A 288,358-nucleotide genomic window follows, 5' to 3' on the forward strand; every position below is an offset into this window, starting at 1 on the left:
CCTAAATCAGACAAATGCTACTTTTTGAGCCAAAAAGTTTTAGAATCAGGACCAGACTATTGTTCTAGAAAATATAAATTTTATATAAATATAAATTTTCTTTTGCTGTCATGTTTCTGTTGATGGTTCACGTTTCATATTCACATAGTGTGTGTGTGTGTGTGTGTATGTGTGCATGCGTGCATGTGTGTGCGGGTTTGTGCACATGAGAATGTGCAAGAATACTACTATAGGTAAACCTGTGTCCTACAGTTGTTGCCTCCTTGATTCTTTGACGTGAGTTCCCAGACCAAGCCTTCTGGTTATGACTCTTTCACAGCCATCCCTCTCTAGCTCTTCACTTTCAAAGAAGGACCCCAAGGCTTACTTGTGATGTAATTAACGTTTACTCTTTAAAAGGACTAACATTTATAGAGCATCAACAATGCATTATTTCATTTAACTCTAAAAATCAACAAGATAGATATTATTGTTAATTTTACAAATGAAGAAACTTGTAAGAAAATTAATTTGTTTATGATCTCACAACTATTAAATGACAGAAACAATATCTGAAAATAAGGGAGTGTGTTCTCAATACCGCTGTTTTTCCTACAACTTCTTACGTTAGTGATAAAATGCAGAATTCTTTTTGAATTATGGGGAGGGGATAAATTGTGCCTTACAAATAATCCAGAAAATACAGGGGTCAGTAAAACACAACCTATCCAATTTCAGGACAAATAACTTTCTCCAGCACCACTTTGCTTATACATGGTAAGAAGAAAACAGAAAATCAATCAATCAATCAATTAATTAATTAATTTAGGAATGTATTCAGTCAAGGGCACCTTTAACAATGATGGCTCAGTCAGTTAAGCTTCTGGCTCTTGATTTTGTCTCAGGTCATGATCTTAGGATTGTGAAATCAAGCCCCACTTTGGACTCTACACTCAATGCAGAGTCTGCTTGAGATCTTCTCCCTCTACCTCTCACCCCACTTGCATGCTCTTTCTGTCTCCTTTTCTTTCTCTCAAATAAACAGATAAAATAAATCTTAAAAAAAATGTATTCATGTAAAATCAAATTCACCCTTATCCATTTTTAGAACGTGGTGAAGTCTGGAGGGAAAGGGGAGCTAATGTTTCATGAATATGGAGTGCTCAGATAGAGGAAAATTAATTAAAATGTTGAGTTGTTACACCTATATTTTAGCAACCACAATTTCAAAAGCACATCAATAGAGAAATGTGATACTCTAGACATTAACTATCTTAGAAATAAACAAAATCAAAGAATCAGAATTTTAAAGTTTGTATATACCTTTAGAAACAATCATAGCTAATAATTTTCAAACCTATGGAATCCTTAGGATTCTATGGAAATTGAAAACCTTGGGAGGGGTGAGAGGGAAAAAGTAGTGTCAGAGGAAATCAGTAAAAATGAGTGGACTCCCAAAGATTTCAAAAACAGTTTAGCTATAAAAGTCTTTTCTCATTACTAACAGAATTCTAATCTTATTTGAGATGGTTAGGTACCCTGCTCGAAAGACTACATTTCCCAGTCTCCCTCATAGAGATGAGGATCTGGCCAATGAAATGTCAGCAGATATATTACATGAGATTTCCAGAAGAGTCCTTGAAAGGTAAGATCACCCTTTGTTCTCCTGTCCTCTGCTCTGGCCTGGAAAGTGCAGGTGATGGTTGGAATTCCAGCCCTCAATTTGAACTCTGGGGAGATCTTAAAGATAGAAGCCATGCATTGAGGATGAAGGAACTCAGAGTGAGGAGCTTCAGCAGGGAATGATAGTATGAAGCCAACCATACAGTATCAGTCCCAGACTGCTTGTCTCCAGACCTATTTTAAGAGTGAAAAAAAAAAAAAAAATCCTGTTCTGCTCAAGCCAGTATTCATTTCTGTCATTTACAAACAAATGCAGTTCCCAGTGATAAACCACATTTAATATGTAAAGAATCAGATGTCCTAAAAATTGCCACTGAGGAGTCAGTTCTGAAGAAGTTAAACATTTATTCACTGTTCTTTTTGAAATCCCAATTTGAGTAACTTCCTAGCCATCTGGGTGTTCTTAATGAAGAAGCTGTGTATAAAACACGTGCTCATAATTCCAAGGGAACTTTAGAGCAAGAACAGGAAATTTTTATAAACATTTTTGTGGAATTAAGTCAAGCAATATAAAGTTATTCTCAGAAACAAGTAAAATAAGTGCACTATGAAAATAAAAAGCACACAAATTGAATAATTTAGAGATGGTAGTAAAAAATACTGTTACATTAAATCAATGTATTTTTATTTTTGGACAAAGCTTTACAAAATCTTTACAAGAAGGAACAGGTATAAACTGCCCATTAAAATTAGCTATGAAGTTAAAAAGCAGTGGGAAAATATACAATGTTGGTAAAGTTAAAAAAGGGAGTACCCAAACAATACATTACTATCATATGGCTTTCTACTAAGGATATTTAAAGAAGTTTTGAATTTGGTCTTGAAGTGGGGATGATGAAAGAGAGAGTCCATTAAGTATATCTGGCTACATATCGTGGTGAAACCTATTATCTGGACTCCACAACCTATGTCTATAAATTCCCCTTTATTTGTGAAATACATGAGAATTGTATGTAAAATAGATGAGAAATAAAATCAAAGCTCCCCTTCTGTACATCCTCTCCACCCCACCAAAATAACTGAGCCTCAAGCCTTTCTGCTTTGTTTTGTTTTTGCTCCAAGAGATTGTTTGAAGGAATATTTATATCTCTACATCGAAATTTCTCAACCTCAGCACTGTTGACATTTGGACCAGATGATTTCTTATTGTGGATGCTATCCTGTGCTTTGCAGAATGTTTAGCAGCATCCTTGGCCTCTACCCACTGATGCCACTAGCAACATTCCCCCACACAATCATGATAATCAAAAGTGTTTCCAGACATTGTCAATGTCTCATGGGGGTGGAGTGATGGGGAGCCACTCTACCGAGGACAACTACTTAGGCTGTGTTCTACTTCCATAGAAGGTTACAGAATGCCTGCTGCTAAGCAAGATGGAAGCCGGAAAAGAATGAGAAAAGATTCCAAGCACTCCTCCAGCCAATTTTGTGAAACCTCTTTTAGAGGACAGGAACAGCAGAGATGACAGAGAGGACCTCCAGCTAGACGTGCTTCGCATGCAAAAATGTGTTTCTATGCTCAGACTCTGAGAGTTTATTTAGCACTACTGACTGAGGACCAAGTTGTCCCAGGCATGGTTAGAGCAAGGGAAACCTTCTTTCTGATGGTAACTGGTCTCTTTTTCCTTTTCCTTTGGCCTTGAGGGCACTTTCTTGCAGGGAAAGAAATAAGGTGTAGACATCCTTTAGTGGAAACACTGAAGTCTTTCTCTTGGCCAAGTTGGTTCTGGCTTTAATGAAATTACTTGGAGTTAGAGCAAAAAGACTTCAACCTTCTCAAAGTGTCCATTGACTATGTTGGACAGTCAGTAGCTTCCCTTTCCAGGGCTGCTGCAGAATGAACATTTGCTAAAATTACACAGACTCTGATTCAAGATGGAAATTATATATTTACTTACCTCTTCCTCTAGATTCCCAACTAAGAATGCAGGGCAAGTATAACTATATTGGAATTGTGAACTAGAGAAGTATGGCATCCAAGTGCCAGAAATGTTAACAGATGTCTACAAGAAACAAGAAGCTGGATTGAAGGAAGGGCCAATTCATGTTCAAGTCACCATATGAAGAGGAAAAAGCCCGCCTGGAGAGTACATGGAAAGGGTCTTCTAGGTCTCCATGTGCAGTAGGTGGGGAAATTTTAAAGTTTCTCAGTAATGCATCAGTCAATCAAGGATTACAGAGTGGAGATTTTGCTAAGACGCTAGCTCCCACTTACATTTGACATTGAAGAATGTTAAGAGAAGTGGACACTGTTATTACCCATCAACTAATTCTCTCTCTCTTTCCCTATGTCCCTGCCCCCATCTTTTTCTTCTTTCTCTCCTTACTAACTCACATAGTTTCATTTTTTCTCCCCCCCCCCTTTTTTTTTAAATATCAGCAGATAGTCATTGAAAGCTTGTTTCCAGGCATTGTTATGAGCATTGGAGATATAACAGCACGCAAGATAGCCTATTGTCTGACTTCCAAAAGCTTATAACCAGTTTTGCTAAATAGAGAACAGAACTATCACCTGAATGAATTTTAGTTGTAGAGAAGGGATAGGATAGAAAACAGAATGGCTGCAAGTCTTCTTCATTTGGGTTGCATCAGATCATAGTGAAACCAAGAGGAGTATTAGAGTAGCAGGGGAGAGAGAAAGGTTTCCTCTTCAATGCCCACACCACTCAGACTAGGAAAGATGCCTCGGTGTCAGGGAAAAGAGTAAGGGGGAAGCACAAGAGGGAGAGGTCCTTGAGTTCCAGAGCAAGGAGTCCTTCATTCCTGTGAGATCCCAAGAAACAGCCAGACCTAGAGAGGTAGAGTCTGTGGAGTGTGTCATAGACACACAGGGCATCCCTGGCAAGAGATTATAGGAGCATAGATGATAGCTGGGTAGACTCACCTAAAATTTAGATACTGCCTTGAGGAAAGGAAAAATGTTCTGAATTAACTGAGCTTAAATTTCTACCAATCTGGAGACACAAGACATTATGTCTTATGTTCAGTTTAAGAAAAATTCAGAAGTTATACATCCTGCACACTAAATTTGTAAACTCAGACTCATACCACTATATTCATAAGTCTCTCCTATCTGAAGTAAATTAATAAGACACAAAAAACCCTTCCTTTAATCCTATGTCTCTCTACTCTCATTCATTCACTTTTCCTGTTTACAGAAAAACTTGTTAAACATGTTCTATACTGTTGCAATTTCGTTCCTCCCTACTCACTCACCCCTTAACCAACTCCAGTGTGGTTTCTATTGTCATTATTCTACCAACAAAGCATTTACTAAAGTTCTTAGTGACTTTTAGGCTCCTAAATGCACTGGGTATTTTCCAGCTTATTTCAATTCATTTTATTTGATCTTTAAACAGCACTTGTCACTGTTTTTGGCTCTCCTTTTTGAAACACTTGCTTTCTTTGCTTCCATGACATCACACTCTCTGGGCTTTCCTATTGGCTCAATCTTCTGAGTTACATGTGTAGGCTGATCCCCTCCTTGACCATTAAATATATATACATATACACACATACATACATACATATATATATGTGTGTGTGTGTGTGTGTGTGTGTGTATGTGTGTATGTGTATATATGTGTATATACATATATACACACACATATATATATACACATAAATATGTATTTGTATATTTATATATACAATCTCAATGACTCTTAATTTATATCTCTTGACCAGTCCTATCCTCTACACATTGGATCCTTATACCCAACCATTAATTTGGACTTCTCTAGACTATCTCAAACTTAACACGTCCAAGATCAAGCTCTTGATCTTCCATCCTGCCCAACCCTACTCATCTCCTATGGTCTCTTTATCATTGAATGGCACCTATTTCTCCACCTCATCCGATCAGCATTCTTACTCCTTGGCTTTGGGTCTTCTGGCCTCTTTGTCTTCAAATGGACCAGTACTCAACTCCAAAAGGGTATATGCTGTTCTCTCTGTCTGGAATTTTGCTGCCTTCCCCTCAATGTGGGCTCATCTATCTAACTTTCTTTTCTTTCCTTCCTTCTTTTTTTCCTTCCTCCCTTCCTTCCTCCCTCCCTTCCTTCCATCCATCCTTCCTTCCTTCCTTCCTTCTTCCTTTCTTTTTAAGGGTTTTTATTTATTTGACAGAGAGATACAGAGAGAGCACAAGCAGGGAGAGCAGCAGACAGTGCGAGAGGGAGAAGCAGATTCCCTGCCAAGCAGGGACCCCGATGTAGGGCTTAATCCCAGGACCCTGGGATCATGACCTGAGCTGAAGGCAGACACTGAACCAACTGAGCCATCCAGGCCCCCTGAACTCTTCTTTTTGAAATCCACTGGAATGTTCCTCTGCAGGAAGTCATTCCTGTCATCTCATTTGGTGTCAGGCCTTTTTAGGCACATCCGCTACCTACTCTCATAGAACCTTGCCCCTTTTGTTTCCTATAGTTGCACATTCATCAGTCAGGATCTGCCTCCTTCTCTGGGTTATAAACTTCATGAAGGCAGGGGCAGCATCTGTCTCAAATCTCCATGTGACCCGGGTGCCAATATTTTTGGAATGAATAAATGAATTATCAATAAAAAGAGAGAATTGCTTTCTTAAACTGAGTTGTTTGCCTTTCCTTTTTATTTGTAGTGTTTTCATACGCAGACTTTTTAAATTTTATTTTTATGCAATCTAATGTATCCATCTTTCCTACTTTAAGGCCATTTTTAGAATGGCCTTTGCCACCCCAAGATGACATAAATATTCACCAAAATTTTCTTCCAGTACTTTTATGGTTTCATTTGCAAGATTTAATTCTTAAATCCATCTGGAATTTATTTCTGAAAGAAATGAAACAGTGCCAGCTATTTTGTTTCAGAGCCAGTACCTCCTAAATTGAAAACTTCAGCTATATCCAGTAGTGTGATGTCATTAAAGATAATAGGATTTAGAATCAGAAGGCCTGGATTTAAGTTCAGTTCCACCACTTGCTCACTGTGCAAATTTCAGCGAGCCCTTTAATCTCTCTGTGACTTATCAGAAATGTTTATAGCAAGAAGACTCAGTGAAGAGACAGTTCAGGAATCCTCATGAGCAAAATGGCCATCAAAGAGGCAAGAGAGAGTGGAAGAGTAGCATATTGGTTAAGAGTGTGGGCTTGAGTCAGACTATCTGAGTGTTAACCATTTTATCGTCTACAAAATGGCATAAAAGCTATAACTGTCTTTATGGCTTATGGTGGAACTTAAATAAATTTGTGAATGTAAAGCACGTACACTCGTGTCTGGATCATGGACAATAAGCAATAAGCAGTGGCTCTTGTAGAAAAGGATGTCAATGATTCAGTAAGAATTATGGAGACAGGGTGCTCTCTTGAAGGGACTAGGAAAGCATATTGTTAAGGCATACCCAACAATGAACTAGATAGGAACATAAAGAAAAGGAAGTAGAGACATTGGTTTCCTGGCAATATGACTAAAGTGATTCTCTCCCACCTCTGATTTCCTTTGGTTCTGACAGATCTGTTGTCTACGGTCCTGTCTTAGCATGTGCAGAGTATCCCTCATGTTTTGCAGTTTTAAGGAAGTAAGCTTATTAAATTCAGTAAATTACTGCCTCAAAGTTTATTAAAAAAAAAAAACCATTCCTTTGATATCGACAGGTTTTAATAATATAGCTGGATATGAATATCTCTCAAAAAGAAGTAATAAATGTGTCACATAGTATAAAAAAGCAAGTGGGGTGGAGAAGAGATACCTCGAATGCCCATTGATAATGAATCTCTTCATTATCATTTTGATCCCCCCCAAATGCAGAAGAACTGGGGAGGTGGTATGTTTGAACTACAGAATATCACAGAATAATGAACACTGAGTCTTCACCGTCACCTGCCTTTTCTTGTCTGAGTATTTCTCTGGGTTGCAGACCTTGACGTGGCCTAGCCTCATATCACGACAGGCAGGGCCAGCCCAAGATCCACGGTGTCCACAGACTGATTGAAATGATTAATGGAAGTGTATATTTCCTTCACTGAGTTCAACCTAAGGGATTTATTACTTGCACTGAATTTAACACTATAACTTATTTGGAATTGTTTATCATTTTATGGTTTGTCACATAACTAGATAGCATCAGTCACTCAACCATGGATAAAATAAATCCGTTTTATTGCTTTCTTTTGAGTGTTTTGTTTTGTTTGTTTTGTTTTTGCTTTCATGCTGGAAAAAATGTGTTTTTTTAATTTTCTGACACGGTTCACTTTTATAACAGAAAACATCTTCAACTGACAAATTCCCACAGAGAATTCAGATGCTTATTTGACATCGATGATCATAAATACAGTTTGGTAATTTTAAGTTTATTAACTACAAGACAAGTTTATGAACAGAATTTCCATTAGCAAGTCTCTATTATGTCTTGAATCTGGGAAGCAGCACTTGTTGGAAACTTGAAAATAAAATGACTTTTCCCCAACATTTTCCTCTCCCTCTCCTCCATCACTGGTTCAGTTAGTGAAATCAGAGGTGGGAGTGGGAGGCAGGCATGAGCTAGGTGTATTCTCTACTACCCTGTTAAAAACCAAACCAAACCCAGGTTCCGTCTTCTCTAGCTCCTCTCATGTTCAGTCACTAGCCCCCCATACTCACAGATCTCTTGGGATATGCAGACCTGGTTCCCACCTCACAGACTGCCCCAGCCAGGTGTCTCATCCTTCTGTTCCAGCCTCTAGGCAGACACTTGGCCTAGAGGCACTCTGCACTTTGGTGGGGACCAATTACGTTACATTCGGAAGCAGGAGTAAAATGGCGCATTTGCTCTCAAGTTCAAGCCATATCTTTCAGTCTAGAATTGGCAATAGCAAAACTGATGCTTTGATACCCCTCCCAACCCCCACAAACACCCAACCATTTACCATGCTGTGTTTCTTCTGTTCATATCACCAGCCATAGAGAGAAAGTCATCATTACCTGGGATTCATGCTCTCATGACATAATATGATCAGAATTTTCTCCATCCCAGGCACCAGGCAGAATCCCTGCTATTAATGTCAGTGGCAGTCAAATGCCAGTTCACTATATGAGCTGTCATTTCACTGAAAAAAAAAAAAATACTAATGCAATCAATTTCAGTTATTGTATCTTGTTAATTATCTGAAACAGCAAAAAATAAAATATTATTCTAATCTCTACTCAAAACTGAGACAGGAATCAGATCCCACACATGGAATGTTTACCCAAAACAGGAGGAACAAGAACATAATCACGGATTTACTTCCACGGGGTGGGGGGCGGGGATGACAACAACAGAACATTCCTTTTTCTTTTGCAATTGTTCTCTCTTGAGACTTCTTTCTCAGTTTCCTGAAAAAAAAAAAAAAAGTTCTCAGATAGGATACTAGTGCTCTTTAATTTTAGATAAGAAAATGAGCCATTCCCTTTTGGAAAACAGCTCCAGGCCATGCACTATTTCATTTCAGAATTTTGGATGGCTCTGCTGCTATCTTCAGGGGACTCTCGACCCGCTGGTTAAGGATTAGTGCCTGGCCCTATTTTGCACCCTGTACGTTGCCACGTGCGTGTTGCAAACATACTCAACACTGGCAACACTGGCAAGATTTATTATTTACTTGAGGGCACTGTTCATTTTATTGGGAGCAGGAACTATTTACATTTTGTCTGTTCCATTAGTTTCCAAGTGCTGCCATAACAAATCACCACAAATGTGGTGACTTAAAACAACCAAAATTTATTCTCTCACAGTTTATGAGGCCGGACATCCAAAATCAGGGTGCCCGGAAGGCCATACTCTTTCTGAAGGCTCTAGGGAAGACTCCTTCCCTGTGTCTTGCTATTCCAGGGGTTCCAGGCATTCCTTGGTTTATGGCCCCCAAAGTCCAGTCACTGCTCTGTCTTCACGTGGTCTTCTCCTCTGAGTGTTCTTTGTTTCCTTCCTTCCTTCCTCCCTCCTTTCGTTCTCCCTCCCTTCCTTCCTTCCTTCCTTTCTTTGTCTTTGTTTCTTTGCTTCTTTGTTTGTTTGTTTGTTGTTTGTTTCTTTCTTTCTTTCCTTCCTTCTCTTTCCTTCCTTCCTTCCTTCCTTCCTTGCTTGCTTTCTTCCTTCTTCTTTCTCTTGTTTTATAAAGTCACTTGTCATTGGATTGATGGTCCACTGTTAGCCAAGTTGATATCATCTTGAGATCCTTAATTACATCTGTACATGCCCTTTTTCAAAACAAGTTCCCATTTACAGGTTCCAGTGGGACATACCTTGGTGGGCCACCATTCAATATACCAGTGTCCGCTATATAAGGAGAGGATGTGGAAACGTGAGTTAGTCGGTCCTCTATTTCTGATGTATTTAATGATGTTGAGCCCCTGAGAGACCATGCTGATCTTCTGAAGCTTCCCAGTTGGACCCATCCCAAATGTGGCTCTTAACTAGGCAAATCTTGCACTGATTTAAGAAAGAGACACTTGAAGAAGAGGTCCTGCAATGGTATTCTATACATTCCCACCTCCAAACCCCACTGGCAAATGTTCATTAAATGTCTCATGAAACTAAATTGACCAATATGAGAACATCATCCTCCCCATGCAAAACCACCCTGCTATTTAAACTCAACACTAACCTTCCCATGCCCATTGTACTGACTGACCTTGTACTGAATTCATGCCAGCGGTAAACTGACATAGAACACTGACCAGCAATCTTACCCCATTTTCTTAGCAAGCATGCTTTCCACCCGCTAAGACAAGTATCACATACCATGTCCTCTGCCTGCAGGAATCCTTCCCCCAACACTCTTAGTGGATGAACTTGCTTCTCACTTTATCAATAAAATTGGAACAGTCTTTTCATTCTCAGATTTATAATGAGCTGGCACCTTTGTCCATAATCTCTGTCTTCCCTCTTGTCACAAGTGTACCCCTTCGGGACACCTGGGTGGTTCAGTCCATTAAGCGTCTGCCTTTGGCTCAGGTCATGATCCCAGGGTCCTGGGATTGAGCCCTGCATTGGGCTCCCTGCATTGGGAAGCCTACTTCTCCCTCTCCCTCTGCCTACTGCTCCCCCTGCTTGTGCACGCACTCTCTCTCTTTGATAAATAAATAAATAAAATCTTTAAAAAAAAATGTACCACCTCTTATCTTACCAGACAGTACTTTTGGATAGCTTCTATAATCCCTTCTGAAGGACCCCACTCCGGCAATTAGCTCTTCTTTCAATCAGCTCTCCCTCCGTGGATCCTTCCAACCTCCAGGAATCAATCCCACTAGTATCCAAGTATATTCTAGTTGCTGTAGTACCTTATGAATAAACTATCTCTCGGCCCCCAAACTCCCCATTATTTGCTATCTTTTTCTCCCCTCCTTTTTTCAGAAATTCTTATTTATGAGCAATTTCCCTGTCTTTTTCAGATTTCTGCACACTCATTAAAGGTTTCATTTTCTTTATGGTATCAGTAACTTCCCCTTCTTTGCTACATTTAGTTTATGCAGAGATAAAATCCTACAGCCAATGTAACCTACCTCAGTTTTCCACTTGGGGGACCTGATGAAAGAAACTTCGTGGACTGCTAAATTATGCATATATCCATCTCACCAACAGCATGGAAATATTCCTCTGTAGTATAAAATCTACATATCATGGAGAACGATCACAGGTTCTAAAACCTGTCAGGTGATGAATGATGATCTTAAAAATTGGCAGGACCTTTGTTTCCTGCAGAAGTGATTGAAGCATGACCTTTTGTACAAATTAGATTGTTAAATTATTTCTTTGGAGGAAAGAGGGTCTAAATATATCTCTAATGGCGCACATTTATGTGGCCCTGTATGGTTTTCAAGGAAATTTCATATCCATTACTTTATTTGATCCCTACAATAGCCCTGTAAGATACTGGTATTTATCTAATTTTCACATACAGGAAAAATAAGGCTCCCAGGGTCTGTATGACTCACCATCCAGCTAGTGCTCAACTTAAACCCGTGGCCATTACCTCAGTGGCTCAACCTTGAGTGTACAGTAGAATCACCTGGGAGCTTTTGAAAATCTCAGCACCCAGGCTGCACTCAACACTAATCAAATCCAAATCTCTGGGGGTGAGATCAAGGCATTATTATCTTTGAAGAAAACTCTCCAGGTAATTTTAGCGTGCAACTAAGTTTGAGGACCAGGGCTTTAGCCCCTCATTTCTGCAGCACTACTGTCTCTCCAATTCAACTCCTTCTTGCTGTCACCTTTAAGAAGGATTTTTTTTTTTTTAACTGCAGTTTGAAAGGTAGGTTGACTTTCTTGGGATCAGGTTTCTTGTAACACAGATATCAACCTTTTATAAGGGGAAAAAAGAAAATAAAGGAACAGCCTCAGTCACTTAAGATACATAATTCTCTCCCGAGTCTCTGATGGAAATGTCTACATCCAGATTGACTGGAAGATAAAAGATGTCAAAAAGGAGTGTAGTGTGATTTGTGGGAAGTAACAGAACATTTGAACCTATCTGATAGGTCTGCACACATCATATGGATATTCAAGTTCAAATTTAAGGATATCATCATCTTCTTACCATTTGTTTTTAAGATTTTATTTACTTAGAGAGAGAGAGAGAGCATGCACATGAACGAGGGGGAGGGGCAGAGGGAGAAGCGGACTCCCTGCTGAGCAGGGAGCCTGACATGGGGCTCCATCCCGGGACCCCGAGATCATGACCTGAGCTAAAAGCAGATGCTTAACCAACTGAGCCACCCAGGTGCCCCTCTTCTTACCATTCCTAAAGGAATTATAAATGTGGCTCTGCTAATATGGCTTCTCTGCTTCCCTTTAATAGCTGGGGATAATCTGGGAATGAGCTTAAGCATCTTAATACTTGTCCTAGAAATGTACCCTACATATGTAAGGTCTGAGAACTGTTGATTATAAAATTATTTTTACATTTCTCTCCTCTGAATTGGAAAGTGGCAATTATTCAGCTGTGACAATGAAATGGCTCTGTTCCTAATCATGCACTGGGGAGAAACAATGTTGGTCAAATGGTAAGCAGCCACACACTGCAGTTTTCAATTATTCCAAAAACATTTCCCTTGCAAAGTTAGGCTCTGCATAAAAGGGAAATAAAAGAGACATATCCCCCAACTACAAGCCTATTTCTACACTGATCACAATATTATTGAAAGGAGAATATGAAAACATAATTAAAAATGATGATCCCTACATCAGTTCTTGAGAATATCAGGTTACATGGTTACATGATATTCTGAAACTATTGCCTCAGTTTGCCACTTGTAAAAATGGGAATACACTTTTGAAATTCATGTAAAGCCTGGAGAACTTGCTTCTTAATATTTTCGGCCCACCAAGAGCAGAATGAAATCAATTTTTTGTTATTATTGAATAGTTTCCATTTCTATACTTTAAGTGAAATACATTTAGTTATGATTGTTTAGGTGACTGGTTATAAGGAAGCCATTGGAGACTCATGCTTTGACCAGTCGTTCGTCTCTCAGTATTACAATAACCAAATGGACAACTTTTTCTGGACTGCCATTTTCACCAGATGAATGCCCAGCTTCTGCAGAATGTGGCTTCCTGTTGTTATTGCGTGAAGTCTAAATTCTTCAGTCGTGTTTCTAAGGTGCCCTATCCCTGCAATTTGTGTCTTCCGGTTTTCCAGCATGCATTCTGTTCCCATCAGGCTGCTTTCTCTGTGTCACACCACCCACTTCCTCAGGCTAATCCCAGACCTGTGTCTTTGTTCATGCTGCTTTCTCAAATAGATAACCTTCTCTCCTCACCACTTGAGGAAAAGCAGCCTTTTTCAAGACACCGCTCAATCTGTGTCACTTCTGTGAACTTGTCCAGCTGCTCCGGACCTCACCAGTTTTCTCAACCTTCATTATCTACTCAAAGTACAACAGTGGCAGCATATTCTCCTTGTCCTTGTGAGTTAAGAATTTTCTAGTACAGGGGCGCCTACATGGCTCAGTGGGTTAAAGCCTCTGCCTTTGGCTCAGGTCATGATCCCAGGGTCCTGGGATTGAACCCCGCATCAGGCTCTCTGCTCAGTGGGGAGCCTGCTTCCTCCTCTCTCTCTCTGCCTGCCTCTCTGCCTACTTGTGATCTCTGTCAAATAAATAAATAAAATCTTTAAAAAAAAAAAAGAATTTTTTAGTACATATAGAAGAATTGATCCAGATGCTCCACACTGAGAGGTCAAAGCCTGTAGAGCATACAACTGACACTATGTTTTCTGTGGAAGGACAGGCTCCAGGGAAACAAGGGACCATATAACTTGTGTCCAGGAAATTTTACAGTTACCATCTCAAAATGGACGGAGGGTTTTGGTTTTTTTTTTTTTCTTTCGTTTTTTATTTTGTTTTGTTTTTAGAGATTTACTTATTTATTTTGGAGGGAGAGAGAACACAAGCTGGAGGAGCAGAAGGAGAGAGAGAGAGAATCCCAAGCCGACTCAGCACTGACCATAGAGCCTGACTCATGGCCTCATCTCATGACCCTGAGATCATGACCTGGGCTGAAACCAAGAGTCGGAGGCCCACCTAATTGCACCAGCCAGGCGCCCCTCAAAATAGAACGAGTCCCTTAAGCAGATTTTTAAATGTTGGTGTCATCAGCTGACCTTTTGGTGCCCCTGTCTAGTCACTGGAGAATATGTTAGATTAACACTCCTTAAGGAATAACCGATCATTAAAATTCTGTGACTGATTATCTTTTTACTCAACAGATGGACTTTTGTCCATTGATTTAGCACCATGTTGACATTATTAAATTCAATTAAACAAACATTTTGGTCCACAGTTCCCTTTTTGTCTCACTGTGCACTTCCCCACATATAAATGGCATGTCAATATCTCAACTGAGATGTGAATTATGACCTATCGTGGACTAGTAGCAAATAGTCAGGCTATTCCGATCTCAATCCATACCTTTTATGTGATTTAGTAATTCACCAGTGAAGAACCACTGCTGCTTGGCCCTGATTTCTCCCCAGATCTGAGGGGACACTGAGCAGATTGAACCTTGTCCTCCTGCCCATAACAGCAAGGTGTCAAAGCTACCCTGTTTCTGCAAGGGAGGGAGGATCACAGGCTCCACCTCCACTGGGAAATCCAATCAAGGAGAATCCGTGCCCAAATCAACCTGGTTTCTCAAGGGTACAGTTCAGAGATTCTTAAGCTCTAAGTTTGTCCCTGTTTCCAGCCCACCCTGCCCTAAATCTCTGTCCTCCAGGAATGGGTTACAATAGATAGATTAGAGGTTCTCGATTCTAGTTCAATATTAGAATCACTTTGGAAAGTTTTGGTTGTTTGTTTGTTTTGTAGCAGCTTTATTGAGATGTAATTTAATAGTATACAATTCACTCATTTAAAGATTAGAATTCAGTGGCCTTTAGTATATTCACAGAGCCACATAATCATCACCACAATTTTAGAACGTTTTCATCATTTCAAAAAGAAACTCCATACCCTCAAGGCATCACCCCTCTGATCCCTGTGTCCCCATCCTCCTCAGCCCTAAACAGCCACTAATCCACTCATGTCTCTACAGATTTGCTTCTTTTGGATATTTTATATAAATGGAAACATATATTATGTAGTCCTTTGTGACAGACTTCCTTTCATCAGGATGTTTTCAAGCTTCATCCATGTTACATGTATTAGGACTTCATTTCTCTTCATAACCAAATAACATGCCATTGCATGGCTGTGCCACATCACGTCTATCCATCCATCGGCTGATGGACCTTTGGGTTGTTTCCACCTTCTAGCTATTACAGGTCATGCTGCTATGAGCATTTGTGTACAAGCTTTTATGTGAAAATAAGTTTGTTAACTCTCTTGCCTATATATCTCAGAGTAGAATTTCTGGGCCAAATGTTTATGTTTAACCTTTTGAGGAATTTCCAGACTGTCTTCAGAGAGACTGAACAATCTTACATCTCTAGCAAGATATAAGAGCTCTGATTTCCCCACAACCTTACCAACATCTGTTGTCTGACTTTTTGAATCTAGCTGTCCTATTGGGTGTGAAGTTTCCCACTTTGATTTTGATTTGCTACTTGATGGCTAATGATGTTGAGCATCTTTTCATGTACTTGTTGACTGTTTGCTTATCTTCTTTGGAGAAATGCCTATTCAAGTCCTTTGCCCAGTTTCAACTGTGTGGGTTTTTTTACTTATATATATGATTTGCAAGTATTTTCTTCCATTCCATGAGTTGCAGAGTTTTTAAATAATATTAAAGCCTGGGCTTCCTCCTGTAGATGCAGACGTATTTGATCTGCTGCCTACACTCACTCATATTTTTCAGTGTGCGGGGTAAAGAACTACTGACCGCATTAAGACCTCTGCCACCTTGGAGTCCCAGAACCAATCTCTTCCGCTTCCAGAGCAAAGACCAGCCCACTGGTTACCACTATTTCCAGGCCCAAAGTAATCTTATTTGGGGCTTTTTTGCCCTTGGCTGCCCCAGAATGCTAACCATCAGAGTCACCAAAGTTTTCCCAAACAGATTGATCTAACTTTGAACCTAACCGGAAGTTAGGAGAATCTCATTCCTTTTCCTCCCTCTGAGCACCTCTTGCAAAATCTTTGGTGACACCCCCACTGCCACCCAGACTTCTGCATCTCAAGCAGTTTGGGGAAGGACAGAATTTACCAAATCATAGAGAAAGGCAAAAGCAGAGGATTTTTTTTAATATACAGATTTTATTTATTTACTTGAAGGGGGATCACAAGTAGGCAGAGAGGCAGGCGGGGGCAGGGAAGTAAGCTCCCCAACGAGCAGAGAGCCAGATGTGGGGCTCGGTCCCAGGACCCTGAGATCATGACCCGAGCCGAAGGCAGAGGCTTAACCCACTGAGCCACCCAGATGCCCCAAAAGCAGAGGATCTTATAACACCCTTCTTCAGATGGTAAAACATCCTTGCCCTGTATTTTGTAAACCTATGGAAGAACAAACCGGTTGATATTTACCATACTAACAATGGAATACGCCCCAAATGACCTGCCATCATTTCCCATAGATATATGGGTATTTGCAAAAATTTAATTAGCAGTGTCTGTGACTTAAAACATTGATAGATGATAGATAGATAGATAGATAGATAGAGTTCTATACCCTTTTACACAGGCTATGGTTTCCAGCACCACATCTCTATTTTTCAAGAGAGTATTAATTGATACTTAGATAGTCAATTCCTCATCTTTTACTTTCTAGTTGGGTCTAGCATCCTTCTTTCCTTCCCCTTCATTTTAAACAACAATAGCCCCTCCCCCCCCAGTCATTTTGGCAACCTAAAATGTTCCCATGCTGTTCCAAAGTATGTTTTTAAAACAGTGATTCCCAAATCCCCAAATACTATTTTTTTCACTGAGGACGAATGAATCCCCTAAAGCCCTCAACTAAATTTCTAACCTCCTGTGCCACTGAACCAGTCCACAAACAAATCCCACAGGCGACTAGAACTCATCACGTCCCCTCTTCCCCTCTGGTTTCCTTGTCCAAGACACGCTTCACTGTGCCTTCAACCACCTTAGGCCCTTAATCTCTCCTCCTGTACTCCTCCAAATTAATCACCATATTCTGTTAACTCCACCTCCTAAAAAATTTCTTCACTTCATTCTTTCAAATCCCTAGTCACTAACCTTTCTTTACCTGAGGGACTGTTCCAATAGCTCCCAATTGTTTTCTGCTTCAGTGACTTCATTGTCTAATCCAGAGTGAGTTTTCTAAAAGGAAAGTCTGATGAAGTATATTTCTTGCTTAAATCTCTTCACTGGCTCTGCCCAGCTGGTGGTTAGAGAGCACTTAGGGATTTAACGGAGAGGTTCCAAAAGGGTCATGTCACTCACAACAATGACACCCATTCCTTTCGAGTTTTATCAATCAGTTAATAGAATAGGAAAATTTTTTCAAAACCAATAAATAAATAAATCAATGATTTTAAATATTTTCCCTTTAAAAGGGAAACTTATCACTTTATTTTTTAAAATATTTTATTTATTTGACAGAGAAAGAGAGCACAAGCAGGGAGAGGAGCAGACAAAGGGAGAGGGAGAAGTAGGCTCCCCACCGAGTAAGGAGCCCAGTGTGGGGCTCAATCCCAGGACCCTGGGATAATGACCAAAGGCAGACTCTTAACTGACTGAGCCACCCAGGCGCCCCAACTTCTCACTTTAAACAGGTGGGCTGTGGCCAATGAATTTCAAAGTGAACAAATTCATGTCTCACCTACTTTGTCACTCAGCTGAATCCCACTAGCCATGATGGCTTGAAATGCTTTTAATTGTAGTCTTAGAGCTTTCCCTTTATATCCATAATGGACCATTTGTTGGAGAAAACACAAAAATATAACATCAAATTTCAAATTATAAGGATAAAAATGATAATTATTCTGCAATTTTATCTCAAATTGATCTTCACCAGATCTGTGCCTTGTATAAATTATAATTTGCAACAGATCAATATATATGAACTCCTTTTTTCTAAAAAACAAAAAGAAGAAATATAGCAATAAACATATTTAAATTGACCATTTATCAGATAAGAATAATACACTATGTTATTTAAGAAAATAAGTTAGACACAGCAACCTAAAATCTTCTCTGCTCTCATCACGTAGAAACAAAAAATAAAACAGTTGTTTCTTTAATCCATGGTCAAGAAGACAGTTTCTGTTGATTTTTAATGCAGTAATTACATTTTAATATATATGTTGATGTACAACCCATTCCCAAACCAAACAACTTAGTCCTTTCTAATTTTTTCAACAGATTATACTTTCCTTACACAATTAATATAAAGTAAATAAAATAGGGTTACCCAGGTGGCTCAGATGGTTAAATGTCTGCATTTGGCTCAGGTCATTATCTTGGGGTTCTGGGTTTGAGTCCCACATAGGGCTCCCTGTTCAGTGGGGAGTTGCTTCTCCCTCTGTGTTTGTCTCTACCCTGCCCCACCCCCCCACCCACTTATATGCACTCTCTCTCTCTCAAATAAATAAAATCTTTTAAAACATATGTAAAGTAAATAAAATCATACAAACCATTGGTAATGGGAAAAAGACGGATTTTTGTCTTCAACCTGGAACCCTGTCCCCCATACCTGCTTGGCTAGCTCACATTCTCCACATACCTGCACAAAGCTCTACCCTCACCATCTTATAACAAATAACAGCCCTCCAACCTTCCACCTGGCTAGCACATCTGCTGCCTTACCCTGTTTTATTCTTCTCCATAACACCTATGACCATCTGACATACCATATGTTTGTCTGTTGTCCTTTTATCCATGCATGTCTCCAAGGATACAAGCTTCATCAGAGCAGGGCCATCTCCAGCACTTACAATAGCACCTGAAACAAAACAGTTGAAAAAAAGAAAGTGTAGACTGACTGAATAAAAGGCTGAATATGAGGTATTCTGGAGGAAGACTGAGGGCATTTCATCTGATAGTCTGGTGACAGAAAGTCTTCCTGGACATAGTGATATCCAAGGACAAAGGAATAATGACTGTCGCGGGGAGGAAGCATACGTGATGATAAGCCAGTGACCCAACTAGACAGTCTGGAACATGTCTGATGTTAGTATAAACCATAAAACCCTGGCGGGTCAAGCTTGTAATTTTCTCATGCAAGTCCCTCGGATGAGATCATTAAGACACAAAATGTTATATAACTTGCTAAATTCATATAACAACTAGGGGAAACGGGGTTTTCTGAGTGCTGGTCCAAATCTCTCCACATGTACCCATACCCCAAGTCTACCCATTATGAACCCAATTGTGTTCCCCCCAAAATGCATATGTTGAAACCCTCACCCCCAATGTGGTTGTATCTGGAGACAGGGCCTATAAGGAGGTAATTAAGTTTAAGTGAGGTCCCAAGTTGGGGGGAGGGCTGTTCTGATAGGATTTGTGCCCTTATAAGAAGAGGCATCAGAGATCTTGCTGTCATCCTCTCTCCCCACACATACGCCAAGGGAAGGCCACGTGAGGATGGGTAAAGCAACTGTCAGTAGCCAGGAAGCGAGTCTTCACCAAGCACTGAACTCTGTTAATTCCTTGATCTTGAATTTTCCAGCCTCCAGAATGGAGAAAATTCATTTTTGTTCTTTAGGACACCCAGTCTAGAATATTTTGTTATGGCAGCCTGAACTGATGAAACCACTGCCCTCCCTCCTCTGCCCCTGCCTCTTGGTAAAGCAGGAGTCAAACCACTAATCTGTATGATCAAGTAATGGTGTCAGTCACTAAGGGGGGTAAGGAATAAAACCGAGAAGTGGGCTACAGACGATATCCTTCCCATGCCGAGCCATCTTTAGTCAGCTCACCCTCTCAGACACAGCCTTCACAGGTGACTCACTCAACTAATTCAGTGGCTTGGTTTTGACGTTTATAACAGGTAGCAGAACTATATCCACTGAACATTTCAAGAGAGATTTAAACAGTGTTGTCCTGTTGTCTTGATCTCTGCGTACAAGCTGAATATGAAGGTAGGAGCAGGAGCAGTCAGGAAAAAAAACAAGCTGCTGTTTTCATTTTCAGTCTATCGGCTTCCCTGGGTAATTCACCCAGTTCAAAAGCAATGAAGCATGGATTTCACTTGTAATGACAGAGGCCCAGGCATATTAATGCAATTATTTTATTAGATAACTTATTTATTTAGTAACTAACTAAAAGAAAATTTCTCTTATCTGGTGCTGTAATGTCACTTTTTAAATTCCGGACACCAAAAAAGAACACTAGAGGCTCCATTCTTATTTTTGGAAGAATCCCTGACAGCAGAAATATTGATATTTAAAGCCTGGGTTTGGAGGTAGGGAAGTGGGGGAGATTGCATTAGAATTCAATCCAATTCATCCAGTGTTTATAAAATATAAATGATATGCAAAGCACTGATTACTCTGTGGAAAATGAAAGAAAACCTAAGCCTGGCTCTTTGCCATCGAGTTAGAGATATGTATAAGGCAAGGTGTTGTATACAAACATCTAGTTGTTCCTTCTCCATTCCTACTGAAGGGTACAAATATTATGAGTAGATATCAGTGCCTCAGTTCAAGGAAAGATTATATATATGCCAGAAACAATGGAAGAAATCATGTAGATATAGCAAGATGGGACTGGGGGAAAAGAAACAACACATCTACCGCTGTGTTGTGTGTCCAGAAAATGAGAGGAAGAGAATAACAAAACTGCATTAAAATCCTAGAAAGCAAAGGAAGGAAGATTGGTACTGATGTGCTGTGGGGGAAGACAGAGGTGTATGACCTCCAACATTCGGTGTGAAGTGTAATATCGAGGAGCTTCGTGGAACTCTTCCACTCCTCCAGCATCCGTGGGACGTCCTCCAGGGCTGCAGCTGCACAGAAGGCATGGAACAGGGACAAGCTTGAGAGGAAATGGTCCACTGGGGATCCGGCATGGAGAGGCTCCACGCTGAGATGCCTTCCAGCCCTGGCTCAGGCTTCCAGGTGCTCCACAGTGACTGGCATTGAGCAGGGCTGAGAGTGTGGCAGTAAGAAATTGCAGTGAAAAAAAAGAAAAGAAAAGAAAAGAAAAACCAAAATAGAGAAAAGCTCAGCTGTCCTGTCTCCTTTCCATTATGCCTAAAAGATTGAGAGTGAAAGAGATAGAACTCTTCATTCTGAAACAAAACCATGAAATCCTAACTGGATAAGCCAATCTTGGGTAAACCTCAACCTCCCTCTTAAAGGGAGAATAAACAGAAGCCCTTGACACCATCATTATTTATAACAAAAGGGATGAACACCATCTTCTGAAATCCACAGTTATTATTAGAGACAGAGGTGTTTTAAAGAAATCGTGTGATCTTTGTTCCCCATTTTAAAAGGCACTGTAAATAGGAAGGAAAGTATTTGAAATCAGGAAAGAGGAAGGTGATGAAAATTACAATTTCTGAATTCAGAGATTCAATGTAATACTGAGTAGCTGAGTAGCTACCACAGAAGTCCAAATCAGTGAAATAGAAGACGAGCTTGAGAAATTCTCTAACAACACAGAAGAAATGAGAGAAAATGAATATCATGTAAAATACGAGACCTGAAAAACAAGGTTATACAAAATATACTTAATAGTAGTCCAAAAGAAAAGAACAGAGTAGAAAGATAATAATTTAAAACAAAACAAAACAAAAACTACAAAGAAAATGTTCCTAACCAAAGTAGACCTGAGTCTTCAGGTGAAAAGAGCCTATGCCTATAAGGTCAAGATCAAGGACCTTCTAACAATTAAAAAGAAAAAAATTAAAGTCAAATATTATCTCCAGGGGCACCTGGATGGCTCAGTGGGTTAAAGCCTCTGCCTTCGGCTCAGGTCATGATCCCAGGGTTGTGGGGTCAAGCCCCACATCAGGCTCTCTGCACGGCAGGGAGCCTGCTTCCTCCTGTCTCTCTGCCTGCCTCTCTGCCTACTTGTGATCTCTGTCTGTCAAATAAATAAATAAAATCTTAGAAAAAAAATAATATTTGAGAAGTAGAATGAAGAATACTAGAGGTAGTGATGACAAAAATAAAATATGAAGATTTCTCATCTCATAGTGTATGGGAGTCAACTAATACTATTTCAAGTTTTCTTCGATTTTAGGGAAAATAGATTTTAAATATGATTATTTTTAAAAATGTAAAGGTAACCAATGGTAGAGTAAGATATTATACATATATATATAAATTCTTAATCATTACAGAAAAAATAAAAAGCAAAAATAACTCATATAAATAAACATGATATGATAGGTAAAAGACAAAAACAATGTCTATAAAATATCATAAAAAATGAAAAATACTCAAAACCATTGATATTGGCAAGTGTAAACTAAGACGGCAATCATAAACCCAAACATATGAGAAATGATAACAAGTGTAAATAGGTACATTTTTCTACCAAATGACAAAAACATAAAATTATGTCATAAAATAAAGGTCAATTATATACTGTTTATAAGGGAAAAATATAGGGACCCCTGGGTGGCTCAGTGGGTTAAAGCCTCTACCTTTGGTTCAGGTCATGATCCCAGGGTCCTGGGATCGAGTCCTGCATCGGGCTCCCTGCTCAGCAGGGAGCCTGCCTCTCTCTCCTCCTCTGCTTGCCTCTCTGCCAGCTTGTTTGCTTTCTCTCTCTCTCTTTCTGACAAATAAATAAATAAATAAAATCTTTTTTTAAAAAAAGAGAAAAATACAAAAGAGATACAAAAAAGTCAAAAAATTTAAAATGACAAAGACATATCAAGCAAATACAAACAATGGAAATTTCAATATAGAATGGAAGGAAACCCTAATTGTAAGACTATATAGGAAAAAGTTATCTTACAATGCCAAAATATTTAATCTATAATTTAAATATAGCTATCACAAACTTTTCTCTGCCACATAATATTGTACCAAAATACATAAAGTGAAAACTATAAGAACTAACAAATGAACTGGCAATGGGGTAACTTCAAACATACATCATCAGTCTGTGACTGATCAATATGCAAAATAGAGATAATTTGAGTAATATCCTTAATAAGACTGATTAAGTAGATATAATAATACTTTATGACTTAAACATAAAAATACTTTCTTTTTCAAGCATGCAAAAAGTCTTTTATAGGATCATAACAAAAACCAAAATAAAAACAGAGGAAGAGAAATTTCACAGACTATAATCTGTGACTATAATGAAATAAAATTAAATTTAATAACAACAAAAAAATCACACAAATGGAAATATTCTCAAACTCCTGGACATCAAAAGGCAATTTTTTAAATAACTCTGAAGTCAGTCAAAGAGTTTAATACCACCATTAGGGACTATTTAGATTATAATGGTAATGAAAATACTTCATATATCAACACTTATAAATGTTGCTTATACTCAAATGTGTTCTTCCAAAATTTCAAAGAAATTTTATGATATAAACAGTTTAGGACACAACAAAGGATGGAAAGCTTCCCAATTTGTTATATACAACTAACATACTCTGATTTTCAATTCTGAACATAATAGCACTGGAAAGAAAACTATAGTAAATTTAAGCAAATAAAATTTAGCAATTATTCCAAAGAGTAACAGACCATACTCAAGGAAGACTTCACTAAAGAAAGCAAGGCTAACTTAATGTTAGGAAATCTGTTGATATAAATCATACCAATAAAGCAAAAAAAAAAAAAAAATCCAGGAGTACCTGGGTGGCTCAGTTGGTTAAGCATCTGACTCTTGGTTTCAGCTCAGGTCATGATCTCAGGGTCGAGGAAGAGAGCCCCATACGGGGCTCCATGCTCAGCAGAGCCTGCTTGAGATCCACTCACTCCCTCTCTATCTGCCCCCTCACCAACCCCCTCTTGTTCTCTCTCTCTCTCAAATAAAAAAAAAGAAAGAAAGAAAAAGAAAAAGAAAGAAAATCCATAAGGTGGTCTTGTTAGAGGCCAAAACAAAAAAAAGCTAATATGCCACATTTATCCTTAATACAAACTTTAAATAAAGCATAGAAATATTTTATATTAACATAACAAAAATATGTAACTCAAGCTAACGGCCAGTATCATACTGACATAAATTTATCAAGAATTGCTTAGATTTTTTAAAAAAGAAAGAAAATCTTGAAAGAAGTTGCTGTGGCTGATATTGAAGACGTTACTGCCTATGTTCTCCTCTAGGATTCTGATGGATTTCTGTCTCACATTGAGGTCTTTTATCCATTTCGAGTTCATCTTTGTGTACGGTGTAAGAGAATGGTCGAGTTTCATTCTTCTACATATAGCTGTCCAGTTTTCCCAGCACCATTTATTGAAGAGACTGTCTTTTTTCCACTGGATATTTTTTCCTGCTTTGTCGAAGATTATTTGACCATAGAGTTGAGGGTCCATATCTGGGCTCTCTACTCTGTTCCACTGGTCTATGTGTCTGTTTTTATGCCAGTACCATGCTGTCTTGGTGATCACAGCTTTGTGGTAAAGCTTGAAATCAGGTAACGTGATGCCGCCAGTTTTATTTTTGTTTTTCAACATTTCCTTAGCAATTCGGGGTCTCTTCTGATTCCATACAAATTTTAGGATTATTTGCTCCAGCTCTTTGAAAAATACTGGTGGAATTTTGATTGGAATGGCATTAAAAGTATAGATTGCTCTAGGCAGTATAGACATTTTAACAATGTTTATTCTTCTGATCCAAGAGCATGGAATGGTCTTCCATCTTTTTGTGTCTTCTTCGATTTCTTTCATGAGTGCTCTGTAGTTCCTCGAGTACAGGTCCTTTACCTCTTTGGTTAGGTTTATTCCCAGGTATCTTATGGTTCTTGGTGCTATAGTAAATGGAATCGATTCTCTAACTTCCCTTTCTGTATTTTCATTGTTAGTGTATAATAAAGCCACTGATTTCTGTATGTTGACTTTGTATCCTGCCACGTTACTGAATTGCTGTATGAGTTCTAGAAGTTTGGGGGTGGAGTCTTTTGGGTTTTCCATATAAAGAATCATGTCATCTGCAAAGAGAGAGAGTTTGACTTCTTCATTGCCAATTTGGATACCTTTTATTTCTCTTTGTTGTCTGATTGCTGTTGCTAGGACTTCTAATACTATGTTGAACAAGAGTGGTGAGAGTGGGCATCCTTGTCATGTTCCTGATCTCAACGGGAAGGCTATCAGCCACAGCAACTTCTTTCAAGATATGTCTCCAAAGGCAAGGGAAACAAAAGTGAAAATGAACTTTTGGGACTTCATCAAGATCAAAAGCTCCTGCACAGCAAAGGAAACAGTCAACAAAACAAAGAGGCAACCCACGGAATGGGAGAAGATATTTGCAAATGATAGTACAGACAAAAGGTTGATATCCAGGATCTATAAAGAACTCCTCAAACTCAACACACACAAAACAGACAATCATATTAAAAAATGGGCAGAAGATATGAACAGACACTTCTCCAATGAAGACATACAAATGGCTATCAGACACATGAAAAAATGTTCATCATCACTAGCCATCAGGGAGATTCAAATTAAAACCACATTGAGATACCACCTCACACCAGTTAGAATGGCCAAAATTAGCAAGACAGGAAACAACGTGTGTTGGAGAGGATGTGGAGAAAGGGGAACCCTCTTATACTGTTGGTGGGAATGCAAGTTGGTGCAGCCACTTTGGAGAACAGTGTGGAGATTCCTCAAGAAATTAAAAATAGAGCTTCCCTAGGACCCTGCAATTGCACTACTGGCTATTTACCCCAAAGATACAGATGTAGTGAAAAGAAGGGCCATCTCTACCCCAATGTTTATAGCAGCAATGGCCACGGTCGCCAAACTGTGGAAAGAACCAAGATGCCCTTCAACGGACAAATGGATAAGGAAGATGTGGTCCATATACACTATGGAGTATTATGCCTCCATCAGAAAGGACGAATACCCAATTTTTGTAGCAACATGGATGGGACTGGAGGAGATTATGCTGAGTGAAATAAGTCAAGCAGAGAGAGTCAAGTATCGTATGGTTTTACTTATTTGTGGAGCATAACAAATAATATGGAGGATAAGGGGAGATGGAGAGGAGAAGGGAGTTGAGGGAAATTGGAAGGGGAGGTGAACCATGAGAGACTATGGACTCTGAAAAACAACCTGAGGGTTTTGAAGGGGTGCGGGGTGGGAGGTCGGAGGAACCAGGTGGTGGGTATTGGGGAGGGCACGGATTGCATGGAACACTGGGTGTGGTGAAAAAACAATGAATACTGTTACGCTGAAAATAAATAAAAAATAAAAAAGAAAGAAAGAAAGACAATAACATAAATAGTGTAGTTTATAGTACCATAAAATTACATTTTATGTATTTTTACACATTATGTATCAATGCACACACTATGTGTTACTGTATGCCTGATTTAAAAGTCACATACTATGCAAACATTTTATGGGCACTTCAAGAAATTCTCAAGGCTTAATTTTGCTTAGTTTTCATTTGTGTCTTTTATGTCCAACTTTAGCACCTAATGCTCCCACCCCCATCCTGGCTGATTCCTCTTGAATTTGTGCTTCCTCTCTGTAATCCACGTGTTCATCTTTCACTGATTTCCCAGGAACCTTTCCACAGTGGCTCAGCTCTTGGTAGAAGTAGTAACTACATTCACATCAAAACAATAGAAACCACTAACTGAAACATTTCATCAAAGAACCTCCTGGCCTTCTCTATTTCTATCTCAAAGATGTAGAACCCAGAGGATCCCTTTCAACAACGATTATGAATAGAATCGATCCCGTTCTTAACAGCTTACTGTTTGCATTCTGAAAAGCAGTTAAATATTCTTGTTAGCATTGAACTTAACACACTGAAATGGATGATGATAATTTTTGTGAGACTCTGCACTAATCTGCTGAAGATCCATACTCTCCCTTTTGGTTAGCATCATGTCTGAAATCAAGCGACAGAACAGATTACTGAACTACCAAACCAAGTTGGAGACTCAAATTCACTGGAATCTCCAAGTCAGCAGAGGACCTTCAGAACCATTTTTAAGTAAGTCAGTACTCCCCTAGACAGTCAGCAAGTGGTGACTGATAAAAGTAATTGTATATCCATTCCCTGGGTGGAGCCAGCTGAGAGCTGTGGCAGGTGGGCACCCAGTCCATCTGCAGAACATGAAAGATGAGAATTGGCCAGGAGCTACTCCAGGAAGAAAAGAGAATTTGGTGGGGTCAGTAGTCAACAAGGGTGTGACTGGTAATAAACAATGGACACATAAGTCTATGCTCTGTATGATTTCAACTCTGCAGTGTTTTGGGAAGGGCAAACCTATGGAGATAGTAAAAGGATCAGTGGTTGTAAGGGATTTTAGGGGAGGGAGGAATAGATGGGGAACAGGAGATTCTTAAGGCAGTGAAACTATTGGTGGACACCTGTCATTATACACTTGTCAAAATCCATAGAATGCACAACACCAAGAGTGAACACTAATGTAGTCTGTGGACTATGGACATTAGTTAATAATAACATGCCTACCTCAATGTTCATAGCAGCAATGTCCACAATAGCCAAACTGTGGAAAGAGCCAAGATACCCTTCAACAGACAAATGGATAAAGAAGATGTGGTCCATACGTGCAATGGAATATTACACAGCCATCAAAAAGGATGAATATCCAACTTCTGCATCAACATGGATGGGACTGGAGATTACACTGAGTGAAATAAGTCAAGCAGAGAACATCAATTATCATATGGTTTCAAATACTTGTGGAACATAAGGAATAGCATGGAGGACATTAGAAGGAAAGGGAAAATGAAGGGGGAGAAACTGGAGGAGGAGATGAACCATGAGAGACTGTGGACTCCAAGAAACAAACTGAGGGTTTTAGAGGGGAGGAGTGTGGAGGGATGGGTTGGCCCAGTGACGGGTATTAAGGAGGACACATGTTACATGGAGCACCTGGTGTTATACGCAAACAGTGAACACTACATCAAAAACAACTGATGGGGGCGCCTGGGTGGCTCAGTGGGTTAAAGGCTCTGCCTTCACTCAGGTCATGATCCCAGGGTCCTGGGATCAAGCCCCGCATCGGGCTCTCTGCTCAGCAGGGAGCCTGCTTCCTCCTCTCTCTCTGCCTGCCTCTCTGCCTACTTGTGATCTCTGTCTGTCCAATATATAAATAAAATCTTCAAAAACAACTGATGTACTGTATGGTAACTAACATAACAGAATAAAAAAATAAATAAAAGGAAAAAACACATATAAATATAAACAATAATAATAATAACATGCCCATGTTGGTTCATCAGTCATAACAAACACACTAATGCAAGATCTTAATAATGGAACTGGGGAGTGGGTACTGAGGGGGTATATGGGAACACTGTGCTCAATTTTTCTGTAAACCTAAAAGTACTCTAAAAAGTGAAATCTCTCTTCTTAAAAAAAAAAAAAAAAAAAGAAGGATGAGTACAGGGAAGTTTCCATAAGGATAGTGGGAGAAACTGAAATAAGAATGGAGCAGGCTAGTGGGTGAGGTGAGCTCGGACACAGGTGGTAGGTTTAGGAATGTCAAGCAGCGAATGAAGAATGAAAGAGGTGGGAGTTGAAGAGCCTGATCTTCCCAGAAAGGCAAATTGAGCCTCCCCCAGAGCACAAAGAGGCTCCTTGTACCAGTAGCATCCTTCTACTTAAGGTTCTTCATTATACAGAAGCTGAAATAGCCAGCCAGCCATGTAATCGGTTTAGAGGCTTGTGTAATTCACTTAAATATATTTGAAAAGTTAACTTTATTTAGTTGCAGTGTGAATGTAAAACCTGTGTGTCACCCTAGTTTCTTAAAAAACACGAAGGATTTTGCTCATCTGACAGAGCCATATAAAGATCCTCACTGACAAATAGCGATCCCAGTTTTGATTTCACTGGCCAAGGAATTGATACAAGTGTAGTTTTTAAAGTTCTAAAATCTTGGGCGCCTGGGTGGCTCATTTATTGGGGGTCTGCCTTCAGCTCAAGTCACGATCCCAGAATCCTGGGATCGAGGCCCACATCAGGCTCCATGCTCGGCAGGAAGCCTGCTTCTGCCTCCCCCACTCCCCCTTCTTGTGTTCCCCCTCTCTCTGTCAAATAAATAAATAAAATCTTCAAAAAAAAATAAAGTTCTAAAACCTTAGAAGTTGAAAAAAAGAAAAGGAGGGGGGTTCTATTCGAACCTGGGAAAAACTAGAATTCAATGAAATACATTGAAAATGGTAAGAATTAGTAGAACATTTTTTGTACCTATGCATGTGTGTTACTGAATGTGTGCTGTCTTGTTTGGATTACATTTTAAAATAGTGTTTATTAGCCCATTGTTCTTTTCAAGGACTTTTATTCTACCTTTGGAAAACTATGGGAAAAGTTACCTAAGAGTTTATAATGGGCTCTGTGCCCATAACAGCCTTCTCCCAGCCCACGGGTGAAGCCATGAGTGATATCGCATGATGGTTTGGCATATACATTTTGGAATTGGCAAGCTTGGGATTCAAATCCCAGATTCTTTTATTTATAATGTGACTTTGAGCAAGTTTCTCAACTTTTTGAGTTGTGGTTCTTGTATTGATTGGAGTTCTCCAGAAAAAAACCCAATATTATATAAAATGAAGAATTGGCTTACACAGTTGTGAAGGCTGAGAAGTCCCATGATCTGCTGTCTGCTGACTGAAGACCAAAGAAAGCCAGTGGTGTAATTCTAGTCTGAGTCTGAAGACCTGAGAACCAGGGATGCTGAGGGTGTAAATCCTAGTTCCAGGGCAAGAGAAGACCAGTGTCCCAGCTCAGGTAGGGAAGCAAGAAATGGACCAATCCTTCTTTTCTCTTTTTGCTCTTTCCAGTCACTCAATGGATTGGGTGATGTGTACCGACGCTGGAGAGGACAATCTGCTTTACTCAGTCTACTGATTCAAATGCCAATCTTATCCAGATACCCCGATAGACACACCTAGAAGTAATGTTTAACCTGAGCACACCACGCCAACTTAATCCAGTCAAGGTGACACATAATATTAACTATCACAGTTTCTTATCTCTATACAGTAGATGAGGACTCTGTGGAGATAAATGAGTAATTCATGCATGGTTCCTAGTGCAACGTCTGCTAGGGACTGAATGTTTGTGTCTCCCTAAATCCATATCTTAAAGCCTGAATCTCCAGTGTGATCATATTTGGAGTGAAGGCTTTTGGACATTGGTAGGGTTAGATGAGATCATGAGGGTGGGGCTGTTATGACGAAATTCATGCTCTTATAAAAAGAGGAAGAGACACAAGACCTCGCTCTCTGCCATGTGAGGAGACAGCAAGACTGCCATCTGCAAATCAGGAAGAGGACCTCACCAGATTCCAGATCCGCCAACACTTCCATCTTGGAATTCCCAGCCTCCAGAACTGTGAGAAATAAATGCCCAGTGTGTGCTATTTGTTACAGCAGCCTCAACTGGCTAAGACATCTAACACACACAGTAAGCGCTAAATAAATACTAGCAGCTCCTCTGGTGTAATTCCCTGACTCTATAGCCAGCAACTTTCCAGAGACTGTCTCCAGAGTGCATTGCCTCTCTCCTGTGCTGGCTTGGTTTGTCCCACCAACTCCATGGTAGCTCCATTGCCACGGGTCTAGACTGACCACTTCTCAATGTTTTTATGGAATGAAGCTCGCCTGGGCAGCCCACGTAATTCTCGAATCTTCTAGCTTCTGGCAGCAGCCTGCTCACTCCATGGCAGGAGGCTGCAAGACTGGCGCTATCCTCCTCTTACTTTGATCCCCAGCTCCTGAAATCTCATCCTTCTGCAGATCCTGCCTTCCAGGGAGTAGTTCAGGCAAAAGATTTTGTACAAACTATTTGTTATCACATGCATCTAATAACGAACAAGACATTCAAAAAATATTGCTGTCCATCAATGTGGGGAATGCATAAACAGATCATGGAGCATCAGTATGGTCAAATATTATGCAGCCTGTGCAAATATGTTTAAAGAGTTTTAAACAAAATGGAAAAAAATGTTTTGCTACAGTCAGGGTATGTTAAGAGTAAATTTGGCGGATGGGATGGGGGCAGTGGTTCTAAAGACCTATGTGTGATTCTAGCTCCACTGCTCATTCCCTGTGTGATGTTCAGCAGGCTGCCTAACCTCTCTGAGTCTCTATCTGTCCTCATCTGCTAAATGGGAATGGTAATGACTATGTCCTAGGATCACTCTGATGATTAAATTAGCTAACATATGTCAAAGCTTTAGCAGTTAGGATATTCTAGTAAGAAACAACCCCAAACTCCCATTGGCTTAAAACAGAAAAGGCCTATTTCTTTCTCACATTTTGAGTCCAACAAAGGTTGCATGATCTCATCCCTGGTTGGGTAGTCAGGCTGATAGAGCCTCTGCTGTCTGGATCATCCCTGCCACATGGGATGGCAGAGGGTAGGAACTTAGCAAGAAATGAATCTGATTGAAGTTTTTGTCTGAAATGGCTCATGTCTAGACCTGACTTCAAGGGACGGAGAACTGCAATTCTACCCCGTGTGAAAGGAGGACACCCAGAAATGTAAGTAAATGGTGTAAAGGGAGAGAAACATCACAAGTACCTATTACAGTGCCAGCACCTAGAAGTTTTCAATAATAAAGGTATGCATATAACACTATACACTTTTCTACGTATATATTTGAAATGTATAAAAATGAGAACAAGTATTACCATTGTAACAGGAACAACTTCAGATGATCAGATTATCTATGGTTCTTTTCTGCTTCTGTACTTGTTCAGTAATAATTATTTTTACAAGATGTGTTTACAGTACTTTTTTAATGAGGACAAATGGACAAGACTCATGTTTATTGCCATTTACACTTAGCTATTTCCATCAAGTTTTTAAAAATACAATTGAATTTAAATATCATTAACCACAACTCTGGGAGGTCAGCTGTTTGGAGGACAAAATTATAACCCAGATACCACTACTGAAAAAAAACAAGGAAAGGCAAATTGTAGCCAGAAAGTCCAAAGAACAAAAAAGAAAGTAAGCAGACTATATATAGCGAGCATTAAAGATTCAAATGTTCAATTGATAGCTAATGCTAAATATGGGATTTACAAACTGTTCTGCAAGTAAATACCACTAATGCAATTCTTGTATAATGAGCAGCCTTGTTCCAAATTTTTTTATCAAGTGTAAAGTCCCCCCAAAATCTCATCTTACCTGTGTTCAATAAAATTAAAAACATTATAGTTTTTGGTTAAAATATTCTTAAGAAGCATTTTAAAAATTATAGCTTCTGTAATGGAAAAAGGTAGTTGAATGTTTTTAAGAATTCCCGTAGGACTGAAGAAACTCTAAGCTTGAATCTAATAAAATAGAAAGTCTCATATATATTGCAGATTTAATGTCCTCCATTAAATTTATCCCCATTCAGCAAGGAAAACATTTTCTTTCTGTCTCCTTTTGCAGTTATCAGCCACTGACCTTAAACCCCAGTCTGACTCCCTGAAGAATTGTGACCCAGAGTCTGGGGACAAGAGCTGGTTGATTTGAGTCACAGCTGTCTGAGCCAAAGATGTCAGTTTTGTTCTGTTTTGTTTCTTACTGAGAGCAGGGTTATTGGAGAGAAGACTTTGAGTTAAATGGTGCTTATAAACCCAATCCAAGACAGCAAAACATTGCACCACTACTAATAAAGAGGATGCAGGCTAATAGCTTATTTGCCATCAAAATTTTTATTTTCTTTGACAAGCTAATGTCATGAAAAAAGCTGGAGGAGATTGGTTTGTATAAAAAAGAGAATTTTAAAGCATAACAATCCAATGAAAGGTGTGGACCTTAATTGGTTCAAGTAAACCAAAGGAAGAAAATATCTTGGGAACAATAGGGGAAATTTGATTGGAGACTCGTTTGTAGGCAATGTCAAAGAATTGTTATTGATTTTATTAATTTTTAAAATTGTTATTTATTTTAGGGGCATCTGTGTGGCTCAGTGGGTTAAATCCTCTGCCTTCGGCTCGGGTCATGATCTCAGGGTCCTGGGATGGAGCCCTGCATTGGGTCCTCTGCTCAGCGGGGAGCCTACTTCCCCCTCTCTTTCTCTGCCTGATTCTCTGCCTATATGTGACCTCTGACTGTCAAATAAATAAATAAAATCTTTTTTTTAAATTTTTTAAAGATTTTATTTATTTATTTGACAGAGAGAAATCACAAGTAGGCAGAGAGGCAGGCAGAGAGAGAGAGAGGAGGAAGCAGGCTCCCTGCTGAGCAGAGAGCCCGATGTGGGGCTCGATCCCAGGACCCTGGAATCATAACCCGAGCCGAAGGCAGAGGCTTTAACCCACTGAGCCACCCAGGCCCCCCAATAAATAAAATCTTTAAAAAAATAAAATTGCTATTGATTTTATTAGTTGTGATGATAGTTTAGTTATATTAGTTTATTAGTTATGATGATGTGGTTATATAGGCAATGTCTCTATTATTTAGAGGTGAATAGCAAGACATCCATAATTTAAACATTTTTTAAAAGATTTTATTTATTTATTTAACAGAGAGAGAGAGATCACAAGTAGGCAGAGAGGCAGACAGAGAGATGGGGGGAAGCAGACTCCCTGCTGAGCAGAGAGCCCAATGCGGGGCTCGATCCCAGGACCCTGAGATCATGACCTGAGCGTAAGGCAGAGGCTTAACCTGCTGAGCCACCCAGGCGCCCCAAGACATCCATAATTTAAAAAAAATTAAGCATAAATAAATAAAACAAATGCAGCAAAATGTTAATAGTTATTGAATGTTGGTGAAGAGTATTTAGAGAAATATTATAACTTTTTTCCTACATTTCACTCTGCTTAAAATGTCTTTCATTATAAAAATTTAAGATTTCCCAGAGGAAGAAACAATATAAGAAAACTTTAGAGCTGGGAAAAAGTATTAGAGAACATTTATTCCAACACCCTCAATTCAAAGATGTGGAAATTGGTGCTTTGAGTGATTGACAAGTTCCCCAAGGCTACATAACTGGCGGGTGACAGAACCCAGAGAAGAAACCAGGTCTCTTCACTCCCGAATATCATTCTGCAAGTACATTCCGATTCCTGGAGTCTGTCCTGCCCACACATGCCTCATACATGGCTGCCATTCCAGAGCCACTGACTCCATTTCTTTCAGGCCATCTGCTGTGGCCTCAGACACAATCACTACAGTTGTCCCTGAGGCTGCTATAAGATTGTAGATGCTTCAGTAATTAACACCATCTCTATGCCCAACCCCACCTCTGATGCTGTCCCCCACCAGCAATTCAGCAATGAGAATCTCTTCTTTCCAACACTCAAGGGTTCTGCCCCACCACTCACTGCTTAGGTTTTTCCAGAGTGAAGAGAAGGTTCAGTGTCCTTGTCAGTAGAGCAGATTTTCTCTAAAAATTGCTTTACTCTCAGGAGATGCACTAACTGAGCTATATTTGCATTTTTGTAATATAATGATTCTGGTTTTTTTTTTTTTTTAGATATTAATCTTTGAAATATGTTCGCAATGAATAGAAGTGACGTGAAATAAATGTGTTGTTTCCTTAGCAGGAAGGCCCTGCAAACATTTAGGCCAGCTATAAAATTATAAAATACCTAAAATTATAACTAGAAAGTTGCTTACAAAGTTCATATCCGTAGAGTTTAAAATTATAAATTTAATTCTAATTTCTCATTCCAGATTTGCAATATTTTCTTCTTTCCTTTCTTAATGCATTTATTTTTATAGTGAGAGTTACATAAGGCAAAATAGTTGAAAAATTACCCAAAATATAGCCCTTAGAAAAAATAATACTAAAATGCTACTTCTATTATGATTTTTCTTTACCACAAAACTTAATCAGCCTATTGATATTGTTTGGCAAGGGATTTTAGCTTTCTTTTCTCAGTTAGGGATTATATTCAGCTGTGCGATTTTTTCCTACTTTCTAGTTTCATTTAGTGCCTGTCTCCAGACCTATGACACCCAACAGAAAGCATATAATATAAAGAGTAAATCACCCTTAGGTTCAGAGTTCATCAGTAATCCTCAGGAGTTCTGCTCTGGATGGCTTTCTGAGATGATGGATATGAGCCCCATTTTCCTGCTTTTTCCTGCTTTTGCTGGCCTCTCGTGACTTCCTTTCTCAAATGTCAGAACTTTCACCAGCTTCCAAACTCCATTCCATCTTCAGAAATTTGTCTGAACTGAAAACCTCCTGAACAGCTCTATTCCAATGCTCTTTAGAGTCAAACACAGCAAAAACACTTCATGGTTGAAAACAGATTTTCAAATCTGTTACAAAATTCTAGAACTGAAACATACACTCAAACTTAAGAATTTAATTAATCTGAAATTTATACACTGCTCTACTATTATTTTAATGGTTACCTTAGAAATTCACTAATTTAAATAGATATATAATTCAGATTACACACAATTGAAGAGTAAGTAGCATATAGGTCAGAACACTCTATCAAGCAAAAGGATAGAGTGGCCAAAGGATGAAATCAAAGAAGAGTGCATATGGGAAATTCAGTAACAAGGTCTAAGATAGAGTTGATTGAAGTCCCAGAAGGAGAGAAACAGAACAATGGAAGTACAATTAAAAAGATGATGACTGAGAATTTTTCAAAACCAATGAAACAAATCAATCTATGGATTTAAGAAGTCCAGAAGCTCCAAGAAGGATAAATAAAAAGAAACCCAAATGAAGGTGTATTACAGTAAAATTGTAGAAAACCAAAGATAAAGAGTAAATCTTAAAAGCAGTCAGAGATAAAAGACAAACTACTCTCAAAGGAAAGATGGAATATAGTCCACCTCTTGGTAGCAATGTCAGAAACCAGAACACTTTCAAAATACTGAAGGAAAATAATTGCCAACCTAGAATTCTATGTTGACTGAAAATTTCTTCAAGGATAAAGTTGCTCTACAGACATTTTCAGATACACAAAAAAATAAGGGTATTTGCCCCCAGGAAATTACACTAAAAGAAATCCTAAAGGATATTCTCCAGGCAGATAAAAAGCAATCTCAAACAGAAGGTTGGAGATGCAGAGAGAAAAAAAGAACAACAAAAGCAATAAACATAAGGGTAAGCTTAAATGAGCATAGATGGGACAAAAAAACAATAAAGTCTTATTTGGATATCTCATATATATGCATATTTGAAATAAATGGGAACAGTAACATAAAACTCAAGAGGGGATTAAAAGAAAGCAAAGTGTTCTAAGTTCTTTTTATTGTTTCAGAGGTGGGTAAAATGATTACTTAATATTAGACTTTGATAGGTCAAGTATACATGCCAAATTTCTAGGGTAACCACTAGGTAATTCTAGGGTAACCATTAGCAAAACAGGGCATAAATTCCAACCTAACAGAGGAAATAAAAGGAATAGTAAAATAAATCCAAAAGAAAATTTTAAAAAATGTGGAAGCAGTAGCATAAACTAAAGCATACACAGATCTTTTGAAGGATTACCAACCCAAAGTGCTCTTCTAAGCTCTTGAATTTCAGTGTTAGAAAACTTTTTATGCCTGATTTTGAGTTGCCATTCCCTGAAATTACTTGTAGGAGGGAAAGAACCAAAACTACCCAGACTTTTCAGGGTTTGAACTGAGGCAATCCTGTGTGTTAGACCCAGGTGGCCTCAACCAGATCCCAGTGACAGGGAAAGATAGCAAAAAATACGATGTGGGGTGCCTCGGTGGCTCAGTTGGTTAAGCAACTGCCTTCGGCTCAGGTCATGATCCCAGAGTCCTGGGATCAAGCCCCGCATCAGATTCCCTCCTCAGGGAGGAGCCTGCTTCTCCCTCTCCCTCTGCTGCTACCCCTGCTTGTGCTCTCTCACTCTCTCTGTCAAATAAATTTTAAAAACTTAAAATATATATATATATAGTGTGACTGAGGAAAGTGGGAGTCCAAGCTGAAGAGGAGAATTCAAGATAAGGACCTAAGTTTCCATATAAAAAGATTGATTTCTTCCATGAGGCTGATGCGGGGAGCATCTCTAAACCAAAGCTCTTGTTATAGTGCTTGGAACCTGTGATAACAGACAAGCATGAGAATGATAACTGGCCAGAGGCCCAACCAGGAACAACCTGGAAGGTGTCTGGCACTCCCCTGCCCTCAGAAGACTTAGACAGCCTATGTATTAGGCTATTTCTCTTTTTTAAAAGAACTCATTCATTCATTCATTCATTCATTCACAGAGTATGAGCAGAGGGAGGGGCAGAGGGAGAGAGGATCTCAAGCAGACTCCCCACTGAGCACGGAGCCTGACATGGGGCTCTATCCCATGACCCTGAGATCCTGACCTGAACTGAAATTAAGAGTTGCACCCTTAACAGACTGGCCACCCAGACACCCCAGTTACCTATTTCTGCTTAACAAATTAACCCTAAATTTAATGACTGAAAGCAGCAAACACTTATCATTTCTTGGTATATGTGGGTCAGGAATCTGGATGTAGCTCAGCTGGGTAACTCTGGATCACGGTCTCTCGTGAGGTTGCAGTCAAGATGTTGGCAGGGCTGTGGTCTCATGTGAAAGCTCCACTAACAGTTTGAGGGAACGGCTTCCAAGCTTATTCACATGGATCTTAGTAGACCTCAGTTACTTGTTGGCTGTTGACTAAAAATCTAGCTCAGTTCCTTGCTTTATGGGCCTCTTCACAACATGGTACCTCAAAATTAAAGCCAGAGTTGTTTTATAATTTAACTTTCTCAGAAGTGCCATGCCATCACTTATCATATTCCTGTCATTAGAAGTGAGTCACTAGGTCCATTCCACACTCAAGGTTTGGGGGTTACACAAGGGGATGAATACCAGAAGGCAGGAATCAGTGTGGGTCTTCCTAGAGGCTTCCCTCCACAGGGCTACACCAACAAGACCTCACTGAAGAGCAGACAGCAGCCCCTGACTGTTGAAAATAAGACTCTCAACAGTGATGTCATGTGACACCATGACACTGTGTGGCAGGGAGAAGCAAAGGAGATGATAATAAGAAGAACCACTATTTCTTGAACATTCAGTCCATGTAAACACTGATCTAATCAATTTACAACTTGTTATGGACTGAATGTGTGCTCCCCAAAATTCATATGTTGAAGCCTTAATCTCCAATGAGATGGTATTAGAAAGTGGGGCTTTGGGGAGTAATTAGATTTAGATGAGATCAGGAAGGAGGAGTCCCCATGATAGGACTAGTATCCTTATAAAAAGAGTACGAGTGACCAGCTCTCTCTCTCTACCATGTGAGGACCCAGCAAGTAAGAGACTGTCTGCAAGCCAAGAAGAGGATTCTTACCAGACACCAGATCTCCCAGCACCTTGATCTTGGATTTGCCAGCCTCTAGACCTGTGAGATCAAAATGTCTGTGGTATTTTGTTTTAACACCCCAGGAAGACAAATATATGTATATTAACTCATTTAAGCTTCACAATGATCCAATGAACATGTGTTATTATTATCTATATTTCACCGTTGAGGAGAACAAGCACAGAGAGGTTAAATAACTTGTCCAAAGTCATATAGCTGGCAAATGGCGAAGTAGGCTCTAAACCCAGGAAGTCTGGTCATAGATGCCATGCTTTCATCCACTGAGTGGACATCAGTGTGAACAGACTGAGTGGGGGCTAATGTCCTTCCTTGAGGCTGTGTAATGCCTTGTGATTCTGGAAAATTTGGAGCGGGAAAGGAGACAAAGTTATCTGGTTTTCTTCTAATATAGCAGGTGGGGACTTAAGCAAGAGTTAACCTGGAAAATAGAGATATAACTGCATCTGTACTGGTAAAGAGCTTTGAAGTTATTTGCTCATGTTCACAGGCTGACTTTGGGGATATCTGTGTTCTTCGGACTGACTTCAGATCCCTCTGCTACCGGGTAACTGTGGTAAACCTCGGCGAGCAAAGTGGCTGAAAATCCCAGGAAAGGCATCCATGGTTCTGACAAAGATGAGCCTGAAGAAAGTCCTCAGAAGACAGACCACTTTCCTCAGTGGCTTTGGGGGCCAGCTCTTCCCTTTCCCATACTCCTTCTGAAAGTATGTAATAGACATGCCTTGCCTTACATTCACAGCCTGCCAAAAAAATCAGTTGGAACAAACTGAGTTGAGTCAGATATAATCTGAAAACAAAGGAAATTTTTCACCCAGCACCACTGAACTTCTCCCTCTTCAAAGAACATTCTGTTCCAGGTGCCCCACACCTGAGATCATGGCTGTCTGTTGGCAACGAGCACTGCATCTCCCCATAGCACAAGCCATTTTTGCAGCATAGTTTGCTGACAAACAGGGATCCTATTTGTTCTTCTTCCTACAATATCAAAATTCCAAAATATCTTGGGTTCATTTTGCTTTTGCCTTTGAAAGAGAGTCTACTTGCTTTTCCAGCTTCTTTAGTTTGGTGTCTCTTGCAGAGAAGGAGATTCTCAGCACATGTTGCATCCAGGATATACCCCCAGGAAACACTTGTTGGGTGATATGGCCAAGGAAGAGTCTTCCTCTGAATGCTTCACATAAGCTTATGTTTTCATTGGCCCAAGAGCAGAATGACTCTTTCCATTTGAACTTGGCCTGGCATCAACACTTTCTGCTTCTCTGGTTTTGATACCACGGCTCCTCCTGCCAGTTTCTCACAATTCATCGAGAACCCTGGGACAACGCAGAGTGCCCTGGTAGCCAAAGAAACTCCAGAGTGTGAGCGAGTGAGCACCCATCGGCAACATCCAGGGGCTTGAGGCCAGTTCAGATGGAAGCAGATGTTCCCTTTGGAACCTCTGAGTATAGTGGGAAATAAATTGCAGTGAGTAGATTTGTTTCTGGTGTCAATGACTATTTTACTCCAGTGTAAAATAGAAGCAGTGACATCTGAAAGTGAGTAGGCAAATCTGGCAAGTGAAAAAGCAGAGCCCGTCTGTGATAGCAGCAGATAAAGGTTACATTTGCATGTGATTCAGAACACTAAGGACAGAGCCACCCCAAGGAGCTGTCACGTAACAGATGCATCCGTGTGCCGGTGCCCCAGCCACTTCCCCCTGCCAGACCCTCCCATCTCTCAAACGTTGCTTTGGTTGCTACACATGGATTATCACTGGGCTTCTTAGAACTTTCTCAGGCTGACACAGAACACATTTGATTGTGGCCAGTGCCTGAGCTGCCCTTAAGCAATGGTGGGATTCCTGCCTCAACACTTAATTGCAGGCTTAAGTGGTTTTTGGTGTTGGTGCTCCTTGCCATCTTCCTGTAGAAATTTCTTAGGTGGGAGTGAAAAGTCCTGCCTGTTATAGACTATGTTCCTAGTAAATAGTGATAGAATTTTCTGGACCTGCACTGGCCAGCCATTGAGAAAGGGCTATCTCTAAAATGCATTTTAGCAATAAAAGTCTATAGATGTTGCCAAGATCCAAGCATACTCTATGCCAAAAACATATTTATGTATTTCCATTAAATTTCTCTTTAATACCTATTGTAATGTGTTAGTGCAATTATTTACATGACTACTTCCTTCACCAGTCCGTGAATTCTGGAGGGCAAGTGTAGTGTGCTGTTGATCTCTGCATTCCTAGCTTTTGATACAGTGTCTTTCACATAGTAAATATTCAGTATGAGTACATGATGGAAAAGCCATCCTTAACAACTACATCTTTCGATTATGAGTCCCATATAAATCTTTTAAATGATGGATAAGTAAATATTTTAAATAGAAGGAAACCTACTCAAGTCCTTGTTCCCCTGTGCATTCCCTCACACAACTGCTCTGAATGAGAATATGAGAATGGGAAAGCCAGACTGTTTTGGTACTCATTATTGAAAAGTACTCCATAAGCAACCATACTGATACAGGTTCTAAGCCCGACATTCCAGAACATTACTGGGGAAGTTTAAAGTGCAGAATGTTTCCAAAATTGCTCCCCTACATACAGCACAAGGCACTTGGTAGAGGCAGAAGCCTGGTGGATGTAGGCCTAAATGAATTAACCTTTTCCACTGGAGTTCGGTTTGCTAGCCTCAGAAACTATATGGGTCAGTTCCTAGGGACTTTCTGGAAGTTATGGGCTAGAGGTACCTTGAAATTGCTAAGATGACCCTCCTGCAAATTCATCAGCTTGTGGGAGCATTTTGCCAGCAAAGCAGGTGCCTACAGGTGTGCCTAGTATCAGCAATGCCATAAAACAGAGATCAGCAAAATTTGTCTCTAAAGGACAAAATCATAGGTATTTTAGGTTTTGCAGATCACGTACATACCAGTTTTATATTCTTCATTGTGTTTTTTTTTTATTGTTATAAACTTCAAGAACACAAGCAGCATTCTTAGCTGGAGGACATGGACAAAAAATTAGACAAAGGATGACAGATCTGACCCACGGAGTATAGTTTACCAATCCCTGCAAAAGGTCAGATTGATGTAGAGACATGCGCACTATTCTTTCTTTTTGATGATACCTCCGAATCAACAGTAAGTTCATTTTATCTTGGACCTTTCCTTATTGAAAAGAATGAAGGATTTAAATTTAGAAACCTAGGTTCCTACCTCTAAGTCACTGTGTGATCAGGTCAGCTGGTTGCACTTCTTCAAGCTCCAATTGCCTCATCTAAACATATGGGTAAAAGGGTGCCTGGTTGGTTCAGTCAGTTAAAGCATCTGCTTTGGGCTCAGGTCATGATCCCAGGGTCCTAGAATTGAATCCTGTATCAGGGCTCCTTGCTCAGTGGGGAGCCTGCTTCTCCCTCTGTCTGCCACACCCCCTGCTAGTGCTCTCATGCTCTCTCTCTCTCTGACAAATAAATAAATAAAGTCTTTTAAAAAATAAATAAAAATATGGGTAATGAATGAGTATCTTATAGGTTGTTCAAAGACTCCAGTGAGATAACACATGTGAAAGTTCTTTGTAAATTATAAATACTAAGTGTTAGCTATTACCACTCTTAATGTTATTGAAGTCATAGGAAAAAGAATTACTCTGATGACATTATGTTTTAGTTTGTATACATACAGTGGTAATAATAGAATGTGGGAAAATCCCAAAGAAATATTTGGCTCAAACCATAAATTATTAGAAAGCTTCGAACTTTTCTTAGAAGCTATTATTTTGCTTATGTAGGAAATTACTTGTATGGGGGGAAAAGAAAACCCTTGTGGTTTCTTAAGCCTCTGCATTTGAAGAAGAAAACCACAAAAGAAAAAAATATATTTCTTAAAAAATATTTGTGGAAATCCATTTTCAAATACCAAAGTTTCTGTCCTTCTGAAATTAAAATGAGTAAAGACTCGTTTCTTTAGAAAAAAGGGATATTGAGATTTTGCTGGAAGTTAATATAACATACTTTGGTAAGGAGAAAAGGCACATTCAATTAAATTGTGTTGGCTGGTTGGGAGCCCAATGCTACCATGTCAAATACATTTAGGAATTGAACAGCAATTAAATGTCACCAAACTGTGGCAACAAACAAGACAAAAAGAGAAATCATATTCTTTCCATGAGCCTTTTAAGGTATTTCTCCTCCCAAAATTTATCTAAGGGCATCAACAAATTATGGTAAATAGTGATAAACAAGTAGTGTGTGGTTTTACAAAATGTGTACAACAAATTATTTCTAATTTCTTAGTCTTTTCCCCTTTTTAATCCTCAGCATTAGGGGCATCTGGGTGGTTCTGTCGGTTAAGCATCTGCCTTTGTCTGGGGTCATGATCTTAGGGTCCTGGGATGGAGCCCCACCCACACTGGGCTCCCGGCTCAGAGGGGAGCCTGCTTCTCCCTCTCCCTCCACCTGCTGCTTGTGCTCTCCTCTCTCTATCTCTCTCCTTATCCAATAAATAAAATCTCTAAGAAAAAATAATAATCCTTAACATTTGACATCAGATCACACTTTTTTTTCTTCATAGCCTGACATTTTTGACATTTAACCCTCCAGTCCTTTATTCTCTGGATCCTCTTCTTTATCCTGCTCTCAAAACATGAGTATTTCCAAATTTTTTAAAAATATTTTATTTATTTATTTGACAGAGAGAGATCGCAAGTAGGCAGAGAGGCAGGCAGAGAGAGGAGAGGAGGAAGCAGGCTACCTGCTGAGCAGAGAGCCTGATGTGGGGCTCGATCCCAGGACCCTGTGATCAAGACCTGAGCCAAAGGCAGAAGCTTTAACCCACTGAGCCACCCAGGAGCCCCCCAAATATTTTTTTTAAAGATTTTATTTATTTATTTGTCAGACAGAGTGAGCACAGGCAGACAGAGAGGCAGGCTGAAGCAGAGGGAGAAGCAGGTTACCTGCAGAGCAAGGAGCCCGATGTGGGACTCGATCCCAGGACCCTGGAATCATGACCCGAGCCGAAGGCAGCCGCTCAACCAACTGAGCCACCCAGGCGTCCCAGCCCCCCAAATATTTTTTGATTGACCCCCACTCTCTCCTCAGTTTCATCCTTCAGGCAACAAATCATACTTATAAGCAGTTGTCTTATGCAACTATTCCCATTATATTTTAGGCTCCATTAGAAGAGGAGCTTTACTTTGTTTCCTGCTAAATCCTTATGTAAGAAATCTGGAACCTGGCTTCAGTTTCCCAGTGATCCCAGTGCTGCTTTAATTCCCCTACTTGTAACTCCCTGTGCTTTAATCAATGCTCTATATCCAACATTCTCTGTAAAATTCTGGATTCCACTACCTCAAACTCAACATAGTCAAGCCACACTTAACACTCTTATTAAACACTCCATAGATCCCCTGCTCCTGCCTACCCTCCGTGAAAGTCACAAACTATCTTTGCAATCATTTGGAAGTATCTCCCCTCATCAACCATCAATTCAATTGCTTGGTTGTTGTTGTTGTTGTTATTATTATTATTTTGAACTTCAAATATGGGTAGGATGGCCAAATAAGATCACATATAAACCAGGACAGTGTTGAAAGTAGGAGTGCTGACTAGCTTGGTCATCAGGACAGTAACCTAAACCTAGGCTGCCTCACATGGGCCAAGAACTATGCTAGAAATCATACATAATGCAAAGTTATGTATAATGTATAGTTCCTGTCTCACAGGATTTAAGCCTTATTACAAAAGAGAAAATAAACACAAATAACTATGAAGTTAAGTAAAATATCAACAAATAATATAGATAAACTTTTGGAAATTTAAGAGAGAGATTCATTTTGGGTGAATATATTTGGGAAAATATCCTGGAAGGTGTAACATTTGAATGAGTTTTGAAAAAATAGGTATGATTTGCACACGAAGACATGGAAGAAAATCAGGCTGAATGAATAGTGAGAACAAAGCTTTGTGAATGGCAAATAATTCAAAAGAGCTGGCTTAAAAGGAACAATAGTGAGAAACAGGTTTGGGAAAGTATTTGGGGAATTTCTTGTCAGACTGGCACTGTATTTCAGCTTTTATCTTACTTTGCTCTCTCCCACTCTTATAAATTATAACGTATACAAAGCATTTAACCATTTTAAAAGTCTAAAAATATGAAGACATACTCTAGAATAAGATAAATATCTCTATGGATCTAAACAACAGGTAAAGTCAAAGCAGTGGGTAAGCTTGAAACAGGTTTGCTGGGCTTGGATTATAGAGATAGAAAACGACAAATCTTTTGCGACTCTGAAAAACGAGAAATAAAATTCAGCAAAGCCAAGTTCACCACTTGATTTTTTTTCCCAGAAATTAACAAGGATTCTATCATATATATGTAGGAGTGAAGGAGCTAAATATAGCTAACAATATATTGAAGAACAAGATTGTAGGACTTTCACTATCGGATATTAAAGTTATCGGAAAGACAGCAGAATTAAATAGTTTGGTGTTGGTGCAGTGACAGATAAGTAGATCAGCAGAACAGAATAAGGCCAGAAACCAACCCCATATACTCAATTCGTTTAAGAGCAAAATGACACTGCACAGTAGTGGAGAGAAAGATGATCTTTTAAATAAATGATTCTGTGTCCTTGAATAATAAAAAGTAATTTGGATCACATGAAAAATAATTCACATTGATCCCTACCTCACATAGCACACAAAACCCATTGTAAGTAGGATTGAAGAACAAATTTGAAAGGTAAAGCAACAGAGCTTCAAAAGATAACATAGGGTATTATCTTCATGACCTTAGGGTATAAAACACATTAAACATGCAGGAAGAGATGAATACATCTGTTACATGAAAATAGACATTTCTGTACATCAAAGAACACCATTAAAAGAGTGAAAAGACAAGCCATGGTGATTAGGAGAAGAGAGCTGCAATACTTTTAATTACCAAAGCACAAGTATTCAGAATATATGAAGAACTCCTACAAATCAATAAGAAAATAAATGAAGAACTCCTACAAATCTATTAGAAAAATGGATAAAATACTTCAAAAAGTAGGACACTCCAAACAACTAACAAACTTTTTAAAAGATGTCCAACCTCATTTTCCACTGGTTAAATGCAAATTAAAATTGCTGTGAGATAAAATACCCATCTACTAGAATGGCTAAAATGAAAAAGATGTTTGAAAAGGTGGCGGACATATTTTTCTATGTCCATATATTACAAATATATGGACATAGAAAAATAAATTGGTATAATCTTTTTTTGAAAACCATTTGGCATTTATCTGTTAACGGTTAATATACATGTATGCTAGGATTCAGCAATTCCATTCCTAGGTGTACATTCAACAAAATGTATACATACGTGTGCTAAGAACCTTGCACATGGTTGTTGATGCAGCTTTATTCATTAAACTAATTCTTACATCCATTCACAGTAAATCTGATAGATAGTTTATGGCGTATTCATACATGGATTATTCTAGAGGTGTGATGTCTAACATAGTAACCACTAGCCACATGTGGCTATTTAAATTTAAATCATTTGAGATTAAATAAAAGAAAATTTTCTGTTACTCAGCCACACTAACCACATTTCGAGTGCTCAGTGGCCATATGTGGCTAGTGTCTACCATACTGGATAGTGCAGAATATAAAAAATTTCTATCATTACAGAAGTTTATTGGAAAGTGCTACTCTAGATGTCAGGGTCCTGGATCGAGCACTGCATTGGGTTCCCTGCTCAGCAGGAGGCCTGCTTCTCCCTCTCCCACTCCCCCTGCTTGTGTTCCCTCTTTCTTTCTGTCAAATAAATAAATAAAAACTTTACAAAAATAAAATAAAATAAAAATTTAAAAAGCAGCTAACCAAGGAAATGTTGAAAAAGAAAAACAAAACTAGGGGCATCATGTTGCCTGACTTCGAGTTATACTACAAAGCTGTGATCACCAAGACAGCATGGTACTGGCACAAAAACAGACACATATAAAGACAATTTCTTCAATAAATGGTGCTGGGGAAATTGGACAGCTATATACAGAAGAATGAAACTCAACCACTCTCTTACACCATACACAAAGATAAAATCTAATGGATGAAAGACCTGAATGTGAGATAGGAATCCATCAAAATCCTAGAGAACATAGTCAGTAACCTCTTCAACATTGGCCACAGCAACTTCTTTCAAGAGACATCTCCAAAGGCAAAGGAAACAAAGGCAAAAATGAACTTTTGGGACTTCATCAAGATCAAAAGCTTCTGCACAGCAAAGATAACAGTCAACAAAACAAAGAGGCAACCCACGGAATGGGAGAAGACATTTGCAAATGACACTAAAGACAAAGGGCTGATATCCAAGGTCTATAAAGAACTTTTCAAACTCAATACCCCCCCCACAAAAAAAACAAATAATCACAGCAAAAAACGGGCAGAAGACACGAACAGACACTTTTCCAAAGAAGACATACAAATGGCTAACAGATACATGAAAAAAATGTTCATCATCATTATGGGAGGTTCAAATCAAAACATCGCGATACCACCTTACACTAGTTAGAATGGCCAAAACTGACAAGGCAAGAAACAACAAATGTTGGAGAGGTTGTGGAGAAAAAACAACCTTCTCCCATTGGTGGTGGGAATACAAGACGGTACAGCCACTTTGGAAAACAGTGTTGAGGTTCCTCAAAAAGTTGAAAATAGAGCTACTCTATGACCCAGCAATCAAACTACTGGGTATTTACCCTAAAGATACAAATGTAGTGATCTGAAGGGGCACATGCATCCGAATGTTTATAGCAGCAATGTCCACAATAGCCAAACTATGGAAAGAACCTAGATGTCCAACAACAGATGAATGGATAAAGAAGATGTGGTGTATATATATACAGTGGAATACTATGCAGCCATCAAAACCCCCAAATCTTGGCATTTGCAATGACATGGATGGAACTAGAGGGTATTATGTTGAGCGAAATATGTCAATCAGAGAAAGACAATTATCATATGATCTCTCTGATATGAGGAATTTGAGAGGCAGGGGAGGGGATCATGGGTGGAAGGGAGGATAAAAATGAAACAAGATGGGACCAGCGAGGGAGACAAACCATAAGAGTCTCTTAATTTCAGGAAACAAACTGAGCATTGTTGGGGGGTCGGGGGAGGGATAGGGTGGTTGGGTATGGACATTGGGGAAGGTACGTGCTATGGTGAGTGCTGTGAAGTGTGTAACACTGATGATTCATAGACCTGTGCTCCTGAAGTAAATAATACATTCTATGTTAATTTTAAAAAATTGAGTCTTAGGTTTAAAAAAAGAGAGAAAGAGAAAGACAATTATCTTATGGTTTCACTTATTTTTGGAACAGAAGGAATAGCATGGAGGACATTAGGAGAAGGAAGGGGAAAATGAAGGGCAGGGGGAGTTGGAAGGGGAGAAAAACCATGACAGACTACGGACTCCAGGAAACAAACTGAGGATTTTGGGGTGGGGAATGCATTAGCCCAGTGATGGGTATTAAGGAGGGCATATGTTGCATGGAGCACTGGGTGTTATACACAAACAATGAATCATGAAATGTTACATCAGAAACTAATGATATACTGTATGGTGACCAACATAACATAATAAAAAATAAATAAATAAAATTTAAAAATAAAATGGGATGTTTACTCTTACACTGAAAAAGAAAACAGTTAACCTATGGTCTTAGAAGTCATATAGTCAGTATTTTGGGGGAGGAAGAAGATATTAATAATTGGAAGTGTGCATAAAAGTTCCTACAGGATTCTAGTAGGATTGTATTTCTTAATGGGGGAGTTTACTTTGTGAAAATCTAATTAGCTGTACATATACAAGTCTATTGTTGGTGTTGTCATTGTTGTTGTTTTACACAGGTTACCCTTTCATAAAAAGTTTATTTAAAAATAAAACTAAATCAGAAAAGAAATAGATACCTCAATAGAAATTTCAGAAAGAGACCTGAATGAAGGCTTCACGAAAAAAATAGTTAAAAGACCAATAAACATATAAAAACTGGCTCAACGTCATTACTAATCAGAAAATGCAAACTAAAATACAATAAGCTATTTCTACACACACACACACACACCAAGATAGCTAAAATTAAAAAAGCTGACAATGGATACTCTTGTACCTTTGATGAGTGTAATTGGTACAGCAAATTTGGAAAAATATGTGTCAATATTTTTTTTTTTAATTTAATTTTTTTTATTTTAATAAACATATAATGTATTTTTATCCCCAGGGGTACAGGTCTGTGAATCGTCTGGTTTACACATTTCACAGCACTCATCATAGCACATACCCTCCCCAATGTCCATTTCCCCACCACCCTCTCCCATCCCCCTTCCCCCCCGCAACCCTCAGTCTGTTTCTTGAGATTGAGTCTTTTATGGTTTGTCTCCCTCCCAATCCCATCTTTTCATTTTTTCTTTTCCTACCTCCCCCCAAACCCCCCCACCTTGCATCTCCACTTCCTCATATCAAAGAGATCATATGATAGTTATATTTCTCCGATTGACTTATTTCGCTAAGCATGATACCCTCTAGTTCCATCCACGTCGTCGCAAATGGCAAGATTTCATGTCTTTTGATGGCTGCATAGTATTCCATTGTGTATATATACCACATCTTCTTTATCCATTCATCTGTTGATGGACATCTAGGCGCTTTCCACAGTTTGGCTATTGTGGACATTGCTGCTATAAACATTCGGGTGCACGTGCCCCTTCGGAGCACCACGTTTGTATCTTTAGGATATATACCCAGGAGTGCAATTGCTGGGTCGTAGGGTAGCTCTATTTTCAGTTTTTTGAGGAACCTCCACACTGTTTTCCAGAGTGGTTGCACCAGCTTGCATTCCCACCAACAGTGTAGGAGGGTTCCCCTCTCTCCGCATCCTCGCCAGCATCTGTCATTTCTTGACTTGTTAATTTTAGCCATTCTGACTGGTGTGAGGTGGTATCTCATTGTGGTTTTGATTTGTATTTCCCTGATGCCGAGTGATGTGGAGCATTTTTTCATGTGTCTGTTGGCCATCTGGATGTCTTCCTTGCAGAAATGTCTGTTCATGTCCTCTGCCCATTTCTTGACTGGATTATTTGTTCTTTGGGTATTGAGTTTGATAAGCTCTTTATAGATTTTGGATACGAGCCCTTTATCTGATATGTCGTTTGCAAATATCTTCTCCCATTCTGTCAGTTGTCTTTTGGTGTTGTTAACTGTTTCCTTTGCTGTGCAAAAGCTTTTGATCTTGATGAAATCCCAATAGTTCATTTTTGCCCTTGCTTCTGTTGCCTTTGGCGATGTTCCTAGGAAGAAGTTGCTGCGGTGGAGGTCAAAGAGGTTGCTGCCTGCATTGTCCTCAAGGATTTTGATAGATTCCTTTCGCACATTGAGGTCCTTCATCCACTTTGAGTCTATTTTCGTGTGTGGTGTAAGGAAATAGTCCAATTTCATTTTTCTGCATGTGGCTGTCCAATTTTCCCAGCACCATTTGTTGAAGAGGCTGTCTTTTTTCCATTGGATATTCTTTCCTGCTTTGTCGAAGATTAGTTGACCATAGAGTTGAGGGTCTATTTCTGGGCTCTCTATTCTGTTCCATTGGTCTATATGTCTGTTTTTGTGCCAGTACCATACTGTCTTGATGATGACAGCTTTGTAATAGAGCTTGAAGTCTGGAATTGTGATACCACCGACTTTGGCTTTCTTTTTCAATATTCCTTTGGCTATTCGAGGTCTTTTCTGGTTCCATATAAATTTTAGGATTATTTGTTCTATTTCTTTAAAAAAAATGGATGGGATTTTGATAGGGATTGCATTAAATGTGTAGATTGCTTTAGGTAAAATAGACATTTTCACAATATTTGTTCTTCCAATCCATGAGCATGGAATATTTTTCCATTTCTTTGTGTCTTCCTCAATTTCTTTCATGAGTACTTTATAGTTTTCTGAGTATAGATTCTTTACCTCTTTGGTTAGATTTATTCCTAGGTATCTTATGGTTTTGGGTACGATTGTAAATGGGACTGACTCCTCAATTTCTCTTTCTTCTGTCTTGTTGTTAGTGTAAAGAAATGCGACTGATTTCTGTGCATTGACTTTATATCCTGACACTTTACTGAATTCCTGTATAAGTTCTAGCAGTTTTGGAGTGGAGCCTTTTGGGTTTTCCACATATAGTATCATATCATCTGCAAAGAGTGATAGTTTGACTTCTTCTTTGCCGATTTGGATGCCTTTAATTTCTTTTTGTTGTCTGATTGCTGAGGCTAGGACTTCTAGTACTATATTGAACAGCAGTGGTGATAACGGACATCCCTGCCGTGTTCCTGACCTTAGCGGAAAAGCTTTCAGTTTTTCTCCATTGAGAATGATATTTGCGGTGGGTTTTTCATAGATGGCTTTGATAATGTTGAGGTATGTGCCTTCTATCCCTACACTTTGAAGAGTTTTAATCAGGAAGGGATGCTGCACTTTGTCAAACGCTTTTTCAGCATCTATTGAGAGTATCATATGGTTCTTACTCTTTCTTTTATTAATGTATTGTATCACATTGATGGATTTGCGGATGTTGAACCAACCTTGCAGCCCTGGAATAAATCCCACTTGGTCGTGGTGAATAATCCTTTTAATGTACTGTTGGATCCTATTGGCCAGTATTTTGGTGAGAATTTTCGCATCTGTGTTCATCAAGGATATTGGTCTGTAATTCTCTTTTTTGGTGGGATCCTTGTCTGGTTTTGGGATCAAGGTGATGCTGGCCTCATAGAATGAGTTTGGAAGTTTTCCTTCCATTTCTATTTTTTGGAACAGTTTCAGGAGAATAGGAATTAATTCTTCTTTAAATGTTTGGTAGAATTCCCCTGGGAAGCCGTCTGGTCCTGGACTTTTGTTTGTTTGGAGATTTTTGATGACTGTTTCAATCTCCTTACTGGTTATGGGTCTGTTCAGGTTATCTATTTCTTCCTGGTTCAGTTGTGGTAGTTTATACATCTCTAGAAATGTATCCATTTCTTCCAGGTTGTCAAATTTGTTGCCATAGAGTTGCTCGTAGTATGTTCTTATAATTGTTTGTATTTCTTTGGTGTTGGTTGTGATCTCTCCTCTTTCATTCATGATTTTATTTATTTGCGTCCTTTCTCTTTTCTTTTTGATAAGTCTGGCCAGGGGCTTATCAATCTTATTAATTCTTTCAAAGAACCAGCTCCTAGTTTTGTTGATTTGTTCTATTGTTTTTTTAGTTTCTATTTCATTGATTTCTGCTCTGATCTTTATGATTTCTCTTCTCCTGCTGGGTTTAGGCTTTCTTTGTTGTTCTCTCTCCAGCTCCTTTAGGTGTAGGGTTAGGTTGTGTATTTGAGACCTTTCTTGTTTCTTGAGAAAGGCTTGCACTGCTATATATTTTCCTCTCAGGACTGCCTTTGTTGTGTCCCACAGATTTTGAACTGTTGTGTTTTCATTATCATTTGTTTCCATGAATTTTTTCAATTCTTCTTTAATTTCCTGGTTGACCCATTCATTTTTTAGAAGGATGCTGTTTAGTCTCCATGTATTTGCGTTCTTTCCAAATTTCCTCTTGTGATTGAGTTCGAGCTTCAGAGCATTGTGGTCTGAAAATATGCAGGGAATGATCTCGATCTTTTGGTACCGATTGAGACCTGATTTATGACCCAGGATGTGGTCTATTCTGGAGAATGTTCCATGTGCACTAGAGAAGAATGTATATTCTGTTGCTTTGGGATGGAATGTTCTGAATATATCTGTGATGTCCATCTGGTCCAGTGTGTCATTTAAGGCCTTTATTTCCTTGTTGATCTTTTGCTTAGATGATCTGTCCATTTCAGTGAGGGGAGTGTTAAAGTCCCCTGCTATTATTGTATTACTGTCGATGTATTTCTTTGATTTTGTTATTAATTGGTTTATATAGTTGGCTGCTCCCATGTTAGGGGCATAGATATTTAAGATTGTTAGATCTTCTTGTTGGACAGACCCTTTGAGTATGATATAGTGTCCTTCCTCATCTCTTATTATAGTCTTTGGCTTAAAATCTAATTGATCTGATATAAGGATTGCCACCCCAGCTTTCTTCTGATGTCCATTAGCATGGTACATTGTTTTCCACCCCCTCACTTTAAATCTGGAGGTGTCTTCGGGTCTAAAATGAGTTTCTTGTAGGCAGCATATGGATGGGTTTTGTTTTTTTATCCATTCTGATACCCTGTGTCTTTTGATTGGGGCATTTAGCCCATTAACATTCAGGGTAACTATTGAGAGATATGAATTGAGTGCCATTGTATTGCCTGTAAGATGATTGTTACTGTATATTGTTTCTGTTTCTTTCTGATCTACTACTTTTAGGGTCTCTCTTTGCTTAGAGGACCCCTTTCAATATTTCCTGTAGAGCTGGTTTGGTGTTTGCAAATTCTTTCAGCTTTTGTTTGTCCTGGAAGCTCTTTATCTCTCCTTCTATTTTCAATGATAGCCTAGCCGGATATAGTATTCTTGGCTGCATGTTTTTCTCGTTTAGTGCTCTGAATATATCATGCCAGTTCTTTCTGGCCTGCCAGGTCTCTGTGGATAGGTCCGCTGCCAATCTAATGTTTTTACCCTTGTATGTTACAGACTTCTTTTCCCGGGCTGCTTTCAGGATTTTCTCTTTGTCGCTAAGACTTGTAAATTTTACTATCAGGTGACGAGGTGTGGACCTATTTTTATTGATTTTGAGGGGCGTTCTTAGCATCTCCTGGATTTTGATGTTTGTTCCCTTTGCCATATTAGGGAAATTCTCTCCAATAATTGTCTCCAATATACCTTCTGCTCCCCTCTCTCTTTCTTCTTCTTCTGGAATCCCAATTATTCTAATGTTGTGTCGTCTTATGGTGTCACTTATCTCTCGAATCCTCTCCTCGTGTTCCAGTAGTTGTTTGTCTCTCTTTTGCTCAGCTTCTTTATTCTCTGTCATTTGGTCTTCTATGTCACTAATTCTTTCTTCTGCCTCATTTATCCTGGCAGTGAGAGCTTCCATTTTTGATTGCACCTCATGAATAGCTTTTTTGATTTCAACCTGGTTAGATTTTAGTTCTTTTATTTCTCCAGAAAGGGCTTTTATCTCTCCGGAGAGGGTTTCTCTAATATCTTCTATGCCTTTTTCGAGCCCGGCTAGAACCTTGAGAATTGTCATTCTGAACTCTAGATCTGTCATGCTACCTATGTCTGTATTGATTAGGTCTCCAGCCTTCGGTACGGCCTCTTGTTCTTTTTTTTGAGGTGAGTTTTTCCGCCTTGTCATTTTGTCCAGGTAGGATTTGCTTTCTCCTGCTGTGGAATTCCGCTGTTCTTGGTGACTGAAGTTGGTTTTGGATGGTTTCTTGTTGATCTTCTGGGGGAGGGGCCTGTTGTAGTGATTCTCAAGTGTCTTTGCCGCAGGCGGAATTGCACCGCCCTTGCCAGGGGCCGGGCTAAGTAATCCGCTCGGGTTCGCTTTCGGGAGCTTTTGTTCCCTGAGCGCTTTCCGTAGAGTTCCGGAGGACGGGAATGAAGATGGCGGCCTCCCAATCTCTCGGCCCGGAGGAGCCGAGAGCTTGGGGTTCCGCTCCTCAGTGCGCTCTCAGAGCAAAGCGCCCAATAGCCCCGCCTCCCTGGCTTGCGGTCGCGCCTCGAGGAAAGCAGTCAATTGTTGGAGCTGGAGAAAAGCGCCGGGTCGCTTTTGTCTCCGTGGCCTCTGGCCGCGCTCCGAGCCCACCCAGCCTGCGACCGGCACAAGGTAACCCCGGGCTTAGAGCTCACTCCTCGGCTTTGTCGCTATAGCCGGCTTCCCCGCTCTAATACCTGCGAGCTCTGCGGCACTCAGACACCCCCAGTCCTTCTGTGACCCCGCGGGTCCTGGGGTTATGCTGACCCCGCCTGGGTTTCCCCCCAGTTTAGCCTCTGGAGCGATGTCTCCCAGTGGAGCCGACTTTTAAAAGTCCCGGTTTTGTGCTCCGTCGCTCCGCCGCTTGCCGGGTGCCGGCCCCTCCCCCCGGGGTCTATCTTCCCGTCGCTTTGGATTCACTTCTCCGCAGGTCCTACCTTTCAGAAAGTGATCGATTTTCTGTTTCTGGGATTGTTGCTCTTCTTCTCTTCGATTTCCCGTTGGATTTATAGGTGTTCACAATGGTTAGATAAGCTATCTAGCTGATCTCCTGCTACCCGATGTCGTCTCAGCCTGCTACTTCTCCGCCATCTTGACTCCTCCCTCAATATGTGTCAATATTTACTGAAGTAGAGCATTTAGAATTTACAATTTGCCTTATAAACCAAGAAGTTTATTTCTGGGAAATACACCCAATTGAAATTCTGCATATGTACACCAAGAACCTTTTACACAATGGATAGTGACATTATCTATAACAGCTAAACACTTGACAAAGAAGAGATAAATGAATAATGTCTTATTCAACCCTGAAATACTATAAAGCAATGCCAATAAATGATCTATATAATTTGTATGGAACAGGATTATTGAATCTCACAAATATAATCTTGAACTCAAGAAGCCAGAGATGATGGAATATTTATCATAGGACATATCTAAAGTTCAAAAATAGACATAAGTAAATAATTAGATATCAATTAGATAATATCAAAACCTAGGCAGTTGTGATAATCCAACAAACTGTACATTCAAAACTGGTACATTTTTCTGCATATGTGTTTTATTTAATTTTAAGAGTTTAAACAAAGAATTATAGATGAGAATTGTTAAGAAATAAAAAGTTACATGAATCTTCGCTTGAAAGGACATAATCCCCAACAGAATAAAAACAAATTCACATTTAATGAAACTGCAGAACATAAAAGATAAAAATAAAAGCTACTGAGGAGATAAAAGATTACTTACAAACGAATGTCAATTAGAATGATAGCAAAATTATCATCAGCAAAAATAAATACAACAGAAAAAGGAGTAATCTAAATAGGAAAGAGAAAGTAAACGTTAACTTGTTTTTCTTTAATAAAAAACATTTTCATTAAGAAGGAATATTCCCAATAGAACAAAGATTATGTCAAGCTCCAACATGAACTATCTCATTATCTGGGATAGGGACCCCTTTTATGACTCAAGAGTAAGAAACCATAAAGAAAATAAATGGTAAACGTTAACTTTTATCACCAACGTTAATTTTATCACTGACAGAACTATCTTGTAAGAGTAAATAGGAAATAAAGATGTTTTCAGATATACACAGATTAAGAAAGTTTTATATGACATACAAAATGTATATAAAAGAATCATTAAAGATTATGTTTTAACAAGAATTTAAAAATTCATAAAAGAAGAGCTTTTTGTCTCCTTTGCTCATCAACATATTTCAACTGCCTAAAACTGTGTCTAGCACAAGAGGAAGTTCTTAATAATTTACTGAATGAAGAAGGAAAGTGAAATCAGGGAAAGAATAGGTAGATACAAGCAAAATGAGGAAAAATTAGAAAATACTCCAGTTGGTTTAATTGTAACTATTAATTGTAAAATTTTTGTTTTTAATCAATGGATAATTAGCAGTAAGGAGAAAATTGGAAGTGTGTTTCAATGGGTCATTAGAGTCTGTTAAAATGATTAGTTTTAGGAGAGGAAAGAGAAACCGAAGGTTAAGTCTAGTTTTTGTTTGAAAAACATATTTAAGTACAAATAACAAAAATTTGTTAGTTACTTCTTGCAGAATAGGAAATAATTAATATATACCAATTTCCAAACAAAACTTAGGTGAGGGGAAGAATACAAAATAACTTTATCAATACAGTAGAAAGGAGGGAAGTAAGAGGACAAGCAGAGAAAAATGATGATTATAAGAAAGCAAAATATGATTAAAATAAATCCACTTTTGAAAACATACAAATAAACCCTAACAATCTGTAATCATAATGCATGAGGACAGATAAAACTGACCTATTAAAATACCGAACTGTCAGATTATACTTAGAAAACAAAAAGATGAAGTTTTGTAGTATCTATACAGAACAGTCCTATTACAAAATGACCATAAAAGTTGAAAATAAAGGGCTAGAAAGTCATAAACCAAAAATATGCTGCCTAAAACAAAACTGGTGTTGCAATATTAGTATCAGACTGAATACAATTCCCGGTAAAGAACCTTAATAGAAAAAATGAAGGGACATTACATTATGATGTGGCAGGGATCCTTTCTTGGTCTACTCCTCAACACTATGAATACTGTCTAATAAATAATCATACATTGGAATGAACTTGGCTATAATATTAACAGATGTAGTACAATAACTGTCAGAATTATAAGGAGAAAATGTTATATCCATAATGGCAGTACAAGACATTAAGTCACTTACATCAGAAACTAGTAGAGCAAACATCAGACCTAACATTAGTAAGGAGAGGTAAAATTTTCATAATAAAATTGTATTTGATGTAATGAGTGTATAGGGACCCCTGTGCCTATAAATAAAGAATATGCATTTTTGTTTTGTTTTGTTTTTTAAGATTTTATTTATTTATTTATTTGACAGAGACACAGCGAGAGAGGGAACACAAGCAGGGAGAGTGGGAGAGGGAGAAGCAGACTCCCCGCTGAGCAGAGATCCCAATGTTTGACTCATCCCAGGGATCATGATCTGAGTTGAAGACAGATGCTTAATCACTGAGCCACCCAGGCACCTCAAGAATATGCATGTTTTTTAAGCAGATATGAAACATTTAAAAATGACCATATACTAAATTATAAAGTCTGAAGAATTCCAAAGAGTCAGAATTGTATAGATGATTTTCCTAGACTTCCATGTAATCAGATTCATTTCAATATTAAAACAATACCTTAAAATTTTGATTCTAAAAAAATCACACTCCTAATTAATTAATGGATGAAGAAGAAAATCATTGGAATGTGCGAAATATTTGGATCTGCATAACTATGAAAGCACTACATAACAAATCAAAATTTATGGGTATGTTTAGTGGAATTTGGAGGTAAATTATTACCATAATTGCCTTTGTTTTGAAAATAAATGAAAAAGATCTTCAATGTGTATGTTTCTAACATGCCAGAATAATAACATCAGGCTAAAACTGAATAAAGTAGAAAAAAAGGGAAAACTAAAGGAAAGATCAGAAATTAATGGAAGAGAAAGCATAATAAAATGTGTCATGATCCCAAAACAATTTAACTTGAAATCAACAATAAAAGCATGGATTTCTTTAAAAAGACAAAACCAATGTTAATAGAAACTAAAAAGCACAATGTTGAAAAGCTAATGAGTTGAAACTATAAAACTTAAGGGGAAAATCAGGAAAATAACTCTGAGGTAAGCAGAGTTCTTAAACTTGATGCCGAAAGCACAATCCATAATGGGAAAAAATGATAAATCGGATTTGACCAATGAGAAGAATTTTGCTCTTAGTAAAGGCACAAAAACAAAAGCTAAAAATTGGGAGAAATTAGAAAAGGATCAAAGACTTAAACTTAAGACCTGAAACCATAAAACTCCTAGAAGAAAACATAGGGAAGAATCTCCCCGACATTTGTCTTGGCAATGAGTTTAGGAGTATGACACCAAAAGAGCAACCACAACCAAATCAATAAGTGGGATTCCATCAAGCTTAAAAGCTTTTGCACTGCAAAAGAGACAATGAACGGAGTGAAAAAGCAACCTATGGAATAGGAGAAAATACTTGCAAACCAAAGAACTCATGCAACTCGATAACAAGAAAACCAAACTATCTGATTAAACAATGGGCAGACGACCTAAGTGAACATTTTCCCAAAGAACACAACGAAATAGCCAACAGGTACATTAAAAGGTGCTCAACATTACTACTCATCAAGGAAACACAAATTAAAACCACAGATACCACTTTACGCCCCTGAGAATAGTTAACATGAAGAAGACAATAAGAGACAACAAGTGTTGGTAGGAGGATGTGGAGCCAAGGGGTCCCTTGTGCCCTGCTCATGGGATTGTAAACGGGTTCAGCCACTATTGAAGAACAGTATGGAAATTCCTCAAAAAATTATTATGAACTACCAGAGAATCTAGCAATCTCATTTCTGTGTATATATAGACAATGGAAATAAAAACAGATGATCAAAAATGTATCGACACTCCCATGTTTATTGCAGCAGTATTCACAATACAGAAGATATGAAAACAACCTAAGTGTCTATCAGTGGATGAGGGAGTAAAGAAAATTGGGTATATATCTGAAATACTATCCAGCCATGAGAAAGAAGGAAATCCTGCCATTTGCAGCAACACAGATGGACTTTGAGGACATTATGTTAAGTAAAATAAGTCAGACAGAGAAAAGCAAGTACTGTATGATATTGCTTATATGTGGAATCTAGAAAAAAAGATTTAGAAAATACAGAGTGGAATGGTTGGGGGGGATGGGGAAATGGGAGAAATGTTTAAGGTTACATACTTGAAACTGGTAGATAAATAAGTCCTGGAAGTCTAATACACAGTGCAGTGATTATAGACAACAAAAGTGTATTATAAATATTAAACTTGCTAAGAGGCTAGATCTTAGCTGTTCCCACAACTACAAGAAATGATAATTATGTGATGTGACAGAGACATTAACTAATGCTACTAGGGCATTCGTTTGCATTATAAATGTACCAAATTATTAAAAAATGGGAAAAATCATTTGCAAACCACACATCCAACAGAGAAATAGTATCTGTATCTATCTACCTATCGTCTATCTATCTATGTTCATATCTCAAAACTCAATAGTAAAAAAAAAAGACAACCACAATCCAATCCAAATAGAAAATGGGCAAAAGAGAAGAAGAGATATTCAGTAAAATCATTAAAGAAGGTATGCAGATGGCACATGAGCACACAAAAAAGATGTTTAACATCACTAACCATTAAGGAAATGCAAAATAAAACCACGATGAGGTATCACTACACAGGGCATCTAAAATAAAAAAAAAAAAAAAAGAAGTGACAATATCAAGTGCTGGTTGAAAATGGTGAAATATAGAGAAACTGGAACATTCATGCATTAGCTGATGGTAATGTAAAATGGTACTGCCACTCTGGAAAATAGGTTGACTTTTTTTTTTTAAATAAACTTGAGTGTATACTAGAGGAGAACACATGCAGCAATCTCTTTGACCCTGGCCGCAGCAACTTCATGCTAGACACATCTCCAAAGGCAAGGGAAACGAAGGCAAAATGAACTATTGGGACTTCATCAAGATCAAAATTTCTGCACAGCAAAGGAAACAGTCCACAAAACCAAAAGACAGCTGACAGAATGGGAGAAGATATTTGCAAATGACAAATCAGATAAAGGGCTAGTATCCAAAATCTATAAAGAACTTATCAAACTCAACACCCAAAGAACAAATAATCCAATCAAGAAATGGGCATAAGACACAAACAGACTTATCTCCAAAGAAGACATACAAATGGCCAATTCAACATCACCTGGTGTCAGGGAAATATAATCAAAAGCACAATGAGATACCACCCCACACCAGTCAGAATGGCTAAAATTAACAAGTCAGGAAATGACAGATGTTGACGAGGATGCAGAGAAAAGGGAACCCTCCTAGGCTGTTGGTGGGAATGCAAGCTAATACAGCCACTCTAGAAAACAGCATGGATGTTCCTCAAAAAGTTGAAAACAGAGCTACCTAAGAGCCTGGGTGGCTCAGTGGGTTGGGTCCTCTGCCTTCAGCTCAGGTCATGATCCTAGGGTCTTGGGATCGAGCCCCACATCAGGCTCTCTGCTCAGTGGGGAGCCTGCTTCCTTCTCACTCTATCTGCCTGCCTCTCTGCCTACGTGTGATCTCCGTCAAATAAATAAATAAAATTAAAAAAAAAAAAAGAAAAGAAAAGAAAATAGAGCTACCTTACAAACCAGCAATTGCACTACTAGGAATTTACCCCAAAGATACAAATGTAGTGACCCAAGGGGTCACCTGCACCCCAATGTTTATAGCAGCAATGTCCACAACAGCCAAAGTATGGAAAGAGCCCAGATGTCCATCAACAGATGAATGGATAAAGAAGATGTGGTATGTATATACAATGGAATATTACTCAGCCATCACAAAAATGAAATCTTGCCATTGGCAACAATGTGGATGGAACTAGAGAGTATTATGTTAAGTGAAATAAGTCAATTAGAGACTGACAATTATATGATTTCACTTAGGTGTGGAATTAAAGAAACAAAACAGAGGAGCATAGGGGAATAGAGAAGGAAACAGAGAAGGAAACAGAGAAGGAACAGAGAAGGAAAAATAAAACAAGACAAAATCCGAGAGGGAGTCAAACCATTAGAGACTCTTAATCATAGGAAACAAACTGAGTGTTGCTGGAGGGTAAGGGGGCAGGAAGGATAGGATAAGTGGGTGATGGGCATTAAGGATGTAATGTGGTAGGTGTTACATAGGACTGATGAATCACTGAACTCTATTTCTCAAACTAATAATACATTACATCTTAATTAATTGAATTTAAATAAATGAAAAAGAGAAAAACCTAAATGTCTACTTACCATACAAACCAGCAATTGCACTCTTCAGCATTTATCTCAGAAATGGGAAAACTCACACTCTAAAAACCTATAACAAACGGTTATAGCATTTTTATTTGTAATGGCCCCAAATGAAAAACAACCTATATGTCCTTAAAAAGGTAAATGGTTAAACTAATTGTAGGACATCCATATCATGGAATACCTTTCAGCAATAAAGAGTAATGAATTCTTGTTACATGCAACCACTTCAATAAATACCTAAGGTATTATGTTCAGTCACAAAGTCAACCTAGAAAGGTCCATACTACATACATCCTTTAATAATATTTTGAAATAACAAATTTTTAGAAATGGAAAAGAGTGAGTTGTCAGGAAAATGGTGGGCTGGATAAGAGAATGTGAATGGCTATAAAAGAGCAACATGAGGGATCCTTAGTGGCATGTAACTTTCCGTATCTTGATTCTGTTGATATCAACATCCTAGTTGTAATATTGTACCGTGGTTTTGCAAGACATTATTAATGTCTAAATTGGGTAAAGGATACATGGGATCTCTCCATATTATTTCTTACAACTGTATGTGATCTACAACTACTGAAACATAAAAAGGGTAATTAGAAAAACTAATTAAAGAAAAATCCTCATGAAATTAAAGTGTATCTACAACTGAATAAAGGACAGATATCAAACTTCTATAATATACCTAAAAGTGACACTTAGAAACCTATTTTAAAATATAAAGATTGAAATTAGTTATTCAACACCAGAAAGCTTAAATATTACTGGCAGGGTAAACACAAAGGTGGTAGAAAGAAGAAAAGAAAGAAAAAGGTAATAGCAGAAATTAATATAGTAGATACAAATAAACAAAAAACAAACAAACAAACAACCACAAAGAGGTAACCAACAAAATCACAACCAGTGTTTTGGGGGGAAAAAAAAGTACCCCTCTTACAGGACTAATTAAGAAATAGAGAAAGGGCATTTAAGTGATAGTAGGAATAAAATAAGACATGTAAATAGAGTATATATTTTAGAAGTTGTAAGACAATATCATGAAAATGTATATGCCAATAACTATCAAAAGTTATATTAAAATACAACAAAAAATTAATGCCAGAATAAACTATAACTATTAAAGAAATAAAACTGATAGACCACACTTTCCCCTGTAAAGACATTTTATACTTTTACAACTTCTAAGTAACAGAGGTTGCTACTTATTTATTTATTCTTAAGTTCCAGTTTATTTAAACTGTTGTAGAAAATACAAAAACAGGTAGAACGAGATTTTTTTTATCTAGCTCAATTATAATTTCAAAGTAGAACAAAAGCAATGTAAGAAAAGGAAACCACAGTCCAATATTACTAGTAAAATCACTAGAAAAAATTCTAACTACAAGAAAAAGTGAAACAAAAAGTAAAAGAAAATATTATATTAAGACCAATTCTCATTTATATCAAGAGTAGAGAGATTATTTAATATATGAAAATCGACTCACGTGATTCACCATATTAATGAATTAATGGTAAAATGAAGCATATGATTATCTTAAGAGCTACAGGAATAAAGAAGACTTCCAGCAAAGTAGAAATAGTTGGAACCCATTTAAATGATTAAATTATTATCAAAATATATACAAACATCATGCCATATATTAGAAGTCTAGAAGAATTTCCAAGGAAGTAAGGATTGAGGCAAGAATGCCTATAGTTATCTCTAAAATTCAACAACATACTGGGGCTAATAAAATACAAAAAAGAACAAGAAATAAGAGGTGTAAGCATTTGAAAGAAAGATATAAAATTGTTATTAAATATAGATAAATGTCTTTGTAAGAAATCTATGATAATTCAAAATTTAAAATCAATATATTAATTTTTTAAAGAAAATAATAGAAGCAATTCAGCAGATAAGATTAGTATACAAAATTAATACCATTTCTATATGTCAACAAAGGAAATTTTTAAAATTCAAGAGGGAAAAGACATCGATTATAATAGTAAAAAGAAATATAAGTATCTAAAATAACCAAACTCATGCAAGATGCTTATGGAAAATTGTTTAAATATTATTGAAGAATATATTATAAATTAAAGGAAAAATATATCATTGTAGGTGATAGGACTATCATAAGATGGTAATTCTCCACAGATTAATTCTTGTTCCACTTAAATGTTGATTGGAATCCAACAAAGTCATTAAAATTTGAATGACATTTCTAGCTTCTGGAAATGATAGAGCATTTTTGTCATAGTAATCTTTCTGCACGTAACAATTATAAATCCTAGGTTACATGTGTGTGTGGATGTATGTATGTGTGATACAGACACCCATAGTTTTTTCTCAATTGTGGTAGTTATATTCTACAAAGTCACCACAAACACTGAATTACTGAGTACAGAACCATTGTTTTTATGGACAATACAGGATTAGGTTCTCTGGTCACAACATTTCCATCAATTGATCAATACATAATTTTGTTATACGTGTATTTCTGTTTATAGATGGCTTATTTTATTTATATATATATAAATATGTATATGTATAATAGATATTATATAATGTGTGTGTGTGTGTGTAATACTTGAGCAAAGCTAATCTAACACATGCTTTTGTCCATAAGGCACATCACAACTTTATCATACTCAGGAACACTAGAGCATGTTGGCACTACACTTGGGGGTCATTTTAAACAATGTAATCACCACCAAAAAGCACAAAAATGTGGAAATGTGGCCCTAAGTGGACCACAACAGGAGCACTTATTTATAGTATGGAGCTGAAACAAGATAGTAGGGCATCACCCTGTTTGAACTCAACTGGTGACTCAGATTTTTTTGCTGTTCTGTACAAGTCTGTAAATGACTGCAAAAACATAACGGTTACTAATAAATTTAAGGGTTACTAATAAATTTTAGTAAGTAATTGAATTTGTAAATGTGAAATTTGCAAGTAATGAGGATTGACTATATGTCTACAAATTATATGAAGATACTATATAGAAAGGGACCCCAACAGGGCAGAAAATGGAGGAAAATCCATGTTTTAAAGTAATTGCTCAGGAGAGATTGTTTATCTTTGCTGTTGTCTTAATGCATTTCCCAGTCCTTGGTGTAGAGAGTGATGGAAGTCTCCAGTTTTCCTTGCTTGATGTGTTAGAATACAGAATTCAAAGCTGGTGGAGCAGTTGAAAAATTAAGAGGGGAAATCCCCAAAAGGAGGACGGTATGAAGGACATGAGCCACAAAATCTACATATAAAATCCCCTTAAATCCTTGGCTGAATGCTGACCTATTGCTGTACAGGGAAGACTCCATGGAACTCTGAAAACTAAGATGAATCTAAAATAAATGAGACAGAATTTTAGCTGCTGCCTTCCACAAGGAAGACAGAGTTTAGAGTTGTAATCCTAGCAAATTAATTGCCTGATGAAACAAAAATCAGCACTCTTCAGAATAACATAGCTAAATCCAGTCCCTAAAAGGTATTTATACAATGTCCAGTATAGACATTTGAAGAAATATGAAAATTTGATCTGTGTCCAAGGGGGGGGGAGATAGGAAATAAAAACTAATTCCATAATGACTCAAATGTTGAAATTAGCAGAAAAAGATTTATAACAGCTATTGTAAATATATTAAAATACTTAAAGGAAAATATAATTACAGTGAATGAACATGTGAAGAATCTTTTTTTTTTTTTTTTTTAAGTAGGTTCCATGCTGGGCGGGGCTCCAACCTGGGGCTTGAACTCACCACCCTGAGATCATGACTTGAGCTGAAATCAACAGTCAGTCACTTAATTGACTGAGCCACCCAGTGCCCTAACACATGAGGAATCTTAACAGAGAAATTAAGACTATAAAAAATATACAGATGGAAATTCTAAAAATAAAAAAGTATACTAACAAATTTTAAATTGCTGGATGGCCTAACAGTATATTGGAAATGGCAAAAAAGAAGAGTTGGTTAACTTGAATATAGATCAATAGAAAATTTCCAATCTGAAAAACAGGGAGAAAAATATTGAGGAAAATAAACATAACCTTGGGGACTAGTGAGACAACGCCAAGTGGTCTGACCTACATGTGATAGAAATCCCAGAAAAGAAGAAAGAGAAAATGAGGCAGAAAAATATCTTTGAAGAAATTTTCTGAAGGATTGGGAAAAAACTATATTTACAGATCCAAAGAAAGAGAATCTCAAGAAGACTCCACACTGAGGAAAGAGCTTGACTTGGGGCTTGATCTCACAACCCCGAGATCATGCATAACCTGAGACAAAATCAAATCAGACGCTCAACAAACTGCATCACACAGGCCCACTCATTTTACTTTTTCTGACATAGACTATTGGTCATTACATGATTTCTATCTATGGGAACTGAAAAATTCCAATCTGGTTGGAAGAAAAGGCTGGGGTTTTGCCTTGAAGTTGAGTTTATATAGCAAGTGCATTTTTTAATTTAGGGTTTTTTTTTTTTTTTTCAGGGAGCCATGAAGAGAAGGCTAAGGGACACCAAATTCTCTACACCATTCTAAATTGATATTGTTTGCTTCATTAAAAATTTACTTTCTCATATTTGGAAACTCACTTGTCACTGAAAACATCAAATAGATGCTCAGGATCCTTGGCTTGCTAGGTATTTTTCCCCCCCCAAATGTCTCTGTGTTGGGAACTTAACTCTTCTTTCCAAGAATTTCCCATTTACAGCTGGTGTTTCTGATAACATCAAGTTGGCCTGACTTCTGATTTTTTTTTTTTCCCTTATGGCTTGTTTTAGCTTTCTTAACTGGGTTCATTTGATTACAATAAGGAAGTAAACAAAAATGATGATATTGGTTTCAGAAAGTGAAGAAAAGAACAGTATAACTTGTTTTGTTTTGCTTTTTCTGATGCTGAACAGAGGAATACAATCATGTTGTTAATTTATGTGGCATGACTTATAGAAGGTAAAAACAAAACAAAAAACAAAAACAAATCTTCATTAAAGCAGTTAAATTAAAAAGACTAGATAAAAAGGCTCTGATTACTTATCCATAACTTAATCTTATCCTTCCATAAAAGGGAAGAGACACTCCTTTTCAGACGAGAATTGTCATGTATTTTCTGTTCAACTTCAGCCAGAGGAAATTAAGGGCACTCTCCTCCTCAATGCTTATCACATGCAAAATTTTCATTTTAGAATAATTTTTAAAATTAGTGCAAACTCACATATGCTTCATATGGGTTAAATTCAGTCTTGTCAGAAATCCTAAGTATGGAAGGAAAATTCCTTGAGTCGATAGGAATAAGGAAGCTCCTTTAGGTCCTTTCATGAGGTCAACCACTCTGACCATGAAGAAAAATCATTGATCAGTAAACTCCCATAAAATATGTACAAAATACTGGGCAGATTACATTCATAGGTTGCCAACATATAAATATGTCACTTTCTGTTGATCATGAGAAAACTTACATGGACAGCCTCTCTCTTTATAGAAATTTATAAAGGCTTTTACCTTAAATATATGTGACAGGAAGAAATGACAACAAATATCCCAAGGACTGAAATCTTTAATGTGTATTTTAGGTCCTTCAAAAAACAGATGCCATGATTAATTATACAAAAGATTTATTGGAGGAAAGTCCTGTGAAGGAAAAAGGAGGAGTTGAAGAAGGAGATCCTTTGGAATACAATCCAAGTCAGAATCCTATAAAGTAGAGGGGAGGAGAGGAGGACGGGGAAAGAAAAGTGTTAGATTGTTGCCCAGTTATAAGAAAGTTGTGGCTGACTGATGGAAAGTCCCTGAGACAGCCTCCCATTTGACAAATCCCGTGTCTAGTGATAATGGGCCTGTGTTAGAACCCTTGTCATGCCCAGGCACTGGTTGGGAGCAGCCTGTAGAGAAGCATGGCATGAGCACAGGGTTGGATCCAGAAGGACAAAATCTGAGAATGTCATTCAGTTCTGCCCAGTTATGCAGCAGGAGATCTGAGAGTACATTATTACGGCCACCATGATATATAAAGAGTTTTTACAAACGTGTAAGATAAAAGGGGAAAATACCAATACAATAATGGGCAATGGACATTATACTGAATTGTCCACTCAGACCCATTTCCCCCTTCTATGCTCTTCTCTGCATTTCAGTGGCTGGAAGCATCTCTGTCAGGAGGATTCTGGTTACAATCCACCAAAGAGAGGAATTCCTACCAGGTTTTGAAAGTAAAAGTGAAGCAGAAGCCACTGTTTGTCCCGTGACAGTGTTGTCTGGGAAGGAAGGCTTCAGCCAACAGCTCCTGGGAGGTTTTGCCTGGAGCTTCTGGGTATCCAGCACGTTCTTGATGCTTCAGGCAGCTGAGCTCATCATTGTGGTTTCCTGATACTCCTGTCCTTCCAGATTTCCTGAAAGCAAATATCAGTTTTCCCTGGTGTGCTTCTTAATCTTTTCTAACTGTCTTATAAGCCTCTAATTCCTTGTGTTAAATCACTGCCTGCCTGAAATATCTACATCAGTTTCTGACTAAATCCTAACCGATAGAAACATGGACAAGCAGATCACAAAATAAATGGAAATGTCAAATAAATGTATGAATATATGCTCACAATTAAAGAATAAGAACTTTTAGTATTTTTTTTAAGATTTTATTTATCTATTTGACAGGCGGAGATCACAAGTAGGCAGAGAGGCAGGCAGAGAGAGGGGAGGAAGCAGGCTCCCCGTCGAGCAGAGAGCCCGATGTGGGGCTCGATTCCAAGGACCCTGGGACCATGACCTGAGCCAAAGGCAGAGGCTTTAACCGACTGAACCACCCAGGCACCCCAAGAATAAGAACATTTTTTTTTAGGTTTTTTTTTAATTTTAATTTTAATTTTTTTTATAAACATATAATGTATTTTTATCCCCAGGGGTACAGGTCTGTGAATCGCCAGGTTTACACACTTCACAGCACTCACTATAGCACATACCCTCCCCAATGTCCATAACCTCACCCCCCTCTCCCTCCCCCCCTCCCCCCAGCAACCCTCAGTTTGTTTTGTGAGATTAAGAGTCGAACTTTTAAATGAGATATTTCTTACTTGTCCAATTGGCTAAGGTTTATTTCATTTATATATTTATGTACTTGTCTATTATATTATAAATACTCAAGATTGGCCGGAAGTAAAAAGAAAAAAAAAAACAACACAGAAAACACTTTCTGTCATACACCACTGCTGTGAGTTTACATTTTGTATTTACATCTGTAAAACCTTTCTAGAAGGTGATAGATTATAATCTCTTAAATGTTCATAAATTTTGATCCTCTAATTTCACTTATGAGAGTTAATCTGAAGAAAAATTAGAGTAAAACATTATATAGGAGTATTTATCACAGTACAAGTTTTAAATAAGACATTTTTGGGAAACCTAAATATCCAAATAGTTAAATTTATCATGACATATATACTAATGGAATTGCTATGCAGTTACTATAAATCATATTCTTGAAAAAATTTAATAATATGAGTTTGTGTTCATAAAATAACATTAAATGAAAAAGCAGGATATATAATGGTAGATACAATATGATCACAGTTTGGTATATAACACAAATATATACACATTATATATACATCATAAATATATGTATGTAATCAATTTCATATATGTATTATATTATGCACACACATGGAAAAATGGGAAAATACCAAATATTGAACAGTAACTATTTCTTCAGTGGCAGAACTACAGATAAGTTTTATTTTAATCATTTACGAAATGTGTTCTTATCAGCATGTATTTTATAATGAAATACAGGTCAGTAAGCATGTTAATGTGCCTACAGAAGTTCACCAAAGGGTGGAGAAATGAGATGAAGCATTTCTACATTTGGTACAAATATTGATTTTGGTGTTTCACCTCCCTTTTAGAGGATATTTGACAAATTTGATTGATAACTCATATTTTGCTGTGCAAGAGCAAAGATTTATCATTTTAAAGAAATAATTTACCCAGACCAGCTACAGACTGACTTGACCCCCTCTTCCCACTGTAATCTACCATGTAGGGATGGGATCCAAGACTCATATGAGGCTTGGAACAAGTCGTTTTCCCAGGGACTACAGTGAGCAGGATGATGACAAGTGCAGAATTATGATCCCATCCAAGGCTTCCCCCAGTAGTGTCTGTGCCCTGTGCAGTTTTCTCAGCTCGATAAAGGATTAGAACACAATGCTTGTTTAGAGAATTGTGATTTGATACTGCATCAATATCATTCTGAACAATGTTTTTCATTTTCCTCCCACTCTAACTTTTTAAGCCTTAAGAGAATTAGTTGAAAAGCCAGGTCTTTTGGGTAGATATTAACATTAAGCCCTCTACTTTGTCACTTGGAATTATAAGCCCAGGAAACCAGCTCATAATTCCATGATGCCTTGTCTTCTAAGATAAGGATTGACAGATTTTTTTTTTTTCTTCTTAAAGTCTGCTATACTTGCTGAGTTTCTCACGAGTCACTAACAGAGTTCTGCCTACCAAAGGTATGGGGTGTATATTGATTGCAAGCTCTTCTTCTCCAGTTAGACCCCAGTGTCTCTGAATGCACACACACAAGCACACACATGCACAAGTGTGCACACCCACACCCACACCCACATACCCACACACACACACACAGTCTGTTGTACAGCTGTTGTTGACTTGCCTTCCTCACTGCCTATCAATCTGACTCCTGCTTATCCTGCAAGCCCTACATCAAGCCGTATCCTCCCATGAGCCTTCCTGAACCTCCTGCAGTGAATTTCTCAGCTTCCACTAAACCCGAAGTCTAGAGAGTAGCACCCTTAGGTCAAGGCAAGTGGACCCTTAACTTGGGTTTGAGGCTTTAGAGATCCCAGAATCCATAAGACTACAGGACAAAGGTTATATCTCTGAATGGAGCCTATACACTTCTTTCTAGATTATGCTCTGGGACCCAGAATCCTCTGCTCCAAATGGCCACACAACCACTCTCAGGGCCTTAGGCCTTTTTTCCTGGACCCATTTTCCCAAAAGACAGGTCATGGGACAGACCATGGCCAAAGGCCAAGGGACAGCTGTAGTATTTGCACACATTTTCATGGCCCTTCAAGATGTGGGACAAGGTGGAGTGGGAAGAAAGGGGGAGTAGCCCTGGAGGCCCCGTTGTTGGGCCACTTTGCTTATAGTGGTGGGCTTGGGCGTAATTCTCAGGTCATGGCACAGATTTCTCCAGCTGAGTGAATCGTGCTCATGCTAAATGTGAGATTGGGACCACTCTGGTTTAGAAGTATGTTTCAGTGTAAAGTAGCACACAAAATGAACAGAAAAGGTAAGGGTTAATAAGATTACTAACAAGAGGGTGGATAAACTCCATGAGATATAATTTCAGTCGGTCCTCATAACAACCTTGGGGGGTTTGATTGTGTCCCTTTAAAAATTAGTAATCTAGGTTCCGAAAAGCTGGGTTTTGCCCCTGGTCTTATAGGAGTGCAGGGACAGCATCTTTATGACTCTAGAGCCTACTCTATCTTCACCCTACATCCCCATGGATCTAACTCAACACCTTCTGGGACATGCACCTCAATTAGTTTTTAAAGAGTAACCCACAGGGGCACCTGGGTGGCTCAGTTGGCTAAGCCACTGCTTTTGGCTCAGGTCATGAGCCCAGCTCCGCGGGAAGTCTGGTTCTCCCTTAGACCTTCTCCCCTGTTATTCTCTCTCTCTCTCTCTGTCTCTCTCTCTCTCTCAAATAAATAAATAAATAAAATCTTAAAACACACACACACACACACACACACAAAAACCCATAGATGGATAGTTCCCTGCTTGTGGGTGTATGGTTAGCCAGGAAGAATTGGTTCTGGAGAGTTAGTGTCACAAACACTGATGTCACTGGCTGAGAGGCAGATTTGAAAGACTTACCAGGCAATGTGTAAGGACCAAACTACCCAGAAAAAAAAGAAAGAAAGAAAGAAAAAAGAGGCAGCTCTTCTTAGCCTTGGCTCCAGCTGGCGGGGGGAAAGGAGGGTTTGCATGCTTGTTTATAGGGGGCTGGAGGACTGGGAGTTCCAAAGACCTTTGTTACATTCTAACTTTGCAGAGCTGAGCAATTTGGGGTTGCTTTTCTTGCTGATAACCCTACTTCCCTTATCTACCATAGAACAGATCTTAATAGAAAGCTCACCTTCAATGGTATAAGGTTAATGAATATGAAATCAAACAATAACAATCTCTCTCTGGTGGATGGGATTCCTAAGGAACATACGTTATATACATCTTTGAGGATGAGATGCAAGGGTTACAGGGAATTATAGTCCAGTTCTCCCTACCTGAGGGGACTGAATCCCAAAGAGACTTAGTTACTTTAATTAGAGTGAAGCCAGATTTCCTGTATCCTTATCCACTATTCTTCTACAACCTAAAATTCAGTTTATGGATGAGCAAGCCATGTTTGTATATATTTTTAAAATAATATTAGAGTCCAATCAAATGATATTTAAGTCTAATCAAATGTGATAGCTGTAGGTACTAGCCCTAGAGATGGGGGAGGTGGGTGGCATTTTGTGTAAAAGAAAAGGAAGTTCTGAAGAGGCGGAGGGTGGGAGGTTGGGGGAACCAGGTGGTGGGTATTAGGGAGGGCACGGATTGAATGGAGCACTGGGTGTGGTGCAAAAACAATGAGTACTGTTACGCTGAAAAGAAATAAAAAAATTAAAAAAAAAAAAGAAAAGGAAGTCTAAATATTAGGTTTTTAATGAAGTAGTGCTCCCCGATCTTTCCATGGGCATTCCTCCAAGGCATTAGAGGTATTTTGCTATAAAAGGGCCTCCCAAACATCCCCCTGGAAAAAACAGTATCAATTAACTTTTGTTCAAGGGAGAGAATTCCAATGCATACCACGGGTCAAAGTTCTCTCTTTGTTACTACGTTTAGGGGTACCTAGTAAATATTCTAAGAACGGTGTATTTTGTCTAAATCAATAAAGATGAAAGCAGATGATGTAGGAGGTGGGAATCAGAGTAGAGAAAATTTTAGTATTTTCCCAATATTCCAAAAACACATATGGCTTTATTCAGTTGCAAGGTAAACAGAACATGGAATTTACCAGAAAAAAAGGCAAATAAAACTGGTGATGTCAGCTTGTCATATGCCAACTATTTAATGAATCGACAAGAATTAAAAGAGAAGTAACAGAAGTAACATTCCTTTAAAAAATACATTTTCTTATAAGAACTGCAAGAGAATTTGTGGCACTTTACCAACACCAAACCGTGTAAGAAACTACAGCGGCACTACAATGCTTTTTAAATTCATTTGTCTAAAGAAATAAGAGATGGATCATATTTCATAAAGTTTAGATATGCTCACTTTATCTTCTCGGAATCACAATTTTATCACAATCAGATTTATTAAATGTTATCTGATTTTACTCTCATCTTAAAACATCTGCAAATAATATAATTTACCTGCGTATTTGGCATAACAACATGCTTTTCTTGATTTTAACATAAACTAGTCCAAGTGTTAATTGAATAAAGCTGTTCAAATGTAACTTTTGGGTCATTTCTTTGAACACACCATACATGCAATAATATCTGTCTGGCAAGTGTCAATTTTTCTTTTATTTTAAAAATCCCATCATTTAAAGAAGTTACTTACTATAAATAAAAGTCACGCCCACACTCACACCCACAGCCACCCACCCACACAAACCTTTTTAAAGTAAAGCGAAAACTTAATACACTCGGGACAGGAGGGAGGGAAAAAAAATACGGCTGTGCGCATTCTGCCTGTTGCCGCAGAGTATTACGGTAAACAGCCGATTACGGTACTCGCCGGGGCTACTGCCTGTGTGACGTCAGCAAGAGCTAGCTGCAAAGTTGCTTGCCATTCTTTGCTGATGTCGGGGAGCTGAATATTTAAAGGGTGAATGTGGAGTTATCGCTTGGCTATTTTTTTTTCTATTTTCACTTTTTATTTTAAATTCTGCAGGTAAAGCGATAGTGAGCTGGGAGCTTAAAGACCTCTGTGGTGGAGGGGTGAGTCAGCGGGTGCAGAAGAACTAAGAATTGGTTCCTTGGTGAGACGGTCGCCTCTTCCCCCAGAGAGGCAGGGCTGCTCGTGGGACCGAACCCCCGGTCCGCACCCCGCTCCAGGTGAGTGCGCGGCGGCGCAGGACACGGGCGTCCAGGAGGGCCGGGTGGGTGAGGGCCCAGCTCCCTCGTTTCCCGGTGAGCCAGAACCCGCACTTTACTTAAGCGCCCCCATCCCGCTTTTTTCACCCGCTTGGACACCACCATTCCCACCCCACCCTGATTCCCTTACATATTTTAGAAAGTTACCTCCTGGTTAACAAGTGTGGTTTTCAGCCCGTATTTATCGCCCCGAGGTAGAGGCAAGAGGCTTTCTGCAGTTTGCTTTTAGTACCACCTGTGAGCTCCTGAACTTGTGATTTTTCTCAATAGCCTTTGCCCCTGGGGTCCCGCCTCAGGGCCCGACCCCAGCCAGAGTCCTTCGAAGGCAAGATGGGTCCCCCCCACCCCTCGCATTCCTGCCTGAGTCCCTGGGGTCGGCTCGCAGCCGTGGAAACCTAAGTTTCTCACACAGACCGTGGCCCCAGCCCAGAAAACCGAAGCGCCCACTTTTCCGCCTGATTTTGAAGCCTACCCAGTCCGCAGTGACCGCCACTTGCAAAGCCCCTTCTGCAGAGGAGCGCCTGCCCTCCCCACCACTTCGCCTGCACCCGCGCGGCCGGTCCGGGTGTGGCTCGAGTCCTCCCGCCCGGCCGATCCTGCGGCTTGAAACGGGCTCCTGGACCGACCCGGGTCGCGTTCAGCCCTCGGGCCCGCTAGGCTGTGCTCGGGACCTGGCTCTCGAGCCGGCGGGGCTGCTCCACAGACCCGCGCGCACCTCACACCCAAGTGCGAATAACTCAGGCGTGAACGTGCGCGCGGCTCTGGCTGGCCTGTGGTGCCCGGGCCGCTGCGGTTCCCTCTCCCAGGCCGCCCCCTCCAGGTGGCTGCAAAGCAACCTGTTTAAACGGCAACCGCCAGTTTTCACCGACTCGGCTCCACGCTACACACAGTCGTGCGCGCACACACACACACACACCAGCCGCAGTCCCGCCTCGCGAGCTTCGCGGGGTTCTAATTTCGCTGTGCGGCCGCTCATCACTGGCCGCGGCGGTTTGGGGTTTGTTCGCTTCGGATCTCGGAGGCCGCGGGCCGCGCGCCAGGGCAGGTTCCCAGCGGCGGGGGCACAGCGCGCGGTCCTCTCGCGCGCCGCCTGCGCTGCAGCAGGGCACGCCGCTCCGGGACCGCAGAGCCGGCGGGGCTTCCAGCCGCCGCCCACGGTCGGTCGAGCCCGGGTTTTGTCTCGCTCCCCGGGGCGCCTGGTACACACGCCGCCCTTCTCTTTGCGCTCTTTCAGGAGAACGCGAGCAAACAAAACCCGCAGCCGCCTCGCTCTTGGCCAACATCTCAAATCCACTTCCCCCGGCCTGCGCGCGGAGAAGCTGCATCTGTAGCCCGAGTCCACCGCGGGCCAGTCACCCTGTGGGTAACTGCGGGCCGGCAGAAGCGCCCAGATGCTGGCGATCCCCGCCTTTGAGAGTCGACGGCAAACCGGTTCTTGATTGTGGTTTGCGGGGAGACTGGCGCTGGACTATTGAATTCTAAATAACGTGCAAAATGCTCAATCTTCTAACCAGGACGGATCAGACAGCACGCAAAAGCGGGCCCCTGTAATTCTGCGACTGCGTTTTGCAACGTGCCTCCTCGAGCTTCGCGCCAAGCCTCGGGTAGGAAGGGAGCTGGGGCCGGAGGCCAGCACCCGGGGAGGACAGAGTCCGCGGGTAGCCCCGTGCGCCCCCGGCCATGTCGCCTTTAACGTCCTGCCCCTTTGCGTGGCCTTCTGAGGGTTTGCGCGGCAGGCCGGGGTTGCTTCCCACCCGAGCGCGCTCTCTCACCCGCAGCTAACCCCAGCGGGCAGGGCTCCCCTGAGCCAAGACCTTTTGACTCTGCTCCCCCGCTTCCGCCTCCGCCCTCGCCCGGGGGTGGCTCTTGAGAGCCGGACCTCGCCGGCCCCGGCTGGGACCATGGTGTTTCTCTCTGGAAATGCCTCCGACAGTTCTAACTGCACCCACCCGTCGGCACCGGTGAACATATCCAAGGCCATTCTGCTCGGAGTGATCTTGGGGGGCCTCATCATTTTCGGTGTGCTGGGCAACATCCTCGTGATCCTCTCCGTGGCCTGCCACCGGCATCTGCACTCGGTCACTCACTACTACATCGTCAACCTGGCGGTGGCCGACCTCCTGCTCACCTCCACCGTGCTGCCCTTCTCAGCTATCTTCGAGATTCTCGGCTACTGGGCCTTTGGCAGGGTTTTCTGCAATATCTGGGCGGCGGTGGACGTCCTGTGCTGCACCGCGTCCATCATGGGACTCTGCATCATCTCCATCGACCGCTACATAGGTGTGAGCTACCCGCTGCGCTACCCCACCATCGTCACCCAGAAGAGGGGTCTCATGGCTCTGCTCTGTGTTTGGGCGCTCTCCCTCGTCATCTCCATCGGGCCGCTCTTCGGCTGGAGGCAGCCTGCCCCGGAGGACGAGACCATCTGCCAGATCACCGAGGAGCCCGGCTACGTGCTCTTCTCGGCGCTCGGCTCTTTCTACGTGCCGCTGACCATCATCCTGGTCATGTATTGTCGGGTGTACGTGGTGGCCAAGAGGGAAAGCAGGGGCCTCAAGTCTGGCCTCAAGACAGACAAGTCGGACTCGGAGCAGGTGACGCTCCGCATCCATCGGAAAAATGTCCCAGTAGGAGGCACTGGGGTGTCCAGCGCCAAGAGCAAGACGCACTTCTCAGTGAGGCTCCTCAAGTTTTCCCGGGAGAAGAAAGCGGCCAAAACACTGGGCATCGTGGTGGGCTGCTTCGTCCTCTGCTGGCTGCCTTTTTTCCTAGTGATGCCCATTGGTAAGTCTTTAAACACCCTGTTAAATTGCTCCCCTCTGCCACCCCAGACTCACAGTAAAGGGCGGGGGGCGGGAGGGAAAGAAGAATAATCTGCATTTCAAACAGCAAAGCCCTGGGTGGGTGGGGGGGCAGTTTGGAAAATGCTCCCTTGTAGAAAAGTGAATTTTAGTTCCCTTTCTTCTCCCAGTCTCATTTATATGATTATGTCCTAGAGCACTTTTTCAACTAGTGTAAAGTGGCTTCCAGCAGATTAATTGGTCTCCTTAATAAGAACGTCAACTTTTCTTAATGCCTTTAAGCATTGGTTTAATTTAAATAGATCCCTCTTCTTTGGAGTCTCAGAGTCTCGGGCACACACTTAGGCAGGGGCTGTGGAATGCCACTTTCACCTCTGCTGCTTGGACTGCAAATTCTCTTGGCCTAAAAATAAGCACCATACTTATTCTGAACAAATGTGTAATTTTATTATTAGATTAGATTACTCCTAAGGGTTAGTCATAATGGTCTGCTTATGTTCTGTATCTGTGTTAATTTTATTTTCTGGACTCAGTATGGAAGAAAGTGTGGCCAGCCACTGGCAAGGGGAAAAAAAGATGATTTTGTGTCCAAACGAATTTAAGCTTTAAAGAATTCAGCATAATGTTTCCAATAAGTGAATACTTTCCCCTTTATTTTAGTAGTATTAAAACGAACAGTAGTCTTATCCAAGATCATTCTGAAAGTTGCAGATGACACTGTTTGAAAATAATACAGTAATGTTACAAATCCAATTTTTGCAAATGCCATATTAGCTATTGTCAAAACTAATTAGCACATTGTAATTATCAGCAAGCTGATCCACTTGGACTAGTCATCTATCTCTGAGAGGCCTTTGTGAGATCCCAAAATGGTTGTTTGCTATTTTTGGTTTGTGAGCTCAAATATAGACCCACGCATTGCTTGTCCACTAACTCTAGCAAAAAAAAAAAAAAAAAAAAAAGATAAAAATTAGTAAAAGTTCATTTCTGGCACTCTAGAGCCAAATTTAAGTGGCATGCATTCAAAGTACTTTAACTTGCAACTCTGTGTTGTAATAGCAGCTATTCGTTTCTGAGGCCAACTCAAAACTTCATTTGTCCAGGCTCTTTATTTCATTCTCCCTCTCCGGTTATTATTCTGAAATCCCAAGTCGGGGGAAGCGATTCTTCAAGTTCTAGAGCTTTGCTAATACCATAGCCACCAGCTGCATGTGGCTGTTTAATACGAATTAAAATTAGGGATAATTACTATTCAGTCCCTCATTCTCACTAGCCAAAGTTCAAGTGCTCAATAGCCACACATGGCCAGTGGCTCCTGTTGGGGACAGCAGAGATATTGAACATTTTGATCGTTGCAGAAATTTCTCTTTAGAGGGGCTGCTTAAGAGGCCCTCCTCAGTCCACTCACTGGCTTTCCATGGTGCCTGCCCATCTCGATTGCTCACTCTGTTCCTGGAAGTGCATCACAGCTTTGAGTTTATTTAAATAACACCCTGCCTGAGCCACGGTTTCCCTGCCTTTCTGCCTCCCATCTCTTCCTCCTGAAGTTTATTCGTGCATCTGTGTGCTCATATGGCACTTGTTACATTGAGCACTGGTTCTCCATGGGTAGTTCAAACAAGGCAACAAACTCCTTGGCGGTACAATGTTTGCATTTTCTTAAGGGAGGTAGACAAACAAATGAATGCACCTTAAGAAGTCAAGGATTACTAAGCAGTAAAAAAAAAAAAAAAAAAAAAAAAAAAAGGCAGAATAAGAGGACAAAGATTTGTAGATTTGTAGAGGATAAAGATTTTGCAATGGGGTGGGTTGTCAGAGGAGTCCTCTCGGACGAGGTGATATGGGGGAGCAAACATTGCCAAGTCCGGAAGGGCCTTTTGGGCAGAGGGACGGCAAGTCTAGAGATGGGAAATAGCCTGACCTATTCAAGGGAGATCAAAGAGGCCAGAGTGGCTGAACTACAGAGAACGTGTGGGCAGACAAGTTCCAAAATGTGTTGTGGAGATGAGGTCAGAGTGCCGTGAATCTTTTAGGCCCAAGTGGAATTTGCCTATTATTCCAATTGCGTTGGGATGCCCTCCCCTCAGACAGGTTTTAGCAGGGGAGTGTCTGGTTTTATATTTTTAAAGGATCATTCGGGTTGTTGGGTCGAGAGTGGGCTGTTTGGGGGCCAACTGTGGAAGCAGGGAGACTGGGTGGGAGGCTGTTAGAGCAACCAAGGGTGGAGAGGTCGCGATGCCTAGTGCTTGGGTGAAAACAGGTGGGGTGTGAGATGTGATCACATTCAGGACTTATTTCACAGGTGGAGCCGACAAGTTTGGACATAGGGTATGAGAAAAAAGAGAGGAATTAAAGATAACTTCTGGTTCTGGGGCCTAAGCACCGGGGTAAACAATAGTGCGTTTGGCTGAAAATTAGAGAATGATGGAGTTGTTAGGGGCTGGCAGGAGTGGGAAGCACAAGTGTTTATTTTGTGTAGCCCTGCTGAGAAGTGTCTATTCACCATCTAAGTAGAGATGCCAAGTAGCAGTTGGACGCATGAGCTCCAAGCGGAGAGGGGCAGCTGGGCACCCTCTAAACTGGGGACACAGCAACATACTTAAAGCCACAGAAGTGGATGGGTCTACAAGGGAGGACATATGGAGAGAAAGAAGAGATAAGAACAGAACCCATGGCATTCTGGTATTTGAGGGCCTGGAAGAGGAGGAGAATCAACTAGCAGAAGAAGTTGAGAAAGAGTGGGCAGGGAGGTAGGAGGAAAACCAGGAGACTGCATTGTTCCCAAAGCCAAATGGAAATGTTTCAAGAAGGCAAAAGTATTGAGCTGTGTCAGAGGCAGCTGCTCGGCCAAGTCAGAGGAGGGCTGGGAATCCACATTGGATTTGGCCATGTGGAGGAGGTCCTTGCGGATATGAGGACGTCCTTTGAGGATAACAGTCTCAGTAGAGTGAGGGAGACAAAAGCCTGACTTTGTGCTTCCTAGAGAGAATGAAAGATGAAGTGAGAGCAGTGAAAAGAGGTAACTCTTGGGAAAGTCTTTTCTAGACAGTGGAGCAGGGAAATAGAGGAGAGCTGGAAGGATCTAGAGAGAATTTCAAAAGGTGGGGGATAGGATACCATGTGTATATTCTGACGGAACGATGAAGTAGAGTTGCTGATGGTGTAGTTGAGGGAGAAGGTGGGATTCAGTGCCCAAGTGGAGTGTTGGGAAGTGAGGGAGAAGCCAGAGTCTGGAAGCACAGAGAGGAGCAGACACGTAGGAGAAGAGGTAATCAGCTCTTCAGAGTGTATTTATGCCCTTGACCTAATCAAAAGCAAGATCATCAGCTATAGGTGAAGAAGGCATAGAACGTGACACATTGGTTTGAGGAGCAAAAGAAGATGTGAAATATTAATCTTTGAGGCAAGGGCGTAAAGAGATGATGGAAATTTCATAGCATTCCCAGAGAGTCCTACGGACATATTTGAGATTTATAGTCATAAATGGAAAGGAAGACCAGTCAAGAAGGCTGGTGTCCCTCCCCAATAGCTAAGAGGCAGAGGGTCAGGAACCACAGTAAGGGCATGAACTGGAACAGATGAGGAGTCACACAGATTCAGAGAGTGAACCAAAGGGAACTCTCATCTAACCATGGCCTCCCTCTTGGATCTGGTCTCCTGGGGAATTAGGACCTTTGAGGTGAGGGGTTACAGTGGCAGGAAGCCATGGTAAGACAGCAGCACCCAGAATCACTGGGCCTCCTTTAAATCCCAATAATGCAGTGTGGCAGGAAGGAAATTGAAAGCGTACAGTTGGCAGTCTGACCGGGCTGTTCAGTCGGAAGAAGGACCCTGAACCTACCAGGATCTGTGGTCCGGAGTTTCTCCATGCCACCGATTGAGCAAGAGACTATTTCTTCCAGGATGGATTGACTGTATAGTAAGTACCAGGCACTGAGTTAGAACAAAAAGATGAATAAAGCACATTCCCAACCCTCAAGGGAGGCACAGTCTAGTTAAGGAAACAAATTAGGAACAATTACCGCAAGCCTATGAAGTGGTATTCGAAGTGCAAAGGAATATCACCGTGAACTGTGTCTGGAGATCACTGTGGAAACTTCTAGAAGTGCCACTGTTGACTGAGCAGAGACTTGAAGCCTACACTACTTCTGCTGGGCCATCAGTGAGATGTTATTTGTTTTTAGGAACTGTTTTAAGGACATTTTTCATGCAAAATGTGAACCGAAGAATAAATATGCCATGAGATTTTCAGATACAATGGGCACAAGCTCTTAAGTATGACAAGTGCTCCCTTGGGAAGCAGAGATTATCAGTCCGAGCTAGGCTGTCACAGGACAGCGGGGTCAGAAACGAAGCCAGGCAGGAAAGCGCCCACAGGTGCGGGAAGCGGCCCAGGATAGTGAGTGCGCGCTCTTCCGTGGCCGCTCCTCTACCCTGTGAGAGGACTCCCCAGCACCTCCACACTTCCCTCCTCCCCAGCTCCAACCATCAAGGCCCGGCTGGTTGGCTGGTTGTCTGACCGGACTGAGTAGTGTGATTGCCGGTAGAAATTGACTTGCCCACCCTCAAGTCTTGTTTTCTTTTTGCCTCCCCAGTGTTTGGTGAAAATGTTGAGTCAGAACCCCTTGTGAGGAGGGATGTTGCCTCTGAGGTGGTTATCAGTGACTGTGTGGAAAAGCCAGGTTTTGATTTGGGAGCTGCATAGAGAGAACAGGACGGCGAAAGAAGGAAGGGTGAAACATACATCTTCTGGGGAGCTCCAGCTTTCCTAGAGCGGGTGTTGCCTTTGCTTGTTTCATCCCTTCGTCTAGAGCCTGCCAGTTCCAGAGTCATGGGGGCGGGTGGGAAAAGTCGAAAAGAAAGGGAAGCTGGGGACAACATTTACTGAACGTATTGGTGTGTCAGAACTCTGGTTCTCTGCTTTCAGGACAAAGTGGGCATTATTGCTGGACCTATTCATTGCTGTTACCTCTGAGTCAAAGGAGGCAGTGTTGGGCTGAGCTGTGGCTCCTGTGGACATAGAATATTTGATATTTATGTTAAAATTAAAAAGATAGTGGACCATGTGGCAGTAAGGAGGAAGAATGTGTTTTAAAATGGGGTGTTTGTGGGGAGGCAGAGCTGGCAAGGGGCTTACTGGGTAGAAGCAGTGAGGCAAAAAAGGATTCATTTGTTCAGCAAAATTTCATGGAGCATCCACTATGGGCCAGGCAGCTAGAGAATCACTGCAGAAAAAGACAAAAACAAAATCCCTACTCTAGTGAAGCTGAAAATCTGCACAATGAAATGCATCGCTAAGTTCCAGATGGTGATGTGTGAGACAGGACAAGGAAGAAGGGCGAGTGCAGATAATGACAGATAAATGACATATAACGACTCTTGTGGATGCCCCAAATAACCAGACATCGGGTTGCTTTGCTATAGATGGGAAGAGATCAGGCCCTGATTCTTCATGGGGAAGGTTGACCTCTTAGAGATAACGGTGTGAAGATAATCTAAGAGTTGTTACGATTTTGAGATAGGAGGCCAGTTTCTCAGTTACTCTGGCTCTACCACACACCATCCCAAAACATAGTAGCCTAAAGCAACAAATGTTTTACAGCTCACGATTCTGTGGGACAGGGATGAGTCAAAGCCCAGTACATCTATCTGACCGTTGGGGCTGCCTCTCAGAATTGGCGGCCCTCTCTTCCTCCAGTGGTTATACACCCAAGTTTCTCCCTCCCTCCCTCCCTTCTTCCTTCCCTCCTTCCTTCCCTTCTCTTCCCTTCCCTTCCCTTTTTCTTTCCCCCTTTCCTTCCTTCCTTTCAAGACTTAGTATTTATTCCAGAGGGAGAGAGAGAGCGCGAGAGCATGAACATGAGCGAGAGGAGGAGTAGAGGGAGACAGAAAGGGAGAGAGAATCTCCAACACACTCCCTGCAGAGCACAGAGCCTGACACAGTGCTCGATCCCACGACCCTGAGATCAGGACCTGAGCCAAAACCAAGAGTGAGACACTTAAGTGACTGAGGGACCAAGGCACCCCTTGACCATCTTTCTTTCTTTCTTTTTTTCTTTCTTTCTTCTTTTCTTTCTTTCTTTCTTTCTTTCTTTCTTTCTTTCTTTCTTTCTTTCTTTCTTCATTCATTAACGTATAATGTATTATTTTCTTCAGGGGTACAGGTCTGTGAATCATCAGGCTTACACAGTTCACAGCACTCACCATAGCACATACTCTCCACGATGTCCATAACCCAGCCACCCCATCTCTCCCCTCTAGCAACCCTCATTGTTTTTCCTGAGATTAAGAGTCTCTTATGGTTTGTCTCCCTCCCTGGTCCCATCTTGTTTCATTTTTCCCTCCCTTCTGCCTACGACCCCCTGCCCTGCCTCTCAAATTCCTCATATCATGGAGATCATATGATAATTGTCTTTCTCTGATTGACTTCTTTTGCTCAGCATAATACCCTCTGGTTCCATCCACATTGTTGCAAATGGCAAGATTTCATTTCTTTTGGTGGCTGCATAGTATTCCATTGTATATATATACCACATCTTCTTTACCCATTCATCTGTTGATGGACATCTAGGTTCTTTCCACAGTTTGGTTATTGTGGACATTGCTGCTATAGACATTCAGGTGCATGTGCCCCTTCGGATCACTACGTTTGTATCTTTAGGGTAAATACCCAGTAGTGCGATTGCTGGGTTGTAGGGTAGCTCTATTTTCAAATTTTGAGGAACTGCCATGCTGTTTTCCAGAGTGGCTGCACCAGCTTGCACTCCATACAGTGTAGGAGGGTTCCCCTTTCTCGCATCCTCGCAAACACCTGTCGTTTCCTGACTTGTTAATTTTAGCCATTCTGACTGGTGTAAGGTGGTATCTTATTGTGGTTTTGATTTGTATTTCCCTGATTGCGAGTGATGTGGAGCACTTTTTCATGTGTCTGTTGGCCATTTGGATTAGACCAGCTTTCTTAAAGCTTTCTTTCCAGGAGAGCCAGGGCAGACACTGCCAGGCCTTTGAAGAGCTAGGCCCAGAACTGGCCCAGTGTCACTGCTGTCTCATTCTGCAGTGAAAGCAAGTTATAAGGCCCACACAGGTGCAAGGGGGAAGGACGTAGCTTGATGTCCTGATGGGCGACTGGCGAATGCACAAAGGGAGGGAGGGTTATTTTGACCATCTTGCAGCACATCTCTCTCACAAGCATATCAAATAACATTTCTCTTTCATCTGCTAGTTTTTTATTGAGAATTTCCGATATGCTGGGCTTTATGCCATGCACCAGGTAAAAAGAGTCTGGGTCCTCGCCTTCCCGAAGGCTTCTAATCTCTTTGGATCAGATAATGTCTGATTAAAAAAAAACAAACTGTGTACAGTGAAGAGAATGTAGGTGGTACCATGAAAACATATACTGTGGATAAGAATGACCCTGAGCAGGGAGGGCAGAAAAGGCTTGCTTCAAAGGAGGGCTTGACCTTTGAGCCAAGATGTGCAGCATGGGGAGATACTTGGTGGCTGCAAGGGTGATGGGGTGGGATGGGGGGTACAGAATGGGTCAGGACTCCGACAAGTTTAGCTGTCTGGAAAATCCTCATGGACATTCCCCCATCCGCTGTGTGTTAATTCTTTCCGCCCATGGTTTCGTGATGCCTTTTCTAGAAAACTTATTTTTGTTGTGTGTTGGGCACGGGGGCCACGTGGATCTTATTCTTCAAGACACAGAATGGAAGGGTTCTCAATAATCTGGTGAGATCGGTAGGATGGGTTTGCTTTCCACTGATGTTTTCTTCCCCCTAATTTCAGAACAAATTGTTAAGAATATTTGAGACTCCTCTCTTCTTCCCAGACTTTATGCTGAAAAATCTCAAACACACAGAAAAATTGCAAGAAAGTACGATTCACCACTTAACATTTGCTCACACTTGCATTTTCTCTCTCAGTCAGCCTCTGCTCTATCTTGTGGGCGTATGACCCACAAATGTTCTCCCAAGCTCTGAGGCAGTGGGGGAACGGGGTTGCATTCGGGGAACAAGTCCAAAATCCTTTATCCTTCCTTTGCCACTGGATAGACACAGCCTATCCCCTTCATGTACTGAAAAAACAAACAAACACACAAACACACAAAAGACAAGACTGTTGGCTGGTGTGGCCAGAACGAAGGTGTGTGAGATAGCTGGTAACGAATGAAGCTGGAGAGAAAGGAACCAGACCAGATATGCTCTTCGAGCCATTTTATGAGTTTTTGACCAGGAACAAGGGTGACATGACCAAGCCTGTACTTCAGACTGTCAAAGGCTTCGTGGAAAGAGGACTGTGGACAGGCCAGTGGGAGACCTTTACACGGGACAGGAGAGCCATGTCCTACCAGGCGCCATCCTTCTCACCTGCGGTGGCAAATAGTTATTTTCGTGAGCTGCTACATAGTTCTGGAATTCTTCTTTGTCATTGCCTCTGGCACAGATTTATGAGAAAACCTTTCTCTGATCACAAATAGTATAAGCAGACTTGGCTTTAAATTAATTCTGGCTCTTTCCACGAGACGAAACTGTCAATGAAGATTTACTGTCATATTCAGAAGAATGTGCTGCAGGCTCAGAAAACATCTAGAATGAGTTCCAACAATGCTTTGAACAATAGCCGACTCTTTCAAATTAGGCTACAGACAGGCAAGTCATTACTTTGAAGGAGACAGCATTTAAGGATGAAGGCTTTGCTCTGTTTTCTTGCCCCGTGGTTTCAGGTTCAGATGGGAGGACCCACCTTCCTTGTCTCGCAGGTTCCCTGTATTTTACTGGTATTTGGTTTGCTAGCTGGAGGCTTGCATCACGGCTTCTCATTTTTAAGTTGTATATTTCTTTGCTATTTGAAAAATTTCCCCCTGTATTCTTATAGTCACTTGTATTTTGACTTTTGTAATGCAAAATTGCTTGTCTGCATTTTGGCTGCTTTTTATAAAGCCATTTATTTTTATTTCTTTTCTATTTGTAAGCTCATTTTATACATTGAAGATATTAATCACTTATTTATAGTATATACTGGGTTGCCAGTTTTTTTCTCATTCTATAACCAGATATTGCTGAGAAAATGTAGCTTCTTTATTTTCCAAGAAGTGATGTGATCTTTTTCATGAACTCCATGGAAATACACACACACACACACACACACACACACGCACACGCTTTTAGTCAAATCCAATAAGCTCAGCCTGATCCCATCGTTTAAGCAGCGTCTTTATATCCTTAGTCTCTTTGAAGTAACACAAGCCATACAGATTTGCCCGCTAAGTTGTTGACCAGGTCGAGGGGCTCACACGATCTCCTGGGTATGTGGAGAGGAAATTAGGACCCTTGGCTGACACTTAAGTGTGATTTTTAGTGTCCTGCTTTGGGGAGGATGGTGTAGTCTAGTGACTAAGCACTAGTTGTCCCCTGAGGAGTCTGAGGCTGTTTGTTGTCATCCACTAGCCCACTTGATGACCCAGGGAATCATTTTGTCCCTGGAGCCCCCCATGATCATCTCTTGCTCCTGAGCTAAAATCCTCCACAATGTTTCACCCCTGATCCCTTGAGATACATGGAGATCCCCATGAGTTCCTTCCACACCACACACACTACATGACACCACACCACGCACACCACACCCCACACGCCATACATACCACAGCACACCACACTACACACACCACATATACCACACCACACCACACACATCACACACACCATACTACACCATACCACACTGTACCACACAGCACCACACACCATACCACATCACACCACACACACTATTCCACACCATAACACACCACACCATACCACACCACACAAACCACACCCCACACCACACACATACCACATACACCACACCACACATACCACACCATACTGTACTGTACCGCACCATATCGCACATACCATACCACACCATAGATACCACACATAACATACCATGCCACACACACCACACACACCGCACCGCACCACACTAGCATGTTGACCAGGTTTGCTCTCTGCCCAGCTGTGCCGGCTATAACTTTGGTGTGCGGTAGCTGTCATGTGGCATCTCCCAGATACCCAGAATGGAGAGTGGGAAAAATCACCTTCACTCCCACCTTTGTCTTAAATGTCTCGAGGTCCTTGTTGAGAGGGGACCTCAGAACAAACACCCAGCTGCCTCTTTTCACTACCTTCTTCCCCATTTCCCCCCACAGTCCACCTGTAGAAGGTAGATGGGGAAGACGTTCCCTTCCTTTTTCTGGCTAAATAGGACATTCCTCTGAACCATGTCTTCTGCCTTCCCAGGGTGGCATCCATCTTCTGTGGAATAGCAAATTGATTTCAGACAGAGAGACAGAGAGGTTTACTAAAAAGGGAATAAAGATGAGGAGTATTTAATAATATAATTCTTACACGTATTTAGCAACTATGCTTTCCATTGGGGTTTTTCTCACATTTTATTGTTTTTGTGGTTTTTGCAAATACATGGACATTTAACATTTTTTATGTGGTCACATATTTTAATCTAATTCTTTATGAATTGTGCCTTCCTGAGGATGCTTGGAGAGATGTTCCCCAATGCCAGTTAGAGAACCTCTGTTTTCCCCCTGTTCTTTTAGGGCATCGTTTGTCATCTATCTGGAATTTATTTTTGTACTTTGGTCAGTGATGTCTAACCGTATCGATTTTGATGGTTAGCCAGATATTCTTTTATTTTTTAAGCCAGATGTTCTTTTTTTGTTTTTGTTCTTTTTTTAAAAGATTTTATTTATTTGACAGAGAGATAGAGAGAGAACACAAGTAAGCAGAGCGGCAGGCAGAGGGAGAGAGAGGAGCAGGCTTTCTACTGAGCAGGGAGCCTGATGCGGGGCTTGATCCCAGGACCCTTGGAACATGACCTGAGCTGAAGGCAGACGCTTAACCAGCTGAGCCACCCAGGTGCCCCTAAGCCAGATGTTCTTAAAAGATTTAGTGAATAACCTATCCTTTCCTGTCTTACTTGGAAAACCACCTTTGTTACATTAAAAAGAATCTTGGGACTCCCACTTCTGTTCCATAATTTACATCTCTCTGCTCCAGTATTGGAGCCACACTATTTTTTTTTCATTTAAAAATGTTTACTCTTTTTTTTATTGTAGTATGGTTGATATATAACATATAATATTTGTATTTATGACATAAATATCATACTTATCATATAGTATATTTATATTTTTATGTATAATATATAACAATTTTATATATATTAGATTATAATAAATATTATGTATATTTCAGATGTACATCCCAGTAATTTGACAGTTCTGTACACTATTTTAGTTATTATGGTTTCATAATACATTTTAACATTTTTTGGTATAAGGCCCCTGGATGAAAATTCTTGCACATTCCTTTTTCCAGAAAAACCCTGTCCCCCACCAACCCACACCACACACACATCCTGTCACATGTTAATCATAAATTTTTAGGATGTATAGATTAATTTGAAAAGTGACATTTTTATCATGCTGAGTCCTCCTGTTAAGACTTATGACATGTCGCCCCATTCATTTCCCTGGCTACTTTTGAACTCTTGTTTACAGTTTACTTTTCATCAGACTTACTAACATGTCCTAGAAAACTACTATAGTAGAGGATTTGGAAAATGCTGCTTTGGTGGTTCAGCATTAGATTTGGCACTCATTGTTGGTTTTAGATCAACACACGTCATCATATCGAGGCAGTATCTTTCTATAGTTTATAGAAACATCTTATCAAAACTGAATTTTAATTTTATCAAATGCTTCTTTTTTGCTACCCATCACTACCCACTTTTTTCTTTGACACTGTTCTGATAAATTTTATTTCATAGTATTAACCTATCTGTGTATTCTTGGATTAAATTCTATCTTGATCAGTGGCATTATTCTTTTTTATTCTGCTGCATTATACTAAATGTCTTACTTCTGGATTGCATCTGTATTTCTATGTGAAATGAATGTATTGTTTTATTTTATTGTGGTGTGTTTGTCACATTTTGGTATCAAGTTTATGTTAACATCATAAAGTCAACTGTGACACTTCCCATTTTTTTCCACAATCTGTAACAGTTTAAATAGCATAAGAATTATGTGTTCTTTGAAGGTTTGAAAGAACTTGCCCATAAAACATTTGGGCACAGCTCCTTTTATGGATGCAATTCTTGGAGACTGGTTTCTATTTCTTCTATGGATAGTGGTCTATTCTGATTGTCAGATTTGATAATCTTTGTTTTCTTATTTTCCATTTTCCTTCTCATTGAGGCTCAACATTTTCACATAGAATTCTACAAGAAATTCTTTAATTTTTCATTTCTATCTTTCTCATTTCCCACATCATGTGCTTATGTTTTCTTCTTTTTGTCTTCATTAAGATATCCCAGAAGATTGTCTTACTAGTTTTTTTCAAGAAACCCATGTCCTGGGTGTATCGATCTTTTTAATCTGTGTTCCAGGGCAATAATTTAATCTTTAGAAATTTCTTTCGTTTACTTTTTCTGTTTATATTTGGCCCTTTTTTTAAGTTCCCTTGCACAGATTGTCTGCTTCATGTATTTTCATTCTTTCTCGTCTAAGATTCAAAACAGTCAAAGCTGTACGTTTTCCTTCATGCAGGCTTGAGCTCTTTGCCCTCCGTGGTGCCAAGCAGTGCTCTCATTTAGTTGCTCCGATTTCCCCTCTCAATGTTCCCTTTGTCCTGTGTAGACCTAAGAGGATTCCTTGCAGGGTTCTTACTGTTAGTTACTTTGAAAATAATTGGTGTTTTTAAATGCCCCATTTCTAAAAATCAATTTCAGATTTACTACATTGTGGTCAGAAAACGTGAACTAAATAATTTCTAGCTTATGGAATTCATTGAGGTTTTCTTTGTGCTTTAACGTATGATCAATAATCAGCATATTTAATAGATTCCTGTTTAATAGGTACTTGTTAACTAAACTTTAATAGTGACATTTTTAAGATCTTCCTAATTTACTATTCTTTATCTCTATCCATCATCTGTTTTCTTTGTCAAATATTGAGGGAGGTATGGTTAAATCTTCCCACAGCTACTGGGAATAACTCTCCAATTATTCTTATATTTTTAACAGGTTTGCTTTATATATGTTGATGCAGTTGCTTGATACTTAAAAGACTGAGTCGCTAATATCTTCATTAAAGACAGACTTTTTGTCCTATTTGTTTTTCCTTGATGTGCACATTTAAAAAAATTAATACTGTAATCTTTAATTTGGTTTTGTTTGCATTTGCCCGCATAGCATTGCCTGTCTTTTTCTGTACCGGCTTGTGTATTTTGCATCACATAGATTTTTTTATAGCGTACACGTCTGATCTGGGTCTTTGTCTCTCAGTAAGGATTTAACTAATTTCCAGCAATTTCAGCAGGTATATTTGGTTTGATGTTTTCTTGCTTTATGCTTTCTGGCTTTATATTTGCTTCCTTTTCTTTGTTTTCTGTCTCTTGCAAATTGGACTATTTATTTTCTTTGTTTTTTAATTCAGCAGTGTTTTGGAAAGGTTGTCTCCCAATTTTATTTCTACAACAAGTTATCCTAGAGCTTTTCTTTTTTTTCAAAAGCATTTTTTACACCTTCAGTTCGTTCTTACCGCAACTTCTATCAGTCACCTTTGCCCATGTAAGGGAAGCCAAGTTTAGCATGTTTGGATTTTCTTTTCTTCATGAAACTCACATCTTTGGGTTAATGAAATTTCACATTTAAATTTAGATTATTGCTATTAGATGATTGTATTATCTACCCTGCTTTTGTGTCTTTCTATAATTTAATTTAGTAATACTAATTGCCCTCCTGTTTTATACTGTGATTTACTCACTCATGAGCTCAGGATTTTGCTTTGTCTGCTGTGTGAAACTCTGGCCTGTTTTGTAAATAAAGTTTTATTGGAACACATCCACGCCCATTGGCTTACAAATCGTTCACACCTGCTTCTATGTTACAGTGGTGACAAACTTGAGGAGTTGCTACAGAGCCTACATGGTTCACAAGGTTTAAAATATTTACTATTATCCTAAAGCAGAGTATAACACCAAATAAAATTTTACCAATGAAGACATATGCAAAATACATTTTCTAAGCCCTTACATGCCTGAGCCTGAACACACGAACAGCAACTTCTCTGAGTAGAGAACTTGAATTATATACATATATTTCTTAATTTCAAAATACTGTAAGTTCTCCTTTGTTTCTTGGTATTTAACACTTTATAAATGACTTGAGGTCAACTTGATTTTTTTTTTTTTTTTTGGTCAAGTGTTATCTTTGTATATGTATATGTTTTCTAGCCAAGTTGCGGATAGAATTTTTTTTCCCAGTCAAATTTTTAAAAATGTCTCCTGGAAATTTCTGGTTTGGGGGCAATATTCATTGCTGTTGCCTGGAAACCCACTGCACATCTTTTTGTCCTGAATTTAAAGACCGCTTCTGGGACGCCTGGGTGGCTCAGTTGGTTAAGCAGCTGCCTTCTGCTCGGGTCATGATCCCAGCGTCCTGGGATCGAGTCCCACATCGGGCTCCTTGCTCGGCGGGGAGCCTGCTTCTCCCTCTGCCTGCCACTCTGTCTGCTTGTGCTCACTCTCGCTCGTCTCTCTCTGTCTCTCTGACAAATAAATAAATAAATCTTTAAAAAAAAAAAAAAAATAAAGACCGCTTCTTCAGTGCCCGCTTCCTCTGGTTCGCTCTTCCCCTTGGAATTCACTGTAGCTCCTGTGTCATCCTCCTTTTCCTTTTGCTTTCCCCTCTCATGTTAGTCACCTTTTCAGCTGTCTTTCTCTGGCTTCCATTCAAGTTTCTCACGTTTGGGTTCCATTTTACTGAGTTAGTCTCAGGAATGCCCAGTCTCCCCTACATTCTCTCTGCTCCACTCGACTTGATTGGCACATTGTTGTCTCGTCATTCTTGCCTACCCTGACTTTATAAACCGAACAGCTCCTTATATCCCATTGCAATACAACTGAGAGATTTTCTTCCATATTAGTCTCTGAAAGGTGGGCTTTTGCTCAGACTTCTCAGAGGCACCTCATACGCTGAACAGCTGAATCGATCATGTGAACAGTAATCCTTCTCTTTTTGTTCAACCTCATTAAGGATGACCTGAAAATAAAATAAGAAGTGGGCTCTGGTTGCAACTGGATGAGTCCCTGTGCCCATCTCTCAGACCCAGATTAAGGGGAGAAGGAAAAGTATTGTCTTTGTTGTAGTTTAAGTTTGCCGGGGTACAGACCTCTCTATCCACAGGGAGCCAAGAAGGAGATAGAAGGAAAAGGTTTCAGTTTTATTTAGCAGTTTGTTTGTCCTGTTTCCTTGGCCCAGAGGGTTCGGTGGCATCTTCTCCTTGTGGCATGACAAGGAAATCTGGGATCTCTCTGGGATCCACGTCCCTGAAAGCCTCCCTTTACTTGTCTGTGGAGCTTGCTTCAGAGAAGCGAGGGGCTTCCCACCCTGTGGGAACCTCAGCATTGTACTCTTCTCTGAAGCTTGAGTACAGTTGAGATTTGTCTTTGAAAAGCTACCCCTGAGTCTGCCTCTGTCTCCAGAGTCATTATTCAAAGCCCCTGGGGGTGTCACTAAGCAACGACTGGGAAACGTCTTACTCTTGCCCTCTTTTCTTGAGATAAACTGAGGACTTAACAGTCCTTCATTCAGGCTGCCTTGTGACCAATCTGTAGTTCCAGAAATTTCTCAGAGGTTCTGGCTCATAGATATCGCCTTTACCTCATGTCTTTCAGCAGTGATGTAAAATGTCATCTATGCTCTATTCTTTTAGCTTTACTGAGAACTTAGAAAGGGGATGAGGAAGTTCAGCTTGACCTTGACTGACGTCACCTCCTCGGCTCAGGTACCTCCCACGTTGATACCAGAATGGAAAGCAGAAATGAGAATAACCTGATGTGTGACCATTTCCTTTGGTGCCATGGAAACTTGTGGTTCCAGGCAAGGCAGGTGGAGGAAGATACCCATGGGGCTGGACAGTGGCAGAGCCCCTGGATAGTTCCGTAAGCTGAACCTTCTCTTGTGGCCCTGACCATATGAGGTTTAGATGGAATCAAGTGAAGAGTTAACAATCATCTTCCTAGAGAAAGAGATGAAGTAGTTTATGTAGCTGACGTAGTAGGTAGTTCCCTAGTCACTCCAGGCTGCTGTAACAGGATACCACAGACTGGGTGTCTTAAACAACAGACAGATATTTCTTATAGTTTTAGAAACTAGGAAGTTCAAGATCATTGTGTAGCATGGTCAGGGGCTTGGCTTCCTCCTGATTCACAGGTGGCCAGTGTCTCACTGTGTCCTCTTGTGACAGACCGAGGTCAAGCTCAGGTCCCTTCCACTCCTAACAAGGGCACCAATCCCCTCATGGGGACCCTACCCTCATGGCCTCATCTAACTCAAATCACCTCCCAAAGGTCCCACCTCCAGAGATTTTAACACTGGGGTTAGGACTTCAATGTATGAATTTGGAGGAGGATACACACATTGAGTTCATAGCAGTGGTGCTGACATGCCATTGATTACATCAGTTTAATTCCCAGAACAAGCCCATACCGTAGAAGTTGTGTGCTCATGTAGGGATGCAGAACGTCAGGCACAGCAGACGTGGACTGACGTCTTGCAGGACCTCCTTGGCTACCTTCCCCGGAAGTGGGGAAAGTGATCTGGCCATGAGTCAAAAGTCTGAGTTTCAGTTCCTCATCGGCAGGAAAGGGGACTCGTGTAGGGCCAGTGGCGTTCAGACTTCTCAGCTTCAGAACTCATCGTTCACATGAAATCAGACGAAACTCCAGCTTCACAAAGTGGTACTTGGGGGGTGGGACGAAGCAGCCAGGGGACCGGGGTCCTAGACTTCCTGCCTCGCCTCCCTGAGAGCAGCCGTTGTGTATGGGGGGGATCTAGACCGCAAGTTGCTCTCTGTGCTAAAGGTGTCTGATTCCAGACTCAGTAGAGGGTGTCCGAGGAGGTTCTGGAAGGAGTTAGGTCTGCATTTTCAAAGGAGAAGGAGGGAAAGTTGACAAAGGGCACATCAGCTGTCATTATTCTGGAATGCTGGCAGAGCCGTAGTCTTTGCCCAAAAAGGGTTTGAAAAGGGAACGTTGCACACTAACTTTCTTTCTTTCTTTTTTTTATGTGCTGTCCACATTTAGCTTATTGCCAGGCCATGTAGTTGCCAGTGAGAAACCTGCTGTTTACACATTGATCACATAGTTGATTCCTTATAACGAGAGAGGTTTCTGGAAGCTTCCTTACAATTGACAACTGTGTTGTTTTATTTTTTTTTTTAATGATTTCACTGTCGTTAAGAGATAATTTAAGGACAGGCTCAGAAGTGGATTCTTTTAAAGGAGACTCTGGGAGAAAGTAAAATCCCAGAAGAACAAACTGTCCTGCAGAAGTCAGTTCTCAACCCGGGGTAACTTTGCTCCTTAGGGACATGTGGCACCGTGTGGAGACGTTTTCGGTTGTCACAGTATCCCAGTCGGGCTGGGAAGCGCTGTTGGCATCTAGTGGGCTGCTAAGCCTGTCACAGCACCCAGGACAGCCCCACCACATGGCGGTACCCAGCCCAAAATGACAACAGTAACAAGCCTGAGGAACTCTGCTTTTTATTCCAGGAATTCCTAGAATCTGTCCACATCTTTAGAAAAGCACAACTCCAATTTCAGTTATCACTCAGAGTCTTTTCAGTGTGTTTCCTACATCCTGACTAGTCATTCCAAAAAAACCTCTAAGGTTTCCATATGGCTAAGGTTTCTCAGGAGCTAATAATTGTCTAACCATTGTTTTTGAGGTAAAATTCACATAACATAAAATTCACCATTTTAATCATTTTACAGTGTATGATTCAGTAACATTTAGTACACTGACAATAATGTGCAACTGTCCCACTATCTGCTTCCAAAACATTTTCTTTTTTTTTTTAATTTTATTTATTTATTTGACAGATAGAGATCACAAGCAGGCAGAGAGGCAGGTGGTGGAGGGGGGAGCAAGCTCCCCGCTGAGCAGAGAGCCCGATGCGGGGCTCGATCCCTGGACCCTGGGATCGTAACCTGAGCCGAAGGCAGAGGCTTTAACCCACTGAGCCACCCAGGCGCCCCTGCTTCCAAAACATTTTCACCCCAAAACAAAACCCTGTACCTATTAGCAGTCACTCCTCATCTCCCACATCTCAAGCCTCTGGCAACTGCCCGTCTGCTTTCCCCTGTCTGGATTTGCCGAATCTCAGTAGTGCAAATAAATGGAAACACATACTGTATGGCCTTTTTGCCTGGCTTCTTTTACCTAGTATGTTTTCAGCCTTCCTCCATGTTGTAGCACAGACCAGTTCTTCACTCCTTTTCATGACTGAATAATATTTCATCATGTGGATGCTATATTCTGTTTATCCCTTCTGCAGTCGAGGGACATTTGAGTCATTTCTGCCTTTTGGCTCTTGTGAATAGTGCTGCTATGAATATTCATGCAAAAGTTTTTGTTTGAACACCTCTTTTCAGTTCTTCTCAGTATATATGTAAGAGTAGGATCTCTGGGTCATATGGTACTTCTATATTTAACTTATTGAGGAATTAAAAAAACTGTTTTCCACAGCTTCTGCCCCATTTTGTGTACCTCCCAGCAATGGATGAGAACTCCAGTTTCCTCGCATGCTCACTAATACTTATTTTCCTTTCTTGCCTTTTAATTATAACCATCCCAGTGGATGTAAAGTCGTGTCTCCTTGTGGCTTTATTTTGCATTTCCTTCACAATTATTGAGGTTAAATATCTTTTCATGTACCTATTGGCCATTTGCATATATTCTTTAAAGCAATTTCTGTTCAAGTCCTTTGCCCATTTCTAAATTAAGTTGTTTGTCTTTTTGTTGTTGCGTTGTAGGGTTTCTTTATATATTCGAGATACTAGACCCTTATCACATTAATATGATACATATATATTTTCTCACATTCTATCTGTGGGTTGCCCTTTCACTTTCTTGAGAGTGTCCTTTGATGCACAGATATCTTTCATTTTTATGAAGTCCAATCTATCTGCTTTTTCTTTTGTAGTTTATATTTTTAGTGTCATAGCTAAGAAAACATTTCCTAACTCCAGGTTACAGAGACTTATCACTCTGCTTTCTTCTAAGAGCTTTATAGTTTCAGCTCTTTAGGATTTGGACCCATTTTGAGTTAATTTTTATATTTGATGTGAGGTAAGGTTCCAGTCATTCTCGTGTGTGTGGAAATCCAGCTGCCCAAGAATCACTTGTTGAAGAGACTCTCTTTTTCCCCTTGCACCCTTGTCAACATTCAATTAATAATTGATACTTGACTCCTTTCTGGGCGCTTAATTTTCTTTCATACTATCTACATGTCTGTTATCCTAATACCAGTACCACACTGTGTCGATTGCTGTAGCTTTGTACTAAGTTTTGAAATGGCTATCTACAACTTTTTACATTTCCTGAAGTATAATGAACTCCTTCAAAAAGACTACCTCTTTTTTAAAGAACTACACAGACTAGTAGAGGTACACAATACCTTTGGAATACCTAAGTTCAAAAACTCTGAAGGTGCAAACGTTCTACATAACCAATTTGGGGCCCCAAACCTAACTTGATCAGAACTCATCTGGCAGAGAACGCAATCTGCACTCAACTTGAATCTATTGATTTTATGAGACCTATGAAAATCTAGATTTCAGAATATAGAACATAGTGTACAGATTTTTTATAGATTTTTATATTCACACATTAAGTTGTAGAAACATTATCTGTTTGATGTGGACAATCTTAGAAGTGGATTCTTTTTGATGTGAACCCACACCCTTCTGGTGGCAGTGTCTGGCGTACAATATATGGACCATAGAATCTTTATAAAATCTGAAAAATCCTGAATTCCAAAACTCACGTACTCTAAAGGTTTTAGAAAAGACCTGTCTCCTTCTGAACATCTCATGATACTCAGAACTCTGATGACATTCTGTCTTTGTTTAGAAAAACAGGAGGAGCAACAAAGAATCACGTGTTTTATGTGACTAATATTCATGGCACAGCCGATCTATGTTAGTCAGTGTGTTAGGCATTTTATCTACTCTGTCTCATTTACAGTTTTTCAAAGCATAGGTCCTGTGGGGAAAAATAACAAAGCAACCCTTGGCCGTGAAAAGTTGGGAGTGGTTTTTCTGAGCCTCTTTCTATTAACAGGAGGAAGTGAAAAGAGAGGCTTTGTCCGGAATTCAAGGTCCTGCTTAGCTCCTGTTGGTGGGAAACCAAAGAGTGGTTTCCTCCTGCGGTTGGGTGGCCTCTGTCTGCTCTGGCCTCTGTATGAGGACTGCTTTCTTCCCTTTTATAGTTTCATTCGGCCTCATCATTCCAGAGAGAAAGCAGACTTGCCCTGATTCCTTCTTACCTCTGTGTGGCTCCGTGCAGCCATCATGGGCTGTTTGTGATTTCCAGATGATTGTTTTCCTTCAGATTAGTTAACATAGTCTGGAATTTTGCCCTTTTAGGAGTTCTTCTGGTTTAAATACTGGCCTTCAAGATCGTTCTCTAAAATGAAATGGTTAGGTCATCCATGACATACATGCATTCTGTGTCTGGTACATCAAACCCTACATCCTTAGCCCATTGTTCAAGTGGTGTTTTATTTAACTTTGTAGTTCCCTTGTAAAGTTATAATGTGGTGTTTATATCCTTATTTTACCTTCCCAGGAAATGAGGCTCATAAAGGTTAAATCGTCTATCCAGTGACACCAAACTAGTAAGTAACAGAGATCTGTCATGATTTTACCTCTATTCTATAGCATAACTTTCCCAATAGAATCACATCAATTGGGGCACCTGGGTGGCTCCGTCGGTTAAGTGACTGCCTTCAGCTCAGGTCATGGTCCCAGCCCACGTCAGGCTCCTTGTTCGGTGGGGAGTCTGCTTCTCCCTCTCCCTCTTTGTTCTATCTCACTCTCTCTCTCTCCGTCTCGCTCTTTCTCAAGTAAATAAATAAAATCTTTTTAAAAAATCATATTGATTATGTGGCATAAGAAACATTAACTGTGGCCACCATCTATAGGAGACAATAGAGAATCTTACACTCTGTTCCCTGACCTGTCATGATTAGCTCATAGGATAAGAAGGGAAGAAGCAGGCAAATGAGAGAATTGAAGCTGGAAACGGTGAGGACAAATGGAGTAGAAGAGGAGGAAGGGGAGCACGGAGTAAATTATTAACAAAGTGAGTTTAATGTTCACTGAGTTCTCGGGTGGTTTCATGTCCAGTTCTTACCCTGAACTTGCCGATGAGTCCAGAAGTGTTTATGAAGCACAAAGCATCTGCCACATGCTTGGTTCTGAGCTAAGTGTGATGGAGGTTCCCATGGAAGACGACCCACTGCCTTGAGGTCTAATTGGGAGAAAAGGCTAGAACCCCTCTAACAATAGTTATCAGGACAAGATAACATTCTTATAAATGCCCTACCAATTCAGGGGCAAAGTGTTTGAGGCAGGGCTTGGGAATCTCTGGACTTCCAGAGAAATGGAACGTAGAGGAAGGGAGTCTTCAGCTGGATCGTGAAGGGTAGGGTTTGAAAAGCCAAGCGTCAAGGCAGGAGGGAGCGTGCCATGTTCATGCGCTAGGGAACTGGCCCGTCCGGAAAGGGTGGTTGAGTGTGTGTGTGTGTGTGTGTGTGTGCGCACTCACATGTGCGCGCGCATGCTTGCTCATGTGCATACAGAGAGAACCATGGACGACGGCATGACCAGGCTCAATGGCACTGTGTTCTGGGTGGTTTTCAGACAAGGATTTGGGTCTTGGAGCAAGAGAATGTCGGGAAGTCCTGTGGCTCTGGTAAGGCAGGGAAGCGACATGGTAGAGTAGTGTTAGTGATGGCAAGATGTGTTGAGGTGAGAGACCCAGCTGACTGTGTAGGCTGGAATGAGGAGCTGAACGGGGCATGGCCATGAGACACAGGGGTGATCCAGGGGTGGTGCAGAGAGCAGGGATACTTCTGGGTAGAGTCAGTGGGAACCAGAGGCTGCTTTTGAGAAATTGGGATCAACAAAAGGTAGCATTTGAGTTTTTTGGGTTTTTTTAAAAGATTTATTTATTTATTTTAGAGAGATTGTGCCCCAGGTTGGCAGGGGATGGGGGGCAGAGGGAGAGAGAGAGAGAATCCCAAGCAGACTCCCTGCTCAGCATGGAGCCTGATGTAGGGCTTGGTCTCAGGACCCTGAGCTGAAACCAAGAATCAGATGTTTAATGGACTGAGCCACCCAGCCGCACGTGGAGCATTTGAGCGTGGACAGAGATGCTAGGAGGAAGAACATGTCCTGGAAGGCCTTCGGTTGTGACCAGATTCCACCTGCAATCATGGTGCTTAAGTGAAAGCTTCTAAAACGTGTGATGTTCACTATGGTAGATGCAAGCCACATGTGGTGAATTAAATGTGAGTTAAATTCATGGAACTAACAGAATTATAAATCCAGTTTCTCATTCAGACTAACAACATTTCAGATGCTCATTAGCTACATATAATGAATGGCCACCCTTCTGGACAGGGCGGGCACGGAGCTATTTCCATCATCTCAGAATGTCCAGTTGCATGGGACCGATGCAGAGGTCAGTGGTGAATATCCGTCTTTGAGTGCATGGGCTGCTCCGGAGACGGGAGCAGGAAACCAGTGATGTTAAGTCAGGGGGTCATAGGGCTGGCAAGGAGGCCAGCCTGGGCAAGGAGGAGGGCCTGGTGCTGGATTCTAGGACATGTATGAAGTCGGGAGAAAGAGGCAGAAGGAGAACAAACAAACATTGCCTGGGGTTTCGGAAAAGCAAAAGACTCAGCATAGCATAAAATCCTGGCAACCGAAAGGGAGAAAATGTCAGTGAGGAGGGAGTGATGCCAATGTCATTTGCTGCAGAAAAGTCAAGGAGAAAGAGAACCAGGGGGGAAAGAATTGTGTTTGGTAATCTGAGGTCGTCGGTGACCTATGAAACTTGAGGGACAGTGAGGCAGAGATGTCCTCAATTAGGAACACCACTGGCTTCCTATGAGACTGCAGCTGGCTTCAGGGGCCTGGAAACGGTCTTGGTCTCGGTGTCGGTGGAGGGGTGGGGACGAGAGCTTGTTAAGGGAGGAGTACGGGGAAGAATATAGGGTGGGGAGCAGAAGGGAGAGGAGTGAAGGAGACTGAGGGGTCATCACCAAGGGCTTCATGGTCAATCATTGCTTTTTTTCTCCAAGAAAAGGAAGATGGGGACAAAAGAAGAGGGAATCGTCCAGGGCTGGCCAAGAGGATTAGAACAGGGTTCCCTTGAGAACCAGATGCCCTTAGGATGGCAAAAGAAAGGAGTATAAAGAGAGGGGTTCAGTTTGGGGGGCTCGGGGATGGGCATCAGGGGAGCTATGGGCGGCTTGTGGCCACTTTGCCCTGAGATGGAATAGTCGCTAGAAGCCAGAGAATGCATCAGCTTGGTCTGTTCGCTTTTCCTCTCCCGTCTTCCTCACCACCCTTCTACTGGAGTCTTCCTTTTGGTTGACTTGATTTTGTTTTTTTGTTTTTTTCCTAATGCATTAGACCTTCACATTTATGTATAGTGTTACTACCTAGCTTTCTAGATTTCTCTAAGACTGTTGCAGCTATACACAGCGTGTATTGTTTGCCCGTGTCTGTATCATCTCTTTAGGATTATAAGGACAAGGGCAGGCTCTTTTTTCCTTGTGGGGTACAAGGCTCATGATATTACTATGAACACTTGGGTAGTGAATTCAGTACAGTTTCATTATAAAGATCAGTAATTATATTTGAAGAGCTGCTTTTAAACATAGATGTATACAGGTGAATGTACAGTTTCTGTGAGTGCCTGTGGGCACGGGCTGCACCACTGACCCAAGATAATCTGTCCTCCTGGGCTTAATTTTTAGTTCACAGTGTGCTGATATGAAATGCTTTGCATGCATCATCTTATTTAATCCCTGCAAACCAGAGAGGGGGGTATTCTGATGATCATTTCCGAGATGAGGCAATCATGGCAGAGGCTGGTTAAGTCAGTCACCCGGGGTCATGCGGCAAGTGTGAGTGGCAGAGTAGAAATTGCAACCTGGCTCTCTCGGGCACCCAGTCTCTTGTCCTTAAGGTCCCCCATTCTCAGGCCAGGACTCTAAAGTGACCGCCTGTTCCTGCTGCAGTGACTGGCTTGGCCACAGCTGTGAGCATGCCCACATAAGGACGTGTTTGCACTCTGGAGCCGTAATTCTCCTCTCGTTCCAGAGAGGTGGAAAACGATCATGGGGAAGTAACAAATAACACCTCTTGGTGTCAGCCCAGCCTTCACGGGGGACAAGATGCTTTAGCAACTCCTTCAAAGTATCCAAGACAAAACTTGACCTTTAAGCAGTTTCTCCATTTAGAGTTAAATTTGTCTTCAACAAATATGGTTTGAATAAATCAAGACCTCCTGTTTTAGCTATTTAACTGGGAAGGTAAAATTTCCAATCTGATTTAAAATTTTTTCTTTTGCCAAATTCCACAAGGGGGAAAAAAGGAATGCTAAAGTTCAGGATAAAAAGAAACTTCCCAGGAAGCACATTGGTACAAACCATAGCTGTGGTCATCATAAATATCACTTTTACTTTCCAAACTAAAGTCTGGGTTTCCATGGTAACTGTTTTTAACAAACCCAGCTGGTTTGCATCGTGGGGGGCGGTGTGTGTGTGTGTGTGGAGAAGCCAGTGGAGCAGGACCTGGCTGTGTTACAGAGTTCAGGTATCGATATCAGATGGATCTCCTGGGACCATTTAGAAACCAGATAGAAAAAACTCCATGCGACATCTCTCCCACCGAACCGCTACCTTCCAAACCTTTGCACTTTGCTACTGTCCTGATCACATGCCCAGAGCTTCCCAAAGCCTGCCGTTCTCGCAGAGGCAAACCATAGGCTGCATCCAACTGTGACTTTGATGTCTAACTGTGTGCATTGGAAGGGAATTAGAACTGCAGGCTTTTGATTTACTAATGTTGCATCCATCAGAATGTTCTTGGGTAATAGTGTTTCATAAGGGTCAGAATGCAGACTTGACAGTCCCGGCCAAATGCAAACTGGAGAAATTGCATCTTGCCTTCCCGTGACTCACCCAGGCTTCCAGATGGAAGTGATTTCCCAAGGTCACGGCAAAGCTCTGTGCAACGGTGTCTCTCGTGTGGCGAACATATGGTGTGATGGTGTAGGTCAGGACTTCTTTTCCTGTTCTCACCCTTGACTTTGGCAGGGTCAGCCTGGCCCCTGAGAACTTCTCTCCAATCATGGGAGACTCTCAGGAGCAGTGTGTGCCTCTCCTCTCCCCCATGTCCTTCTCACTATACCCTCCGGCCAAAGCCCTGCTCCTGTGTTCCAGGCATAGTGAAGGGAACTAAGGAAGAAATGCGGCTCCTTCCACTAACTCATTTCCATTTCTTAAAATAAATCCCAGTTTTCCTCTTCTGGGAAGCCACCCCAGAGTGGACTGGGATCTCAAAATATCGTTTATTTACTTTATGCAAGAAACTTATTGAGAGCCTCCTGGGTGGCAGACACAAGTGGACCCTGACTTCGAGGTGGAGACCAACAGATCATGGAGCCCAATACAGGGTCACGATAAATACACGGGCACAGTTGGAAGATGTTGGTTTTCCATTCTGGGGGGCAGGATGTCAAAAGGCTTCCTAAAAGGAGCAACTTGATAACATGAACTATAGGCTGCTCACACTATTAACACATACATTCCATAATGCTAGCATGGGCTTTATTGAACGTGTGTGAATGCAAGTCTGTCTTGATACCTCCCTAGATCATCAAAATCTCAAGTGCAAACACCTGATCTTTATTAGACAAGGCTCAGTGTCTGACTTACATAGAATAGAGCTGAGAACCTAGCAAGGGGCATCGTGGCCTTGACTCTGCCTTCAGAAACAAAGAACAGATTGGAGGTGGCTTATGTGAGTGGGTGGCCTTGTGCAGACAGCTGAGTGCTGCATTCAGGTGGAGCAATGGATTGACAGCGACATCCAAAAGTGACGCAATTGTCTACGCCCATACCACCCTGAACGTGCCCGATCTTGTTTGATCTCAGAAGCTAAACAGGGTCAGGCCTGGTTAGTACTTGGATGGGAGACCAAAAGTGGCACAATAAGGAATTGGCACACAGGACTTGTATCTTCAGCCATCTGTCTTATTTTCCACCATTTCTTTTTTTTTTTTTTAAATTTTCTTTTGTTATGTCAGACACCATACAGTACAGCATTAGGTTTTGATGCAGTGTTCCATGATTCATTATTTGCGTATAACAGCCAGTGCTCCATGCAATACATGCTCTCCTTAATACTCGTCACTGGGCTAACCCATTGCCCCCACCCCTAAAACTCTCAGTTTGTTTCTCAAAGTCCATAGTCTCTCATGGTTCATGTCCCCCTCAGATTTCTCACCTTCATTTTTCCCTTCCTTCTCCTAATGTCCTCCATGCTATTCCTTATGTTCCACAAGTAAGTGAAACCATATGATAATTGTCTTTCTCTGCTTGACTTATTTCACTCAACATAATCTCCTCCAGTTCCTTTTGTGTTGATGCAAAAGCTGGTTGTCATCCTTTCTGATGTGTGAGTAATGTTCCATTTCTTTGGTAGTAGTGGCACCTGCGTCGTAGCTATATGGTTTTAGACTTTGGAGTTACCCTGGTTTAGAAGGATGACTTTTGAGGGTTCACACTTGCTTATTGTGTGAGTCTTCTTTCCAGGCCTCGAACCTTCATCAGCAGAATGGTAGGATTGGCTTAGATGATCGTCCCTAAGACTTTGAGTTGTATTCTACAGGTCTAACCTGAGTCGGTCTTAATCGTCCTTGAATCCTCAGGTCCTATCTACTGAATAAATATCTGCTGAATTAAATTAAAGAGATTCAAAATCCAGTTCTACATGTGAAATGAAGAAACTGCTGTCAATGTAGAGTGCAAAGAACCTGATCAAATTTGTATGAATGGCAGAACCAAGGGTTTGTGTTTTCTCCCTGCCACAGACCCTCAGAAGGAGGGTGGCATCAAGTGACTCGCTTGGATCTTCAAGCTGAGCCCACTTTGCTTCCTCAGAGGTACCTTCAGGCAAAGACCAGCCTGGGCCTCATGTTGTTAAATATTTAAATAGAAAAGGAAAAAAATTCAGTTATCTGAAGTACTAAAATGTGGTCTTGTAAACTTAAGAAAGTCTCCAAGGGTCTTTTGGTGCCGGAGAAGAAAACATGGCGTGGAACATCTGTATGATTGAACGCCTGTCCTGGTTTGTACTTGGTTGCTTGGCTTAACTTTACACAGTCCTGAGAAACAGGAGTCTTGTGATCGCTATAGACAGCCAACTGGGACAACTCAAGCCAAAAAAAAAGAAAAAAAATTGAATTGTCCTAATTGTATGTGGTAATGCTTCAAGTGACTTAAAGATATTCTTTTTTTTTTTTAAGTTTTTTATTCATTTATTTGAGAGAGAGAGAGAGAACACAGTAGGGGGGTGTGGGCAGAAGCAGAGGGAGAAGCAGACTCCCCGCTAAGGGGGGAGCCCAGCGTGGGCCTCGATCCTACGACCCTGGGGTCATGACCTGAGCCGAAGGCAGATACTTAATCAACTGAGCCACCCAGGCACCTCTTAAAGATGATTCTTCTTCCCTGTCCTCTGAGTTGCCGAAAGTATTATGTTAGGACAGGGATCAAAGCCAGCAAAGGTGGGAGCACACTGAGCCATGATTTATCTTCTCCACATACATGAGCTTCTTGACGGGGGCGTCAATTGCCCTCGCAAATTTGTTTCATAAAGCAAAGATTTTTAATCCTGTCCTATCAAACATCTGCATCGTGGACACTAGTCAGCCCTGAGGCTACCTACCTGAGCACCCAATGGCTAGTGTAGACTTTAGTGTGACTCCTACTACTCTTTTTCACCGTGGTTTTTCATGTGGATTCTGCACCCCACCTGAAGCTATTTTAATACAGTGGGGTCAGTGCGGAGGAAAAATAAAAGTCAAAAACCTTCTCAGAGGGGCTTTTAGAAAAGATGCAGGCAGATGCCTGGTAGAGGGAAGTGAACTCTATGCTTTCATCCTATTTACAAAGACATGATTTTTCCAGCACATGTGTGTTAAGCCACTTTACATATACCTTGTTCCATAGCCATAGTTCTGTTAGCACACTGAAGTCAAGGCCCATTACCCATTTAGGGAGTGGCTGGACCCGGGATAGGAGCCAGGCCACTCTGATTCTGGGACCCAGGCCTTTCCCCTGCACCATGCTGCCTTCCTGGGTTGGCCCTTTGCATCCCCGAAGCTCTTTTGAACTGCCTTTAACCTGGGGATGCTCTGAGCACTTCGCTGTGCCCTTACCCACCCCGAACCTGCTGCTGGCCCATCCTGCAGAAGACAGGAGGAAAACATCCCCTTCGGAGTAATAAGCAGAGATTTTGTTTGAAGGTTCCCCAAATCTTCATACTCTGATGTGCAGCCTTGGCATGCGAGAGGCTACCTGCTTGCTCTTACATGGTATATTGTACCTACATTTGGAAAAGCATCTGGGAGGTGACCGATGTCACCTTGGTTGTGGTCAGGTAACCTCAGTAATTTGCTACACTTCTTCAGGACTTTACTGAGAGTTTTTAGTGACATAGCTGGAGTTGGAGATTTGCTATTGCTTTTGAGAACTCTGGATCACTAGAAATTTTTTTCCTAACATGGTGATGCAGTCTAAGAACAGTGTCATTAGCCCAGGAGCTCTTGACAGTTTGCGGGGTGGGGGTGGGAGGGGCTTTCTTGTCAAGGATATGGGGTTTGCAGGATTAGCACTTCAAAGGCTTTGGGTAAGCCAGGGTCCTTCGATGAGACTCATGGAGTCCATCAGTTTGCAGTTGGTCACTCCATACGGGGGTCCACCAAGGGGTAGAAAGAACCCAGGATTGTGAGTCAGAGCACTTCAGGTGAGTTCCAGCCTTATCACTCAGCACAGCAGACACATCCCTGAATGTCCCTGTGAGGAACTGCATTACTGGTCTGACAAATGGGCTTTGTTTGAAAGGTGCCCAGTTACCTCAGGATAATATTGCAGCATCTTCTGAGGGAGAAGATTTGAGTGTTATAAAAGCAAAGTGTTGGAAGGAGGTAAGATTGTCTTGTTACACAGTCCACGGGGTATGAAGACTCCTTTGCTGAAGCAATAGCCAGTCTGTTGATGATGAAGTAAGGACTGTGTAGTCAGTGGGGAGGAGGCCTGGTGGTGATGATTCGTCATCAGTCCACGAAAAGTGCTCAGAGACATTTGTAGCAATATGACAGAGTAACTTTAGGTCCGTTGAATATCATAATAAAAATTGGGGCTTGTATTTGCTTGACTTTTTTTTCATTTCTTTTTGTTTTTTGTAATTTCTTTTTCTTACATTTTAAAAAAAATACTGGTGCATGCTGGATTTGGAAAAAAACTAGCCCTTCACACAGATGATTTGAGAAACTCTGGTATGTGAGGCATCAAAAGTCCAGAAGACAAGTGAAAAATTAAGAGTCTGTATATTTTATTCATCCCGTGAAAGGCCGACAGGAAGCAGAAAACAAGGGTTGGTTCCAAGGGGATGGGTCACTTCTCTCCCAGATGTTTGGTGTCCTGGAGGGAAAATCAGAGGACATGTCCTGACCTTGGAGACTGACTCAGCCACCAAAAGGAACAAAGGTCCACAGCATCGGGCTACAACTGCTTTTCTTAAGATGGTACTGAGGACCATGGGGGCTGATCGCTCCTTACCTGGGCCACTGGGACCTGGGGGAGGGTGGCCACGAAGCTAAATAACATTCACAAGAGTCAGTGGTCAACTAAGGGAAGAGAATGCTAATTTCCATGCCCAGACCCATCAGAAGTGGCTGAATGATCAGCACACAGTCTTTCCATTTTTGGTATCCATATTTTACAAATGAATCTAATGTAATCAGAGTCTAATAGGACAGCCCCCGTTTCATGTTGGTTTTTCATTCATGTTTATTCCTTGAGTGAAGTTTAGAATCGCCTAGTTCTAAACAGACTGTTGGTTGGAATTCCGTTAACTTGTCTATTAAAACGAATAGAATTGAAATCTTCGCAATATAAAAACTTCCCACCCAGGAATGGATCACTTTGTTGAGGCCAGTTAGTTTTTGTAGCTTTATCTTTGTTTATTCTGTACATACCCTGCTAAATGTATACCTAAGTATTTTATATTTTTATTGTTACTGTGATGGAATCTTGTCTCCCCATCATATTCCAACAATTCTAATTATTTCTAGTATATAAGAAAATGATAGATTTCTACTATGTTTAATGTTTAATCAGCCCACCTACCTGCTTTCTTATTATAGTACTAGTAAATCTTTGTCCAGCTAATTCTTTTGGGTTATCCAAAGATACAAAAATCCAGATACACAAAATTATATTCACTAACTCTCATCCTCCTTTTCAATATGTATAACTCACCTTTTTCTTGGCTGATTACCTTAGCTGCTATTTCCAGAACAGTGGAAATGGTTGGAACTTGAAAGGCTGCTGGACCATTCTTTACATGTCAGTAGAAACACGGAACTTAGAAGCTCTGTATTAGCTTCCTCTTCCCCGCCTTTGTTCCTCAAACACTTGCTGATAGGGGTGACATCTTTGAGATGACTGTGGAAGGTAATCTTGGGAGAAATATGCAGGGTGAATGCATTATGTCCACTTTGCCTTAGTAATGTTGTGCAGGAAGAGCAGATAGGATTGAGGACTGATTATATGTCCAATTATGAGGTTCCTGACTTTTCCATAGCATCTTAATTGGTCTCAAGGGGTGCCTCACCGAGGCACCACTGGGCTTCCTAGTTAGGGCTGGATCAGAGCAATTGCCTCAAATTTATAGCACACTATGTAGCTATCCCTTCCTGTCCTTCTGAGGTCTTTACTTTGTATTTTATGGTTGATTTCAGTTTGGACCCATATTCAAGGTACCCACCCCTGACAAGCAAAAGGAAGACAAAATTTATCCCTTGGTGCTATTTCCAACCCATTCAAAAATAGAAGGCAGTCAGAGTTCTCAGGAGCAGACCTTAGTTCGGCTGGGAGCTTGGCGCCTGGTTTCCATTGTGACGTGGTCAGGGGAAATCATCAGGCAGTATTGCCACCAGAATTGCCTTGGCTGGGAGTCTCGTCTGGTTCCCTTTGGTATGGAGGCTGGCTAGGCTTCAGAAGTGGCATTGTTGGAAATAAATTTAAAATCCAAGAATCAAAGAGGCCGCTCCTCTCTTCACTCATTTTCTTTTTCTCATTTTCTTTGTGCAGCAGCACGCACACTCTACCTATAATTTCACAAACACACAAATGTGACCACACCCCCTGGTGCCAGAGGACTGACACAGCTCCCAGCTCCCTCCTCTCCTGTTGCCACCCTCTTCTGACCTCCTTCCAGGGAGCAGCCCGAGTCCAGTAACTGGTCTTCATCCTGATTCAGGATAACTGTCCAGCACTACCAGCTCCACTGGGATTGTAGAGGCCCGGCTTACTTCTGTTCCCAACAGATGCGATCCCGAGAGCATGTCCCATAAACCTCAATCCACTTCTCTGACTATACCACCTGCTTTAATTTTTCGTGTCATCCTTTTTCTTCTTCTTTATTCCTTTTTTTTTTTTTTTTTGGTGGGAGGGGCAGTTCTTTCCTATCTCTTGTCCTATACACTAACATCAGCCCCACCAAATTCTCCCAAGTAATCACATGCTCACATGTGTTTTTGTATCTGCCTGTGGGTTTTTTTTTATTTTATTTATTTATTCGAGAGAGAGAGAAAGCATAAGCAGGAGGAGGGGCAGAGGAAGAGGAAGAAGAGGGCTCCCCACTGAGAAGGGAGCCCATGTGGGGCTGGATCTCAGGACCCTGGATCATGACCTGAGCTGAAGGCAGCTGCTTAACCATCTGAGCCGCCTAGGCGCCCATGTATTTGCCTCTGTTTTTCCTCTGTTTGTTTAGTTCTGTATGAAAGCCATCTGTGTTCTATCACATCCATTCGCTCCTCTGTCGATGGATGCTCACCCAGTTTCCAGACTTTTGCCTCCAAATAGCACACAGAGTTTACAGAAGTGCGTTTGTACGTGGGAAGCTTTTGCTTCCATGAGATAGATTCCTGAGAAGATGGTTGCTGATTTAAAGGGTGTACATGCTTTCAGTTTTAAAATGTGTTGCAGATAACCTCTTCAGACTCCGTTAAGGCCATCCGACATCACCAGCGGTGTCACTTTCCCACTGCTTGCATTCCCACCTTGAGCATCCCCCTGAAGGTCACAGGGCTCATCTTTGATCAGGCCTTTGTTTGGGTCTGTCATTTCTCACTGTAGACCGAAACTGGCCCCTTTCCCTTTGTCTTTTTTTTTTTTTTTTAGGTTTTTTTATTTGAGGCAGAGAGTGGGGGAGGGAGAAGCAGAGGGAGAGAATCTCAAGCAGACTTCCCCTGAGCATGGAGCCCGACTCGGAGCTCCGTCCCATGGCCCGTGAGATCCCAACCTGAGCCAAAACCAGGAGTCGACGCTCAACCTAAGGAGCCACCCAGGTGCCCCACCCACTTCCCTTTTGAAAGGAAAGAGAGTTTGGTGAGAGAAAGACAAGGCCAACACTTGGGAAAGATCCTTGGCCTCCAGGTGGCTGCTTCCTCTAACTGGATGAGAAAGACAGAGTAGAGACCAGCAGGCCTCCTCTCCTGCCCCAGCTTACAAGCTTGGAGCTTCTGGCTGCACAGGGCAGGGGAGCCCCGGCTCAGGGGTGGCCACAGCTGCCAGCTGCCAGCTTAGGGATGTAGAGGGGAGCAGTGTGGGGCAAAGGAGAGGCAGGGAGGGGCATGAGAAGGGGCTGCATGCAGTGTGCTCCCTATCCTTCTGGGCCCAAAGGGGTCCTTAGCCAGCTCTCTTTGAGTAGAATTAAGTTCTTCTTGTCCCTGAAAATGAACAGGAAGAGAACCAGCATGTCAGTGATGTGCCCAAGCTACAAAGGGGAAGACTGGTGTGACTCTTCTTAAATTGAGGAAAATCTATTTAGGATATTTGGGCACACAGATAATCCTTCTCCAATATCCGACACATCGGGTGTGAACGGGCATCTCTGTGACCTCTGCACCCCTCCCAGACTGGCCATGATCAGGGATGAGGGTGTTGCAATGGGCGGGCAGGGGGTGCCTGTGGCCAGGCGAGGCTGTCTCTGCTTGCCAGGTTGGGCACTGACCACCAAACATTACGGTTTCAATCTCCTTCTGCCTTGGTATCGTCTGCATCGTCTCTCTTCTTCTTGGTGTGTGAAATTAAGCCGACCCAATATGCTGTTATTGTGACACAGACCATTATCCTATAATAAGCGTTTCATAACTCAGTCTATTTTTGCCAATTGTTTTAAATCGTTCTTATTAGCTATGTTAGGCATGCTAGTATCTTAATCTTCTTAACGTCCATGTGAGAGTTTGACAAGTCAGCAGGGATCTTGCCTTAGCTGCCAAGGGTCCATGATCCAGAACCCATGCTCCATAGCCCCACTGACTCTCTGAGCAGCCTATTTCTTTTTTATTTATCAAAGATTTTATTTATTTATTTTCGAGGTTGGGAGCGACAGAGGGAGAGAGAGAATCTCAAGCAGACTCCTCACAGAGCACAGAGCCCAAGCCGGGGCTCGATCCCACGACCCTGAGATCATGACCTGAGCCAAAACCAAGAGTTGGATGCTCACGTGACTGAGCCTCCCAGGAGCCCCTGAGCCTATTTCTTTTGAGAAGACCTCGGTCTCCTGAGGTTTTGGGAAGTTCCCTGCAAAAGTGAGACCATTATAAAGTCCAGGGTCTTGGGTTTTCATCAAATTCCTTAACCTTGTGAAAAGAAGTAGATAAAAAGGAGAAAAATGTGTATGTGTGTGTGAGAGAGAGAAATAGCAGAGAGAGGGAGAGAAAGAAAGAGAGAGACCCCAGCTGACCCCACCTGGGAGGCTACTGCAGTAACCCAGGTCAGATCGAGAGGCCGAAGAATCACCGTTTAATATTGTGAAAGAGTTAGCACAAAGTCGAGAGGGAGTCGTTGACACTGGTAAAACTTGGACGGTTCCTTTCCTAGGATCATTTCAGGCTAAGAAATAATTGGGATTTTGGCAGCTAAGATGATGTGGGCAGAACAGCTTATTTTTCAGTTAATTCCTTAAGTAAACCATCATCTCTGTAAACTCTTGCCATAGCCACACTGATAAGAAGGTCTGACTCTGCTGTCCCACCAGACAAACCATCTCTGCCTTTACCTTCTGTCAAGTCTTCCCCTTTTGGTGTTAAAAAAAATACCCTCTGGCTCTGCAGCCTCGTCCTTTCATGGTCATTTCCCTGTAGTTCCAGACGGCTGTCATCCTCACTCTCAAGAACAGGAAGTCCTGATGGTTAAGTTTGGGTTTCGGGAGATAACAGAAGAAAGTCAGGCTTAGCACCCAGTTGATGAGAATGAGATGATAGAGAGCATCATAATCTCACAGCCAAGTTTCTCCATGTCCTCCCCTGTCTTTGAAGGACGAGGGTGCATGAGTGCTGCCAAGCTTCAAGGGTGGGTACAGATGGAGGAAGTCGTGAAGCATCTTCTGTTAGAGTGGTCTTGGTTGTTAACCCCCCATGGGGACCAATGGGCCCTGCCCAAGGGCAGCCTGTGGGTGTGTGGCAGGGACAGCTCTGGGTGGGATGTGCTAAGGTGTTGGTTCTTAAACTTTGGTGAGCCTAAGAATGACCTAGAAAGCTTTTCAATTTATGGATTCCTAGGCCTTTCCCCCTAAATTCTGCCTCCTGTGGGCTGGGGTGTGTCCTTCTGGTCTCATGCACATTGTTGAATTGAGTTGAGCAGTGGCTCATTTGCACACACACCTGCTGTTGTCTCCCAGAGTTTGCAACACCCTAGTCCACCCTCCCTCCACACCCTTGGCAGTTAGGAATGTGCAGACACTGTTTCCCTAACGGATCTGATGGCTCCTTGGCTCAAGATTTTCAGATCTATAGAAACTTACCAGGTGCACATGGAGCTGTCTCTCAGGGGGATGGTGGGTTATGGAACTACTGATCTTTTTCGAAGTTTTCATTTTCTGTTAGGCTGTTCTTCAGAGTCCCGTGGCTGCCTCTTTGCCCATGTTCATAATGAGCTCCAGGTGCAAGCTCTGTGTGTTCAGAAGTGGAATCAAGGGTTATGTGACTTCTAGCCTCATTTCTCTGATATGTGATTAAGCATTTTATCATATTGCCTATTGTTCGTTTCTTGTTATTTTCTTTCTCCTTTTATTGAATCATCCATCTCTTCCTTGCCAGTTTTTCTTACCGGTGGAATTCAGAACACAATTCTAGGTGCCAAGGAAAATTCCATTTGGATGATTTTAGATTTATTAAAAATATAGGATGAACTGAAATCTTTGCAGTGGTATTCTTTGCTTTCAGGAGCCTGTATGTATTTTCATTTTCACATTTTTTTGAATGCTCTTCGGGACCCAAATTATCTTCCTGTTGCCCCATTTCCCAGGCAGCTCTGTTTTATGGATCCTACTGGAAGCCATTTGATTTTGCCCTGTTTTGTTGTCAGTTTTTGTCAGCCCTCTATTTTGCCCTCTCTTCATATGGTCTTGAATCCAGTAGGGTTTATCCAGATTCTGGCTTTGCCTGCAAGTAACGCGGACTTTCCACCAGTGGCTCCGTGGGTCTGTGCGAGTGATGGTTCCATCCCCGGCTCAGGTGACAGCTAGAAGGCTGTCACCCACGTTCCTGGTGTTTCCCAGCTGCCAGCAGTCACTTCTGTAGCGTCCCTCTGCTGTACTGGGATTTGATGCTTTTGCAAAATTATTATGTGCCAGACAGAATAAACTTGACATGTACCACTTTATGGATACAATCCTACAAAGTGGGTACTGTATTATTATTCACATTATAAGGAAAGAAACCAAGGAATCCTGAGACTAAGTGATGCAGCTCCTGGAGCTGGTATGTGGCAAAGGCAGTACTGGAATCAGTTCCTGGGTTCTCAACCAGGTCATCCTGTATGTGGTCATGATGTGTCCCTAGTGGATGGTCATCTCACCAAGCAGTAGGCAGGATTGCCATTTTAGGGTTGAGGCAGTGAATCACAAAGACTTGAAAGAATTGGAATTCGTATCCTAAGACTTCATTTAGTAGAGGAGAGCTGTACAGGGAGTGTAGTTATTCTAAAACCAAGAGGATTTCATCATACTCTGGCAATGCAGGGGAAAAAAAACCCAAACATATGTGGGGTTGGGGGGGTGGAATCAGCTCTCCTGGGTTCTTAAATCCTCCCTCCTTGCCTCAGCTGATGGAACCTTCTTTTTGGAGACAAAAAGCACATTTAGGTAAAGTTGTTAATGACTGATGAAGGACTTCCCTGGTTCGATTCTCACAGGGCTAGGGATAGAGAAAAGAGCTAGTGTTCTTGAGCTTAACTACCAAACTTCCTGGCCTCCCTTAAAGGCTTTCATAACCACAGACAAGTGGAGGTATTTGTTTAGACACTAATCTTCTTCCTCAACAAAAAAGGAAGGTGGTCTGGTGACAGGGAGACCCAGGATAATTTTTTCATACTTGTGAGGGTGGTACCACTGTCATTTGATTTTAAAGATGAGAAAAGAGACTCTTGGAGAGATCAAGAGTGTGTGATATGTCACTCATCTGGTGAGGGTCAGAGCGGGATTTAAATCCTCATCTGTCTTATTCTAGAACCTTTCCGTTGAACATCACGGTTTTCCGTAAACAGGCTTCGACCGTGAGGAGACAAAAATCCGCAGGCATGTTGTCATCCTGGGGCAGTTCTTTGAGCACCCAAGTATTCTATAAATATGAGTTACTGTCATAGTCAATCATAATGATAAATAATGTTTTTAAAAAGTGTTAGATGTTAAAGAAATCATAATGATAAAAAAGTTACCATTTATTTAGTGCTTATCATGTTCCAAATATTGTGTAAGCAGGAATCGTTTCATTTCATCTGCACAGCAGGATCGTGAGGGGGATTCAGATCTTGCAGTCCATTTTGCAGATGAGGAAACTGAGGTTGAGTCATCTAAGGAAATTGCCCAATCCAGGACAGCTGTGTCTAGGCAAAGCACTGTGCAGCATGCAAGAGAGCTAGCAAAAGGCCCCAGATCCTGCTGTCCTGCTGTCTCTCAGGTGAGGCTGAGGGGTTCGAATCAAGTGGACAAAGCAAGGCAATGTGAGCTGGGTGCCAAGAGCATGGGGCAGCTGGCACTACAGAGGTTTAGACCAGGAAGATGGAAGCACAGACTAGCTGAGCACAGTACTTAGGGACCCACAAGACTTTTCAGGGCTCGTGGAAATGTATTAATTTTTTTTTAAATCAGAATTTTAAAAATCAACTTTTAGATCAAAGAAAATATAGTAATACATAATATTTTATACTGAGTCATACAATACAGTGTGTACTGTTTTGTAGGAAAGAAGGAGCCCCTGAAGGCCAAAGTCGTTAGAGCCATGAAAGCCATAATGTGGCCCTGCCATTCCTCCTGGGCCCAGGTCACCCCCAGGTCTTGGTGCATTGCAGAGCCACCTGCGGAAGGAGACTCGGTCTCCGAATATGGCACATAGACCCGCCTACCAATCAGAAACACTCAGTGGCCAAATGGAAGTAGATTCAAAAGATCATCCCCTCAATTCTTCTAACGTTCCTCATTTCATATTTTTAGGAAACACAGTCTCACAGTTACACAGTCTGAGGAAGGTCACGGAAGGGAATTTAACTTGAGATGAGCTTGACAGGCATGAAGTACTCGCTCAGCTCGAATGGACCCTGTTTTTATTGTCTCCACGATGAGAATAAGATCAGCTTGTAATTGGGTTGGTTATCTCTTTATAAAGAAGAAGTAAAGACGGTTCTGGACAGAACATGTTTCTGGTATGGCCAGCAGCCAGCTCAGTACCTAGAAAACTGGAGGCATTCAAGAAATGTGTCCTATGCTGATTTGAACCATTATACCGTGGAAAGTTGTTTCTGTGGCTTACTAGTCTCATGCCTTCACGCAAACACCAGTGTGCCGACCTTGGAAGTAAGTTTTCCGTCTTAAGCAGGTATCAAATTGACAATGAATTCTGGGCATCGCCTTGAACCAAGACTCCTATGGATGGTAAGAGATTGAGGAGAGATTTGGTCACCTCCCTGAAGGATCATTAAATCAGAATGAGAAGTCTAGATTACATGCACAATATAATTTGTATATAATTAGTATACTATAATGAACTAAACTTTGTTGTTTTTTTCTGAAGAAGTGATAGGAGTTGTGTAAGGGCTGAAGTAGTTAAGGAAGACTTTTTGGGGAGGTGGCACGTGACTTGGGATTTAGGAAATAAGTAGAATTTAAGTAGGAGGGAGCAGGACATTTTGGCAGGAATGGCCAAAGGCTTGCAGGTAGTGTAAGCATGACCTTTTGGGTGAAGACAGACCCTGTGATAGTGAAAAGAGCTCATGGTCACTTTGTAGGTAAGGAAGTAGGACAGAATTAGGAAATGAAAGGCATCTATCTTCCTACTTGCCTTCCACCTTTTTTGAAATAAACCTGTGACTTTGGTGTCAGCTGGAAGAATGGTTGAAAGCAGGAAGGTAAAGAAGCTACAGGTGGAAAGCAGAAAACAAGCTTGGGGGTGGGCAGTGATGATTCATAGTAGCCCTTAGTGAAGAGATCCCATCAAACCCTCCTAAAGAAGGCGCTCTTCCCGCCCCTGCTCAGCACAGTATGGGGACTGACGCCTTGGAAGGTCTAGAAGGTTAAGACGAGACACGTGTCAGTGGTTTCTCCACAGCACGCAGGCATCACTGATGCAGTGCTTGAATTTAGAAAAATCAAATGCTGACAGAACGGAGTTGGCACACTGTTATGCTGGCAATTCAGTCCCAACCCAGTAAACCTGCCCACTCGATTAAAAACAACTATGGATGCAGTCGAAGTGCAATGTCCAATATCCTCTCTTTCTGTGGAAGATTAAGAAGCGAGCACACTCATGGATCAGAGAGCCTTGCTGCCTTTTCCCCCAGAAATAAAGATGGGCTCATTTAACATGATTTCTACCTGTTCTTCTGCAATTAGGGTTTAAGTGACTATCTCTGGTTATTAGTCACTCCGAGGAAATGAAATGATGCTATGGTAATTGGCCATGTGGGTTTCTTTCCTTCCCTGGGGATTTCACTTGGCTCAGAGAGCATTTTTTTACATAGGCCCTGTCTGCACTCTTTATTTAGCTAATTAGAGGGCTTAGGAGAATGAGCTGGCACTGGGTAGGAGGGAGGGAAGAGGTAGGGCAATATGTTATAACGGGAAGATCACTTGATTGAAACAGAGTATCTGGTTCTAGTACAAACTAATACATTTTCTGTTCTATTGCTTTCTTATCTTTGACAGCTGTGCTACATACATTTTCTGACTTAATCCTCACAGTAACCCTGTGGTTATCGCAACCCCCTTTGCAGAGACGAGAAAAATAAAGTTCAGAGAGGCTTCCCTGACCAAGTTTCCCCAGATGGAAAGCAGCAGAACGGAGATTGGAACTCCAGTGGGCCTTAACTCACAGGCTCTGCCGTCCCTGTATCTGCTTTCTAAATAGACCTCGTTAAAGGGAACAAAGCCACATCACCTCTTCATCTTCACTTTCTTTAACTGTTCATGATTCTGTGAAGGTGCTAGCTCTTCTAGAAACTCCCAAGTGCCTTTCTTTCTGGACAGATGGAAACTGTCTACATGTCTCTCACTCCTTTTTTTCTTGTTCTCCCTATCTCTCTTGTTCTGCTTTTCTTCTCTTTTCTATACATCCAAACTAGGGCTGGTGTTAATAGGTGTGAATGTTGAGCAAGGAGAGGGAGGGGAAGAAGAGAGAAGCAGTGCTAGTCTTACTTTTCCAGCCCTGAGCAACGCTTCCTTCTAAATGAGATCAGAGCAACATGGTATGGGGCAAGGACCCAAGGTCTTGGAGTCTGATGATTTCATTTCCATTTCTGCCACCATCTTATTGTGAGGCTTTGACTGAATCATGGCCTTATCGCACCTCTGGTTCTTCAGATCTGTGACTGTACAGTAATATACATCAGAGGGTGGTTGTTCCCTTGAAGTCACAGAAACATACAAATGTCTGGTATAAATAATGGAATTATGATCCTGGTGGGTGTCTTCGGCCATCAAGTTCTGAGCATCCATTTCACACAGGATGAAATGGAGGGGAGTTTTCTGGTACCACATACATCATTGGTGGCGAGCGTAAGTAAATAACTCAAGCACCTAATACCCATCTTGGTGCTCTTGGAGCCAGTTCACTTGTCCTCATTTCCACAATGGCATCCACAGCTGCAGGGATTGGCGGGTGGTACTGGGGTAGCTAGGGAGGGTTGGGGGACGGGCAGTAAATAATTTGTCAACAAACCTCATCTACTTCCCTTAGATGACTTTTTATCGGCAGGGAATCTTTTTGAGAACCGGGGACCGGTTTTTCATAAGAGAGCACTTTCTTATTGGTGACTGGGCTCCATATGAGGCAATGCTCTCTGTGAGGAAGCAGATGGAAGTTGCTACCCATGCTTAGCTCCCAGGACATAGCCATCATGTAGGATGGGGCTCAGCAGGTGACAGAATATGGAAGGCAGACGCTGTAGTGTGCAGCTGAATGAGTATGTCACAGGGAGGAGCACGTGTTGGAGGAAGGCTAATCATACGTTTCACTTCCTATTGCTATCCTTCTCCATTTCATTCATTTCTGGATGGTATTTATTATTATTATTGGTATTATTATTATTATTTCTCTTTAGGTCTATAACAAAAATGGTCAGTTCTCATTTGGAAGGGGAAAAATAACTTTCTGGTACCTACCCAAAACATACTTTAGTTATTATATTGAATAAAAATATTACTTTAGGTTTGTGTATTAGTGTCTTCAAAGCAGTTTTCCATATTTTTCTTTACTCTGCATTAATACCATGAGGCTTATTGCTGTTCCTTATTGATAACAGTGTAACTCTGCATTATCTAAGATAGTGGCCACTAGCCACATGGGACTATTTAAATTTAAATGACTTATAATTGAGTAATTAAAAGCTTTACTTCTTCAGTCCTACTGGCCATATTTCAAGTTCTCAATAACCATATGCTAAGCACTTGTACACATAATCCTTTTTAGCGCTCAAAGCAAGTTAGGAGATAAGTGTGGCTTTGCTGGTAAAGAATGTAAGTCTTGGACAAATTTGTTCCCCTGCCATGATCTGGTATGGCAGGAGAGTGGTGGATATTGACTGGTCTAACTCCAAAACTTCCTCCATAAACCACCATAGTATACTGTACTCCTAAGGGAGAAACAGCAACAACCACCACAAAAGACTTACAAAATGTGACTAGTGACTTCTACTTCTAGGAAGATGGAGTAGATACACCTTTACGTATTCCTCCCACTTAACTACAACTAGAACCCCCCAACATTATACATGAAATAAACATAAGAAGATTCTGAAAGACAGACAGAAGGCAGACCAGGTAGAGTCCTTCAGACCCAAGGAACACCACAGAGAAAAATTTCCTGGGTTTTCTTTTTTGCCACATATATCACACTTAGCAGAGTGAATTGAATGAAAAAAAAAAAATGCTGTCTACAAGAAATTTACTTCAAATGTAGTGATATATGAGAGTTGAAAGTAAAAAAAACAACAACAAAACAAAAAACAGATCAGGCAAACAGTACTCAAAAGAAAAGCAAGAATGGCTATCGTAACATCAGATAAAGTAGTCTTCAGAGTATGCAAATCACTGTAACTGCAAGGTCAATCCAACAAGAAGACCTAGCAGTCCAAAATGTATATGCCCCAAACAACATAGCTGCAAAATGTGAAGTAAAAGCTGATCTGACTGAAATGAGAAACAGACAAATCCACAGCTGTGCTTGGAGATTTCTTTTCTTCTCTTTTCTTTTTTTAAGATTTTGCTTATTTGTTTGAGAAAGAGAGAGCACAAACAGGGAGAGCAGCAGAGTGAGAAGGAGAAGCAGGGAGCCCAATGTGGGGCTTGATCCCAGGACGCTAGGATCATGACCTGAGCCAAAAGCAGACACTTAACCTACTGAGCCACCCAGGCGCCCCAACACCCTTCTCTTGGTAGTTGACAGAACAACCAGACAGAAAATAAGCAAGCAGGTAGAACTTAACACATTACCAATCAAGAAGGTCAAATTGACATTTATAGAATATGCCCACCCAACAACAGCAGAATTATACACACTTTTCAAGTACTTGCAGAACACATACTATGATAGACCATATTCTAGATCACAAGGCACACTTTAACAAATGTAAAATCGAAATCATACATAAAATCATACTTGATTGGAATCAAACAAGAAAAATAACAGGGAAAACTCCAGACCCTTAGAAGCTAGACAACAAATTTTTAAATAATCATAGGCCATAGAGGAAATCTCAACAGAACTTTTAAAAAATACATTGAAATGAATGAAAATGAAAATAAGTCTATGGCCATACCACCCTGAACGCGCCCGACCTCGTCTGATCTTGGAAGCTAAGCAGGGTCGGGCCTGGTCAGTACTTGGATGGGAAAATGAAAATAAAATATCAAAAGGTATGGGGTGCAACGAATGTAGTGCTAAGGTGGACATACTTACATTATAAATACATTATTAAAAAGGAAAAGTCTCAAATAATATAAATTCCTACTTTAAGAAACTAGAAAAAAAAAAACACTAAATAAACCCAAAGCAAGAAGAGGAAGGAAAAAAGTAATAGCCATTCGTGAAACTGAAAACAGAACCCCCCCCCAAAAAAAAAAATCAGTAACACAGAGTTGGTTCTTGGAAAAGGTGTAAAATTAGCAAACATCTAGCAAAATTGACCCAGATAAAAAGTGAGAAGACAAAAGTTACCAATATCAGAAATGAAGCAGGATATTGCTGTAGATCCTGCGGGTGTCAAAAGGAGAGAGGGATACTATGAACAACTCTATACACATCAGTTTGAAAACTTAGATGAAATAGACTAATTTCATGAAAAGTACAAACTACTACAACTCACCCGGTATAAAATAGATCATTTAAATAGCCCTACAACTATCAAGGGAACTGAATCCATAACTTTAAAGCTGCCAGAAAAGAAATCTCCAGACCTAGACGGTTCCAGTGAAGAATTCTATCAAAAGAAAAATTGACACACATCCTACACAATATTTTCTAGCAAATGGAAGAGGATGGAATACTCCCTCACTGATTTTGGAGCTAGTACCAAAATGAAAGAAAGGAAGGAAGGGAGGAGAAAAAGAACTACAGTCTAATATCTTTATCCTTCCAAAATGTCTTAACAAAATAATAGCAAATAGAGTTCAGCAATATAGAAAGATTTCATATCATTATGAAGTGGGATTTATTCCAAGGATGCAAGGTTAGGTTAGTATTTGAAAGTCAGTCCATGTAATTCATCATATTAAAACACTACAGAAGAAAAATTCACAGGATTATATCAATTGATGCAGAAAAACATTTGACAAAAGCCAACATACAGTTATGATTTAAAAAAAAAACTCTCAGAAAATTAGGAATAGAAGGGAAACTCGCTCAACTTGATACACATTACCTAAAATAGACCTACAGGTAACATTAAACACAATGGTGAAAGAGTAGATGTTTCCCCTCTACAGTCAGGAACAAGACAAGTATACCCACCCTCACTACTCTCATTCAACACATTGCTGGAAGGTCTAGCCCATACAATGAGGCAAGAAAAGATATACAGATTAGATGTGAAGAAATAAAATCATCATGAATTATAGATGATATAGTATCATTATTTGTACATAAAGTATCTCTGTTGAGAATTACAAGGAATCTAAAAAAAAAATTCCAGAAGTAAAATCTGAATTTAGCAAAGTCTCAAGATACAAGATAAAAAGCAGTTGTTTATTTATATGCTAGTAATGAGCACATTGACACCAAAACTAAAACTGCAATACCACCTACAATTGCTCATAAAAATGAAATACGTTTAAATCTAACAATGTATGTACAGTTTTTACAACAACATGCTGATGAAAGAAATCAAAGCAGATCTGAAAAAATGGAGAGAAATATTGTGTCATGGACTCAACGTAGTAAGGTTATCAGTTCTCCCCAGATTCATATCCACTTATCATGTAGTTGCTCCCAAAATCCTAGCAGGACCTTTTGGTAGTTATATACAGCACAAGACTCTTCTAGAAAGTTAAAGAACTAGAATAGCCAAAAACATTTAGAAAGAAGTTTAAAGGAAGAAGAATCACTTTATTTGCTCTCAAAACTTATTTTTTAGCATTAATAATCAAGACTGTGTAGATTGGCAGTCTACACAGGAGCAGACTCACAAAGTGGAGACTCCCAAAATAGACCGACATAAATATATCCAACTAATTTTTGACAAAGATGCCAAAGCAATAGAGCAAGATAGCCTGCTCCATAAATGATGCAAGAACAATTGAATATCCAAGGGTAAAAGTTAAATCTTGACCTAAACCTGATAGCTTATACAAAAATTAACTCAAAATGGATCATGGACTTCAATGTAAAACATGAAACTAAAACTTTTAGAAAAAAAACGAAAGAAAAATCTAGCATCTAGGTTTAGATAAGACGTGACACCAAGAGCACTATTCAATGGAAAAATTAATGCACTGGATTTTATAATAATTAAAAAAAAAACTTTTACTCTGTAAAAGACCCTGTTAAGAGAATGAAAATATAAGTTACAGACTGGGAGGAGTTACTTGCAAGCCATATACCCAATGAAAGACGGTATCTAGAATATATAAAGAACTCATTAAAAAACACCCAAGCAATCCAAGTAGAACATGGGCAAAAGACATGAACAGACGTTTCACTGAAGAGGGTATACAGATGGCAGACAAATACATGAAAAGATGTTCAGCATTATTATCCTTTAGGGAGATGCAAAGTTAAACCACAATTAGGTATCATTACACAATCATCAAGATGGCTAAAGTAAAAAAAATAGTGACAATATCAGATGCTGGCAATGATGCAGAGAAACCAAACCACTCAAATTTTTGGTGGCAGTTGTAAAATGATACACTATGGAAAAGTTTAACAACTTCTTAAAAGTCTAAACATGTAACTACCATACAACCCAGTAATTGCATTCCTGGGCATTTTTCCCAGAGGAGTGATATTTATGCTCACACAGAAAGCTGTACAGGAATACTTATAACAGCTTTATTTGTAACAGCCCCAACCAGAAACAACCCAGATGTTCTTCAGCAAGGGAATGGTTAAACACACTGTGATAACACTCCTACTCAGCAGTCAAAGGAACTATTGACACATGTGACATTCTCTGAATGAACTTATAGATAGTTTTGCTGAGTGAAAAAGAAAAAACCAATCCCAAAATGATTACAGACCTTATCACTTCATTTGTGTAACATTCTTGAAATGACAAAATTATAGGAATGACAAAATTATACAAATGGAGAATGGATTTATGGTGGCCAGAGATTAAGGAGGAGGTAGAGTTGGGAGGGAAGTAGGGGTACCATCTCTGCAGTGATGGAAATGTTCTCTGTCTTGACTCTGTCAGTGTCAGTATCCTGGACATAATATCATACTGTATTTGCAAGATGATACCACTGGAGGAAACCAAGTAATAAGAGATCCCCTCTATTATTTCTTAAAACCGTATGTGAATCTGAAATTATCTCAAGTCTTAAGTTTTAAAGAATGTGATGATTTTTATTCACCCCATCTGTATAGAAGCTGCGTCTTTTCAGAATCTCAGTGTGACAAAGCCAATTATTTTTTGTAGCAGCATTCATGTATAGGGGTGTGCATATTCCCACGAAGGCATGGCTTGGTAGGGTGGTTGGTAGTAAAGCAGGAGATTGCTTGGTATATGCTTTAGGAAAGATAGCAAAAAGTCTAATAGAAAAATTAATGTTTACCCTGTCCAACTGAGTGGAAATGGAATTGTAGGTCAAAGGAGATTAAGAATGTTTAATCGAGAAATTGCTCCTTGAGAGGAGATTTAAAGAATTTTTTAAAAGAATTAAGCAACTTTACCAGAATAAAAGAAACTGATGAATGGCTCTGTCTCTTCAGATCTTTTTCACTTAAATAATTATAGTATCTATTTCATAAGGTGATTGTGAAGAATTAAAGGACAGGATGCATGTAGAAACACTAACCCCAGTGCCTGCCACATAATAAGAGATTCATAAAATGGCTAATTAGTATGTTCTTAATAGAATGTTCCCTGTGAGGTGTAATTTATATACAGCAAAATTCATTCTTTTTTGCTTAACACTTACGTGAATTTAACGTACAGTTGCATAACCACCAGCATGATCAAGGTATTTAAAAGTTCCATCATCCCGAAAACTTTCTTCCAACTCCTTTGTAGTTAGCCTCTCTCCCCACCCTCAGCCCCTGGCAACCACTGATCTACTTTCTGTCTCTGTAAGTTCTGCCCCTTCAAGATTGTCATATAAATGGAATTCTGTGGTATGTTGCCATTTGAATCTGGCTTCTTTTACTTAGCATAACACATTTGAGATGCACTCATTTTATTGCATGAAATTGTAGTATATGATTCACCTGGAAAGGATTTTTACATATGACATGAGATTGGAATTCAGTGTAACTTTTTTCCCTAGTTGGTTAACCAGCTTTACCATGGCCATTTATTGAACCATCTGACTTTCCCTCAATAATCTGCAATGCAATGTCTGTCATATATTAAGATTCCACATATATGGAATTATCATTGGGCTCTCCATTCTTTTTTTTTTTTTGTAAAGATTTTATTTATTTATTTGACAGACAGAGATCACAAGTAGGCAGAGAGGCAGGCAGAGAGAGAGGAGGAAGCAGGCTCCCTGCCGAGCAGAGAACCCGATGCCGGGCTCGATCCCAGGACCCTGGGATCATGACCTGAGCTGAAGGCAGAGGCTTTAACCCACTGAGCCACCCAGGCGCCCCTGGGCTCTCCATTCTTTTCCTTGGTTTGTTTAGACCCAAATGGGCTCCTGAAGTAATACAGCTTATTTTCTTTTTTTATTTTATTTTATTTCATTTATTTAACAGACAGAGATCACAAGTAGACAGAGAGGCAGGCAGAGAGAGAAGGGGGGGAAGCAGGCTCCCTGCTGAGCAAAGCGCCCGATGCGGGCTCGATCCCAGGACCCTGAGATCATGACCTGAGCCGAAGGCAGAGGCTTTAACCCACTGAGCCACCCAGGCGCCCCTACAGCTTATTTTCTAAAAGTTTTATGATATCTTGATATTTAGGAAATTGAGTTCCCCCACCTTCTTCTGTTGATTTCCCTAATGGGTTAATTTGGAGAAAAATGGTATCTTTGCAATAATGAGTATACCCATGAATGAACATGTTATCTCTGTGATGGTTAATTTTATGTGATTCCCAGAGAGCTGAGAAAACATTATTTCTGGCTGTGTCTGTATGTCTCTGGAAAAGAATAGCATTTGAGTCCATAAACTGAGGAAAGAATAATGACCTCACCAATGCGGATGGGCATCATCCAATCCGCTATTAGCCCAAATGGAAGAAAATGGCAGAAGAACGGGGAATTCACTCCCTCCTCGTGAGCTGCTTTGTATATCTTCTCCTGCTTTCAAGTATCAGTGTCTCTCTAGTTCTCAGGCCTTAGGACTCCGACTGGGGCTATCACCCTTGGCTCCCTGGTTCTAAGGCCTTTGGGTTTGAACAGGAGCTATACCACCTGCTTTCCTGGTCCCGCAGCTCAGAGATGGCAGATCGTGGGACTTCGCTTCTGTAATCGTTTGAGCCAGTCCTTTATAGTAAACCTCTTTCTCTGTATCTTTTCATATATCCTCTTACTTCTGTTTCTCTGGAAAGCCCTGATTAGTACAATACCTCTCAATTTATTTAGGTTTTTCAATGTCTTTTAAAGTTCTATAATTTCTCGAGAAAGATTTACTCTTCTATTGGTTGTCTTAGATGCCTTATACTTCCAGTGCTATTGTGCAGTGCATTTATTTAAATACATGCTTTCACCCAGTGGTGGGTATTAAGGAGGGCATGTAGTGCAATGAGCACTGGGTGTTATAAGCAAACAATGAATCACGGAACACTGCATCAAAAACTAATGATGTACTGTATGGTGACTAACATAACATAATAAAAAAAATTTTAAATAAATAAATCTTTTACTAGTTTGTTGCTAAGGATGGGGATAAAATTTATTTTTGTATATTAGTCTGATACGCAGAAAACCTGTTGAGTTTGTATTAATTCTAATGATTTGTCGGTGGATTCTCTTGGACTTTCTATGTAACATTCACATCATTGGTGCATCTGGGTCACGTGTTTCTTCCTTCTCAATTTGTTGCTTTCTCTTCTACTGCACTGGCCAGGACCTCCAGGGTTGAAAACAAGTGTCCAGGAGCCATCACTTTCTTACCTGTGACTTTAAAGAGGATGCTTCTGACATTTCACCATTGAGCCCAGCGTGGCCATAAGTTTTTGGTGGGTACCCTACCTAAAAAGTAAGAATGTATCTTTTCCCTGTTTGTTAAGAGGTTTTGTCCTTTACGGATATTGAATTTTATTAGTGCTTTTCCTGAATCTTTTGAGATAGGCATATGTTGTTTTTCCCTTTAATCTGCTAATGTGGTGAATTGCATTCATAGATCGTTCCAATATTTTCCAATAGAACAATTCTCTAATATTGAATCATTGCTGGCTTAATTAGGATGACCCTTACTAGTAATATAATGATATGTATTTTTAAATGATATTCTATATTATTAGATGTATAATTATAATAATGATATATATATATTTTTTTAATTTTTTATTTATTTTCAGCGTAACAGTATTCATTGTTTTTTCACCACACCCAGTGCTCCATGCAATCTGTGCCCTCCCTAATACCCACCACCTGGTTCCCCCACCCTCCCACCCCGCCCCTTCAAAACCCTCAGGTTGTTTTTCAGAGTCCATAGTCTCTCATGGTTCACCTCCCCTTCCAATTTCCCTCAACTCCCTTCTCCTCTCCATCTACCCTTGTCCTCTATATTATTTGTTATGCTCCACCAATAAGTGAAACCATATGATACTTGACTTTCTCTGTTTGACTTATTTCACTCAGCATAGCAAAAGAAACAGTCATCAAAACAAAGAGGCAACCCACGGAATGGGAGAAGATATTTGCAAATGATAGTACAGACAAAAGGTTGATATCCAGGATCTATAAAGAACTCCTCAAACTCAACACACACAAAACAGATAATCATATTAAAAAATGGGCAGAAGATATAAACAGACACTTCTCCAAGGAAGACATACAAATGGCTACCAGACACATGAAAAAATGTTCATCATCACTAGCCATCAGGGAGATTCAAATCAAAACCACATTGAGATACCACCTTACACCAGTTAGAATGGCCAAAATTAGCAAGACAGGAAACAACGTGTGTTGGAGAGGATGTGGAGAAAGGGGAACCCTCTTACACTGTTGGTGGGAATGCAAACTGGTGCAGCCACTTTGGATGATATATATTTTTTAAATGTAGGTCTGGATTCAGTTTTTGGTACTTTGATTAGGAATTTTGCCTCATATTTGCAAGTACATTTGGTTCATAATTTCCTTTTCTCGTAGTCTTCTTGTCTGGCCTTGTACCAAGGAAATGCTAGTCATATAAAATGAGCTGGAGAAATTTGTCCCCCCCTACTTTAAGATATTTAAACTACCAATTCCTTGAATGTTTGGTAAAACTCATCTGTAAGTAATTTTCTGAACCTGTTATTTGTGTATAGAAAGTGGCAAGTGTAGTTTTTTGTTTATTTTCTTTATGATTCCAGGAAATGTTCAAGACAAAAACATGTTAATAGTATCTTTGGATAGTGAGATATAAGGGGATTTTCTTTATTTATTATTTTTTTCCTTCTTTTAAATTAAACATTTAGTTTACTTACATAGATAAAAATCACCCTTTTTGTGCACAGTTCTGTAAGTTTTGACAAATGTCAGGGGGTTTTTGTTTGTTTGGTTTAAATTAAGGCCATTCTAATCAGTGTGCAGTGGTATCTCATTGTTTCAATTTGCATTTCCCTAGAGACTAATGATGTTGAGCATCTTTTCATTTACTTATTTGTCATTAGTATATCTCTTTTGGTGAAGTGTCTGTTCAAGTCTTCCATTCATATTTTAATGAGCTTTAAAGCCTTTAAAATATTGTGGGTATATGTCACTTACCACATATGAGGTTTACAAGTATTTTCTCCCAGTGTGTGGCTTGCCTTTCACTCTGTTAGCGGTGTCTTTTCAAATAACATACTCTTCATTTCGGTGAAACCCAATTTTCATTTTTTTGTTTTATGGATCATGCTTTTGGAGTCATATCTAAGAGATCTTTTCCTAGCCCCATAATCTTTGACTGACTCCAAGTTACAAAGACTTTCTACTAAATGTTTTATAGATGTTCTGTAGCTTTAGATTCTACATTTGAGTTAATTTTTTATGAAGGGTAAGAGGCAGGGATTGAGGTTCATGTTGTTGCAGATAAATATTCCATTTTTTCAATACCATTTGTTGAAATGATTATACTTTCTTTATTGAACTGCTTTTGAAACATTTGTAAAAAAATCTATTGGCCAAATATAAACGGAAGTATTTGCATATCCTCTATTCCGGTGCATTGACATACATGTATTTTTGTTCAACATCACCCTTTTTTTTTTCTTTTTAAGATTTTATTTATTTATTTGACAGAGCCAGAGAGCACAAGCATGGGGAATGGCAGAGGGAGAGGGAGAAGCGGGCTTCCTGCTCAGCCCTGTTGCAGGGCTGGATTCCAGGACCCTGGGATCATGCAAAGTCAGATGCTTGACCAACTGAGCCACCCAGTCACCCCAATATCACACTGTCTTAATTACTGTAGCTTTATAGTAGATATGGAAATCAAATAATGTAAGTTTTCTAACTTTATTCCTTTTTCTTTCCAAATTATTTTGGCTATCCTAATTTTTTGTCTTCCCAACATGAATTTTAAAATCAATATCTAAAAAATATATTTCTGGTATTTTCACTGAAATTGTGTAGAATTTATAGATCAGTTCAGGGAAAATTCCTATCTTAACAATATCGAGTCTTCTAATCCATGAACATGGTATATTTTCCATTTATTTGGGTCATTTATCTTTTATCTGCTAAAGTATTTCCCTTTTCTTTTTTCTCTTTTTTTCCAACTGAGATGTAGTTGACATATAACATTATGTTAGTTTCGTACCACATAATAATTTGATATTTGCTATATTGTGAAATGATTACCACAATAAGTCTAGTTACCATCCATCAAAATACAGTTATAATTTTTTTCCTTGAAATAAGAACTTTGATGATCTACTCTCTTAGCAACTTCCAAATATACAACACAGTAGTATTAACTGTAGACACTATGCTGTACATTATATCCCCAGAAATTATTTATTTTATAAATGAAAGTTTAGGGGTTTTTGTTATGTTTTGACATTTTCAGCTATATATCTTATATGTTTTATAAGATATTTACCTAAGTATTTCATGGTTTTGGTAGTATTGTAAATGGTACATTTAAAAAATTTCAATTTCCAACATTCATACTAATACATAGAAGTACAATTAATTTTTATATTTTGCCCTTCTGTCCCATGGTTTTGTTAAACACACCTAGTCTAGTAGTTTTTTGTAGATCATTTGAAATTTTCTATGAATAGAGACAGTTTTAATTCTTTTATTTTTTTTTCTTATCTATGTGACTTCTATTTCTTTTTCTCTCTTACTTCAGTGGTTAGGGCCTCGTATAATGATGAATGTGCATAGTGAGAGAAGGCATCTTTGCCTTGTTCCTGATAGTAGACAGAATTATTTGATCTTTCACCATTAATTATGATGTTGATTGCAGGTTTTTTGCAGCTACCTTTTATCAAATTAAGGATGCTCTCATCTGTTCCTAACATCCTGTGAGATTTTATTATAAATAGATATTAAATATTTTCAAAAGGTTTCTTGTGTTATTGACATGATTGTATGTTTTTCTTCTTTAGTCTTTGCTATGGTAAATTACGTGGATTTATTTTCAGATATTAAGGCAGTCTTGCTTTTGTACAATAAACCCCACTGGGTCATGCTATCTTTTTTATATATATATATTGCAAGGTTTAATTTTATAATATTTCGTTGAATATTTTCTTTCATCTTTGTTCATGAGGTATATTTGTCTATAGTTAATCCTGTCTTACAATGTCTTATCTGGTGTCGGGGTAATGCTGACCTTCAAAAATGAGTTGGGAAGTGGTTTTTTTTTTTTTAATCTTCTGTATTTTGTAAGTGTTAGTGTATAAATAATACCATTTATTACTTAAAGGTTTGGTAGGATATTCCAGTGAAGCCACTTGAGCATGGATTTTTCTTTGTCATAAGATTTTTCAACTGCAAATTGAATTTCTTTCTCAGATATAATACTAACTAGGCTATTTACTTCTTCTTTAATATGTTGAGCAGCTGTGTCTTTCAAGGAATTTGTTCATGTCATCTAACCTGTTGAGTTTATGATCATAGAATTGTTCGTAGAACTTTTTCACTGATAATTTAATACCTGTATGGTCTCTAGTTCTAAGTACTGCTCTAGGTAGCTTCAAACCATATTTTGTGATGTTATGTTTTCATTTGCATTCAAATAAGAGCCTCTAGAGTCTCTACAATTTCCTCTTTGATTCATGAGTTTTTTAAAAGTGAATTGTTTACTTAGTGTTTGTAGATTTTTCATTTATCTTTTCTGTCATTGATTTTTATTTTAATTCTGTTATGATCTGAAAACATATGTAGAATAACTTCAGTTCTTCTAAAATTATTAAGGTTTATTTAATGGCCAGAATATAGTCTATCCTTGGAAATGTTTCATGTTTGATTAAAAAAATACATATTAAAAAAAAAATGTACTTTGCTCCTGTTGAGTGGAGAGTTCTGGAAGTTAGGTCAAGCTGTTTGAAGTCTTTTCCAGGCCTTTTATGTCCCTACCTTTTCTCTTTACTTAAGAGGAGTGTTGAAGTCTCCAACTATAATTATAGATGTGTCTATTTCTTTTATTTTTTTTGTCAGCTTTTTCTTATGTACTTTGAAGCTCTGTGATTAAGTACATACAACCTTAGGATTGTTATGTAGTATCCCACTTTATCCCTGGTTGAAAACTACTTTTTTTGACATCAGTGTAACTCCTCTAGCATTGTTTTGATTGATATTTTCCTAGTATATCTTTTTCCATCATTTTACTTTTAACATACATATGTCTTTATATTTAAAATTGGTTTCTTATAAACCTATGGCATATATATATGCATATATACACATACAGCTAAGTCTTGCTTTATAACCAGTTCGATAATATAATTTTAATTTGTCTTGTTTAGTCTTTACAGTTGTGTAATTATTTCAATTACAACTTACTACCTCGCTAGCTGTTTTCTACTTGTTCCTCTTTGGGCATTTTTCTTTCTATTTCTGTGCCTTCTTTTAGATTTATTGAGTGTTACTTATTATTTCAATTTATCTCTACTATTGACTTATTATTTGTGCTACTTTTAACCCAGGTGCCCCATATTTGTGCTTCTTTTAAAATTTTTAATGAATATTCTAACATTTACAGTATACATCTTTAACTAATTATATTCTGCCCTCAAATAGTATCATACTGATTATCTGTAATGTAAGGACCTTACAATAATGTACTCCCAATTCCTTCCTCCCATTGCATATGCTAATGTCATATATTTTACTTTTGTAAATGTTATAAACACACAATACATTGCTACTGTATTTGCTTTAGTCAGTTAGATGTAGGACAATTAAAATAAGGAGAAATGATTTTATATTTACTCTCAATTATTCTGTTTGCCGTGGTCTTAATTTGTGCATTTGAGGGGTGTGTAGATTCAGATTTCTACCTGAATAATTTCCTTTCACAGTCTTTATATTCAGGAGTGTTGGCAATAAAGTCTTTTAATTTTCATTTGAGAAAATCTTCATTTCTCCTTTATTTTTGAAAGATATTTTCTCTGAGTATCAAATTCTGGAGGGACGTTTTTCTTGTCAACATTTCCGAGATGTTACATCTTTGGTTTTTGGTTTGCATCGTCTCTCATAAGAACTCTGCCATTATTCTTATTTTTATTCCTCTGTTGGGAATGTGTGTTTTTCCCTCTCTGGCTGTATTTAAAATTTTCTCTTTGTCTTTGGTTATGAGCAGTTTTGTTGTGTTTTATTGTGGTTATCCTGCCTGGTTTTCTCCAGTGCTTTAAAAGAGACAAAGTTTCCTATATCAGCTTAGGCTTTTGTTCCACTAGAGTTATGGAGTAGAAGGAGCCAGGTGGAATTTTATGCCTTTCTTGCAAGGACTGTTATAGCTTCTCCTAGGCCTACACAAAATGGGACAGTTTTTCAAGATTTTATTTTCAGGTTCAGTTTCTCTAGATAGCCTGTCTGGAGGTACAAAAAGGTGGCCAAATTGATTAACACCTGTCAAGCAATCAGTTGAGTTGTATCATAGCTTATAATAAATCAGTGACCAGTGTTCTGACACATCACCTTTCATTGTGTTTCTACCTTTCCTTCCTCGCTTGCTTCTTCTCATTTCTTCTGCCCTGGAAGTAGACCTTCCAAATAAAGCATTATAACTTAATCCTTACACCAGTCTCTATCTTACAGATAACAGAGATAGATACCTTGTTTGTTAGTTTTCAGATTTCTTCTTTTCTAATGGAAGTATTTACAGTTGTAAATTTCCCTCTAAATACTGCTTTGGCTGCATCGTACAAATTTGGATATATTTAATTTTTGTTACATTTCAGTTCCCAGCAGAAACTTTTCTCTCCCACAGTAGGATCCAAGCTGAACCTAATAAGGTTCCTAGTCGTCTACCTTTTCACTGGAGGCCTAGGCCTCTGAGGGTTTCAGGTTTCCTGCAAAGATCTCAGTGTATATTCCACCCAATCTTATACAGGCTCAAGGCTCCATCTTCTGCCCTTTTGTGTTTCATAAAAGTCACATCTCTTGATAATCAAGAACAACAAATGCGCATAAGGAAAGTTTAGGTCAGTGTTGTGTAAATACTCTGTTTTCAACTACTGCTTGCTGCTGGCTCTTGGAGACTTTCTTGCCATCTTGCCACTTAGCTATGTACTTAAAGGGGGAGCTTATTAAATTTATCTGTCATGTCTAGGAGGTCTGCTACAGGGAGTTTTTCAATATATCTTGCCTTAACCTATTTCCGGAAATGGAAGTCTACCTGTGATCTTTAAGTCTCTTTAAGAATATTATTTTACTGTTTGGTGCCATAGAATTTAATTCAATATGTCTTGCTTGATAAGAAGTTGGTAGTGAAAATTTTTGACAATTTGGCCCATATGTCTAGATGATATTGAACAACAAAAGGAATAAAACATATGTCTTCCTTACTTCTTAAAATGAGTTAAATACTTATGGATTGGTATTAAAGGAGGAAGCAACTTAAGAGAGAAATTCTGTTTTTTTTTTATTTTTTCCTATAATCTGAAAAATGGCATTCATTATTAATTTAGATTTTTCTGAACCTCATTCATTAAAAGTTCAGTTCAAGAATAAAAGAAAAAAGATATATTTGAATTTTAGGGGAGTTTTTTTAAGTGACAAGGACTAATGTTATGTAAACCTGATATGTGTTGAATACTAAAAATGACAGCAACTCAGAAAAATACAGAAAAAAAAGTTAAAATCCCATTATCCAGAAATAACCACAATTATCATTTCGACAGCACAGTCTAGATATCACTGCAGATGGAAAAATGGATGGATGGATGATCGAACGAAAATTATAAAATTGTGTCATACATGCTTTTTATTTGAAAATATTAAATTTAATTTATTTAGCAGAAATAAAGAATATACTAAAGCTAAACTGAAAGAACCAGTATTTCCAGAAAACCAGTAATTCACCACATCATCTGCCACTGAAGATACTCTTTTAATGTTAAGAAACAAGATCATGAAAATCATTAAGCACCATCTTTCTGTCACAATAAGCTAGACTCAAGGTTTATGTGAAATAGTCTAGTATTAAAACTTAGCAGCTGATTGATTATTTTGGAAATACGGTGCTGACCAAATAATACATCTGTGGGCCCCAGGCTGCAAAATTTGACCAAATAAGAATTAGGACCTTGTCACTTGTAGAAAAATTATTCTCCTGCTTCAAATCTCACAGAAAAATTTCAGCTCTCAAAATTGCCTTCATTTGTCTAGGTTTTAGAGTCCAGTCTTAAAAGATCTTTGTGTGCAAAATTGGTTTTTGTTTTTAAGGCCCTATTGCCCAATGGTTAAAACAACTGTTAATAGCAATGGAGAATAAAATAATGAGAAGAATAAAAGAACACTAACTCATGAAAGTTGTTTGTTCACCTTGTAACTTTATCAGAATGAAGTGGCTGCTTGGCTTGTATGAGTCCCATATCACTGGGAAGAATTAAACATAGACTGAATGTAGAATACTGGTGTAGGATACGGTGTAGAATACTGGTCTAGGATCCAAGCATTGGATTGGTGGATGGATGGATGGATGGATGGGTGGATGGATGGGTGGATGAGGGTAAGTGGATGGATGGATAGGCAGATGGATGGGTGGGGTGAGTGGGTGGATGGGTGGAAGGATGGATGAGTGTGTACATGGGTGGGTGGCTAAATGGATGGGTTGGTGGGTGACTGGGTTGGTGGGTGGGGGTGAGTGAATGGGTGAGAGGATAGATAGGTGAAGTGAGAGGATGCATGGTGGGTGGACGGTTGGATGGGTGAATGGATGGATGGATAGATGCAAGGGTAGTTCAGATATTTCAACCATAGGTTCCATTCCTAGGATGAGTCTTCGTTAATTCACTTCTTTTTAAGGAGCAGGATCAGTGGGGCAGAAAGTTTCGGAGGGTTAGGGTTGGGAAAAGAAAGACAAAAGGGTGCCAGGTATTTGTTTTGCCTTATTTCTAATCTTTCCTTCAAAATCCTCATCCTAGGGGCACCTGGGTGCCTCAGTCATTAAGCATCTTCCTTCAGCTCAGATCGTGATCCCAGGTCCTGGGATCAAGCCCCACATTAGGGTCCCTGCTCAGCAGGAAGCCTGCTTCTCCCTCTCCCACTCCTCCTGCTTGTGTTCCCTTTCTCGCTGTGTCTCTCTGTCAAATAAATAAATAAAATCTTAAAAAAAAAAAAGTCCTCATCCTAGTCTTGTCACTGAAAACCATTTTGCCTGCTCCTTTGGTGGCTTAGAATAAGTAGCCTACTCCAGATACAATGTGAAGAAGCAAATATTTACCAGTTTTGTTTTTTTAAGATTCTATTTTTTTTGTCAGAGAGAGAGCTTGCACAAGCAGAAGGAACAGCAGGCAGAGGGAGAAGCAGGCTTCCTGATGCAGGATGTCCAATGCAGGGCTTGATCCCAGGACCCTAGGATCATAACTTGAGCTGAAGGCAGACGTTTAACTGACTGAGCCACCCAGGCATCCCAATATTTACCAGTTTTTATTCCTTCAGAGCTGCTAGACAACTTTTACTACCTTGAAACTCTAAGTGAAAAATCATCCTCTAGTGTGTTTTTACTATTTAAGAAGGATAATCTTTCATTACCTATTTCTTGGCTGGAAATTTATAAGAATATGGTTGTAATTAAGACCTAAAAATTGTAAACTGTGTTTCCTTTGTTTCCTATTAATAGGCATGTATCATCAGGAAAGTAGTGTCATTATTATTTAAACTTAAGTATTAGTTCCTTGATTATACTTTTTTCTGGATAGATATAAGCTGAAAGAATATGGAGAAAGCCCCAGAAGAGAAGTGGATGAGTAAGAGTTGCCATTGGTAGAAGTAGAGGCAGAGGGGAGAAAGAGTCAGGAGTGGGAGTTTCAAAGACAGAGAAGATACAGTTTTGCAGAGGATTCATTTCTGGACTCATTTGGCCAGAGTTCATTTTTTTCAGCTTCCCATGCCATCTTTTTCCAAAAAGAAAATATATAAAATAAATCCAGCTTATCAAATCAGACATTTATAAAGGCTGATGTCTGCCAAAATATAAGAATATCCGTAGCTGTTTTATTTGTACAGCTGAACAAGAAGCAAACAAATGTCCATCAGTTGTTAAATAGGTTAGTAGGTTGTGTTACATTAATACAGTAGAATTCTTTATAGTATTAAAAAAAAAGAACTACTGATACTGATAACATTATGAACGAATCCCACAGACATGATGTTCAGTGAGCAAAGTCAGACACAAAAGAGTACATAGTGCATGACTCCATTTATATGAAGTTCAAAAGCAGGTAAAACTAAGCTATCATGTTAGAGGTTAAAATAGTCATTGCCTTCGTGAGGAGCACTGACCGGAAGTGGGAATGAGGAAGCCTTATGAGGTGCTGGCAGTGTTCTGGATCTGAATCTGGGAACAATTTCCTGTGTGAGTACATTTGTGTAAAACCATTGAGCTGGACAGTAAAGATTTGGAAATTTTACATGTCTTAAGTTATACCTCATTTTAAAAAAATATGGAAGAAATATGAGAGGTGATCCCCATTTATGTGGTGCCATAGGTTGATGAAGGGTTTTGAGTGGACTCTGAGTGGACTGGGGTTTAGTGGGAATGGGTGAAGAGAGATTGGGGTAACAGTCAGTTTGTCTTTAGACAGCTAGATGGGGAGCCAGGAAGGCAGTATCCAGCCTTCTATCTTTTTTTCTCCCTCAAGGGTCATGCACGAAATGATGATGAACAAACAAATGCACCCAGAGTGAGTCTGTGTTTGTTAGTGAACTTCGTGTTTGACATAGAATGTCCCACTTGGGTTCATATCATTTCCTTTAAATCCATGATTTTGTATTAGTTCACTCTAAAAAGTGGTGGAGTGCACAGAAGCACATTTAGAAGAAATGATGAAAGAATAAAATGTCATGCCAGGTAAATCTTGATTTTTTTTCAGATATTTTCCAAATAATTGACTAATCCTATTTTAAATTAACGTAGCTTCTTTTTGTTTTACTTTCACACTGTCTGGGGGACAGTCAAGTAGGAAGTGTACTAATTTTTTATATATATATATCGATATATATATATCATTCATATATATAGATATATCTATAGATATACATATATATCGAGATATATATATATCTATATATATATATCTATATATCTATATATATGAATGATTGCAGAACGGGCCATCCAAAGAAGAAAGCTGTGTTGGCCATGCATGATTCTATGGGAGTGAATCATGTTGGGTTTGGAGAATGGACCTGAAATATGGTTTCTGGTCTCCACCAAACATTTTGCACCAAATCTCTAATAAATAAGCTGATTTTATGCAAGAAAGATCACTAGACATATTTTAGGCTGGAACATGCCAGGTCTACTTTGGCAGTGTGACATGGGAATAGGGTGCTAATAAGGGCTTGACTTCTCATTTGAGATGTTTTACAGTGTTCCATAAATACCTAGTTAGCTTTAAGTGAGTTTCTTGAAAGATTCCCTACCATTTCCTTCCTTAGCACACTGCTGGAAGATTCTAACAGATGGTTTCATTTAGAGTACACATGTAGTATGTCTCCCTAGTGAAACAGAGCGGCTGTTTTAAGCTTGTTGCCTGTCACCAACTCTTAGGATGGAGAGAGGAAAAAAAACCCACAATCATGACTACATTCGCTAGAAATTGCAGTGGGTATTCATAAATGCATTGGGAAACTAACCCAAAGTAGAATTTGTCTGAATTACTAGAACTTGCATGAATACTCATTGGTAAAAATGGCTTTGGTACTTGACCACAAGTTGGTCAAGATCTTGATTTTATTGATTTGACCTCTGAGTTTAAAGCATTAATAGTTAATACGAAAGGTATGTGCCAGCCACTGGAATTTAGTTAGGGGAAGAGCAGCCAAGTTTCACAGTAAGATCTCTTAGAACCAGAGTTCCACTGCTGTCATGAAAGTTGCAAGCAGAGACACAGAACAGAGTGTAACAATCTAAGAAAGAAGTTCTATTAACTGTCTAGGACCACATTGCTTGGGAGACTGCCAAAATTATACAACAAGTCATTCATAGAGGTAATAAGCCATGTCCAGAATTATCACTCTTTTGTCTTTGTTTGAGTAGATGATGTCATTTTGCGTTTTATGAGGCTAACTCAGTGGCCATGACTGTGTCTCAGCCCACTGAGGGAAGAGATCATCCCTGCATTCCATGTATATACCACAGTGCTCAGTATATAATGGAGATACAAGCTTAACTCATGTTTATTTATTTAAGTGTGTAATATATGTTACTGAAGCAGAAAGATTTTGTGTTTACGACTGTGTATTATTCCATGGGATCCTCTCTATTCTTTAATAATAAAAGTTGCAAGGCAAGTTTCAGTCTGGCTTTCTATGGCAGGATGACATGGTTTACTGGGAAATAGAAATGAGTAGTTCCTGATCATAGTCTCTACTGTGTCTTGGCTCAGGGAAGCTGAAACACCAGGATTCTGGTTCAATATCCTTTACTGAGTAAGTTGATTCCTTTGGGGATTCCATAAAACACTTCTCAGGGATGGTAGGTTTTGGAGACTAATGAGTTTTCAATATGTGGCCAGCATGAAGAGAGAGGAACATTCCAGGTAGAGAGGATGGCATAATCCAGGTCATGAAAGCCAAAAAAGTGTATCTTAATGGTAGGTCAGGTGGATTTGGTAAAAAGTTCATTTGAGGGATTAGTGAGAGAGAAGATTGCAACGCCCACCGGATTTACAGTTTAGAAACAAAATCAGCAGCTTAGCATACCACATATGTCTGGCATGGGAGATGCTGGGGTTAAGATGGTTTATGGATAGGCAGGTCCTTACGTGTAGGGAGCTCACTGATACATGGACATCTAAATCTCTGATTACAAACAGTGATGTAAACTTTCTTCACTCAGGAGTGGGATAGCCTGATGGCAGGAAATAATCCCATCAGAATTGTGGGGATTTCCCTCCCAAAGTTTTCTAGGTGGTTAGAGTAGAAAAAAAAAAAAATTCTATTTTGTTTTTTAAAATGTTTGGTATGCATTATTAGCAATGACCTGAACTAGGTAGTAGCAATCAGAACAAACAAACAAGAAGGATGTATGCCCAAAATCTCATACAAGAAAAAAAAAAGAAAGAGTTTGTTGCCCCCCTGGATATTGAGGTCAAGTAAAGAAAGAAATCACAGGCAACAGAAGTTTCACATCTTAGTGAGTAGGGGAGTAAGCATGACATCTTGGTGTATACATTTTTTTTAGGAAAATCTATAAGCAGAAGAGGTTCAGAAAAAGGAAATGAGGCCAGTTTTAGAGTCGCAGTTGAGTTGTTTGTAAGATCACATCTAGTACTAACAGGCAGGTGGACAGAGGGAAAGACACGCACTGGCAAGAAGGCTTTATTGTCAGTATGGAAATCATCTGTGGGGTCCTAACAATGACTGAGATCACCAGGGGACAAAGGCAACAAGGAAAAAAAATTGAAAAACTCTTCAGAATCACTAGGTTATCCATTTCCATGGTGTGTATAGCAGGGAAAATAAGGACCAAGCCAAGTATTCAGCAATATAGGACTGGTTGCATGAACTATGCAAAATACACACAATGGAATGTAATCCGTTGTTAAAAGGAAGAAAATGTCTTTTCACATTGATAGGGAAGTGAGTACCAAGACGTAGTAAGTGAAAAAAGCCAAGTGTAAGTGTTGAATCACTAAATTCTACACCTGAAACTAATATTACACTGTATGTTCACTAACTGGAATTTAAATAAAAACTTAAAAAAATAAATAAATCTGTATATTTTTAAAAAGCCAAGAGTAGAAGTATATAATAGTATGTTATCTTTTGTGTAGGAAACATAAGCAAATAGGATGTGTAGAAATACTTCTCTATATTTGCACTAATTAAAACATTGGAAGAATAAGGAAGAAGCTAATAAAAATGGTTACCTAATAGAAATAATAAGGATTTAGGGGGATAGTGCAGGTTGGGGAGATGGAGTCTAAGGGTATGATATTTCAGTGCATACCTTCTTAGATTGTTCTGACTTTTGAAACAATTAATGTATTAGTTATTCAAAAGAAGAACTTTAAAAAGTAAGGAAGTTCAGAGAGCCCTATGTGTAGTGTAAAAGACTCAGAAACTAGTTTTTCTTCCAGAAAGGAGCAGGAGATGCCAATGGAGACAATTAGCTACTTTGTGAGTCCTTGAAAAGGAAGGAGGGAACAGAATTTACAAGTGAGGAGCAAAAGCAGGTGGTCCTGGCCTCTTTGGTGGATCTCTTTCTCAGTCCTCCCCAATCCTGTTCCGTAGCCAGGCCACCCTCCCCCATCTTTTCTTGAATATTCTAAGTATGTTCTCACTCTCGTTGGTGCCACATTCCCACCAAAGAAAGTACTCTTCCCAGTGTTTCCCACCAACACAAATATTCATTCCTTTATTCCATAAACGTCCAATTTAATTGCTAAAAGGAGCCCGGTGAGCATTGCTGTGATCATCCTTATTATATCTAGAAAGAGGGGAGGTGTGGATAGGTCAGTGGCTCGCCCAAGGCCAAAAAAGCAAATTCTTCTTAGGAAACAATGCTTAATGGGAAGGGGTTAAATAATTCTGTGAAAACCATGGTAAGGTTCTTTTCTCATATTGATTCCACCTCATTGTAAGACCTTGATGAGCCAAGGGTGACTAAAATGTCTCACTCATTCATTGGATACATTCGTTTTCATAGCATTTTCTGCTATGTAAGCTTTACACTATGAGCAAAGCCAAAGTCAAGCTATGGGGGCCCTCAGTAAAGAAGTAGATAATCTTAAAGCAGGTAGTCAGACATATGATTCTGTCCCTACCCCCTCCCACTCATCTTCTCTTGGTGGCCACAGATGTCACCTTTACTCTGGTGACTTGAGGTGGTGGACTCTGCCCTCTTTCTCCATTTACTTCTCTTAAGAGGAGTCTAGAATGTCACTTAACCTTTGTGTGAATATATGAACAGTTCTTTTTCCTTTTCCGGAACTTTCCTTGGGCCATTTCTAACCAGAGCCAACTGCACTTGCCCTGTCTCTGTCACCCTTCAAGGCATGTTTTATATAATGACTGACCTCTCAATTAATCCAGAGCAGCGAGACTTAGGGAGCAACCCAGATGCTCTGGCAACATCAGCATTTCCACTCTAAACCCTGAGCCATTTTCATTTACTGCCCCATGTGAGGCATGACATCTTCCCACTAATTAATAGCGACCCTTCTCAGTGATGAGTTACTATCTGGATTCCCATACACCATCTGGAGAAGAGCCTGGACACCGGAGAGCTTCTATTTTTATCAGGCTCTGGCATTGCACTTGCATTCCGTTAAAACTGAGCCAGAAGTCACAGAAAACTTGAATTGTGCTCTTTTTTTTTTTTCCCCACCTAGGGACACTATATTAAACTTGGTAAAGAGCTTTTTGCACCCTCTTATCTATTGCGTTACAAGGGGAGAGAAAACAGTAGCCTGCTTTCAATTTAAGAAGTAAACTCTTTAGCATAAACATCCAGCTCTGGAGGCCAGTTTCACTGCATCCAGAGAAGACTGTGGGGGAAATTATTTTGATACAAACACAGGAGGCTGAATGAACTGCAACCCATTTAAAAATAGAACAGTAATAATTCCCCACAGTGGGTCATGCTTGGGGTTGGGGGAGAGAGCAGAGGTTCAGTGGAAGAAGGGGCATGACATTTTCTTTCTTCCTTCAGAGGAAGAGAACTGTTAGCTGGACATGCAACTCATCGAACAAAAAGGATGTGGCCACCTGTGGTAAGGCGGTGGGTGTAGAGGCTAAAAGTATGGTCTCCAGAGCTGGGTTGCAAGAGTTCAAACCCACTTCTTCCATTTCCTTCTTCCATGGTGTCAGGCAAGTTACTCACCGTCTCATGCCTGGTTCTTCATCTATAAGAGTACTTTTATAAGATTTCTGGAAGATTAATGAGATAATACGTGGAAAGTACAGAGGAGATACTGAACCAGCAGTAAGTGTAGGTCTTGGTTAACCCGAGTGCTGTTATGCCTACCTTGGAGGTCCTAACTAGTAAATACAAACTCTGGTAATTTGTCATCCAGCCCCAACACTTCAGAGAACAAAAGGAAATACTGTGAATAATCATACCAATACCTAGACTGCCCTGGGCAGACTAGGAAGGTGACATAAAGTAAGGAGATAAGTAGGCATATGTCACCCCATTTTCAGTGGTCACAATGAGGTGCTACCTAACTGATCATGTAGGACTTGATTTTTGGCTAGTAATGAACATCTGAATCACCAGTGGCACAAAAAAGAATTTTAAGCTATGGCCCATATATCTGTGGAACCTGGGTGTGTGTGTGCGCGTGCGTGTTTGTGTCTAGAACTGATTCTAATGCATACCATTGATGCTTACTGATGATGAGCTGTGAAATCTCAATTTCATGCTTCTCTTTAACTGTTAATAACAAACAATAAGAATAAATTAAGTTTTTATCAGACCTTATAAATGCTACGTGTCACCTCATTTGATCTCTAATACAATCAACTCCCGACACATCAAATATTCTTCAGAGGGGACACGCAGAGGCTACCTGATTTGTCAGTGGTCATTCTGGAATTAGACCACAAACTTTAAGTTTAGCAATTTTTCCAGTCTGTACAATCATTTGTTCATTAAACTGTGATAAATGTTAGAGTAATTCAGAGCACAACTTGGGCCCTCACGAAGTCATGGACTTCGGTCCCAAGCAAACATTAGTCTGTTTTTGTCACTATATGTTAGCTTGGAACTTCTAGAAGCTTGCATGAATGGAAACATACAGTATATACATTTTTCCCTCTTTCATTCACTATGATTTTGAGGTGTGTCTACATTGTGTGTATCGGTAGTTTGTTTCTTTTTATTGCTGAGTAATATGTATATTGTAATTAGTTTATACTTCTACCTATTGATGAACATATGAACTCTTTCCAGTTTGGGACTATTACAAATAAAGCTGCTTTGAACATTCATATATAAGCTTTTGTGTGGACCTACATTTTCATTTCACCCAGGAAATATTTAGGACAGAGATGACTGAGACATAGAATAGATGTATGTTTTAGCTTTGTAACTCCCAAAATATTCTTTTGCAAAGTGATTGGACCATTTTACATTCCCACCAACAGTGTATGAGATTTCCAATTTTCTTCAGCAACAAGTGCTGTTGTCAGTTTTGTTTTTGTTTTGTTTTTTTAGGTTTATCCATTATACTCAGTAGGCAGTGGTATCTCATGATGATTTTACCTTGCATTTTCTTTATTTTTTTTTAAAGACTTATTTATTTATTTATTTATTTGTCAGAGAGAGAGAGAGAGGAGCGAGAGTGAGCACAAGCAGACAGAGTGGCAGGCAGAGGGAGAAGCAGACTCCCTGCCGAGCAAGGAACCCGATGTGGGACTCGATCCCAGGACGCTGGGATCATGACCTGAGCCGAAGGCAGCTGCTTAACCAGCTGAGCCACCCAGGCGTCCCAACCTTGCATTTTCTTGATGACTAACAGTGCATATTATATTTTCAGGTACTTATTGGCCATTTGCTCCTCTTTTGGCATAGTGCATCTTTAAATCATGTACACATTTTTTTGTTGCAGTACATATTGTCTTAGTATTGAGTTGTAGGAGTTCTTGTATATTCTGGACACATATTTAGGATATATTTGGACACATATCCTTTGATATATACATTGCAAATATATATTGCAAAGATTTTTAGTCTGTGCTTTTTTTGTATTTTGAATAGGTCTTTCAAAAACAAGTTTTTAATTTTGATAAAGTTTCAATTATTTTCATTATATTTTATACTTTTGGGGTACTATCTAAATAACCTTTGCCTACCCCAAGGTCACAAGCATTTTCTCTTATGTTTTCCTCTAGAAATTTCATAGGCTTAGGCTTTACACTTAGGCCTATGATCCACTTTGAATTAACTTTTGTGTATGGTATGAGAAAAGGATAATGTTCAATTTTTTTCAATATGAATAATAAGATTATCTAAAAACATTGTTGAAAATAAATGTGCTTTTACCATCAGATATGTATTCGTTTCCTATTGTGGCTGTAACCAATTACCACAGACTTTGTGCCTTAAAACCGTACAAATTTGTGGTCTTAAAGATCTATTAGTCAGGAATTTGAAATAGGTCTTGCAGAGCTAAAATTAAGGTATCAGCAGAGCTGTGTTCTTTATGAAGATTCTAGAGATGAAATAGTTTCTTGCCTTTTAGAGAGTTGTATAGACTGCTTGCAAGACTTGCCTCGTTGCCCCCTTCTATCTACAAAGTCAGCACTCTCATCACTCTGACTTCTCCTTCCATTATCACATCTCTCTCTCTGACTCTGACCCACCTGCCTCTCCCTTTCACTTATGAAGACTGTAATTTACATTAGGCCAACTTAAATAATCCAGTTGAATCTTCCCACCTCAATATCCTTGACTTAATCATGTCTGCAAAGTTTCTTTTGCCATGTAAGTTATAACATACTCCACAGGTTTCTAGGATTAGGACACGGACATCTTTAGGGGATTAGGACACAGACATCTTTAGGGGTCTATAATTCTGCCTACCACATATTGCCTTGGCGTCCTTGTCCAAAATCAAACAACGGTATACATGTAGGAGCTTTCTGGGCTATCTGTTATACATTGTTGACCTACATATCTGATTTTTTTCCAATACCAAACTGTCTTATTTCTCTAGCTTTATACAGTCTAGAAATCAGGTAAGATGAGTCTTCAAACTAAGATATTTGTAAATGACTTATCCAAAAAAGGACTAGTACCCAAAATATATAAAGAATTTATATAGTCCTTTCCACAGTTTGGCGACCATGGCCATTGCTGCTATAAACATTGGGGTACAGATGGCCCTTCTTTTCACTACATCTGTATCTTTGGGGTAAATACCCAGTAGTGCAATTGCAGGGTCCTAGGGAAGCTCTATTTTTAATTTCTTGAGGAATCTCCACACTGTTCTCCAAAGTGGCTGCACCAACTTGCATTCCCACCAACAGTGTAAGAGGGTTCCCCTTTCTCCACATCCTCTCCAACACACGTTCTTTCCTGTCTTGCTAATTTTGGCCATTCTAACTGGTGTAAGGTGGTATCTCAATGTGGTTTTAATTTGAATCTCCCTGATGGCTACTGATGATGAACATTTTTTCATGTGTCTGATAGCCATTTGTATGTCTTCATTGGAGAAGTGTCTGTTCATATCTTCTGCCCATTTTTTAATATGATTGTCTGTTTTGTGTGTGTTGAGTTTGAGGAGTTCTTTATAGATCCTGGATATCAACCTTTCCAAACTGCGGAAAGAACCAAGATGCCCTTCAATGGACGAAAGGATAAGGAAGATGTGGTCCATATACACTATGGAGTATTATGCCTCCATCAGAAAGGACGAATACCCAACTTTTGTAGCAACATGGATGGGACTGGAAGAGATTATGCTGAGTGAAATAAGTCAAGCAGAGAGAGCCAATTATCAAATGGTTTCACTTATTTGTGGAGCATAACAAATAATATGGAGGACAAGGGTAGATGGAGAGGAGAAGGGAGTTGAGGGAAATTGGAAGGGGAGGTGAACCATGAGAGACTATGGACTCTGAAAAACAACCTGAGGGTTTTGAAGGGGCGGGGGGTGGGAGGTTGGGGGAACCAGGTGGTGGGTATTAGGGAGGGCACGGATTGCATGGAGCACTGGGTGTGGTGAAAAAACAATGAATATTCTTACGCTGAAAAGAAATAAAAAATTAAAAAAAAATACTTAAAAAGAAAAAAAAAGAATTTATATAGTCCAACACCCAAAACCAAATAATCCGATTAAAATGGGCAGAAAACATGAATGGACATTTTTCCAAAGAAGGCATACAGATGGCCAACAGATACATGAAAAAATGCTCAACATAACTCATCATCAGGGAAATGCAAATCAGAACCACAGTGAGATACCATCTCACACCTGTGAGCATGGCTAAAATCAAAAACTCAAGAAACAACAAGCATTGGTAAGGATGTGAAGAAAAAGGAACCCTCATGCACTGTTGGTGAGGATGCAAACTGATGCAGCCACTGTGGAAGACAGTATGGAGATTCCTCAAAAAATTGAAACTAGTACTACTCTATGATCCAGTACTCATGCTACTGGGTATTCACCCAAAGAATACAAAACCACTAATTCAAAAGGATATATGCACCTGTATGTTTATTGCAACATGATTTACAATAACCAAACTATGGAATCAGCCCAAATGTCTATCAATAGATAAATGGATAAAGAAGATGTGGTGTATATATACAATGGAATATTATTCACCCATAAAAAATGGTGAATTCTTGCCATTTGGAACAACATGGGTGGTTCTAGAGGGTACAGTGCTAAATGAAATAAGCCAATCAGAGAAAGACAAACACCATATGATTTCACTCATATGTGGAATTTAAGAAACAAAAATGAACAAAGGGGGAAAAAAGAGGGGAGGAATGAAAAACCAGACTCTCAACTGTAGAGAAAACAGATGGTTACCAGAAAGGGGTGGTTGGGGGAATGGGTGAAATAGGTGAAGGGACTTAAAAGCACACTTGTCTTGATGAGCATGGAGTAATATATGGAACTGTTGAATCACTATATTGTATACCTCAAACTAATATAACACTGTGTTAACTGTACTGGAATTAAAATTTTAAAAATTGCTCTCTCTAGATGCTTTGTATTTCCACATAAATTTTAGAGTCAGCTTCTTGATTTCTACAAACAAAAACCTATTGGAATGAGTTTGGAAGTGTTTCTTCCTCCTCAGTTTTTTGGAAGACTTTTAGAAAGGTTGATACTAATGCTTCTTTAAATACTTGATAGAAAACATCAGTGAAGCCTTCAGGTCAAGGATTTTTATTTGTTGGGGGATTTTTTATTATCATGAAATCTTCTTACTTACTTTTGGTCTGTTCAGATTTCCAGTTTCTTCATGATTCAGTCTTAGTAGATTGTATGTTTCTAGGAACTTATCAATGTCTTCTCAAGGCCAGCATTACCCTTATACCAAAGCCAGATGAAGGTAGCACAGGAAAAGAAAATTACAGGTCAATATCCCTGGAGAACATAGATGAAAAAATCCTCAACAAAATACTAGATAACTGAATTCAATAGCATATTAAAAGGCTCATACACCATGATCAAGTGGGACTTACATCCGGGAAAGTAAGATGTTTCAACATACGCCAATAAATAAATATGATACACCACATTAACAGAATGGAGAAAAAAAAACTGTGTGACCATCTCAATAGATGCAGAAAAGCATCTGACAAAATTCAGCACACATTCATAATAAAATCATTGAACAAATTAGTCACCGAAAAAATATACCTTAAGATGATAAGGTTATATATGAGAAGGCCAGAGCTAATACCATACTCAACAGTGAAAAGCTGAAAGCTTTCCCTCTAACATCAGGAAAAAGACAAGGATACCCACTCTCATTACTTCTGTTCATTATAGTATTAGAAGGCATAGCCATAATAATTATGCAAGAAAAAGAAATAAAGGGTATCTAAATAAAAAAGGAAGAAGTAAAAGTTTTCTGCTTGCAGATGACATGATCTTATATACAGAAAACCCTAAAGACTACACCAGGGATGCCTGGGTGGCTCAATCATTTAAACATCTGCCTTCAGCTCGGGTCACAATTTCAGGGTCCTAGGATTGAGCCCTGCATCAGGCTCTCTGCTAGGCTGGGAGCCTGCTTCTCCCTTTCCCTCTGCCTGCCCCTCCCCCTACTTGTGCTCTCTCTCTCTCTATGTCAAATAAATAAATAAATACATACATACATACATAAAATCTTTTTAAAAAACTACACCAAAAAACTGTTAGAACTAATTAATTAATTCACTAGAATTAATCAGGATACAGAATCAACATACAAAATTTGCATTTCTGTACACCAACTGAATTAGATAAAAAAGAAATTAAGAAAATAATCCCATTTACAATAACATCAAAGTCAGTAAAATACTTAAGAATAAAATATAACCAAGAAAGTAAAAAGCTGTACACTGAGAACCATAAAATATTTATGAAAGAAATTGCAGTAGACCAAATAAATGGAAACATATCCTGCGTTCATGGATTAGATGAATTAATATTATTAAAATGGCCATAGTCCAAAATTATCTACAGATTCAACATAACCAATTTCAAAATTGCAATGTCACTTTTTTACAGAAATAGGAAAAAAAAAACTTTATAATTTGTATGGAACCACAAAAGGGTGTGAAAAACCAAAGCAATCTTAAGCAAAAAGAGCAAAGATGGAGGCATCACACTACCTGATTCCAAAATACACTATAAAACTATAGTAATCAAAACAATATGGTCTGATATAAAAAACATATATAGGCCAGGAGAACAGAATAGAGCACAGACTTAAATCCATGTATTTATGGTCAACTGATCTTTCACAAAAGTGTCAAGAACATGCAATAGTGAAATGATAGTCTCTTCAATAAATGGTGTTAGTAAAACTGGTTTTCCACGTGCAGAAGAATAAAATTAGACCCTTATTTCATTCCATATACAAAAGTCAACTCAAAAGGGTTAAAGACTTAATGTAACAGCTGACACCATGAAACCGCTAGAAGAAAACATAGAGGAAAGCATCTTGACATCGGTTTGGGCAGTAATTTTTTGGATATAACCCGAAAAGCACAGGCAACAAAAGCAAAAAATAGACAAATGGGATTGTATCAAACTAAAAACCTTCTGTACAGCAAAGGAAACAGTCAGCACAGTGAAGAGACAACCGATGGAATGGAAGATAATATTTGCAAACTATCCATTGATGCAGAGTTAATATCCAAAACATGTCAGAAACCCAGCTCAATAGCAAGAAAATAAATAACCTGATTAACAAATGGACAAAGGATCTGAGTAGTTATTTCTCAGAAGACATCCAAATGGCCAAAGATATATGAAAAGGTGCTCAACATGACTAATCATAAGGGGAATGCTGATTCAAACTGCAAAAAGGTATCACCCCATGCCTTTTAGAATGGCTGTTACCAAAAAGAAAAAAGGTAACAAGTGTTGGCAAAGATGTGGAGAAAAGGGAAACTTTGTGCAGTGTTGGTGGAAATGTGAACTCATACAGCTATTATGGAAAACAGTTTGGAAATTCTTCCAAATAGAACTACTATATGATCCAGTAATCTCACTTCTAGGTATTTATGCAAAGGAATTGAAATCAAGATCATGAAGATTACACTGCACTCTGATGTTCATAGCAATGTTTTTTTTTAGTAGCCACGCTAAGGAAATAAGCCAAGTCCATCAACAGATTAATGGATAAAGAAGGTGTGTTGTATACATATATATGCAATATATTATCAAATACTATATACAATGTATATATGAAATATTATCTTTCCACAAGAAAGAAGAAAATACTGCCTTTTTGACTACATGGGTGACCCTAACTGGAGGACATCCTGTTCAGTGAAACAAGCCAGATGGGAAAAGACAAATACAGTATGACCTCACTTATATGTGTAATCTACAAAAAGTCCAACTCATAGATGCAGAGGGTAATGAGGGAGGCTGGTGAGGGTGGGAAATGGAAAGAGGTTGGGCAAAGAGTACAAATTTGCAATTACATAAGAGAAGTCTAGAGATCTAATGTATAGACATGATTATTACCCTTAGTAATACTGTATTAAACACTGGAGACACACTGAGAGTGACTTCAGGTGCCCCCATCACACACAAAAATGCATAGAAGTCCTTGACAATTTTTTAAATGTATTCCTGGGTATTTTATGTTTTAAAGTGGTACTGTAAATGAGTTTTTAAACTTTAAATTTTACAAGTGTTTCCTGCCAGAATGTAAGAGTACAATTGATTTTTCTATATTAGCCTTGTATCCTGTGACTTTGCTAAATGCATTCCTTAGTTCTGGTAGTTTTATAGAGTCCCTGGGATTTTCTATACAGACAGTCATCATCTGCAAACAAGGATGGTTTTCGTTTGTCTTTTCCACTTTTATGCCTTTTATTTTATGGTGTCCTGAGCAGATATCAGGGGGAAACAATTCAGTATTTCACCATTAGCTATAGGTTTTTGATAGATGCCATTTCTCGATTTACCATTCCTAGTTTACTGAGAGTTTTTTTATCATGATTGAGTGTTTAGTTTTGTAAAATGATTTTTCTCTATTTGTTAAAATGATTATATGGTTTTCCTTCTTCATTCTATTAATATGGTGAATTTTATCATTTTATTTTTGTAAAGATGGAAACAATCTTGTATTATGGGGACAAACTCTAATTGGTCATAATGTATTATCCTTTCCATATATGGTTGGTAACATGTCCAGATCAACTAAGTTGTCAGATTTGTTGACATAGAGTTTCTCATAATATTCTCCTCTTATCCATTTAATGTCTATAGAATATGTGGTGGTAGCATCATTCTCATTCATAATATTGGTGATTCCTTTTCTCTCTGTCTCCCTACTTTCCTCTCCACCCCCCTCCTCCCTTCTCTCCCTCCCTCTCCCCTTTCTCCCTCTTTCCCTACCTGCCTCCCCACCTCTTCTTCCTTCCCTACCTCCCTCCCCCTCTCCAATCAGTCTAGCTAGAGATTTGACAATTCTGTTGATCTTTTCAAAGATCTAGCTTTTGACTCTGTTAATTTTCTCTGTCTTATGTCAGTTTTCTAATCTACTGCTTTCTCCTTTTTATCATTTTCTTCCTTCTACTTATTTTGAATTCACTATTCTTTTTTTTCCTAGCTTCTTAATGTGTAAATTTAGACCATTCTTCTTCTTTTATGATATCGTTTAAAGCTCTTAAGTTTCCCTCTAAGCTTTAGCTGCATCTTTGGGTGCTTTAGCTGTGTCCATTAAAATTTTGATATGCTTTATTTTCATTACTCATTGGCTCAAAATATTTTCTAATATCTCCCCAATTTCATCTTTAACCCATGAATTATTCAGAAATATGAAATTATAATGTAATGTGAGTTATTTGCATTTCTTACAGTTACTAATTTCGTGTGTGTTTGGATTTTGTATGATTTCAACCTTTTTAAGTGAATTGACTTGTTTTATGAAGCAGCTTATGGAGTACATAAATGCGTGCACCGTGTGCACTGAAAGAGAATATGTATTCTGCACCCTCAGATGTAATGTTCTATATAAATGATGATAGATCAAGGGGCTTGATAACATTCAGAGTGTATATGACGTGCTGAGTTTTGTCTACTCATTCTTTGCTAAGAGGGGACTATTAAATCTGCTTTTGTTGTAGAATTGTCTCTTTCTCCCTTTAAATTTGTCAATTTCTGGTTCGTGGATGTTGAGGGTCTGTTATTTGACACACATCTATAATTTGTATAACTTTCTGATGGATATTTTCCTTTATTACTATAAAATGCCCTTCTTTCTCTCTTGTATTTGTCTTGAAATCTACTTGTTCTGTTTATGTTGCCACTCTAGTCTTCTTATGCTTACGGATTCCATGGTACCTTTTTCCATCTATTTGCTTTAAAATTTTCTGTATGTATTTTTAAAATATGTCTGTGTGTATATTTAAAGTGTCTCTCTGTGTGTATAAAGTACCTGTGTTTTTGTCGTAGGTGTGACTCTTACAGACGGCATACAGTCGCACTTCCTTTTTTATCTACTCGGTCAGTCTCTGCCTTTTCATTATTGGATGATTAGGCTAGTTAAAATCTGAAGTGATTATTATTTTTTTAAAGATTTTATTTATTTATCTGACAGACAGAGATCACAAGTAGGCAGAGAGGCAGGTAGAGAGAGAGAGGGAAGCAGGCTCCCCTCTGAGCAGAGAGCCTGATGCGGGGCTCAATCCCAGGATCCTGAGATCATGACCTGAGCCGAAGGCAGAGGCTTAACCCACTGGTTAAGGGAGTCACCCAGGCACCCTGGAAGTGATTATTTATGTAGTTGGATTTAGCTGTACTATTTATTTATTCTTTTTTTTTTTTTTTAAGTAAGCTCCACACCCAGCTTGGAGCCCAACATGGAGCCTGAACTCATAAACCTGAGATCAAAACCTGAGCTGAGATCAACAGTCAGACGCTTAACTGACTGAGCCACCAGGTGCCCCCAGATCTCCCACTTTATTATTTGCTGTTGTTTGTTCCTTGTGTTTTTTGTTTCTCTTTCCTCCCTTTCCTGTTTTCTGTTGGATTATTTACATATTTATTGTATTCTTTATAATGTACCTATTGGATTTTTTTCTTTTTGTCCTTGCATTATCTTTCAAGTGGTTGTTCCAGAGATTATAATATACATATCTGTATACTTACACACATACATACATCCACTGTCTAGTTAGAGTTTATATTATAGATAAAATGTAGAAATCTTGCAACCAGATAGGAGTCTTTGAATCCTCACCCCTGAGCTGTGTGCTATAATTGTGAGAGGTATTATATCTTCATAAAATTCCATGAGACATTATCATTTTTGTCTTCAACAACAACAAATATTGACCTAACTTGAGAGTGAAAAAATAGTCATTTATAGTTACCATTTCTGCTGTTCCTTCTTTATTTCTGAAGGTTCACTTTTCCCTCTGGTATCAATTTCCTTCACCCTAAGGAACCTCCTTTGGCAATTCTTACAGAGTAAGTCCATGGTGACAAAACCTCTCACTTTTTCTTCATCTGGAAATGTCTTCATTTGCCTTTATTTTTGAAAGATACTTTTACTGTACATAAAATTCTGTGTTGCCTGTTCTTACCTTTAGGAATTTTAAAGATGTTATTTCATTGTCTTCTGATCCATGCTTTCTGATAGGAAATTTGCAAGAATTTGAATCTTTGTTCCCCTTAGTGTAATCTCTTTTTTCTCTAGCTCTTTTAAGATTTTTTGTCTTAATTTTTGATTTTCAGTAGTATGATTATGAGGTATTTGGCATGTGTTTCTTCAAGTTTGTTCTGGTTGAGGTCCATTAAGCTTCTTGGATTTGTAAATTTATTGCTTTTGCAAATGTGAGGTATTTTTTGGTCTTTTATTTCTTTGAACATTCTTTCCTCCTCCAATGTTTTTCTCCTCATTGTGGAATCCCAATGACGTGTGTTAGATTCTTTGATACTGGTCCTCCGGCCCCTGAGTCTCCCATTCATTTTTCTCAATGTTTTTTCTTTCTGTTGTTCAGATTGAATAATTTCTTTTGGTTTATCTTTAGTTTCTATTACCTCTGTTGTGTTACTGAGCTCATCCAGTGACTTTTAAATTTCAGATGTCATCTTTTTCAATTCTAAATTTTCCATTTGGTTCTTCTTTATGGTTTCTCTTTCTCTGCTGGGAATTCATATTTTTTCATTCATTTCAAATGGTTCCCTTTATCTTATAGAGAGCAGTTTAAATAAAAGTTTTAAAGCTATTCTTCTAACTCAAACATGGTGGTCATCTTGGGGTTGACATGTTTTGATTGACTTTTCCTTTGACCATCTTCTTCTTTGCATCTTGGGTAATTTTAGATTGTATCCTGGACATTGCGAAAGTTATTCTGTATAGATCTGGGTCATTTTAATGTTCTGAAAACCGTTGGAGTTTTTTTTTAAGGGTGGGGTGGGGTAGAGAGGGGAGAGAAAGAGAGAGAATCTTAATTAGGCTCCATACCCAATGAGAGCCCAGAGTGGGGCTTGATCTCGTAACCCTGAGATCATGACCCGAGCTGAAATCAAGAGGTGGACACCTAGGTGACTGAGCCACCTGGGTGCCCTGATATTTCTGAGTATCAAGTTCTTTGAGACTGCAAATTGTATCTCGTTTTCTGTGGAAAGTGATTCAGTTCAGTTCCCTAAGACCTTGCTGTATTTTGGGGGTGGATCCCACACATGCACAGTGCGTGGTGGCTCAGGTAAGTTCCTGAGCCTGCTCTATGTTCGTATACATAATTAGAGAATGTACTTCTCCAGTCATCTCTTTTTGAAATTTCCTACATTCTCTGATCCACAAGGATTCCTTCTGATGTCCATGGCCAGAAAGCGGAAATTTTTATGGCAAGTTTAACCACCCGTGCAATGCCACCATTCAGCTCTGCAGCTGGGGCCCACCCTCAAGGCAGAACAGTGAGGAAGAAGAAAACAAAACAGATCAGAAACTTTCCCCACACTGTTCTTACCCCCAAAATTGCTTCTTTAAATTTTGACACCCACCCACAATCTAACATCTTTTACTTTTATGTTTTATTTACTTTTCTGAGTTTTCAGCTAAGTTTTTCCTTTTAATATTTATGTAGAAATTTTAGTTTTAATCAGCAAGAGGGATGAGGTATAAGGAGTTTACACTGCCATGCCAGGACAGGAACTCTCTGTTTTTGCCCCAGCCTTTTGTGGTGAAAACTTTTAGACATAGAGAAAAGTTGAAAGACCTATACCGTGATTGCCTGTATGCCTACTCTTACCACAGATCTACCCATGCCACTATGTAGCTATTAATCCACCTTATTTTCCAGTGCGTTTTATTTTTGTGTTGTTTCTCATTCCAGTTTTTTTTATTGATTTTGATTCACATACTGTAAAATTCACATGCCTGTTTAAATGTACAATTCAGTGGCATGAATTACATTTACAATATTGTATCACCATCACCTCTATCTATTTCCAAAACCTTTCATCACTCCAAACAGAAACTCTGTAACCGTTAAGCAATAGTTTCCTATTCCCTACTCCCCTAGACCCTGGTAACCTCTAATCTACTTTCTGTCTCTATGAATTTATTTATTCTAGAAATTTCATATAAATGGACTCATACAATAGATAACTTCCTGGGTCTGGTTTCCTTCAAAGTTTATCCATGGTATAACTTATATCAGTACATTCATTCTCTGGCCAGATAATATTCCATGCATGGATATACCACATTTCATTTATCCATTCATCAGTTATTTATACTTTTTGGCTATCATGAATAATGGTGCTCTTGAGCATTCTCACTCAAGTTTTTGTGTGGCCATGTTTCTAATTATCTTATTAAATACACACACACACACACACACACATACACACACACACCCCTAGGAGTGAAATTGCAGAGTCACATGGTAACTGTTTAAACTTTTGATATACTACCAAATTCTTTTCCAAAATGGTTGTACCATTTTACAGTCCCACCAGCAATGTATGAGAGTTCCAGTTTCTCCACATCCTCACTGACACTTCCTTTTTATTCATCTTCTCCATTAAAGCTATCCTAGTGGATGTGAAATAGTATATTGTGGTTTCAGTTTGCATTAATCATTAATCATGATTACTCATTAATCATGCTGCACATCTTTTTTTTTCAATTTTTTAGAAGATTTTATGTATTTACTAGAGAGAGAATGTCAGAGAAAGCATGTGTAGGGGGAGGGGCAGAGAGAGAGGGAGAAGCAGACTTCCCTCTGAGCAGGGAGACAGACGTGGGGCTCTATCCCAGAACCCGGGGATCATGACCTGCGCTGAAGGCAGACACTTAACTGACTGAGCTACCCAGGGGCCCCAAACATCATTTGATGTGCATACTGGTCATTTGTTCTTATTGGGAGAATGTCTGTTTAGATCCTTTGTCCATCCTTAAATTTCATTGTCTATTCTTTCATTATGGAGTAACTGTATTTTTGAAGTATAATTTACATACAATAAAATACTCACATCTTAAGTCCACATTTTGATGAGTTTGGGCACATGTATATACCCATGTAAACTATACCCTATTGAAATAAAAACTAAATCATCACGTCCTGCCCATGCTTAATAAATCCGTGCTCTTCTTAGTAAAACCATGGTATGGATTTTCCCCTGTATAGATTAGGCTTACCTGTTCTCAAAATTCATGTAAATATAACCATGCACGTACTATATTGTGATTGGCTTATATCATTCAGCATATTTTGAAATCCATCCTTTGGTTGCAAGTACCAATCATTGCTCCTTTTTACATCTTATTATTTTCCATTGTATGAATATGTCGTAATTTATTTATCCATTCTCCTGTGGATGGATATTTGTGTTGTTTTCAGTTTGGGGTCTATTGTGAATAAAACTGCATTGAGCATTCAGGTACTAAGCATTTTTTTTTTGTGGATATGTATTTTCATTTCTCTTAGGAAATACCTAGGAGTAGAATTGCTGTCATATGATAGATACAAATTTAATATTATAAAAAGCTGTCAGTTTTCCAGAGTGTTCTTACATTTTCACCAGCAATGTGTGAGAACTCCAGTGGCTACCCCACAATGTGGTATTGTCTGTCTTCTTCATTATAGTCACTGTAGTGGTTCTGCAGTAATATCTCACTGTGCTTCTAAGCTTCATGTTCCTGGGGGAGTGTGGGTGGCTCAGTTGGTTAAACATCTGCCTTTGGCTCAGCTCATAATCCTGGGGTCCTGAGATCAAGCCCTGCATCGGGCTCAAGCCTGCTTCTCCCTCTGCCTGCCACTCCCTCTGCTTGTGCACTCTCTCTCTCTCTCTGTCAAATAAAATCTTTAAAAAATAAGTAAACTGCATGTTCCTGATGAATAATTATGCTGAGAATCTTTTCAAGTACTTCCTGGCCATTATATACCTTCTTGTGTCTTCTTTTTCAAGGCTTTTGTCTATTTCTTATTACCTTGTTTTTTATTATTGAGTTTTAGGATCTCTTTCTACTCTGGATACAAGTGTTTTCTCAGGTATTTCTATTGCATATATTGTCCCCAGGCTATAGTTTTGTCTATTCATTTCTTGATGTTATCTTTTGATGAGCAGGAGTTTTCGTTTTGGTGAAGCTCATTTATCCACTTTTATGCCTTGCTTTCTAAGCCTTTCCCTACTCTAAGATTACCAAGGTGTTTTGGTATGTTTTTCCCTCAAAACTTCATAGTTTTAGTTTTATGTTTAGGCTCATAATCATTATCAAATTACTTTTTGTGGCTTGTGTAAGGTATCAATCACAGTTCATCTTTTTTTTTTTTCCCCCATACAGATAGACAACTGTTCCTGCACCATTTGTTGCAAAGACTTTTCCTTTCCCTCATTGAATTGCTTTGGCTTTTGTACCTTTGTTGAAAATCGGTTGACTGTATGTGTGGGGTCTATTTCTGGAGTCTATGTTCTCTTCCATTCATTTGTATTCTTACACTGATACAATTGTTTTCATTACTGTATTTGTGTCAGAAGTCACAAGGTTAGGTAACATAACTCCTCCAACTTTGTTCTTCTTTTCCAAGTTGTATTAGAAGTTTTAGGTCACTAATGTTTCCATACAAACAGATGTATGGAGATGTTCTATTTCTTTGTACATCAGGTTTTGAAAAATTAATATCAAGTAATCTATCTTTTTCCTCTAGGTTCCTCTGGGCATGAAGTCCAAAATATTTACTTATTATCCTCAGGGGCTGTGAGTTCAGCAGAAGTCCCAGAAGTCACACACATGTGGATACACTGACGGTGAAACCAGCTACAATGGAGACCTAGTTCCATACTCTGGGCTTAGCTGAGACCCTAGAAAAGTCTGCCTCAGGAGCAGGACTACTCTAGCCCTAGAAAAAATAATAAAAAATAATAAAACTGAAAGCCAACTCTCAACAGAATCACGCTGATCTGCTTGACAGGTCTTCTGACAGACACCCATCCTATGCGTACACAGTGCAATATTTGGGGACCCATTCAAGGGAACCCATCTTCAGATTGTTGGGACTAGTTTACATGGCTTTCTCCTCTCTAGGACCCTGCCTTTCAGATTCCACCCATCTCCACATCCCTGAGCCACAACCTCTGTTTCCCTCCACCCAGAGAGATGTTCTCTGCCTGAGCGTCCCTTCCCTGTGCCTCAGTTTAGAAAATACCCCTAGGGAGACATCCAGGGTGGATGTGGAGCACATCTCATGTATTTCCTTCTCTTGAGGATCCAAACCCTAAATGCCTAAAAATAGGTGCTTCGTATATTATGTCCAATTCTATTTTTTTTTTTTAATGGCGAGAGAGTGTGTCCATAGCCATTATAGTGCTGTGGCTGGAACCCAGTGATAAAATTCTGGACAGCTATGTACAGGAAATAAGTAAGTGCGATGTTGCTAACTCTTGGGATTTTTTAGCTTATTAAATTCAACGTCCGTTACTAAAATTTGACACCATGTAAGGCATTGTCGAGAATCAAATATTAGTAAAGTAAAATACTTGCCCAGGGATCTCCCTGGGCAGGGAGGCAAAGCAGAAAGAAACATACAACAAACTGTCATTTACAAGAAGTTAATAAGACCTAAGATGAAAATCACAGTGCTCAGGGGAGTACAATGAGAATGTTTAATTTTGAACCAGGGATGGTGGTAGGTGAGTGGTGTTTTGGATAGGTTTCTTGAAGAAGTAACCTTTCACTTGGCTTTTGAAGGATGGTAATCTCCATAACCCCCCCCAAACCCTCTTTTTGTAAACTTTAGAATATTTTATAAGCTGTGTGTCTTTTCTGCAGGCAGATATCATCCAACTGCTATTTTTCATTAGACTTTAAATAGTCAAATGAATCGGCTTTCTCTACACACACATTAAATGACATGTCAAGACAACTGAATTATTACCTCTGTCTGGGGAAATAATTTGGGAATGAAAAATGTCCTTGGAACAAAATTAAATGAGAAGAAGCAGAAGGTAGGTGAGAGGTGACAGTGTTTATGACCGTGTAAGCAGAGGGATAAGTGTATTAGGATCTGCTTAATATATCAGGACTCCTTTTTAGAACATGTCACTTCTGCGTGGGTTAATAAAGCTGTGCTTTCCTGAGTGAGAGAGATCCAAAACTTTGCCCACTCAGCTAAAATAGCTGATAATTTGGAGCATCACTAGAAGCTATCCAGAGCTAACTTATTTGTCAGTGCGGATAAACAGCCACACAGACAATGAGCCTGACAATCTGAAGACACATTTTATCCCCCACCCCCATGCTTCATTTCAGCACTTTGGACATAGTGAGTGCTCAACGACCATTTACTTGAAGTATTCATCATGTCTTGACCACTCTTCCCGTGAAGTTTTCCTCAAATCCCTTCTTTTTTTTCCATATTCTTAATAACCACTTGAATACAGTGGCGCTGAGACTTTTCGGTCTCAGGCCTCCTTTATGTCCTTTTTCTTTTTTTAATGTTATGTTAGTCACCATACAGTACATCATTAGTTTTTGATGCAGTGTTCTGTGATTCATTCTTTGTGTTTAACACCCAGGACTCCATGCAGTACATGCCCTCCTTAATACCCATCACTGGGCCAACCCATCCCCAATCCCACCCCCTTCTAAAACCCTCAGTTGGGTTTTAAAAATTATTGAAACCCTCAAAGAGCTTTTGTTTATACAGATCACATATGTTGATGTTGCCATATTAGAAATTTTTAAAATATTCATTCCTTTAAAATAACAGTAAGAAACTCATGAATGTTACTATCAATAACATTTTCATGCAAAGGAATTATAATTTCCAAAATAAAAAAAAAATTAAAAATAACACTGTTGTATTTTTACAAATCTCTTTAATATCTGGCTCTCAAAAACAGCTGGAACCTCATCCCCACTTCTGCATTCAGTATGTCGCAATTAACACATGTCATGACCGCACTAGAACATTCTGCTGTATTCTTGTGGCAGGATGAGAGCAAAAAAACAAACAATGTCTTGGAATTACTAAAAATCTATTTCCCATTTTGCAGCCCCTTTGGAAGAGAGCTCTGAGAACTGATCCTTGCAGATGACTCTCTTCATTTCATACTTGATTCAAATCCCATGCCTGTAAATATTTGATCAGTGAGTGAATAAACCTCCCCCATAGATCCTAAACACATCTACTGTAGAACCTAGGCTGTATGTATGCCAGGATTCTCTGTGATCACACACTGGAGAGGCTGCTGGGTTATCACTGTGTAAATCTCAATGCCTTTGCTTAATTTCCGATAACTCCTTTCATCTTGGCCCACCCTCTTCATTTTAATCAAAAGGACTGTTTGTCTCACCATCTTTCCTCCATGAAGGCTTCCCTGCCTCATTGACCATCTCTGACATTTTTTATGGCATTGTATGTTAGGAAATACTGGTGGATCCTCTATGAGTCTGGGTTCAAAATGGATCCAGGAGGTAAGGACCAAAGTCTCAACTGTGTTTCTCACAGACCTGAATATATTTGGTCTTTAAACAAAATGGGTCAAAGACCAAACTCACTTAAAAGAGTTTTAAGAAACTTAGAAATACAGATAGAAAGCACCCCCAAAATCAGGTAATAAGTGAACGGTTCTTATACTTAAATGCTTTTATTCTTTTTTAATTTTTGAAATTTTTGTTATGGATATTATCAAATATACACAAAGTGGAGAGAAGGGTGCAACAAAGCTGGTGTACCTATCACCCAATTTTAACAACTTTAAGAAGATATGTAGGCAGTTTTGTTTTATTGAATTCCGCACTCAGTACAGATCCTTCTGAAGCAAATTCTAGACAGCTCATCACTTCGTCTGTAAAAATTTCACTATGTACCCCTAAACATTACTCTTTTGAAAGGCATTCCCATAATGCCATTATCATCTCTAAGACAAAAGCCAACAATAATTTCTTATTGTCAATATATCCAATTAGTGCTCACGTTTCTCTAATTTTCTAGAATCTTTTTGTTTAAATTGAGATCCACAAAGGTTCATACATTGCGGTTGGTTTTATGTTTAAGTCTTTTTGACCCTACAAGGCCCCCTTGATCTTGCTTTTTTTTTTTCCTTTCCTTGAAATTCTTATTTTTATTTTATTTGAACAGAGAGTTTCCCATAGTCTAGATTTTGCTGACTTCATCCCCGTGGCATCACTTAATGTGTTCCTTTTCTCCTTAGAGCTCATAGAAATTGGTCAGGCTTTAGATCTAGAAGCCTCTACCAGATGTTTGTTTGTTTGTTTGTTTTAAAATTAATTCTTAGGGAATGTATACTTCCATCAGGAGGTACGTAATGTTTTATCGACTCTCTTAAGATCTCAATAAGGAAGACCGTAGCCTGGATCCATCAATTTGCTTTATTTATTTAGGATTGCAAAATGGTGGCATCCTAACTCTGTGGTCCTGTCTTCCCTTGTCATAGCTTGAAAACACCTATAAAGAGCAACTTCCACTCATCAACTATCTGACTCACTGAGGAATAGATGTTACAAGAAAGTCAGGATAAAGGCTTGATTCTTTACTTGATTACCAACTTTAAAAATAATAAGGTGGTTATTTAACGTCCTTCAAAGGTAATCCATGAGGATCCCTCCACTCCCAGCATCATTAAAACTTCTCAGTTGAAACACATTATTAATCCTTACTGAGACGGTTAATGTTTTTTAAATCCTTACTGAGTCTCAGACAGTAACAACTTTGGCCAGTGGTAACTTCTTTAGGCTAGTATCTGCGTACTTTTGGCATGGTCCTGTGATCTATCATGACTACTCTGTGTGTGTGTGTTTTTGTGTTTCCTGCCCAGACCTGGAATCAGCCATTTTTCCAATAGCCCTTCATTCTGTTTTTAGTGGAAAACAGTGTTTAGAGGATACAAATTAGTGGAGTACTTATTAAAACTGTATTGATCATTTTTCCTAGGTCTTTTTATTAGTCAAAACTAGGAAATATGATTTTTTTTAAAAGATAAAAATACACCATATGTTTTCCAGGTAACAAATCATTAGTTCACAGTATTCAAATAATAATAAATGGTCTTTTCCATTATTTGTAGCTCCTGTTTCTGTTCTTCTGTCATGGCATTGATGCAGTCTTCTAGAACATTGTTCATTAATTCTAATTTTAGACATCTGTGTTTTGTTCATAATAAACATTTTTGATAGTCAAGGGACAGAACAAATACTTCTGCTCTCAGACAGTTTTTTTTTTTTTTTGCTTTAGTTGTGAGCAAACTACTGCCCATGGCCTCAATCCAACCTGCCTTTTTTTTTTTATAGGCTGTAAATTGAGAATGATTTTTACATTTTTAAATGATTTTAAAAAATCAAAACAAGATGGAGTGCCTGGGTGGCTCAGTCATTAGGTGTCTTCCTTCGGCTCAGGTCATGATCCCAGGGTCCTGGGATCGAGCTCTGCATCAGGCTCCATGCTCGGCGGGAAGCCCACTTCCTCTCCCACTCCCCCAGCTCTGTGCCCTCTCTCACTGTCTCTCTCTGTCAAATAAATATATAAATCTTTAAATAAATAAATAAATAAAAATCAAAACAAGAATGTATGTGGTGACACATGAAAATTACATGAAATTCAAATTTCAGTATTTTCTAAGTTGTCCTGTCATTGCAGTTTTGATTTCTACTGAGAAATTACCAATATTTTGCTGTGTCTCTATTTTAGTCATCCTACTCTTAGTATAGCTTTATCAGTTTTGTCTAAGGGCTTTTTAAATGTACATACATATACAAATATACATGTGCATTCAATATTATTTCATAGATAAAATTTAACAAATATAGCTGTATTGGGAAGTGTGCCTTTAATCAACATAAAATAAGCCTCTTTATACCATGAAATATCTTATGGCTGGAATTCTTTATTTGGTATTAATATTGCTTTCCCAGATTCTTTTTGCCTGGGCTTCTTTGTATGTAGTTCCAAACCAAACCATATTATCCACTTAGTCGTGAAATGGTATTTTGTTTTTTATTTCATTTGTATTTTGGTTCCTTCCTAAACCATACATACTTATTTTTTTTAACCCTGAAAGTCTTTGTCTTTTTTTTTAATAAAAAATTTTATTTTTTATTCAGTTTTTGGTTCTCAGCAAAATAAGAAGAAAATACAGAGATTTTCATGTACCCCCCGTCCTCACACATCCACAGTCTCCCCATTAACAACACCCATAAGTGGTACATTTTTTTGTAATTGATGAACCGACACTGACACATCAGAATCACTAAAAGCCCATAGTCTACAGTAGGGTTCACTCTTGGTTTCGTACATCCTGTAGGGTTTGGACAAATTATGACATGCGTCCACCATTACAGTGTCATACAGAAAAGTTTCGCTGCCCTAAAACCCTCTGTGTTCCACCTGTTTATCCTTCCCTTCCCCCTAACCCATGGCAACCACTGATCTTTCTACTATCTCCACAGTTTTACCTCTCCCAGAATGTCATATGGCTGGAATCATATAGCATGCAGCCTTCTCAGATGGGCTTCTTTCACTTAGCAATATGCATTTAAGGTTCCTCCATGTCTTTTCATGGCTTGATAGTTCATTTCTTTTTAGCAATGAATAATGTTCTGTGCTGGGTGCACAATTTATCCATTCACCCACTGAAGGACATCTTGGTTGCAGATTTCTTCTACCATTCTGTAGGTTACCTTTTCATTTTATTGACTGTTTCCTTTGCTGTGCAGAAGTTTTTTTTTATCTTGAGGAGGTCCCAATAGTTCATTTTTGCTTTTGTTTCACTTGCCTCCAAAGACATGGCTAGCAAGAAGTTGGCTGCAGCTGAGGTCAAAGAGGTTCCTGCCTGTGTTCTCCAAGATTTTGAAGGATTCCTGTCTCACATTGAGGTCTTTCATGCATTTTGAGTCTATTTTTGTGTATGGCATAAGAAAATAGTCTAGTTTCAGTCTTCTGTGTGTGGCTGTCCAATTTTCCCAACACCGTTTGTTGAAGAGAGTTTTTTTTTCCATTGGATATTCTTTCCTGCTTGTCGAAAATTAGTTGATCACAGAGTTGAGGCTCCATTTGTGGGTTCTCTGTTCTGTTCCATTGATCTGTGTGTCTGCTTTTGTGCCAGTACCATACTGTCTTGATGACAACAGCTTTGTAATTCAGTTTGAAGTCTGGAATTGTGATGCCTCCGGCTTTGGTTTTCAACATTCCTATGGCTATTTGGGGTCATTTCTGGTTCATACAAATTTGAGGGTTGTTTGTTCCAGCTCTGAAAAATGTTGATGGTATTTTGATAGGGATTGTACTAAATGTGTAGACTGTTTTGGGCAGCATAGACATTTTAACGATATTTGTTCTTCCAATCCATGAGCATGGAATGTTTTTCCATTTCTTTGTGTCTTCCTCGTTTCTTTCATAAATGTTCCATAGTTTTCAGAGTACAGATCCTTTGCCTCTCTTGTTTAGGTTTATTCCTTTTTAAACCAAAAACCTAGGTTTATGGCTTTTGGCTCAATTGTAAATGGGATCAATTCTTTGGTTTCTCTTTCTTCTGCCTCATTGTTATTGTATATAAATGCGACTGTGCATTCATTTTATATCCTGCAACTTTCCTGAATTCCTGTATCAGTTCTAGCAATCTTTTGGAGGAAACTTTTGGGTTTTCTTTCTTTCTATATTTTTTAAAAATATTTTTGGCTTGAAACAACAGATATTTATTATTTTAGAGTTCTGGAAGTCAGAAGTCCAAAGCGCAGGGCACCTGGGTGGCTCAGTTGTTAAGTGTCTGCCTTCAGCTCAGGTCGTGATCCCAGAGTCCCAGGATCGAGCCCCACATCAAGTTCCCTGCTCAGCTGGAAGCCTGCTTCTCCCTCTCCCACTCCCCCCTGCTTGTATTCCCTCTCTTGTTGTCTCTTTCTCTGTCAAATAAACAAATAAAATCTTAAAAAAAAAAAAGTCCAAAGCGGACACCCCAGTTTTATCGAGATAGAACTGACATATAACATCGTATAAATTTAAGGTGTACACCACCCCCTGATGTATGCATATATTACAAAATGATTGCCATGATAAGATTAACTAACATCCATCACCTCACATAGTTACATTTTTTTGTTTGTGATTAGAACTTTTGTTTGTTTGTTTTGGTTGTTTGTTTTTTTAATCCTGAAGACAATTTTTTTCTTTTTTTCTTTTATTATTATGCTATGTTAGTTACCATACAGTACATTAGTTTTTGATATAGTATTCCATGATTCATTATTTGCATATAATTTATACTCTTTATACAGCATGTGCCCTCCTTAATACCTATCACTGGGCTCACCCATACCCTCACCCCCCTCCCCTCCAAAACCCTCATATTGTTTTCTAGAGTCCATAGTCTCACATGGTTCGTTCTTCCTGATCCCCCCCCCATTAGTTTTTCCTTCTTTCCCCAAATGTTCTCCATGCTATTCCTTATGTTTCACATATGAGTGAAACCATATTATAATTGTCTTTCTCTGCTTTGACTTATTTCACTCAGCATAATCCCCTCCAGTTCCATCTATGTTGATGCAAATGGTGGGTATTCATTCTTTCTGATGGCTGTTCCACTGTGTATATGGACTACATCTTCTTTATCTATCCATTTGTTGAAGGACAACTCGGCTCCTTCCACAGTTTGGCTATTGTGGCCATTGCTGCTATGAACATTGGGGTGCATGTGGCCCTTCTTTTCACTACATCTGTATCTTTGGGGTAAATACCCAGTAGTGTAAATTGTTGAATCATAGAGTAGCTCTGTTTTTGACTTTTTGAGGAACCTCCATATTGTTTTCCGGAGTGGCTGTACCTAACTTGCATTCCCACCAACAGTATAAGAGGGCTCCCCTTTTCCACATCCTCTCCAACGCTTGTTGTTTTCTGTCTTGTTAATTTTTGCTATTCTAACTGGTGTAAGGTGGTATCTCAATATGGTTTTGATTTGAATTTCTGTGATGGCTAATGATGATGAACATTTTTTCATGTCTGTTAGCCATTTGTATATCTTCTTTGGAAAAGTGTCTGTTCATGTCTTCTGCCCATTTTTTGACTTGATTATTTGTTCTCTGGGTGTTGAGTTTGAGTTATAGATCTTGGATACCAGCCCCTTATCTGTAATGTCATTTGCAAATTATCTTTTACCATACTGTGGGTTGCCACTTAGTTTTGTTGACTGTTTCCTTTGCTATGCGGAAGCTTTTTATCTTGATGAAATTCCAAAGTTCATTTTTGGTTTTGTTTCCCTGTGTTTGGAGACATGTCTTGCAAGAAGTTGCCATGGCTGATGTCGAAGAGGTTACTGCCTATGTTCTCAGGATTTTGATGGATTCCTGTCTCACTTTGAGGTCTTTCATCCATTTAGAGTTTATATTTATGTATGGTGTAAGAGAATGGTCAAATTTCATTCTTCTGTATATAGCTGTCCAATTTTCCCAGTACCATTTATTGAAAAGACTCTTTTACATTGGATATTTTTTCCTGATTTGTCAAAGATTAGTTGACCATAGAGTTGAGGGTCCATTTCTGGGCTCTCTACATAGAAAATCACATCATCTGTGAAGAATGAGAGTTTGACTTCTTCTCTGCTGATATGAATGCCTTTTATTTCTTTGTGTGGTCTGATTGCTGAGGCCAGAACTTCCAGCACTATGTTGAACAACAGTGGTGAGAGTGAGCATCCCTGTCATGTTCCTGACCTTAGAGAAAAAACTCTCAGTTTTTTCCTCATTAAGGATAATATTTGCTGTGGGTTTTTCATATATGGCTTTTATGATATTGAGGTATGTTCCTTCTATCCCTACACTGCAGAGAGTTTTAATCAAGAAAGGATGCTGTATTTTGTCAAATGCTTTTGCTGCCTCCAATGAGAGGACCATATGGTTCTTTTCCTTCTTTTTATTAATGTACTATATCACATTGATTGATTTGCAGATGTCAAACCAACCTTGCAGCCCAGGAATAAATCCCACTTGGTCATGGTGAACAATCCTTTTAATATTGTGTTGGATCCTACTAGCTAGAATTTTGGTGAGAACTTTTGCATGCATGTTCATAAGGAATATTGGGCTGTAATGCTTCTTTTTGGTGGGGTCTTTGGTTTTGGGATCAAGGTAATGCAGGCCTCATAGAATGAATTTGGAAGTTTTCCTTCCACCTCTGTTTTTTGAAACAGCTTCAGGAGAGTAGATACTAATTCTTCTTCAAAATTTTGGTAAACTTCCACTGGAAGGCGACCAGGCCTTTTCGTAGTGTGCCTTGCATTCAGGGTGATTACATTTCATCGGTGGAAGACAATTTTAAAATGTCTCAGAAAATGACAAAATGACAGGAGTTCATAGGGAATAAATAGGAATGAAATGAGGTAATATGACAGGGATGCTGACGAGGGAGGTCAGGGAGTTCGGTGAAAGAAGTAATCTTTAAATGCAGACAAGGCATCGCAGAGGAGGTAGCCTTGGAACTGACAAAGAGAAAGATCTTGAAATGCGACCCCAAGGGAAGAGCATACCAAGAAGAGAAACCAAAGCATCAAGACTTTGAGTTTGGCAAATCTTGGCAGTTTGAGAAGTAAAAAGAGGTTTGGCAGAGCTATGAAATGTTTTCTTGCCAAATGGCAGAGGGAAGGTCTGATAGCCCCCTTGTTGTCCTTGGCAAGGATGTATTTCTTGACTCCTATGAGGAAAAGTCATGTTTTGTATGAGACAGGCTTCCCCCCACCTGCCCTCATTGAACACCTGCATGGAAAGAGCTAGCACAATGTTTAGCACATAGCGGGTGCTCATCATAATTCACAGTCACCATCAGCTCCATATTGTCATTATGTTCCCAGTAGTGGTGCAAGAGCAAATAGACATACCTTCTCCAGAGAGAATTAAATGGATCAAAAAAATAAAAACAAAAAAACCTTACAGAACTTTCAATCATATGACCCAGATTCCTTTTTTTAGAAATTTATCTGGAGAAAATCCTCCATAATGTGCTTGCAGATCTATCCCCATGAAAATTTCTTCTGTAGTTATCTATAATAGAAAAAGTGTGGAAAGACCCAAATTTCAAATTAACAAGAGAGGATAAATGAATCGTATTATATTCACATGGTGAAATACTTTAGGATGCCATGAAAAATAGTGCTCTGGAGTAAAAATAAAGTAGAAGAATGTTCATGATATACTGAGTGAAGAAAGCCTGGTCACAAAAGCTTGTGCTATACTGCTGGGTATTTACCCTAAAGATACAGATGTAGTGATCTGAAGGGGCACATGCACCTGAATGTTTATAGCAGCAATGTCCACAGTAGCCAAACTATGGAAAGAACCTAGATGTCCATCAACAGATGAATGGATAAAGAAGATGGGGTATATATATACAATGGAATACTATGCAGCCATCAAAAGATATGAAATCCTGCCATTTGCAACGATGTGGATGGAACTAGAGGGTATTATGCTTAGCGAAATAAGTCAATCAGAGAAAGACAATTATTATATGATCTCCCTGATATGAGGAATTTGAGAGGCAACGTGGTGGGTTTGGGGGGTAGAAAAGGAATAAATGAAACAAGATGGGATCGAGAGGGAGACAAACCATAAGAGACTCTAAATCTCACGGAACAAACTGAGAGTTGCAGGGGGAGGGGGTAGGGAGAGGGTGGTTGGGTTATGGACTTTGGGGAGGGTATGTGCTATGGTGAGTGCTGTGAAATATATAAGCCTGACGATTCACAGACCTGTACCCCTGAGGTTAATAATACATTATATGTTAATAAAAAATAAAAAATAAAAAGCGTGTGCTATAAATACAATCCCAGTTATTTAAAATGTATCCTTATTTATAGACCATAACATCACACTTGACTTCTGTTTCATGTGTGTGTGTGCACAGGCGTGTATATGGCACCAGGGTCATGGCTGATACAGACCATCCACATTTAGCAGGGATTCATTTTATAGTTGAGAAAACCACAATCTTTTCTTAACTTAACTTGCTGTGATCTTTTTCAAACTGTTTTGGTGACAAAACATAAAGAAATGCATTCCAAAAAGAAAGTGACTATATATGTTTTTGTTAAGAAGTTTCTTGGAACTTCTTAACCCATTCAGTACTGCTTTCCATTTGGGGTCTAAATCAGGATCTCACCTTGCCTGTGGACATTTAGCGGTAAACACTCGGCACTGCAGGAGAGAAACCAGACTGCAGGGAATGCCCATTCTCAGCAAATTCAGTACTAGGGGGAGCCGAGCAGGATCCGGAGCCAGACAGAGGTGGGTTGGAATCCAGTTGCCCTCCTACTGGCTGACAGTTCTTTGCCAAGTTATGAAACTCTGTATCCCGTTTTCGTCATCTGTAAAATGGGGAGGAACAGTATATACCTTACAGGTGTGATAAGGCAGTAAGGTAATGTACATAATATGAAGCCAGAAACTTGAAAATGCTCAGTAATTTACATCTGACCCCTAGAACCACGACTGTCATCCTAATGGAATTCTGAAGAATTCTTGTAGGTATTATGAGCTCACAAAACCTTAAAAACTTTAAAACCTGCAAAACAAAACAAAGTCATGTCTAACTGCTAGGGGCCTTCTCATCTGCAACAGACAAAAACAAGAAACAAAGTGCCTGGTGTGGTAGAAAGGCCAGGTGTGCCTTCAAGAGGCAGGAGTTCAGAGAGAAACACAGTGTAATAATTATGCGGCCCGAGCTTCAGTCTGGGCACAGCACCATGTGGACAAGCACCTGTTATTTGCCTAATTGGATTCAACTGAGTCCAAGAAAATCTTCAAGTGGACAAAATTACACCTTTTCATTTTGTAGCTAAAATTGTATTATTGGGCCACAGGCTATCTAAGAAATGTGAACATAGGTCTGTTGGTAGACATACTCTTTCCCCAGTACACTGAATAACAAAGTTCTGTCAGGGTACGTGAGGACTCTTAGAGCAGCTGCTCAGAGAAAATGACTGGCTGGCCCTTGTTGAAGGAGATGATCGAGGTTATCAGGAGGCCTCACAGGTGGCCAGAGCCTTAGAGCCAGAACAAGAATTCCAGATGCATCTCGATACAAAGAGAGACTCAGATAGTTGGAACATTTGGTTTCTGGCCTTCAAAAGTATCCCTGAAGGTTAAAAAGAGACGAGACAAACACTAATGAATGAGCAGGAGACCCTGAAGGATATGGAACTCAAACATATGGAAGAAGGCATAGTTCAAATGGAATGAATGCTTACAACCAGCCACGGTGCCCACAGGGGTGTGGGATCTGAGGCCCAGACCAGGGATGTAACTTGTTCTCATCAACAGACTTGTAAGTGAGCTGTGAGGATTTCCTTCCCAGGGAACACAGAGCAACTAAAAGCCTGTGGCAGGAATCAGTATTTTCACATAGCACGACAGATGGTAATGATTTCCATTTGTTCTCCTTCGCGTTTCCCTTAATCTCCAAGTTCAGGAGCTGCAGATCTCAGTTCTCCTTGTAGGTCCGGACTTTGTCTAGTGTTTTTAGGTGATCGGTCATACCTTCTGACGTAGGCTTACCTGATTGTTTCCTAGGCATATTTTATTAATGGAGTTTTGTCAAAAGGTTCTTTGACAGAATATAATGTTTGTGGTTTTTTCGCACAGCCAATCACATCTGTCCTGAGCAAACAAAATTTGAATGCTCAAGAATTTGTTTCTGTTTTAATGATCTGAATCATATATTTCTCTGCTTTCTGAAAAATAGTACATGAAATGTGTGATTAGGTTTCGTAGCCCCTCAGATGATTGGTTTTGTACTGAACTTTGAGTACTCTAACACGGTGCACTATTTTCACCAGTAAAGCACAGAGTGACAGATAGCGTAATCAGCATGACCTTCGGCAACAAACAAGGCTGGATTTGAATCTGAGCTCAGACATTTCCCTTAGTTGTGAATTAAACTCCCTAAGCCTCCGTTTCTTCATCTGTAAAATGAGGTTGATAATATATTCTCATAGGGCTGTACAGGGGAATTAAATGGAATAATGTTTGTGAAATAATTTGTATGACGTCTGGCATGTAATAAGTGCTCAATGAATGTCTATTCATGAATAGATCTATAAAACACCTACAATGCATCAGGTACAATGCCTATCCTGATGAAATTTATATGCATAGGGAGAGTTACTAAGCAAATTATCATACATGTAATCTTACAAAAACAACCATGACAGGTGCAGTGAGTGAAAAGCCTAGGATGCTTTGGTAGCATTTAACAAGAGAACCTGTCCTAGCCTGTTATCTGGGGTCAGTGGATGGAAAGAAGAGGGTCACAGATAGTTTTCCTTGAAGAAGTGGAGTTTTGGTAAAAACCTAATGGATGCAGAGGAATTAGCACCACAATGGGGTTGGAGATGGAGACGACATTCCATGCAAAGGGAACAGCAGGTGCAAAGGCTCTGGGGCACAGAAGCAGTGCGTGAATCAAGAGAAGATCAGAGTGATCAGAGGAGGGAGTCAAGGAAGGTATGCAAGGCAGGGCAGGAGAGGGAGGGAGGACCAGATCATTTGGCCTGATGAGCCATGTTAGTGATTGTGGATTTCATCCAAGAGCACGGGAAGCATTTGACACAGATGTCACCGAACTAGAGTTCCATTTCATAGAGATCATCCTAGAGAAAAGGGAGGACTATGCATGCATGCAGGAAACCAAGGAGAAGGACCTTAGAGGTGACAGATGGTGGCAGCTTGAATTAGCCCATAACAGTGGATCTAGAGAGATGTGGAAAGGCTTGGGCAATGTTAGGTGATACTATCTACTGGAGATATAAGAAAGAAAGTATTGGGATTGACTGCCAGGTTTTTGTCATAAACAAGTGAGTGAATGTTAATAATCATTTATAGAGACAGGGAACATGAGAAGACAAGCAGATTAGGGTGTGTCATTCTCACACATTAATATCAAAGTTCCTATAGTTAATCTAAGTAGAAATGTATATATGGCTCATGAGCTCAAAAACCAAGCAAGGACTCAAATTATACACTTGATGTCTAAATGCTAGCTTCAGATACTAACTTTGAAAGTATCCCTATTTTTTTTTTTTTTTTTTTTTTTTTTTTACAGAGAGAGAGAGATCACAAGTAGACAGGGAGGCAGGCAGAGAGAGGAGGAAGCAGGCTCTCCGCGGAGCAGAGAGCCCGATGCGGGGCTCGATCCCAGGACCCTGGGATCACGACCCAAGCCGAAGGCAGAGGCTTTAATCCACTGAGCCACCCGGGCGCCCCAAGTATCCCTATTTTTTAAGAGTTGGTTCTCTGAAAGGTCCTAGATAACTGGGTCTCCTCTTGCAGTTGAAAAATTTAATGGATTAATAGTGGGAATATTTTTGAAGGGAAGACCAAAGTTATTAATCTCTTCCTCCTGCTCACCAGCTCTGTAACCCTGAGCAAGTGTTATACCCTTTCTGTGTGTTTACATCCTTATTCGTTTAGCCCAGATGTCCGCTTGGTTTTTGGTGCCTGGAGGGTTTATAGGAGGTGGTTGTAAATGATTCCAACAACAATTTGGATCAAAATGTGTCTGTTGGATCCTGTGTTGTTAATGAGTAAAATTGAGGAACTGTTGAGCTATATGTAGACTAGTCCCACTCACAGAAAATGGTAAGTCATTCTAAGCATATCATTTGTCAGATTCAATACCATGTCCATATTTTTATATGTGTATGCCTCTTAAAAATGCTTCCAGTGCACCATTTCTTTATTGCCATATTTTCCTGAAGAGGAAGCAAGGCATTCAGAAGAACCAACTTTTCTTTCCCAGTAGTGTTTGCTTGCTTAGGAAGTTCTAAAACTTCAGGGTTTGAATGTACCTTGAAGAATATCATAATAGGATGCTTTATGATGCTTGAGTCCCCAGTATGATACCTCGGGAACCGGTTATCCATCTGATCCTAGGATTCTTTCATTGATAAGACCAACTTCTGGGACGGCCCAGGTCTGTCTTCCCATAGCTTCTAGCCTTCTAGTTGGCCAGAATTCTAAGCCAGATCCATGTGCTAGTCTCTAAGTTGGTATCCTTGTCCCTAACAGCCTCTCTCTTTGATGATTCCTAGACACATATAATGTGTCTTATGGGGAAAAAAAAAAAAAACCCTTAGGAACGTGGAAGCCTGCTGGAGTCCCCAGATTCTAATATGTTTCTGTGCCATCTACTTGCTAACACTGATACCTATCTTGGGACATGAGGTGGAGCTAACTTCTAACTCACCAGAATCAAATTGGAATCAACAAAAATAAGGAGCATAATAATTTTCATTCTGACCAACTATGGTAGCGTTCTTCTCCTCCCATGAAAATGTGTCTATGAATGAAAGACGAGTTGACAGCTACAGCCCAGGTAGAAGTCCTGAGACTTGAACACCTGCGTGGGGAGTGAAGCCAGCTGTGCTGGAGGTGCTCAGGAAGGCCACTGTTGCAGGCAGGACATCCAGAAATGACTGTTGATAGTTATCAGATGTATTCTGAATTAATTACCTGATCTGAGCAAATAATAGGTGGGCGTTTCAGAGGGGAATCACAACACTGGGGAGCAACCTTTCCTTAGAAATGTGACTGTTTGGGGTAACGGAACATCACACCCTGCCACAGGGATTGGTTCTTTTCAGGCAGCCTCAAATGCACTTGTCCCCATCTTTGGTTTTTCATCCGCACTGTGTTTATCTTCAGGCATCTTTATTCCTGACTCAGGAAGGTTTTTTTTTTAAAATTCAATTTAACGAACATGTAGTGTATTATTAGTTTCAGAGGTAGAATTTAGAGATTCATCACTTGCATGTAACACGCAGTGCTCATTCCATCAAATGCTCTCCTTCATGCCAATCACCCAGTTACCCCATCCTCCCGCCCACCTTCCCTCCAGAAACCCTCAGTTTATTTCCTAGAGTCAAGAGTCCCTTATGGTTTGCCTCCCTCTCTGTTTACCTGACTCAGAAATTTTGCAAAACTTTCTGAACCCACTGTCTTCGCTATCACTGGAACAGTTGGCAATTCACGAGTGGTTTCTATGCTCTGGCCTTGGGAAGACGTTTTAATGGGCATGCTATCTTCTGGATGCCATATAATTATTCCTTAGGATTAAACTATGATACATCAACCACTGTGACCCCAGACCACATCCCAGTGAACTAAAGATACTGTATCACTTGGTTAACAGTTATGCAAATATTCAACTTCTATTGGTTATAATTTTCTACTTTTTTATAATGCTAACTAGAGTCTTTGGGCATTTGGATCACCATCTCTACTAACTAGTTATCCAGCAAAGTGGATTTTCAGTCTCCCAGACCTGTGGATTTAATAAGTCATAGTCCAGAATTTATACTTGATCTTGAATTCAGTGAAGAGTCATTGAAATTGATATAATCAAGTTTGTTTTCCTAGAATCTCTCTGGCTACAGTGGGGGCAGTAGATTGGAAGGAGGTAAGACTAGAAGCAGGAAGCTCAGTTAGTGAGCTGATACAAGATCCTAGCAGGAGATGATGGTGGCCTGAACTAGGATGGATGGTGACAAGGACAAGGAAGGTTCAGTAGTCTGGACTGGGAGATTGGATATCATCGAGGAGGTGGGAGACTGAAGCGTTGAAGGTGATGGTGGTTTCTGGTTGGTACAACTTAGGGGAAAGGGTGCCATCTACTGAGAATGGAGCAGAGAAGAAAGAGAAGGTTCTGTGAGAGATGAGTTCAGTTTGGAAATATCAGAAAGGATGTCTGGTAATAGTTGAATATGCAGAATTGGAACAAGGAAGCTGGAGATAGACCGAGATAGAGATTTGACAGTCATCAAGACAAGGAAGGAAACTGAAGCCGTAGAAATGGATAAGCTTCCCCAATGTCTTCCTTGCCCGCTTGACTATCAGTTCTCAGTTGAGATTGCAGAAAGCTTGGCTAAGTTCGGAAACAGTGAGGTTGTTCCCTGTCAGCAAAACTGAGATTTCTCCATATCGCATTTATGCTGAAAGATGGAAGCAAGGTCAGCTCTGTTTTCAATACATGTTAATAATCAAAACAGTGCCATACTCTATTGCCTTTTAAAACTCAAGAGAAATTTTTTCTAGTCCTCTCTGCATTTGAAATTTGGTTTGCCCATCTGTATTTAGAAGCCATGTTCAAGCTTCCAAAAAGACATTTTTTATTTTGAAAACAAGCTATTAAGATGCCTTCGCATGCATGTTCTGTCAGTTTGAACATCACCTGTTTTTGATGGAGTTGGGTGAGGCACTCAGCTGGTCTGGTCCTGTTTGAGCCTAGGACTGGGGTGAGGTGAGCAGAGGTCCACAGACACCCTCTGTCCCTGGCTTAACCTGGGCAGGGGGGGTGGTGCCAGAGCTGGGAGTGGAGATCAAAATACTACTCCTATTCTACTTCAAACAGAACTAGAGAATATTCCTGGAGGGTGGCCATAGTATGAGGGAACATGCCTCTGGGTGACCTGGTGAGAGGACCTGGTGTGTCATTTCCAAGTAGGGAATTATCCAGAGAACTCAGATTTGATATCTCTATGGGCAGTCCAGAACCAGAAGTCCATCCGCCCACTCGCCTGTTTACCTCTTACCACATAAGCGCCGGCCGACTCACCCATGTCCTTGCTGGCAAGACTCTGGAATGAAACCTGCCTTAACCTTTAAGCACACCACGAAGGGACGTCCTTCTGAGAAAGTCCCGCACTGCCTCCCTGGGTGACCAGTTTTGATTGATTGTGTCACTGCTTCGGATTTGTGGCATTTGCCCTTGGATTCCCATCCCACAAAGAGGAGAGGCTGCTGAAAATGATCTCATCTTTTTTTTTTTTTTTTTTAAGATTTTTACTTATTCGACAAAGAGAGCACAAGTAGGGGGAGCAGCAGGCAGAGGGAGAGAGGGAGAAGCAGGCTCTCCACCAAGCAGGGAACCCGATGTGGGGCTCGATCCCAGGACCCTGGGATCATGACCTGAGCTGAAGGCAGAGGCTTAACCCACTGAGCCACCCAGGCGCCTGAGATGATCTCATCTTAATTACAGGCTTCAGCCTTCCTGTAAGACCCTGTAAAATGTCTTTATAAGCACTGGAAGTAATAATTTCAGGTAGTACCTGTGACTTAGCTGTATAAAATTATTTATAGAATGGTTTTGTTTTTACATAAATACGAGAGTCTCATAGGTCAGGAAGATAAAGTGTTGGAATGTGAGGTAAGACAGCACCTCTTTGCCCATTTACGAGTATGTTTCCAGCTCTAAGTACTTGAAGTGGGAATTTTATTCAAAATGCTATTTTTTTCCATCAACAAATGGCATCCACTGATTCACTACTGCAAATCATCCTCCTCACTGTGGAGTAAGTGAGGGCTAAGAAGTGCTGTGTGTCTTTGGAGAGGCTAGAACCGTAAGGATGGACTGTGTCATTCATTCAGAAGTGTTTATCGTGGCTCACCATGTGCCATACACTGTCATAGGTGTTGAGGACACAGCCGTAAAATGGAAAGACAAAAACTGCTGCCCCTCAGGGAGTTTATATTCAAGAAAAAGGGAGGTGAGAAAAATTTTTCTCTACAGAGAAAAATGCTAAGGTCCAGTGCTTAGGGGGAATGAAGAGAAAATGAGATAGACCACAAGGCAGGAAGGGTTCATGGGTGAGCTGGATTTTGAACACAGCTTTGAAGATCAACAACAGAATAGACTCCAGTTAGAATGGGTACAAGGGAGAGGCTCAGTCACTGAGAGGGGAGCAGGAGAACGAAGAAGAGAAGCCCATGAGCTGAGGCCATGGTCACCTTGGTGGATTAACAGAGTAACGGCGAATGGTCTATCACGGAAGAAAGACATAATTGGTGTTGGAAATCCACAGTTCCATTTCACGGGCACTTATTGGAAATACTCACAAAATGTGAACTCCAAGAACAGGAACCGTATTCATTTTCTTGACCATTCTATGTCCAGTATCTACAACAGCGCCTACCTCACTGAAGATCCTAAGGGAATCATTTTGTTGAATGTATGAGTAATGAGAGAGGAGATTGTGTAAGGCTGGGGAAGCCAAATGATGAAGAGCCTGGACTGACAGGTGATAAGCTTGAATTTTATCTTATCGGCAGCACATAATAACTCACAACGCACATCCTGACAGATCTCACCATTATGAGGTTCCCCTCCCTGTATTACTGAGCCCCTTGAAAAGTCTCCCTCCCTTCTAGTTATTTCTGAAAATGTTGTCTCATGGCTTCTAGCACTTTCTTCTCTTTCTGTGCCATCCCTATGGAGATAACCAGATGACCAGTGTCTGAGCCTCTCAGGCTCTAGATGTGCATGTATGCAGCCCCCATATTACCAAGGGGCACGGGAGCCCTGATTTTGCCAGAAGCCTGAGCGTGCTGTGCCCCATGAGGAAGAGCAAACACTGTCCCTGCTCAGCGTAACTCATGTCAGTGGGCCCAGGGCGTTGCATGCGCCCCTGCGCGGGAGTGGCTCATGACCACAGCCCTTGGGCGTCTCCTCTCCATTCCTCTTCCCCTCCAGTTTAGACATGAATCTTCAGGAAGGACATTAGAATGTCCTTCTCAAAATCTTACCCCAAACCTTGGGTGCCCTTCCTTCCAGTCTGTCCTCTTCCCTTTTGGCCATCCCCCCCGACCCCGGGCTCCTTAACCATCCCACCTGACATACACCTGATACTCACTTTGGACTGTTTCAGTTTTCCTAGAGGTGAAAGCTTTTATAGGGAGCAAGGGGTGGTAACCGTGACCTGGTGCAAACCTTCCATTTCACAGATGTGGAGACTGAGGCTCAGGAGGGGCAGGTGACTCACACAGCTTGAAATGACGATCCATGCCTTCTTGGTCCTCCATCCTGAACTCCCTTGATTTCTGAGGGGGAAAGGGGCACCATCCTGACAAGGCTGCGGGGTGATGAGTCGGGCACTCTTGGTTCAGCACTGAGTGAGGCCAGAAGTGAAGAGATCCTCCATGTTCCACTGCCACAATGCAGGGGTGCAGGGTTGGCTGTGGGGTGGGGGGGGAAGGCAAGGCTTAAAAAGGTGTTTCAAAGGAAAACACCAGTGAGGCTTAGTGACTGGTTGGAATTTAAGACAAAGAAGAGGAGGAGTCAAATATGCACACTCCTTTCCAGGACCGAGCCAACCCCTGGGCTTGCCTTACAGTGAGAATGACAGTCTGCCCCTTCCCCCCTCCCACTTCTCCCCCCCCTCCCCGACCCGCCGCCAGCCCCATAGAGCTTTATTGCACACTCTAGAGGATGAGATGATCAAAGAAGACATGGTAAACGAGAAAACTTTTTTTTTGGGGGGGGGGGGTGGCAGGTAGATGAAATGAGCAAAGGGATCAAAAGGTACACACTTACAGTTCTAATACAATGTATAGTATGGGAACTACAGCTAACACTGTGTTGCATACTTGAAAGGTGCTAAGAGAGTAAATCTGGAAAGTTCTCTTCACAAGAAAAAAATTTTCAAAAGCTTGCAGAGCGCGATATGTAGCACAAAGGAAAGAAGCCACGCTTGCTTGAGGACTGCTCTTCTTTAGACCAGGTGGCTGGAGACAGTTCTTGCGTGGAGATGATAAGATGTTTCAGATGGGAGACTCATGGAATGGTGATGACCTTGATGAAAGTGGCAACATTTGGAAAATGGGCTGGTTTATGAAAGGAGAGCATTTTTAAGGAAACAACCTGTAAAAGAACATGATGGCTTAATTGCTGGCATTTTCCCAAATCAAGTTGGAATTTTCCCAAATCAAGTAAAGTGGGGGGGGGGGGCGGCGGGGTAGGGGGGAGAAGGGGAGGAGGAATCTTGCTGTTTTTTAAAAGCATTTGAATTACTAATTCATTTCAAAAGGAAACACACCACACAGGGTTCGCTTGAGGGAAATGTGCAGGGGTTCTAGCCCAGCTGGGCAGGAGTTCTTCTCCCCCTGGCTTATGGAGAACACTGGGACTGTACACTCATGCTCTGGGAAACCCTCTGAAAGGAGGAATCCTAGCTGGGGCTTTGATAACTGGTGAGAAAAACCCTTTGTAGAGCTTCACTTTGAGCAGCCTGGACTCTTCTGGAGTAAAATCCCTAATTTCTGCAGAGCCATGACTAGCCAGAAGGGTCCCATTAAAGAGTGTGTCCCGCTTGCAGAACTGTGAGGTATGAGACAATGTTCCCTCTATGTGACCTCTTTCTTGCCTGGGTCGGAGGAAGCAGTGGTTCTTGACACTAGAAACCATAGGCCTGTAACCCCAGTCCCTGGAAAAAGGGAAAAGGGGCAGCACTCTCATCCGCACTGGGCGGTCCCCGTAGTGCCCCAGGTTTCTTCTGTTTGGTGCTGTGTACCTAGCACACAGCGTGCACCTTCCTGCCTACTCACTGCACCCTCGGACACCTCCAGGCTTCCTCCCCTTGACCACTAGCCCAGCTCCCTGCCGGAAAGTTCAGAAAGACTCAACCTGTTAACTCTCTGAAAGGAGCAACCTCATTACTTCCCTAACAGGCACAAGACCAGAATTACACCATTTCAAGCCTCAGTTAAATAGAAGAAAAGAGCAGGTCCTTCTAAAGACGTGTGGAAATAACAGCCCCTTGCTCCGTCTGTCAGCTTGATGCTGTCAAGATAGATGCACTCAGTGAGGTGTGCCAGCCAGGTGAACAGCTTCTTCTCGGGAGCGGGGAGCCAGGCTTAGCCAACTGCTATGCCCCCAAGATCACAGTGGGAAGCCGATGGAAGCTGGAGTCTTCTTCTCAGGAAAATGGATCTCTGCGCGTACACGGACTTGTATTTCATTTCATGGGAAGTCTTTCCGTGAGTGTTCAGTTGAGAGCCTAGGGTTCTAGCTCATGGTCAGTCTGGCCGGAATTCTTTGATACTCCTGCCCGTGACTTCAGGTGGAGAACCTGAAGACTCTTGTCTGGTTGAGAACCCCCAAGGGTGGCCCCTGGATGAACCTCAGGGGGGCTCAGGGATGTCACTCAGACATGGCCAAACTGGGAGCCCAGAAACTTGGTCCCGCACTTATCCTTTGATTCCAACAGCTCTTCTTGGGGAAAGTTGTGTTCAGTGGGCCAGAGTTTTCTTCTTGGCAACAAGATGCCCACTGATCTGGCCTGAATGTTGCTTGGCACTGGAACTCCTTGGCCTGGGGCGCTGGCCGCCTCTTTGTTCAACAGCTTGTGTCTCTCCTCTGTTCACTGGATGCATAACAGTCACATTAGACCTGGTACCACACACAGAGAGAGACCACTGGGTAGACGGGGAGAAACAATGCAGGGTCATTTGCTCCCATTGTCACATAACATTAGCTTCTCCTTTGGAGTCCACATTCTCTTAATTGGAGTCATTTAAACTTCAGTTTTCAGAATGTGATACCCTGCAGGGGGGGCTGTTCCAGAGTCTTTTTTCCAGGGTCTGAACACTACATTACGGCTTTTTAAGTGCTGTCGTTATCGATGGTGCCGCTCTCCTCTCCTTTGATTCTCATGATCTCTGAAAACCCTGTCATCATCCTATGACAGCAGCTGCATAGAACGGCCATGAACGCTTCCTGGGCCACAGCGGGGGTGGTGGCTAAATGGCACAGGAGATCAGGAGCGGAAATAGGTGAAGCCACGCAGAGCCCGGGTCGAGGCCTGGCTGGTCCACAAACGAACCAGCTGATTTTGTGGAAACCGTTCCCCTCCTGGGTCTCACTGTCTTCATCTTTAAGGAGGGACAGCGGGGCTGGCTAGGCACTAACTTTCTGCCACTCTCCACGTTCTGGCATTCTGTGACTCTGGCTAATTCAGGCTTCTCATAACCCGGTGTCTCTCGAAGTTGTCATTGAGATGTGAAGTTTGCAGGGGGGGGGGGGTGAAATGAAGCAGTAGAGGCTGGAAGGCTCGAGCCGAGAACGTGGACTCCTAGCCTTCTGCTTCCATAGCAAGGCATCCTGATTCTGAGGGAGCCGGACTGAAGAAGAACTTTCTCATGACCAGTGCTAGGTTAGAATCTGAGAACTCTATTAGGATCCTCCCTGCCTTTTAGAGTGAACTGAAACCCTGGGGGAGAAAACTCACTTAGGAAACCAACACGGGCAGAAAAACTGGTGTTTTCTTGTGTTGGGGGCATTGAGAGAACACACTGCAGTCACTCGGTGGCTAAAATGTGACTGTAGGTGGCCAAGCTTTTACTTGAATGGCTCCTGGCGTCCCCCCATCATAAAGCTACAGATGAGCCCCGGGTCAGAAATGAAAGGTCACATGTTTCCAATGGAGAGGACATGGAGTGACTAGACATAAGTGGCATCATTGGAAACCATCAGTTTCAATTTCCCCTCGAAATCTAGAGGCCTCGACAGTGGAGGTGAGGGTTCTGAATCCCCAAGGGTAAAGGCGTGGATGGTGTTCAAGGATAACTCGTGTTGTTCCCGCCATGTCTGGCCAAGTTTTAGTTCACCAAGATGTTTTGGAGGGTCCCGAAAAAAAAAAAAAAAAGAGCCAGAAATTCTGCAGCAGACCAAGTGGTAGAAGGAAACTCAGTGAAGAGATGAGTCCCTAGGGGCTTGGGATTTTCCAAAGCCCAAGAATTTAACCAGACAGATTCACAGGCAAGGGATGACATGACCTGCAGGCTAAGGGGTTCAGAGAACTAAGCTGGGGGCTGTTTGCTCCTTTTGAAGCAGAGTCTGGGAGGGGAGCTGGAGGTGTGGGAGAGCACAACTGGCCTATGGTGACAAGAGAAATAGGAGCCTCTATGCTCCTGAGGTTCATTCAGAAGTCTGGCTCTCCAGATGAACATGATGAGAACAACGATCGGCGTTTGATACCAGATAATGCAGCAAGGAAGAAAAAATAGTGAAGCACCATCACAGAGAAAACCAAAGGACTGAACAGAAACTGGGCAGAGAAAGGGAAAGGGAAAACACACACACACACACACACAGAGAAAAAGAAGGAAGGCACCAGCAGGCAGAGAAATGAGGGCTACAGCTGTCAGGCAGAAAAGAAAAGTCAGGCCACATCTTCGGGAAGCAGAGTCAGGGGTTGGCCACTCACTCAGCAGTAACTGGGAGGAGCCTCCGAGATGCGGACATCGTGCTGGGTTCTAGAGCTCTGCCAGCGAGCAACACGGATGCTGTGCAGGCTCAGAGGGGGTTTACGGCCCAGTGACCGGCTCAGAGGCGCCATCTTGGAACAGGTGGGTTCCACCCCGCACTCCATGCCTGGGTTGGTAGAAAGCAGGAGGAAGCATGATTCAGTAGCCCTCCCAGCCTAAAAAGCATCATCGCCGTCAAGTAGAAAGGGACCTGAGAAGAAATTGAGGCCGGGATAGAAATAGTGGGGAATGTCGAGAAGACAGTGCCTGAGTGGGAAGGTTTGGACAGAGAAGGAGATCGAGGGATGAGGGAACCCTGCTGGGGACCAGACAGCAGCAACTCTTTTCCAAGCCAGATTCCACTCCATCTCTCCGTCCTAGGGGAGGAAAAATGAAAGACAAAAAAGACATCGAAGGATATGAATAAGGAGGGAAATGGCCCATGCTGGCTTTTCTCACCTTTTTGGAAAGTTCCTGAAAGACACACCATTGCGACTGCCTCTCTTGTATCTGCCAGCAGCTGCTGAAAGGGACCCCCCCTCCCCCCAGGGAGGATGAACATGCCAGAAGGAGAAATGGATCCCACGACCTGCCCCTAGGGATGGTCAGACTGGAAATGGGCAGATTATGCTAGGTTTTGACACACGTAGGCGCTGTCACACCCTCAATGGGATAAATTAAAATGGAGTCATTTTATGCGAAGGCCTGTGGTCCAGAAGTATCTCGATTAGTCTGAAAAGTCAACATCTAGAGATTTGCTTGGATTACCTGAGACAATATCCCTGGAACGTTAAAGCTGGAGACCGTCTGACATTTCAATCTTGGTGTAAATTCATTTTAACCATCTCCCTGTCTCCCCCTATACCCTAGCTGCAAGGAGGAGATGGTGTTTTGAGCACACAGACTGGGAAACCAGTATTCATCTCTAAACTGTGGACACAGCAGGAAGGCCAGTATAGAGAAACCCTAGAGCCCGGCTCTGGGTCAGCCAGACCTGAAATTTGAGGGGGCTCAAGGGAGGGAAGAGATTTCTTGAGATTCATGAAATGCAAAACTGGACTCTGTGAGGACAGTGTCCTTGAAAACATTGTGGGAAATTCCGGGGTTCCCAAATCACTTTCTTAGCACTTGCATTCAGAATTCATACTGATATATTTTTTTCTTTTTTATTGCAATTCTTCAAATAAGAGAAATACATTCCCTTGCCTACCTGGTTTACAGAACGGTGACATCCACAGACGAGGTGTGCCTGGCTCGTAGATCCTCGTTAAGCCCAGGCCAAGGCATGCCTTCGTGAAGCAGGTTCCCTTGATTGTGTCACTGTCGCTATTAGAAAGAAATAGTGGACGATATATAGGCGTCATAATGTAACATAATTTTTTTTTCTAGAACTGACTATATTCACACAAAGCTACCAGTCACATTGGCATTGGTCACTTTCTCCACCTCTCAAACAAAGTTTGAGAAAGCATCTTTCCATTTTCACTCCTGCCAACTGTGTACTTCATCACTCCCCATGCACCACCTTCCTTCTCAAGTGACTTGTTATTCCGGTATAGTTTGGTACTTCTTGAGGAAATGTAGATCCTAAAGTCATGCTGGCCAGTTTCACATCCCGGCTCTACCAGTTATTAATTATCTGCCTGAGTGACCTGACCTTAGTTATTCAACCCCATGAAATCACAGTTTCTTCCTTCCTAAAATAGGGATATTGAGAAGAATCCCCAAATTCTCAACGTTACTAATGGTGATTAAATTGTATTTAAAGCATTTACCACAAACCAGGCGCTCAATACAAAGTCAATTCCATTAAAATTACAGGAAACCATTAAATGGTTTGGAGTTAAAAGAATATCACTTTCTCACATAACAGCAATCATCTATATGTGTGTCCGTATTTTAGAGGCAATAAATGCTCCCAGCCACCACTGTACCATTTTGTCTTATTTGCTTCTGTAATACTTAAGTTCAGTTTCACTTGTATTTGGAGATCCCCTGCTGAGTTTCAGGGCAATGTTCACGAGAGTGGATCTTAAGCACCCCCAACAGCTTATCATGACTCTGATGGGTCTGTCGAGCAGAGAGAAAAAGATGTGAAATCAAGACCTTAGGTTGATGCAAAAGAAAAAAGTGGTCCAGAGACTAAAGAACACTGTGAGTTCTGTATGCCTTTACCCATCACCATGACAGTAATTATCCCTCACTGTAGCAATCAAGTTTGTGACAGCCTTTTCAGTCATTGTTTTTTCAGTTTGAAACCTCAGTAATGATAATTCCTAAAATTGCTCATGCTTTAAGTTTCCATTGTTTTGTCAGTTTAATCCTTTCTTTGATAATTTAATCTATGTTATATGTAGATTATTATAAATTTAACATAACTGTGACTTTCCTCTGCTTATCTGTTTGTTGACTGTAAGCACTGAGAATGTTCTAGAATAATTTTTTAAATTTTAATTACTTTTAGTACACATTCTAAGTATTCATTGTAAACATTGTAATCTTAAGGCACCATAAGTAAGATGCATATTTATTTTTTTAATTAACTTATTTATTTGAAAGAGAGAGTTGGTGGAGGGGGAAGGGCAGAGGAAGAGGGAGAGAATCCTCAAGCAGACTCCCCACTGAGCATGGAGCTCAACTTGAAGCTCAGTCCCAGCACCCTGAGATCACGATCTGAACAGAAACCAAGAGTTAGTTGGTCACTTAATCAACTGAGCCACCCAGGTGCCCCCCCCCCTTTTTTTTTAAGCAAGCTTTTCACCCAACCTGGGCCTTGAGCTCGTGATCTGAGATCAGGAGTCATATGCTGTACCTGCTGAGGCAGCTGGGCACCCCATGAATCATTTGTTCTTAAAATGTCAGTCTCTTGCATAGATAATTGAGGATGCTGATATACAAATACATGTTTGGGAGGGTGAAATACAATTACGTTCTATGTTGGTGGTACATATTTTTGAATTGAATATTGAAAAACATTTCTTGCGGCACCTGGGTAGCTGTGTGGGTTAAAGCCTTTGCCTTCAGCTCAGGTCATGATCCCAGGGCCTGGGATTAAGCCCCGCATTGGGCTTTCTGCTCAGCAGGGAGCCTGCTTCCCCCTCTCTCTCTCTGCCTGCCTCTCTGCCTACTCGTGATCTTTGTCTGTCAAATAAATAAATAAAATCTTTAAAAAATAAAAATAAAAAAAATTACAATTCCCATGTGCGGGAGAGAAAAGATTCATAATAACTTAGGCTGTGTCTATGTAACCCCACATCGAAGGACAACGAATTTTTAGGTAACCCCGTTTTAATGTCGTTTATTTAATGGATTCCAACTGGTTTCTATTTTTTTTTCAATGTTTTATTTTTAATTTATTTATTTTAGAGAGAGAGAGACAGAGCAACACAGAGCATGAGTGAGAAGAATAAGCACGAGCGGGGAGGAGAGGAAGAAACAGGCTCCCCACTGAGCAGGGAGCCCGATGTGGGGCTCTATCCCAAGACCCTGGGATCATGACCTGAGCCAAAGACAAATGCTTAACTGACTGAGCCACCCATGCAAGCCCCCCAACTTGTTTTTAAATGCAGTCAAAACAACTCACATATGCACACTCAGCCTTCTTTTTTTTATTATTTAAAGCTACATCGTAGCAATCAAGCGATGTCGATGAGAACTGGTACAAACCTATCCAGTGGGTCTGGCTCCCATATTAGATATTGCACGTGTGAACCAGGTGAGAAGGGCCTCGGAGGACAGTCCACACGGGCTATCCAGTTAGATGTGAGAAATGCAGATGCGCTCAGAATCACATGAGACATCTGAGAGATGTAAAAATATGTGTGTCGGTTTGTTTGCTTGTTTTCCTAGCCAGTTGGCCTGTTGGCTCACAAATAATATGTCCAACTCTGTGTTTTCTTCCAGGGTCTTTCTTCCCTGATTTCAAGCCCTCGGAAACCGTTTTTAAAATAGCATTTTGGCTCGGATACCTAAACAGCTGCATCAACCCCATTATATACCCGTGCTCCAGTCAGGAGTTTAAAAAGGCCTTCCAGAATGTCTTGAGAATCCAATGTCTCCGCCGAAAGCAGTCTTCGAAACACACCCTGGGCTATACCCTGCACCCGCCCAGCCACGCCCTCGAGGGGCAACACAAGGACCTGGTTCGCATCCCAGTGGGCTCTGGAGAGACCTTCTATAAGATCTCCAAGACGGATGGGGTCTGTGAATGGAAATTTTTCTCTTCGATGCCCCGTCAATCTGCCAGGATTAAAGTGTCCAAAGAGCAGTCAGCCTGCACCACAGCCCGGGTGAGAAGTAAAAGCTTTCTGCAGGTGTGCTGCTGTGCGGGGCCCTCCACCCACAGCCGTGGAGAGACCCACCAAGTTCCAACCATTAAGATCCACACCATCTCCCTCAGTGAAAATGGGGAGGAAGTCTAGAGGACAGGAAAGGTCAGAAAAGAGGAAGGGGTTGCGGGGGGAGGGGATGATCTTAGGCACCCACCCCACTTCCTACTTGGAAGTCTAGTTCGCTCTTCTCGGATGAGGAGACAGGACCAGGAAACTGGGGACCAGCTGGGAATGGGATGGGGCAAGAGACCCGACTCTGGGGCAGGGGATAGGGCTCAGGGAAGGAGGAGGATGTCACACGACCATCCGGCTCCAAATGACAATAAACAGCATTTCCTTGAGGCTAGTGCTCTCGCGGTCATCCTCCAAGGCCGCTTTCCACGTCTGGCCCTCGCAACAAAAAACACCATGGGAAACAGAATGTCATACACAATCCAAAAGACTATAAATATAAGGTTATGATTTCATCGTGAATATTTTGAGCACACACTCTAAGTTTGGAGCTATTTCTTGATGGAGTGAGGGGGTTTTATTTTCAGGCTAAACTTAATGACAGCCATGGTGGATATTTATGAGGAGAGGGCCTGGAGAGGAAGAGCCTTAAGACGGTGGCCACTATCCAGGCACATTATTTTTAGAGCACGTTTTAAACTCCACCATTTCTGACCATATCCAGTTTCTTCACTTGGGTGCAACTCGACAGTGAGATCTACCTTTTGCTGCAATTTCACTGGCTACTGCTCCCAAGTCCCTAAAGAGAAGGATGAGGGGGTGCTCGTGAAGCCTCGGGACTAGTGAAGGCACGTTGGTTATGCTTGGGTCTAGACGGTTGGGGAAAAAGATGGCTTTTCCTGATGGGAGATGCTAGAGGTGAAGGTCAGTGTTTTCAACTTTACTTCTACAGAAAAAAAATTCCTGTAAGCGGCTCCAAGATCAAATTGAGGAAAGCTTCTTGTGAAACATATTTAAAGATCAAGGGTTTGGGGCGGGTGTTAATTTCATGCTAAGAGGCTGCAGACTTCGGGCACAGCCGCTTCGATGTGGCCTAGAAAGGCTTTTCTTGGCAAATCGCTTACCTTTTCCAGAACACCGTTATGAAAATCCAGAGCTTATCATATTTTGGAAGGCACATCTAGACTTCCGTTTTTCCTCCACGGCTTCGCTACTGCATGAGGAGTGAGGTTCAAGGTCCCGAATGCACAGGTAGTCAATGGCGGAACGAGCCTTAGGATCCAGGTGTATCCTTCCTGAACTCGGAAAGATACACAAGCTTAGCTTGGGAGGATACCGACTGGTCACCAGAAAACCATCTAAAGCTGGAATTTGCGAATAGTTTTCGACAGAAGCCCATGTATACTGGTGAAAGATCCAGGAGCTCGTTCACTTCATCTGTTCCCACTTTCTGTGGGAACTTGGGGAACGTGCTACTTTTGCTTTCTGTATACCAAATTCTGGTCAACCTTAAAATAGAACTCCATATATGACTAAAGAGGAGGAGGATTATCTATAAAAAATTAAATTATTTTTCATATTCTGCAATGAGAATTTAAAATAAGATTTGTGGTTTGGGCATAATTCCTGGCCAGAATCACTGGTCTAAACCTACTGACTGACCATTTCTCTAGCCTCTTCCCCCTGTTTGAGTAATTTCCTGTAAGAATTTCAAAGTAGATCGCAGCCCCTATTTAGCCTTCACAGCCAAGGTTAGGGGCCTATTATCTTTTCTTCTTCCCATGCAGCAAAATGAAAATTTCTTCAAGTGCTTCTTGAAGGCTATATCTTTGCACACTGCTTTGGGGGTGGGAAGGGGGGGTTGTTTGCATGCGGATTTGAGGCTGTTGTTGGTCCTGCTTGGCCATTGAATATTTTCCTTTTTCAGCCCTTTCTGGAGAATGTCTGTGCCTTGTGCTTATAACTTTGATTCTGGCATTAGATATTGGCTGGATTTTTGGACTCTTCTACTCTGTCTGCATGTCCCATAACAGCTCTACGAGATGTGGGTGTCCTATTATGGACGTAAGCATCAGGGAAGGACTCTCTTGTCTTCTGCCTTGAGAGGAAAGATAAGTTTCATTGTGGAAAAGAGTTTCTTTCAGGATCTGAATTTTAATAACCCCTTTTGTCAGGCTTCCCTTTACAGGAAGGGCATCCCCGTGAAAAGAATGGTAATAGTTTTGCTTCCATAGAATATGGCTCCCTTGAAACACATTCCCAGACAAATTTAAATTTTAGATTTTAGAAAGTTAAGGATTACCAAAAAGCTAGGATTGATGCCACTTCTAATCAAAATAAACAACTAAAAATCTTTTGGTCATCAGATAAAAGCCATGACAATTTTATTCATGTGAGACTGTCCGTAAATAATTATCTGCTATACTCTTCACCAACCCCACTCCCTCCAGGGAGGCAAACTTTAACATTTATTTCCTTTCCCATAATGTGATATTAGGTATAAACATGCCAATTTTTACAAGAAATTGATAATGTCACCCAAGACTTCGTTAAAGTGGGATAAACAATACTTGAGCTATTTTTTACTCATCCACAAAAATCTCTGTACCTTTGAGCATGCCAAAAACTCTCTAAAATTGTCACAGTTAAACAAATGATTGTCATATTTATACTCACATGTTTACTGCTTCTATTTGGAGTTTGAAGAATTTACCCAGAGCAACAGTGGTCCAAATGTTTTCTCTAATGTGTTATAAAAAGCAGTTGCTTTGAGACTGTCGAAACATCACAAAAAAAAAAAAAAAATCAACTTGACTTTGTGGGATAGGCAAAACTTGAGTTTCTTCTGCAGTTCGAATCGCATGCATTCAGAGAGGCCTTGAAGCGCTCTACTTAAACATTGCCCCAAGCTACTGCCAGGATTTCAGGAAAGCGTTTTGCTTGTCGCTTTTCTTTCACTTGACTTTACTCCTGTCTTGTCCAAAACCGTTCTGCCTGTCACCACTTGGTGTATGCCAACACTCTAAAACATGAAGGCTTCAGACTCTCACTGCTTACCTGGGTTTGTCCAGCCATGGTGGACAAGTGATATTTGGTTAAATAAATCCATTCGGAAGGCTTTTGGTTAGGTTCTTTTGTGTGCATCGGCAGGGTATTTTATTACCCCATTAGCTCTAAGCCTCATAGCAATTTCACATTTCTATCTCAAAGGTAAAAATCTAATAGTTGGAGGACTCGCCCTAGGCCAGTGAGGAATCACGATTCAGTCCTGGATTTGCCTAACACTAAAGTCTACACATTTTTCCCAGTTCTCTGCCTCCTAAATAGTGGGGGGCAGGAGGATGTTACCCAGTTTGGATTGGAGATGCTGAGGGCAGGAAACCATACAACATTTTAACATTTTGTTTCTTGGGGATTTGCCATCCAGTCAACCTCCGTACAGAAACGCTGCCTAACTCCAGCCCAACCAAATCCCCAAAACAGATGATGATCAGAAGGGTTTGGTGCCTGCGGTTCTACGTTTCAGACTGCACCATTTTGTAGAGGATAATGACATGGAAAGTTATTCAGGCCTTGCAAGGAAGACAAATTCTATCAAACTAGGAGCAGATGAGCATACGAGAGAATGCAGAAGAGGCTGCATTGGCCTAGAAATGCAAAATCCAGGTGTGGGTATGAAACACGTTGCATAGGATGTTGGGGTTACTGACTAACCAGTTAATTGGCGCTCTTTCAGGAAGTATATCCCTTTTCAAAACAAAGAAGAATACAACATCACTCTCCCCTGTACTCCAACACTATTTTTTTTTTAATTTGAGTTAGAAAGAGAGAGAGAAAGAAAGAATTATAGACATTTCACCAGGAATTACACCAAGCCTAGAGAGCATGTCAGACATGTGAAGTTCATGTGCATTCCAATAGTGGATTGGCTCACAAAATTGATCCCCGGGTAGCCAGAGATGTAGGCAGTCTGTGGAAATGAAGAACCAGTTGGCAACCGTGACTGTGGATTAGCTAGTGTCCTCTTGTTCTTGGATTTCTTTTTTGCAAATGAGAGCTTTATGCTCTGAGTATCTCGGATTGCCTCAGCCCCTCAAAGACCTTCTGGCCCCGTGGGTCCCATGGTCAAGGCCTGGGAGAGAGAAGGTTTTAGGAACTCATTGCTTGGGCAGGTAATATTTCATTCTTTAATCACAGCTACTCAATCAGAGCTTGACAAACGTTCTCATTTGCTTCTGGGGTTGGTTCTGCACAGGTCCTCTTGCCAAAAGGGATGCTGCCTCTGCGTATGAGTACTTGTTGACTTAATTAAGGAAAGAGCTCTGCTCGTCAGCAAAGGGAGAAGGGAGCCCAAGCCCGTGGAAGGTAAACTCCGCAAGCAAAAATAGGGTGACCGAAAAGAAGGCAATGGTGGCCAGTAGGAAGGCATCAGAGGTGTGCTCACTGTTACTCTGATTTCTTTTTATACTACTAGGACTTTTAACCCTGAAACCACCTGCACACGGCTCCGGTCCAGCCTGGTTGGAACACTGTTGGCACCTGCTCCTTGTCTACACACTATGCCGGGGAGCAGGGCTGAGCCCAGGCTGCTGTGGGGTCCACCGTCTTCAAAAAGCAATGACAGCATGGCCTCCTGGGCCTCCAAAGTCCCCACAGGATGAGTGAGTGGAGATGACTTTGGGGGCGGGGCTGACAAAAGCAGACTAGGATCTCGGCAGAGGACACTGGGCCCCTTGCCACTGTTCCCATCAGCATGGCCTCCGTCATGCCCCCCACCCCAGACCCAGATGACGGTGGAGCTCATCTGCTCTGTGCAAGAAAATATCATTTCTTCTGCGCTACCCCAACATGGATTCCTGAGTCTCCCACCTAAAAGGAAGGTTATGGCAGTGGGCAGTGGGCAGGGGGCGGTGTTGAGGAGGAAGGGGAAAGCTTACCCTGGACGGAGCTCAAAGCGGGATGCGTGGTTTTCCTAACACAGGGCTGCCACTGATAAGCAAGGAACTGCCTGAAGCCGCTCGCTTCTTCATTTCCAAACACAAAATGATTGTCTTTCCTTTCCATGGGGCCCAGGAGTCATTACAGCACTGTTCTCTATATTACAGTCAACAGAGCACCTTAGAAGCTGGAAATGATTGGAGCTAAACTATGAAAAATGCAGACTTAATTAGGGGAGAAAAAAAATCTAAGAGCAAATTCTTACTGGATTTGTAGAAAAAAAATAAGGCGCCAACCTGTTAAGAAGCCCGAGTACAGAAAGTACATTCAGATGCAGTAGAAAGGAAGCTAAGACAGGATGTCCCAACACGAGCTTAGCATGTCCTCCCATTTACAGAACACTTTGTACTTGCCCAAGTAATTTCGCCTAACTCAAGCCATTCCTGTGAGGGACAAAGCTAAGGAAGGGTGTGTCATCAATTCTTAACATCTGAAGAAACAAGGGGATGTAGAGACTTAAGGAGGATGCTTCAGATCACCCCAAATCCGGCCTCTGAGTCTGTTTTACGTGACGCCCACGGTATCCCCAGGGTCCAGTGTTTCTTGAGACCATGAATTTCATATGTCACTCGTTCATCTCTGATCCCTATTTTCAGCTCCATTGGCACCTTCTCTCCTATTATATCCCTGCCTGTGGCTGGGCATATAAGATTGTTCAGAGTGCATATTTGCCTGTGCTTTTCTCATTGGCTAAAGGACTAGCAGATGTGATTCTGTTCTTTCTCCCTAGTTAGGCAGCACCAGAGCTAAAGAAGTAAGCAGGGCCGCAGGCTCTTGGCTTGGTCAACAGGTTGACAGGACAGGCAAAGCCAGAAGTGGTGAACACCTTAAGGACCTCGGGATTGCAAAGGAAGTGTGGAGAGGTTCCTCTTCCAGTGAGCCCCTTCATCATTGTCAGCAAGCTGCTCACTCCCTCTCCTGCACCAGGCACTGCATTTGGCACAAAAAAATGTTAAGAGGCACAGACAGTCCCCAGCTTTGGAGCTGGGTGGGTTCCAAGTCGAGAACGCATTTTTCCGAGAAGCATTGTTACAGAAGGGGGAGGGGAAGGGTGTTCCTAAAACAAGTTAAAAAAATAAAGATCTATTTAATGTACACCTGGGGTTGGCAAACTTTTTCTGTAAACGGCTAGAGAGTAAATATTTGAGGCATTGTGGGCCATATGCTCTCTGTCACACATTCTTTTTTGTTGGTGGTGGGTTTTTTGCTCTTTTTTTGGACAACCCTCTAAAAATGTAGAATCCATTCTTAGTTCACAGGCCATAGCAAAAAACAAAAACAAAAACAAAACAAACAGCCCATGGGCCCTAATTTGCCATCCTTGATCTAGGCTATCTCAAGCTTACAGTATAAGAATAAGAACTGCTAAGCAGTAGATTTTGGTGTTCAACTTAAAAGCATCTTTTTAAAAATATGCCATTGACACATCTCTACTTGACCACATTAATATTTCCAAGCTGTTTGATTTGTTAGATGAAGACAAGTTCATACTTGGGATGGGGAGGGGGGGCTGCTCTGTATAACCCACTCACCCAAAAGATGTACTCTAGTACCTCACTGTAACTTTCTACCCAGGCATCGGGACAAAAGGGGAGCACCCACCACCCCTTACCACTGCTAGGTTCTGTAGAACAGGCAAGCTGCAGAAGCCCGCTGGTGGTGGGGGGGGGGGCTTTCGTCTTTTCACCCCACTAAAAATCTCCCAGCACAATCCAGCTGACTCCATGAGTCGCAACAACCGGCAGGTGACATTTGACCACAGCTGATCTGACATCTCTCCCAGAGCACTGGAGCCTGTTAAAATGGGGGTCCCCAGAGGCTTTGGGGGTCACACTTGGCTCCGTAGGAAGGCCTGACCACAGCGCCCTGCACCAGGACCTCTGAGGGTCCGCCCTGGGGATCACCAAGAAGCGGGGTACAGAAAGGGGTGCTGGAGGGGAGAGACATCTTCCAAAGACATATAATAGCTTCTAGCAAGACTTCTCTTCCCTCTCTTCCTCAACCTTTCCCTTCTTTCCCTGGTTTTCATTTTTAAATCTGAAATCACCTAACTAGACTCTAAATGGTGTTCCCGTAGGGAAACATTCAGTCCTCCCCTGCAACAATGAAGCCATGTTTCTCGAAGCTAGCACGTTACTGGAGGGACTTCCTTCCCCATCCCCATCCCCTCTCCAGTCCTGATGGGCAGTGAGGGGGAGGCACACGCTGTCGGTTGGAAACAAGGGGTGCAGTTCTGGTGACCTAGGCCAAGGTCCACAGTGTTGAGAGATAAGACTCTGCAGCAGGGCCAGGGGTGAGGGAATGGGAATGGATGCAGAACTGATGAGGAAGGACCCGGAACTATCGATAATAATATCAGGAATATATCTAGTAATGGAATAATATCAAAAATATCAGTACTAACAGCAGCACCTATGTTGGGCACAGAAAGGAAGGCCTGGGATGATGCTGTGTGGCAGCTTCCCTTCCCCGTCCCCTTCCATCTTGACCTCATTTTTCTCTCCTTTCCAGTTTTCTTTCCTTATCCCAGCCTCCCTCTCCATGAATCTACCCTCTATTTTTTTCAAACTGACAAGCAATGAATGATGGGGTAGTTACCCTTGCCCCAGGGGGCGCCAGTTCCCATGGGATACAGTGCTCTGTGCGTCACCCAGGTGACCAGGAGGGCTTCCCTCAGCGTCTCTGTCCCCTCCCCAGGTCAGGCCTGACACTGCAAGTTGGCGTCCCTGAAGCCTCGGGGAGCCACAGGCAGGAGAGGCCCCTCCACGAGGACTGATACCTGGGCCCCCACCGCTGTCTTTCTGGGTTTCTACTACTACTAGTTCCACGTGAAGCGAACAAACACAGTGTGGTGATGGTCAGGTGTGATTTCCGGTTATGTCTATCCCCACCCACAGGTGAGCACCTCTTTGACCAGCATCTCCCTCTCACTTGGACATGTCGGAAGTCTCTCGCCCTGCAATGTCACCTTCTCTCTCCAGCGTCACTGGTCTCTTGCCTCAGTGTGCCCTCACCTTTCACTCTCCCACTTAGCCCTTAGGGCCTTCAAGACCACGGTGAATCCCAAAGCAAACTTGGTTTCCTGTTAGCATTAAGCAAGATAAGCAATTAAGCAACAGTTGCTCCCTCAGAAGGCACACTGAGCAAAACTGAACAGATCCCAACAGGGTGAAAGGTGCTCCTTACCGCGTGTTCCCACTGCCCGTCTCCATCCCCACCAGCTCCTCTGCCCTGGGAACTTATTCACGGACTCTCTCTATTCTCTCAACATAACTTTGTGCCAGGAACTTCTCTCCTCTTTGCAGAGGGTCCTCTCCTACCCAGCATGCTCCCACTTTTGCTGACACAGCTCCCCCTGAGGTAGTCTGCCCCAGCGGTCAGAGCAGAAAACCCCAGTCTAGGGGCTTCGACATAGACATTTACTCTTTCGCAGTTTTCGAAGCTGGATGTCTGAGATCAAGGGTCTCCAGGCTGGTTTCCTCAGAGACTTCTCTCCTTGGCCTGTGGCTGGCTGCCTCCCCGCAGTGTCTGCCCATCAGTGTGTCTGTGTCCTCATCTCCTCTTCTCTAAGGACACAGCCTGATTGGATCAGGGCCCATCCCAAAGACCTCATTTAACCTTAACCTCCTCTTTGAAGAACACTTCTCTAAACACAGTTTCATTCTGAAGTCCTGGGGGTTAGGACTTCAACATATGAAATTGGGGGTGGGTGGCAGGGTGGGGGACAATTTAGCCCATACAATTTTCTCCCCACTCTCTCCTTTCTGCCCGCAAAATCTTAAACCACAATTCTTTCCCCAAATTAAATGTTCAAATTCAGCCCTTCCCGACCATCCTCTCTGAGTTCCTACAGCAATTGTCTCTAAATTGTGTTTGACAATTAATTGTGCACTCTGTTTTTCATCTGTCCCTGCTTTTTAAAAAAATCTATAGTTTTTTCACCTTAAAACATACTTTACACTTCGCCTCTATAGGTTCTATCTTTCAACCAGATTAAAACTCTGTCACGTCACTTTGTATGCCCAGAGCAGTACTCATCCCCTGGGGGATCCTATCTAAAGAGCAGGGCCCCTCCTGAGCAAGCAGGGAAGGGACAAAGAGGGACAAGGGACCAGAGCCAAGAACTAGGGCTCAGGCAGGGGCTGGGAGACCAGGTCCACGGGGCCTTGGAAATACAAGATGACCCACCAGGAAGGCTTGGGTGATAGGGCTTCTAAACAGTGACAGTGAGATTCTAACCAGGGGTGCAGAGCACAGCAGTAGGGAATCCCGGGTTAGCTGCCATCTTAAATCAGGGCAGGCACCGAATCCCCAGGAGACCTGTGCACCCGGAAAAGCAGATCTCCATCTGTGAATGGGCCAGACCCTAGACCCTGCGAGCAAGGTGAGACGCAGTAAGATGGGGTGAAGAACCAACAACAGAACCCAGTCCCAGGAAATGGGTCACTGAGGAGCATACCATAGGCTGTGATCACCACTGGGCCCCAATCCTGGCGATGGGGGAGTTAACACTGTTTCAGGGATGTCCGCCCCACATCGGGCGGGAGCAGCATGGGAAATGGGTGCCAACGAGCCTTCAGGGTGCTTTCCCTTCACCCTGTCTCATCGCTCAGGAAGAGTAGACAAAAGGAAGTGACACTGACTTGCTTGGATTTGAGGATATAGACAGCCACTCCCTGCTAAAAGGCATTCTAATTCTGACCTTCGGAAGACCACACTTGCTGCCCCAGCCCTCGGGGACTCTAGTGTCCGGTCTTCGCTCCCCTTCTCCTGTCTCTCGGTGGCTACTGCCCATTCCGTGTGATTTTGGAGTGTCTTGGCCTGGTCACCTTGCTTCTCTTGAGGAATTCAGCCCCATTTCTGTTTCATCAACCCCACCTAAGCCTTTTACTATAGACAAATTGATTGCTGGCAGGGCACTGCTGTGACAGTCATGGAGCGATGTCTTCTGCCTGGTTCCTGCTGAGAAGCAAAGAGCATTTATCCTCATTTGGAAGGATCGGGACTGCTCTAACTGCATAGCCTCGGCTGTCTGTCGTGCTTTCTGGGCAAGGCAAGGTGCCACTTTGGTTTCCCATGCCTCCCTGGGGCACTGCTCGAATTGGAAGTGTTTCTTGCCATACAATCTCCATCACAATGGAACAGGCTTGTTGGCAAGAGTTTGTACTTCACCAGCTTCCATCCCGTCTAGAAATCACAGGAGGAAAAATCACATGAAAAGCCAGCGCCTACCAAAGTAGTGAGTGTATTTAAGCGAAAACCATCCAAAACCAGGTTTGATTGAGGACAGCAATGGCTTATTGATTTATTCACTGAAAAAAGAAAAAAGAAAAAAACAACAACTTGTCTTTCTTCCACAGTCTGGTCCCCATTCCTTTTGCTAAACCCAGCCTTATCTTCATAATGAAAATGTTTCAGCTCTGCAGCTTGGCTAATTGAAGTCTCAAGGGTTGGAAAGCCTTTGGCTCATTAATCAAAAGACAAGGGAGCATCAGGATGAATGCTCTCTGTCCAGGGCTCCTCCCCCACCCAGCCCCTGTCTCCTGGCAGAGGTGACAGTCCTCGTAAAGGGCAGGGAAAGAGGGAGCATTGATGAATAGGTAGGCGAATGAGCAGCTTTAATCAAAAATAAGGATGCCCACATGCTATCTGACAAGAAGGCTATTAAAAACAGTAAGGGGATGAAATCTTTTTAATAGTAAAACAAGCAACACAAATGTTGAAATAACAATTAGTTCTTAGTTTTCTACATATTTTCTTAAGGGAGTCAAACATTGACTAGGGACTAATTGGATTAAGAAAATGGGGTCCCAGGTGTGCTTACGTCCCAGTCTCCAGAAGCTCACCTCACCCTCTGCCTTCCTACTCCAGAACATCATGCAAGACCCTGATACCTAAACTTCAGCACATGGTCACCGACATTCTGCAACAGAAATTTTACTTCAGCTTTTAAAGCCTGAATCCAAACACATGCTTTCTTCATCAGAGGGAAAAAAATAGCTCCTTTTGTCTCTAGGGTATAACAAGTCACAGGCAGCCCACTTTCCAGTAATACCATACCTACTTAACCCGCTACTGCAGACAATGAAATGAGCACCGTGTTGAGGACCACAGAGTTAAAGTTTCAGTAGGAGAAATTACATTTAGAGCATCTCCTATGTGCCAAGTCCTTTGCACATTTGGATATGGTAAAATGTAAGATTATTTTTAATGAATTAGAGAGAGAGAGAGAGAGAGAGCGCACATGACCAGGGGGAGGGGCAGAAGAAGAGGGACTCCACACTGAGCATGGATGCGGGAGCCTGTTGCGGGACTCAATCTGACGACCCCGAGATTGTGACCTGAGCCGAAACCCAGAGTTGGATGTCTAACCAGCTGAGCCACCCAGGTGCCCCTAACATGTAAGACTCTATAGTCACATTACGAAAGAAACGTTTTCACAGAGAACCAATACGGTGATATGGGTGTGAAAAGAATAGAATCAAGTCTGTAGGGAATGAGGAAAGAGACAATGACTGGAAAGTATTGAGTCTTCCGGTACCTCTCCCTGTAGTTAGTTCACCTGTGCTGACCACCCACCTGGCCTAACTTACCACGTCTTACCAGTCATCAGAGGAGAACTACAGGGATCTCGTCAGTAGGGGAAGAGCCATGGCTTGGAAGCCCTAAGGCCGGGGCTTAATTTCAGGCCCCTTCTCCTTACCTAACCAAGTGATCCTGGACAAGTCTTTCGACCTCTCTTGACGGCATTTTCCTCACCTGTGAAATGGGGTAAGCAAATGCAGTGGTGCAATAAAAATGCCTCATGAGGGCTGACACAATGTGTGGGAACCGAGGAGGCCCCCAATAAATGCTAGCACTCTTTCCCTGTCTTCGTTTCCCCTCCCAAATGTTATACAAATTCAACTTTATTATAAATTACATCATCTTTAAAGCATCTTTAAAGTGCCGAGAACTCTACATGCAGGAAAAGATGGAATTTCCTTCACTTTCTTTTCCTTTCCATCCCAGTTGATCTGTTTCCAGAAATTGGTTGTCACCAGTTCAAGACACTAATAACGCTTTCATGAGAAAATGGCAAGAGCTGTGGTACCATTGCTTCTATCATTCCTAAGAGTGCAGGCACCAAATTCCAAGTTTCCATTATCCACACCCCAACCCCTTGCCACCTACCACAACTATGTTATTTTGGAGGAAGGGGGTTGGAAATACCTTCACCAGAGCATTTTGCTTTAATTCTTAAAAATCAGACTCACTGAACTACTTTGAAGCTATTCACCAAGTTCTCAGATTATAGAAAGGCCAAAACGAGAATACCCCACCAGGTGCTGGTGGTTACAATCTCTCTCAAATTAACAACTTACCTGGCAATGGGAACTATTTTTTAATGATGGTTTTTTATGAAAGACACTCTATAGCATGCAGTCATTATATAAAAGATGTGTGTGTATTTATGTAAATGATGTATGAGAAAGAGAAGTAATTTTGGCCACTGGAAGATGGTATAATGTTTGAAGCAAAGTTTGAGTTTTAAACTGTCTAAACAAATAGGCCACCACCTGGCCTGAGTGACTATCAGAAGTGTTTACCAGACAAAACCACAAATTCCCAGTCATGACCCACAGGCAGTCTTGCCAGAATTGAAATCCACACCATGGAAATGCCATCTCAGTGTCCACTCTAATTTCAAGTGGCCAGTGAGAGCCTTGGAGTTTCTGTAGACCCCCTTGAATGATCTTCTGGGCTAGTGGCATCACAGGAAAATCCATCCTGCAAGCTCTACTCACCATGATTCAGTCTGTGGAGCACAGGCAGTCACGTTGAGAGGCTGTGTTTGACAGGGACCTGCCACCTCTCCCTGCCAAATGGTCTCTTGTGACTTGGACTCTCAAACTCGTTTTAAACGGAGGGGGAAGTCACTTTCCGGGATGAAGTTCTTGGCCTAAATCTACTTTGGGTAAACACCGTCTATGGCTATTTGAGTCTTCTGGGTTTTTGAGAAGCTGAGTTGTGTCAAGCTGGTGGTGTTGGCCCATATTAAAAAGAAGGGTTTTTTTTATTCTTTTGCTGCTAGGGGAAGGAACACTGAGAACATCACCTCATAGGGAGCAGAATGGGACTGGGTTGGCCAACAGGGAAATAAACATGAGCCTCAGTGTACAAAGAACCCGGTCAACCAAAGTATGAACTTGTGAAAATGCATACATTGGGTTTGTAGTAAGAATTCTTACTCTACAGAAGGGCACAATTTTAGTCATGTTGACACATGATGCTTAGTATATTAAAAAGTATTAATGTAATCCTTTAAAAGTGAATGTGCATTTTTTTTTCTTGAGGCAACATACACTCATTACATGAAACCAGCTTCATGTCCATGAGTGCTGTCCTCATGGTCCAGTGAAGGGGGTGTCCAATCCAGGCCCCTTTCCTGCTACACATTGTGTTTTGAATCCACCTCAGAAACCTGTAAGTCTTAGCTGCCACATAGATTTACCTCTTTGTCAAATATTCATCTAAGATACAAGTCTAACATATCACTCTTATCAAAACTGAAACAATAGCAATTTAAGGAGTGACTGTGCATGTAAAAACAAGACAGAAAAACAGGTTTGGGGGACAAAAAGTACAATTTTTTGAGAGTCAGCTTAGTATAGCTTCCCCTGTTGCATTCTTAAACATTAAACACTAAAGTTCCCTTCGTGTCCCTCGAATTCTAGCTCCTCCATAAAAGTAGATGAAGCCATGCTACAAAACCAAATCTCCTTTTTCCAAGGGAAGCTGTCCTTGTGCACAGTGGTTCTTTTCCTCATCCATTCGTTCTGTAACATTCAGTGAGGGCTCCAGGTTCAGCTCCAAACAGTGGTGGAAACGAAGGTGGACACATGGTCCTCACCTTCAAGGTGCCTGTGGACCATGGGAAGGACAGGAAAGCAAACGATTATGACAGAACACGGGAAAGCTCCGTGGCACAATAATTCATGCAGGGCCAAGGGAGTTTAGCCCAAGGCACCCAAGCCACCTCTGGAGCTGGGCTTTTCAAAAAGGGCGACCTCTAGTTTGGATCCTGGAGGACAAAATGGACTGGGAAACGGAGTTGTTCCAAGCAAGTAAGGACTAAACCAGTGCAGGCCCAGAGTGAGCCTCAGGCATGTCTGACAGGGCACGTGGAAAGCAGCCTCCCGTTCCATGGTGCCCAGCTGGCTCTTCAAACCTCATCCCGCAAGTCCCATGCAGGAAAGCTATGCCTGATTTTCTTCCTACGTTGTTTAAGCCAAGGATGAACCAAGGAAGAGCCAGGGAATAATGAACCTGGGGCTTTCCTGGTAGAGCTCCCATGTTTGGCTTGGCTGAATATTGAAAGGCCTTGGTTTCTCAGTTGTCTGATTCTCTTTTTCTTCAAGGCTTAACACGCAGCATTACAGTGGGATGGCTAAACAGGAAAAAAAATCTATCGCTCGTTGTGTAAATAAACATTTGTTGACAATGAAGAGGCTAATCCTTACAAATAACTAAATGCTTTGAAAGTCTTTGAGAGCAAGTCTTACATGATGCAATTCACTGTTTTGAAAAATGGGGGGATTGTTTTTAGCACAAGAATGTCATACAATATTAAAAGAAAGAGTTTTCCCTACCCCTCGAAAAATGCAGAAAATAAATGGATCGCTACAGCCCCACGAGGCTGGCTTTCACATCACCCATCATTGGAGGGTCGGTATCAGGACACCGCTCTATAGTAGCGAAGGGTTCCCAGTAGATTCTTCTGCGGTAGATCCACAATGCAGGGGAGGTGGTGGGAGCAACTGAAACAAAATGAAGACCTTGAAGCTGCACTTCTCCAATCAGCTACCAATTGGGAGGGCTTGACTTGCTGGGTGGGGCTAAGGAAAATAATTCTGGAAGTTCATTTTGCCTGTGAAATTAAAACTGTATTTTAGCAAATAAAGCCAATGCCATTTAAATATGAACCCTGTGACATTTCCTGGCTTACTGCAGGTTTGCTGCTTGTCTACTCATTAGATCTGTTCAAATACAAATATGGCATTTCCACTTTACCAGACTGGCTGATTTTAGCTGCTGTGATTTTCCCGTAACCCTTACAATTCTCCCAGTGAATAAGGTCCCCGCAGGGACATTTTCTAACTCTGCAGTGTTTGCAGACCACGCCACCTTCTCCAGGTTTTTAGTATTTGATTGATTGAGTTGCTGTCACGACCTTGCCCTCTGTGTAACAAACAAAATCCGTCTGAACCTTGCTGAGAGTTTGGTATGTGTTCTATGCTATAAGAGACTTCTCTCCTAAGTCAGATAAAGATGTTCATGCTTGTGAGTCCTTATTCCAGAACTTGCTGCAGCATTTTGTACTGATGCATATATATGACACCCAGGCTGATTGCAGTGGCTTCTGACACATCTAATTCCTTTTAAATGGATTGAGTATCTTTGCAATGTGCTGTTTAAGTGTTTCTGAATTTTCTACATGCCATTTTTACAGGTCCATTTGTTTTATGATGTGATATGGTGAACGATCACATTGGTTTTTTTTTTTTTTTTTTTTTTTGAAGAAAACAGATGTACATATTCCTAAGCAGATGAGTAAATAAAGTGAAAATATATACTTTATGGATCATACAGCCCACTGTTCAAGAGGAATTTATTTTATTTGTTCATAAAGTGACTGTTCAGGTTATAAGCATTTATATTGTCCTTCTAAATATGGATGCCAAGGGCGCCTGGGTGGCTCAGTGGGTTAAAGCCTCTGCCTTCGGCTCAGGTCATGATCCCTAGGTCCTGGGATCGAGCCCCACATCGGGCTCTCTGCTCCACAGGGAGCCTGCTTCTTCCTCTCTCTCTCTCTCTCTGCCTGCCTCTCTGACTACTTGTGATCTCTGTCTGTCAAATAAATAAATAAAATATTTAAAAAAAATAAAAATAAATAAATATGGATGCCATAATATTTAAGTGTTGTTGAATATTGATGTATGTTCCCTAATAAAATATTTTAAACCTCTTTCTTTAGACACACAGTGTCCTGGTTCTTCAATCATAGTATATCATTACCATGTCAGTGAGAAGTGGAGAGGGTAGCTCAGAGAGGGAGAGCTGGTTTTTGACCAGCTAAGGAGCATAGATGTAAAATATGCTGGTTGGCAGCATTCGAGGCACCGGTAAGAGCCAAAATACACCCACATCATCCGGTTTAGAGGGAGGGAAATGTGGTAGTGGCAGTAAGACCCGGGAGAATATTGAATGTCTTTAAGGCTGGGGGTATTACGTGATCCGAAGCCAAGGCAATAAGTTAGGGGACTAGTGGTCAGAGAAGGTCATGGGCAACATGATTCAAGGGGAGTTCTTCCATGGAAATTCTTGTTTGACCACATTCTCAGAACCTGCAAGCCCCAGGTCGACCCTCTTAGCCCTCAAAGTAGCATGACGGCATCTCTGGGGACAAGAACACTGGGGGCAGATTGTCACAGGCTTCAGATTCCTTCAGCCACGTGCCACCTACATGATCTCAAACCAGTTAGTCAACCTCTCTGTAGCTTAGTTTTCTCCTCCCAAAAACAGGAATCACTACTGTATATCACTCAGATAATAGAACACTATAAAATGTTTCCAAAAAATGCCTGACATCTAGTTGGCACCCAGCAGTTCTCGTTGAGGCTGTCCCCAAAGATGACCGTTGCCTTCCTGGTGTTGAGGGGGAGCCCTTGGCATCTAAGTCAAAGGACAGTACCACAGCTCCTATGCTGATGTGGGTTTTGCCAAATGTTGTCATGTCCTGCAGATGTTCTGCTGGTCACATTCCAGGCTCAGCTGTCATGACGGTGTCATGCAGGATGGGAGAGCACCCTAAGGTGCATGAAGGTTTGCAGTTGCTCAGGCTTTATTTTCACAGAGCTTGGAAGTGGCATAATTAGTTTGTAGACTAGTGTCCCTGGGTTATCCTGGCGACTTCTTTTTTTTTAACTAATTTGGTTTTTGCCCCCCGGATCTAGACTACGGAAGAGAGAGAAAATGGAGACATGGTCAGCTCTGCCACTGATTACAGTGTATTATCGATAATTTGGCAGGAAGACATTCATCTTTTCAAACTGCCTGAGTATGACTCCTATCCAGCGACATGTCAGTAAACATTTAGCAACCACATCTCAGAGGGAAATACATCTTAAAAACACACACCATGTGCCGTATTTGCCAATTCCATGGTGTAAATTCTCCCACACTGACAAATGTCAAGTGGCCAACATGACGTCATGGAACATAATTTGGGGGATAGATTGGACCCAGTTGCCTCTTTAGAGCCTGTACGAATCCCCCCCTGCACACCATGAAATGCCCCCTCTGCCCCTTCGCAGTGTGTGGCCTAAGCCTATCTGTGTGTATAATGATAATGCTTTCCTCATTACACTACACGTGTAAAGAATTTCTGTTCTTAGCGCATAGTACTGCTTCATCCAGGCACAAAGCAGGACCATCTCCAAAGAGCGAAAGTGTCCATCCTTACTCAGTTCCTAGTGCAGCAGCTCCTCTGGGGCAGTACTGTGATCCTTTTTCGGACATTATATTGAACTGACTCCATACCCCCAAACCCATCCCCACTGATTTGTTAGTCTCTGTTCCAGACTGCAAAGTTTCTCACTGAAATTCTGCTCTTTTTTATTTTAACCATTTAATGATCCTGTGAACTGGTTTTATCCAAGAGCCTCTTAATGCCAAATCATTCTGCCAGCCAATTATTATTATCTCTCCACTTTATAAATGCAAATTGCCTCCAACAGAGTTTGTGAAAAATAATTATTCTGTTGTAGGTGGACAGAAAAACCTCTCTCTCTGTGCCCACTCTTCATTCTGTTACTATGTAATGATCCATACCCACTTTTCAAAAATAATATAAGCACATGACATAAAGTAATTAAATCACTGTAGCATCAAGGGATTGGGATGAGTTTGGAGAACTACGCAGAGAATGACAAGAACCAAAGCAGAAATTATTAATCGCCTACAGCTCTGTTCCCACCTAAGTTTTCTTAAACCAACTTTCTTGAATCTAAAATGTCCAGGGCACCTGGGTGACTTAGTCAGTGAAGCTTCTGACTCTTGATCTCTGCTCAGCTCTTGATCTCAGGGTCGTGAGTTCAAGTCTCACATTGGGCTCCATATTGAGCATGAAGCTCTTTTCTTTTTAAGATTTTATTTATGTTTATTCCAGAGAAAGAGACAGTGAGAGAGAGAGAGAGTATGAGATGGAGTAGGGCCAGAGGGAGAAGCAGACTCCCTGCTGAGCAGGGAACCTGATATGGAACTTGATCCCAGGACCCTGGGATCCTGTCCCAAGCCAAAGGCAGACGCTTAACTGACTGAGTCCCCCAGGTGCCCTGGAACTTACTTTCAAAGGAGGAGAAGGAGGAGGGAGAGGAGAGGGAGGAGGAGGAGGAGGGGGAGGAAGAAGAGTAGGAGTGGGAAGAGGGGGAAGAGGAGGGAGGGGGAGAAAGAGGAGGAGGAGTAGGAAAAGGAGAAGAGGAAGAAGGAGAAGGGGAAGAGGAAGAGCAGGAGGAGGAGAGAGGAAGGGAGGGAGAATGGGGAAGGGGGAGGAGGGGGAGGGAGGGGGGATGGGGAGGGAGGAGGTATGGGAAAGGGGAGGGGGAGGGAGGGGGAATGGGAAAGGGGAGGGGGAGGAGAAGGAGAAGAAGGGGAAGAAGAAGAGGAAGAGGAGGAGGAAACATCCAGATTTGAAGAACAAACTCCAATGTTCGCTTCCATTCAGCCCCATGAGCTAGGCTCTGGTAGGAAAACTGAAATTGAAAGTAAAATTACAGCCACACCTACTTCTCCAGATGAAACCCAGATCACTACACAACGGGGATGGGAATTGGAGGAAGAAGAGTGAAATCTTGCTCACTAAGGATGTAAGGCCCAAGAACAACCAGCCAGAGTATACATTTCTCCTCTGTTTGGCAGGTGGGGGCCATCAGGGCAAAGGACAACAGTGATAACAAATCCAAAGTGTCTTCCTTTCTATGAATAAAGGTACAAGGAGAGAAGCAGTCATTCTTCCCACACTCCCTACAGATATAGCACACCGGGGTAAGAGTTGAAAAGTCATACTTCTGCCTCCAGTCCTACTCCCCCAAACTAACCACCATTACCATTTTCTTGTGAATGCGTTCATTCAACCCGTATCTGTTGAACATGTGTTATATGCCAGGTACCGTCGCAGGAAACATTAATAAGCAAAGCCGGCGGGGGTGGGGGGGAAGGGCTTGCGTCATGAAACTCCCATTTCAGAGCATCTTCCAGAAGTGTTCTACGTAGAGGCAAACACATGGAACTTTTAAATATCTTTGTAAAATCAGAATAAGCCAGATATTCTGATCACTTATGGTAGATGCATTTTTGTAGTTTGGTGATGAAACAATTGGTCGATTTGCGATTATCTTAGATCTCCAAGGTTTTGCCTTAACAAACACCTCACAAAGTTTATTAAAAAAAATCCAGTCTCTTGCCCTTTGGAAAGTTACAGTTTGATATCATGTGTCCTACAAAAAACTTTGAGAGCTTATTTTAGAGCTTCTAGCATATTTAGGGGCCCATAAACTTATTTCAACAGTGTTGTCACTGCTTGAAATATTTTTGGAGCTCTTCAGAGATTGCCTTTGGGGTCAATTTATGTATGGTACCTCCCCTAAAAAATCCTGCATATTACCACAAATAGTACCAGACCAGACCACGAAAGGTCTTGCTCCAACACGGAAGGTGAGCCTTTCAGCTGAGGGGACAACTTCAGAGGTCAGCGCTGTTTGACTCTGGGTGACTGGTGCCAGTGCCTTGGCCAGACTCTTCTGTCATCGTGTTGGCCAAACATAAGCTGGAAGAGTCAAACCACTATAAAAAGCCATTCTGCATAAATTCAGTGGAAAAAATTAGGTCAATGGTTTTCAAACTATTAAAAAAAAAACAACAGTGCAATCTGTTCTTTGGATGGACTCTCACACAGAAGCCCAATATGCAGAACAAAGAAGAACAGAACAGTTCTGGAATGATGTGGGGAGTAGGGTAAAACCCCACCACACACCCTCTCCCTGGTGACCGCTGTAGGACCCTAGGACCCGCTGGGGCAGGACTTAAGCATGACTGAACTGCACATTCTTCTGGAGCAAAGGGTATCTTACCTTCCCATAGCCCTGGCACATGGCATTCAGCCAATAAAGGTTTCCCAAGAGCCAGAGGGATCAGGTAGCCAAAGGCTATGCAGGAGGGGAGTGAGATGTCTCCTTGAAGAGTTCAGGTTCTAGAGAGGCCTGCTGAGGATCAATAAAGGGCCAATAACCAAAGAGAACTACCCCACAGAGGTTCATATCTGCCGGAATGAGCTGCTGAAGGTGGGAATCCAGAGCAAGCAGAAAGTGGTGATGTCTGCCAAAAGAAATAGTGGTGCACTAACTCTCTCTGACTTACTAATGTGATGAGTAAGGGACAGGCCTACACAGGTGGAGTGAATGGTGTAATGACAACTAACAACAGAGGACAAGACAAATACTCGAATTCCATTTTGTTCCCTTCTTCCACAGCAGAGAGAATAGTCTATGTAAAAACAAGAGAAGAAAAAATAAACAAAGGCAAAAACGAGACAAGTGATGTATATGCATTTGAGCAGAAATTTGTGGGAGTCACAGCCAACAAGGGGTGGTCAGGAGACACCCTGGGTCAGGGTCAGGGGCAGTGGTGGAGGAGACCCATGGAGAAGGAGGAGGAACTGAGCCTCTGAGGGACCCAGGACCCACGACCCACCTTCCCTCAGCAAGTGCTGAATAAATTAAGGGAAAAAAATTTGACCAGGAGTGGCAATTAGTTAACACTTGTCTACTACTTACTAACAGTGGTGTTATTCTAAATGTGTTGTATATACTATTCATCAAAGGCTCCCAACAAACCTATGAAGCAGGTTCCATTATTTTCCCCCTTTCATAGAAGAGAAACTAAGGCCCAGCAGGGTTTAGGAATCTCGTGAAATGTACACACCAGATAGTGGCCAAGCTAGAATGCGAACCCCATTTCTCTGACTCCAGAGACCAGTCTCTTAATTAATATGCCATAATGGCTTTGGAAATTGGACTGCGGGGGGCTTTTTGCTAGTAAAACTCCAAGTTGGAGGATAGAGCTTCTGTCAGCGGGCACATCTATCAGGCACAAGAGCTTTGTGTGGGGCTGCCCTGCGGGCAGGCAGGCCCTGGGGGCATGGCATGGGGGTGCCCCCCAGGAACGGCACAGCCTGGAGGGGCAGAAGGACTCAGCTGCTCCCAGAGGCCAGCTCACCAGATAAAAGGAGACAGAGTCTGAGCTGAGCCTGTCCTGTTTGTTTCTTCCAACTTCTTCAATCAGATTAAGCTCCTCCATGGGATTGATGAAAGTGAAGTAAAAACCCTCCCTCTAACCCCAAGCACACAGGATGCTACACAAGGTCAGGGAAGCAGTGTACCCCAAGTCCAGTAAGAAACAAAACACTGGGTGGTACAAAAACCCTGTGATAAAGCAAAGTGGAAGGGCTGACTGCTTGCAAATGGTCTAAAACCTGGGGATATCCTGGGATGAAAGAAACTGCCAAAAATGAAACTTGGGGCTGGGCAAAGAATCAGCACCTATGCCATTCATTACATGGCTCCAAACACGCTCATGGGACAGGCACACTACACATGTTGCCTGATCTGCCCTGTACAGCCCTCTTTGAAAGCATGTACCGTGCTCCTTTGACAGATGACCAAACTGAGGTCTGGAGGGACTTAAGTACCCACTCAGGTTCCCAGCTGTTGAATGCCAGGGCCATTCGAATGGCTCTGCCTCTAGTAAACCTCACTTTTTGGCAGAGAAGTAAGAGGTACTTGTGGCCGGACACACATATTCAAATGCTACCCTAAATTACAACACTGCTTCTAGAGCTCTCCATTTCGTAGAGTAAAGCTTTTAATGAAATGTTGAATGTGGCTTCTCTGTGAAAGTATACTCAGTACCTACAGCTGTCAATATTCTCTCTTCCCCAACGCAGGATGTGCAGTTTTTGAAACAAGGCAGGATCTTTAGCCGTGGGGCCTCCCTGGACACGCAGTTGCTTGAGGACACTGGTCCCCAGCTAACAAAGCAAGCACTGTCAGTTTAATACTGTCCTGGGCTCGGCTGCAGTAAGGAGCCCCCAGACCAATTTCATGGTCCCAAGAGTGAGCTGATACAACTGATTTCTTGACTTTCTAGAGAGAAACCACAGAGAAACCTAGCTCCAATGAAATGTGAACACCAGCATCGGGGCCCTGAAAATGATTCTTTTTGCAGCAACTTCCAGCCTTGCATCTGGAAGCCTCCTTTAGAACTCAGATCTTGAAATTCTCCAGATATTACCCCCATAAAAAGCACCTCCTAGAATTCATCTCAGGAACACTCTTTCTCATCACTTGCAAAAATGGCACCCAAGTTCACACCCTTGCCCCCCAGTTAGCTGGTAATCGGAGAGCTGATGGTTTGATCACTGTTTGGTGACCCCCATAAAGGACAGGACAAGTCTTATCACATCATGAAAAATATTTAGTGAGGCAAAAAAGAGACCCTCCTCTCCAGGCCCAGGCCCCTACGGCCACTTAGGAATATTGAGGTGTGAGACCATTTGAAGCCACATTTGGAAGAGACATCTTCAAGTTGTGGCAGCAGCTATAAACCTGAAGGAGAAAATGCTGGAACAAAGCAGGACAGACGAGATCTTATGCCTCAGACACAAGGTCTCTGTGCACTGTTTGGACTGCAGCCACCTGAGAAACAATCAAGAGAAATGAAAATCATACTGAGTGGCAAACAACGCTTTTCCATGGGCTTGGGGTCAATAGCTTTCCAGACAGGCAATAGAGCCATCAAATTTGACCTTCAGAGACCTCACTTTGGATATGGCAAGAAATCCACGATCCCTTCAAACTTCTAGACGACAGTCCAGTACCTTAGGCCCTGAATGCCCTGCCCAGGCAGCCTAGAGATTGCTTCCCAAACCCTCCCTGGCCTCTCCCCACATCTGCCCACTTCAGCGCAGGGAGTGGCCAAGGGGATGGTTTCCAGGGTTGTGGGCAGAGGCTGGACCTGTGGCCTCCAGAGTCAAGCTCGGGGGTGGAAAGAAGGGAGCCAAAGGCCGGGGCCAGCTCTCCAGCGCTGGTTCTGCCATCTGAAGCTGCCTTCCGGATCATTCTGGCCTGGAATGTATACGTGCCGTAGGAGGAGGAAAACCACAGACTCGTATCTCCTAATTCACAGTGGTTATGTTCTATAAAGCCACCACAAACACTGGTTTGGAGAATACTGAACCATTGCTTCTAGGGAAATACAGGGTGAGAGTCCCATGAGCCTCTGAATACAACTTTTTGTCAACTCATCAATACATCACCTCATGGCCAACAGCATTTAAACACATGCCTGAAAGAACCTTCTCTAACATGGATGTTTTCTCTGTAAGCCACATCACAGCCTTTTCACATGTAGGAACACCAGACAGCACTCCAGCACTACTCTTGGAGGTAATTTTAAACAGCAAAATCCCCAACAAAATCACAAAAATGCAAAAAAGTGACACTATCTAAGCACAAAGGACATGGGTTTAGTCCGAGAGCTGAAACAGGAAGGCCATTTCCTCTGCCGGGAACCCACCGATGATCACAAAAATGTCACAAGTATTGATCTGGGAGTTATAAATAAATCTTAGCAAGTAGACAAATTTGCAAATACAGAATCTGGAAAGAGTGAGGAGGACCGTATTTGAGTAAAGATGGCAGCATGTGGGCCTTGGTTAGAAATGTGAAGAGCAGGCCTGTCGACAAAAAATAAATTCTTCCATCAATCCACTCACGCAACTTGAAAATGGTGTGTCTGCAGAGAAAAGTGACGTTGACAGTGCGAGTTTCAGACATTCATCAATGAAAGAGTAGACCCCAGAGTAGAGTCCTGGGGCCAAGCAGAGCTACTGGCCAGTGAACGGCAGCCAATGTGTGGACAAGCCCAATCTTGACCTAAGTGAATTGAAGTCCACATGGAGGACCACTGGTGTGCTTGGACATATCAAAAGAATGACCCCCATCTTTCTCAATGGCTCCATGTTCTCAGTCTCCTGCTTCACATCTCACCATGGCTGGACCCTGGGACTTCGGGAGCCCTCAGCGACCTGGCTTGGTCATCCTTGCCCTGCAGAGCCCCACAAAACCAACCGTGTGCTTCAGAAACAATCCTTGCTACCGCTTACGACATGCTCCCCATGCACCAGGCAATACGCGTGCCCCTTTGCATATCCTATCATTTATTGCTCACAGCACTATTACAGATGGTAATTACTCATGTACATTTTACACATTAGAGAACAGAGGTCGAGAGAGGTGAAGTAACTCGCCCAGGGTTAAGCAGCTAGAGAGCCAGCCCTGTAGAGCAATGCCGATGGATCTTTGAGTTCTAATTCCATTCAGGCTCTCAACACACTTGTCCCTGATCACCATCACTCCCACCCGCTGCTGTTCCAAACCTGGGGTACTCTTTGGGTCCCAAACCAACCCCTTCCCCACTTCCCACACAGAAGTCTTCACTCCCTATTTCAACAGCACAGGTGAAAAGGCAGGTACCAATTTTATTACATCTCCAGCTCCACAAATGTATCTAAGCCACACCAGGAATAAAATAGCATCAACTGCCATGTAACCATTCCCAGGAACTTTGCAAGTCATGCTTTATTATCTTTACAAAAAATCCTGCCAGGGAATTCATAGTATGTTTTAGGACTAGCTAGGACAAGTTCCCCACATCATTTTTCCCTTTTCCAAAAGCTTTTGTTTAGACTTAACTGTTTAATCTACAGGAAAATCTTAGGACCATAGAATTAGTTCGCCATGTTCCAAGAAAAAAAATCACTGGGATTTTTATTAAAATGGCATTAAATTCACAAATTAATTGAGGGGAATTCTTATCTTTGCTATGAGCCTTTTCTCCTGAGAAGGGACATCCTTAAGCCCAGCTCGGGCCAGGGGTGGAAGGCAGGATTGGGCAACGGCACATACATCTCCTTCAGTAGGAACATGTCAGTGGGACGTGAGGGGTGGAGACATCCTTCCAAGAGCTCAAGCACACACAGAGGAAGAGAGGAGCAGCACAGAGTCCCTGAGACCAGGCCTGGGACAGGGGAGCCCTCGATCCTGCTGGGCTCTATTTAGTTCTTTTGTAGCTAGAGTTTTCTGTTATACATTGGATGCATGAGTTCCTTAACCAATGATCACCATCGGACACTGAGGCTATTTCTGATTTTTGCCTATTCTTAAACACTTCTATAAACAACCTTATGGCTAAGTCTTTGCACATGCCCACTATTAGCTCCTGGATACAATAAATAGAAGTGAAACTTCTGGTTGAAAGCACATGTCTATTTTTAAGTCTCTGATACAGATGGCCACATTGCCATCTGAAGAGTGTCAATTTACCTTTCTGCCAGCAGCGTTCCCAAGCACAGATGTCCCCAGGCTCTCACACCACTCGTTTCACTGTTATCATCCCATTTTCTTCTTTTTCAATGTGATAGACCAAAATGGCCACTTGCTATGTAAGTGTAGTCTGAGGACTTGGGAAGGTAAAACATTGCTTCATCAACTCACGGACACTGACAATCTGTATATCTTCATTTCTTCATACAACATATGTCTCCTTTTTCACTATAATATTTGCCTTTTCTTATTAAGCTGTAAGGACTCTACATACCAAGAAATTCAACTTGTATTACCTATGTTGCAAATGCTTTCTGAGTGTTTTGCTTGAGTTTCGTTTATGCTGTGTTTTTATGTAACAAGCTTTATTTTGCTTCACCTTTTGAAAAATTTTAGCCAGTCAAATCTATTTCCTTTTTCCTATGATTTCTGATTTTTGCTTTACACTAAGAGGGACTTCTGTCACAACGTGATTTTCAACTGCATTTTCTTTTCATTCTTTTAAGTACTTACAAGTTATATTTAACTCATTTAATTTGGAATTTATTTTGGTTTGTGATATAAGGCCAGGCTCTAAATTTATTTTTTTGTAAATAGTTGTCTAATTATTCCAACAAAGTTCAACGGCTGACCTTCAGTTCTCGTCAGTGCTTCTATAAACTGACGTGGAATAAAGGAGGTTGGCATTCAGTCCCTCAGAACTTTGGTAGATGTATCTTTTCCCTTATGCCCAGAAATCTTTGAATTTGGTTCATTCCGGGGTCACAATAAACACTAAATCAAGAAGCCACTTCATTGGGGTGCCTGGCTGGTTCAGTTGGTAGGGCATGCAACTCTTGATCTCAGGATTGTGAGTGTGAGTCCTACATTGGGTGTAGAGATTACTTAAAAATAAAATCGTGTAGGAAAAAAAAAAAAAAAGAAGCCACTTCATTTATTTTCCACTTCCAAGTATACTTAATTGTCCCATCCACCCAAACTCAACAGATAAGACAATTCAATGTGTTTCAGATATTCAAAATATCTCATTGGTTTTATCACCATATAAAAATTTTACATTTTGAACTTACTCTTCTATCAACTCAATGCCCTATACCCGAAGAGAAATCCCATTGGCCCTACAAAATGAATCTTCCTATATGCCTCCAGTATAAGTTATAAAATAGGACTCAGTGGAACCCCCAATCCCATCTTCTGGCGTGGCCCCCACAGAGGGTGTCTTCAGGGGCCTGGGTCTTGAGTCTGCTCCTCAGCAGGCACAGCCGGGTGATCATGCCCATCGATACCTCCAAAATTGGAGTAGACCAATCCTAGATGCCCATCAGTCACACCTTTCAAAGACTCTGTATTTCCTTCCAGTCTCAGAATTTGGAAAACAGAAGCAACTTCAGAACTAGATAGGACTCCTTGCAGCAGCTTCCAAAACAGGTATGCATCCTTTTATGTGGCTGGGTATCCCACATGTAGGTGGGGTTCAAGATGACACACTTCTAGCACTGGCCATGGAGCGTGGTTGGCACTCCACGTTTCTCAAAGGAGTAAGTAGACAGAAATGGAGGAAGAGGAAAATAATTCATGGCTTCTCTTTTCCCCAGCCAGTGGCAAGTCTAAAAGACTATTTCTCTGAACTAGAAGTCATTTGGGAGATTTGGCCCCAGAGAGGGTTAATTTGTACAGTTTTCTTTGGTGGGGGGAGGGCATCCATCAACTAGAGAAACTAGCCTCTCTCTCGTAAAGTAGTATTCGAAATAACTGAATACTTGAAATTTTTAGGTCTGTGGATTGCGGCCCTTCTGGTTCCCAAGCTATTTCTGCAGACCCCTTATTCCTTTCAGTGTCTCCCAATTAAATTCCATTTTCAAAATTTCAGAGATTCCCTTTATCTTCTTCTGGATCCTTGAGTCCCTGGTACCTCAAAGCCAAATTCAATGCATGCCTGTCTAATGACACAGTCTCCACTCTAGATTATAGACAGGGTGCTATGATCTGAATGTTAGAGTTCCCCCCAAATTCCTATGTTGAAAACCTAACGCCCAAGGTGACGGTGTTAGAAGGTGGGGCCTTGGGAAACCTTAGGTCATGAGGGTGGAACCCTCATAAAAGAGATCAGTGTCCTTATGAAAGAGACCCCAGAAGGATCCCTCTCCCCTCCCACCATGTGAGGACAGAGCGAGAAGTCAACGTCATCTAAAAGGTGGCCCTCTCCAGAACCCAACCATACTGGCACCCTGAACTTGGACTTTCTAGCCTCCACAACTGTGAGAAATAAATTTCTCCTTTTATAAGCCACCCAATCTGTGGTATTTTGCTATAGCAGTCTGGGCAGACTATGACATAAAGCATCTGCCCTTTATAAGAAGCATTTTGCGAATGGATGGGCACAAGCCCAGTCAGTCCCCCATTCTTCTTTCTACAGAAGCATCTAGTAGAGTGCTTGACCTCATGGCTTTTGGTACCAGACTGCCTAGATCCAATCCTAGCTCTGCCTCTTACTAGAAGTGAAAAATCCACTCTGTGCCTTCGTTTCCCCATTTGTAAAATGAGGGTGGTAATAAGCATCTACTTAGCAGATCTATGGTAGGAATTACATGAGCTCATACACATTTACAGCTTAGACTTTTGCTGCCCTGACACGTAAGAGGCACTACCTGAGTGTTAGCTGTCTTTCCAGTTATATATCTAAGTAGATAACAGATGCCCAGGTTGTCTAAGATACATGCTGCTTCTGTCTCAAGTGCCACCAAGCCTGTGCCTCAGGATCTATCGTCTAGACCATGCCTCTCTAGAAATAGAGATGTGATGGGGATGTGATGTCCTAGAATAAACATCACGAGCACGTGGGAAATATAAGCGTTTCTTTTTCACCATTTCTGGACTACAGTAGTAGTATCCACCTAAATCCTTCCCTCTGCAGTGCCAAGTTAAGGAACTGCCAGCCAGGTTAAGGGGAAGGATAAAGAGGAATAAAGAGATGAGAGTGATAAATGTCAAGCCATCTCCAACCTTAAAACCCTCTGCCCTGGAGGTCTATTAGGGCTGAATCCACTGTGGCCTTTGAATTGAATCTTTTTCTTCAGGGTCAGAGCTCACCTGCTGCAGTATGGAAATGGCCTGCAGGAGGCGACTAGCCAGGCTGACGCTAGAACTGATGGTTCATCGCCAACTACACAACTTCTTCCTTGGGGAACTTCTCCCACCACAAGTGCCTACTCTCTTCCAATGGGAATTCAACACAGACCACATCATCTGCTCCCACACCGGCAGGATCTGGAAGAACAAGGCAAGGCCCCAGGCAGATGCCCCGGCCACCCGGCAGTAGAAGGTTAGGAATCTGAGGAGGGGAGTCAGGATCTAGAGACCTGGCATCCTATTTTCACCCCTAGCTATTCCTGCTGGGTTTCCAAGCCATTTAGGCAAGAAGAGCGGGGCCAGGCAAGTGACAATTAATCATTACTAACGAGGATTTGGCTCAAATCCCTCTCTGGTCTCCTGCCAAATCAATCTTGTCACTCCCTTCTTGAAACCCTCCAATGACTTCTCATGGCTCTCGGGAAAAAATCCAGAATCTTTAACAAATCCCTGGCTGAACAGGCCTCTCTTTCATCACTTCTCAGTTTTCCACTCAGCCTGTCTTCCAGCTCCTTGACTTACCTGCTCCCCACACCTGGGTCTGGAAAGTTCCTCCTTCTCCACTCAGTCACTTTCTCCTCATCCTTTGGATCTCATCTTCAATACCACTAGACCCAAGACTAAGTCAGATCCTCTTTGTAGAGTCTTATAGCATCCCATACTTCTTGATAGTACTTATCAAATTATAATTACAGAACTAATATGTAATTATTTGACCCATATCTCTCTCTTTCACTAGACTGTGAGCTCCATGTGGGTGGGAACCACGTCTGACAGAAGTCCTGTGGCCTCCATGTGTCTAGTGCAGTGCCTGGCACATAGGAATAACTTAAAAATATCTGTTGACCAGGTGAATAAATTAAGTGGGGCTGCAGTTTTAATGTTAGCCAAATAATTTCTATTTTCTTTTTCATTCTGGCTTTAAAGTTTTCTACCCCTTTTGCAAGTGACAGTCTCAGTTCCCTTGAATGATATTCCCTTAAGCCCTCTCTTACCAAGATCACATAAACAAGCAGTGGAATACCTTCCTAGCCAAGCCATGTTATTTTATTCCTCTTTGTCATTCTAAACCACATTTTCTCTTCCAATCCCTATAAATCAATCTGTCCTTCTCTTCTTCCCACAGAGCATCAGCCTTGACCTTTGCATTACTGCTATTTTTTTCCTAGAATACTCTTTGCTTTTAAAAGAAAACTGAATGCCGTCAAATCCTCTCCATGCCATACCATCTTTTCCTTTGCACAACTAAAGTACTACAGAAAATGTCTTCATTGGTAAGCCCTGGATCGTGGTCCCAGATCAGATAAAACCACACGCTAAGGCCTTGGTATGTAAGCAAACCTCACCCCTAAATTAGATGGTCTCTGACAGCACTTCCAGCATTAATGCTCTGCAATTCCATAATTATATGATTACTCACAGGGGAGATCGGTTAAGGTTTAAATAAGCCTTTGGAATTGAACAAACTTAGATTTGAGTTCTGGTGTCACTTATCAGTTCTGTGACCTTGACCGGTTCCTTAATCTCTCAAAGCCTGGGTGGCTTCTTATGTGATAGGAGGGAAGTCACCGAGGGAATGAAATAAACTGATGCCTATGAATGTTCAGAACATTTCATAGTCCTTAAAACCACAGTTGTTGTGGATGACACCAGTATCATGGTAACAATCTTCATTTATAGAATCTTCATTTATAGAATTGAACCCCCTCATTCTAACCCATAGAAGTTCCAGCCTAATTCATCCTAATTCAGAAGATGTCTCCAGAATAACCATGGGGGTGGGCTTCACTAAAAAGGAGGAGGGGTAGGATAAGTCCATTTGTGGAGTGTGTCCTTCAGGATTCATCCATTTATAGAAATTGTCTTACTAAATTTATTTAAACAACCATATTAGTTGGTAGTATCACTCAAAGGCCTAAGAACCAGAGAACCCAAGGTAGAGATTATGTATCCAGCCCGGATATGAAGGTCTGAGAACCCGGGAAGCAGAGACAGAAGAAGGTCAATGTCCCAGCTCAAGCAATCGGGCAGAGAGAGTGAATTCAACCTTCCTCCGCCTTTTGGTGCAGGCCCTCAACAGATCGGACGATACCCACCTGCATTGGTAAGGACAATCTGCTAATCTCAAAACACCCCCGCAGACACTCCCTGACACAATGTTTAACCACATATCTGGGCATCCCATGGCCCATTCAAATGGACACATAAAATTAACTATCACAACAACAAACATTGAGTTATTTTTTTAAAAAATTTTTTGAATTTAATTATTTTTTTCATTATGTTCAATTAGCCAACATATAGTACATCATTAGTTTTTGATGTAGTGTTCAACGATTCATTAGTTGCCTATAACACCCAGTGCTCATGTTTTTTAAATTTCCTGTTAAGATTTGGATGTCATGATGCCTAAAATTTTTCCAACCACTTAATATTCACTTCATGTAGGCAGAGTTTACAAGAAATGAACACAGGCACACTGTGTTGATAAAGTAGAGTTCATAGAAATAACTTGGATTGTCGAAAGATACTACTACTAGCTAGCTGTTCCATCTCTAGACTCATTGCCCTTCATAATCTACCTATGCATCTTCATGACACTAGTTTTCTAGGGCTGCTATAACAAATAACCACAAACTTGGAGACTTACAATAACAGGAATTTATTCTGTCACAGTTCTGGAGGTCAGGAGACCAAAATTAAGGTGTGGACAAGGCTGGTTCCTTCTGGAGGCTCTGAGGAAGAAACTATTTCATGTTTCTTTGCTAGGTTCTGGTAATTGCTGGAAGTTTTTGGTATTCCTTGGCTTATAATATCATCAATATTATAATATTGATATTATATTATTGTGTATCTCTCCATGATGGTTAATTTTATGTGTCAGTTTGACTGGGCTGTGGGGTGCACAATATTATAATATTGATAATAATATAATATTATAATATCGTATAATAGAATATTATAATATCCATCTCTGCCTCCATCTTCACATGGCCTTCTCCTCTGCATCTCTCTGTGTCTCCTTCTTTCCTGTCTCTTATAACGACTCTTGCCATTGCATTTATATTCCAAACTAATCTAGGATGATCTCACCTCAAGATCTTTAACCTAATAACATCTGCAAAGGTCTTTATTCCAAATAAAATATGGTCATACCCTGGAGCTCTTGGTGGATGCGTCCTTTGGGTGGGGGAGATACCATTAAACCTACTACACCCACTAAGCTAATTTTTCTCAAGTATCATTTGTTAATCTTCGTTAGCAATGCATAGCCTATAAAATTAATCACAGACTCTTTAGCCTGGTGTTCAGTGCCCTCCACAATCTTTCCCCAGCCTGCATTTCAGTCCCCTTTTCCCCTATATCAAGTCGACACTTCAATCGGAAATGTTCTACTCAGTACCAAGCTACAATTTTCTCTCCCACATCCACACCTAGAACGTCTTCTCTTGTTTTTCTCATCCTTTGTGATGCATCTTCAACCCCCAGCTCTCCAAAAAGGCTTCCCTGATGAGATCTGCATGAAGGATAAGCATTTATTGTTTGTACCTTCCACTTAAGGGACACTTGCACTGCATTTTGACAATTTTTATGCTATTATGTGACCGATAGTAATTGAGTTGAATTACATTATTATTTAACTTTCTGTATGTTTCTTCTTTGTCTCCCATAGTTTTAAGTTCCTTGAGGTAGAAATTTTTCTTAAATTCCTTGAATTCTTCCCCCATGAGAATCTTAGAGAATATGTTAGTCAGAGTTCCCCCAAAGACACAGAACCAAAAGGATGTGTGTGTGTGTGTGTGTGTGTGTGTGTGTGTGTGTTTACAGAGAGAGAATTTATTGAGGCTGAGAAGTCACAAGATGTGCAGCAGGCAAGCTGGAGATGCAGGAATGCTGATGTTTAATTTTGAGTCTAAAGACTGGAAAAGGCCAAAAGTCCAGCTCAAGTACTCAGGCAGAAGGAGATCCCTCCTACTCAGCCCTTTTATTCTATTCAGGTCTTCAACTAGTTGGCTATGGCCCACCCACATTGGGGAGGACAATCTGCTTTACTCAGTCTACCAATTCAAATGTTAATCTCATCCAGAAACACCCTCACAGACACACCCACGATCATGTTTGACCAAATATCTGTGCACCCCACAGCCCAGTCAAACTGACACATAAAATTAACCATCATTGAGAGATACATGGGAGTAGCAATTAGCTCCAGCTCTGCTAATGAGCAATGCACAACTGATCACTAAAATCAGAGACTCAGCAACTTGGAACTGCTAAATCTTCCTGCAGCTTTTCTCCAGCTATGGTTTGAGATTTTTCCAGAATCTTCTTTCTGTAATGGGAGGCAGTGTTCTTCCTCTCATGGCTCCTGACACAGGAGAAATAAAATAAAGCAATATTTATTAGCAAACCAAAAAACAATGTAAATACCAGCTGGCCTCTTACCTTCTCAACCCATATCCCACATGCAATCAGTTCTGACAAATTATGCTTGACAGAAACTGAGAAATTAAGCTCATAGCTTTCAAGGGGAATGTTTTAAGATTCCCTTGAGAATCATTATATTTATACTGATATACTATATCTGAAGGGTCACTTAACTCTAGTAATACATACCTAAAACCCTGTACTTTGCACGAAGTACATAATAAAAATTGTTGAATCAATGAATGTAGAATATCCAATTTTACTTTTATGCTCACGCTGCTAAAATACTTTTCTCTTATGAATGTGATATTGTATTTCACTTCATCACTTGGGGAGATTTATGGAAGAGAATAACACTTTGATTCTCTGATTAATACTATGAATGAAAGTGTTCTAAAAATAGAATAAACTCTTTCAGTCTAACAATCTATCTTCCCCAGCCTCTACTTCTAAGCTATACATAATGTCTTCTCAAATGCCACCATTTTTTATAACTGGCTTGAGAAGGTTTTCCTGTGACATTCCCCAGTGCTTCTGATTCCCATTTATTTTAGGATAATGTTATCCTGTATCTGTACCTATGAATCTCCAGCTGTAATTTAATTCATTTTAAGCTTAAGCATTTCTTATTCATCCATGACATGCTGAGCACTGGGCTACACTCACAGGCTTATTAAGTAAGAAGAGGTCAGCCTAGCTGTATCTGTCAATGTCCAGCCGGGAAAATGGGCATCACTCTAAATAATCCAAAGAGAAATATAATGCAGGGAATTAGTTTTAAATGTGCTGTAGTGGCTGAAAGGGCAAAAGAAAGAAGGGTGTGGGGAAAGGCTAGGAGAGCAAAAGAAAAAAGAGAATTATTATCCAAATATCAGAGAGCTGGCCTGGAAACCTCAGGCCCACCCTTGGTGCTCAGCTCCTTGAGCCATGGCCATGCTGCCGGAGGGAACATGTTGCTGGCTCAGGCCACCAGCAGCCCAGACACCCACCAATAGGACAGGAAAGCACTTCTGCTGCTGAGCCCACGGCTGCCTGACGTGCCTCTACCACCTGCCAATGCAGCTGCCACTGTCCCCGTGGGTCTCTCATGGTCCTGTGTGCCCTGCTGGGCATGCCAAGGATCCAGGGCTTTGACCACCAACCAACACAAATACGCTGATGTTCCTGCAGTCTGCTGTGCTTGCTCTTGCCAGGTTTAGCAAATCACACTACAGGCTGCCCAGTTAAATTTGAATTTCAGATGAACAACAAATAATTTTTTTAGTATCAGTATGTGTCAGGAGTAACAAAGCCCTTCATCTCTGACTCAGGAGACTTGATTCTTCTGCCAGATTCCATGAAACAGTCTATGAAACGGTATCAGACTACTTTATCAGCTTGGAAGGAGGGCAGAAATCAAATCCCACACCCAACCTTGAGGAGTCCTTGGCACTAGGGCCCACCAGATGTCCAAACCTGATCTTCATATTCAAACATGTGATATAAATTTCAGAAGCTAAATAATCAGCACCCTCCTACCCCGGGTAACCCAATTATCTTGCAGGGAGGAATCTGGTGCAAGGCTCATACATACAGCCTATGTGAACACATGTCCAGGAATGCCATCAACTCTAGAAAAAATCTACTTCAAATAAATTGAAGGGGTGTCTGTGTGACTCAGTCTGTTAAGTGTTTACCTTTGGCTTAGGTTATGATTCCAGGATCCTGGGATTCTGGGATAAGATTTTAAGATAAAATCTTAAAAAAATAAAAACAAAAAAATAAATTGAAAACTTGAGTGAATTAATTGCTTGAGTCTTTCACTTTTCACATGGTTCACACATTCTTAGTTTGCAGGCTCTTTAGCTTGGTTTCCAGTGACATCCACCATTTGACTTCAAGCCCCCAGTGGAGGGTTATATCATTTGACTCAGGTCCAGGTACACTCAGTACATCTTAACTGAGCTCAGCATATGATAGAAAACATTAAGTAGCAGACAGAATTCTTGACTGCAAGTAATAGAAATCAGCTCTCCGAAACCTGAGATTCATGGAAAGACTATCAACCAGCTCAGAGGATTGACCTTCAAGATGACTTTTTGGGGCCTCAGTAGATATCACCTTTATTATGTGGATTTTGAGATTGGGACTCAAAAGTCAGGAATCCAGTCATAGTTCAGCCACATATAGCTGTGCAGTCACTTAGCTTCTCTGAAACTGAAATTCTTCATCTGTGAAATGTGACTAACTCCTGGTCTCCTCATCTCTCAGGACTGTTAGGATGGTCTTGGGCAGCAGAATATAGTTTACATCACTCAGTGCCTCAGTCTCCCTCTTCCAAGAGGTCCAGGGACAGTCAACATAAGGTCCCTACAATGGCAACTCTGAATTATTGAAGGCCCAAAGCTGGTGTTTGCAATGTTGCAAGAAGTTTTTGCACCTTATAGTGAAGAACAAAATTGTCTTCAAGATAGAGCTTCACTCTGTTCTGGAAGATACCACTTTGTGAGGCTTGCTAAGTTATGGAGATGTTTCTGTAGAGGCAGGAAATAATTCACATGGATGTGATCCAGGCTCAGACGGTTAACTGTTCTATTGAGTAATTTCACTTGGGTTCTTTTGGAGGATAATCATGGTTGCGTCTGTGAAATCTTAAAAAGGCTTTTCTTAAATTTTTATTTTGACTCTCCAATCCTTCAAAAAAAAAAAAAAAATACTCTTGAGGGATGTGCATGTCATCTTTCTCCAGGTATTTGTTTACTGGTAATGAGGTCCTGAGCCTGGAATGGAAAATGTAGACTTGGTCTCCTGGGGAGGAAAGATTATAGAAGGCCTTCATGGAAACTGATGCAGAGCACACTGAACTTCACTGCGGGTTTTATGCACGAGTAGTTATTTAGAAGGAAGTAAGCCACACATTGAGAGATCTTTATTGTGGTTGCCTTCTCCAGGCCATGAGGGTGGGATGAAGGTCAAGGTATCCCCCTGAGGGACTGTATCTCTACTAGTTAGTGGACTTGCAGAGCAGTTAGGCTTGGAACGGTCAAGGGGGCTCTGGGCCTGGACTCTGAGACATGGAGATGCTGCTGATGTGGGCCCACCATGGCTGGGCCTTCCAGGAGCGGGTTCCTGTCAGCACTTCCATTAGCCCTGAGCCCTCAGTCCAGTGGTGCATGAGGGTTTTGCTTGGCAGCAGTTGTGCTGGAGGGAAGCAGAGAGGACGTTCCTCCTTGCACAGGCCAGAGTGTATGGTGTCCATGGCGGTCACAGAGACAGGGTTTCCCAACAAGAGAAATAAGGCAGCAGTGGGGAGGCCACACAAGAGTCAGGGCAGCAAGACACGGATTCTGGACGCTTCCAGTCAGTGCCCTGGGAACCCGCAGAAATAGTCAGGGGGAGGGGATTGACATTTTCGGGGGATAATGTTTCCAGAAAGCACGTCAGTGAATGAAAAGTTTATAGAATCCCGTTTTATAGACTCAAGATAATGAGACTGAAAAGGTCTAAGTGCGAGACACTGTACATTTAATATTTAAGCAATTAATATGCTTTCTCACCTTTGAACCTTACACAACACTGTACGTAGTACTGCTCTCCTCATCTTACCCCTGAAGAAACTGAAGCTTAGAGACTACGTTACTGGGGCACCGGGGTGGCTCTGTTGGTTAAGCATCTGACTCTTGGTTTCGGCTCAAGTCGTGGTCTCAGGGTCATGAGCTCGAGCCCTACATTGGGCTCTGTACTCAGTGCAGAGTCCGCTTGGGAGTCTTTCTCTCCCTCTCCCTCTGTCCCTCCCCCATTCTGGAATAAATAAATAAATCTTTTTGAAAAAAAGATGTTAAATTACTTGCACATGGTCACATGCCTGCTAAAGCTGGGACTCGAGCTCAGGCATGCCTAACACCACTCTCTGTGCTCCTAAGCACTGCGCTCAGCTGCATCTGGTCCGAGTCACTCCTGCAAGGCTCCAGACACACCAAAGTCAGACGGACACATCAGAACTTAGCCAAAGACTGGAACTGGGACAGGCCTTCACAACTGAAGGGAAAACCCTCAGGCACTGAGATCCCACAGAGTCAGGACTCAGAGAGCCAGGGGTTGAACACACAGCAGGAGACAAGAGCAAGCATGTGGTTCTGCAAAATGATATACACCAGCCATTGTCCTGAGCCATTCTACGTGATGCCCTCTCTGCTGGGACACCCTGAGACTTTGCTGGCTTGACAAGCATAGCCCTTGTGATGATTAATTTCATGTGTCAATTTGACTGAGTCAGGGGGTGCTCAGATATGTGGTTAAACATGATTCTGGGTTATGCCTATAAGGGAGTTTCCAGGAAGGACTAACATTTAAATTGGTAAACTGATTAAAGAATATCACCCTGTCCAGCACAGGCAGGCCACATACAATCCATGGAGGGTCCAAATAGAACAAAAAGGTAGAGGAAGGGAGAATTCATTCCCTCTGCCTGACTTCTCAAGCTAGACATCGACCTCTTCTTGAGTTCCAACAGTTCCCCTGGTTCTCAAGCCTTCAGAATCAGACTCCAATACACTACCAGTTCTCCTGGATCTCCGGCCTATGGATAGCAAATTATGGGACTTCTCAATCCAAAGTGACATAAGCCAGTTCTTCAAAATAAATAAATCTGTGTGTGTGTGTGTGTGTGTGTGTGTCCATCCTATTGGTTCTGTTTTTCTGGAGAACCCTAATACAGGCATACAAATAATTTGGATTCCTCTTGAAGGTAGGCTTCCATGGGCCTTGGTCTTGAAGCTGAGCAGAGATGCTATTGATCGAATGGGCCTGGATGTAACAGCACATGACCCTGTAAATGCTTCTATTTCTAAACAGATTTTGCTCCTTCTGTGGACAAATGAGCCTTTATCCTTTTGAAATTCATACACAAGTATGGGGAAATAGACATGGGAGTATAAGTTACCATACTTCAAAGAATGATTTGACAAATCTATATCAAAACTTAAAACGTGCTTCAGACCAAACAATCTCACTTCTATGCATTTATTCTACAAAGTCATACCGGTGCACGAAGCTATATTTACAGAGATGCTTTTTGCAGCACATTTTTATTTAACTGTTTACTGTTAAAATGTGCATTACTATTTGCAATAGCAAAAACCTTCTCACCTATTCATAGAAGACTAGTTAAAAATTATGATACATCAATCCTATAAACAACATATAACTATTTTTAAAAATGAGTTACCCCTATGTCATGAAAGGATACATAGGTAATGCATATTAAGTGGAAAAAACTAAATTTCAAAAAAAAATGTGTAATAAATGATCCTGTTTACATAAAAAAGGATATATTATGATGTTTCACTTTATTTTTTAAATTTATTTATTTGAGAAAGTGAGAGTATGAATGGAGGGACAGAGGGAGAGGGAGAAGCAGACTCCCCACTGAACAGCGAGCCCAACATGAGACTCAGTCTCAGGACCCTGAGATCATGACCCAAGCTGATGGCAGCCACTTACCCGAATGAGCCACCACGGCGCCCCTGATATTTTATTTTAAAAATATTTAAAAACTTGGGGCACCTGGGTGGCTCAGTTGGTTGAGCCTCTGCCTTCAGCTCAGGTCATGTTCTCAGGGTCCTGAGATCGAGTCACCTGTCAGGCTCCCTGCTTAGTGGGGAGTCTGCTTCTCCCTCTCACTCTCTGTGTTCTCTCTCACTCCCTCTCAAATAAATAAAAAAATCTTTAAAAACAAAAAAAAATAAAAATAAAAATATTTAAAAACAGTTCTACTACCACCAAGAGCCTTCGTTTTGTCTTTTTGTAAACACATCCGTATGTCTCAATGGTTACCCACCCCATCTCTAACCCATGACAACCAGTGATCTGTTCTCTGTCTCTACAATTTTGTCATTTCAAGAATGCCATAGAGATGGAACCCTACAGTATGTAACATTTGAGGATTAGCTTTTATTCACTCAGCACAATTCCCTTGAGTTTCTTCCAAGATGTTCTGTGTATCATGAGTTTATTCCTGTAGTGCCTGTGTGGCTTAGTCATTCAGCATCTGCCTTCGGCTCAGGTCATGATCCCAGGGTCCTGGGATGGAGCCCAGCATCAAGATCCTGTTCATTAGGGAGCCTACTCCTCCCTCTCCCACTCCCCCCTGCTTGTGTTCCCTCTCTCACTGTCTCTCTCTGTCAAATCAATAAATAAAATCTTGGAAAAAAAAAGAATTTATTCCTTTTTGTTGTTGAGTAGTATGGATGGATGTACCACAGTTTGTTTAACCACCTGGAAGAACATCTGCATTCTTTCTAGTTTGGCGCCATTATGAATACAGTTGCTATGAACATTCACGTGGTTATAAGGGGCAGCACAGAGATCTTCATGGTGATGAATTCTTCAGTATCTAGACTGGCAGTCATAGGTACAGAGCCTCCACATGTGATATAAAGGCCCGGTACAAAATAGATACACACATGGGTGAGTACAAGTCAAACCGGGAAAATTTCAATAAGATTTGTGTATTTTATCAAATATTGTCAATATTCTGGTTATGATATTGTACCATAAGTTCTGCATAATGTTACCAGCAGGGAAAAGTGGGTAAAAGGATACAGGGGATGCTTTCTACATGGGAACCTGCAATTATCTCAAATTAGAAAGTCAATTGCTTTTTTTACTCTTTTAAGAGCTCCACATGAAATGCACAGTTTGATTTCTGTTGTTTCAAATTTACTTCACTAAATGTCATTGACTGTCTACTATGTGTCAAATATATTCAAGTTGGCTTTATCACAGCTTGATCTTCCTATGCTATTATGTAGTTTTAAAGGACCAAATTAATTTAAGAAAAAAATTAGTGTCACTAAAACATTTCTTTAAGTCACAAAAGTTTAAAAGTCAGCAATACAATTTTTAAAATTTTGTCAAGGCAGAAAGTCATCTTTCCCCCTCAAGTTCGCTCCTCCTATCTAATCCCATCCCTAAAGAATTTCTGTTCACTGCATCTCTTTCCTGGCTCCAAAGCATATACGTATACAGACAGACACACACACACACACACACAGATTTTTTTAATGAAAAAGAAATTCAGCTCTTCAAAATGATCTATATTCTGCTTTCTCATTTAATAATATATTCAGAATGAGTAATGTATCTGGGATGAATCATGACAGCTAGATATACTTTGGCCACTTTTAATGGTATACACCATAACTAAGTAAATCTGCCACAATCATTCTTTTTTTTTTTTTTTTTTTAAGGTCAGAGGGAGAAACAGAATCCCTGCCAAGCAGGGAGCCGATGTGAAACTCGATCCCAGGACTCCAGGACCCCAACCTGAGCCGAAGGCAGTAACTCAACCAACGGAGCCATCCAGGTGCCCTGCCACTATCATTCTTATACATATGTCTTTACATAAGTGATATCATTTCTAAAGAACAGATTCCTTGAAATGATCTTTCTGTACCCAAACATAGATACATCTTCAACTGTCTACTATTAAAAATGTAATATCAGGGGGCACCTGGGTGGCTCTGTAGTGAGCGTCTGACTCTTGGTTTGAGCTCAGGTCATGATCCCAGTGCTGTGAAATCAAGCCCTGCCGCAGGCCCCATGCTCCACAGGGAGTCTGTTTGAGATTCTTTCTCTCCCTCTCCCTCTGCCCCTCCCCTCAAACCCTACTCACAAGTGCCCATGTTCGCTCTCTCTCTCAAAATAAATAAATAAATCTCTTAAAATGCATTACCAGGGATATTACAGATATTTTCTTTTTACTTTATGCTCCCATATTGCTTAAATTTTTGAAATGAACATATAACTTTTATAATCAATTAAAACATTTAACCTCTTTAAAAGAAAACAAAACCAAAGGCGTTCATCACTTTTGGACATTCCTTGTAGTCTTCTTTCTCTGAAATTCTCTCTGCTCTTCAGTACTCCCCACCTGAGGCATTTGGGTGTGGATGGGAGCAGGATTTGTCTAGTTTATGGGTAGGTTGGTTGGCTGCTAACTGTTTGATCTGTTATGTGTGAGCTCTCAGGATGACTAAGAATGGCATTTAGTGGGTCGGAGCCAAGTGTGCCAACATCTTGCAATAGATGAGACATTTCTGCACAAAATGCCAAAAGCTCCCCTGTCCTGGGAAACTCCAAATCTTGTTTGAGAATATCAGATCCACTTCTTCCCACTCTGGCTTTTGGTCTGAGGGCCTTACCGTTATCATCCATGGACATACAGGGATGCAACCCAACTGCTTCTTGACATACAAGAGTACAGATCTCAGAGAGGAGGAAAAACAACAAAGACCCAGGCTGCTGAACTGAACCTGCATTTGCCCAGACCTACCACTGACAGTGGGTGGTGGCTAAGGGCCAAGCAGGTCCCCGGCACCCCTACATGTGGGATTGGCTCCGGTTAAAACAATCCAGATGATGGCGACCATTTCAATTATTGTTTCATCACCCACCATGTGTTAATTATAATGACTGAGAAGTAAATGAACTAAAAGTCATCCAGCCTGAACTTCAGGCCAGTGGGAGACCCATACACAGGAAAGACCAAAAAAAAAAAAAAAAAAAAAAAAGGTATTTTTTTTAAGGTACCAACAATAATAAAATAAGAATTCTTTGACTTCAAATGTAGAGATTCAGGACAAGAAGTCGGGACATTTACGGAGTGAGTAAGCTCCCAACCCTCATGACCTCTTGGAGAAAACCACAATTTGTTTTCAATAAAACAGTGTCTACAACTTATTCTATGTCAAGAGCCAGTCTCAGGTCTGCAGTCTGGCTATTTTTAGGTGAACCCAAAACTGTAGTATCACTGACTCCCTTGATATATTTCACAAAACCAAAGGAGGCAGTTACATTGAATTAGGAAGCTTAATTTTCTTATTCCTGGCCTCCCAGCATTTCCCAGAGAGGCATCTACTTCCATTAGGAAATACTCAACTACAAATTCGCCCCTGAATGCATTTGCATATGGTGTGGTGGACTCTGATGGGCTCCAGGGGCTTCCTCAAAATTATCCTCCACTCAGACCTGAATTTCAATGCTCTTCCTGGTGCTGCCTAAGGTGGGGATTGATAGCAAGAGGGTGAATGTGCACTGGAGGTTGGGGTAGGGGGGTCCTAGTCCAAGGGAGGCAGGCAATCCTGCCTTCACAACTAGCTCATAAAGGAGGGAGGTGGAGGCTGTCATTCCTCCAGAGGAACTCCTTCTTGAACCCCTGACACAGAAGAATGCAGTAAAAACCCATAAGTTTTATCCTCAAAGCTATCTAAGATATCCCCCCGCGGTGAATTGGCTCAGGGTACACAGCGCCTTAATTAGAACCTCGTTGTTGTAATTGTCGTAGTTCAGGGACAATCTCACAAAGAAGTGCCACAAAAAAACGACACAGGCTTTATCGTTTGCTTGAAATTCCGTTTTTGCCTAGGGACATCTGGCGGCAATCATAATTTACTCATTTGGACCGAATGAATGGTGTCTTATTTCCTCCCCTATGTGCAAACCCTCAAGTATGGCCATCAGAGGAGGCAGGGCTCTCGCATGTCATCCGATGCTGCTCTTTGCCAAGAAAGTCTCGTTCCCTATTTTTAAGGTCCAAGAACAATCCATTTTAGGATATTTTTTTAAAAATCTGGACTAGCTTTTCAATAATTTGAATCACCTGTTTTCCTTTAAAAATTATTTCACTTTTTTCCACATTGGGAGGACTTTCTGGATTTCATGTTGGAATATTCTTAGAGTCTCTATCCAATGTCCCTGCTCATTCAGTTAAGAAGGAAGCAGCCTTCACACTTATTGAAGGAATAAGCTACAAAGACTGTCGGTGGTTCTCGACCTTGGCAGCACATCAGAATCACATGGAAAGCTTTTTAAAATCCCAATGCTCCAAAAATGACATACATATAATTCCATTTACATGAGGTTCTTAAAGGGAGGTGGGAGGGGCTATAGGGACAAAGAAAAGATCCATGGCAGCCAGGGTCTGAGCTGGGGGGTGGAGGGGAGGGTGGTCTGACCTCAAAGAATGAGCCAGGACCATTTGGGAGGTATTAGAATTGCTCTGTACCCTGATTGTGATGGGTGTTACAAGAGTCTGTTATACATGTGTTAAACTCATAGGAATATACATCCCCCAAAAAGTGAATACTACTTATATATTTTATCTTAAATCCCAGTGTCCGGGCCATATCCAGATTAATTAATTCTGAATTTCTGGATGGGATACAGGCATCTTTATTTTTTAAAGCCCCTGGGGGTTTTCATTGTGCAGTCAAGGTTAAGAACCACTGGCCTACGTGAATAATGTTTCCTTGACCCGGAAAAGCTACTGCTTTGTTAGCAGCTACTTCCCCACCTCCCAAAAGAACTGCCAGCTGGGACCCACCTGCCACAGTTTAGGGTGTAAGGTAGGTTTTTGTGCTTCAATTCTCATAGAGACACCTTTCCTTATGGTTAGTATGAGTTTCTGTCTCTGAGACCCCTGCCCAAGGCCCAAAAGTAGTCCTGTTCGACGTGAAAGAGACTTGGAGGCTGTGTTTCTGGACTATTCCAAGTTCACTCTGGGCTCCTCCCCTCCCCAGGCCACAGAAGGTAAAAGATAGAAAAATCAGCATATGTGATCGGAGACCGACAACAGTTTAATGATGGTTAATTTTATACATCAACTTGACTGGGCCATGGAGTGCCCAAACATTATTCCAGTTGTTTCTGTGAAGGGGTTTTTGGATGAGATTAACATTTCTATCAGTAGACTGAGTAAAGCAGATTGCTTCTATAATGTGGATGGGCCGTGTCCAGTCACTTGAAGGCCCGAACAGAACACAAAGGCCAACTCTCACGAGTAAGAAAGAATTCTTCCTGCCTACTTGTCTTCAAACTGGGACAATGGCTTTTTCCTGCTTTCAGGTTGGAACTCAAATATCAACTTTTCCAGATATAAACTTGCTGGTCTGTTGGCCTGCTGGACTAGAACTACACCATCAGCTGTCTTGGTTCTCAGGTCTTCAGACTTAGACTAGAATTACACATCCACTCTCCTGGTCTCCATTCTGCTGACTCACTCTGCAGATCTTGGGATGTATATCTATATGTATACTTGTATGTGTATGTGTACACGTATACATGTATGTATATACACACGTGTATATATGTGTATGTACGTGTATATACATGTATGTACATACATATATGTATACGTGTACACATGCACATACATTATAATCTATCGGTTCTACTTCTCTGGAGAACTCTGACTAATACAGATCTCACAAAATTCACAGCCTCTGGCCAGATAGTCCTAAGCTACACCAGTTCAAAAGGTAACAAGAAGCCACCGACCTGTTCTAGAAACACAACAGAAGACTTACATGCCCTGTCCACCATGCACTTCTGTTCCAAGACACTACTTCAGGTGCTGGGGACATACACCTCACTTCCTGCTACTGCCTCACCCATCACTACTCCAAAATTAACAGAAGCAAGGAGAGGGAGTGAGATCTTTCATTGCCTTTTCCTAGAATATGGTGAAAAGGTCCTCCTTGGGACAAACTCAGAAAAGTTGTTTCAAGCAGATCTTTGATTATTGCTTCCATTTCCATTGTTTTGTTTCCTCTTTGGAAATATCTGAAATTCTGAGGTTGGCTTTCTTTGCTATCTCCAGTGGCTATTATCCAGCCCACATCATCTTGGTTAAAAGTCCTTTTACTTTTCTTCTGCATTCTGGAAGAGATTATAACATTCGAGCTCTACCTTAATGGGCCTGTTACTTTCTGCCCACCCTGCAGTTTACTGTCTTCCAAGTGGATAACGATGCAGCTGTTGTGTTTTTAATGACTTTGCAAAGGTTCCTTAATTTACCCAACTCCCTTCTTGCCCCATCCTCTTATATTTTCATGGAGGCAGTTTCTCCTGTTATAAATGTCTATCCTTCCATCATTTATGCCAGGTCTTCCCGTATCCTGTTATGCAAATGTTCCCTGGAATGTTCTTGTACTTCTGTAATACGTTGTTCCAGACTTTAATCTCCAACTGAATATCCAGGAAGATGTGCCCTCTTCTTTCTTTGGCAGGAGGATTTCATAAGCCCCATGATGAAATTTTTTCTGTTGACTTAGTAAAGAGAAGATATCCATCTGGACTCAATGTTTACTAAAATTCAAGGTGTGTGGGCTGTCCTTGGCCCTAAGCCCTCTCCACTTGGGTGCTGACTGAATTTTATTCTCAAATATGCAGCTGGAGAGGAGTTGATACTTCAGCTTCTGGGTCAATTTTCATGTCTAGGAAGATTTATCTGATGTGAGTCTGTTAAGCTAAAATGTAATCAAATTTTATTTCCAGGACCTGACTCTGATGCTCTGAAAGGATAAAGCACATATAAAATTATAATTCCCAAAATGTACCAGTGTTGAGTTCTTTTAGTCTCTGATTCCCACATTGAATGCTTACTTACAGGGGGCAAGGAGGTAGGTGTTGAACTTCTCATGAGGCAATGCACCCTGGCATCTCCTCCCCCCTTCTTTTTGCAATTTGCGAGTGGAGGTAGAAGAGCGAGCAAAGATGGAATGAGTGGGTTCCTAAGAGCCGTGGCCCTTCAGGGTAACATTTTTCATTATTTCTTTTATCGAAGGGTTAGTGAATATCTACTCTGTATTTAGCACTCTCGTATGATGAGAGCACATAGGAAAAAAGAGTCCCCCCTCGTGGAGATTACATTCTGGTGGGTACAGAGCCAGTGACTGGTCAAAGTGTTGATCAGGTGGGTAAGTGTCATGAAGAACATTAGCAGGGTAAAAGGATGGGAAGTAACAGAGGGGCTTAAGGATTTGGGAAAGGCATCTCATAAATAGATTTTTTACCAGATTCTTTTCTTCCAAGTGAATATTATGCAGAATCCTAATACAGAAACATGAAATTCTCGGTTGAAATGGGCACTCAGCTTCCTTTTGTTCCTTTCAGAGGTCCTTGGGCATGTCCCCAGGGCTTCAGGAGACACAGCCAGAAAGTCACTGAAATGAGTCTGTGAGACACATTTTCAAGAATTTTAATGGTATTTTGGTTTTTTAAACAACTGAGAGTCATGCAGAATGGACCTGGTTCCTAAAGTGAGTGAAGAACCTGGAGAATATCACTTAGATTTCAAACAGACTAAGAAAAGTTAATAAGACTGTATTTCTTACAAACGCTTATGAACTGACAGTTTCAAATGGTGGCATATATGAAAAGAAATCTATAAACTTTTTGAACAATGGCCTCATTGTTGGAAAAAAAGGACAGACTTCTAAAATGAGCCCTTTGAAAGAAAGCACCTATTTGAGTGAATGACTTCTGATATATTTATTAAAAACCAGTCCCACTGCTTAAGGAAACTGTGTTGGATGGTGGAGAAAACAAATGTTGTGTGTTCATACGGGCCTAACTTTGAAGCCTGGATCTGCCCCATGATACTACTTACATACATTACTTCTTTGAGCCTACATTTTCTCATTTGTAAAATGGGAGTAAGGAGACATTCCACTATAGGAAATATACATGGCCAAGAAGCATGTGGAGATGTTCGACATCATCTTCTTCAGAGAAATGTAATTCAAGGTTACAATGAGATGCCAGTTTATGCCCATGTGGTGAGAAAAAAAAACAAGTAAAATCTGGCAATACCAAGTGTTGGAGAGTATGTGAAACTGTTGAATTTCTTACAAATTACTCATAGACATAAAAACTGGTGCAACCATGTTGAAAAACAATTTGGCATGATCTTCTAAAGTTGAATATTTATAGACTCTGCCTCAGCAATTCCACTCCTAGAAACATACACAAGACAGATTGACCCACATACAGGAAAATCACACAAGATAGATCTCTATATTTAAGAGTCTGGTTTCTTGTCTCTTTTTTCCTTTGTTTCATTTCTTAAATTTCACATATGAATGAAATCATATGGTATTTGTCTTTCTCTGACTGACTTATTTCACTTAGCATTATACCCTCTAGATCCATCCATATCATTGCAAATGGCAAGATTTCATTCTTTTTATGACTGAATAATATTCCATTGTTTATATATACCACATCTTCTTTATCCATTCCTCTATTGATAGGCACTTGGGTTGACTCTTAAATACAGAGAACAAACTGGTTATCAGGGGGAAGGTGAGTGGGGAGATGTGTGAAGCAGGTGAAGGGGATTAAGAGCACACTTACCATGATGAGCACTGAATACTAATGCATGGAATTGTTGAATCACTATATTGTATACCTGAAACTAATATAACACTGTATATTACTTATAATGGAATTAAATAATAATAATTAACTAATAACAAATAAATAAAGACACACAAGAATGTTCATAGCGATATCATTCACAAAAGAAAAATCCTGGAGACAACCCTGGTGCCTATCAGCTGGAGAGGGGACAAACTGGAATGTATTCACACTATGAAATAGAATACATCAGGTAAAGTGAACAAAAGGTAGCCATCCACACAGTGTGGATAAATCTTAGCTAAATAATACTGGATATAAAAAGTAGGCTTTGAAAAATAGAAGCTACTGTATATACTTTTTACAAAGTTAAAATGAGTGTAAGAATACTTACAAAGTTAAAATGAGTGTAAGAATACTTATAGAAAAATACTTATTTTACATTATAAAATAATGTAAAAAGGAATACAAGATAACAACACACACAGGATCCAGGATGATGATTAGCTTGGCTGGGAAGAATCTGTGAAATGGAAGCAGATGTAGTTATTGTCAAGATCCTAGCTTTTGTTTTGGTAGTGAATTTGGGGTGTTTTTCACATTACTAGAAAATATCCAACTTTATAAATAAAAGTGGACCATGCATGATACAATAACAAGAATATGTCATTAACTTAGGGTTATGATTGACCCAATTCTGTACACCAGGGATCCAATGAAAAAGTAATAAAATAAAATAGAATGGGGATGAATAAGACTTATCTAGCATTGATCTATATATGTATTGCTAGAAATTTCCTTAAAAAGCAGTGTACTCTCATTTACCATTACATTTGCTTGTGAGGCCAAGAAGAAGAAAATAGAATGGGACCAATAACACTTACTTCTCACAGTTACTGTGAAAATTTGCATGACTTAACGAAAAAAATACATGTAAAGCAGCTGACACTTAGAAATAGATTTTAAATATTAACTCCCTTAATACATATTCTTTACTTAACAGTAGTACTATCCCTTCACATTTTCTTGCTAAAATATGAAATAGCAAAAAGAGGAGAGAGTGCACTTAGAATTAGAAGACCTAGTTCTCCCAGCTGCTAGATGGCGACTTTGGACAAGTCCCTTGAACTCAACGAACATGGTCTACTCACTTGAGGAAAAAAAACAGTAAATTAAAGTGCTGAGGGAAGCCTAGATGGCTCAGTCATGAGATCAAGCTCTGCGTTGGGCTCTGTGTGTGGAACTTGCTTAAAATTCTCTCTCTCCGGGGCACCTGGGTGGCTCAGTGCATTAAGCGTCTGCCTTAGGCTCAGGTCATGATGCCAGGGTCCTGGGATCGAGCCCTGCATCAGGCTCTCTGCTCAGCGGGGAGCCTGCTTCCCCCTCTTTCTCTGCCTGCTTCTCTGCCTACTTGTGATCTCTCTCTCTCTCTCTGTCAAATAAATAAATAAAGTCTTTAAAAAAAAAATTCTCTCTCTCCCTCTGCCCCTCCTGTGCTCATGCTCACTGGTTCTCTAAATAGATAAATAAATAAATAAATTTAAAATGCCCAAGACCCCTGAATGTGATACTCATGTCTGTTTACATCCTGTGATTTTTCTCATTTCATGAAATATCACATTTATATACATATTTCCCTATCATTCCCAAGAACACCTGACATACAGAATAGGATTATTAGCCCACCCTTTTGCTGGCATTTACTCTATGAAAGTTAGAATGGCTTAATAAATAGTAAATAATGTAATAATTAAGAGGAAACCAAAAATCCCTGTTACACAAAAATTCTCTATCTGTAACCATCTTTCGTTGAAGACACTGTAGCTGAAGAGTTTCAAGACTCAAACAAAGTATATTTAAATTACTGCAGCCCAAATGGCTTCTCAGATCTTAGTGCAGGTCAAGGCCCAGAAAGAGTAAGATATGAGATGAACTAAAGGAGAAGAAATGCATGAAGGGAGAGCCAGAAAATAGGAAATTCCCAGCATTTGTGGGGGAGAGTGAAAGGCCTGGTTTCATTGCAAGTGACGCTGCTGAATAAGGAAAGAGGAAGCCCCTGGAACACAGGGAAGGACATGAATCAAAGGGCCCTGGAGGGACACCTGACTGGCTCAGTTGGAAGAGCCTGCCATTCTTGATCTCAGTGCTGTGAGTTCAAACCTCACACTGGGTATAGAAATTACTTAAATAAGTCAGCTTTAAAAATAAAAGGGGGACATTGCAGAACAAAGATGCTCAGTTATCATTCCATCGTCTGTGGGGGGTGGGCAGGTGCAGTGTGTGAACCTCTGCCACTCTCTTTCTCTCACAAACACACATACAAGGCTCAAGTAGAATAAAATCTGAAGAAGTTCCCGTTCCCCCAAAACACAGGTAAGTGCATGATGTTTCTTTTTATTTTTTAAAAAAGTTTTTTGTTTGAATATAGTTTACAGACAATGTTACTTAGTTTCTGATGTATAATATAGTGATTTTTTAAAAATTTCTTTTCAGTGTTCCAGAATTCATTGTTTATGTACCACACCCAGTGCTCCATGCAATCCGTGCCCTCCCTAATACCCACCACCAGGCTCACCCAACCTCCCACTCCCTGCCCCTTCAAAACCCTCAGATTGTTTTTCAGAGTCCATAGTCTCTCATGGTTCATCTCACTCTCCAATTTTCCCCCAACTCCTTTCTCCTCTCCATCTCCCCATGTCCTCTGTGTTATTTTTTATGCTCCACAAATAAGCAAAACCATATGATAGTTGACTCTCTCTACTTGACTTATTTCACACAGCATAATCTCTTCCAGTCTTACCCATCTTGATACAAAAGTTGGGTATTCATCCTTTCTGATGTAGGCATAATACTCCATTGTATATATGGATCATATCTTCCTTATCCATTCGTCCATTGAAGGGCATCTTGGCTCTTCCTCAGTTTGGCGATCGTGGCCATTCCTGCTATGAATATTGGGGTAGAGATGGCCTTTCTTTTCACTCCATCTGTATCTTTGGGGTAAATACCCAGTAGTGCAATTGCAGGGTTATAGGGAACCTCTATTTTTAATTTCTTAAACAAGAGCCCAGGACCTGATGGATTCCCTGGGGAATTCTACCAAACTTTCAAAGAAGAAATAATACCTATTCTCCTGAAGTTGCTTCAAAAAATTGAAGCAGAAGGAAAACTTCCAGACTCTTTTTATGAAGTCAGTGTTACCCTGATCCCCAAACCAGGCAAAGACCCCATCAGAAAGGAGAATTTCAAACCAATATCCCTGATGAATATGGATGCCAAGATTCTCAACAAGATCTTAGCTAATAGGATCCAACAGTACATTAAAAAATTATCCATCATGACCAGGTGGGATTCATCCCTGGGTTGCAAGGGTGGTGCAACATTTGCAAATCAATCAATGTGATAGAACACATCAGTAAGGGAAGAGAGAAGAACCACATGGTCCTCTCAATTGATGCAGAAAAAGCATTTGACAAAATTCAGCATCCATTCCTGATTAAAACGCTTCAAAGTATAGGAATAGAGGGAACATTCCTCAACTTCATAAAATCTATCTATGAAAAACCCACGAATATCATCCTCAATGGGAAAAAGCTGACAGCCTTCCCTTTAAGATCAGGAACACGACAAGGATGCCCACTCTCACCACTCTTGTTCAACATAGTATTAGAAGTCCTAGCAATAGCAATCAGACCATAAAGAGAAATAAACGTTTTCAAATTGACAATGAAGAAGTCAAACTCTCTCTCTTTGCAGATGACATGATACTTTATATGGAAAACCCAAAAAGACTCCACCTCCAAACTACTAGAACTCATTCAGCAATTCAGTAATGTGACAGGATTCAAAATCGATGTACAGAAATCAGTTGCTTTCTTATACACTAACAATGAAAATACAGAAAGGAATCAATTCCATTTACTATAGCACCAAGAACCATAAGATACCTGGGAATAAACCTAACCAAAGAGGTAAAGGATCTGTACTTAAGGAACTACAGAACACTCATGAAAGAAATTGAAGAAGACACAAAAAGATGGAAGATCATTCCATGATCATGGATTGGAAGAATAAATATTGTTAAAATGTCTATACTGCCTATACTGCCTAGAGCAATCTATACTTTCAATGCCATTCCAATCAAAATTCCACTGGATTTTTCAAAGAGCTGGAACAAATAATCCTAAAATTTGTATGGAACCAGAAAAGACCCCGAATTGCTAAGGAAATGTTGAAAAAGGAAAACAAAACTGGGGGCATCACATTGCCTGATTTCAAGCTTTACTACAAAGCTGTGATCACCAAGACAGCATGGTACTGGCATAAAAACAGACACATAGACCAGTGGAACAGAGTAGAGAGCCCAGATATGGACTCTCAACTCTATGGTCAAATAATCTTTGACAAAGCAGGAAAAAATACACAGTGGACAAAGACAGTCTCTTCAATAAATGGTGCTAGGAAAATTGGACAGCTATGTAAAGAAGAATGAAATTCGACCATTCTCTTACACCATACACAAAGGTAAACTCGAAATGGATAAAAGATCTCAACGTGAGACAGGAATCCATCAGAATCCTAGAGGAGAACATAGGCAGTAACCTTTTCGACACCAGCCACAGCAACTTCTTTCAAGATATGTCTCCAAAGGCAAAGGAAACAAAAGTGAAAATGAATTTTGGGGGTTTCATCAAGATCAAAAGCTTCTGCACAGCAAAAGAAAGAGTCAACAAAACAAAGAGGCAACCCATGGAATGGGAGAAGATATTTGCAAATGACAATACAGACAAAGGGCTGATATTGAAGATCTATAAAGAACTCCTCAAACTCAACACACACAAAACAGATAATCATGTCAAAAAATGGGCAGAAGACATGAACAGACGCTTCTTCAATGAAGACACAAATGGCTAACAGACACATGAAAAATGTTCATCATCACTAGCCATCAGGGAGATTCAAATCAAAACCACATTGAGATACCACCTTACACCAGTTAGAATGGCCAAAATTAACAAGACAGTAAACAACGTGTGTTGGAGAGGGTGTGGAGAAAGGGGAACCCTCTTACACTGTTGGTGGGAATGCAAGTTGGTACAGACACTTTGGAGAACAGTGTGGAGATTCCTTAAGTGCATGATATTTTATTTATTCAAGGTAGCACCCTAATGAATATGAGAAATATTTCAGTCATTAATTCAGTCTCTTGATCAGTTTTGTGAAATATTTACAAAGTATCGACTATGAAAATATTGCTAGTCAACTAGATGAAGTAAAGCATATAAGGAAGGAAATTCAGTGTCTGATTCAACATAGATGTGATAGCAAACAGAAGGAGAGGAAGAAAAGGAAGGGAGACAGAAGAGGGAGAGGAAGGGGTTCTCACATACTGCTGGAAGCGGGAAATTGATTTACTCCTTTCAGAAAATAGTTTGTTGGGGCACCTGGGTGGCTCAGTTAGTTAAGGAACTGTCTTCAGCTCAGGTCATGATACCGGGTCCTGGGATTGAGCCTTATATCAGGCTCCCTGCTCAGCAGACAGCCTGCTTTTCCTCTCCCTCTGCTGCTCCCCCTGCTTGTGCTCTCTCTTTCTCTCTCTGTCAAATAAATAAATAAAATCTTAAAAAAAATAGTTTGTCATTATCTGATAACATTTAAGGTGTATACACACCTTCCAACCCCAAAATCCCACTTCTAAAGAGTTACTGTACAAAAATCCATGCTTATGTACCCCCAGAAGGTGATCATAACAGAATTGTAGTTAGCAATTGCCCAACACTGGAAACAAAATGACTACAGAAGAAGCATAGTTAAATTGTGATCCATTCATCCAATGGAATACTATACAGCAATGAAATTTTTTTAAAGATTTTTTTTTTAATTTGACAGAGATCACAAGTAGGCAGAGGCAGAGAGAGAGAGGAGGAAGCAGGCTCCCCGCTGAGCAGAGATCCCCAATGCGGGGCTCAATCCCAGGACCCTGGGATCATGACCTGAGCCGAAGGCAGAGGCTTTAACCCACTGAGCTACCCAGGTGCCCCCAGCAATGAAATTTTTAAAACCATAGCTACACACAGGAAGGATGACACAGGTGAATCTTAAAAATGTAATGTTCAACAAAACAAACCAGATACAATATTCAGTCTGCACAATCCCATTTATAAAGTTCAAAATCTGTAAAAGCCAAATTAATTTTAGGGATGTGTACATAGGTAGTAAATCAATGGTTAATCTCATATGTCAACCTGATTAGGCTGAGAGACCCAGATACTTACTCAAATACTAGTCTAGATGCTGCTATGAGGGCATGTCTTAGATAAGATTAGCATTTAGTACAGCAGATTACCCTTCATAACTTGGTTGAACTTCACCCAGTCAGTTGACGACCCTAAGGAAGAAAGAAAGAGGTCCCAGAAGAAAAAGAGATTCTACTTCCTAATTGCCTTCAGACCCAAGCTGCAATATCAGCTCTCCCCTAGGTCTCCAGACCACTGGCCTGCCCTGTGAGTTTCAGACTTGCCAGTCCCCACAATTGCATGCGCAAACTCCTTCAATATCTCTCTTTCTCTGCCTTTTCTCTTGCTGTCTCGCTCTCCATATATGTATGCACATGTGTCCTTTTGATTCTGTTTTCATAGAGAACTCTAATACAGTCATCTAGAATGGGCCTTTAGGTTGCTAGGAATATTCTATTTCCTGTCCTGGGTGGTAGTTACATAGGTGTTCACTCTTCAACAATTCGTTGAACTATATTTATGTTTTATGTACTCCTGTATATATTTTTATACTTTATAATGAAAAAGGATTCATAAAAGTATTACTTTCTAGGAAACATGGAGAAGTTCACAAATAGCCACAGATATTGTATGTACCATCAAATGCCATGATTTATAGCTAGACAACTGGGAAGTCATGATAAAACATCCAAATCTCATTATACCACGATTTCTTCCAGTGCCTAATCTCTGCGGCTCCCCCTCCATTCTCTAAAAAGTTACGTCTCCTTACTATGAATCCCCACAATACCTTATCTACACCTCTTTCTATCTTTTCACATCTCCTTGATTAGACTGAATGCTCTTTAAGGGAAAGATTTCTATCTTTCATTTTTGCACCCACTTTTGAGTGCAGCATTCTTGCAGAACAATAGGGATATCTGCAGAAATGGGACAGAACACATGAACTGAGAAGTGGGACAAAGCTGGTTGAATAAATAAAGCCAGGTGGGGAGACTGGGCCTTACTCTCTAAAACAGGAGCCAGTTATTATTTTCTTATCCTTTTTACTTTACATGAAAACCCTACTTTCAGGAAGAAGAAACTTTGAGCTCATTCTCCATGTGGCAGGACTCTTAATTATTAATAGATCTAAATTCTATGTTATTGTAGTTCTTATGCTGCTGAAACACTTAGATTTCCTCTTTTTCTTTGGCCTTCAGAGAGGGACAAATACAGTTGTTACTAAAGCATGAACAGAGTACTTTAAAACAGAGAAATGATCATCTTAGGATAATGGTCTTGGTTTCCATCATGGAAATACACTTGGGAAGACCCAAGTTCTTACACTGAATTATTGGACATAAGATACAAAAGGTTAAGACCTCATAATTGGCTAGATTGAGCTCTTTCCACAGAGGTGAGTAATATTTTTCAATTATTTAGATGGTTATTTTGACATCAAGTAGTCTTAACCACCAACAAATTAGACTTCTACTTTTGTACTCTTCAGTTCATGCATTTCGTGTCTAGAAAAATTAATAACCCTTATGATAATGCCAATAGAAGCATAGAGGGATTGCCAACATTTTGGGAATGTGTTGGCCCATAGTTACAGTCATCTCTGTGCCATTGTTCTCTCCGAAAACTTCTTCACTGCTATTCTTTTTCTTTAGCTATATATGGATTCCTAATGCAGGTTTCTTAGCTCTATAGCTTTTTTTTTTTAGTGTATTACATTCATAAAAGATAAAGCAGCCCTCCATGATTGAATCTATGTGAACCAAAAGAAATGAAATTAAGAAAAAGCAGAAAAACTGGGAGATGGGAAAAATGTCTGAACCAATGGTTGAAATCATGGGAAACTTTCCAGCTTGATTTATACTCCTTTTAATTGCCAAGTCCCAGTAGCCTCTTTTGCCTGTCCTTTAATAGCAGAGGGGATGATCTATGCTTTGACCCAGAGTGAACCTGAAATGATGGATGGCGTGTACGTTCAATAATTATGCTCTTCTCGTATATAGAAAACTTCTGCCTGGGCCAAAAGCTTAGCTCAGTTGGTTTATAATTCCTGTAAAAGCCAGAGCCCACACAGTGTGCACTGGAATGCCACAGTGTCATGGCACTTATTTTAAAGAATGGTGTTTGTTGCAGATTCTTTGTTCTGGAATTCATACAGAATGTTTCATACCTCAATGCAAAATGGAGGAAGAAACACATTTGGAGGTCATTATTCAATTATAATGTGTTGTATTAACATGTAATCCCTTACATAAAAGTAAAATTTCTTTGAAAAGCAATGACAAACATGCAAAAATATATCACCTCTTGTCCTACTATTCGGAGGTTAACACTATTAATTTGTTTGTGTGTGTTATTACAACATAGTATAGATGAGAATATTGTTAAGGACTGAATGTTTGTGTCCCCCCAAAATTCATACACTGAAGCCCTAATTCCCAATGTAATAGGCCCCACCATCCCAGAGAGGTGGGGTCTTTAGAAGATAATTTAGACTAGGTAATGAGGATGGAGCCCTCATAATGGGATAGGTTCTTATGAGAAGAGGAAGAAACTAGAGCTCTCTTTTTCTCTCTCTGTGTGTACAGAGAAGAGGCCATGAGTAGACACAACAAGAAGGCAGCTGTCCACAAGTGAGGAAGCAGTTCTCACCAGGAATCAAATCAGCTGGCACATTGATCTTGGATTTATGGCCTCTAGAACTATGAGAAATAAATTTACATTATTTAAGCCACACAGTCTATGGTACTTTATCATAGTAGCCAAAAATATCTAATACAAGTTTGTTTTGTTCTGTTTCATTGTGGACCAATGGTTTTCCATCCCACTCACTCCCAGGTTTCTTTCTTATTTAGCCCAAGTGAGAATTCCTCTATAAAGAGAGAAAGGTTTGTCTGGTAGATGTTTTTCCCTGTAGCAGATTGCCTAAGGGCAGGAGCTCCATTCTGTTTGTGTTCAAATCTACCACTTATTCACTGTGTGACATTATGCATGCTATTTCTCACTCTGTGTGTCAGTTTTCTTAATTTGCATAGGAGTGTACAGTGCCTCCTACAAAGGGCTCTTGGAGGGATTGAATTAGTAAATATATTTTTAATATTTAGAAGAGCATTTGTTATATGGTAATCATTCCACAAGAATTCACTACTACTGTGTCTGTTACTCTGTGGACATCTTGGGGAGAGCACCACAAGCAAGGCTCTAAAACTTGAAAAAGAGGTCAGTGAGACTGAGGCAATGTGGGGTGGAAAAGAGAAGAAGAATAGCCATAGGGAGGAAAGCTATTCCAAGACAGCCACCCAACTCCATAAGGACCAAAAAGCAATGTAAAAGAAAAATTGTACTAAGCCCAGCCTAGGACAGAAAATTTTCATATGATGTATCTCAAAAATCATTTTGAAAAGAAATTAGTATTTCTGATCATATGCTTGAGCAATTTTCTGATAAACTTTAATAAGATTAAGACTTGTTCTTGGAAAAGAAAAAAAAAGACTTGTTCTTGGAAGCTATGCACTTCACTGTCAGTCAAGAGTCTAATGGTCATGTATCCTTGGGTGCAGGGTAAAGTCCCAGGTTCATTTCAGTGTAATCATTAATAGTGTGTCCTTGTTCTCTTGAATGTGTACCAGTTGGGACAATTAATTCTTTGGACAAGTATTCCTTTCTTTTTAATATAGTATAACTTATTAAATGTAGATTAACAATTATCAGCTAACCATTCTATTTTCCTTTAAATGTGTCTTCCAAAAGTGAATATCTAGAGTATATTAAACCCTTTTCCTATGCAATAAGATTAAAATAAAACTTTGGCACGTGTTCTTAACTAAACTGCCAGGAAATATTTTTATTTGACAACAACTCATTAGGTAAGAGACAAGATGCCTGGTCCCATCCTCCTATATGCTTGTGACCTGTTAGAAATAATTTGTTACCAGCAATGAATAATTAGGATTTAAAATTAAAAGCACAATAGCATTTTCACTAGCACCAAAAAAGTAAAATATTACAATACAAATTTTTTAAAAGTATAAGATCTATGTGAAGAAACCACAAAACTCTGATGAAAGAAATAAAAGGAACTCAATAAATGAAAAGACATAATATGTTCATGGATAGGAAGACTCAATATTGTCAAGAGGTCAGTTCTTCCCAGCTTGATCTATATATTCAATGCAGTCTCAATCAAAATTCCAGCAAGTTATTTTGTGGATATTGACAAGCTGATTCTCAAGTTTATATGAAAAGACAAAAGACTCAAAATAGCAAACACAATATTGAAGAAGAACAAAATCAGAAGACTAATACTACCCAATTTCAAGATTTCCTAAAAAACTACAGTAACTGAGACTATGTAGTACAGGTGGAGAAACAGACAAATAGATCAGTGGAACAGAATAGAGAGCCCAGAAATAGATCCATGCAAATTATAGTCAACTGATCTTAGACAAAAGAGCAAAGTAATTCAATGAAAAAAAAATAGCCTTTTCATAAATTGTGCTGAAACAATTATACTTCCACATTGAAAAAAATCTAGACACAGGCTTTAAACTTTTCACAAAAATTAATTCAAAATTAATTATAGAAGTAAATGTGAAATTGAAAACTATCAAACTCCTAGAAGACAACACAAGAGAAATCCTAGGTGACCTTGGGTTTGGTGATGGCTTTTTATTTATTTTATTCATTTTTTAAAATTCAAGTATAATTAACATGCAGTGTCATATTAGTTTCAGGTGTACACCATAGTGATTCGACAAGTCTGTAGATCACCCAGTGCTCATCGAGATAAGTGTACTCTGAATCCCCTTCACTTATTTCACCCATCTCTCCACCCATCTCCCTTCTGGTAACCATTTGTTTGTTCTCTATATTTAAGAGTCTGGTTTTTGGTTTGTCTCTTTTTTTCTTTGTTTGTTTGTTTTGTTTTTTAATTCCACATGTAAGTTAAATCATATGGTATTTGTCTTTCTCTGACCAACTTATTTCACTTAGCATTATACCTTCCAGCTCCATCCATGTTGTGGCAAATGGCAAGATTCCATTCTTTTCTGCGACTAAATAACATGAAATCACATATAACGGTGATGACTTTTTTTAAGTACCATATCAAAAGCACAATTCACGAAGAAAAAATAAATTTCATTTCATTAAACTTAAAAACTTTTGCTCTGCAAGAGACATTGTTCAAAGGATGAGATGATGAGCGACCAATTGGAAGAAAACATTTGTAAAACACATAACTGATAAAGGTCTTGTATCTAAACTATACAAAGAAATCTTAAATATCTATGATAAGAAAGCAAGCACCCAATTAAGAAATGGGCAAGAGATCTGAACAGACATCTCACAAAAGAAAATATACAGATGGCAAAGAAAAATATGAATAGGTGCTCCACATCTTATGCCATTAGGGAACCGCAAATTAAAACAGTGAGATACCACCAGCAGTATTAGAATGGCCAAATTCCAAAACACTAGAACACCAAATGATGGCAAAAATGCAAAGCAACAAGAACTTATACTCACTGATAGTGGAAATCAAAATAGTACAGCCACTTTGGAATAGAGTTTGGCAACTTCTTAAAAAACTGAACTCTTACCATACAATTCAGTAATCATACCCCTTAATATTTATCCAAAGGAGCTGAAAACATGCCCACAGAACAATATGTGCATGGAAGTTTATTGCAGCTTTATTTACAATTACCAAAACTTGGAATCAATCAAGATGTCCTTCAGTAGGTAAATGGATAAATACACTGTGATACATCCAGACAATGGAATATTATTCAGCACTGAAGAGAAATGATCATCAAACCATAAAAAGACATGTTATAATATGTTACATTCATATTACTAAGTGAAAGAAGTTAATTTAAAAAGGCTACACACTGTATGATTCCAACTATATGAATTCTAGAAAAGGCAAAACTATGGAAGTGGTTGCTAGTTCAGAGAGAGGGAGGGAGGGATGAATGGGTGGACACAAAGGATTTAGGAGGCAGTTAAACTATTCTGTATGATATTGTAATAGGATACATATCATTACACATTTGTCAAGACTCAAAGAATGTAAATGCAAAGAGTGAACCCTATACAACTTAAAGACTTTAGTTAATAATAATGAAGTAAAATTGGCTCATTAGTTGTATCATACAAACCACACTAATGCAAAATGTTAATAATATAGAAAAGTGAGGAGTGGAGGTGAATGGGCATATAAGACTCTCTGTGCTAGGGCACCTGGGTGGCTCAGTCAGGTAAACATCTGCCTTCAGCTCAGGTCATGATCTTGGGGTCCTGGAATGGAGCCCCACATTGGGCTCCCTGCTCAGTGTGGAGTCTGCTTCTCCCTCTTCCTCTGTCCCTCCCCCTGTTTGCGTGTTGTCACTCTCTCTCTCTCTTTCTCTCACACATACCCACACACAAATAAATAAAATCTTTAAAAAAGAAAAGATTTTGTGCTGTACACAGCACATCTCATAGGAAAGAGTCAATCTTCAGGAAGACAATAGAAACCAAGTAAATACCCCAAAGCAGGAACATGACTTCTACACACCAGCCTTTTCATTCACCACTATGGTGCTGATGTGATGCTGATTGATTTAAAAGAATTAGATTTGCTGTGAAAAACTGGCTTGGCTTCCTTGAAACCTTAGAACCATCACCCAGATTCAGTAGACTGATAAATTTCCATTTCAATTACTTTTGAAACTCACCATCTTGCTACTGATAAGCTTATAGCCAAATCCTTAAAGTTTTACAAAGAGAATTCCAGGAAGTTCAACCACAGATAGATGATCTCAATACATCTCTGAAAGATGGAAGTAAATGGAAGTGGGTAGCAAATGAAGCAGACGTGAGCATGCATGGCTTTGAACTCAGTTATGGAAACTTAAGGCCTGCCTTGCAGACAGGGAGGATGGGGCTTGAAACTGGGCCTTGATGGAAGGTCTGTGTGTATCAACATTTACCACCCACCCGTCCCTACAAGCAAGCAGAAAAGCACCAATCAAGCAGAAAAGTAGATACCTACAGTGTCCTCCCCAGCACAGTACCAGCAAAGACCAAAGAAAAAACACAATATAATCTAGGTGGGATGCTGTTGCAAAAACAAAAACCAAGACAAAACAAAACTGAATGAGCTCCTTGCTATCAGTCAAGTAAGAACAAAGACACAATTTGAAAGGTACTTACATAATGACTTACACAGTTAGTAGGTCACCTCCAAATCAGCCTTTATATTGCTTCATACTTAGATACAAACAAGCAATCAAAGTTTACCATACCTTCCTCAAATAAGGAAAACCCACAACATGAAAAAGAAAGACAAAGATAAACGTACTAGTCACAATTTCATGCAACTGGATTTCTCTTTTATTTCACCTGATATGAACTATGAGCACAATTGCAAATTTGCTTGCAGATTCCCAGTGGACAGCTGCTGTTGCTTCCCCAAGAATGTGCAGAGGTCCAAGATGTAAGCTTCACCATGTGGTGGGTCCTGGTCATAAACAGAGTCAGCCAATTACAGGGTTCTAGTCATTGCAATGGCTACTGTAGAGGGCAGTTTAGTATGCTACATGCCTCAGTGGTTCACTTCATGCACAGGAGAGTCAGAGTGGCAACCACGAAATGTTTGCAAGAACTGGACTCACACTGAGTAGCTGCTGTTCATGCTTTGAAGTTTGGGAGAAAACTAAATTCAGAAGTCAGTAGCAAATAAGAGTGGTTTTGGCTGTGCTTCTATTGTTACTTGGGAGAAGACCTGGCATGTGACCAACCTTCATTTCCCTTGTCTGGAGACTCACATGCTGCCACCATTTCAATCTTGGGAAGTAGATGTGGAGTAAGCTTAAAAGGATACTTTCAAGTTCCCAGGAGGACTAAGACACCACATTCCTGTGATGAAATGTATGTCCTAGGCATTAAAAATGATGGTTGGACATTTTGACCAAAGTGCATTATTGGGACATCTGGGTGGCTCAGTGGGTTAAAGCCTCTGCCTTCGGCTCAGGTCATGATCCCAGGGTCCTGGGATCGAGCCCCGCATCGGGCTCCCTGCTCAGCACGGAGCCTGCTTCCCTTCCTCTCTCTCTCTGCCTATTTGTGATCTCTGTCTGTCAAATAAGTAAATAAAATCTTAAAAAAAAAATAAAGTTCATTATTAAGAAAAATCCAAGAATTGACTCTTTCAATTCCTTTTTCCTTCTTTAATTCAGGGATTGATGGTGCTGTTTTATTTTGCTTTCAAAAATAGAACTTGAAGCAAGTAGCTGGTGTGCTTCCTTGATATTTTCAGAGAACTGTTCCAAACAAACTCTTGTATTTGTAGTTAAATACTGGACATTCTGTCAGTGCTCAGTATCAGCTGTTGTTAAATTGCTCTCAATGAAACGATGAGTACTTCATTAAAGTTGATGCCAACCTCACAATCAGGATACTAATTTGTTTACAGAAAATGGACTTGTAGCAATTAGAACATGTTCTCAGAAAGATCTGAAAGACACTCTCCAGTTCTCAATTCTGGTCTTAGAAAAGGAAAAGGAGTGTTTGGATGCTTTATGCATGTTACCTAAGGCCAGAACAAACACAATTCTTGAGTAACTCCTTCTTTGAAACTACTAGGAAGAAGATAGTAGCGTAGTTATAGTGATGGACATGAATGGGTGAACATAAAACTTGGTGTCTGTTCATGTCTTCTGCCCATTTTTTGACATGATTATCTGTTTTGTGTGTGTTGAGTTTGAGGAGTTCTTTATAGATCTTCAATATCAGCCCTTTGTCTGTATTATCATTTGCAAATATCTTCTCCCATTCCATGGGTTGCCTCTTTGTTTTGTTGACTCTTTCTTTTGCTGTGCAGAAGCTTTTGATCTTGATGCAGTCCCAAAAGTTCATTTTCACTTTTGTTTCCTTTGCCTTTGGAGACATATCTTGAAAGAAGTTGCTGTGGCTGGTGTCGAAAAGGTTACTGCCTATGTTCTCCTCTAGGATTCTGATGGATTCCTGCCTCACGTTGAGATCTTTTATCCATTTTGAGTTTACCTTTGTGTATGGTGTAAGAGAATGGTTGAGTTTCATTCTTCTTTACATAGCTGTCCAATTTTCCCAGCACCATTTATTGAAGAGACTGTCTTTGTCCACTGTGTATTTTTTCCTGCTTTGTCAAATATTATTTGACCATAAAGTTGAGAGTCCATATATGGGCTCTCTACTCTGTCCCACTGGCCTATGAGTCTGTTTTTGTGCCAATACCATGCTGTCTTGGTGATCATAGCTTTGTAGTAAAGCTTGAAATCAGGCAATGTGATGCCCCCAGTTTTGTTTTTCTTTTTCAACATTTCCTTAGCAATTCAGGGTCTCTTCTGGTTCCATACAAATCTTGGGATTGTTTGTTCCAGCTCTTTGGAAAAATCCAGTGGAATTTTGATCAGAATGGCATTGAAAGCATAGATAGCTCTAGGCAGTATAGGCATTATAGACATTTTAACAATGTTTATTCTTCCTATCCGTGAGTGTGGAATGATCTTCCATCTTTTTGTGTCTTATTCAATTTCTTTCATGAGTTCTGTAGTTCCTTGAGTACAGATCCTTTACCTCTTTGGTTATGTTTTTTTAACCTATTTACCATCACAACAAGAGGTTCGATACAACAAATTCCATAATAACCTTTTAACTTGAACTTTTTTGATACTTATACCTGTGTTTTTCTTTTTATTTTCTGTTTTCTTTAATATTCATATAAAGATAAGCTTTAAGGTAATCCTCTTTCCCCAATCAATACTACCCCTATATATAAACCAGTTTTAATCCCCCTTTATCTCTGGAAAGTTGAGTCCTTTAACAAAGATATCAGGATATACCCAGGAAGAATCAAAATAACTTTCCTTGCCCACACTGAGGATATATAACCACCCTCCCATCTTTTTCTTCTGTCAGTGTTTCTGTGTATTTGTTTTTGTTCTGATATTATATAAATCTTATTCTTGGAGTTCATTTTGGCTGGGTTCTTTTTTTCTTGTCATTTACTTTTGTCAGTTTTTTTGTTTGTATACCTTATAAATCTTACCTTTGGGGCCCATTCTGGCTAGTCTTCTCTTTTTTTTTCTTTTTTCTTTCTTTTTTGTGGGGACTTCTGATTGCTCAGAAGTGTTCCAGGGTGCACCTTGCCTGGATCATGATTGATACATTCAGCTACCCATCCCCTCAGCCATCTCTCACCAAAATGACTAGGAGGAAGAACAACCAACAGAGGAAAAATTCAGAGACTGTGCCCTCTCCATCAGGGCTATTGGATATGGACATAAACAGTATGTCGGAAAGGGAATTCAGGGTAACAATTATCCAGGCAATGGCTAGGTTGGAGAAAACCATTAATGACAACATGGAATCAATTAGGGCAGGAGTGAAAGCCACCAGGGAAGAAGTTAAAAATGCTATCAATGAGTTCCAATCTAATCTAAATTCTCTAACAGGTAGGGTAACTGAGGCAGAAGATAGAATTAGTGATCTAGAGGAGAAATCGATAGAGAAAAAGGATCAGGAGGAGGCCTGGAACAAACAGCTTAGAAGCCATGAAAACAGAATTAGGGATATAAATGACACCATGAAATGTTCTAACGTCAGAATTATTGGAATCCCTGAGGGGGAGGAGAATGAAAGAAGACTAGAGGATATAGTTGAACAAATTCTCCATGAAAATTTTCCCAGTTTGGGGAATGGAACCAGAGTTCATGTCCTAGAGGCAGAAAGATCAACCCCCAAAATCATAGAATCTAGAAAGACCTCGAGGCACCTGATTGTGAAACGGATGAATCATAATTTTAGACAGGAGCTCTTGAGAGCAGCTAGAGGGAAGAGATTCCTTACATACAGAGAAATGAAGAACTTCTAATATTTCTAATATTTTCACTGCCTTTAGCCATAACCATATTCACCAAGGAAAGAAACTTTCCAATATTATTTTCTCAGATCTTCCTAAGGTTGCAAGGAATTTTCCAGGTATTTGGTGTACGTCCTATTAGCAGGGCAAAGTCTTGTGGCTGGTAAAAGGGAAGAATTCATTCACACACTCTACCTTGAACTCACTCCTGACTTGTGTAAGTATCCACACAAGTTTCCAAACACTGGTCTGGATTTCAAGAACTGAAATTTACATTATACTTGTAAATTCTAAGGATCTATAAGAGCAAACAATCCAATGTTAACTGTTGGATCTTTTTAATATTAAAACAATAGTCATTAGCCAACTAATTCATCACACTTAAAAGTGGGCATTCAAAGAAGCTTCTAAACAATAACTCATTGTTGTTGACTAGAATCAAAGTTCTGAACCTTAATCCTCCCTGAAATGTCAAGGAACCCCCACCCACAATTTCTTGTATATTTATATTTTGCCAAAAATAAGTCATAAGTTGAAGAATTTTCTAGCAGAGAAAGTTAAAAATAAGCTTACTCTGGTATTAAAAATGTCTTCTCAAAACTGCTTTAAATCCAGACGAATACTGTCTATGTTTCCTGTAGATGCACCTATACTAATTATATGACTTATTGGCTGGCATAGAGTTAGCCTATTATACAAATAAATTTTCCTAACTGTATCACTTTCCAACAGAGGCTTAGAAACCTCACTTTCATTGTCCATGATATAAATTAAGCACTCAAGCTTGTATGACTTGGTTCTCCCTGAATCTCCAAAGAATGGAGATCAGATTCTCACCAAGTCCTGATTATTACAAAATGGGATTTGCAATAGGAGCTCCAAATATTCTAAAATACAAGTGTTCATGTAAGAGTACTGGGCCTTAGTTCTCTTTGACATTGCAAAGAATTCTTGCATTTACCCACAGAGAATACATTGCTAGTAGCAAACTAGTAGCCATGCCATGTGCTGTGAGCTCTTGGCAAGAAAAATGAACTTCATTAGAGCATTAACAAGTGTAGACAGAAATATGTAAGTATTACTGTCATTGTCTAAGAAATAAAGTCAAAACATTGGCACTTGTGGTCTTCTATTTCCCATTCAATTTCAAGGGATCTACTCCAGGTGATCTCTGCCATTTTTGCTTCCCATGAACAAAAGGGTATTCTTTGTTTTTATTTTTACTCTCATAGCAGGTGCAAGGAAGACATAAATGGCCCTGGATGGCCAGCATTTAAACAGCTTCCACATGTTGGCCTGTATCGTTTGGAGCCAGCTTCATAGCTCTGGAGATCCTTCCAAGCTTTGAAAATTCACACCAGCTGTTTCATTCACATCTCCTTCAAAAGAATTTTTTTCAAATTTTTATAGCTTCTCAAATGATCATTGGCGTATTTTCTTTGTGCCACAGTCTTAACTATGGTGACCCTTCAAAGAAGCCTCCAGACCTTGCTGTCACTTTCCAGGTAGGACATGCAGGAGCAAGAGGTTGTTCCAGGGAATCGTTGAGGAATAAACTCCAATTGCTTCCTGGAAATCTGCTTCTGGAAATTGAATTAGTAAAGGCAAACATGTTTGGGCAGTAAAACGAAAGTAGTAGCATGCTAACTGATTAGTCATCAGACTAACAAACATCAACCAAGACACCCTAGATTGTTACCTCAAGGTATAGCCAAGGAATAGATTTAAGCTCAGTTATTTCTCTCATCCAGTGGTCTCAGGACTTCCATAAGTCCCTGCTAGCTCCCACTGTGATAAACAGAATTACTAGTATTCAGAACAAATGTATTTTTATAAATTGGAATATGTTCCATAAACAGGATGACGTGAGAGAGAAACATTACATGGAATAGCTAGGAGTCAAGAAAAAACAATGCAAAACTGGAAATGCACAATATGACTTTCTCTCAACTATGAAGGCATCACATACTCCTTCCAGGGAGCAAAGGAGAGCAAGCAAAGGGATCTTCTTAATGGCAAAAATGAAGGTATTCTCCATTGGGATATTGATCAACACTTCTGCTTTGGTTAGAAGGGATGTTGGTAGAGCTTCTGAACCTCTGTCATTGCCTAGAATTAGATGCAAGGGCTAGAGCTTGGGTCACTCCCCTCTTGCAATTTCAAGGATTCAGGTCAAGGTGCTCTGCTTCCTGGATTTTTTCCCAAGAAGAAATTTTGTAGACAGTGAAAAACAGGCTGTAACAGACTGTAGAGGCTTATAGGCTTGTATACAAAAATAGGTTGTAATAGCCTTGGTCCTGGCCCCATGTGGTTCAGATAAAAACGTCCATATGTTTTGAATGCCTAGGATTTGGTTATATGCTAGATCTGCTCCTGCCCCTCCAAAGAATCCACTCACACAAAGTACTAGGAGTTAATATGAACTTTACTGAAGATCTCACCAAAGAGACAGTGGAAAGACCTGTGTTAAGTTACACAGCCCATAGCCCACTTCTTAAATCTTCATTAAAAGGCTCTTGGTACACTTATTTCAGGGAGCACTGGCTGTTATACACAAACAATGAATTATGAAACACTACATCAAAAACTAATGATGTACTGTATGGTGACTAACATAATAAAAAATTATAAAATATAGATTGCTCTAGGCAGTATAGACATTTTAACAATGTTTATTCTTCCGATCCAAGAGCATGGAATGGTCTTCCATCTTTTTGTGTCTTCTTCAATTTCTTTTGTGAGTGTTCTGTAGTTCCTCGAGTACAGATCCTTAACCTCTTTGGTTAGGTTTATTCCCAGGTATCTTATGGTTCTTGGTGCTATAGTAAATGGAATCGATTCTCTAATTTGCCTTTCTGTATTTTCATTGTTAGTGTATAAGAAAGCCACTGATTTGTGTACATTGACTTTGTATCCTGCCACGTTACTGAATTGCTGTATGAGTTCTAGAAGTTTGGGGGTGGAGTCTTTCAGGTTTTACATATAAAGAATCATGTCATCTGCGAAGAGAGAGAGAGTTTGACTTCTTTCTTGCCAATTTGGATACATTTTACTTCTCTTTGTTGTCTGATTGCTGTTGCTAGGACTTCTAATACTATGTTGAACAAGAGTGGTGAGAGTGGGCATCCTTGTCGTGTTCTTGATCTCAACGGGAAGGCTGCAAGTTTTTTCCCATTGAGGATGATATTTGCTGTGGGTCTATACTGCCTAGAGCAATCTATACTTTTAATGCCATTCCGATCAAAATTCCACCGGTATTTTTCAAAGAGCTGGAGCAAATAATCCTAAAATTTGTATGGAATCAGAAGAGACCCCGAATTGCTAAGGAAATGTTGAAAAACAAAAATAAAACTGGCGGCATCACATTACCTGATTTCAAGCTTTACTACAAAGCTGCGATCACCAAGACAGCATGGTACTGGCATAAAAACAGACACATAGACCAGTGGAACAGAGTAGAGAGCCCAGATATGGACCCTCAACTCTATGGCCAAATAATCTTTGACAAAACAGGGGCACCTGGGTGGCTCAGTGGGTTAAGCCTCTGCCTTCGGCTCAGGTCATGATCCCAGGGTCCTGGGATCGAGCCCCGCATCAGGCTCTCTGCTCAGCATGGAGCCTGCTTCTCCCCCCTTCCTCTCTGCCTGCCTCTCTGCCTACTTGTGATCTCTGTCTGTCAAATAAATAAATAAAATCTTTAAAAAAAAAAAAAAAAAAAAAAAAAAAAAAAAAAAAAAAAATCTTTGACAAAACAGGAAAAAATATCCAGTGGAAAAAAGACAGTCTCTTCAATAAATGGTGCTGGGAAAACTGGACAGCTATATGTAGAAGAATGAAACTCGACCATTCTCTTACACCATACACAAAGATAAACTCGAAATGGATAAAAGACCTCAACGTGAGACAGGAATCCATCAGAATCCTAGAGGAGAACATAGGCAGTAACCTCTTTGATAACAGCCACAGCAACTTCTTTCAAGATATGTCTCCAAAGGCGATGGAAACAAAAGTGAAAATGAACTCTTCGGACTTCATCAAGATCAAAAGCTTCTGCACAGCGAAGGAAACAGTCAGCAAAACAAAGAGGCAACCCACGGAATGGGAGAAGATATTTGCAAATGACAGTACAGACAAAAGATTGATATCCAGGATCTATAGAGAACTCCTCAAACTTAACACACACAAAACAGACAATCATATTAAAAAATGGGCAGAAGGTATAATCAGACACTTCTCCAATGAAGACATACAAATGGCTATCAGACACATGAAAAAATGTTCATCATCAGTAGCCATCAGGGAGATTCAAATTAAAACCACATTGAGATACCACCTTACACCGGTTAGAATGGCCAAAATTAGCAAGACAGGAAACAACATGTGTTGGAGAGGGTGTGGAGAAAGGGGAACCCTCTTACACTGTTGGTGGGAATGCAAGTTGGTACAGACACTTTGGAGAACAGTGTGGAGATTCCTCAAAAAATTAAAAATAGAGCTTCTTTATGACCCTGCAATTGTACTACTGGGTATTTACCCCAAAGATACAGATGTAGTGAAAAGAAGGGCCATCTGTACCCCAATGTTTATAGCAGCAATGGCCATGGTCGCCAAACTGTGGAAAGAACCAAGATGCCCTTCAACAGATGAATGGATAAGGAAGATGTGGTCCATATACACTATGGAGTATTATGCCTCCATCAGAAAGGATGAATACCCAACTTTTGTAGCAACATGGATGGGACTGGAAGAGATTATGCTGAGTGAAATAAGTCAAGCAGAGAGAGTCAAGTATCATATGGTTTCACTTATTTGTGAAGCCTAACAAATAATATGGAGGACAAGGGTAGATGGAGAGGAGAAGGGAGTTGAGGGAAATTGGAAGGGGAGGTGAACCATGAGAGACTATGGACTCTGAAAAACAACCTGAGGGTTTTGAAGGGGCGGGGGGTGGGAGTTTGGGAGAACCAGGTGGTGGGTATTAGGGAGGGCACGGATTGCATGGAGCACTGGGTGTGGTGAAAAAACAATGAATACTGTTACGCTGAAAAGAAATAAAAATTTTTTTAAAAAAATTATAAAATATAAATAACAAATTAAAAAATTAAAGACTCTTTGTGCCCCAGCTCCTGCACCCAATATTCATTCCCAAAACCATCACTGGAGTCTGCCAGTTTATTGGACCCACCATCTTACAGAAGTAGTTAGACACCATCTTTCATTTTGTTACATCATCTAGGGGATCCCATTTAAAATCCTCACCCCTGTTAGTTTATTTTCCTAAACAAATTAAGTACTCTTACAAACAGGAATTATGTTGAGTGAAATTGTCTAATTACACTGATAAAGGCGACCAAGTAATCAAAAGCAAAGGGAAATCAAGCATGGTTGTGCAAGCACCAACAATAGATAAGCCAGTTTGAAGAGTCAGAGTCATGATTACAGTCAGCTGCAGCACACAGATTCCATGAATAAGAGAGCCCCAGTCAAAAATCAAGGGTGCACAAGGAGCTGGACCAAGGCCCAGGAGAAAAGAGACCCTAGACATCAGCGGGGAATCAAGGCCTAAACTATATGGAATTTGAAGCAAAACTCTAGTTTCAGAAGGGAAATAGAGGCAGAAGTCCAGTAATAAAGCATTGGAGAAATGGGAAATGGTGTGACTTAAAGGTAATACAGATATTCAGGAGTCATGCAAGTCATAAAAGGTCAGTGAGCACCAAAGCTTTCATTTCTGAGAGCCTTCCTGCTCTTACTCAAAAGTGGGAAGTTGTAAATGAAGTTGAAGAACATCAGTGACTTTCTTAGGAGGGCCTCACCATTAAGAAGGGCAAAGGGGCATAGTGTTGAGCTGTATGGGCCTGCAGCCAGGCACTGCAGTCTGATGCTGACTTGTACAAGCCATGAGGTTAAAAAGTTATCATTTGCATTCTTCTGGAAAACAGACACTACTCAATCTTGTCATTCTAATTGAATATTTCTGAGAATTACTTTGATGATGAACCCATGAATTACAAAAGTAATACAGAATAATAGAACAATTTCTTGGAATTTTTTCTATCTCAACTTTCAACATCTTTGGTCTAAGATCTTCTATTGTTTTCTGATTTGACCCATTTCTCATGGTAGGAAACTTAAGTGTGACCTAAACTCCCCAGATGTTTGCCTACTTTTATTTAATAGAATATTTCTCCCTCATTATTTCCTCTTAATTTTAATTTTTTCTTAGCAAAACAAGACTTGGGGTATATGATGAAATAATCATATATTCAATTTCAGAATATTTTTAAAAATATTTTTTGCAAACAACCTAAACTCTCAATATTAGCAGAATAGGTTGGAAAATTATATTACAATACAAAGGAATAGAACACAGCCATTAAAAACAATTAAGTAGACAAGAGGAAACCTGATGATCAGCTGTTAAGTGAAAAAAAAAATAAAAAGTTAAACTCTTCCTCAGGACACTCCAAAGGATCAAATACAAAAGCTGACTTTGGAAGAAATAGCTTATGCCCCAAATGAAGTCCAAGACTGTGCTCGTTGAGACCAGCGGGGAACTTGTAACACATATGGAAGGTGGTTGTAAGGAGGCTACACCAAGAGGATAGAGCACAGCATAGGACTGGGCCAATGGTATTGATAGGGGTGAAATATCTGAGATGCCGAGTTTATGTGTCAGCTGCTACAACTGGAAATAGTTCTCACAGTCTGCTTGGCTGGGCAAATGAACCCTGAACTCAGCAGTAGCCTAATGCATTGCGTTTGGGATTCTAGAACTTTTCTGGCATAATATAGAGGAAGGAATCCAAAGGGTTATAGAGATAGGAACATTAGAAGAGATTTGTCAAACACAACTTGCACACCTAGTCACACCCCTTCAAGGCTCCCCAAGAGGACTCAATGAACATCTCCCCTCTAAAATATCAAGAACTGCAGTCATGAGCAAAGTGCCCATACCTTCACAAACCTCACTAGCAGCTGTCTTTTGGATGCCAGAGTGACTTTTCCTGAGATGGGCTCCTTGGTTTCAGGGGAATGATGAGATCTCAGAGCAGCAGAGGCCTATGGCAGCACCTAGATGTCAGAGACAAGGTGGCACAATTAGTGAGGGCAGCAGTGGTGCCGTGGTAATTCAGAACCTTTTGATTGGTCTTTGATCTAATGTGGTTCTTTGATCACAACGTTTCTAGGAGAGAGTGGATGGAGAGAGTAATAGTCTACTAACATGTGTCTTGGTCTATATAAAAAGAAAACTCCAGATCTGGTGGTCAGAAATGTGACTAGAGTCACAACAAAGGAAAAACTTTACTTCCTACATTCTATTTCACAAACCCTTGACAGAAGGAGAGACTGGGTCACCTTAAGAAAAGACTCTTCAGGGAGAAGATATTTGCAAATGACACATCAGATAAAGGACTAATATCCAAAATCTATAAAGAACTTATCAAATTCAACACCCAAAGAACAAACAATCTAATCAAGAAATGGGTAGAGGACATGAACAGACATTTCTGCAAAGAAGACATCCACATGGCCAACAGACACATGAAAAGGGGCTCCACATCACTCAGCATCAGGGAAATACAAATCAAAACCACAATGAGATACCACCTCAAACCAGTCAGAATGGCTAAAATTAACAAGTCAGGAAATGACAGATGCTGGTGAGGATGTGGAGAAAGGGGAACCCTCCTACACTGCTGGTGGGAATGCAAGCTGGAGCAACCACTCTGGAAAACAGCATGGAGGTTCCTCAAAAAGTTGAAAATAGAGCTACCCTACGACCGAGCGATTGCACTACTGGGTATTCACCCTAAAGATACAAATACAGTGATCTGAAGGGGCACGTGCACCCAAATGTTTATAGCAGCAATGTCCGCAATAGCCAAACTATGGAAAGAACCTAGATGTCCATCAACAGATGAATCGATAAAGAAGGTGTGAGATATATATATATATATATATATATATATATATATATGAATACTATGCAGCCATCAAAAGAAATGAAATCTTGCCATTTGCGATGATGTGGATGGAACTAGAGGGTATTATGCTTAATGAAATAAGTCAATCAGAGAAAGACAATTATCATATGATCTCCCTGATATGAGGAAGTTGAGAGGCAACGTGGGGGGTTTGAGGGGTAGGAAAGGAATAAATGAAACAAAATGGGATCACGAGGGAGACAAACCATAAAAGACTCTTAATCTTACAAAACAAACTGAGGGTTGCTGGGGGGAGGAGGGGACGGAGAGGGTGGTTGGGTTATGGACATTGGGGAAAGTATGTGCTATTGTGAGTGCTGTGAAGTGTGTAAACCTGGTGATCCTGGGGCTAATAATACATTATATTTTAATTAAAAATTAAAAATTTCATTAAAAGAATTAAAAAAAAACAAAAAATAACTGTACCCCTGGGGCTAATAATACATTATATGTTTATTTAAAAATTAAAAATTATTTAAAAGAACAAACAAAAAAGAAAAGACCCTTCAACATGGTCACAAGTTTATACTCCTCCAAGCTCTCCCCCAAAGGACATGTGAGCCTAATAAATGGTGACTGCAAACAGGGAAAGGAGAATACCCAGACCTTGTGGGGATTATAAAACCCTAGATCAGAGTTTATTCCTAAGAACCTAAAACATCTCTAGGATCCACTAATCAAAGTGAGGAGTTGTAATCATGAGCTGACAAGTGAAGTTTTAGCTCAAGTCTAGATCACAGTAGGCCCAGGAGGTCTGAGGACCATCCTTATTATTATTTCTTCATTTCCTAAATGTATAATTAGAATAGGCACACTCAGCAACTTAAAGGATCACCACGTTGACTCTTGGACCCACAGGGTAAGAGCTACCATGTTAGGAAGGGCTACACGAAGTCCGCAAAACATCCCCTCTCTGCTAGTATAGTGAACCCAAAGCTGTACTACATCCTGCGAGGAGTTTGCAGAAATCAGTGCCACCACCACACTTGAAGGAAGAAGGAGGGGTGAAACGTACCACTCTTCTCATTCTATAGATCCATTTGGCCCATCAGGAGGTGGAGAGATCTCAGAGAGCTTCAGTTATTGTAAATGCAAGCAGGTGCTTGCTTCTGTTGCAGCTACTGCTCCAGATGTGAAATCTTTCCTAGGGCAAATTGGAAAAACTCATTGCATCTTGTATGCAGTGCTTGATGCGGCAGATTCTTGGTTTCTCTACTTCAGTTTCCAAGGATCACCAGAATCAATCCACTTTCACTGGCAGAGCCAACGGTACACCTTCAAATTTTGCCAGAAGGTAGAAATATTAATGGTCTTGACAATCACACCAGTCTGCTATATTGATGACATTATGCTTATTAAATGCGTTGCATATGAATTAGCAGGTACCTTAGGCGCCTGAGTAAGAAAATGCATACAAATCAGGGTGGAGGGAGACATGAGCCCTGATGTTTAAAGAAAGCATATTGGGATATCTTCTCCAAAGTGGAAACAGTTACACCTTCCATCTCTTACCACTGAAAAAGAAATGATAATGCTTGGCATTATTTTATTTTTTTATTTTAAAGGGAACATGTCACATTAAATGTGCTATTCTGACTCACCACAGTTCTGGTTTTAAGTGGGGACCAGCAGCCAAGGGGGAGTCTGCAGCAGGCCCAGATTCCGGGACAAGTTGTTCTGTCATTTGAGCTTTGTGGCATGGAATATCCATGATGCGTGAAGTTTCTGTGGAAACTAACAATGTGGTATGAAGCCTCTGACAAACCTCAGTAAGGGTGTCTTAGTGCAGAACCTTAAGGTTTAGAAGTAAAGCCTTGGTCTGTTCCATGGATAATTATTTTCCTCTTGAGAAATGGCTCTTGCCTTTTTATTGGACTTCATAGGGACTGAATACCTAGTCATGAGATATCATATGGCAAAGGGACTTGAGTATCCCATCATGCGCTGGTGTTATCTGATAAACTTAGTCATAACATTGGGGATGCACAAGATCAGAGGTGCAGATTTCCAAGTAGAACATGGTACAGTGAATCAGGTTCAAGCAGGTTCAGAAGGCATGGGTACCTTGCACTGAGTGTCTGTCTCAAACTTCCCTGACATCTGCTCCTGTTCAGTCCCCTTGTACAAGCTCATAGGGAATTGCTTAGGACTCACTGATGGAGGTAGAGAGAGGCTCTGCCCTGGTTTCATATGGTTTGGTACAATCCATGAAGCCAAAATGGACTGCTGCTTGCTACAACCCAATCAAGAGTGTTCCTGAAAGATGGCCGAAAGAATTCCATTCTAAACATTTGTTGTTCTCTTTGCAGAGGTAACCAGAGGCACAGTCTATGCTGATTCATGGGGAGCTGCTAATGGTTTGGCAGGTGTCTAGGACTTAGAACAGGATTGGAAGATTGGTAACTAGGCTGTCTAGTGACAAAGGGGTATGTGGGTGGATCTCTGAGAATTAGCATGGGGTGTGGTGATACATGTGTCCCGTATAAATATTAGCTACAGGGCATCATGTCAGTGGAGGCTCTTCCTAAATAGGTGCGAGTGATCCAGCCTGTTTCCCACACACCCAGTTCTTTGTCTATCTGTGCATGTGCAAGAGCCTCTGGTTTGGGGGAAGGGGCTGTCTTAATCAGCTCGGGCTGCTACAGCAGAATACCACAGAGTGAGTGGCTTAAGCAACAAGTAGTTCTTCCTCACGGTTCTGGAGGCTGGAAGACCAAGATCAAAGTGTCAGTGCAGTTGATGCCTGGTGAGGGCACTTTTCCAAAGTGCAGATGGTGACCCTCAAACTGTATCCTCACGAAGTTCTCTGGCATCTTTTTATAAGGAGATTCATTCCATTGATGAGGGATCCACCCTCATGACCTAATCATTGCCCTCTAAAGTCTCAACCTCCAAATGTCATAATATTGGGGATTCAATTTCAACATATGAATCTTCAGGGGGACACAAATATTCAGCCCATAACAAGGGCCGTGCATAAACCTACTAATTTGAGCCTCTCCCCACCAAGGGTCATCTAGCCAGTGTCACTGGCTAGCCTGTCAGGCATTCATTCTCCTGTAAGGATGCATCCACAAGGCACAGACAGAGAGTCCACGATGACTGCCAGCCAGCCATGTTGGAATCCTCATGTCTCTGAACCAATGGCAAAAAAGGAGACTCCTGACTTAGCTAGAGTGATTGGTGCTGAGTCCCAGTGGCTGGGTTACTTCTATACAATAGAAGGAAAGGGGATCTTTCTGGAACCCAGTGTTTCCAGTGTGTTCTCCAAAATTTTCTTAGTACTACCCTGCTCGGTGATGACAGTTAATGAAAAACTATAATAACTAAAAAAAGAAAAGACCACGGAGGATTCAGACCCTTTAGGAATAAAGATTTGGGTCACCCTAACAGGTAAAGAGCCCCAAACAGTTGAGGAAAAGGGGAACATGAAATAGCCAATAAAAGCTTTTATACATTTTTATATTAGAATATAAAAAGTGCAGAGAGGGCCTGAATATCTATGCCTGTTACCCAGTTTCTCCAAAGGCCATCATCTTCCATTATTGTGGTACATTTGCAAAACTAAGGAACCAACATTGGTATATTACTAGTAACTAAACCTCAGACTCAGTTTCGGTTTCAACAGTTTTTCCATAAATGTTTTTTTTTTTTCTATTCTCCTCAATCCATAATATGATTCTAGATTCAGTTGTCATGTCTCCTTATTATCCTCTGGCCTGTGACAGTTTCTCGGCTCTTCCTTGTTTTCCATGGCCTTGGCAATTTTGAGGAGTACTTCTCAAGCATTTTGAAGGATGTCCCTCAATTTAAGTCAGTCTGACAGTTCCCTCATGATTAAACTGGGGTCATAGAATTGGGAAATGCCACTGAGATGAAGCACCCTTCTTGTCACATCGTGTCAGGGGGTGCATGACATTCACAGGGCATCAGAGGGGGTGCTAGCCTTCATCTCTTTGTCAAGGTTGTTTGCCAGGTGTCACCCAGTTGAGCTGTTATGTATCCCTTTCCATACTGTACACATTAACAGTGAGTCACCACATCTAGCCCAAACTCAAGGAGCAGGGTGGGGCAGAATTAACCTTCTCCTCTTGAAAGGAGGACAGCACCTGCATACATTATATGGAAGTCTTCTATAAAGAACAGTTGTCTTTTCTCTCCATTTATTTATTCAGTCATTTTTTTATATTAGTACGGGCTCATTTACACTTTGGGTTATAATCTAATACTACTTTATATTCTACAGCTCAAATTGGTCTATTTTGGCTATAGGAAGTCCTCTCAAGTTGCCTCCTATGTCCTTTTGACATACCCCCATCTTTTGGGTTGTTTTTGTTTTAGCATTTCCTTACTTTCTGGTACCACAAGATGCTCCAGGCTCATCCCGTGTTTTCCCTGCCCCAGATCGAAAATCTGTCATTTCTCTGAAGAACTCTCATTCCATTTATTAGAGAATAAAATTTAGAAATCAAGATCTGAGCACTGGGTATCCTCATTGCTGCTGGGGTGTCATTGCTTCTAGGCCTTCTCAGTGGACAAAGCTAGGTGATATATGCATGCAGACTACCCCATGTATATACATACATCTACAATTGTTTCTGGATCCATTCATCTGTATACAGACATTAAATTAACCTGAGTTCCTACTGATGTCTCCAACTTAAGCCCAGTATTACAGAGTTCATTCTAGCCTTTCCCCTTTGCTTACCCATAACTTTGGGAAAAGGAAGTTTTAAATATTAACTATGACCTATAAACAAATAAAGAAAACAAGCACTCTAGTAGCTTACACATATTTCCCCCTTCTTGTGTTGTGTGTGTAGTATACATCAACTAATTCTTCCCTCTTTCTTACTTTCCTCTTTTTATTTCATATAAAAATTATTGGCAGCTGTTAATTATCAATTTATTATTTAAGTTACAGAATATTCCAGGAGGAGTCTAACTGAATTGAGGAAGTAATAAACATCATCCAGAGGTGGATGACATGACCGACTCCTCTTGAGGCTTCCTGCCTCCAATCAGAGTGGGTGCTGGTCCCGGCATCCTCATTTACCTGAAAGGTGGTCCCAGCCCAAGCGGCTGTTTTCCAATCATCTCACTCCTTTACCTCCCTTGCCCCATTCCTAAGTGTGGGAGTTGCTTCCTGTAATGCCTGTTTATGTGTTACCTCAGTTTCTCCTGTGTACTTAGTGAGTTCTCCAACTCCTGTTTAGCCAATTCTCTATATTAAATTTTCTCCATTAAAACAACTAGTTTAGCTTCTGTGTTCCCACCTAGATCGTTACAGATATTGACCAGAGCATATAAGCGTATAACTAAGAAACCACAAGCAATATGCAAGGTGAAGATGGTTGTTTCCATGTGGCGAGCCCATGGGTGCTTCTGTATCTTCCTCCAAATATTTCTGAAGTCCCGGTATAATTTGGTTTCGTAACTCTGTGCCCTTTTCAGAGGACAGCGTGTACCCTGTGTACCAGGGCAATCTTCTCCTATGAGTAATGATAGGTAAGGAGAGCAATTTATGTAACTAACTGGTAATTCCGGGATGGGAGGGGATAGAAAGGAAGTGCTAGGAGAAAAAGCAAATAGAATACTCATGGAGATGCTATCTAATGGAGAAAAAAATGTTTTCTGGTAACAGAAAGCAATCCCAGAGTTGGAAAAGAGCACAGTATTTTATCACATTAAAAGTTCTGCTCTCTTTTACTCTCCCTGACATTTGGAAATGAGTGAGATACGCAGTAAACTGGGGTACACCCAAGAGGAACAAGCTGTGTTTCAGGAAGCATCCTGCAAGGGAGACTGAGGATCTGCTGGGAAGCTTTCTGGGAGCAGCACTCCAAGTGCTAATGTCCTCTGTTGGTCAGGACCCTGAGGGCAAATGGACAGTACCTTGAGTGTTATTGACTGGATCGTGTCTCTCCCAAAATTCATTCTTTGAAGTCCTAGCCCCCAGGGTCTCAGAATGTGATTTATTTTTAGTTCTGTCTTTTAAAGAGGTAATTAAGGTTAAATGAAGACCATTAAGGTGGGCCCTCATGCAATGTGACTGATGTCCTTATAAGAAGAGTCCACACAGAGGGAAGGCCACGTGAAGATGTAGGGAGAACACAGCCATCCATAAACCAAGGAGAGAGACCACAGAAGAAACCCTGACACACAATATTGAGTATCTATTCTCCAGAAGTGTGAGAAAATAAATCTGCTGTTTAAGCCTCCCAGCCTGTAGTGTTTGTTATGGTGGCCCTGGCAAACTAACACACTGAGTCCTTGATTGCCATAATCACGACCCCTCTTTCTTTGACACCACTCCAGAAAAATGCATATTTTCTTACTAGGTAGAGCTATGGCCCCAAACCCCTATCAAGTCTCCTACTCTGGAAAATCGGGCTGGACAAAGTAAGAACTTCAAGGAATTGGCATAGGGTTGTCTCAAGTCCAAGGTGGAATGGCTTTCTATTTCAAGAGTAAGAAACATGAGGGATGCCTCAGTAGCTCAGTCCGTTGAGTGACTGAGTCTTGATTTCAGCTCAGGTCATTATCTCAGGGTCATGGGATTGAGCCCTGTGTTGGGTTCCACACTCAGTGGGAGTCTGCTTAGGATTGTCTCTCTCCATCTGCCCCTCCCCCCCAAAATAAATGAATAAATTTTTAAAAAAGAAAAGAAAGAGAAGAAGGGACATGAGGCCACATGGCACAAGTGGAAAGAGCACCAGCTTTGTAGTCAGGTAGATCTGGTTTCAGTCCCAGTCACAACACTCATTGCATGAGAAAGCTAATCAGTTCCTTAGAGATTCCTTCTTTGTAAAATGAGGATCTTTATGTTTACCCCATTGTTACAGACTCTATCATTATGGAATGAATGTTTGTGTCTACCACCCAAATTTGTATGTTGAAGCCATTATCTCCAATGCAGCGGTGTTTAGAAATGGGGCCACTAAAAAAGTAATTAAGGTTAAACGAGGTCATAAATGTGGGGCCCTGATCCCATAGAATCAGTGTCCTTATAAGAAGAGACAGCAGAGGGGCGCCTGGGTGGCTCAGTGGGTTAAAGCCTCTGCCTTTGGCTCAGGTCATGATCCCAGGGTCCTGGGATCGAGCCCGGCATAGGGCTCTCTGCTCATCAGGGAGCCAGCCTCCTTCTCTCCCTCTGCCTGCCTCTCTGCCTACTTGTGATCTCTGTCTGTCAAATAAATAAATAAAATCTTTAAAAAAGAGAGAGAGACAGCAGAGGGAGCTCTTCCCCACACACCAACACACACACTGAGGAAAGGCCATTATGAAGACAAGGCAAGAAGACAGCCATCTAGAATCTAGGAAAAGAACTCTTACTAGAAGCCAAAACTGAACCAGCCAGGTCTTAGTCTTGGACTTCCAGCCTCCAGAACTGTGAGGAAATAAATTTCTGTTTTTAACCTTCCCAGTCTGTGGTATATTATTATGGTGGTCCTGGTAAACTAATACATCTATAGAGATACATCAGGGGTTAAATAAAATAACCAACTCCCAATATTTGATAAATACTAGCACCAATTATTAAAAGTTTGAAGGTAGGGGATAGAAAGGGAAGGTGACTTTGTTTTCTAAAGGACAGAGTTACCCAAATTGGAACAGAATACCTTTGCAGGTTATGTCTGCCACCATGAAATTAAAAAATAGGCTAGAAAACCCTTTGGAGCTGTTGCCACAGAGATGACTCAAGCATCAAAAAGGGTGGGAGAACATGTATTTTCAGCTCCCTTGGAACCCCAAGAGTTTTTCAAAGTATACACTAGGATTTCAAAGTTTTTCTAAGATGCCCTATTATCCATTTTATCTAGATAAAATACACTCCATCCTATAAAATGATGGTCAATGTCATAAAAAATTATCAGAAAAGGTGTCCTTGTCTGGCTAACCTCTGTGTGTGTGTGTGTGTGTGTGTGTGTGTGTGTGTGTGTTATGGTTAGAATATTGAAAATTCCCACTCTCGTGTTTCCCTAATATCAGACCACTTGTCCAGCGACCATAAAGTCACAAACACGCACATACACGCAGAAAAAGCCAACGAAATAGTTAATCTGTGGCTTCCTCAACCATCTCCAACACAAGAGGGCAACCCTAACAAATCTCTCCCTTTTTGTCTTATCACAGGAAACTTCTTCCTTACCTGAAGTCCTGCAAAGCATTTTAAGGGTTGATTTCATTAACTGGCAACTGAGAGGTCTTAGTGCTGGTGCTTAGCCCCAAAGATGTCCTAACATTTTCCTCCCACAGGGACACCCCTTCCTGGCTGCCTCACATGACCCAATATCCTGGCTTGGTGTGTGTCTGCAGAATAGCCAATTTAGGCCATCCTTCTGAGATTCCCCCTCACAGGACACAAGAATCGTCACCATGAGTCAGATTTACATGTCCTTCTCTGCCCCGTTTCCTCTCCTTGAGGAAAGCCACAGACAGAACACCACAGTGAACAGAATTCCTCTGGTTTGATTGCCCCTTGCTTTGAACACCCTTGAATATTGTCAAAGATGGACAACTGAGTGAGTCTGGCCGCTGTCATCAGTAGATAGTTGCAGGGACCCAACCTATTAGAACCATGAGAGAGGCTGAGAGCCATGAATTTGGAGATTGTGCGGGAAGCACCCTCTGGTGGACAAAGACAATGCTGCCTTGGTCTCTGGAAAACTGAAAAATTGTATAAAAGTGTATTAAATCTATTTGAAGTTATCTTGTCTTCCAAAATTGGTAAGTTTATTTAATTTTACTGAAGTGGCATAGTGGCTAGAGTGTGATCTGAAGACACACAGTCTGACTTTGACTCCCACTTTCCAGCTATATAAACTTAGACAAATTATTTTAACTCGTTATGCTTCAGTTTCCTATTCCATGAAGTATTTCATATCATGTTGTGATAATTGAATGGGTAAATACATGCTAAGTGCTTAGAACAGTACCTAATACTAAATAAATACAATTCTTAATCTTAAAAGATGCTGAGAAGTCAAGTGTCTGATTCTAAGTTACCTTATTCAGAAATACTTTTTTATCAGCCTGATTTTATCAGTCCCCAAATGACCAAGATTTCTAACTCTGAAACTAATATAATCTTGGTGTCAGCCCTTCAGTGGGTATCTTCTGCTCCCCATTGCAAGTTCAGCATGTCCTTGTTGTAAGGGACTAGTCCAACCAGGCCATGCTACTGTCCCATGATGGTGATGTGTGACTCCCTTGCTCCTATAAACCTTACCTTGTTCCTTTCACTCTGGTACCAGCCAGATGGCCCATGTAGTGTCCCCCATGTAACTTAACCTTTGTTTTCTGGGCAGCTCTTTACCTCCTTTGATACAGGATCCTCTTTGTTGATCTTATTCTTCATTCATACCTGAATCTTCCATCTGGACCACTGCACCCAATACCCACTCCCTAATCTCAGATCACTGGTGGAATGTCACAAATTGCTGGGGGAAGAAACAGATGCATCGGACATGGATGGTGACAAGCATCTCCATGAAATGCCTCAAAGTACTCAGTTTATTTTTATTCTATAACTAGATGGGAAAAAAATGTGATTTTTTTTGTACTGTTACAGAATAAATAGAAAATGTTTTCTAAAAAAAATAAAATGTTTAAATCTCCAATACCCAACTCCATCATTAAAATATGGATGAAGAAAGTGAGATCCAGATAAGTGGTGTCAGTTAACCAAAGACAGACAGCTAATATGGAGAAAATTGGAACTAGAACCCAGAACCCCTGAGCCCCAATCAGCCTAGAACCAGAAGGGCTTCTTTCTAGGGCACCACACAACTTCCTACTGCTTGAAAATAACTGCATGATCACATTTCAGTCCAAAATATCCAAATACCTCAGTACTTCACAAATATGAATATTCTTAGTACATAAGTGACTCATACTTGAATTATGATGAAAAATGAGCTCATCAACCCCTTCCAGACCCAAGTGGAGATTTATAGCAGTTGACAAGAATAAATTTGAGGTGAAGGCACACTGGTAACCTACTTTATTTTTTTTTAAGATTTTGTTTATTTATTTGTCAAAGAGAGAGAGAGAGAGGGCACAGGCAAATAGAATGGCAGGCAGAGGCAGAGGGAGAAGCTGACTCCCTGCTGAGCAAGGAGCCCGATGTGGGACTCAATCCCAGGACGCTGGGATCATGACCCAGGCCGAAGGCAGCTGTTTAACCAACTGAGCCACCCAGGCATCCCTGGTAACCTACTTTAATCAAGGGACATGGAATGTGAAAGAAGAATTGCCCCACAGCTCACTGTTGCTTGTGTTAATATTTGAATAATATACTTTTATTTTGTCTGTTTCTAATATGCAGCAACAGATGGGATATAAGCACCAATTCTGGGGAAATGGCTGACATAATGGGAGAAGGGACAAATGCAAAAAAATCTGGAATCAGAAAAGCAAATGATCTGTCAAAATGGTATCATGGCATAAAGACATAAATGACTTAGCAAACTCACAAAGACTGAATCATCAAGGAAGCTATTTAACATTAACATTGCAGATTGCCCCTGAAACTTAGGACATGGCAGCACCAAGATACATTTATATTTATCCACATGGTTACCACTTCCTTTGTTCTCCACCTATTTTGTATAATCTAGATTTCCATCTGCCATCATTTTCTTTCTGCCTAAAAGATTTCCCTTAACATTTCTTGCAGTGTGAATCTGCTGGTGATAAATTCTTACAGTTTTTTTTTTAATTTCTAAGAAAGTTCTTATTTCATCTTCATTTTTGAAGAACATTGAGCTTGGTAAAGAATTCTAGATTGATAGTTTTTTCTGGTAGTACCTTCCGCCACTATCCTCTCAGTTGCAGTTTCCTAGAACAAGTCCTCTGTCATTCTAAAATTGTTTCTTCATATATGTTTCTTCCTCTGACTGCTCTTTTTAATTTTTTTATTGTTATTAATAGGCTTTATTTTTTTAAAAATTACTTATTTGAAAGAGATAGTGTGTGAGGAGGGAAAGGGTTAGAGGTAGAGAGAGAATCCTCAAGTAGACTCCTGGCTGAGCACTGAGCCCAACACAGGACTCTATCCCAGCACCCTGAGATCATGACCTGAACCAAAACCAAGAGGGAGCCTCTTAACCAACTGAGACACCCAGGCACCCCAGTAGACTTTACTTTTTAAAGCAGTGTGGGCTTAAAATAAAAACTGAAAGGAAAATATAGAGAGTTCCTTTATACCTTCCCTCCTCTCCCCATGCAGCTTCCTCTATTACTGACACCTTGCATTAGTATGGCACATTTATTCTAATTAATGAACTGATATTGATGCATTATTAACTAAAGTCATTAGTTTACAATAGGGTTTACTCTTTGCATTTCACCATTCTATCAGTTTTCATAAATGCATAATATCATGTACCCACCATTACAGTACCATAAAGAATTGTTTCCCCACCCTAAAAATTTCCTATATTCCATCTATACATCGCTCCCTCCCTCCCTGCCTCTGAACCTCTGGCAATGACCAATATTTTTCCCTGTTTCTATAGTTTCACCTTCTCTAAGTGCTCTGTCTTTATTGTTATAAAATTTATATGACATAAAATTTACCATTTTAAACATTTTTAATTGTACAATTCAGTGGCATTAAGAATACATTCACAATATTGTACAATCATCTCTAATATCCACTTCCAGAACTCTTTCATCATTTCAAATAGAAACTCTGTACCTATTAAACAATAACTCTCCAATCCCACTTTCTCACACCCCCAGTAACCTCTATTATGCTTTCTGTATCTATGAATTTGCCTATTCTTAATACCTCATATAAGTGGAATCATATAATAGCTGTGTTTTGTGTCTGGTTTATTTCAGTCATTGTTATTCACTAATGTCCTGAAAATTCACCCATGCTGTAGCATGTATCAGAATTTCATTTCTTTTTATGGTTGAATAATATTCCATGGTATGTATATATCACATTTTCTATCCATTCATTTATTGAACAACTTAGGTTGTTTTCATCTTTTAGCTTCTGTGAATAATACTGCTATAAACAAAGGTGTATGGGTGTCAGTTTGAGTTTCTGCTTTCAACTCTTTGGAGAATATAAATACAAGTGAAATTTCTCTGGTGTTTTTAAGATTTTTGCTTTATCCTTAGCTTTAAGCAATTTAATTATGATGTGCTGTGATATAGTTTTTGTTGTTGTTGTGCTTATAATTTGCTGAGCTTCTCTGCTGTCCAATTATCCTTTTCATAAAACTTGAAAATGTTTCAGCTATTATTTCTTTGCACTTTTTTCTGCCCCCCCCCCGTTATTCTTTGAGAACTCTAATTACACATATATTAGGCTGTTTGAAATTGCCTCACAGCTCATTGATGTTGTTTATTTTTCTCTTTATTTTGCTCTGGGTTTCATTCTGGATAGTTTCTAATGTTAAGTCTTCAAATATACTGATGTTTTCTTCTGAAATATCTAGTCTTCTGTAAATCCCATCCAGTGCATTTTTCATCTCAGACATTGTAAATTTCATCTCTAGATCTTTGATTTGAGTCCTTTTTTAAAAATCTTCCATATGTCTAGTTAACACAGCCCATCTTTCCTCTACTTCCTCAGACATCTGGAGATTGGCTATAATACTTGTTTTAATGTCTTTGTTTACTAATTCTATCACCTGTTTCATTTTTGTGTCTGTTTCTATTGACTGATTTTTCTCCTCATAATGGGTCCTATTTTCCTTCTTCTTTGCATGCCTGACAGTTTGTTGTTTGTTTTTTTTTTTCCTAGATGCCAGACATTGTATTACCTTGTTTGGTACTAGATATTTTGTAATGCCTACAAATATTCTTGAGCTTTATTCTGGAATGTAGTTAAATTACTTGGAAATTGTTTGATCCTTTCATGTCTTATATTTATGTTTTGTTAGGTAGAACCAAACAGTGTTAGTCTAGGGCTGAATCTGCCCCAATAGTGAGGCAAACCTAACATTTCTGGGTATTCTGTTGGTTTCCCTGTGAATTATGAAGGTTTTTTCCCTGCTTTGTGGGAATAGGAACTACTTCTGATCTTATGTAAGCTGAGTTATTGCTCCTTCTAAATCTTTTAGGTGGTTTTCCTAGGCTTGGGGAATTTCCTCATGTGCATACACTGATCAGTACTCACCTGACTTCTAAAGGCAGACACTCTGCAGATCATCACAGCTCTTTCTATGCCGTTCTCTTCTGATTCTCTACCTTGGGAGCTTTAAGTGTGTTTGCCTGTCAGTATTCCCAGCTCCATCTCCTCAACTCAGCTTCAACAGACACACCGCAAGGTCAGAGGCAACAGGAACTGACACGGTTTCAGACCATCCTCTGGGGTTCCAGTCCATGCTCTGGCTTCTAGCCTTCCCTTGACATCCATATTCCCTTCCTGAATCCCTGTCCTGTGGACTTGAAATTCCAGCATCAGACATGGAGAAAACAGACTTAGAGAGACTGCTTAACCAGCTCCCCCAATTGTGTGGGGCCACATTCCTATAACAATTCCTTGATCCTCAACCCCTTTCATACTTTGATCCTTTTTCCTACGGGTACTGCTTCTCTGGTTGAACCCAGGCTAACACACCTGGAATTTTAAAATGAACTTTGCCTGCTTCTAGGGAGGGGAATGGGGCAGACTGTGCATGGAGCTTGGCTTGGTGGAATCAGAGCAGGAACACCATATGCTGCATGTCTGGGCGCAAGAAGCCTGAAACAAGAGTTAGCATCAAAGAGGTAGCAGCCAAGCTTTCAATGAGCAAAGCGTGGTGCTGAGGGGTGGAGTCAGGGTCAATCACTAGGGGCCAAATTCAAAACACAAAGAACCAACTTGAGTGGCAGATGGTGACAAGGGTCACACCTGTGCCATAAAAAGCCACAGTGGCTAAAATGGTCAGAGTGAATAGAACAGAGATTGGCTTGGGAAGCCAGCGACCCCTGCCCCTCCACCCCCACTCTGTGCACTCTCAACAGGACCTATTTACATCAGCTAATTTACATTTTGTCTCAGTTAATATCGAGACAGGAAAACAGAAACCACTCTGCATAGAGTAAAATGGGTTGACATGCTGCGAATCGGTTACAAATGTGTTGGCAGAACTGGAGAAGTAAAACAGAATGAGGATGGGGATTACCCAGAGGTCAGGACTCCGCTACCTGAGCTGGAGCCACACTAGAGGCCATTGTGGTTTCTGGAACTGTTGTCACTGCTGTGGCTGCAGCGATGCTGTTGGACCCCACCATCACCTGCTACTGCTGCAGTGTCCAGGGCCAGACCCAGGGAGACACTTCTATTTCAGGCCTCCTTTTTCCCACCGCTGTTTCCTGCTGATGGGCCATACCTGGGAAACAGCCGTTTCAGTTTTCAGACTTCTGGCCCACTGTAAAATAGAGGCAAACACAGAAAGGCAGCCATGGAGCTGAATGCCAACAGACAGAATCTGACATGCATGCTGTGCTCTTACTTTTCTCAACTGGCTAGAGGAATAGGGATGTTTTTGTGAATGGACATCCTGGGGAGAGGTGGGCACAAAAGAGCACGTGCCATTAAATCTTTTCCCACCTAGGGGCACCTGGGTGGCTCAGTGGGTTAAATCCTCTGCCTTCAGCTCAGGTCATGATCCCAGGGTCCTGGGATCGAGCCCTGCATCGGGTTCTCTGCCCAGCAGGGAGCCTGCTTCCTCCTCTCTCTCTGCCTGCCTCTCTGCCTGCTTGTGATCTCTGTCTGTCAAATAAATAAATAAAATCTTTAAATCTTTTCCCACCTAGTCCCATGGGCTGATTCTGATCCACCCTGGAGCAAAGTCAGAAAAGTCAGTGGCTGTTTTCCTGCAAGTCCTTGTGAAAAGAAAGCAGTCAGGCCCAGGTGACCACCGGAGCAAATCTGTAGGGTTCAAGTTTGTTGGATTGCATGCAAGTGCTTCAATCCCTAGGAGCATGAGAAGAGTACACAACTTGTTTGCCCTAGCTGTAAGGTATACAGAAGGGAGATGAAAAGACAGCTCTGCAACCAGACAGAGTTTGCCTGTCTCTGAAGAGCCCTGTTTTATGTTGCTCAGGCTGCCATCACATAGTACCATGGACCATGTAAATGAAACAAAAGACATTTGTTTTCTCACAGCCCTGGAGCCTGGAAGTCTAGGATCAAGGTGTCAGCAGGTTTGGTTCCTGCCTGGGCCTCCCTCCTTGGCTTGTAGGTGGCCACCTTCTCACCGTGTTCTCACACGGTCTTTCTTCAGTGTGTACATCCGTGTGTGTCTCTCTCTCTCATTTTCCGAGGACACAATCATATTACATGAATGAGTAATGACCTCATTTTAACTTAATGACTTCTTTAAAGACCCTTTCTCCAAAAACAGTCATATTCTAAGGTACTAGGGGTTAGGACTTCAGTATATGAATCAAGGGAGGGGAAACATTTCAGCCTATAAGTCTGGAAGTTTGCAGGGTCAGGGAAGCCAAAGAATCCTCAGGAATACCTCTGAGCTCTGAGCAGTCACACTTCCTGATGGGAGAGACCCACGTAATACTTTCCACTCAACAGGGCACATATAAGCACATTAAAATTCAGAGGATGCATGTACTACTGCAACAGAACTCATCTGATCACTGTCAGCTCATTCATAATTTGGCATGTGGTTAAAGCCAGTGCTTCTCAAAATTTCTCGTGTGTACAAATCCTGGGAGTTTGTTAACACACAGATTCTGATTCAGTGGGTCAGGGTGGGACCTGAGAGTCTGCATTCCTACACTCTTCTAGGGACCACCCATGCTGTAGGTCTGCAAACCATACTTTAAGTAGCAGGCAGTAGTTCTCAACCTTGACCATGTTAGAATCTGGGGAGCCTTTAAAACCCCCAAGAGCTGGGCTTTACCTTACACCAATAAGCTCTGAATGCTGATCCTGGGATCCAGGCATCAATATTTATAAAATTTCCCAGGCAATTCCAATGAGCAGCCAAGGTAGAGAATCATTTCTATTGATGAGGGCCCACTGCCCTAAGTGTGATGAAACTGGGAAAAAGATCATTCCTCCAGTCATATCTTTACCATGCTCCCCCCAACCACCGGGTAGCTTTGACACCAGGCAGCATGTAGATGGCAGCCAGGGACATCACCAGAAATAGGCAGGTCTCAAGTGTGGCCCTGGATCTCTGCCAGAGACAGAGAGGCAGACTAATTCCTAAAGACATGGGGAAACACTGGGGACTCCCTAAAATAACTAGGGGGGAATCTGAAGAAGCTGAAATTTCATATCAGCACGTGGGAGATAGGAAGTTGGCAAGAGCTGGGTGGCATTTTTTTTAAACGTTTTATTTCTTTTCAGCGTAACAGTATTCATTGTTTTTTCACCACACCCAGTGCTCCATGCAATACGTGCCCTCCCTAATACCCACCACCTGGTTCCCCCACCCTCCCACCCCCTGCCCCTTCAAAACCCTCAGGTTGTTTTTCAGAGTCCATAGTCTCTCATGGTTCACCTCCCCTTCCAATTTCCCTCAACTCCCTTCTCCTCTCCATCTACCCTTGTCCTCCATATTATTTGTTATGCTCCACAAATAAGTGAAACCATATGATAATTGACTCTCTCTGCTTGACTTATTTCACTCAGCATAATCTCTTCCAGTCCCATCCATGTTGCTACAAAAGTTGGGTATTCGTCCTTTCTGATGGAGGCATAATACTCTATAGTGTATATGGACCACATCTTCCTTATAAATTCATCCGTTGAAGGGCATCTTGGTTCTTTCCGCAGTTTGGCGACCGTGGCCATTGCTGCTATAAACATTGGGGTACAGATGGCCCTTCTTTTCACTACATCTGTATCTTTGGGGTAAATACCCAGTAGTGAAATTGCAGGGTCATAGGGAAGTTCTATTTTTAATTTCTTGAGGAATCTCCACACTGTTCTCCAAAGTGGCTGCACCAACTTGCATTCCCACCAACAGTGTAAGAGGGTTCCCCTTTCTCCACATCCTCTCCAACACACGTTGTTTCCTGTCTTGCTAATTTTAAAGTGACCTCTTTCACATCTGAAGTCTGGTGGGATGTGGTACATTCAGGTTAGAGAGATTCAAAGGCCAGGGTGTAGACAAGGCAAAGGGAGATACGGTTGCTGGTAGAAAACACTAGGCTGTCTGGCACTTAGGAGGTAGGGAAGTGATCACCAGTCACAGGCCTGAGTGTTATTGCATGAAGTGTTCTTCTGAGTGGAAGGTACAACTTAAGGAGGCTGGTCTGGACTCATGGGAACATTGGCCTGATGGCTGTGTGTCTGGCAAAGCCTACTTCAATTAGCAGTTTTCTTTCTTAGTACATTTGGGTAAAGGTACTGGACATCCTAATGTGCCTCCTATGCACGGACCTTTAGAATAAAGAAAGAGACTTAATTTATGGCAAATGTAAGATTGAATACCACGTGTACAGCCTTTAACAGGAAACCGAGTTCTCTCCATAGCTCAATCCTGTGCCCCAGCTCACAGTCTCTGAACAAGCCGTACCTGAGCCCCATCAAAGAGCCAGAACTGAAATGCCTGCCACAGACAAAGCATGCCACTACTGCCATCCAGGGTTAGCCAAGAGCAAGCTATAGCAATTAACTTTAAAAATACTTTTTAAAATTCTTTTCCTCAAACCTTCCTTCCCCATCCCCACCCCCATCCCCACCCCTGTGATCTTGAAAACAACAGAGACATAAGGAAATGGGGAAGGAAGAAAAATGTGATTATGCTCCTTCGCCACCATGGGTCCTATTTGGGACTTATCTTGTTATGAATTGTGTCCCCCCAGAATTCATATGTTGAAGTTCCAACCCCCAGCACCTCAGAACATGACTATATTTGGAGACAGGGCCTTTAAAGAGTTCATTAAGTTAAAAAGTAAAGTGATTAGTGGGCCCTAATCCAATATGACTGGTGCTGTTCTAAAGGAGATTAAGACGGACATGTACAGACAGAAGACCATGTGAGGACCCAGGGAAAGGACGGCCATCTGCAAGCCAAGGAGAGTGACCTGAGAGGAAACTTGACGCCTTGATCTCGAGCCCCATAGCCTCCAGAAATTTGAGAAAACAAATTTCTGTTGTTAAGCTACGCAGTGTGTGGGACTTTGTTATGGAAGCCCCAGAAAACTACTCTGGTCCCCAGCCACAGATCTGCCTGGAATTGGGACGAAGGGTAAAAAAGCAAGATGGGGTGTTTGGGGCTGGTCCTAAGTTGCAAATGTCAGATGGGACTTGTTTTTATTCCTGAAAGCAATTTGATGCCACAGGTTCTGCAGGAGACACTGTCAAAGAGGAGGAAGCACGTCACAGAGCTGGTCCGAAGGCAGTGCTGGAGGAGATACAAGTCATTTCCTATTTGGACCCCATGGAGTTCAGCCTAGTCAATAAACCCAACACACCCAACATACTCTAGTGTCTTCTGTTGGCTTCTTTTCTCTCCTGAGCCTTTCTTCTCTACTTACATCTTTTTGAAATCCTTTTGGTCAATTTTTCTGATACTCAGAATTCTGTAAAAGAGAGAGAATGCTTTAAAAGATCTTAAAGGGTAAGAGCTGAGTGTTTTTATGTCATTTCTGTATTTTTAGTGTTCACAAATCATAGGGTAAATAGGACTTCACATCTGAAGAGTTTTTTTCATGAGTAATTTCTTATGGCAGCATACTCTCTCATGCTTATTTAAAGCCCTTGTTTATTGAGCCATGGATTCAATTTACAGAACCACTTCAGGTGTGAATCATCTCTATGAATCTGGACTGATACTCCCAGCCACAAAGAAACAATGGTTTCCAAGATGATCAGTCTCAGTATCGGATCCTGGGCCATAGCCGTCAAGGCTCTTCTGTTACAAACAGCAGATTTTTGTTGGCTCCTTAAAGGGGGTGGAAAAGAATTGTATTGGGAAACACTGAATCAATAAGAATTAAGAAGAATTAAGAAGCCAAACCTTCGGAAAGACAAACTCTGGGAGCACACGGAGCAGGAATGCACTAAACCTTTCCTCTTGTGCCTCATTATTGTGGCACAGCTCTACGACTGTCAGACTCTGCTTCTCTGTTCAAATACACACAACGGACAAACACTGAACCTTAAAAAGCGAGGAAACTCTATCTAACACATGCTACAATGAACCTTAAAGACATTATGCAATCACAATAGGACAAATACTATAGGATTCTGTAAGGACCTATTTAGCCAGAGTGCTTCCATCTGGCTAAACAATAATTTTGTTGTTTAAAACTTGAACTGTCCCTGCCCCCCTTCCCCCAGGGGACTTACTTAAAAACAAGTCCTGGAAACCAGTCCCAGGTAACAAAGCCCAAATACAAGGATGGGTCAGGCCAGGTGGAGACATCCAATCAGTGGAGGGGAGTTCATATTGTCTCCCTACTTACCAAGGAGTATGGGCCCCGCCCTTTGGGCACCTTCTGGGCACCAATTCTGACCAAGGTGATAGGCTGGTTCAAATGTCTACTAGGGTAAATTGTAATTCAATTGGTCACTTATGTGTGACCTAACATGACTGTGCAGCTTTCTCTGTGTGTTACAATCTCATTGGCCACCTGTGCATGGCCAGGCCCAACCACATGGCCTTTGCCCTTAAAAGCTAGTCTGTGAAACAGAGAGAGGTCACCCTCTCTGTAAGAGGTGCGGCCCTGAACGGTCGGTTTGATTCTCAATGCTTGGTGCGAAATAAAGCTTTGCTTGACTTTCGCTTTGTATCAGTTTCGCTCCTTTAATCACAGACCCATTATTGGGGGACCCAACATTGGGGACCCAACAATTTGACTTACACAAGGTGCCCACTGTACTGGGATTAATAAAAACATAAAATAGAAGAGTTCGGGAAAGGATAGTGGGGAGTTGTTGCTTCATGGGTACAGAGTTTCAGTTTGGGAATAGGGAAAATTCTGGACGTGGATGAGGGTGGTGGTTGTGCAACAGTGTGAATGTACTTAACGCCACTGAGGTGTACACTTAAATATGGTAAAAACATTCAAAAGCAAAAAGAAGAGAAAAGAAATAGAAATGGTGACTAAGAGTTTAAGTCACAACCCTGATTCTGATGCCAGGAGCTAATCATACTCCAAAGACTACAGGCTCATGTTTTGGTTATCAAATAAACAGAGCAGATCCTGAGAAACAGGCAAGAGGAAGTGATTTGCCCATGAAGAAGAGAACTGGTGTTGGCTGATGACCACGCGCATACCCTGACATGGAGAACGGGGCGCTTACGATCAGGATTGTAGGCACTGTGGCCCCGTGTTGAGCTTTCTATCTTCAGGGCAGTGAGCCCTTGCTCAGGTGGGATGCTCTGTTCCCAGCCCCCTCCCTCAGGTTAGCTCACTTGGGAGCAGGAGCAGGTTATCCAGTGCTAACAGGGGTCTCACCACCACAGCTTCTTCTGCTGTTGGTCAAGATTAAGCCAGAGGCTTCTATCCTGGTCAAAGTACAGAAAGCCTTAGCTGATAATCCTGCAGGTATCAACCTGATAAAAACAAACTCTAAGTCAGAGAACATAGAGGGAGTCGAAGTTTTAATTATATTTAGTGTCAAGAGGCTCTATTACTCTAAGCAGACCTCTTCACTATGCCAAGCAATGAACTCTCCCCCAGTCTTTACATACAATACAAACCACATTCCCTTAATTGTTCCCATTTATAATCTAGTTATGGCTTCAGGCTCAGACAGTTTTATGGGTAAGTCTTTCCAAACTTTCAAACAATAGACAATTCTTGTGCTCTGTAAACTACTTTGCAGCACAGAAACAAATGGAAACAATCCAAATTAATTTAAGATACCATAGCCTTAAAACCAAAATCTGAAAAAACTGACATATGCAGAAAAATTAGGTCATTCTTAATAATAAATATTGATCCAAATAAAGTTCTAACAAACTGATATCATCTTTATGTTAAAAAATAATATGTATAAATTAATGTATCACTTTAATATATTTTTAAGTATAATTATCCCAATAGGATTTGATAAAATTTGGTGTCTGTATTTCTAAAAAAAAAAAAAAAAAAATGCCAGAACAGGATTTTAAAAATATTTTCTTAACACAATAGAGAATATCTATATTAACACAACAGACAAAGCCATATTTACTTGGTATATCTCAAAATATGTCCCAAATAATTTTAGTTCTAATGGATTTTATTAGTAAGTATATAAACTATGCTTTGAACAAATAAATTTGAGAAATGATTAATTAACCAAATTAAACAGATGTTTATGTGTTTGTATATATATTAACTGTCCATATGTTTCATATCCATTTGACCGTATAGGATTTTGTTTCCACAGCATATGTCACCAGACTACTATTTTGCCAAAACTTACTTTGGAAAATGTTATATTGATAGTCTCCCCAGTAATGTGGAGGACAAAAAGGAATGCTGCTGACTCCACTTTAACATTGTTCTGAAACTTCAGAATAAAGTATTCTTAGCTATACCATATTGGTATGGACTGATATAAGAAGTAGACAGAAAATCATTATGAACTTTACAAGATTTGAATGATTCTATCATCCAATTTGACCTACTGGCACTTTTAGAATATTCCATCAACTAACAGAAGAAAGTTCATTCTTCTCAAGTGCACTTGGCATATTTTTCAAAGTTGACCACATTTAGGTCCATAAAACAATTCTCAATAAATGTAAAGTTATTTAAGTCATACAAAATGTGCTCTTTAATTATGATGAAAATAAAATAGAAATCAGTAACAGAAAGATCTCGCACAAGCTCTAAATATTTAGAAACTAAATACCATATTTCTCAATAATTGATATATAAAAGAAAGTAAAACACTAACCAAGATAAAATTTATAGCACCAAATGCCTATATTAGAAAAGAAGAAATGTTTCAGATATACTTTAGGAAAGTAGAAAAAGAAGACAAATTAAACTCAAAGTAAATAGAACAAAGGAAATTATATAGATCAGAGTGCATTATCACTTAAATAGAAAATAGTAACACAATAAAGAAAAATCAATGAAACCAAAAGCTGGTTCTTTGAGAAGATCAATAAAATTGATAGCTTCTAACCGTTGTGATCAGGCAAAAAAGAGAGAAGCACAAATTACTAATATCAGGATGAGGTAGTGACAACTGTAAAAGTTCTACAGATAGCAAAGACATAAAGAAATAGTATTAACATAATATTTATTAACATAAATTCAACAACTCAGGTGAAATGGATTAGTTCCCTAAAAGACACAAATTTCCAAAGCATATGCAAAAAGAGATAACATGAATAGCTTTCTACCTATTGAAGAAATTGAATTTGTAATCTAAAAACCTTACCACAAAGATAATTCCAAGACAAGATAGCTTTGATAGCAAATTCTAGCAAACAGTTTAGAAAGAAAGAATATCAATTCTACACAAGCTCTTTTAGAGATTGAGGAGAAAATACTTCAAAATTTATTATATAAAATCAACATTACATGTGTACTAAATCAAAGACATTACAAGTAAAGAAAACTCAGATCACTTTTCTCATGAACACAGATATAAATGTTCTAAATAAAAGTTTAGCAAACTGAATCAAACAATGTAACAGAAGGATAATACATTAGGGCAGTTTGCCCTAATGCCAAGAATGCAAGGTTTGTTCAACATTTGAAAATCAACCTAGGTAACCCATCATACTAATAAATTTTAAAATAAAAAGTATAAGGTCATCTCGATAAATAAAGAAAAAGCACTTGGAAAAAAATCCAACATCTATTCTTATTTTTTAAAAATTCTCAAGGGTTGCCTGGGTGTCCAACCCCTGATTTTGGCTCAGGTCATGATCTCAGGGTTGTGAGATTGAGCCCCACACTGGGCATGGAGGCTGCTTAAGATTCTGTCTCTCACTTTTTCTCTGCTCTTCCCCACTTCTCTCTCCCTCTCTTAAAATAAATAAACAAATAAATACAATTTAAAAATAAAGGATTTTATTAATAGTGACTTAAAAATATAATGCTCAGGAAACAAGGAATAGAAAGGAATTTCCTCAACCTTATAAAGAATATCTATAAGGGGGTGCCTGGGTGGCTCAGTAGTTAGGCATCTGTCTGCAGCTCAGGTCATGATCCCAGGGTCCTGGGATTGAGACCCGCATCAGTCTCCCTGCTCAGCATGAAGTCTGCTTGCTTCTTCCTTTCCCACTCCCCTGCCTGTGTTCCCTCTCTCGCTGTGTCTCTCTCTGTCAAATGAATAAATAAAATCTTTTTTTAAAAAGAATATTTTTAAAAATCTTAGCAATGACATCATACTTTAAAAGACTAAATGTCTTCCCCATAAGATGAGGAACATGATAAAGATTTCTGTTCTTTCTGCTTCTATTTACCATTAGACTAGAGGTTCTAGCCAATGTAATAAGGCATGAAAAAGAAATAAAGGCACCAAGATTAAAAAGGAAGAAGTAAAATCGTTTTTATTTGCAGAAAACCTAATTGTCTCAATAGAAAATTCAGTGGGAGCTACAAAAAGGTAGTGAAACAAATAAGCAAGATTAGCAAGATTGCAAGATCCATATACAAAGAGCAACTATATATCTAAACACTATCAACAAATCAAAATTTATAAAACAATCCCACTTCAAATAGCATCAAAACTACAAAATAGGAAAAATCTGACAAAAATGAAAGATCTGGGGTGTCTTGGTGGCTCAGTCAGTTAAGCATGTGTCTGTGGCTGAGGTCATGATCCTGCTTTTCCCTCTCCTGCTGCTCCTCATGCTTGTGCACTCTTGCTCTCTCTCTCTCTCTCTCTCTCTCTCTCTGTTTAATAAATAAATAAAATCTTTTAAAAACTTTTTAAAAAATGAAATATCTATACATTAAAAATCTATATACTGTACCCTCAAATAAGGGGCACAAACTCCCCACTCCTTAGTGCAAGATGTGCATGGTGACCTCTTTCCAAAGAGAATAATTTGTAAGAAAAGAAAAAATAGCAACTTCGCAGAATAAAAACCTGAAAAACTCTGTCTCAGCCAAGTGATCAAGATTCACATCAACACTGATAAATCATGTTAATAGTATACACCTAAAATGTAATATGATGAGATACATGTAATGACAATGACAGTTTACCTCTGTAGTCATCCTCCCCAAACCAATAACCCCCATCTAATTGTGAGAAAAACACCAGACAGTTGCCTACTGAGGGACGTTCTTCAAAGTACCTAACTAACACTCTTCAAAACTATCAAGACCATCAAAAACAAGGAAAGTCTGAGAAACTGTCACAGACAAGAGGATCCCAAGGAGACAAGAAAACTTGTCTCGCTAGAGAGGACCCCATATCATAAAAGGCACATTAGGTAAAAACTAAGGAAATTTGAATAAAATATAGATTTTAGTTATTAATAATGTATCAATATTTGTTCATTAAATGTGACAAATGTACCATACTTACATAAGATGTTAAAGATAGGAGAGACTGGGTATGGGGGGGCATGGAAATCTCTGTACTATCTTCAAAATTTTTCTGTAACTCCAAAATTATTAAAAGTAAAAATAGATTTAAAATAAAAGTTTACATGCTGAAAGTAATTTTATAAAAGCCTTAAAAAATGGAAAGATATACTATATTTATGGGTTAGAAAATGTTGTAAAAATGTTGTAAAAATTTGTTGTAAAAATGTTGTAAAAATTTCCATTCTCTCCCAAATTCATCTACTACACAATCCCAATCAGGCTTTTTCTGTAAAAATTGACAAACTCATTCTAAAATTCATATGGAAACTTAGAGGACCTAGAATAGCCAAAACAAATTTGAAAATGAAACAAGGTAGTACCGGGAAGGGAGACAAACCATGAGACTCTTAATCTCAGGAAACAAACTGAGGGTTGCTGGAGGGGAGAGTGGAGGGAGGGATGGGGTGGCTAGGTGATGGATATTGGGGAGGGTATGTGCTATGGTGAGTGCTGTGAAATGTGTAAGCCTGATGATTCACAGACCTGTATCCCTGGGGCAAATAATACATTATATGTTGATAAAATAGAAAAAATTTTAAGTAAAAAATTAAAAAACCAAATTTGAGAAAGGAGAACAAATTTTGAGAACTAACACTAACTGATTCTAAGACTTATTATCAAGACAATACTGGTGTCAATACTGGTGTCAAGATACACAAATATGTCAATGGCACAGAATAAGAAGTCCAGAAATAGGCCCACACATATATGAACATCTGCTTTTTAATAGAAGTATGAAAGCATTTCAATGGAGAATGAAAAGACAATCCCACAGACTGAAGAAAATATTTGCAAGATATACATCTGATAGAAACATGAACCCAGAATATTTTTAAATCCTCAAAAATTGATAATATTCAATGCCAAAGAAGATATACAGATGATAAATAAGTATATGAAAAGATGTTTGACATTATGCATCATAGGGGAAATACAATTTAAATATTAAAAAGACTGATCACATCACACGTTGGTTAAGGGAAGCACCAACTGGGCCCCTCATACCCGCTGGTGGAAATGTAAAGTGGCACAGACTCTTTGAAAAATTGTTTGGCAATTTTTTAAAAAAAATGAAACATGCCATATGATCTAAAAACCATTCCTAGGTTTTTACATACAAAAGCAGATGTCCATACAAAGACTGTACCTGAAAGCTCATAGCAGCCTTTACTGTAGTAGCAAAAAAGTGGAAATGATCCAAATGACTGTCAACAAGTGAATGGATAAACAACTTCTATGCAAGGTAACACTGTTCAGCCATGGAAAGGAATGAACTACTGATAGATGCAACAACATGCATGAATATAAAAATAATTATACTAAGAGAAAGAAGCCAGGCAAAAATGAATCATACATACTATAGGATTCCAGTTATATGAAATTCTAGAAAATGCAAATTAGTTGCTAGGGACAGAAAGCAGATCAACGGCTGCCTGGGGATAGGAATGGTGGGGGGGTGGTACATGAATTACACGGGCACAATGAAATACAGGGGCATCTGCTCGTTATCTTTATTCTGGTGATGGTGTCATACAAGTGCACAGGTGTCCAAACACCAGATTGTTCACTTTAAATATGTATAGTTTAGTATATTTGACTTATACCTCAATGAAGCTGTTAAAGAACTAGCAGACTTATAAAATATTTCTAAAAAGCAAATCATGTCAAAAAATGGGCAGAAGACATGAACAGACACTTCTCCAATGAAGACATACAAATGGCTAACAGACACATGAAAAAATGTTCACTATCACTAGCCATCAGGGAGATTCAAATCAAAACCACATTGAGATACCACCTTACACCAGTTAGAATGGCCAAAATCAACAAGACAGTAAACAACATGTGTTGGAGAAGATGTGGAGAAGGGGGTACCCTCTTACACTGTTGGTGCAAATGCAAGTTGGTGCAGCTGCTTTGGAAAACAGTGTGGAGATTCCTTAAGAAATTAAAAATAGAGCTTCCCTAGGACCCTGCAATTGCACTACTGGGTATTTACCCCAAAGATACAGATGTAGTGAAAAGAAGGGCCATCTGTACCCCAATGTTCATAGCAGCAATGGTCACAGTCGCCAAACTGTGGAAAGAACCAAGATCCCCTTCAATGGACGAATGGATAAGGAAGATGTGGTCCATATACACTAGGAGTATTAGGCCTCCATCAGGAAGGATGAATACCCAACTTTTATATCAACATAGACGGGACTGGAAGAGATTATGCTGAGTGAAATAAGTCAAGCAGAGAGAGTCAATTATCATATGGTTTCACTTACTTGTGGAGCATAAGGAATAACACGGAGGACATGAGGAGATGGAGAGGAGAAGGGAGTTGGGGGGAAATCGGAGGGGGAGACAAACCATGAGAGACTGTGGATTCTGAAAAACAATCTGAGGGTTTTGGAGGGGAGGGAATGGGAGGTTGGGTGAGCCTGGTGGTGGGTATTATGGAGGGCACGTATTACATGGAGCACTGGGTGTGGTGCATAATTCTGGAACACTGAAGAAAAAATTTAAGAATAAATAAAAATAAAAATAAAAAAAAAAGCAGATGATGAACGAGGCGCCTGGGTGTCTCAGACAGCTAATCGGCCGACTGTTGGTTTCAGCTCACGTCATGATCTCCGGGTCCTGGGATTGAGCCTCACATCAGGCTCCTCAATCAACAGAGTTCTCTCTCTCCCTCTGCCGCTCTCCCCCAACTCACACACACACACACACACACACTCTCTCTCTCTCTCTCTAAAATAAACAAACAAATAAATAAATCTTTTTTTAAAAAGCAAAGGATGAATTAGAGAAATATTTGCAAATACATTAAATACATTACAGAGAAAGGGTAAATATCTGTATACAAAGGCTACACAGATCAATGGAAACAATAAGCACTGTACATTTTAAATGGACAAATGACATGAATATGCAATTCATGAAGAATAAACACAAATATAAATAATAAATATAAGTATAAGAAAGTGAAATCAATAAAAATAAATATAAGAAACAGTAATAAAAGAACTATAAATAGCACAAAAATGGAATTCTCTTGCTATTTTTACAGTTAGTATATTCGGTGTTAGTGAGGATGTGAGGGCGCTCAGGTCAATATTTTCTGATGGTCATTTTTTTTTTAAAGATTTTATTTATTTATTTGACAGACAGAGATCCCAAGTAGGCAGAGAGGCAGGCAGAGAGAGAGGGGGGGAAGCAGGCTCCCCGCTGAGCAGAAAGCCCAATATGGGGCTCGATCCCAGGACCCTGGGATCATGACCTGAGCTGAAGGCAGAGGCTTTAACCCACTGAGCCACCCAGGCGCCCCTCTGATGGTCATTTTGACAATGCATATCACAGTCTTAAAATTTTTGACTAAAGAATTGGTTCCTAGCAATTTGTACTAAGGCTAAAATCGTGAACGAACACAAATCTATCTGCAAGTGTATTCATTAAAGAATGAGTTATAACAGAAAAAAAATGAAAACCAACAATAAGAACAGGGTATTGGTCAAGTACATTACACTTTGTTAGAATGGACTGTTAACTGGCCGTTAAAAATGACCTTACTAGGGCGCCTGGGTGGCTCAGTGGATTAAGCTGCTGCCTTCGGCTCAGATCATGACCTCGGGATCCTGGGATTGAGTCCCGCATCGGGCTTCCTGCTCAAGAGGGAGCCTGATTCCCCCTCTCTCTCTGCCTATCTCTCTGCTTACTTGTGATCTCTCTCTGTCAAATAAATAAATAAAATCTTTTAAAAAGAAAAATGACGTTCCTAGGGGGGGCACCTGGGTGGTTCAGTATTAAGTGTCTGCCTTTTGCTCAGGTCATGATCCCCCGGTCCTGAGTTCAATCCTGGCATCCGGCTCTCTGCTCAACTCAAAGCCTGCTTCTCCCTCTCCCTCTGCCCCCGCTTGTTCTTCTCTTGCTGTGTTTCCTTCTGTCAAATAAATAAATAAAATCTTAAAAAAAAATACTCCTGAAAAGAAAAATGGCATTACTAGGGACTCTCCCTCTGCCCTCCCCCTGCTTGTGCTCTCTCTCTGACAAATAAGTAATTACATATTTTTAAAAATGGCATTATTAAAAAATATTTCTGTACAGTATTTACAGATTGACACCAGGTTTTTTCCTGGGGGTTGGGGGGGTGGAATACATGAATGTACATAGCAAAATGTATTGCCTTCTTTGTGCTTTATGCTTTTTAGATACTTTTTGTACACTTACCATGCCTTACTTTTGCTTTTAAATAGTTATTTTAAAATGCTTACTTGTTCTATGTTCCATTCATTTAGAGTGTTAAGCCTTAGTTAGCATAGATAGATGAATTTGCATCATATATATGCAGCTTATTGCCTATCCCAGTTATAATGCCTTGACTTGCTTAAAATACAATGTAAAGAGAACATCTCTCCAACACATGACTTTAGAGTGGTAAGACCGTGCTTTTTAGGGTTTCCTAAGGGACGGTGTGTAGATCATATTCCTGTCTGTTAGGCATAATATTGAAGCCAAATCTGGGCATGGGAGCAGGAAATAGGAACAGGAAGGAATGAAATGAAGTATGATAACCAATTGGACCAGTCACTGGTAACTTTGTCTATATCGACAGAGACAGAGGAGAGAGAGAGAGAGAGAGACTGACTGTAGGACATCAACGTGAAACACCTACAAGAGGCTACGAGAGGAAATGAAGAGCCCAACTGCTACAGGGTCTGGCAGGCTAGCTGACAACACTGCTGAAAACAAGCCACCCCCAACAGAAAAACCACCTTATTAATAGAGGACTTGAGACTGTGGCCCCCAGGAATCAGCTTTTTTAGTGACTCTTGTTAATCCTCCACACCACTTTGTATTAACTCATAACTCTCCAAACTCAGAGTCATCCACTGGTCTCTTCATAGAACACAGCGCATCTCTGTATATAGTGGGTGGGTGCTTGTTCAGGAACGGACTGTGCCCTGGCAGGTGTTGCATTGGGTTCTCCGTTTCAAGCATGCCGAAGCTTGCTCTTGCAGAGCTGGTACACTGCTGCCATCTAATGGGCAAACTGTGCAACTTGCTGGAGCTGAGTTCTTCATGGGCTTCTTTCCAAATCCCTCCACAAATACTTTGTCAAATGAGACCATCCTGTCTTAAGCTTGTCAGCCAGGAGGAAAAGGGCATGGTGAGGGCAGCCAGTACCCTATATGAAAGTGGAGGTAAGCATTTAAAGGCAATCAGGTGGGGACGCCTGGGTGGCTCAGTTGGTTAAGCAGCTGCCTTCGGCTCAGGTCATGATCCCAGCGTCCTGGGATCGAGTCCCACATCGGGCTCCTTGCTCGGCGGGAAGCCTGCTTCTCCCTCTGCCTCCGTCTGCCAGTGCTCGCTCTCGCTCTCTCTCTCTCTCTCTCTCTCTCTGACAAATAAATAAATAAAATCTTTAAAAAAAAATAAAAAATAAAAAAATAAAGGCAATCAGGTGAAGGACCGGTCTTCTAAACAAGGTCCAGAAGGACAGAAGGCCATTCTGGAAGGAGTGGAGGCTGAGTTGCCGGGTGGGGTGTGGAGAAGATGAAGAAGCGGGAATGAGAAGCAGGAAGGACATTAATAATTCCAATGGAGTAATCCTTTATGAAAATTATAAGTGTCAGGTTTGCAAATGAGTTACTAAGAACTGACAAATATTTCTTGGGGAATACAGAAGGACCAGAGAAACAGGACATCTGGTCACCTCGGTCCTAACCCGGTTTCATAAAATGTTCAAGTTCAAGCGTCAGATTAGTATCCTTGGAGATGAAGTGGGCCTGAGGTGTATATACGATGGGCCTGGGAGGTCCCAGTTCTGTTTGTCTTTGTTCCATTTTCATTGCTCAAGACTCATTAATTCTTTGTGAAATCTTTCCCATTCCCTCAATTAGTACAATCTCGCGCTTGTGTATCTTGTGGCTTATAGTTCCGTTACAACACTAATTTGAGTTGTTTGTTTACAAGTCTGCCTTCCTCTCTAGAACGAAACCTCATTTGATCCCTCTGCTGTTGTACTAGGCATGCCCCCAGGCACCTGGGCCTGCTAGAAGCCCACCTCTCCACAAACTGCACAGGAGGCCAGCGTAAGACACACCATACTGCCCTCTTCTCTCTGCCCAGCGAGCCCCCAGTGAGGGGACTTTATGGGTGCATCACTGAGGACAAGTACATCAAGAGCTGAGGCCATAACCAAGAGAGCTCTGAGATGCTGCTGGGATCCATCCATTCCGGCACAGAGAACTGCAACGCTGTGGAATCACTTTCCCATTTTTCTTTAAATGAAAGCGATGAGTATCACATTGTGGAGAGGCACTTGGGCCTTGCAAATCATCTTTAAATAATCTGAAGGTAGTAACATCAATAGCATGTTCCACTCCTCCTCTGCTCCTATCAGCCTGCTTTTCCTTTGGGGAACCATCTCATGCCTGGTGCGGCAGCGATCAGACTCTGCGTTAAGCAAACTATGACACTGTCCCCCGGGACACACAGGAAGTGCCTATATTTCCCAAACTCCTTGCATGTAGGTGGGTCATAAGATGAGTTTTGGCCAATGAACTGCAAGCAAAATGCCTCGCATGTGTCCAGGCCTTACCCAAATCTCCTCCCGTTCCCTCTTCTGGTAGACCATGTGCTAAGGATGGTGATTCCAGAAAACTAAAGGATCCAGGGTCCCCATGAAGTCAGGGGCCAGGGTCCCTTAGAAGAAAGACACACAGGAAAGCCAACGCTTCTGGCATGCGTGGGACGGCCATGCTGAAATGTGCATGAATGGGGATGCAGATGAACAGCGGCTGCGTTAGCCACGGAGATTTGAAGGCCGATGGTTCTAAAAAGCCCACAATCTACTTTGAGAGGTAAGACAGGCACATTAGAAAGAAAATGACAGTAATAGCAAGTGCTTTACATAGTGCTTTTGATGAATCTGGTATTGTTCTAAGCCCTTCACATATAATAACTTCTCTAGTTGTCACTGTGAACTTCTAAGGTGGGAAATACTGAGTATCCCTTAATTTTTGAATGAGGAAGCTGGGGAGCAGAGTGCTTAAGTCACTCACTCGAGAGCACACAGCTAGTAAGCGGCAGGTCTGGGGTTTGAACCCAGATTAATCAGGCTCCAGAGTCTAGGTTCCTAAGTATGCTGGCTGCTTCACAGTACAGTTCAAGTGACCTTTATTCAGTATCTGCTTGTGCAAGAAACCATGCTAAATGTTTATATGTAAAACTGAGAAGGATCTACTGAGGAGTACTGAGTTCAAGTATGGAGGAGTACTGGGGAGTACTGAGTATCAAGTACTGAGGAGTACTGAGTATGGATAACGTAAGAGGCCAAAGAAGGGAGAGCTGACAGTGCAGGGAGCGTAGCAAGAACTAAGACCCGTTGACCACTTAGTGGGCATAACGGGGCTTTTACATGCCAGCATATTCAAGCCTCACCCCTGCCTTATGAGGTGTGTCCTATTCTTATCTCCACCCTACAAAGGGGGACAGGGGCACAGACTTTCTAT

At 40.7% G+C, this 288,358-nt stretch overlaps 1 protein-coding gene across 8 annotated transcripts; it reads left to right on the top strand.

The window, feature by feature from the left end:
• Window positions 1-74,586: 74,586 nt before the first annotated feature.
• On the top strand, window positions 74,587-190,147 carry ADRA1A (adrenoceptor alpha 1A). Of its 8 annotated transcripts, none has more exons than XR_013966380.1 (4): window positions 74,587-75,910; window positions 183,675-184,060; window positions 188,310-188,419; window positions 188,529-189,230. XR_013966380.1 is itself a non-coding variant. In XM_080796077.1 (3 exons), exons 1-2 carry the CDS (start codon window positions 75,028-75,030, stop codon window positions 184,190-184,192), a joined length of 1,401 nt encoding a protein of 466 aa, XP_080652203.1. In that variant the 5' UTR covers window positions 74,587-75,027; the 3' UTR covers window positions 184,193-184,204; window positions 188,529-190,147. The 8 variants fall into 8 exon arrangements, 6 of the variants coding, with proteins under 6 accessions (XP_080652203.1, XP_080652204.1, XP_080652205.1 ...); XR_013966381.1 differs by having other exon boundaries at window positions 183,675-184,204; window positions 188,529-189,228; XM_080796077.1 differs by lacking the exon at window positions 188,310-188,419 and having other exon boundaries at window positions 183,675-184,204; window positions 188,529-190,147.
• The last annotated feature ends 98,211 nt before the right edge of the window (window positions 190,148-288,358 follow it).

Source organism: Martes martes (assembly GCF_963455335.1).
Source record: "Martes martes genome assembly, chromosome: 2".
Taxonomy (NCBI): Eukaryota; Metazoa; Chordata; class Mammalia; order Carnivora; family Mustelidae; genus Martes; species Martes martes.

What these genes read in the sequence shown, in the direction of transcription:
- ADRA1A (XM_080796077.1), top strand. Translation starts at nt 75,028, where the DNA reads ATGGTGTTTCTCTCTGGAAATGCCTCCGACAGTTCTAACTGCACCCAC. An exon ending in TTTCCTAGTGATGCCCATTG is followed by an intron (nt 75,911 to 183,674) that starts GTAAGTCTTTAA and finishes GTTTTCTTCCAG; the next exon opens with GGTCTTTCTTCCCTGATTTC.